The sequence below is a fragment of the Plectropomus leopardus genome, chromosome 9 (assembly GCF_008729295.1).
Source record: "Plectropomus leopardus isolate mb chromosome 9, YSFRI_Pleo_2.0, whole genome shotgun sequence".
Taxonomy (NCBI): domain Eukaryota; kingdom Metazoa; phylum Chordata; class Actinopteri; order Perciformes; family Serranidae; genus Plectropomus; species Plectropomus leopardus.
This window is the reverse complement of record NC_056471.1, coordinates 19,400,300-19,647,065: the sequence shown is the minus strand read 5'-3', so window position 1 is coordinate 19,647,065 and position 246,766 is coordinate 19,400,300. Positions and strand designations below refer to the sequence as shown.

At 39.8% G+C, this 246,766-nt stretch overlaps 1 protein-coding gene across 4 annotated transcripts; it reads right to left on the bottom strand.

Moving 5' to 3' along the window:
- Window positions 1-42,166: 42,166 nt before the first annotated feature.
- Window positions 42,167-218,136, bottom strand: mid2 (midline 2). Of its 4 annotated transcripts, XM_042493808.1 has the most exons (12): window positions 217,866-218,136; window positions 178,891-178,949; window positions 130,581-131,461; window positions 99,135-99,200; window positions 96,178-96,273; window positions 82,973-83,080; window positions 76,064-76,212; window positions 73,576-73,703; window positions 73,316-73,459; window positions 62,779-62,940; window positions 43,443-43,650; window positions 42,167-43,094 (listed from the first exon to the last, which is right to left on the bottom strand). In XM_042493808.1, exons 3-12 carry the CDS (start codon window positions 131,403-131,405, stop codon window positions 42,671-42,673), a joined length of 2,310 nt encoding a protein of 769 aa, XP_042349742.1. In that variant the 5' UTR covers window positions 131,406-131,461; window positions 178,891-178,949; window positions 217,866-218,136; the 3' UTR covers window positions 42,167-42,670. The 4 variants fall into 4 exon arrangements, with proteins under 4 accessions (XP_042349742.1, XP_042349743.1, XP_042349741.1 ...); XM_042493809.1 differs by lacking the exon at window positions 178,891-178,949; XM_042493807.1 differs by lacking the exons at window positions 178,891-178,949; window positions 217,866-218,136 and adding an exon at window positions 157,782-158,031.
- Between the last annotated feature and the right edge of the window lie 28,630 nt (window positions 218,137-246,766).

Sequence of the window (246,766 nt, the reverse complement as noted above, 5' to 3'; positions counted from 1 at the left end):
GGGCGGGGTTTTCTGAGACTTTTAGGAATAGATAGTGAGTTGGAAAGTCCCTTCACATACTGATACATAATCAATAACTGTTACAAGGACATGATTAACCTGCTCATGAGGTTTATCCTGGTTATGATCATATCCAGGATACGGTGTTTATATGAGCACAAAGAAATTGGGTCATTCACATCCTATGTATGCATCCCAGTTTCTTTCAGAGTTTCCCAGATAGCATATTCAGGTTTCTCATAAATAAAATATGGTGTTTAAATGCTCAAACACTTTAATGGAATACTCCAAAAACTTGATCATAAACAGGTTATTCATATCCATGTAAATGCACTTATTTAAAAGTGTCTGTTTAAGGTATGTTTATGTGAACACAGACACCTAACCAAAGCCTGTTGTCACCAAGTCATGGATGTATAACTCAAATGAACCAAAATGAAGTAAGTTTAGTGATTATGTGTATTTGTACTCACTGTCCATTTGACCCTGTTTGTGGTGTGTATTTCCTCAGATGAGTTATCCCTGTATGGAACCGAATCAGAGCCTAATGTGTGATTTAGGCAGTGTAATTAAAGAAACAATGCAAATAAATGTCAGTGTAAAGGATATTATACTGAGAGAGAAAATTAACTTGGAAAAAACAATCTCACCACATGGTCCATTTGGGAGATTTTAATCTATCATTGATGAGAAGCGATTAAAGAACATTTGAACATCAACAGCTCCGTGACAACTGTCACATCCAGCTGTGGAGAAAGACTGTGTGATATGAGCACAAGCTCCAGGGCAGCTACTGCACGAACAATGTGGTGTGATTGTCTTCTGCTGAGGTTATTTTATATACTTTGTTGATTTGTTGTCATCCTTAATGCACCAAATACACTGACACGGAAGCTTAGAGATGTACTTCTATGGATGGGGCCACAGTAAAACCTATTTTAGCCACCTAGAAAAAAAAATCTGTCAGTATATTTGTATAATATATTTGTATATTTGCTCTGCTTTACCTTACACACTACATGACTGAGGCTGGGGTACATCAGCATCTCAGTGTCCTGCAGAGGAAAATGACTGTGTTTGGCAGTGGAGTCTGGTGGTTTTGATATAATGACTTCAATTCCACGTTATAAAAAGCTGTCTTACAGCAAGGTAAAGCAGTGAAAAATTCTAAATATAGTGTACACTACAATGGATATATATATTTTTTCTTTCAGGGGGGTTGGCCTCTATAAGTGGCTAAAAACCAACCAACTGAAGAAGAATTTGCTCAGCGCCATTTAGGTTTTTAAATGTGATGCAAGGATTTTCTACTCAGAAGTTATTAGAAACAAACATTGTGATTTGGTATGTTGCTTACAAAAAAGCTCATGTGCAAATTGCAGCACTTATAAAAGAATTAAGAAAAAAAACAAATTTCAGCAGTTTTAAGACCAAAAGTAGCACATAAACATAAAAATCAAAAATGAAGTATTTAATGAGCTGGAGCACCATCTGAGCAGGTAGGTGGTATACAAAGCTTTGATAAAACAGCCCACACATATGTAGGATGATGCACCTTTGGAAGCTATCAGATCAAATGTTTGCTTCTAATTTTTCAAAAGTCAGTATCACACACCGCAGTGAAGTGCCTGTTAATGATTACCTCAGTGATAATATTGACATGGCTGTTTTGAAAGACTTAAACTTGAATGTGTCTACACCATGTGCTAGAGGCGAAAATTACATTTAGAGACATTCAAACTCTGGTGTGAGTTTAACTGACACACATCCAGATCTCAAACTGGGCCTTTTAAGTATGCAGGAAAAGTAGCTTGTGAAAGCCAGTGTATTTGAAGAATCACACTGGGTGTATGATAAACCCTGTTCCACAACATAAGAATGAGGACTTTGATCAAAGTTATGTTTGCTCAGTGCATCACAGCAAAAACTGAAAAATGGACAAACAGTAATATATGCACAAATCCCAATATGATGGAAGCCTCATAACCGTGAAACTGAAGCAAAAAACTGTTCAGTTGAAGATAAATGTGTTGGACTTTTTTGCTATTCATGACCATATGATTGAGAGAAGAGAAGCTTAGTTTGTTTTGGAATTGAATTTAGACATTTAGAAGATCTTTACTGCAGAAAAGTCCTATACGTCAGTGGTTTGAAATAAATATTCTTATACAAGAAATAAGAAAATTACTGCTGACTCACAATATCTGAGTATTTAAAAAGTGAATCAATAGAAAATATTTTCATGTATTTCATTTGAAAAATATTTCAAAGAAGGCACCACGGTTAGAAATGATTCATCCAACCTTCACTTTTGTTCATGAAATACACTTTCTTCGTTGGTATTATCTGTTTCTTCAAAGCGAAGCTCAACTCAAAGCCAATCTTTTGAGTATGAAATACTCATCCATTGTAAACCTTAAAAAATGTCTGCAAAGACTTAGTTCCTTCACAAAGAACTGCTTGTATGCAGTCAGTTACAACAAATTCTTTCGGTGACTGAAGATGTCAGTTTAAAAAAGAGGTGCAGCGATATTTTAGCAAAGCATAACTATTTGGAACATACTGTACTGTGCAATGCACATGCATGAAGGAGAGACCATTTTACATACAGCTTTGGGTGATTTTTTGATATCCTCTGAGGTGGCAGTCCTTTCAGCAGTGAGGCATTATAATTGCAAGACAAACTTGAGTCTTAATTCTCCAGTAGAGAATATCAAAGTAAAGAACACATTCACTCTTGTCCACTAGATGTCAGAAAAGGCCCACAAAAAAAATCTATATTAAAACAACACAGAGTTGTTTTGAGGTGAGGGGGTATGGGAAGTTCATGTACTGTACTTAAGCAGCAAAGTGAAAGAGTAAGTAAGCCAATCCAGACAATTATTATCTTCTTCTGCTCCCTTTCAGAGAACATCACAATTTCATAACAAAAGAGAGCAGATCTAATGGCCGAGAAAGATTTTAAACATCTGAAGTTGGGCAAGCAGCAAAGCAGGACACTTATTACATCATAGTGTTCATCTTGGAAGAAAAAAAAAGCTTCATCAAAGCTTACATAATACCCAAGAAACGCTCTCTGTATACTCAACTTAGTGTTCCACTTAGGTCTGTAGTGTGGGGAATACTTAAAGTACACTTAGAGTTATTACATTTTTTACAATGAGTTCTGCTATTTAACAGAGTTTGAAATGTTTTTTTTAGCCAACATCACATTCAACTCTCTGCTTTCAGGGCATTTTTCAGAATATTCATTTAAAAGTAGAAAAAAATGATGATGAAACATACTGCAAAACAGCAGTCGTATTCACAGTTGTTATTTAAGCAGTCAGAGAAAAATCATTTTCATGCTTATTTACTTATAAAATGAAATTAAATGATGCATCAAGGCTGAGGTTTATGATTCATTTGGAGCTCTGCATTTGAACAGGCTTTACATTTCTTGCATGAAGAGAGGTGTAATGATGATTATAATAGTCCACTATGATCATCACTTCTAAATATTCATGAGGCCTTTCATGTGGGAGACGGTTTGTTTTGTTTTGTTTTCTGTGCTACTCTCCAAAATTAGCAACTTCCTCCGGGACAGAGGAGCATCTTTGTCCGTTTTACAAACAGGTTCTCCAAACAGGAGAAGACAGGGAGAATCTTTTACTGCTTAAGTGCTGTTGCTGTTTTACAGTAGCTAAAGAAGAAAAGTGTTTGCGTCAATACAATGAGAAATGAACAAAGACGTATTGTGTGCGTGCTTGGTCCCAGAGAGAAAATAACATAATTGCACTTCACTTGAACTTGAGTGGAGATGAGTCATCCCTGGAGGGGAAAAAAAACATCTTTGTGCATGAAAGATTCATCGTAAATCTCACAAACGGCATCTCAGTTATTCCAGGTTTTCTTACTCCCGTGAGAGAAAGTAAAAGGTGGAATAAAACAACAGCGGAGAGTGCGATCACAACGCATGTAAAATGTATTTATTTATTGATTTTACTACTGGGGATGCATTTCTGAACACAACAATGCTCTTAAAAATAACTTTTCACTCTGTTTTATGTGTGTTCATCCATCCACACATCCGTGCATCCATCCTTTCCACTTTCTATATGAACCCCACTCAAGGCCAAGTTTCCTGCGATATTGATCGGTCTCTGTGGGGACGCTCTGTGCCGTCCATCCTCCTTTAAACCCCCCGTTTCTCTTATCTGTCAAGGACAAACCGAGACCCAAACATGTGGTCCATTTCCTTTTGTGCCTGCAGGAGAATGCCCTCGCAGCAGAAAGCCGTGATGGATCATTCAGGACCATACAGTCCACTTCAAGATAGTGTCCAAGTTTTCTTGAAATAAAAAAAGACATTGATTTTTATATTATTTTTAGACTTTCCCCTATGTAGACCATGGAGACCAGTAAACACTGGCTCCATTTCTCCATCCACATGGGAGTTGATATATCACTGACATCGATATTTAACAGCAAGCGGAACACAGCAAAGACTCTTGGCTGCAGGTAAACATGCGCATATAGATGTAGCAGACAGTAGCTCCTCAAATCCTTGCTCCCTTTTTGCTATATTTTGCTATATTTTTCTATGTTTTTGACTCCATGGCCCCCTCTGCTGAAGCAAGACTTTTTTACAATAAAGAAGCACTTATCAACATCGGGACAAGTTGTAAAGGTTTTGGCCTGAACACCAACAGCATATGCCAAGTGGCCAGTCAGACCAGAGGTGAGAAACAAAACCAAAAGCACCGGACGAAGAGAGGCAGGAGAGCTGGCATCATGGCAAGGTTGAACCAATTTGGACTGAGAGCTGTTACTCTACCAAGCCTTCTTCTGGCTAATGTCCGGCTGCAGGAGAATAAAGTGGATGAGATGTGATTGAGGCTCACTCAGCAACAGGAAATCCAAGACTGCTCTGCACACAGAGATATAGTTAACCGCTAACATCCCAGATCAAACTATTGCACTGGATGGGTGGACCTTGTTCAGAGCTGACAGGACACAAGACTCTGATGCAGATTTTTTTTTAAAAAAGCACTGCAAGACTTGTATGATGCCATCAACAGTAACATGCCCCTCCAACCAACTGGAATTTTCATAGTAACTGGTGATTTTAATCCACTCCTCCAACCCCAAAGATGCAGGATCAAGGAAAACAATAAATTTCATGTTTAAACTATGTTTTAAAAATGACTACTAAATCCACCATGTCCCTTTCTGAAGTGCAGTTGTGTGACTGGACTCAGGCTGAACTCAAATTTCGGGACTTTACCACACTTGCAGAGTGTCGCACTTTGCGGGCATGCTCACAGGAAGTCTGCGGGTGCGCTGAGGGCTGTCCAAATCTACAACTTTCCAGTCTACAAGGGGCCTCAGACATACTTTCTGCAGACTTCCAGAGAGTCTGCATGGGGTGCACACTTCACCAGGATTTTCAGGTTTATTTAATAATAAACTTAACTAAGTTTAACTAATAAACTTAAATAAACTTATGAGAAGTTGTTGTATTAAAACATTACTTGAATTATTTAAGCCAGATATAATACTTAACCACAACATGAAAAATATGCGCAGCCTGTATGCTGTACAGAAATGTTTGAATATAATTTTGTTGAGTCACAAAAAAACAGATACATGGGATTTACATGTTGTCATCTGCTGGGACAGATGAGCAGACAGAATATGACAGCAGCTTTCACCATGGACACCTACCTCCAACCCCTGCTTCTGCCCCGCATGCTTGGACCACACCTATTTTCACACTGGGCCTTCACTGTGATCTCAACTACGCCCTTGTAAAGTTTCAGACTGCATCTTATGCTACTGTAAAGCTGACACACAAAATTTGTCCAGGAACAGACACACATATAAACACCTCGCTAGTAGTGTTCGAACTGCTTCTGTGGTGGTTCCAACTACAATGGATGTACCAAGAACCACATTTTGCCACAATGCCCAACACAGACACACACTGAAAACAATACAAGCTGTGCTGTCGCAGCAAATAATCATGATATCTCCCAATTTTAAACAAGAACAATACATTTACAAATGTGAAAACCTGAACTACAAGCATCCTATATCAGGCTGCAATGTCATAGAAAATACAGTTTTAAATAAAGGTTAAGATTTTCAAATACTTACTTTTCCTTAACCGCAGCTCAGACAAGGAAACCCTATCTGTCGAAAGACAAAGAGTGAATTTTGTACCGAAAAGAACTGGAACTTTAGGAGATTCTCACTTAATTGGCTGTCTCAGTCTGCTGAGGTCTTGTATTAGCTTTGACTAAACTCGAGGATGTCCTAATTTGCACAGAACAAAAATATCAGACTGACATCAGAGTCATGCCAGAAAGGGATCCCTTCACCATTTGTAAGAACCAATTTATACCTCTTAATAAAGATGGACCTAAATACTAACTTAATGGTAACTTATCTGTAAATGCTTCCTTGCAACATCTGTTTGTTCGTGCTGGTGGTATCTGAAATCTAAATGCTGTGAGGGCATCAGAGAGGTCTCCTCAGAGTGTGATGTCTAGAGGGAACTACTGTGACAGGAGGCACACTGAAAAAAACTGGCAGGACTGTTATGCTTTTTCACGCATGGAATAAGTCGACCCGTTGTGGCAAATCCTCACCTGACTAATCTGTCGCTGAGGGACTTAAACCAGAGACAGTGTGGGAGTGCAACTACAACATTGTTAGGGAAAGTGATGAGGAACGACACAGCGAATAGGTAATGCTTATTCATTCCTCAACAACAACAACTGTCAAGGTCCCCTTGAAAAAAAGTCTTGTGGAGTTTCTTTGTGACTTTGACATTTAAAGATGAAGCTCCCAGGTGTAAAACCATAACTTGCATTCACAGGTAAATGTTAATGATCCCCTTCAGACATTTTTTTTGTATTTAATATGCAAATATTGTTCATTTCAAAAGTTTAACTGCTGCATACCGGCCAGCAATTGGCTTTCAAACAATTTGTGATGGCACAAAATTCTCCTGATATGCCTTTAACGCAGATTTAAACAGCACATGCTTTAGGCTAAAAAAAACCAAACAAACAAATAAGATGGCGATGGCCATCTAACCATGATTATCTGGGTAATCTGTTGCGGCTGATTTCTTTTGGCTTCATGCGCCACTAAGCAACTTTAATTTGAATGAATGGGGCCCTGCCTCCAACTCTGTATCCACTTCTTTTTATACATCGACAACACACTCCAAACCAAATGCATGATCCCTTTCAAGCTTACGCTGGCTGAGATAATAGTCAATAAAAATGTGAAAATGTATATTTTCTGTACATATTTATTGTCTCTGTCATACAAAGTAGTTTGTGTAGACCGATCTGTATCACTGTAGGGCCGACTACAGGTCCAACAATCCCATATTCTGTAAACAATATTCAGTAGCGTCTGTATTTGGTGGAAACTTCAGTGTTACAGAAATGCAGAGGTTAGATGATTTCTGATTTAATATCAGCCATATTTTTCTTGTTTGGAGGCTGAGATTCTTTCAGTATTAGAATGGTACCAACTTTACTAAGAAAGTAAACCAAAAGATACAATTTTGATGTGTTTACACTAATGTGTATTTGATGTGCCTCCATTTTGTCCTTAAAAGTGAACATAAACACATAAGATCATTAAATATGTTTCTACGATTCATTGCAATAGAGTGGTTTATTAACGCAACAGTATAATAACAAAACACTGGGCCTGTTAGAACATTAAAATACTAACTAAATGTTGTGTGCGAGTAGTAGTTTTACACTTACAACATTCATGCTGCAGTAATACTGTTGTACTTTGACTAAAATACAATTTCTGAATGCAGAACTTTCACCTTGAATGAACTATTCTTTGCGTAGCATAAAATATTATTAGAAGACCTTTTACCCTCAAAGTTGATCAGAATTAAAACATGCACATTCCTGTACAGCAGGTGGCAGTGTGCACCTTGATGTTTCAACTGTATGCAAACGGTGTGCAGAGGAGAGTAACTGCTGTTTTCTTACATCTGATGACTAAATGCGGTTATTTATTGCTTATTGCTTTTAATAAATCAATTTTCTACCATGCACCCTGTTTGGTATAAACCTATTTGAGGTTATCTTTCTCATTTCTCTCCTCAGGTGTGATTGCATCACCAATACCACCTGCTGGCTCTGAGGAGACCACAGAGCCGATTTTTTATTTACACCTCTGAAACAAGGTTCATCTTTGCTCCGACTGGGGAGTTTCACAGTGAAATTAAATTCCTGTTGTTGGAAACTTTAAATTATTGACTAGGAGCCGGTTTCATCTTGTGCAAGTGAGTCATCATAATCACTACGGCTACTATGAGGTCTAAACTAACACTAAAGGTGCAAGTATGATCAGACACAGCTTGATGACTAATTGTCTCTGCCAGATGAGGCACAGTTAATCTGCTCTATAACTACAGTTGAACACTAATTATAAACAATCTGACCTGTTGTGTAAAATGTCTTATTTTCTTACAGTTAAATACCAAAGGAGGACATCATAACATAAATTATTCACCCTGTCAGTCCTTAACTTCTTTCCTTTCCCTCTTCTATTAAGCAGGTGAGAACAAAACAGGGTATTTTTGTCCCGAAGCGCTTAAAGGCAGTGTATGCCTGAAGGAACAATAAATGAGCAAATTAGAAAAGAGTTTATTTAAGCAAGTCAAGATGAATTTAAACCACCAGACCTCATAGTATCAAACACCGCCCTGCTGGTCCGTTTATAGACTGAATTTACCACCTCGTCAAAGCTCTGTGGTTTACATTCAATGTTTAATGTAAATCCTCAGATTAAACAAAAATGACTGCACGCCGACCCTACAGAACAAATGACCACAGGAGGGTCATAGTGTGTGTTCAGGACAAAGAGCAACCTCTGGGGCTGAACATTGATGCCAACACTGAAGTGCCAAAATCTAAAATTATTTGAAAGGACACTTGATGTTGGCTCCAGGAGCCTGTCAATCACCATAGACCACCATGTTAAAGTGCCAAACTTTACAGCAGAAATAACCATGTTTACAGCCTGTTACAAAAAAAACCTCCATCTTGGTTATTCTTTCCATCGTTAAACAAACATCGTCTTCCATGTGATTGAAGTAAACCCTTAATCCACAGTGTTAGATAGAGTTCTTTGGAGAGGGACCATTACCAAAAAAAAAAAAGGTAAAAAATTATCCAAAAATTTGCCAAAAGCAAAGGCGAGGGAAGTTTGGTGCAAATGGTGCTGCAGCATCCCATATTGACAAGTGATGGAACAAAACAGTCCGTAAATGGCAAATACTTTGAGCTTAACTGATGGGCTACCTGAACATTTGTTTTAAGTTCTGAATAGCTTATAATAGGGTGTCTGTCAGAAAATATGTGGAAAAAAAGATACAAAGAGAAACATTGCTACATTGTTACTTTGGACTGATGGAACCACAGCTGTACGTTCATCTGAGCAGCGTCTTGCAGCTGCTGTGTAAGGAGTCGAGTCATGCATGCACATTTATACTGTGCAGCACCCCTCCAGAAACATAAGTTCCCGCGTACATGCCATCCACCCAAATACAGTCGGCAAGGTTTTCACTAGTCATTGATAGCTGAAATATTTGCCCAACACTGGTGTACAGACTAGACTCCCCTCTCCTGTCACCAGCAATCTTTAACCCTGTCAGGCCTCTCCTTTCCTCTGGCCTTCTGTCAATTGTTGTCCTGGAAGCTAAACTTGAACCTGCACTTATATTGTACACGAACAGCTGCACCTCAAGTCACCAGTCTGTCAAACTTCTCAAGTTCGCTGACAACACCACCCTCACTGGACTCATCTCTGGTGGGGATAGGTCCGCCTACAGGTGGGAGGTTGACCATGTGGTAACCTGGTGCAGCGAGAACGACTTAAAGGTTAATGCTCTGAAGACGGTGGAGATGACTGTGGATTTCAGATGGTTTGCTGCTGCCCCGACCCCCATCACCCTCTGTGACTCCCTAGTTTCCACCTTGGAGTCCTTCTGCCTCCTGGGGACCATCATCACCCAGGACCTCAAGTGGGAAGCACAGGAGAGGATGTACTTCCTGCGGCAGCTGAAGACATTCAACCTGCCAAAGACAATGATGGTGCACTTCTACACTGCCATCGAGTCCGACCTCACCTCTTCCATCACAGTGTGGTACGCTGCAGCCACGGCGAGGGGCAAGAACAGGCTGCAGCGTATAGCTATCCATGACCTGTACACCTCCAGGGCCATGAAAGGGTGCAGGTAATACTGTGGCTGACCCCTCTCACCCAGGACACAGACTTTTAGAGATCCTCCCCTCTGTAGGTTAATTCATATATTTAGACTGTAGATATCTGCACTGTAACTCCAACTTTTGCACAACTGTACAATCCCTCCATTGCACCTTTTGTACATACATTTTGTGTTCTTTGTATTCTATTTTTTCATTTTATATTTTGAAATTGCTTCTATATTTTTATCTTATGTCTTATACTATTTAAATTCAATTTTTCTATTCTTCCCCTATGTTAATTATTTTGCACCAAAACGCCAAGTCAAATTCCTTGTGTATGTAAAACCGGATTCTGATTCTGATTCCGACTGCATCTCATCATAAATATCAGCTGCATCCAAACACGCACAAACACTAAAATTTGGGATTGGCAATATCCCTCTGTAGGACTTGAAAATCTCTGTTGCAGGCCAGGGCCACCAGGGCAAAAGTAATTACACAATCTGTTTAGGTGTCATCAGCACATAATTTCTGTGGTTGCTCAAACATGAAGGAGACCTTGAGGTGCTTATTTTGTGAGTGTGTGAGTGTGTTTGTGTGTGTATGTTTGTGCTCCTCATCAGGCCTGGCGAGCTGCTGTCAAGGTGTGGAAATGTAATAAGTAATAAGAGACGCTGTTCTAACTGTTATCGATTTCAGATGCCCTTGCAAACAATCAGTCAAGAGTCTTTTATTGGGGAGAATGATGGTGGTGAGGATGAGAGGTGACAATTGACCACAGCTTTTCTTATGGACTGAACAATATGAGAAAAAGTTGGAAAACACACGTGTAGAGGTATGCACTTTACTTAGCTATGAAACAACAAAAATGACTGAATAATGCCATTAAAGACCAACTGAAATCCCATTCAATTGTCCCTTTTGGTCATCAAAAATAATTTCAGTGTGTGTTCTTTGAAATTCATTGTTGTTATTTATTATTGGGAAAGGAAGAAAAAGGTTATTTGTGGAAATATTAGAAATGTAACTTTTTGTCTCAGTTGCTGGAGGGATGTATAAGCTCATGTTTGATTGACAGCAGCTGGCAGGCTCAACTCCACAAGGGGAATGAGACAAAGTAAACAAACTTGCTCTGTGGCCTACAAGCCGTGGGCTGACTGTGCCGTACGATGAGGTACTGAAGAGTACGAAAACACGCAGCCATCAAAGACACTGAAGTGACATTTGCAGGTACATTTACATGCTGTTTATTGTGCTGCAGCTGAGTTGCTAATTAACTATCAAACCTGAAAACTGATGTAGGCTGTGCACTTTTCTTACGTAAAGTTTGTTTTGGTGTCTCGTTCAACAAAAGGTGCAGGACAAGATGTGTGTTCATGTCTACGGAAACTTTACGGGAAAGATTATGTTGTTTTTTGTTTTAAGTCTGTCTGGCTGCTTTGCTGTAAAGAATAAATACATGCAGTTTATTACATGTTACAGTGTTTGTTAAAAATTTACAACAACTTTGGGAAAAGTTGGTTACTGTTAGTTGCTTGACAAAAACAATATCAGTAACACTGTAAGAACTGACCATATACAGTATATTCATTTCTTATACAGACATTCTGGAGTAAGAGTCTTATGACTGTTTTATCTATTTTTAAAAATAATTTATTGACATTATTTTTGATACATTTATATTCTGAAACTTGTGTGTTAAGACTTAAATTAGTTTGGTGATGTTAAAGTGCTTGCAGTTAGTTGGATAAGTTTCTACAAGATTAAAAATTTTGGCTAAATGAGTCAATAGTGGAATTAAAAAAAAGATTGTTTAACATAATTTATTTTGTATAAACACAGAAAAAAATGTATTAGTCTTATAAAAAATGTATCTCCACAACACAGTCTCACCAAAATATGTGAAATGGACAACCTTTCCATGACACATTGCATGGTGGTGGGGATGAAATTACGTGCTGGCATCTCGAAAACAATGCAAATGCAAAATCTATTCCCAAAGGTCGCAGTCTGGTTGGAAAACGGTCACAGTTTGGTTAGGTTTTGGGAAAGAAAAGGTTTAGAGAAAAAGAAAATACTTGGTTAGGTTTGGAAAGAGACTGTGGTTTTGCTTGAAATAACTACATATAAGATGTAAACTTAAGCACTTTGCAAAGTTACTCACAGTAGGTAAGTCACAAGTCATTTAACTACACTGACTTTTGGTTTCATGACATTCAGGAAATGAAAAGAGGTTACCTTGTTGAAAGTCCATTTTTGTTTTGACCCATTCATCACTCCTTGCACTCCACCCTACGTGGACTTTGAGTATTATTGTTTACTTGTTGCCATCTCTCATTTTAACAAACTTTATGCACACCACCTCAGTATGTGTTGTTAAGACTTCATGTCCATTTTCACATACTTACTGGATATGCTGATCTCCAGAACATTAACTTTTAATCGGCTTGGAAAACAGCCTTGTTTACATCTTTTTAACAATGCATTTTTTTTTCAGAAAATCCAATTAATTAATGCGTGGTTTATTTATCTTAAGAAGTAGGAAATTTGTATGTAGAAGATTTAAAATCAACAGATTTGGCGATACATAGGAAAGACGTCACAATTTTGTGAGAAGTTCAGAGATGTTTCCCTCCTGGATGGATACTAAAAAAGTGTGAGAACTAGTAGGAATATTTGCCCAGAAAATTACCCAAATCAAGATGAATCTGTCTGCATACAGATGATAAGAATGCACAGCTATGCATTAATGTGGCTAATTATAGGAATATGACTGGTCACTGTTATATCTATCTAAATCTTTTAAGGGGTTTTAATCCAGTATGAAGGATGTGATTTCATGTCAAGAATGATAAATTTCACTTACATTTGCAAATTAAATTTACAAATGTAAAAGCATTACATAAATTTGTGTAAGTTAAAATTTGGCAGTACTCAGAAACGTAGCACTGAAGGATTTGATTGATTTCCCACCTTTGGACCAGCGGTGGACCACAAGCAATCTCTTCTTTTATGTGAAAATCAATTTTTAGAGTGAGTGTATGAAATCTTTCGTGATTTATTAGACTGCAATTTTTTAATCACATTTTCTCCCATCAGGCTCTCACATTACTGGGTTTTATGACAATATAAAGCTGCTGAGAAACACTGGTACCGACAAACAGTAGCTGCTGCAGACTCACTCTTTTCATTGATCTAGAACTTTACAATCATTACAAGACGCAAACAGTTGATTGAAAACTTAAATGCACTCTTTTTTTGCTCCCTGACACGCACATTTACACTATTTAATAGCCTCGACCATAATTTTAATTGAAATAGACAGCAGCGTTGTATGTATTTGTACTTTGTAACAGTCCAGAAAGGCATCATTGGACCAAAATTCAATTTCAAACCACAAGCATCTCGATACCACAAACCAAAGATCCACTGAGCCTCTGGACTGAGACGCCTCATTACGCTCGGACTAAAGAGGCAGTTTGGGGTCAAGCTGAATTTCCATGCATCTTACTATTAAAACGAGAGGGGAATTACAGTTTCTGTTGGCCAACACACTGCTTCAGCAGTTCTGAACTCTGTGATATTCCTAGTAACCTCTTTATGAATCATTTTGGATTAAAACGCAAAGTCGGTGCATGGAGGTCTGACATTTGAAAGCTGTTGCTGATTTCCAGAGCCTGGAGGGCAGCTGCCTTTCCGCTCTCACAGCACGAGGCAGAGCTTTTCCTCATGCTTAAACTGACACCTGCAGACTCAGGCCGAGGGAAGTAATTATTTTTTATTTCTCCATCAGCTCAAGGATCAGCACCCTTGAGGTGCTTTCCTGCCCGCCTCCCCTCCACCTCCAGCAACCCTAACATCCAGCATCCTTCTTACTCTGACAGTTCAAGCATCTAATCCCATCGAAGGAAAACCTCCCCAAGGTTGGTAGAGATTCTGTAAATCAGAAAAAGGATGTATGAGAGGAGGAGAGAAGACAGATAGAAATAAAGGAGGGTAAATGTGGAAGACAGAATAGAAGGGAAACAAAATCATGTCAAAACAAATCAGGGGAAAAGCCTCCGCCAGGATCAAACTCCTGTCGGCACTAAGGTCAATAAGTCGGCTTAAGCAGGATTTGAGCTGGAGCGCTGGGTGATCTAAGAGCATCTTGGAAAGTTTAGCAGCTGCACTTGTGTATCTATGTGTGCAAACAGTATATGCGGTTGCCCTTGAGAGAAGGGCTTGTGTACCTGCGTGTGGCATTTTCTAAAACCATATACTGTGTGTATTTGGGTGGATACGCAACCTACAAAGCCTTTCCAGGGCATTTGATCAAACCCAAAGAAAGAGGATGAAGAAATAAAGCAACATAAAGTCTGTTTAGACTGTCAGGGATGCAGCTCTACAGGCAGCAGTATTCAAGTAAACAGGATGGATAGAAAGGCATTCTGTGGTCTACAGAAAGGCTGTTTCTCAAGCCTTTGTGGCCGCTGCCCAGGTGATAAACTTATGCCGTCCTTTCCATCTAAAGCCAACCAGGGGGGTTTGTGCAAAGCAACATTTCTGCAAGGTCTGTGTGAGTCAGTCTGGCCTCCTTTTGAGATAAACCTTAATTGGACAGCTCCATAAAAAGCACTTATCGTCGCCTTGCCACAAACATCACAACGCATTTCATCTGAAGTGCTTGATGATAAAGCCATTTTCCTTTCCAAAACCAAAAGCATTATATAAACCAGCACCTTCAACTTCCTGTTCCTGTTTTTAAACCTGGTTCTCAATCAATCAATAAGTTAATATTTTCGCCGTTTTCTGTGCATGTGCACGGGCAAAACAAAAGTTTCCTTTCAAGTAACATGGCATGACTAATTAATTTACAAATGCAAACTTTGAGGGTAAAGTGTTCTTTAATCCTTTTTCGCTCGGCCTTCCTGGCATCTCAATAATGACTCAGGAACGTTTGAGTGTGGAACAGTCAAAGAAAATATTAGCAGGTGTTTGTGTGGTTTAAAAGACAGTTGTTCACTGATTAAAGTGAAGAGAAACAGCAAATAATGCAGATTAAAGTACAAGGTCAGAGTTTGTGTTTATTGAGTTTCTCCATTTACTTGGTTGGGTTGATGGAAAAAAATGGCTTTATGGGAAAAAAAACATAAAGTTTGCCTGGCAAAGTAAGTTCAGGTTAGTAAACAAAAGACACGCTGAATAAGAGTCATCCCTGAGGGTATTCTCTCATGAGTGCCAGGTCTATTCCTTTATACTCCCTGTGAGACTGTCTGTCTATATGGAGGCTTTCATCCGAGCAACCTGACAGCTATATTATGTTAAAGACAACTGCAGCAAACAATGTGACATTTAAAACTGTCATATGAGCACATTTTTCTACCCATGACAGAGGAAACTCAATTAGCTTAATGTGGAGGCATGTGGTTAGAGGCAACCACTCATGATGATGAGGACATAATGCACAACATATAAATTGAGAATAAACAGAGCACTTCAGTTTGACAAAATTTTAATCTCCACATAGTGTTTTCACCAAATTCACTTGTCAGCTTTAATACCTTAAAGTTTCATTTGTCACATACTTTTCGAAGTCCACACGCACCACCCTCGACGTCAGCATAAATTAAGTCCACAGCACAGCACTAATTTAAAAAGAAAATGTCATTTTAAAGTTGGTTCCCCTTTCACTCCCATTATTTCATTTTTTCAAAACAGTGATGAAGAACACCAGGAGCCAATGCCAGCTGATGAGTTTTTATTAAAATAAAATTGTGACTGGTGTGTTAACCGAATGCCAAATTAGTCAGCGCACACAAGGCCAAATTGCCTCCTGAGTTACCAACGTACTGGTTGCTGACAAGCAATGCAGCATTTAAAAGGCTGTTGTTTAAACAGAGTCCGGCGCAGAGCTCACTCCACATGAAAACCAGCAGGGTACATTTCATCCCTTCCACAAACTTTATGGAGAACAATGAAGGCAAAACTGCAACACCAAATATTCCCACGTCTGGCTTTGCTAAAAACACAAAAAAACAAATCTGTCAGCATGTTAGCATGTCGTGCACTACCGAGCGTGTTTGTATCGAGCTTTGACAAAGTTATCTTCACCTCACTTTTTTCACTAACTTTTGCAGTTTAGATAACAGACACCCGACTGTCCTGCTGTGAACTCGCCACAGACACTTGCCATGTTTATGGACTCATGGCGTTTAGCGTTGGGTACCAAAACCTGGTGCTGCGGTGGCACCAGTTCCTATTTGACCAATACCTACCGGACCGAAATCATGATGCATAGTTTGGTTCCTCATTTCGGTGCCAGATTACGTGCATACGGAGTGTGTTGCCGAGAGAGAAAGAGAGAGAGCGCGTGTGCGACAGTGACAGCGAGGCTGCAGGGACCAGAGCAAAGAGTAAGAAGTGAAACGAAGCAGTTCAGAATGTGAACAGTTTGGGCTGTTTGTCTGTGAATAAATGCTACAACCCGTCAAGCCCCCACACTGAGCAGGCTCTCCTGAGGTGGACCGGTGTGCTCTGATCTCATTTAAAGTGCAGACCCACAGTGGAGTTAAAATGATATCAGATTCAGGCAGATATGCGATCAAATGATTAGTTAAGGAAAATCAAATCCCCTACCCCACGGACCGTTAGATGAACGGAGTGTAATGAGTTGACGACTCTGTCTGATATTAGGCAAAAAACAGTTTGGTAAGTTCAGAAAATGACATCACTCCACTGTAATACAGCCTTTAAAACAAAGACAAATAAAATATTACCACAGGGTCTTCCACACATTCATTTATTTGTGGCGGTCCGATCATCTGCTGCTATGGTCTTATTTTATACTTTGGGAGCTCTACTGGAATATATATTCCATTTTGTTGTGCATTTCACCGCACTCCCGGACCGAAGAGCGTACTCTGGGCACAGATGGTGCTGCAGAACGCTAGAAGCAGTGAAAGTGCGTTGTCAGCTGCCGACACACATAGATTTGAATTCTGCGGGACACTCTGCAATATCCCAAATCTAAGACAATATATAATCTCATAAAGATTTCAATATAATATCAATTTATTGCTCATCCCAACATAAAACCAAACTTTGTGTCATCTACATTCTCTCCAAACTAGGGTTGCAAATCGTAAGCACATTCCTTCACTGATTATTGGCAACATTTATGATCAATTAATCAATTAATGGTTATTTGAAAAAGAAAAAAACATAAAAACTTTGCTTATTATAAACAATCAAAGCTCACAGCATCATATTACATTTACTTTGACAGCATTGCATTGCATAATGATTGATCAATTACACTTTACATTTTAGATTAAATCCTTAACGACTGATTAATCGATTGTTCATTAATTGTTATCATTATCATAAACTACTAAATGGATATTCAGTTATATTCTGCAGTACATGTAGTTGTTGCCTGCATATGACTCTTTCTGCTGCAACAAAACTAAATGAGGTGGTCATTTTAATCTCCTGATCTTTGCTTTTGCACAAAATGATAAACAAACAGGATGTAGAGACGTTAACATAGAGCCTAAATGTTGCCTTGGCAGACTGACCTGCCTCTCCCTGTCTTCACGCCCTGGAAACATTTTGCATCCATCTCAGTGTCTCCTCGCTCTTTTGTAACCATCACCTTCTTGTTTGTGACACACTTTTCCTTATAATGCCAGAATATGTCCTGAACTGCATTAATCATCAGTGTGAGCTCGTTGCTGATGCTGTATGAATCTTCTGGCCTGTGGGAAACTTCACGGTCCAACAACAGTGTTTATAACAGGCTCTTCCCTGCTGGTCAGAAGCAACTACACAACATACAGCGTACACACAAACACTTAAAGGAACACAAAAGCTTCAGTATTACATGGTTTGTGGAGGGGAAACTTTGGAAATGTCTCATGAATTATACAAATAGCAAAAACAAGAACTGCTGAGAACAATGTGAAGTATTTGCTTGTTACTATGATAACCGCCTGACTGCATGACAAAGAATCCCCATTAAAATGAAGGAAAATAATTTCTTCTGAATCAAATAAAGGAATCAGTGTTATCCCAGATCTTCAGCCATGCTTGCAGACATCTACAGAGCGTTTCAATAAATCATTATTTGGGGCTTTTGGAGCAAAGTAAACATTTATGCTCCGGGCTAATGTTGCATGGTATCCGCTTTTGCCAGACTCATTTATCAGGCGTATGATTGTTTTATTTTGCATACAGGTGGGTCAAGAAGGACGGTTTGGGACACAGTTTGTGCCATATTGATGAAGCTACTTATCACCAGTAACATTTTTCTCATCTTTATTTTAAAAATTATTTTTAATGCAAGTTATTTGAAAATGCAGCTCTTTGACTTTTTTCTTCATTTTTTTTTTTTTTTTAACTTTCTGTTTGCTGCAGAGCTTGTTGACCGTAAACTGCCCTCAGCAGTGTGGGGAGTGTGGAGATATATTATCTGTCTCAACTGATCGACAGAAAAGTAAATGATGAAACTCATTGGGTGTTAAAGCACCTTAATTGCCTCCATGAGTTGTGTGTCAGCGCTGCAGCTGTAAACGTTGACCGCAGGGGTGAGCGGGCCAAAGTCCTCGTGCATCACTGCCTCGGGTCTTTCACCCCGCAGGCTTCAGTTTCTGCCACCTGCATGTTCACTGTCAGGTGAATGAATACATTTAAAAATGAATGTCTTTATCATCTCTTACAAAAATTCAAGTGGAGGATGACTGAGAAGACCATGCTAATAAACATGTAATGGTGTTAGCTTATTGACTCTTTGTATTTGTAAATTCAGGATATATTGATGATCAAGGCCTTCGTTGGCTCCTGATTGCGTCTCTATGGATGCTGTTTTATGTTGATTGTCCTGTGAGCCAACTCATATAAATCACGTGGCTTCTCTCTACACTATATACAGTATGTCAAACAGATGGTTAGTGGCTTCTATCCTATTATCCTGAAGCCATTGATAGGTACTGAATGAGCCAACCAGGGCCCCAAAACGCCTTCATATCACTCAAATTAACAAGTGTCGCCCCAGAAGAGACTGAAAATTACCTCAAAGAGACACTTAGACCACAAAGAGATGCAAATACTACAAGAAAATACACGCACACACACACACACACACACACACACACACACACACACACACACACAAAATGGGCAAAACAACTACAAAGAGACACAAAACAACCACAAGGACACACAAAATACAAAGAATTGAAAGAAACGCAAAATTACCTCAGAGTCACTAAAAAAGGCTACAAACAGATGCAAAGGAACTGCAAAGAAGCACATAACTACATAAATGGACAAAACAAACACAAAGAGACAAACAAAAATTAAAAAAAGACTCAAAATTGCCTCAAACAGATGCAAAATGACTTCAAAGAGACACAAAATGATCCGCCCATGCCTGAAGCAGGCTATATGTGCTTGAATCTTGATTCATAAAATTAAAAGTGACAAGATTGAATCCTCTTTTCTCTGATGTTTGCCACCAAACCTGCTGTCACAGACTGTATAAAAGAAGTGAATGAAGCCTTTGGGTCTGAAAAGTGAAGAAGTGCCTGCATTCTTTCGGACGTCCAGCAGGGGGCGACTCCACTGGTCGTGAAAAGGAGTCTGAAGTCTATAAGACTAAGTCTTTAAGAAAATGACCCAACTTCTTAAATTACCCTTAAACATTTTTGAAGTCTTCTTCAATACTGCATGTAGTTCATTTTGTAAATTATGTTCTCATTTAAAGAAAATAGAAGATAAAGCTGTGCATACTTTGGGGTGCAGCAAGGCTTGTGATTGCCAAGTCACTAACATGGCAACCTTTCAATTTAGCCTTCTGAGCTCCACAGTGACATCCAAACATGATCACATCCGTTTCCAAAAAAAAAAAAAAACCAAACAAACAAATCAAAACTAAAACCAAAACTCGAGGCTTTGAAGCAGTCGTCCACTAACCAATGGATGTCACTGTGACTGTGTCTACTTCTGTTTTACTGTCTGTGCGAGGTGTGTATTTTTCTGTAGTTCTTGAAACTCTTTTTAACTAAAATCTCATGAGACATGACAATAACAATTGTTTTTTTTTTTTTGTTTTTTTTAGGGTTCACACATTTTGTTTAACTGTACAAATGTATAGAAAGCTCTCATTCTACCTTGGACTGAAATGCCACATGAACAGGGAGCTGCAGCCACAGTAGCAGCCGAGTGGAGGGCATTAATGAGCTACACATGTTTGACTGGACATGGGCCTCGAGGCATCAGGTTGCGAATCCTCTTAGAGCCTTGAATGTCAACAGTTGCATTTTGAATGTGATGCATGCAGAGGGAGGACGAGGGCAGATGTATCGCATCTAACCTATAACTTCAAAACAGGGCTTCCCCCTCAGGCTGCTACAGAGCCAAACATCTTGTTAGATTACATGAACAGGTACACACACATGAGTAATAACAGCACGAAACAAACCTGACCTATCTGAGCATGGCCCTGGGAGTGAGTGCATCAAACTGACCTCGCCGCAAGCTAGTTTCTCTGTGGCATCAGCACGTGTTGCCCTCATGAATGAAATAATAGAGCTAATGTTCCTCAACTGGTCATAACCCATTCATGTGAAATATATTCTGCACGTATCATTCATTTATATTATTGTTTTTAGTTATTTTTCTGAATTTTCCATCTGTCATAAGCTTGAATGCCATGCTGTTGGCATCTATACTCCTAATTCTTTAGGATTTCAATGATTAAGCAATAATGTCTGCTGATACGTTAACTGAAACGGAGGATAAATATTAAAAATGACGGTCTTTTCTCCACCACCTGTGTACAGGAAGCTTGATTTTCTCATGAAGAGGCAGCAGTAGATATTTCTCCTCTCTTCAGCTTTCATGTATGCGCAATTTTCCCATATCCCTACATGAAATCTGTGTCCTTGGGGACTCGCCTTTAACCTGACCTCTCTCTCAGAATAGCCTCTGCTTCCTGTGGGAATTGATTGATGTGCACGCCATCCAGCAGGCTGCATAGCAAACTGTGTTTTGCTCAGTTGTGTGGAAGCTTTATGGAAAAAATATACAGTTTGCATTATGCATTGTGTGAATCAGGATTTTTAAGCCTGCGCAGGAATGTATTATACTAATGTCACTTTTCCTTAAGGAGTGCATAAGTGAAAGTCATATTTGTGCGAGCATAGTGCACTTAGAGGATCTGAACATGAACACAGACAGGCGTACTGACAACAAGCTTAGTCACTCGTCATCCACTGTCTCGCTCACTAACAGTCATTTTAAACCACATTAAACTAAAAGATATTCTTAGTTCTTTTGTTTTCAAAGTGCATCTAGAGTGTGCTAGATGTGGATGCTTGCATGTGTTTGTTAAAAAAAAGTGTTTCTTTTGCTGCATGCTGTGTTCTGCTACATTTTTTTTCCAGCAGTGATATACTTTGTCAAGCACCTCCTCTGCCAGCTGCTGAGGACAATCAGACGAAACCGGCTACAGAATTTTCAATCAACCATCTGCAGTTTGGTTGTAACAAAGGAGAATATAAGAGCTCCAGAGTGCTGAGCGAAGGGGGGAGAAGGTTTGACAAGACGAGCAAACAGCGAGACAAACTGATAGGAGGCAGCTGGGATTAACGGCCCGCAGTTGGTAGAACAAACCGCTAAACCTTAAGGCCACTGAGAGAAGCAAGGAAGTGAGAATCAGAGAAACAATTATCTCAACTTTGCAGAGCCAACAGCCAGTTTTAAATTTTTTTTTGCAAGTAGTGATGGGGTACTGCTGCGAAGCGATTAGTTTTCTTCATGTAGGAAAAGACAAATACGGAGGTGACATTAGTATTTAGTAAAGGTTTTGCGTCACTTACGATATGAAAAAAAAAAGGTCGATAAATGATGAGCTTACAGAATTTCACTGCTGGAGAGATGGTCTTTTCATACATCTGGGCTGCCAATAAATGTGGCAAATAGCTTTGAAACTTGTGCCACATGACAATATAAGAGATGAAAAGGGGCTGTGGCATTTGCTTTTGCTCCAGAGGTAGAAAACCTTCAACTACCAGAATGCACTGCACCAAACAATAAATGCTCCTGCTGCTGGGTAACAGAAAGCAGCTTGGCGCTTTTGACACAGTAACAACAGAAAAATTGCGTATTACAGCCAAACAGTGCTCTAACATGTGTTACTGTAAACGTTTTAGTCAAGAAATAGACATTTGATCAGCACTGCTTCATTTGACAGTTTGGTCTAAGTTTGGAAACAGAAGACAATACCACAGTGCACATACGCATATTACCCGCATTAGGCTTGGGTGGTATATAATATTTTATGTCTTCATACCTTCTGAAACTATAAGATAGTATAAATGTCCTGGAGACTGAGCTCTGGTGGTGCATGCTGTGCACCACATAAAATGAGAAACAGCAGTGCCTGTATCTATGATGGTATTGAGAAACATAACCTCCAGGATTTCTAAATACCCTGGTACATAGTAATATGCCATACCGCCCATGCCTAACACACACTGTCAAAGGCTGGTCAAAAACTGGCAAAGTATCCCTTTAACAAAGAAAGAACCTCTTTGCTACCCCCAAATGTTTTCACTCTGAGACATCCAAGTCTGTGACAAAGACACTCAATGTCCTTGGTTTCTTGTTTAGCATCCCAATTCTTTATATAACTGTATCTTCACTGAGTCACTCCCTGAGTCACTTCTTGTTCTCTCTCACACTCTGATGTTGAACATATTCAGTCACTTTGAACATTGTAACATTAGACCCTGAAAATATCATTCACACATCACAACGGTTTGATCAAAGTGAACCGCAGTCACCCTGCCTGTCATTCAAGAAACACCCGCACCCTCCTCCTCCTTTTGTCTATTTAATATGTAATAGTGATTTAATAGTGTGCACAGTTTTGCCAGACCAACAGCGATGCTACTAACATGACATTTTAATGTTGGCTGTGGTGAAATGTCAGCGTACTGATGAAAGAGGCCAGTTCTCCACCCTGTGGATGTGTTTGCAAGTGGAGCGGACAGCAGATTTAGAACTGGTTCAAAGCCAAACTGAACCACAAGTGACCCGCTGGCCTTTTCTCCACTCCCAGTGTACATTACACTGTGATATTATATCATCAGAGCAGTACTTTGTGTGGAGCTGGAGAGGTGACAGCAGCTGTCTGCAAGCTACTGTACTCTGCTGCGAGAAATCTCTATTCAGCACGATTAAACTCAGACACGATGCAGAGAAATACAGCAGGCAGGAAGAATCTTTAAGACCAGGTTCATTATGATCAAAATGAGAGCGTTGGTAATTTATAGGACATCAAAGGTAGACGGGGGGTGGAGGGTGTTGATGTGAAGCTGTGTGGGGCCTGAGGATAGCAACATCATCTCTCCTCAGGATCCTGCTGTTCACATTTCGAAAGAGAAAGAGAGGGGGGAAAAACCTCATAGGGCTTCCTATTAATGCAAAGGAATGATGATGGTCTCATTCATGTGATCCCTGACTCATGCTCTGCAATAATGTTGCCAGCAGTGGCAGACTATGTACATTATTGTAACACGTTTGCATTTGTTTGAGCCCACATGCAGCCGAGCCGAGTAAATCCACGTTCTGTGTGGAAAGAAGCAGCTGGTCAAACACTGCTTCTGCTGAAATGTGGATCCTCTGTAAATATGAAACAGACGTATATATAAAAATAGATGGCCGAGCTTGGAGTTTTTTTTATAGAAATCCTGTCAAAACATCTCGCAAACAACAAACAATTCTACTGTTGCAGCACTGTGACAAATCTGCAAATCCCTAACTATCAAGGGATGCGAGAGAACGCACACAAAGCAATTTGTAGAGCAGCAGCAGACCATAAATACAAGACACACAAAACAATATTTCAACCGTATTTTCAGAAATAGCCTTTTTTTTTTTTTTTTAACTATGTGCAATATTTAATCTCGGTGCATGGTTAGTAATGGCTGAATGTCCATTTTTGAGCACATAATAGCCAATTCTTTATTCCTTCAACCACATTTTTCAAAAAATGATCTCTGTATCACTATTTTCCTTTTTTTAAAATTTGGACTGCATGTGCTGGATATAACACAAGTATGAAGAATGGTAGCGGGAAAATAGCAAAAACAGACTTTTTTGTCACCCAGAATTGTTTGTCTCTGAGACACTGAAAGATAATTCTTTAACTTGCTTTTAGTCAGTGGTTCTCACACTGTGGCGTGAGTCCCCCTGAGGGGACACAGAGCCACTGCAGGTGGGGCGTGGATTACCAGGGGAGAAATATGGAGTCAGACAAACCTGAATGAATGTGATCTACAGTATGTAAGGAAAATCAACAAGCACGAGTTTGCTGTTGCTATCATGCTGAACTTTATTTCACTAAAATTCAACTTGGATTCTAATTCATCAGTTGCGTCCTCAGTTATTGTTAATGATATCTCACTTTTTGTTTGAGGACAGTCCCTGCCCCAAGCAGAAGAGTTGAGGTATCTTTGGGAACTTGTTCATGAGTGAGGGTAATATGGAGGGTGAGGCGGACAGGCCTCTTGGTGCGGTGTCAGCTTTGATGCAGGCGCTGCGCTGGACTGTCATGGTGAAGAAGGAGCTGAGCCGGAAGGCAAAGCTTCTGATTTACCAGTCCATCTATGGTCTGACCCTCACCTTTGGTAGTGACTGAGAGAATGAGATCATGGATATAAGTGACTGAAATGCGTTTCCTCTGTAAGGTGGCTGGACTCAGCCTTAGAGATAAGATGAGGAGCTCAACACCCGGAGGGAGCTCAGAGTACAGCTGCTGCTCCTACGCGTCAAAAGGGGGCTAGTTGAGGTGGTTCGGGCATCTGATCTGGATGCCTTCCTGGGTTTTCCAGGCACGTCCAACTAATAGGAGGCCCCGGGGCAGACGCAGAACATGCTGGAGGGATTACATATCTCCTTTGGCCTTTGAATGCCTCCGGGTGCCCCGGGAGGAGCCGGAAAGCGTTGCTGGGAGGAGGTCTGGAGCACCTTGGTTAGCCTGCTGCCCCCACAACCCAGCCCCAGAAATGCAGATAGATGGATGATAAAACATTGTGGAGTGGGGGGGTGTGACCTTTTTTGGGCTTTTAAAGGTGCCTGTGACAGAAAAAAATTGAGAGCCGCTTCTTTAAGTAAATATTTTGGGGTCAGAAAGTAAATCTGATATGAGCAACAGCTTCTGCCAACATTTTCTATAAAGGTATATGTAATTCTATATCACGGTAACAGTATATATCAAGATACTATAATTATTCTGTAAATTCAATGAAGAAATGGTTTAAAACAAAAGTAAAGTAAAGTAGCTATGGTCATATAATAAAAGTTAAATAGCCTAAAGTACTATTATCACGACGTTTAATAAAATACTGTTAGATTAAGCTGAGTCATGTCAAACTAACAGCTCTCCAGCTCATATGTAACACAGATCTGTAAGTCACACAAAAACAGTCCCAGCAGCCATCAGTGTGATCAACAAGTCACAGCAACACAGCTCTGATGATGTAGCAGCAAATTCAGTATTATTTATTGACTATTTATTGATGGCTTGTTTTTGCTGATGGCATATTTCTATTTCTATTTTGTTTTTAACGACCATGTTTTTTACTGACTGGTTTTATACTCTTATTTTTATCTTGCTTTTACTTGTGTTGTTTATTCCTTTTTTAAGTATTGAGCACTGTCGTCACTTTATCATGTTAATCCCTGTCCTGTGCTGTTGATTGTGTGTGTAGAAAAAGAGGCCGACTCACTACTAATAATCTGTATCGGCCCTGAAAAACAGTCGATTGAAAAATAATCGACTGAAAAAATTCATATGTAACTCAACTTGACCCTATATTGTTATAAAGACGATTGTCTAAATCTACATCTTGCTTGTAAGTATATCGATGTATCATACATTATACTGCCTTGTCAACAGACAAGTTGGGGGAGTCATCGAGATGACTCACAATTCCCTAACATACCTGATCAATTGTTACTGCAAAAATATTGATCGAATGAAGCTTAAAAAAACCCCACTATTTTTATTTCCCCAGTGTGTCATAAAAAGGACTCAGCCACCTGTTGCTGCATGGTGAGCTGCTACTGAAAGTTTCAAAATCAGGATTCTAGATACAAGAAGAAGACCTTTCACAGGATAATGCCATGTGATAATAAAACCATGAGGAGAAATATGATATTCTGGTGGCACCGCTCTGTAGTGTTTCATCATTATTCCTTTGCCCTCGCAGCTCATCCCCATTAGTGAGCATCTCTAGCCAAGACAAGGCAGACACGTGGGTCAAGGACAGTTATTTATAACATGAGCTGCATCCAATTAAGTCAACGTGTCAACCTGAAACCGTCTGCAGCTAATGGGCTTCCATCGGCATGAAAGATGGCTTGATAAATATCAAGGCGAGGACAGACAAGAGAGGAGACAGCTTGATATTAATGATAATACGGGGGATCATTTAGATGGAGATAGCTGTTTTGGTGCACTGATCAGATATGCCCGGATCAAAGTGTCAACGTGGTTCACCTGACAAAATTATCTAGCTGTGTTTACGTTTGATAATGATCTTTCCCAAGAGAATGAATTATGTCGAGAGTTTAGATAATCAATCACGGTGGATTCACTTACGCTGTTGTTTATTGGCTTGTAGGCATCAAATGCCCAACAAAAGGAGGCCTGCTTTTCACTGGTGCTTCCCACCTCCCTGCGCTAAGCCTTTGGTGTCAGTCCAAATCTACTCTGCAGCACGGTGACTCGAGGGGGAATTTATTATTCAGAGGGAGATTGTTCACAACTGTCTGTGAAGTTCTGACATTTTCATTTGGTGGTCTGAGTAAAAAACTATTTCAACAAAGGTTATTCCAATTTCTGTCACTGTCCATCTGCAGTGATGTACAGAAACATATGCACACAGACCTCAGCGATCTTTATCGCCAACCATCAATTGTAAAACGCACTGTAAACCACAAGCTCCAACTCCTCCCTGAGAAAGCATATTTTCTTAATCCATTAACCTGTGAAAGTGGCTGTAGGGGATGATGAAGAGCTCCCCCGAGACACTCTCCCCGCCTGCTAAACCAAAACCCGCTCTGGACTGTTTCATCCAAATAGAAGCAGTCAATCTAAAGGACAGCTCGGTCAAAAGCGATGCGGCACACTGGCTGCAAGCGTGGGACACCTATAAGTGCTTAAGATACAGTTTTACACAACAGAGTTGTCAAACGGATGTGGAACTGATACGTGATTCATTTTATCTTCTTCGGGCGTCTCATATAAACTTTAAAATATATCGGTGAGGTTTACGATATCTCTAGAATTTAATGTCATTCTCGCACGTAAGTTTACAATCAAAGGGCCCAAAATTGCCAGATTTACAGCCAAAATGTGTTACAGTTTTTAACAATGCATCATTGATTTCAGATTGTTTTAGACGAAAGTAGGCTATCGGTCCACTGATTTTGTCACAGATTTTATTAATGGCTGATTTAATCAGTTGTAGCTCGCCACCTAATTAAGATGATGAGAAGGTGATTGAAAATGCTGTCACCTGAACTTTTTAATGTAAAAGGTATCTTAAATATCCACTTTATGGCTAATTTTGCACACACAATATGACAGTCTGAGGCTAAACCTCCTAAACCCCTCGGACTAGCTCCAGTTGTAGTTGGCCAGTAGTTACTTCTACTTTCTTGCACTCCAGAAAACAAAGAGTGTCACGTAACCATAGAAACTCACGACAACTGAACTCCCACAGTGAGCAGTGTCTCCTCTCTTCCCGCCTGTCACACACCTCCTGCATGGTGCAAGAGGAGAGAGGGGAGGAGACCCTACGCCGACGGTAGAAGGGCCGTGCACCGCCGTCACGCAGAGCAGCATGCACGGGAATGTTGTGTATGTCGCTTTTTAGAAAGGAGGTTGCAAGAGGGTCTGAAAAGTCGCTAAATCTAGCCAGAAAGTCACCATGCTGGCAACACGGTACATGATATCTAGGCATGTTATGACAGGAAATATCGATAGGTATCCTGATAGTCCAAATATGCCTTTAACTCTTGAAATGGCACTAAAGTTATAATTAACTAATTCAGAATCCTGCAGCACGAGTTCTTACTAAGACCAGAAGGAAAGCACACATTACGCCTCTTTTCAAAAATCTACACTGGTTGCTTGTGAGTTTTCACATTGATATCAAAATTATTTGATTAGTTCACAAGGCACTGCATGGCTTTGCAACAGACTGAATCTCAGAGATGTTTTTAGTTTAAGAACCAAAAGGCCCCCAGATCCTCCGACTGATTCTGCTTTTAGCCATTACGCTCCAAAACACTGGAAAAGCCTGCTGGAGGATCTAAGAGGAGCTGAAAATACTGATTTTAAATGGAAACTAAAAATCGATTTGGTCTGGCTTTTATGTAGTGTCTACTATAAAAATGTTGAAGTTTACAGATTCTTTTTTTTAAGATCCATTTTTGCTTAGTTCATATGTTTTTGTTTCTACAATCAAATTGTAAAGCACTTTAAATCGCATTTATTTTATTTGAAAGGTGCTATATAAATAAAATCAATTGGCTGAAAAAATGTACTAGAATCACTTTACCTAACTAGAAACATAACTTTTGCATCATAGATTGAACATCCTATTTGGCAAAAACAATCAAAAGTCTTAAAGAGCCTATTAACCCATGGTTTTCAATTATTTGAAATGGTAACATATCTTTCAAAATAAAATAAATCGTTTATTGAGGATGGTGCATATGGAACATGTTTTTGAGTTTAGTTGCTGGACATGATATTAATGTTTATCCCAATACTGGAAATTCAGCACAATCAACTTATTTTTATTTTCTTACGTTTTTATCATGATCTGCGATCAAATCATTTTCTCCCATTCTTAGTGCTAACACTTCCTCACAACGTACCATCTTCTGTCGGTTTTGGACAAACTAAAAGAAGACACTAAACTGCGGTGTGGAGCTGTGATTGGATAACTGTTCAGGGTTAAGGGGTTTAGCTAATGATAAAGTGGATAGAAAATACACCCATCCTGCCCACATCATTCCAGAGCTTTTCTCCCAAAACTGTTTATCAATGTGTCAGTGACGCCAACAGTATCTCCATGAAACTAACACCCTGTCATATCCATAGGGAAAGATGGAAAGGTAGAGATTTTCTGCAAAGATCTCTCTAAAGCACCTGGACATATCGCTCTCTTTCAGCGGCATCATCAAGCCTGCGGGGCTCTGTGAGACGCCAGCGGGCCGGTTGATTGATTCCACCCTCAGAGATTAATCTAGATATTGACTGTGTGCGGTGTGAGTGTGAGTGTGAGTGTGTGTCTGAGTGTTTGAGTCAGAGAGAGAGAGACAGTGTCTGATAGAGATGGAGCCAGTGGGCCCAATGATCTACAGCCTGTTTAGATCCTCATTTCCCAGAGTTCATAGCTCTCTTCCATCAACCCGCCGGCAAGGCGCCAAGCCTCTGCTCTCCCCTCCATGGTGGTCTAATTCATCCTCACTTAGGAAAGGTAAAGGCTGCCTCTGTCTGCCTCAACAGGTCTAAAGGCAACTCATTTTTATCACTTCTCTTTGATCTGCGTTCTCTGTATTTCTTATCTCTGATTTATTGCGTAGATTGTGTGATGCTGCTCTTTTTGTTTTTATGCTGCTCTGTTTGTTTCTATGCTCAGCGGAAAAGAAAAAGGAGCCTCGGTCTCTGAAGAATTCCCTTAAGCAAAAGGTTAAATAGGCGAAAGTGTAGCCAAGGGAAGAAAACAACCTTATTACAAGACACGTGCAGCCACCCACATGCAAGCAGGCGTAAACATACACACACACACACACACACACACACACACACACACACACACACACACACTGCAAACACGTGCAGGATTGTGCACACTTGCACTCCTACGCACACTGTCAAACTCTCCCATTTGAAAGCAAATCAGCCTCTAATTCAGCCAGATTTAAATATCTTCCTCCAAAGCAGATGGTAATAAAATGAGGCTTTTTTTGGATACCACTCCACCCCGGGCAGGTAGGTGCAGCTGGAGCAGGTGTGTGTTGGTGAAACGGGGCCAGGGGCCTGACGCAGATTTGCACTTCATTATATCCAGCTGTGCATTTGCAGCTCTGACAGACCTTCGCTGCATCGACACCTCGCTGATGCACACAGATGGCCGCCCACAGCATATGACAAATCTGGCTGCATTTTGTGAAGGGGGTAGTATGACTGTGACAGGAATAATAACAACACAATTTAATGTTGCCGAGTTGCACAAATGCCACAAAGATTGACCCCAGACTGACATTTAGCACAAATTCTTTCCCACAGAAGACAATATATATTAACAAGAGGAAATAATAAAAATATGCTCGTGATATGGTGGCTTTGTATCGACCTGCCAGTATTTTTTTTTTTTTTTTCGCACAATTTATGAGGTTATTGATGAATTTGGAGCAGACGCTATTAAACTTAATGATGTGAACACGAGGGCTTGCCCCAGTTTGGGAGGGTGTCAGTCTGCCTGCATTTATTCATGTACATCTGTGCTGTCAGATGATTTACTACTTTGAATGAGCAATCAAAAGTATATATATCATTTCATACAAACTATGCCTCAGAATCTGCTGCAACAGTCATTTAATGTGCTTCACAATGAACTAAAGTCAAAATCAGACAGCATAAGGGCCCTGTCAGATCTGAAAGCTGCTGAGTCTCATGAAGGGTTAACATCCAGTAAAAATCAATATGCAGTGATATATAATGCTGTAGATTTAAATAAACACCCTAAGGCTTCAAAATATATAAATGTCAAAGTATACACAACTAGACCATCACACGACAGAGTCCTGATAACAGAGCCAGCAGTAAATACTGGCCTGTTTCTATAAAGATTTCACTTCAGAGTCTGTGTGTACAACTGATTATAAACATAAAACCACGATTCTCAATGTGGAGGCCTTATTAGGATTAAATATAAAAAAGGACAAAACACAAACTGACCGTGACAAATAAAAAGCTGCAGCAGCTGCAACAAGCAATATTAAGCCACATGAATTAAAAAATCTGGCGCGTTTTACAGAATCAACAGCAGAATAAAGCATCACCAAAGCAGCATGGACAGGTATTAAATATAAAAACAGCGACTGCAGCCACAGACACACATATTAAAGCACGTGAGCAGTTTGCACACCACATAGCCACGCGCAGCAGGAAATGAGTGTTGTTGTACTCACCTGCCAGAGCCTCGTGCACCGCGAAGTCCTGCTCAGCCTGCTGCAGAGTCTCTGCTCCATCACCCTCAAAGCAACAACCAGTGTCCCAGTATAACCAGTGTCCCCAGCCTCTGTCCACCTGCGCGCCACAGAGTTCTTGTCCATGTTGAGCTGAATGAGTCTCTGCAGTCCGATCAGCAGAAAGGCCTCATCCAGGTTAAAGCTCCTCAGTCGACGTCAGCGCGGATCCACCGACTTCACTATAATACATCAGTGGGATCCACAGTTTGAGCACGTTAGTCAGATCCAGCATGCACTTGGGGCGTTAATTTGGAAAACCCTGCACCGTTTTGCAGCAGGTGCTGGTTTGAATGCGTATTTAAAACGCCGTGAAACGATGCGCAACTACATACGTGTTCGCTCCTGAAGTGGGTGTGTCAGGCTGACGGCAATTTCAACACCAGAGATCGAATAGTTTCTAACGTTTTGTCACTTCCGGCATTGGCACGTAGCTCGAGACGGGTTTCCAAACCTTTAAAATGTTCTACAGAGGAACTGTAGCACAGCATAAGACTAATGTCATTAGGTCACATAGCACATGATATGCAATAGTCACCATATCCTACAAGAACTAAATCAATAGCAGTTTGACTTGGTTTGTATGGGGTAGGCTTTTAGGCTGGGGAAAAGGAAGTTTGCAACAAAAACAATGATAAATGGGTGCAATGCAGTCGATCCAGCAGATGCCAATGCAGGGCGAACAGGTTTTGAGATGTTTCAAAACAATGGTTTAAAAGTATTCACCCAATCATATGCAACATTTACAAATAATGTCACGTAGGGATGGAGAGATACTGGTTTGTTAGGGTCCATGCTGATCCCGATTATAGTACTTTATGAGACCAGTAAGTGACTTTTGGAATCGATATGCATTTTACAATAAAAATGAAAATATGTCTGTCGAAATTTAGAATTTGGAATATAACAAACTCCAATACAAAACTTTGTTTAAACGCTTTTAGCAAATGTTTAATCAAAACTGAAACTTTCAGCATTAGTCTATATACAGCAAGTTCCCTGCAACTTTTTTTATAAGTTCAGATAGAAAAAGAAAAGAATGAATAAAAATAGCTCCCTGAGGTTTTACAAAGTTAAAGTTCCTCCCATTCTGATACTTTCTTTGCATTTATTGCAGACTGCCTTCCCCTGGTGTTGGTTGAGTGTAGTACGCACACTTTTTCATTAATTAATCATTTAAATAAAACACTGAGACAGACAATCTCTGTCACCAGTGTATTGTCTGCCCCAATAATCTGCCAGGCCTATCATCTGATGACCCCTAATGTCAAGTAGATCTTTACTTATTGTACCATGAGGAGGAAAGAAGGACTATGATTGCTGGATTACAAAGATTACGACGAATGGAGGCCAAAATTAAAGAAGTGCGTGGTTTGAGCGTCGAAACACGACATAGGGGAGAAAATGTAATGTTTTGAAAGCAGCAGGATTGATCAGAAGATAACAGAATTGGATAATAGTGGATGAGTAAAACCAGAGAAATGCAAGTTGAAGGATGCATACTGCTGTAAAACCTCAAAGAAGACTAAGACTTAATGTACTTTCTTTATTTGTTTGTCATGCTTGCCATGGCAATTTAAACATATTTTCCTTGCCAATGCAATAAAGCCCTTTAAACTGTATAAAAAGTGCTCTTTCCGAAAACAACAGGGCGTTTAATGCAACCCTGTTTTTTGTTGGAATAAATGTTTTGCTACTTCTGTCAGGTCTAAATCGTGGCCTGAACGTACCCCTGTTCACATCATTTTGTGGATGCACATGATTTGGGTCACTGAGCATGCTTGCGGTGTGTGGTGCATTAAATCAGTGATTATTGAAGGTTGATATAACTTTGCAACTTAATCATGCATTTTTGTGTGTAGTTAGCCTAATAATGCTTTCCATAACCTTAGCCCATAATGTGTTGATCTTTAATTTTATTGTAGCCTATTGTTGTACACACACACACACACACACACACACACACACACGCACACACACACACACACACACACACACCACCTGATACCCTGCCAGTGAGCATAAACACTGAACATCTGGAGCTTCTTCTCTGCTGCAGATGCTGATTTTACTCCTTTCTTTTCTCTCAAATAGGAGCAGGAACTGAAGAGCCAAACAATAAAACAGAAAACAAAAGAGCAACGATGAGCAAATAATTAGGTTTTATTTATTAATCATATCATTTACAGGCCCTCTGCGGTGCTTTCCGGTAGCCACACAGGACCTATACTATCTCTGGGTGGTTAAAAAAAGAGTCATTGTAGCCCAGAGTGCTCTGTGTGGGATGTGTCTATGAAGCATTTTCTGAACATGCTCACGTAGTAAGGAGATTTTTTTTTATGTTCTGCTAAAACAGCAATCTGAGTTTTGGAGTTGTAGCTCCTGGAGACCAGAGGGGAGTACATTACAATAATATATTGCCTGCTGGTGATGAAAGCGTGCATTAGTCTTGTGCTGCTCTCTGGAGAGAGAAACTACCTGACCTTGCTGTATTTCAAAGGTGAGAGGAAGCAGTTTGGCCACATCTCTAATGCTCACTGCGAATGTAAGCTGAGACCGCACGCTTACAGAATATTTTTGCAATTAGTGGCATTTAGAGGTTTAAACTTTGCTGCCAAACAAAGTGATGACCCATTTACTAATAATAATAAAAAATAATAATAGGCCTAATTAATCTAGATATGAATGGATGAAATGTGCTTTATTAGGCAAAACTAAAGCCACAGGTAGTGATGCACCCCACTATGTAGACTTTTCATTCAGGGTAATTAGAGAGTTGTTGTACGCCACATTAGAGGCTTCGGTGACAAATGACTTAATGAGCTACACAGGGAGTCCTAATTATTCTGCAATTAGAAATGTAATTATGGGTTGCTCCAACGCTAGCCAGCTAGCAGTGTGAGAGAGCAGAAACAGAGCAAGCATCACATTTGAACACCAGCTAATCTGTCACACATGGAGAGGTGCACAGGCCTCCAATCACAGGCCCAACACCACCTCAACCTGTGGACCGAGTTAAGGCACTGAGGCTTGTAATCCATCACCGTGACCTCCTTAAAAAAACACATGTAAGGCTTCAAAGTTACCTAAAACAAGTAACAACCAGTGTTCAGGCTACTGCTGCTCCAACCCACCACACAGCGCTGTCAGGTGTTGATCTAGAGGCAGGCAGTTAATGGGTTGTAATTGCATTTATCTCGGTCAGTTAGCAGTTTTCAGGGTACTGAGCAAATTTACAGTTGGCACTTTGTGATGAGCATCAGTCTGCTAAATACTGTGCTGTCAAAATGAGGTCACGAAGGTCTGGAGAAAGTCAAGAACAAGTGCTTGTTGGCTGTTAAAATATTGACACTACTGACACAAAACACAAAAAGATTCATTATGAATAAAAGAAAATCAAAGAGATGCAAAATATCACCCAAAAACAACAACAGAAAAGGTAAACCTGTGTTTCTTGCTCCTATGTAGGAGAGGTGGTGGGGTCTTTTGCATGTCCGTGCACGGGGGCCTGCTGTCTCATAGTCCGCCTGTGGCGACAACAGTGGATGTGGCTTTTTCTTTTCTTTATTTTGTAAACTCAAAGTCTTTGCATGCTGCATGTGCCATCTCTTTTCAAGTTTTGATATTTATCTATGTTGAAGATGCCTCCTCATGAGGGAAACATAAAAGTTTACAGACTCTTCTGGGGGAAGTTTAACTGTATAGTTTGGCTACAGTGCTCCTGTGCAGATTGTTTGTCCTGTGCAAACTCAAAATCCATTAACAACTTAAAACTCTATTTCCGAGTCCTGGACTGTTTTTGCACAAACAATTTGTCTCGGCACATTTTCTAGCTTTAGGTTAGACATTTGCACAGATTTGGTGCAAACTATCCAAGGTCACGGGGATGATGTATGTGTGTGATGCCATATTGATCCCTGAGGGAGATAATTCATCGCTTCAGCAGGGTGGCGGTGTAGGGTCAGGAGCACAGAAGTAACCTTGGAGCTGATACGATTTCAGTGTCCTGCTCTGAGATATTGCAGGTTAGACACAGGGCCACATGGCCAAATAATATACATGGTATTGGTATGTTTCTGTGTTAACACACTTTTTAATCATTTCATACGGTGGTCAATATATTGGTTTTAGCAATTGGAATGCCCCTGGCTCCTTCATGACATTGTGAAAACAGTCCAGCCTCCCAACGAGGAAACAAGCTACAAAATAAGTGAGCATATTGTTCATGGTTTCAGGGTCAGCGTGTGTGTGTGCCATGCTCGCAGGCAGTGTTGGGACAAAAGCACTACAGTACTGTTATTGTAATGAGGCATTTGTGCCAGTGATGACAGATGAGGGCTAAGAGGGCATAGTACTACTAACCCCACCCTGAGCTCTGGACGACCTGCCAGCCTGGCCTCACTCGGCCTTTAACCACTCCAAGGCTCAGCCCGTTTGGGAGCTTCGGCCTGCATTTTAAATTGGTGTCTGTCCAAAAAACACACTGCAGTTCAGATGTACTGCTCATACTGTATGTAGATGCCTCTCAAAAGGAGAAAAAAAGGCAAAGAGCAACTTAGAGGAAATGACCCAGGAATAAGCAAGAAATTGGAAAAAAACCCAAAAACCTGAATTAGCACAAAACCCCCCACCCAAACAGACACAAAAAAAGTTAAAAACAAACATAAATACAAAACAAAATAAGGAAATTACCTGAAAAGGGGTCCTTAAAAATCAATAATTCTGTAAAATAATTTCAAATATTTAATCATGATATTAAAAATACAGGTGTCTTTTTTCCCCCTAACTTTTAAATAAAATAATTGTGTATCTAACACACAAAAAACAAAACAAGAAAAGCACAGCCCCTAAGGCTAGCAGGCCCATAACTCAGTGTCTAGCCCTTTGTGTTGCATTAGATGTAAAAATTGTGATCTGGACTTCCCTGATTGAGTGTAACCTTGCTATCTGGGGGGTTGATTGTGGCTGACTCACCACCAGGCCATCACTCTTGCTTCTCGCGACCAGCTCGCTTGGACTGGGCAACTCCTCTGGACACCTCTTAAGTGCAGCTTTATCGCTCCCGTCAGCCAGCTTGTGGTTTGTTCAGAGTGAAATGTACATATACACTGATAGTTCATGGTGGCGTGTGTGCTCAATGCTTTCTCAGTCTGTTTTCTCTCCAGAATGTCTTGCCTCCACTGTCTTCCTCGTGGCAAGGCTGCTCAAGCTCAAAGGCCACCCAAAAAACTCTGCCACAGGTGCCACTGATTGCAATTAATGAGTTAATGCCACCGACCACCTGCCAAAACCACACACACATACCTACAAGACAATCATTGTACCAGTAAGACTATCACAACACAGTTATATTCTACACTAATGAAAACACAGCAAATCTTAAATTCAGGTGATTAAAAACGAATAAAAACATTACAAATATTATATAGCATTTCTGTCAATAGATGACCCTAAATCCTACACACTGAACTTTTAAAAAATATTTCAGAGATTTCTCCACATACCATAGGTTTACCATAGTTTGAGCACCAGTGTCTGTTATGTACCATTGTGCATACTAAAATGAGTGTTTCCAGGTTATATAGGTATGTGAATGCCTTTGTGTGTATGTATTATCATATCTTAATATTTGTATTTTTTAATGTGCTCACAAACAAATAAAATAAAATGCAATAAAAAATTGGCAAAAAAAGAGAAGTGAGTCCAACACATTTGGGATCAGACTTTTAATTGGACTTAAATTCACATAAATAACATCGGTTCATATATATTTTGTATATTATACAACTTTATATAATATATATTTCCCCCTATGATTTACATTCCTCTCTGGCTAAAATTATCTCTCATATCTACGGAAACAGAAAGCCTTGCATGAAAGCAACGCTGCTCTTTTTGTGCTGTTTATCAAGGTCCAGATGCCAAAAGGAGAGGAGCGTGTTTCTCATGAGTTGTAAAAAATAATTTCCCAAGTTACACAAACAGAAAAGCAAAAAGGAGAATCTATTGCATCATCTCTAGGGTATTACACTGCACTACAAGGAGTGGGTAGCTATTGAAAATCATTCACCGTATATATTTTACTGTATTGACTTGTGACACAAAGAAAGAAAGAGCACTGCAAACTATCTGATATGCATGGCAATGAACATTTCGTTTCCAAGTGTTCTTGTCATGGTTTCTTTTTTTTTGCAAAAAAAAAAGAAAAAAAAAAGAGAGAATATGCTTGACTCAAGATAAGAAACCTCATCATGAAGATAAGGAAAGATTTATGAACCTGCAGCAAGGTCACATAATCATGCAGTGACCCAGCCAAGCACGCTTGCACAGATGAGTTGAGCTTGTCAGTCTGGATCACAAATCAACACATGGCCGTTTCGAGCCTGTGACCGACATTATTCAACAAGATGGGTGGATATCTGGAAGTCAGGTAACATTCACTAATCTCCCTGACAGAAAAGAAGATAACCCTCTCCTCAGACTGGAGCTCCTCCTGTGTTGCCTTTGACTGCTGGATTATTTCTGCTGCCGGTAGCGCTCATGCAATCAATACCTCCATCAAAGTATCAGGACTGACGCATCATCGCCCTAAATGAACGCTGAAGGTTGAAAGGTGCACTGAGAGGCCATGACTGATCAGATAACCTCTCTGACAGTTTTACATCACTGGAACTTTACTTTAAGTCATCGATAAGTAACCATGGTTACTAGCACGTGATTGAAATCAGTGTGTGTTTGTAGGCCTGTTTTTTGTCTTTTTAAATCAAAGCCTGTAGCCTACAAATGTTAGATGACATTCAGCGTTAAGCAAATACTTATTGATGAGTTAAGAGAGTGATAAAGTGTAATATGTTCTCATCCCAACTTGTCAAATAGCACAGCTTTGTCAGTCGACTGTCACATCTACGTACGATGTACGAGGTACCCTACTGCATCAGTTTTGGACGCTCAGGGGTGGCTTTTCAAGATACTCCTTTGTTTGTTTTTATTAACCTTTGACCATCAAATTCTAATGAATTCATCCATGACTTAACTTGAGTGCCAAATTTGAATACATTTCCTTAACCTGTTCTTAAGATATCACACTCATGAGAATAAGACCTTTGACCACCAAAACCTAATCAGTTCATCATTAAGTCCAAAAGGACATTTGTGCCAAATATGAAGAAATTCCTTCCGAGTGTACTTGAGATATCACATTCACAAGAATGACACAGGTGCAAGATCACGGTGACCTTGACCTTTGACCAACAAAATCTAATTAGTTCATCTTTGAGTTTGACTGGAGGTCAATGGCTAACTTGAAAAAGAGCTTTCTTGAGATATTTTATTAATGAGAATAAGACAGATGAGGTCACAATGACATTGACCTCTGACCGCCAAAATCTAATCAGTTCATTATTATGTCCGAGGGGACATTTGTGCCAAATTTGAAAAAAAAAAAATCTCTCAAGGAGTTCTTGAGTTATCGTGTTCACGAAAATGGGATGGATGGACATATCGACAGCCCGAAAACATAAAGCCTTTCGCAAGAAGAGAGGCAAAAAAATACATCATGGTTTGGCTTAACATTCAGGTGAGAAGCGAAACAGCATTTGTTGGACTCATCTCATTCCCTTCCCAGCCACCCTATGGGGTTTTTCCGCTTTATATTACAGTAGTTGCTGGCAGCGTTACAAACTGCCACTCTTGGTGCGCATCATACGGCCACGAAAGGTCCGTCTTTGCGTCTGTGTCTGGAGCTGACGTCACTGACAAAGCATCGGTATTTGATGAGTTTGAAGTGAGAACGGGCTGAAATGGCCATGAGGTGTAAAATCTAAATAGACAGTATGTAAAACATCTGCTTCTTTTCAACACAACCTCAAATGTCACTTTGTCACAATCCCTCCTGACGGTGTCCTGCAACACAATCTCTTCAATCTGCATAAACTATGATACATATTTGATTGTCTGAATCAGAGCCGCTACCTGAATATCAACCCAAAGAGAAACTGTCGCCCACAATAGGTCTTCAAATCCAAATAAAAAGCAAAATAATTCATCAAGCTTCAGCTGTGATCTGAATAGTGACGGGTGACAAAAAGTGGTTAAGTCTGTTGGAAGCGAATGTGCAGGTAAGCCAGGATCTGATGGAAATCAAGAGTGAGTGAACTCGAAAGAGCTACTTAGTGAACCGGTGTGGGATCCTACAATGTTTCATGCATTTATCACGACAAGGCCGACCTAAACGAAACATGACGTGTTGGTTTGTGTGTGTATGTGCATGTGTGTGCGTTAACAAATCACAGAGGAAAACACAATCATGCCATGACATTGCGACAGACAGCAAGTTAAAGTGTTAACCCCCTCCTTCCCTGAATAGTCGACAACAGAGTGAAGTTTCTTTTTTTTTTTTAAACAGCTAATATTCTATCATCATCATCATCATCATCTCATCATGATAAAAATCGCATAAACATCATAATCATATCCCTTTTCTAAACAAGATAAAGTTACTATATGCTATCGAAAAGAGCCACGGGGAGGGAAAGTCACTGCTTGTGTTCAAATCACAGTGAAAAACTTTACAGCAGGGGCTTCTGTTTTATTACACCAGCTTTTAGCTGTGTTTTATTGCAACAGACTTTATTATGGTTCATATCCACTAACCTTAAATCATTTTCTAAATATGAGTAGGAAAATAAGGTGATTCAGGTTTTTCAGAGGAATGAACGCAACCAGCAGTATTGCCAGTTGTCACTTTCCCTCCCTGTTTCATCCCTGCCACTCAGCTCCATCTAATACTCATAGAGGGGAAATAGTGTTAATCAAAAAGTGCATTATGAATATGTTGAGATTAATAATAAAAGTAAACCATCTTTGTTGCCATAAATAACACCTTTTTCCTCTAATATTCAATAAACCTCTTATTGTACAAGTCGAGTAGTCACATGATGCAAATCTGCTCCCTGTGATCTTTTTAATATCTGGGAGCAACGTTACGCCTCTAACACCTGGAAGCTTAAACCCGCTGATACAAACAGGACTGCTGCGTCAAATCTAGGGGGAAGATCAAGGGGAGGACTTGGACAACCACAGCTTAAAGCTACCGAGGCTACAACACATGAACAGTGATGTGAGGAAGCACTAAATGTCCACAGCTTGCATCAATATGTGGCAGCAAAATGGCAGCGTTCACCTCACACAACAATGTGAAATCAAAGAAGACGAGTCCAAATTTACAGGAATACATGTTTTGGGAACAAACCCTAAGAGATGAACCGTATTTGCTCAGGTAAGGGCATGCACCAATTGTTAGATGGAAATCTTTAAAGGGTTCTGTATCAACTGTTACTACAGTGGCAAGTTTATACAAATAAGTCAATTTTAACAAACCACATGATCAAATGCGAGACGGATTTCACGAGAAGGTTTATCATGTTGAGAATATCATGGGACAGTCAGCCAAACAAAAGCAGTGTTTGGGCCCTGACACGCCAAGCTGATGGTCAGCCATTAGTCAATGTTGGGCCGATGGTGAGCCCAACATTGATAAACATCAAAGTGCCCTTGTCGCTGCGGTGTGTCCCGCACCATTGACCCACGTCGCTCTTTTGACTTTTTTTTCAGCCTACACAGCATGTTGAACTGGCATCAGAGACGGTGAAGCCCTTTGTGAATGAAATTGCTGTAATTGGCAGTTCAGCTCAGCACATTTGAACAGAAATGGAAGTGAGGCAAGTAATCAAATGCTAAAGTCAAAAGGGACTGATGTTCAAATAAACTTGTTATATAAGGTGCATTTTTCTTTGGCCATCGAGCTCTTTAGCAGAAACGTTTCCTGATGGTTTGTGTTATTGTTTGCTGGAATACAGCAAATACACTTTGTTCTTTTAACATTGGACTGGGTTGTTAATGTGCTGACTGCCGTCAAGACAGTCTTCCAATTTCCCTTTTTGAATGGCGATTACAGACAACCGCCATTTACTCTCACATATGCTCTCCTGATGACTGGATGCTCAATTGCTTAAAAATATATGTGAATATCAACTGGATTTTGCAAACTACAAATATTCTATTTCTTCACTTTGAGAATAAAAGTTGCAGAGCGTTGTCTCTGTGTGCTGCGGTAGCACCACATCCCTGCATATGTTTATCGGCTTTCTTGCTGAGAGTTAGATTTTGAAGAAAGGAGCCTCTCTCATGCCTGTACGCAAATGATAAAACTAGAACCAGCACGTCATTAGCTTAGCTTCGAACAAAGACTGGAAGCAAGGTGAAACATCAAGCCTGGCTCAAGATATCCAGCTTGCAGCACATTAAAAGCACACAAATACACGTTATATTGCATTTCAAATAAACCAATTAACAAAACAAAGAGATGTAAAATCAATAATGTGTTTTTTTATAGTAAGTCTTCATGCTACGCTAAGCTAACCTGGCTGCCTACTTTAGCATCATATTTAGTGCACAAACATGAGAGTGGTATCCATCTTCTGATCACACCTTACGTGTGTTTTCCACAAAGTCAAACATTTTTCTTTATCTGCAAATTCATGTAAAATTAAATAAAATTTTGTAAAATTTAGGTCAATTGAAAAAATTAAAAAATGTTAAAATGTCTAATCAGAGGATTCTTCACTTTTTTTTCCTGCATGTTGCTGTATTTTTTAATGACTGCAGGTGAGACATTTTTAACCTCACTGTTCACATGTTGTAACTTCAAACTCTGAATGGCTGATGAGAACATTCCCTCCTTGGTCGTCTGCCTAGGGTCAATTCAGGAGGAAGATAAATCAAAAAGGAAGACCTGAAATGGTCATAAAACCAGATGTCCAGCCCTGTCCTCAGTGACTCTAGGGCATCAGATGAATTTTAGGTCTACTGACATTTGCAGACCTTGTTCCCATTCGCTGATGGATTTGCAAAGCATTGGCTCGCTAACATGACAGACATTTTTCCAGACTGGTGTGCATATCTCCAACACTTTCTAAATCCATAAGAAAGTAACTGACCCACTCTTAACTCGGAGGACAGAGCAGAACTCAGTCACACTGTCAGTGTCCTTCAGCTTCCAATCAACCTTTCAGTCACCGGGCCTGAGTGGACTCCGCCAGGCCGTTGGTCGGCTTTTCTCAGTGGCAGGATTTCATCCCGGTCAAATATGGCGACTCTTGCCGGCACAAGCCCATCTGCTGCTGCTGCTGCTCTTGAAGATCTGACGCCAGACCATCGACAAAGTCGGGGACGGGAAGCCCTGAGAGTATCATGACTGACTTGTTCCAGATCATGAAAGTGGGTACAACGGGCAGGAGGAAGGAGATTTCAAAGGTGTGGATGTGCTGGGAGTTCATGGCGTCATAGAAGGACAGTGAATTGTTGTCGTAGTCCAGCAGGACACCCAGCCGCCTCAGCTGCAGGCTCGCTTCCACCAACATCTCCTTGCCGTCGTGGCGCACCATAAAGTTGTTGTTGCAGCGAGAGAACACCCATGAGGACGAGTTCTTGCCGCTCCATTCATTTTTCGGGGCTGATTTGTAAGCCACGCCGATGGCATACCTGCAGGGAAGGAACATTTTGGAATGCATTAGTGATCTCAAAGTAGTGTCCTCCTTAATGACTTTACTTGCACAGTCAAGCTACCTCATGCTGAGGACACACAAGACAGGCATGGGCCCTTTGGGTCTTTCCTGCATGAAGAGGTCTACTTCAGAGCCAATTAGTGAAAAGAATATAAATAGGATAAGAGTATACACTGTGTGGGGTGAGAGCGTGTCTGTTGTGTGTGTGTGTGTGTGTGGGTTTGCATAACAGCCTAGATTTAAACTCCCTAAAGAAAGATATTTTGGTTTATCGAGCCTCCTTGCAGGCTTATATAATGCACTCTTGTGCATGTGTGATTCTTACCATGTGGACGCTCCCAGCAGCACCTCCCAGTAGTGGCACCCGCTGTCAATGAAGACATTACCAGCCGCGCCGTAGGAGCCCGTGCCGCTGAAGCGCTCCGGGGTGTGGCTCTTCTTCAGCGAGCTCTCGTCCTTCTCCATGGTAAGACAGTCGTTGGACAGACGCAGCTTCTTGTGGGCCGTCTTTGGGTCTAACTTGAAGGGTTGACCTACGAAGAGGCAGAATGTTTTGCTTTAAAGTGGTCTATTACTATGTGTTAGCAGTTAATGTTACTAATGATAATGATAATGATCACATAATCATCATTATCTCTGACATCATTATCATCGTTTTTGGCAAAACTGCACCTCTATCTAAAAGTGTCCTCCTTACAGAACAGTAAGACTGATAAAATTCTCTGCATTCCCTTACAGAAGTATTTCACTGCTTGTAAGATGGTCATTTCACAAAACTACGCTGTCTATGCAGTAGAAAGATGCAAATACTTTTGAAATAAGTGCTTTAGGACCAGAGAAAATGGACAGAAAGGGCAGTGACATTTGCTCAAGAGGTAGAAAACCTACAACTGCAAGAATGCACTGTGCCGCTCAGGACCAATAAACACTCCTGCTTTTGGGTGATGTAATGTGAACCCATCTGTTTGACATAATGGCAGCTGGCTGCTGACAATTGCTTTAGTTTTACAGTTTAATTGTAAGCTAAGACATGTTTCTGAAAACAGTTGAGTTGAGAAAAAGGCAATGAAGTACCATTATCTTGATTTATATTTGACTAGCAGTGCTTAGTTTTACTGGCTAAGTAACTCTTTAAAGAAGTATTTTACTGCTGGAAGGATGGCCTTTTCGCAAAACGACACTATCTATGCAGTAGATCGATGTCGGTAGTTTTGAAATGACCTAAGAAAACAGAGGAAAAGGGCTTTGGCATTTACTTTTGCCCAAGAGGTCGAAAACCTTCAACTACCACAATACACTGTGCTGCATTAAACCAATAACTGCTCCTGATTATTAGTGTTAAGATGGTTGAAAATCTACAGAATATCCGTTAAATGTAATTACTGTAGATCACATGTGGTTTCAGTATTTTGATCATATTGTCACATTTGCTTTTCTCCTTATATACACCCGAGTACAACTCTTTGTCTAAGATTTAAGTTGCCCTGTATATTATCTTGAACAGAAATATTTGTCAGCTTCCTGGGCTTCTTTTCTTCATTTATCAAAAAACAATGTGAAATCTAACATTTTTTTTTACAATTCCCAATTTTCTTTCCAAACATGTTTGGCGTTCATGATCACTCATTATTGTCAAGTGGGAAAAAAAGCAGAAGATAACACAAGATCATAAAGTGAAAGAGCTGAGAGTAAGAATAAAAATTAGAGCAGGATTTTAACTCGGAGCGGCAGCAAAAGACGAAAATAAATAGAAAGTGGGGTGAGAAGCGCTCGCAGAGAACTCACAGAGAGAGACAGAAGAGGAGAATGTTTGAAATACAAGGGCGAGAGTCTAAACTTCAAAGCGTCTCGCTGCCTTTGGTGAAAACATTTCATAACAGTGGAGGAAGCCACCCGGCATTCTCCTCTATGCCTGCCATCACACAGACTTGGAAATTAGCTGAAGGAAATAGCCTTCACTTCCACTGCAGTAGGTAGCGGCCTGGGCTTTTCAGTGGAAATGCTGCTATCCAGTTGCAACAATTCAATTTGCAATGACACCAGTAATTTGGGAGTAATGGGTGGAAAATTGAGAGGGTAAAAGTAGGTGAGTGGCAGAGAGCGAGAGAGGAGTTAGGAAACGAGGAGGAGAAGTTGAGGGGATAATATGAGGCTGAAGATTGGGCAGAGGGTCCCCTCTCTACCGCTCTATGTCTGTAATGTGTGTGTGTGTGTAGGCTTCATGGAGGTCAGCCATGTCCCTTCCAGACCTGACATTTAACTCTGACACCTCTCATCTCATCTCTCTGCCTCCCTGAGCCTCCAATGGCTTAATGAGCGACACAATGAGGACCCTGACTCCTCCTCCCCTCCCTCTATCTGTCCTTCCCTTCATCTCTCTTCACCCATTCTCTCATTCTCATCCTCTCTATCCTCTCTCCTCTCTCACACACTCCCCTCCAATAATCCGCGTGGTGAGTGTGTGTTACCGCGTGTGGATATGAGACGACGCGGCCAATGTGCTGCTGGCAGCCAATTACATTAATGCGCTCTCTTCTTTGAACTGCTTATCGCTGCCAGCGCAGCCATTTCCAAACACTGGGGCTCTGTCATGCCTTTCCAGGGGATGACTCCTGAGAGCCCGGGCTGGGCCCGAGGTTGGGGAAGGGGAGACACACGTGATGGTAGAGGACAAGCAGACATACACACAGAGCAGCAAGTCCGGCCTACACACAAGCAGACATACAGTAAGTGGCTGAGTGGAAATGTTTTGAGCCAACGCCAGCAGGATTCTTGTAAATGGAGAGATCATAAGCTTGGGTTTAAATGGTAAATTCTTCGTAAGTGTGTATGTAAACATGGCTGATAGGATACCTCAAATAAAACTTAATTTGGAGGTTTGCACAAGCAAAATAGCAGGTGCAACACTAAAAACACTCTTGTGCTTTTAATTGCTGTAGTTTTGGCAGGCTGACAAAGTGAACTGCTCCCATTATCACACAACCTTTAATGCACCACGGTCTACGTTTTACATGTCCAAAATATGCAGGTCTTTGCCCTTCTTCTGAAAAACATTTTAACACTTTGATGCTAATTCTTCTGTACTTTTTTTTTTTTATTTATATGTTTATTGCTTTTTATGATGAGAAAGAACACAGAACAAACATATGAGAAAAGAGAGAAAAGAAAGAGAAAAAAAAAAAAAAAAGGCGAAAAGGCCCTCCCCCCAATTCTTCTGTACTTTTACTTAAGTTTGAATGCAGGCTTTAAGTACTCTCTGCACTGATTACTTCTCCCACCACTGAATATCATTCGTGTTGCAGTCGCCATGAATAGACCTAAAGTCACAGCGAGTATAGACGTATTTGCTAACAGCACTCAGAGAACATGCCAAATTTGATTTCTTCTGGAGTGCTGCACTGTCGGCCTAAAGGTGCACAGAACCACAGTGTGCTGCAATAAATCAGCAAGACGACCACGTCATAATGAGAAAGTAGTTGTATATGTCTAAGAGAGTTCTGAATCATTTTACATCAGCTGCACGAAGAGACAGCACACGCATTAATCAAAAAAACAGAGATGACACTGTTTGTTTCTAAACAGTATCATCTTGTCACACACACTGCGTGCTGTCAGATTGTATAGTACAGAATAGAAAGACAGGACAAGATAATGGCACAGATACTATGTCCCACAGCCTGGGTTTCTTAGCAGCGCGCTGTGATTAGTCTGCTCCCACTCTGTAATACAGTAGCAATTAGAGATGTTTTCAACTGTCTGCAGAGGTGATAAGTGCTCTCTGTTTGACTGCCTTGAAGCTGTGCATTGTTACGAACTGGGAAGTCTTTAATGGAAACTTGTAAAGCACAAAAAAAAGAAAGCCAAAAAAAAAAAAGGAGGAGAGAAATAAAAGGGGCTACTGTTGGGGGAGCATTTATAAAAAGCAATTTCATTCCGACTTCATTTCGCCGGGTCCTTGTTGGAATACTAGCAGTGGGATACCATCTGGGTAATCGACTTTATTTCAATTCAGTCAATTTCACTCACGCTTCTCTTTTTTTTCCACGGCTCACTTTTTTTTTTTTTGCTGAGGGATAGATTGAGCTGCCTTTGTAATGAGGGAGATAGAAAAAAAAGGATCCATTTTACTGCATAACTAAACAATTACTGCAGTAGAAACAGTCGCACCAGGGACTCAGAGAGCTCTCTAGAGCTCCAATACAACCTTATATCTTTCCACCGGTTTCTACATCTCTGTCAAACTTGCAAATCATTCCACGTCATTAAAATGCTTGGCTGCATGCCACTTGGCTTCTAATTGACCGATCCTCATGTAATGTGGTATGTAATCCAACCCTAAAACTAAGATTTACACCGGTGAGATTTAAATGCATCATTCATATAACATGGCTTGGGCACAGCAGACGTATGAGGTGCATCGCATGGATTCCTGGCATCACATTTTATCGTTTCACCTCTTACTGGGCAAATGTTCTCTTCGTACTCAGCTTCCACAAAAACAGAAATCGTCTTTGTGGTGTAGAGAGCAAAGACAAACAGTAGTCACTGATCTTCTCCAACTTCACCCTTTAATGAACCCAGCGAAGTCTTCAGAGACCAGTGCTAGAAAAATTCAGTGAGGCTGCTGGGTCTGCTTAGAGTTTCATTGTGATTAAGGAGACGTTTTTGGAGGAAAGTTTCTGTGATGGTTCGTTAGAGTAAGGCTTGTGAGGGAGAGTCAGCGTCAGTGCTATCTGCTGTGTGTGTAAAATGTAATCATTCATTAAAACTCAGCTAATGATACAAGGGTTCTTAGCAGCTGTATCAATGCACATGCTGTCACTGTATTAAAAAGGGGCATTAGAGCATCATTGATTAACCCTGTAAAACCCGGACTGATATATGTTTTCTTGTGCTGTGTTCACAAATATATAAGATCTGTGATTTCTGAGCAAATTGGTGTGATTTCATTTGAAAATATGGAAAAAAAAGCAATTTGCAACTTGGCAAGAAATGTCCTGCAAAATGCAAAAAAAAAAAAAAAAAAAAAAAAAAAAAGTAAAATATTAGTAAAATGTGACAAGAAAAACTAGCTGTACATGAAGGGATAGTTACTAGAGAATTACCAGAAAATATGCAAAAACAGTCCAGAAAACAATTATTACAATTATTAAAATTGTATAATTATTCAATTATTTTAATTTAGATTTTTCAGGTCATTCTCATGTTTTTGTTTTATTTTATTGTATTTTATCTTTGTATTTACTTTTTTGTGTGCTAATTTTCAGGACATTTTCTTGTTACCTTTACTTATTTAATGCTAACTTTTTGGGCCATTTGTTATTAAGTTACTTAATGCCTTTTTCTTATGTTCTTCAAAGAAATCAGGCCAGTTTGTTCAGGTCTGAAAGGGTTAAAGTAGGGTTTCTTTGATGAGGTGCTGTGCTCAGAGCTCAAATTCAGTCTGTCTCAGAGAAAAAAAATGAACAAATAAGCAAAAAAAACACCTCCCAGCCAACTGGCATTTTAACACACTCCCAATCTTCCCCCTCCACCTGCTGGCATTTTCACCTGCTCAGTGAATGAAGAACGATGCTTTGAGCTAGTGAACACATCACAATACTCTTTGTTGTCAGGCCCCAGAAGCCACGTGACAAAGCATCGCGATATATTGCTGTTTAATGTTAAATTTCAGCTCTTTTTTCTGCTGTCCACTATGAAAAGGTGAATTCACTTTTGCATCAATTGCAGCCATACCTAAAAGCTGAAATATGATATGGAAAATACAGATAGACCAGATTAAAGGATATTGTCAAAAAAGCACTTAAAAAGACCAGAGCCAGCCATGCCTTATCCAGTCAGTCTCTTAGTAATGCCACCTGTCTGATGCCTTCAGCCTCAAGCCAATTGGTTTTTGAAGAAGTAACTCTACAAAAACAAGTCATGCATATGTAGTATTATTTTTTTAAAAAACTGATCGGTAATTTTCTAAAAGGGCTGGGTTCTGTAGTTTAAGCTATGTTACTCAAACAGGAGTAAATAATGTATTTGTAGGGGACTATTTTTGGTTGCAGACAACAGCTGAGGTCTATGGTGCAGTAATTTAAGTAAAAGCAAACGCAACGGCAAACATCTCATGCACAAAAGCAATTCAAAGTGCTTTTAGTCAGGCAAGGTAAATCCATTGTTGTTCTTAGTCTTTTCATTGGATTTGTGGATAAAGAAGCTAAAAAAACATTTCATGCATGGTGATCACTATAGTTGACAGCTATTCAAGAGCCATTTTCTTGTTTATGCATGGATTTTTGATGCTATAGTTACACATTAGCCACCACAGTGGACCCAAGTGCTTCATGCCATAAATGTCCACTCACAAGCCAGCTGTTGTAAGTGCAACACAAATTTTTCACAACCAAGATGGCTGACAGAATGACAAACATGCTCAGAGGCTCTGCAGTATTGTGTCAAGAGCAAGGTTCAACATAACTACATTGCACTGAACAATATTAGAGAATATAACAATCTGTAATCATATTGAGCTGATGGTATTAACTGGGGGGAACCGGAGGATGCGCTATGCTTCCATGACAACACGTTCCTGATATCAGCGGAAACTGTTGCATGAGTGCAATGCAAAGTGGCGGTGATGAGCTAGCCAGTGGATCATACACATTCAAACCCAGCCAGGCCGGTTTACCAAAAACCACAGAGAAGCTCGGACTCTAGCAAAGACAGAGGGAGCGCGATTTTATTCTCAGCTCTGGACGTTACTCCACTATATGCTAACAAACAAAATAGAGATTTGCTGCTATATTATTATTTTGAATGTCTCATACAGGATAAAAAGATATATAACTTTATAGTTTTCACATAATACATCAGTTTATTCACTGGTTTGTTATAATACATATTTCTGCAGTTGAAAACTGAAAAACATGCTTTTTATTCAAGTGGAAACTCTTTGAAAAATATTCATGTGAGAAAATTCTGAAGTCCTTTTTTCTCATGCCTAAAGAGTAATGAAAACAAAAAAAGTCTTGACTAAGGTGGTCATAATTCATGCATGTTCAGCAGCGCGAGGGAGATGAGGTCCATTTTACTGCAGTTCTTCTTGCTGATAGAGTTGGATAGGAAGCGCTTACATTATTAAGATTCTGATACCAAAAAGGTGCTTCTCTGCCCATTTTTATGTTAATCCACTTTAAAGCAGGACCTTACTTTCCTGGACAAGAAATGATTTTAGAACCGTTTGTCTCTGCTTCTCCTCTCCTGCTTTTTTGGTAGATATTTTGTCAGCATTTTTTACTGTCATTTGACAGTTCACAGCAGAGATAGACAGGAAATACAGAAAAAGAGCAAAGGGAGTGACATGCAACCAAGGTCTCCTGCCTGAATCAAACCAGAGACAGTGTCATCACACAGTATGCATCATATACCACTGTTCCACAGGGACACCTCTCTCCTCTCGTTCACCTCTTTCTCTTCTTCTACTCCCAACATTCCTCTCATCTCCTCTTCCCTCATCTCCTCTCCACCTCCTACTGTTTACTTTAGGGGCTGTGTGGTAGCTTGAGGCCTGTCATCAGAGATGCATGCTGGGTAAATAATATTGCAGGCCCTTAAACAGGAAGTAAAGAGGTACACACACCCCTGGGGCACCTTGACATGTGATATTTTCAGCCTGGATTTTAAACGCTTACTCAACACAAGGACCAGGATCTGAGAAACACACACACACACACACACACACAAGTGAGCATGCACTCACACACTGCATGCACACACTCTGGGGTGTTTGCCGACTCCCTGCTTCGCACACACAATAAAGACGCCCAGAATAGTTTACCAACAGAATGACAAACGTTATAAAGTCAACAGTCCAGTGTTTGGCTGTCAGCACTGTGAGGCCATTCAGATTAGCTTTTGTTTAATACACTTGCTCAAAATAAAGCCTGGTCTCCACTTGCAAACAATGACGCTGCTAAATAAAGACATATTTAAGCCTGGATTTATGTTGTCGGTACTCCTACCTCACACCATCCCGCAGCTTTGTACTACTAAATGACAAAAGTGGATGTTGATGTGTGGAGCCTTTTATACGCTGCCGGACAGGTGCTACCTGGAGGCTGGGAGCTCAGTGCAGCTGGTCATTGTAGAAGCACACAATCGTACCTCAGCCAAGCAGGATTTAACCAGAGTTGGCTCCTTTTCAAATGCAGTATTTGTATTTACAAAATCAGGTAAATTAATAATGGTTTTCTATAAAGTGACATTTAAAAACCCTGGTGGAAATCCAGTGCGCACGAGAATGCAGCAGCCAAAAAAATCTTCCACATCAACAGCCTTCACAGACACATAAAAACATCTCAAAAAACAGTTGTTCTTTGCCTGGGTACATGTGCTGAATTTATAGCTGAGAAAATCACATCTTGTAGCTGACTCCCACCTGCGCACGCAATCAAATCAGACTATGAACAGTACAGCCTGCTCTCTCCGACTGGACCTGATGGTCACCAGCCTGCATTGTGGAATACTAAGCTCAGAGAGGAGACAACACAGATACCTCCTGCATGATAATACTGTAAGACCACTGTAACAGCCTATAAGCTGCTACTCAGTCTGAATATGAACCCTTTCCTCCTTCCTCAATTAAGAAACTGCTTCCCCCTCCTCCTGCAACTCTTGTTGGTATGAATTAATTACTGAGACAGGCAGCCAATTAAAAAGCATAAACAGGGCACAGTCTAATAAAAGCCATCTAGATTAACATGCGTTCTTGTTCTGTCAGCCGCCACTCTAATAAGTTGTGACCAAACTCGGATGCAACCTTAATTCAATTTCATGCTTATGAAAACCTAAAAATATGTTGCTTTAAACATAAATATAATAATTATTACGTTGTCAACAATGCAGCTTTGACTTTTTAATGTTAAAATGACTGGATGCATGTCTGGATATGAATTAATTAGATAAGCTTCATTATTTTTGTTTGTCATATAAAAACAAATCTAGGAAAGCATCTGTTTATTGTAAATAATAAAAAAGGGGTGAAAATCTGAAGTTAAAGACAGAATAATCTGTGCAAAACCAGAGACTTATTAACAGAAAACATACTTTTATTCTGTATTTTAATAATATTACTCTCTGATTGTTGACTTTAAATCGAGAAACTGTAACTGGACTAGCACAGTTTTATTTTACTATGTGCATCGCTCAGGCATGGACTGTATTAATGGGTAAAAAGCAGTGGATTGAGGGCACTCATGTCTGCAGACACTCATCCCTGCAAAAAGCTATTCGGTGTCTTCTATTCGTTCAACACTTTCCTTCTCTCACTCTCAATCTGTCACTTTTCATCCACTTTCATACTCTCCCCATCTCTTTGTAGGTTTCTCGCTTCACTTTAGAGGACAGTCGTGTAGAACCTGGTCACAGTTCGCACTGAGGTAAATGCAGAAGAGTGGTCACAGCAATAAAAGGTCACACACAGACGCACACACACACACACACACACACTCTCTTCTTAACTGCCATTTTCTTCATCATACTTAATTCATACGTCTTTCAACAAGCTGTGGGTTACTTCATGTGTTAGCTTTGAGAATCTAACAGCACAGTGATACTTCTGCAGTATACACTTCAGCATTAGTGCCGCGGTTTCGCTGTGAACCACTCAAGTTCGATGAGTGGTTTCATTGGAGTGACCCAAAAAGCCCTTGAAAGCTTTAAGACTTCACAACATGATTTTAAATGTTGTCTCTATCAAACTGACTGAATTGCACGAGACAGGACTGCAGCCGAGGTGTGAGGCCATTGAAAGAGAACTCCATTGATTTAACACTGATAACATTCTCAGACTCAAGGTGGATTAAAAAAACAAAGAGGGATCAGAATTGGTGCAGCAGAACCAGAAATGTAATGTTTTTACACATAGTTCTTCGATCCATCCATCCATTGTCTTTCGACAATGCGAAAGACTGCGTTCCCAGGCCAGACAAGATATATAATCCCTCCAGCATGTTCTGGGTCTGCCCAGGGGTCTCCTACCAGTTGGATGTGCCATGAACATCTCTTCCTTGTCAAAACCTAGGCCTATATTACCCACATTGCAACTCAACCTCTGGCCTCTGGCAGTTCAGTCAGAGATAAGGTTGTGTTATGTTAGTGGTGGCTAATGCAGCCTTGAGCTGCTCGCCTCAAGCAGAGACAAGGAGCGGACTACAGAGGTCTAGTAAGCTTGTTTCTTTCTAACTCCACATCCTTAAATTTTATAAACATTCAACCATGTAGTCCTGCAGTTTTCAGCTCCAAACTACACTGACTCAAGTCACATCACTTGAAATTTATCAGACCTTGTGCAACCCCTTCAGAAACTATAAAAGGCCCTATAAAACTTATTTTCACATATTTAATAATGATCCCCGCCTTTATTTTCTCAAGATCTCTTAAATAAGCCCTTTCACAGATGCACTGCAAACCGTAAATTATATAGACTTTACCCAGAGGAGCTATATGAGATTACAAATGTCCGTAACAGTTGGATCAGGCATTAAACAGACTTAACCTTGCCAGCTCCCTAGTACAAAGTCTGTAATGTCAGATTGAGCCAAGGTGTGAAAAGAGCACTGGATTTGGAAAATTCGCAGTGAGTGAGCAGCCATATTGATGATGTTTTTATCATGAGGCTCACGAGGAACTGGAAGAAAACCATCATCTGAGGGTAGAGAGGAGGGGTCATTTAAACAAAGAGAGACAAGATTCTGGAACTTTTGTCGGTAAAGGCTAAAAAAGAAATTCAATTCTCGTCGAAACGGCAAGAGACTCAACTGTTCATGACCAAACTACGTGGCTGTGGTGTATTCCGTTTTGCCTCCTGCATGCGCCGTCAGGTGCCACCCCTCGCTTAAACCAAACAATATTTTCAGAAGACGAAAACACTTTTGACAGACAATCTCCCATGGTATGCTACATATATAAAGGGAAACTGACTGAATGTTGTTTGGACACAATCTGATAAGCAGAACATTATTAAACTGATGATTAAGGTCTCTGGGGCTCATTCGTCTGTCTCTGCTTTTGTAACATTAAATCAGCTCCACTTAGGTTACTTAATTTGACCTTTCTCATACAATTGCACACGTAACTTCAGGCTAAAGTTATTCCAGGTGTCTTCATAATAATGCTGAGTAACGTCCTTAAGGGCAGAGGCTGTTGCAGCAAAACATTGTCTTTTTTCTCCCTTTCCTTCCTCTCTGCCTCTCTACCAGACATATACACACATTTACATCCCCACAAATCTGTATACAAAACCTGGGTTGTGCTTATGTGTTTGTGGTGTTACAGTAAACATTACTGGCCTGTCCTTGCTGTGAGACCAAAAGTTGTGGCATCTTGAGATAAAAAGCTTTACCTCTGGGTATCAAATGACAGATGGCATGAAGACTGAAGACAAGGCACCAGAAGAAGAGATCATATGCCATAGCCAGGGGGTAACGGAGGACAGCGAGCCAAGAGAGGGGTTAGAGAGGGACATAAAGAGGAACATGGAGAGTTTGAGGCCAAGACATTGCATAGGAGAGCAGACTTTGACAGTGCCTCTGGAAGTGCAAAGGACAAAAACAAGCCTGAGATAAAATCCTTGATTTCTTTCCAACCTTAAAAGAAACAAAGACGTGTGTTGTGATGCAAAACTTCAAGTGCTTGAATAAGCTTTTCTTTGGCACTGTATGCTCTCATCGTGTTCTCTGAGGTAAAGTAATCTATTCACTTGCAGCATCTGCCATTACAGAGAAAAGAGTTAAGATTCTAACAAGCCCTTTCAGCCCATACGACAACATAAATTGAAAGTTTATGCCTCTGAATATGACCAACGGGAGTGTTACTTAAATTAGCCCATTACCAAACACTTGAAACACTTGATATACATCGACATGCTAAAATAACTCCATATTGACTTTTGTGTTTTCCATGGGACACAAACACCCTTGTCCTGTGTGAAAGTCCACTGCTTGTTTGAGCCATTCACCTCCCCTCCATCTGACACTAATTAGATTCTTTTTTTTTTCCTTTATACTAAGTCATGACTTTCTCCTTTGCTCCCATCATAACAACTATGGCCTTGCTGCCTAACCAAAAAAGAAAATATAATAATAATAATAATAATTTCTGCTTGTGAAAACATCACATATGGTTGTATTTTAGAGGACAGTCTCTCAGATTTAGAGTAATGTCACACATGAGCAAAACTAACATTGACGAATATTCACCTTCCGTTCACTTCCATTCAATGTCAGCGAAGAGTCAAATAAACATTCTCGTCTGGTGGCAAAGCAAATTCACATCTTTGCAACGTGGATTCCAAGCAATAATCACTCACCTGCAATTGCTCATGTGTGACCGTAGCCTTACACTTCGATAAAATCAAGTAACAAATTAATTACATGGTTGAAAAATTGACTTGTCAGTGCATCCCTGTGCTTGCCCTTAAGGTGCCACATTGACACAGTTTGCTGCATTTAAATTTGTCTTCCAGATAGACAGTGCAGCATTTATGAGTGTATTTAGGAGTTACTCTTTTGAGCAGACAGGGCTGTGATGCACGACTCTCCAGTATCTGTGCGACTTGTCACTGCCTTCTTTGCTTTGCAAGCTTCTGCCTGAAATATATGATGAGCTTAGGCTAAAAGCCTCCAGAGCCTCTCATCTTAAAAAATGTGACAGTTAAACCCTCCAATCTAGCCACAGACAGAAAGAGAGACTTCAAGTGTGGGGAAAAGAACTTGTGGTTCTCAGCTCAAAAGACCGCTACTAGAGCTCGTACATCAGCCCGGTCTAGAAAGAAACCTAATAAGCCTGTCAAAGTGAGATATTTGTGATCAGTTTTGTTGTGACCCATTTTTAATCCAAAAACATTGCACAGCTTCAGCAGAACAGATGAGCAGGGCACTTTAATCTGAATACCAATTCCTCTGAGAAGAGGAGGGAGGAGAGAGAGTGGGAGGTAGGGGAAGAATGAGGGACAAAGACGTATGAACAGACTGACAGACGCATACATGAGCACACATGATGCAGGTGACATGATGAAAACCACAAAACCTCAAACATGGGTAAAAAAGTTTAATGTTTTTTTTTGTTATTTTGATGGCTTGTCTAAATCATTTCAGTGGAGAGAAATGCTGGTTGCCAATCACAGGCTCAGATTCTCAACCAAACTTGGCTGTGGGTGGACAAGCTTTCCCCCTGATAGCAGCGGCTGCCAGAGAAGAAGATGACAGACAGTGGGAGTGGAAGAGGAAGGAGAGTGGGGAATTATCTTTTAGTGCAGTACTTCACTAACACTGGACATTATGTACTGTACTATACTGTAAAATGGATAGTGCAAGTGAGTACAAGACAGATTTGTTTTTCGAATTTCAGGTTGCTGTGAATTTTGATAGATTTTGCTCTCTTGGAAATTACATTTATACAATGCTTAGTCATTTTTTCAAATTAGATACTTTCATTGCTGCCCAGATGATATTAAAGGGACAGTTCACCCTCAAATCATACACATATTTTTCCTATTTCCTGTGGTGCTGTTTATCAATCTTGATGGTTGTGGTATGAGCTGCTTATGTCCGCTGTCTCTTGAATATAATGAAACTAGATGGCAATCAGCTTGTGTTGCTCAAAGTGCCAAAAAAATAGGCTACATTTGAAAAACTCAGCAGCAATGTCTCTTTCCAGAAATCATGACTGTGTTACTCAAGATAATCCACCGACCTTGTTGCGAGCGGGTTCATGTTGGAACTATTTTCTTTTCATATAACTACACCCACTAACAGTCTTACGAGCAGATGGAGGCTGCATCTACTAGCACCAGTAAGGTAGCTAACATTACAGCTCAGCTGAGGAGGACGCCAATGTTTACATCTCGCACTGTTACAAGCACAAGTCTTTCGGTCATCAGCAGATCCACACTTACTTCTGTGTGGTGATACAGTTGGTTGGTGTGGCTCAGTGAAAAGAAAATAGTTCCTACATGAAGCTGCTAACAACAAGGTCTGTGGATTATCTTGAGTAACTGGGTCATGATTTCTGGAAAGAAACATTGCTGTTGAGTTTTTCAAATGTCTTTTCTGGCACTTTAGGCACAAAAACCATCTGCCATTTAGTTCCTTTATATTCAAGAGAGGGCAGATATCTCTACAGCCGATCTCTTCAACACTCTGCAACTCACACCGAGACAATCTAGATTTATAAATAGCACTAACGGTAGGAGGAAAAATATGTATTAATATTTTGATTTTGGGGCTAACTGTGCCTTTAATAAGCAGTGTTTTTTTTGAGTACGAAGTAAGAAGTAGAAGTAAGTGCTACACTTTTGTACCTCGAGCATGTAATGGGGAGAAGTTCAGGAAAGATAGCAGGCTTACAGAGTACAGGACGGTCCTTAACCAAGTGCTTTCAGTGCCTAAACACGACTATAAAAAAGTTTAATAACACTTCAGTTGCTATGAGCTGATATTGTAGTGAGAACAAATTAAATACTTTGTTGGAGAACATTTTTTGCCAGAGACTTTAATTAACAACATTTCCACATTACCTTGATACAAGACATAATCCTGGTGGCATTAAACTTCCTTCAAACATGTTTGCTGTTGAAAATTAGTACCACAAAAAATATAATTTCAAGGGCTGCTGTGATTTTTTTCCTGATATTTGACCTCTTTCAAACTGCAGCACATGGTCTTTGTATATTTTGTGCAATGTGTGATCAAGATTTTTGAATGTGTTGTATACATTCAATATATAATAAGCTTTTTCTTCATTCATTTAATCGTAAAGATTTGATGTACATCTAAAGAAGTAAGAATACATGGTGTCACAGTCTGATGTGTCTTGATACCTTCAGATTTTTTGGAAAGGTTGGACTGAGTATCTGTAGTGGAGTAATTTAAGTTGCCTTTATTAGTTAGTCTTTTCTGTTTTCACTTTGTCAGTTTATCATTTATTATATTTATTATTTATTATTCCTTCCCCTCCCCGCCAGACTAATTTGTACTAATATAAACACACTTTTGCATTAACTGTTGTTATTAGCTGTTTAATTTCATATAGTGTGCATCATTATTTTTTCTGGTACTTATATGTATAATTAATCTGTTAATGTTAATTGCCAACACACACACACACACACACACACACATAAAAATATATATATTTCTTTTAATATAAACGTCAATAAAGGCAATAAAGCACCTATGAATATAGCACCTATACACACTCATCCCATTTATCGGTGTCAACGGACCCCATTAAAAATCTAAGTGCTACTTAGTGTTATTTATATTACACCCAGAAAGACTCATGAGTATCAGTGACAGCGAGCTGACTGCCAGCACCAGATAGCCTGCACTTCACCTCAAATCGCTCCCTGGCTACATGTCGTGCCCACATCACACAGGGGCAGTAATCCACTCTAATGCCGAAAGAAAGAGTTCAAGTTCTGACATGCTCCATGTCCCACAGGCAGGGTGTGTCTGTGACTTGGGGGGGCAGAGATTCAGATGAGAGGGCCTGCTGATCTTTGATGGATAAAGGGTTCACTTAATGTGCCAGATGGCAGTGTCAAATACAAGACAGGTGAAGCGCTAAAGACGAGCTAGAGCACTCTTTAGAGGCCCCTCACACTCTTTACTATAAAATGTATTTAATTGGTAAAATGAACATAAAACAGGGACAAAATATAAAGCATGCCCATGTGACGCATTAGTTTGAAGTCACATTCATACATCAAGAGAGAACCCACACCATCTGTAATAACACTTTAAAGACCAGCATTCATAGAATGCTACATCTTGCAAAGCAAAAAAAATCTAATTTCGGGGATTACATATACATTAAAACAGGAAATAAACAAGTTGTGATTGCAGTAACATCACTTCAAAAGAGTGCAGGCTGCACTGTAAATTCATACTTTTCCAAAGCAATCCTTTAACAGTTTTATATAAACTTCCCAACGGCAGCAGGTACTTGGGTCTAATCAAATTTTGTCTCATAAAGCATTAAGTACAGCAGCAGCTGTGCTGGCTTGTCCTTAAAGTTTGCAATAAAATTTTTTTTGGCCACTTGTGGGCAGAGGAAAAAAGTTGCGTACACAGTGTCACCATATTGTCACCTTCTAACTTACAGCAAACTTGCTAGCAAACTGGTTGCTTATTTACAAGTCCAGCAGTTACGGAGCAACATTATCATTCCTCTGGAATCGTGTTTGTGTACACCTGGTAAGTGTAAGTCACTCTCTTTTAGCTCTGTTTTTGGTCTTGAATCACTCTTGAAGGAGATGTTTTGGTTCCTACACTGATAAATGCTCCACTATGTTCACCAGCTAGACGCTGGTTGTGTCTGCCTGCTGTTTAGTACTAAGCAGGTAGTATACAGTGGAAAATTACAGCACTTTTTCTTTGAAAACAGCTGTCTGCTGCAGCCAGAAACGACACTATGAAAGCATTGAGAATGAACCAAAACAGTAGAAGTTTAGTCAGCTGAAACTCGGTATAAAGCTCTGCAAAGTTGACAGGAGCTGCAGATTCAAGTGATAATTCTCTGTAGGTTTTTTATTATGAACCCATTAAACTGTTAGATTGCTTTAACATAATCATTTGCTACATCATCATCATCAAAAAAAAAAAAAAAGATAATAGCTACTTTAAGAAACACAGCACAGTTTTCCAGCCACATACGGGCAACTGAGAGATCACCAAAGTTCTATTTCTCTCATCTCTAACACTGACAAAGGCAATGGCAAAAATGTTGAAACTAATCTTTCTATAGAGAAGTTAATCTCCAGAAAAGAAACGCTTGTTGTTAGTTCACGATTGTATTTCTTTCTGTCTCTGCTCGTTTATCAGTCTCAAAGTCAGAGCTGTCAGGTTAGTTTATGTGTTACCCCTGGATTTATGCCTGCTCACAGGCCCATTTAGAGAGCAAGAGAGAGAAATGCTGTGTTCACTCTCCGACTTCGTTCTTTTTTTTAATAACTATTTTCTGACTTTTGCCGTTATTAGATTGGCTAGATTATTAAGTGTAAAAGGGGGAGGGAGGGGGATGACACGTAGCAAAGCGACGCAGACTGGAGTCGAAACCCCGGCCGCAAAACAGCCCTCGCACATGGAGTGCCTCCTCACCAGACAAGCCACCAGGCACCTGGATACTTTTTCAATGGAAGCTGGTGACATGACCCCTGATACTTGTACCTGCGGACATGCAGACATGCCAAAAATCTGATATGAGCTGACCTAAACCTTTTCAGCACTCAAATGACGCGGTAAGGCATCAACCAATTACATTTTTTTGCTTTTTCGTTGATGCAGTGCTACATATCTGTTCATTTCAGTGCACAAGGGATGCAATGAAGGGAGGAAATGCAACATATTTTTGACCAAATGCAAACTTTGAAGCAAGTAGCAGACATACACAAGCCAGTAGCAACAAAACTACAAAACAACTTGAGCAACACTTTGACAATGACTCGGCTATTGCGTTGCCGGCAGCATAACAGTGAAGTGTGAGAGAGAGGGTGGTTGTCTGTGTCAGTGACTGAGAGCGAGAGAGAGAGATCATCCCCCGACTCTTGCAGTTTCTCACGCACCTATTTTACTCAGCAGAGTGTATCCAGATTACAGTTAATCCTAAATGCCACAGCCAGACTCCTGACAGCAGCTAAGACGAGTTGGCATATCGACTTCATTTTAGCTCCACTGCACTACTGATGCAATTTAAGACTGATTTCAAAATTTTATTGAGCACCCTAATCCAGAATTAGCCATACTGCTTAGGTTTTAACCCTTTATATGCTAGAATTGTGCCTGAGATTCTAGTGAGTAACATTTAGGTAGTGATCTGACTTTGCAGAGATGAACATATTGTCCCTCTTCACTGTTTAAAAAAGGAACATTGCAAATGCTTGTTAAGCACTTCTTATGTTTTCTTTGTTAATATGTAAATTAGGTTCACTGTAATCTGACATGATCCAACCAGCTTTAATGCGTTTATACATTTTCTCTGTTTATTTCCTCATATTTTGTTCACCTTTGCTTTATTTTGTTTCTTTCTGCCTTTATTATTTACTGTGTACTGCTACAGAGAAGGAGAAAAACAGAGTTCAAGTCCGGGACAAGAATCTGCTGCAGTGAGTGGAAAAAAACGAAAAAGCAGGAACAGGTAGAGAAGGTGTCAATTAAACACAATCTTTTCAAAGTGAAAAATACTCCATTCACCCAGTTAGTGAAACAACTATTGTATATGTGCTGGGAACAAGGAGAGTGCAAATCTCGAAGAAGCAAAGATGACAAAAAGACAACTCCCTCAGTGTTTAGAAACTCACTGCTAAACATGAAACTGAGGAACTTAGCTGAGACACAGTGAGAACCATAGTCACAAAGAAAGCCACTCAAAGAGAAAACTGAGTTTAAAGGGAATATAATGCTAACAATTAACAATCTTCACTTATTCTTGTGTATCACACCACGAAAAGTGAGTCTGAGTGGGTCTAAAAGTGATGAAAATGAATAACGAGATTCAAGATGACGGAGGTGTAGGAGAGCAAAATAAACAGAAAAGAAGCTCTTAAAATGCACCGTTTACTGAACTCTTCCATTAGCACATCTCAAATGTGACCGAAATGTTGGCACTGACACTTTCTGATATTGTGTGATTTATGACAAACACAGATATCTACCAAACATTGCTGCTCATACATTAGCAGCAGGAAGCTGCTAAAGCACGAGTTATAACAAGACTTAATGTGCACAGTGAGCTAATGTTGCTATAATTCAATTCATCTCACAATCTGGAGGATTTCATGACTGAGGGCTCATTCCTGCTTCCTTTATGCATGAAAATAGATACTTCTGTTTCAAACTTGTGAATGTCACTGCCCTTATACTTTCATGTTTACTTTATGTTGGCATAAATACAGCCAATAGATGGCACTAGAGGACAGAATCAAAAGTTTTACACAACAACAAACAAGGCAATGGTAAAAGAGGTCATAATAATGAACTTTTTAACGGAGGCAGTGTTGTAGATGGCGGTGGTCTTTGAGGCCATAAAATACATTGTGACATTAGGCCGGAAAACACTTTTCATTATATTATTGATTTTTTTCTGTTCTGCCTTTTTTTTTTTAAATGTCTGCATTGTCTCCTACAGTTATAGCTCTCTTGATTTACAGTACACCCATGATCTCTGGTGGCTCAGTTTCTTTTTCGTCCCTTTATGTTTGTGTATCTAATGTTGAGTGTAAATGAGTCAAAAAAGAAATTTGATACATTTTTAAAAGTAAATCTATCAAATTAAATAGTTAAAATCTATCAGGGAAGCCCTCTTGGAACATGCAAAGAAATGTGTCTGTGTTTGTGACGGTAATCTCTTTCAAAACCGGCACCAGTGCATTAATTTTCTTCTATGAATTAAAATCTAATCTAAACCAGTTCTAATTCTGCCACTCATCCTTCACTCATTTTAAAATCAGATAACCTCCCCTGAGGAAAGCTTTGATAGGAGACAACCTGTAAGTTATGTTGCACACATGAAACAGACAAAAGGAAACTTTGTATCAACTATCAAAAACAAAATTAACCAGGCTTGTAAATATTCATAGAAAAGCAAGCAGAGGTGTCACATGTGCTTTCACTTACTGTTGGTTTTGAGACGGGCTGGCTCACTGTTGCGGCTTCCCGCCTGGTTGATAGCCTTGACAAAGAAGATATAACGGGTGCCGCTCTGCAAGCCGTGCACCGTGTAGTGGTTCTGCTTGATGTTGGGTACGATCATCCAGCTGTCTGCAGAGTTGTATAAACCTGGTAGATTCAAGGACACACACACACACACATACACAGCATGAGTAACCACATTGTGTTGGTGTTTTTAAGGTAAGCACAGTGAGTCCTGCTGAGAATATTTTCAGTGATGTTCAAAACAGCAAGAAAACAATATTCCCCCAAAATCTGACCAGAGCTGTACGTTATTTTTTCTCTGAAGATCAAGTGAGTCATCACACAGTAAGAAGCTCAGAGGCCGCAGTGTTATGCAACATTTATGTGTACATAGTGATCCACCCCATTACCTTTCCATCAGGTTTATCATGGCGAGCTCCCCCGAGGCGATATTGTGTGTTCACTAAGCTGTATCTATGAGCCATTAGGAGTGAGGTACTTCCCATATGAGACAAAATGTCTGTAGTAAGCGCCTGAGGGCAAAAGAGTGTGAGCCTTTAATGTTCACATATATGGAACTGTGGGCAATACCAACATGACCCCAGTTGGCGGGTGCTTTGATTCAGAGCGGCTTGCAGTGGAGAGGGTTAGTAATGGCTGGGTTAGCGCTGCAGTCACTTGCTTCTAAACACAGTCTTTTCAGCTGCAACCGACTGTGAAGGATAAAAAGAAAATCTCAGCTCAGGGCTGAAGAGAGTCTCGTTGACAATGGGGTGCTTTTTTGGTCCCCTAGAGTTTAATTTACACATCAACATTACTGCTACTTTCACTTCAACTGACCCGCCATGTATGAAGTGGTCTGATTTTAAACCTGAGTGAGAGTGTAAATTTGCCAGTCCACTTTCTTTTTCAGGTTTTTAATATCATTCTGTAGCTTCCCAGTGATGTTCCTTATGTATTTAAATTTCAACATTCAACTTTTGGTTGAGGTACGCATGTTTTAGTGTTGAAATGCTATTTTCTAAAAATGTATTCCCGTGCAATCTGACATAGGTTTCTGCGTGATGATGCTGCTACATATAAATGTGTTGTCTACACACCAAAAGGTTCTGGTGCTCTGTTGACCAAAACTTAAAGAAACAATTTGTTGCAAAAGCCTGGAAAAGAGCCCAAGATAGGTTTTTTAATTAGTACTTATTTTGATTTTTAAGTGCTACTTAGTAAATGTCTTAGTGAGTGATCCAGGTACTCTGTCTATAACATAATGATGATTTGATTACACAGGATGCTTTGCTGTGTGTCTGAAAATGTATACGTTGGACGCTGGCCCTGGCTTGTTTTTGATTTTATGGTGTCTTATAAATAACTGTTTGCATGATACAATCTTCTTTGAGAATTGTTATCAATCTCATAAGCTAAGCAATATTCTGCTGTGGATGCCATGCTAGTTTGTGGCGCCACTTGTGTTGTCAAGATACTGATATTTCTAATTTTTGTATATTCAATACAATGCCTTATAAATGATCAATATACTGTATAATACCATTTTTGACACCACAGGGCAAACTTGACATTGAGGACAAACAATATAAATTTTATGTATTTTAAAAGATAAGTATAGCAAGGCTACAACATGACAAAGAAGACTGTGCATTTCTTGGTTAGTAGCAGAGAAAAGCAGAATGACAATAGTAAACATTAACAATAAAACAGAGTATGAAAGTGTCACTGGTAGTGTTGCATCAATACTGCCGTAAATAAGAATCCATAAAAAATCAATTAATCTGTATTTTTTTACTTTAACTACTCAAACAAAACCTGAATATAGATAATGCATGATTGCATCTATTACAGAGGATTTTTTTCACATGCTTTGAAAATCAATAAATAGTTTTTCACCTATAGAATAATGAGTGTTCTGTGAGGTAAAATGACCTGGCTTTGAAGAGAGCGATATAAAGGCTTCATTTACCAGTCAGAAAGGGCTGTCTGACAGCAAAGTAATGCAGTGGAAATATTCTACTGACTATGACTTTTGCAAAGTCCCATAATATAACCCCACTTCAACATATTTAAACTTATCCTTTCAGGTATTATTATGCTCCTACATCACTGCTTTTTGAGAGAGCGTTTCAATTTTGAGAAAAGCAGAAAAGAACGCAGATGGACTCTCCCTTTAAGCTGGCAGAGCTGTTGTGGAAGGCAGGTGTTTATTTGAATCAGATGTCGCAAAAGCTGGTGCATCTGACAGTCGCTGCTGCACTTGTGCTTCTACTGGATGTAGGAGAAAACAAACACAGTGTGAAGTTTTCCACTGTTGCTGCACTGACTGTGTTTTGCATTGGCATTGTCGTCGAGCACAGGTGACGAAAACCGATAAACATCTCTTACAGTACAGGGCATCTCTAACCACAGAATATATGCTGTGTTTGAAGAATAATTGAGTTATTAATTTCACCACCCTGAGCCTCACTAACAGCATGAGTAATACTGCCATGATGTGCCAACAGAAGTCCAGCAGAAATGATGTTTTATGAGCAAACAATGACCACCAGGCTTAATATTTCTTTCACCGGTTTAAAAAAAAAAAATCTGAGCACATTCAAATAAACCCTCGCCAAAACAAACAAAGTATCTTGTTTGGTATCACTACAGCTGAAGCTTATGTTTGTAGAGTTGAAGGTGGAATAATAATCCTTTTCATTGTCTCATCTTTCCTCTCCCCTGCAGATTTGCCGGGGAATAAAAATCCTGAAAGGGAGAGAGCTCTCAGGGCCATGCCTGCCTTGTCCCTTCTGGTGAGGATGCCTTGTGAATTATTGAACAAGATGGCAACAGCATGCATAAGTAATAGCCGAGAGTCTGCTTGTAAATATAAATACTTCACAGGACGCAAATAAGGCCTTTAAAAGTGAGGCGGCTTTAAGAATGAATGAGGGGAGGGGACTGTTAAAGTGAGTTTGAGGGCTGCATCTTTACATATCTGCCGAGTTTCACAAGCTTTTCTCAGACAAAGAAACGCTGAAGAGAGCTTTCATCTTCTTTTAAGAGAGTGAAGCAGTTTAAGAGGAGCTTCTTTACACCTTGCATTCACACGATCCGCTTTGTATCCAGAGATGGCCAGCAGATTATCTGCATTTTTTTTCAGCCTGCTCTTACAAATATGCATCCACTGTCAACAATGAAATCCTCACAAAAAAAGCAAGCGTGTTGTTCTGCTGGGACAGCTGTCCCTTGTTGTGAAAATTATGCCTCCCACCTGTCATTTCAGCCGCTTCCTGTAGAAATTAGAGAGGCTACGATGTTATGCGGGCTTTGGGAAAGAGACACTGGGGAAAGATGAGGGAGAAGGAATTCACACTGCTTTCCATTTTTAAAGCTTTTGATCTCCATAGCACCTCTCCCTTTTTGCAAAATCAAATTAGGTCAGTACACAGCAATACTGCTATTGCTACTCTTACCACTGTAAAGGGGCTTTCTGACACAAGCAGGGTGCTGGAGAGTGCTGTCACTTCAAAGTGTGGTGGAGCAATAACTGACTGTGCCATTGTTAAAAGAGTAAGAAAAGGGAAACTGGGGGGAAATGGATCAGCTTGTGTCTTGCATTCAGACTTCAAGTGTGTATGTGTGTATGTATAGTATTTGTGTGTCTGCTTGTGTTTGTGGACAGTTGAGAAGGGAACAGAAACACAAAGTATCCTGGGAGTAGAGGACGGGCCGTCTTTGATGATGCAATATAGAGTTGATAGTGAGTGTGAGTGTGTGTGGGTATGAGCCTGCATTGGTATGTGTTGCCGACCCAATTGCCAGAATAAATGTTGGCATTTCTGCAAATCACAGATGTGCAACACTTGTACATTATTATGTAGTGGATATGTTGACTTTATGTTTCTTTACATATCACCAATGCAGTGATTTTGTGTGGTTATGTTTAGGCACAAAAACTGCTTGGTGATGGTTAGATAAAGATCATGTTTGGGCTTAAAACACCCATGTTTGGTGGCACTATCACTGCTGTAAATGCAGCATATCTTGCTAAAATACACCTCTTTTTGATGGGACAATCATCTCTGGAAATGCAGAACACCCACTTTTAGTGACACAATTGCCGCTGGAATTGCTGTAGGTGTCTCGCTAAAAATCAACTGTTTTTGTTTGCACACTCACTGATAGAATTGTTTCCAATATCTCACTAAAATATACCCCTGTTTTGTGGCACAATAACTGTTTGAAATGCTGCAGTTGGCTTTCAAATAGTCAACTGTTTTGGTGGCACAACTGCCGCTGGAAATGCAGACAATGTCTTGCTAAAACACTTGCTTTTGGTGGGACATTAATCTCTGGAAATGCAGTCAGCATCTTGTTAAACATCCCCTTTTTGTGGCACAATCACTGCTAAATATTTTTCAGATGTTTCGCTAAAAAAACAACTAGCTTTGTTGTTTGTTGATCTTGGACAGTGGTCTACAGCTTAGCAGCCGTCTCCCCAAGGTGTCATCCCACCCCCCAACAACAAAGTCACTGCATATACATGTAATCAGAACTCCAAAGCTTTATGAACGTTTACATAATATGTCTGAAATATTCAAATGCAGCATATCTGTAGTTTGCAGAAATGTCCAATGCCAACATTTTCTGCATTTGTGTGTGTGTGTGTGTGTGTGTGTGTGTGTGTGTGTGTGTGTGCACTATGAATCAATAAAATGCATCATCTGCTTCTATCTCTTACCTCCACATAACTTTAAAAAGCATACGGTTGTGTTTTCAGTTTCCTACAAAGACTGAACCCTCATCAACATTTCATCAAACTCTGCTACAAAGATTGATCCTGCTGATACTCTGAAAGATGCCCTGTTGAGATACAGAGATGTTTTATCATTTCTGGGCTTTTCTAACGCCCACTGCGATACAGCTTTTCACCTGTGATAATCATATTAATACTTCACCATGGGCCAGTGCTTATGAATACACATGAAAGACAGATGAAACCAGCAGGTAGAGGTAGAGGTAAAGCAGGTTGCTATTGTGGTTAACATCTAGGGCTCAGAAAAATGTACAAATTGGGAATGGAGGCTGGAAAGAGGTGGTTGAAGTCATGCAGAGGAGGGAACAGGGGGGTGGACTTCTATTAGTTCAGACAGATACAATAAAATTGGATGAGCAGTGCAGGAAAAACTGATGCGTATGGAACTTGTGAGGCTATTTGGCTTCTAAACCTTGTTCGTTTAAAGGGTAATAGTTATCAATATGACAGCTGTGGGCAATGCGGAGAGGCATTAAAAGAAACAAAGTGGCTGTAGAGCTAACAGTGGTGCAGTGGAGGTAAAGTGGGAAGACTTTTCAGTGGAGGCCATGATGATGCCATTACATTTTTGACTGGCAAAACAGTGGCAGGGTTTCCTATTACCGAATAAGGGAAATTCTTTTTACTTATTTCAAGGTTGTTTTTTTGTCTTACAGTCATGTTTTTTTTAAGTAATGTTAAAGAGTTAGATGAGAAGATTGATACCACTCTCATGTGTACATGCTGAATATGCATCATAAAAACAGGCAAGCCTAGCTCTATCCAAAGGCAACAAAATCCCTCTACAAGCATCTCTGAAACTCACTGATTAACTTGTTATAGCTTATTTATTTAATCAAAAGAAAAGAGAAAAGAGTAAAAATAATTAAAAAAAAAAATTCAAAGGGTTATGTGCTGAATATTTCTTGGCTGAGTGTAATGACTCAGTTGTACAGTTGTGCACAGACTCAACTGCTCTGGGTCAGGTACATGCTGGTAACCTGCAAAAAAGTTGTGAAAGGGGTAGAAATAAACATAGAAATAGAAATTCGGGCATAGCCAATAAAAGAGACTTTTGTGATTTGTGGTGCAAGAACACAGACCCCAGTTTAAACCAGGGACTGCAGACTTTTTTACACACCAACCCCAGCATAGTGAGTAGCCAGTCAGTTGGTGATTGATTTTGCCAATTAGGCTATGCTTAATATGATTTTAATTCATGTTCATTCATATTTTTATAGTAAGGCTTCTCCTAATAGTTGATAGACTTACGAGCAGCTGTAATAATCTTACTGGGCTATTTCATTTATTATTATCAATATTTCCTCTTATTGAAATATTGTATATATATGTGTATGTCTTTGTGTGTATGCATGTACGTTTATACATATTTTTTATAATTACTATTTTTGTGTTTTTTGGACAGCACTTTGTGCTTTTGCTTGAAAAGTGCTCTACAAATAAAGTTTTTTTTTATTATTATTACTATGTTACATCTTCCAACTGTGCTGTAAAGATAGTAAAAATGAATCACTACAGGATGAATGACTGTGGAGTGTTTAATCACAGGTTGGGTCACAGGACATTTATTAAAATGCAGGGCCAGTCTGAATATCACTTGGATAGCATTAGGGGCAAAAGGTCGGTTCTGGTGCTGATCTGGACCCATACAGGACCTGCTCCAGCATACTAGTGTATTTCCCAAAATATGAAACTACTCCTTCAAAGTTACTTATTGTGAATGCACGTATATTAAGACCATTAAAGTGGAATAAGCACAGACTGAAATGTAACCCCAAGATCAATTTAAATGTGTATCAGAGAAAAGTGACATATCATTTATGGATATTGTTATACTTCAGTGTTGTATTATCAATGAAACAAATAGGATGTAGTACAGTGTTTGGAGGAAAAACATAATCAAAAGAGTATGAATAAACGCTGAAGGCTCAAAAGGAAAAGTTATACCCAATTCTATTTCTAGATCGATAAATCGCCTATTACTCGTTTCTGTTTTTATATCTCTCTTGTTCTCTTGACATCTCTTGATCTTTATTGCAGGAATTAACATCAGAAAATAAACTGACTATATTATGTCTGATTGGGTGAGCCTGTGAGAAACAGAAAACAAATATTTTCAGTGGAGAAAGTGCACAGAATAAGTAGACAGTTGAGGATGTCAGCTGGCAGAAAAACAAAAGGGTCAACAACGCTAGACACTGCAACTTGCACAGGGCCGCAGGTAGCAGCTTCACTATTACAGTGCAGACATCTTTACTTGAGTCATATTTGGCTTTTTGACACTGCATACTTTTCTCCATGGTATTTGGTTTCACTTGCTGATTCTATTTTCTGCTGCTGTGCTTGGGTGATCCTGCAGAGGCAGGGATCACACGACCCTCCTTCTCTTGGGAGGGCCAAGGATGAGGCCGGGAGAGAGGAAAAAAACGAGAGAGAAAAGATGGCGCTCAAGTGGGAGCATTTAGCCACTTGGAAAGTTTGAAAAAAAAATGCGATGGTAAAAACTCAAGTGGCATGGCAGGCTAAATGGGTTTCTCTCTTTCTCAGTTTCTCCTGTGAATTTCTGAGGACTCTGTGGCAGCACACGGCTGAATATCTGAGTCACTCAGTCTATCACAGCTGAAATGTATCCTGATGTTTCAAATGGCTGGGGCACTTGAGTTACATGGTTAGATGGAGAAATGTCAGGCTCCGCAGAGAGGAGGAGAGGGGCAGAGGAGGAGAGGAGAGGAGATGGTGAAAGGATCAAAGAGTGGAGCAAAAGTGGAGAGACACAGGTGTGTGTGTGTGTGTGCACATGGACGGTCATGTACGTTAATCATATCCTCCTCATATCAGTAAGTGGTAATTCTCACCTTCCATATGTAACCATTATCCACTCTGATTCTCATCTATTCCTCTCCTCCTCCACAGTGGTCTTTCTCTCCCTTTATTTATGTAGTGACAGACAATCAGCTGTAATGCTGATTAGCTGATGGCGGTCAGATTTGAAGCAAATATGTAAATCCTGTCTGGATCATTAGATCTTTAAATAAGGATTTCATCAGAAAAATGCTGGCTTCACACTGGCCACGTAATGGCTGCAAAGCACGCCGATTTTTGTGAATCTGGCTGGAAAACCCACTAAATACTCTGTTTTGAACAATATAAATGGTATATTACATGTGGTATACATGATCTTACCATGACAAATGATACATTATGCATCTAGTGCTTTCACAATGCTTGTCAGTTGTCTTTAAGCACAGTGGGAGGGGGCGAACAGACACACAGAGACAGACAGGCACACAGGGATGCACACGCACTTAGACATACACATACAGATATACAGCCAGAGACACACAAGCAAGCAGGGACAGAGAGACAGGGACAGAGCTCTCTGAGTACGAAAGGAGCAGAGAAGGAGAATCACTGCTGACTGGTGCTGCGAAATGTGCTCCTGGTCTCGAGCTTGATTTGGCCTACCCTGACATGCTGGGTTCAGGTTGGGCTGTATTTTTTTTTCTTATTGGTTCCAGTCGTGTTCTTGCTAAATTAGCTGTTTCTTCTTTGTTTGTTTTTTAGGAAACTGGCAGTTCTCATGTGTAAATGTCAGGAGTTTTGAATCAAGTGGGAAAGAGACAGAAAAATGAGGGTGGTAGTGATGGAGAACTAGGGGAGACAGAGAGAGACATGTTTAAGTCTTTAAAAATAAATAGATTTAATTTACAGTCAAAACTGCTGCTGTGGGTCGGCTCAGGTCAGGCTTGGGCAGAAACTGTGCGGGTTTATGCAGGGTCGGGCCTGATTGTTTGGGCCCCATCAGAGCTCAAATACCTTGCAAAATATGGGAAGGATAAAGGAACTTGGAAAAAATGGCCAAACATCTACATAAGAATAACTATTCGTCACTACAGTGGTTGGTTTAACTTTAACAGAGGAATTAGAAAATGTTCTGAGCCTTTATGCTCTGGTGTTATGAGCCAAAACATTAGGGGCTGCACACACAACCACATGGTGGTGACATTGGATCCGCAATCTGCGTTGAAAACTAATTACTTGCTCCTAATAATTACATTATGACAGCAGCTCTATATGGTGCAGCTTTACTAATTACATATGTAACAAGAGAAGCACTGAATAAAAGACCCTTGCCATGGCTGGATACAGATGGATTAATGAGGCAAATTAGACAATACAAGAACACATCTGAGAGGTTTTAATTCTACTGGCGGATCCAAAATTATAGCAACATATCGCAAATATAGATCCGGATATTTTTACAAGCCTGAAAACATGGATTTGGTATGGAGGAGGTCAAAAGAGGGCAGCAGGGATTTTACATCCTCATCTCTTGTTTCTCTGTTTCTACAGACTGTTCATGCAGCTTAAACCAAAAAACAGATACTAAATGGTGAATCTATTTAAAGCGTTCCCGCGTGATATATACTGTATGTCCTATTTTTATAACAAGAAGTCCTGATAACTCAGCTCTATGTCTCTATAAATATGGAGGACAACAAAGCCCAAAGCTGGACAAAAACTCTGGGTTATGCAACACTGTTTGTATAAAATATTGAGCATATGAAAATAAAACTGAGCAATTCTTGAAGGATCGTGGTGCTCCATTTTATTTCTCTCTGTAAGTGAAGATTATTGTGTTTCTTCTCTTATGTGAGAAGGTGCAGATATGTATCTTTGTATTATAAAGACTGGGGGACTCTTATTATGGTGGCTGCTATGAATAAACTGTCCTCTCCCATATGCTCATAAGCATATTGTTTTTCTGTGCATTTGGGAGTCAAAAGAAACGCCCTTTCAATTGATCTGAACTGAGACAATCTTTTGCTGAACAGCAGCCACAATAACAGGAAACTGGTAAATGCTAAAATGTAGCACAACTGTACCACAAAAGTAAGAGTATTAAAGTCAGGAAACTGACCTATTAATGCAAGTTATGTAGTAACATCCAATCAAAATGAACTAACATTAAGCTACTGGTCATTATAGACCATATGAAACTGAAGCAGTAAAACCTCTGATTGTACTGATTGGAGCAAGAATGGGTTTTATTGCTTATAAATTGAACTGTTCATTTGTGAGAGGGAGACTATGTCATTTCTTATTTCAAATGTTACATAGTCTCACTTTAAAAGCTCTTTAAATTTGACATCGTTTGATAAAAACACTCTTGATGATTAAAACACTACTGATGCCAGAGACATCCACTGATCTCTAACCTTTGAAGTTACCATGCAGGTACTTTGCTTTAATTATATAGCAGGAGCCTCCATGTTAGCGGCCTACAAGAGTGCAGTTAGAATCATGTATAACCAGTGTTACTCACTTGTTTCTATTGGGCTCCCACACATTTTCATTTTTCAAAAACTTTTCCATGACCTTTCAAGGACCCATTATTTCCCTGCCACACTTGCCCGGCGTTTTTCTAACATATAAGATTCAAACTCAATTCAAAGAAAAATTTAAGCTAGCTGGCATACATGAGAGGAGAGATGGGACAAAGGGAGAAAATGGAGAAATGTGTTCTTTGAAAGCTCTAAATGGGCAGTTTGATATTTACAGGAAATACTTCCTTTATAAAACACAGAAAAATTCACTATTTAAAGCATTTAATCACCTGAACATGAATTTCCTTTTAGGCTCAAATAATAGGTGCATGTGATCAACAGCAATGATCATTTTCTGCGTGTGTGTGTGTGTGTGTACAAGACTCACTGATGAAATTTGTCTGGCCGGTGTAGATGGTGTATTGCAGCTCATAGGAGGTGACGCTGAACTCGTCCTCTGACGTCCAGTGAACAGTGATGGTGTCATGGGAGGCGGTGCACAGTTCGTCTCTTATGGATGGCGGGTTGGGAGCTACACAGGACGAAAGAACATGATTCATATTAAAAACAAATATGGTCTTAATAATCTTGTCTGATTTAACATAGAAGTACTTCCTGATGAGATAATGTGTCACCTTCAGCTCTTACCTGTTAGGTAATCTAGCCCTTCCAGAATCTTCTTCTCTCTCGAGAAGTCCAGGGCGAAGTTGTCAAAAGCCTCGTTCAGGTTGACGTCAGGGATGAGTACCTGGGAGGAGGCTGTCGCCATGGCAACCCTTTAGAGCGGTCATGGCATGGGAGTGAGGAAGAGAAAATGTCAGGGGAATGGCAGAGAGGTGAGGGAGCAGAGCAGAGCCGAGACGTCAGAAGAGGCGATGAGACGAAGGGAGGGGAGGAACAGGGAAAGATGAAGGGTGATGAAGAGGTGGACAAATGTGAGGAGAGAGGTGAAGGAAGTGAGGTGAGAAGAGGGGAGAGGTGGCAGGTTGTGAGAAAAAAATAAGGAAGAGAGAAAGGGAAATTTTTTTTTAAAAAAATGCACAATATAGAAATAAAAAATAGAAATCAAACAGAAGTGTCTGCAACCTGCCCTCCATAAACTACCACTAACCCACAGTTGATGTTAACTCAGAGAGCCATCATAACAAAGACAAACACAGACACACATTGACACAGTCTGACTCCACAGTCTGCGCAGCTTTGTGGAAACTTGTGCCTACTTCTGCTTTGAGCATCAGTGAGCCGTCTGCGGCAGGAGCCAGCCTGAACCACAGCACTGGCAAGGTTACAGGGCAGCACAGAGCGGAGCATAGAGCAGAGCTCGTCCTTGAGACTTTTGCTCCCCAGTGAAGAGAAACCAGTCGATCAATAGTTCGGCCAGGTGCTGGAAAAAGCAGAGTCTGGGCCAAATTTTAAAAAATGCTACGCTAGCTGCAGATTTAGCACAGACCTTTGTCTGTGTGAGAGAAAGAGTGAGCGAGCTGCGGTGGGAAGAAGGGATGAAGGTATTACAGAAGTATGCAGGTGGAAAGAGAAACCGCAGGGCTGGCTGCTTAAAAGACAGATGATTTTCACCAGAGGCCTGGGATTGATCGCAGCAGCTTAAGAGGTTTGATATAATGCTGATTTCACCAGCAGCCTTACTCTAAGATTGGATTTCATCGAAGGAAAAAGTGAAACTCATTGTAGGGCAGGGCTTTTAAAATGTTTGTGTCTTAACACTTATAATACCAGAATCTGAAACCTTTGAAACTTGGGCAAATCTTGCTTTTTTTTCTTTTGAAAAACTTGTAAAGCAGGCAATGAGCAACTTAAGAAGAAAGGAACCAAAAATGAGCAAGAAATCAATGAAAAGTAACAAAAAATAGAAAAGAAAAAAAAACACAAGAGAAAACAAGGAAATGACCTGAACAAAGCATTTAAAAATTCTAATAATTTTAAATGTGTAATTATGATAACTTTAAATATAAATATGTTATAGACATTTTTCCCTATCTTTTTAAAAAATAATTCTCCAGATTACTGTTGTCTTGAAAAGTTGCTCATTGTCTTTCCTTTATTTTTGAAAGAAATCAAAGCAATTTGTTCAGGGGTTCAAAGGTTTAAATACTTGTGAAAGGTGTCTGAAAGGGTTTCAAAGGGTTTAACTTCAATACAAGTACTAAAAAATGACAATACTTAACATCTCTTTCAATACCATGGCAAAAACAAAACAAAGTTTGAGAAATACAAATAAGATTTTTTCCCTCTTTTCTTTATTAGACAACCGCACACTGTGTTGGTAGAGAAAAAGTGACTGAGTACATGCCTCCGGTCACATGGTGGGTTTGTTTGTGAAGAGAATGCTGTAACAGCTTTTGATTTTCTTCCACGTTGTTTCATCTTTCCAGCCTTAGGTTACAAATCTGATTGTAGATCTTTTTTTTTTTTTTTTTAAAGCTTTGGTAGTTTTGATTCTATCAAATGTATGAATATCAGAGATTGTTTCATTTCAAATGTGGTGTTGAAAAGTAACAATATTTTTCACAGTCTTAGGTACCACTTATGGTCTCTTTGGGCATTTATTCCTGTATGTCCTTTTTTTTTTTGTTTTTTTTTTTTTTAACATTTTTTCTTTTTTAAAACTCTAAAGTCCCTTCCCAACTGCAAATGAAACCCACTTGATCATCTGGATGGATGCTTGTTTTAGCCTCTTTGATGGTGCATTGCAATGACAGGCCACCACAAAAACCGTCCGCCTCCAACCACACAGCACTCAAACATCGTTCAATATTTAGTCAGCGCCAAGTTTGACAGACACTGAGTAAGTAAGAGATATAAAAAAAAAGAAGCAACCATCGTAAAATTCTTGTCTCCTGCCAAGCCCTATATTTGTCTCTAATCTGTTGACAATGGAAAAGCAGTCTATTGTCTATTTTATCATTTTTTTCTGGGTTAAAAAACCAACATACACCCACAAATTTGGGTGAAAAGGAGGTATAAGAAGCCTGTTAATTTGCATATGTCATTCACCAGTGATGTTAAGTGTATTAACCAACTATTGAAAACTACAATATTACCTCCACATCACCACTGATGTGGGCAAAGTTAACCAATTTACTGTGTAGGCGCAGATGCGTGTCTCTTAAAAACCCACCTTTCTGCTACATTTCGGGCGGTCTGGAGAAAGCGGGCGTGGTCGTTCTCCTTCAGGCTCTGCTCTGCTTGTGTGATTAAAGCACTGGAGCGCTCTAGACACTGGCGGCAGTTTGCAATCTGCTGAGCCAACTTACGCAGCTTCATCACCTGGAACAAACACAAATACAGACCATGTTGCTGTGTTGCGACACACCAATTTATATTCATTTGTTCAATGTGAGCCTTTAAGGGATATAGCACTGTTTTGGTGACTGGACTGTTCAATTTTGCCCTTGGTCTCTCTATAAAAAGCATTCATCATTGTGACAGCTACTAATCCACAAATATGTTCAACACCTCCAGAAAATGTAATTAAGCTTTGCTGCCAAATTACTGCAGGAAAGTCAGCCGTAGTAGCACCCCCTGAGATGATCCCTGCGAGGTGAAACCAACAAATTGCCATAAGTTTTATTACTGTTGGAGAACAACAATATTAAAACAAACACAATGCCTCTGTGGGAATCTTGGATCGATATCTAATGTCTTAGACACGGATCAAATATTATCCTGTCAGAGGAGTCTTAAAATGATGTTCCATTAATTTTACTTGTAGATACAGTGAGCACAGGCATTATCACAACTTATGTGTTAAACAGATGAAAGAGGAAGGAACAATCTGTGTTAGGATGCCATTCTACAACTAGCAGTGCTGAAAATTTAACCCATGCTCAAAAAAATAAAATTCATGGCTGTCATACACTAAATAATAAACATCTAGATTCCGCGGTGAAGCACAAGCATAGACAGGGGTGTCATAGTGAGGGGAAAAGTAGAACTGAAAAGTCTGGCTTTCTTTGCAAATGTTTATTTCTCATTAGTGTCACAACTAAATGAGAATTTGCTGAATTAATCAGATTAAATGCTGTACTTTGTAAAAAAAATGTGGAACCTATCTGAGGCCCCTCTTACCCTTAAAAGCCACAAAATGGTTCAGACCACCCCTTCTTTTGAATTTGTTTCTAAACATATCCAAGTGACTACTTCTGTTGCATACGGTCATGCTGTTCTACAAAAAGAAACTAAAGAGAGAGGGGAAAGAAAGTAATCTGATATTGTAATTTTTTTTTAAATGTTCATGAGAGGTGGGGGGCAGGAGGCCCACTGTGACTGTTTATGCCTAGGGCCCAGAATTTAGTGCTACGCTTCTGCTCATATACACAGTGATGCAGATACGGAAAGGAAAACACAACGACAGATAAACACCCAGCATGCAGCAGAGAGAGCAGAGTCATGGTTATGAGGTGAGAGTTGAAGTGAAGCCACTGGCTTTTAATTCTCACATTGACCTTGTGATCATATTGCATAATAGGAGGGCAGAGGTGAATGGCTTAATGCATTGTTATCCAATATAATGACAGCCAGAGCAAGAGGTACAGCATGCTAATTTGTCTGTGTTTGTCTATTAATGAGGAAATTACTGAGAAGATTTGCAAAATGGACTGGAAACCACTATGGATGTACTGCTGTTGCCCTCACCAACCAAACAGCATTAACATAGTTTCTGCCTTGTAAACACTCATATTTCTATACACTTGTTGTGCATGTTTCATATGTACCAGCTGGAGGAATTTCATCTGAAAATTCTGAAAACTAAGAAAAGAAATGTATAATTTTGGCCCACCAAGCCTACATTAACTCAATTCATGACAAACAACCAGCATTTTTCCATTTTTCCATAATTTATCAATGGGTGCACTGTAATACTTCCGACTGAGCATAAGGAAGCCATTCTATGCTTGTTTGAAATTAAAGTAATCCATTTATCTTCATTACAGCTCATATCCTGATTCCCCAAAAGAACTTAGTTTGATGAAACTCCCCACAGGAAAATAACAGGCTGCTCATGAGCTTCAAGACTGTCAACGAAAGGTGAGCTTTTGAATTAAATACCAGCTCTGGTATGGAGAGTCTCTTGGCAATGATGATTAAATGAAACCTTTGTGAACTTTTAAATGGCAAATGGTAAAGTAAAAATGCTTCATTGTCTGAAAAAGCATACTTTCACCAACAGCTAACAACTTGAATCTCCAAACACTAAAATAAAACTAAAACGAGCAGAAACATTATGATGAGTGCCCTTAAGGGATTAGTCATTTATATTTTCAGCGACACATTTTTTTTTTTTTTGCTTGCAGGGCTTGAATTATGCAAATAAGAATTCAGAAAAAAACACACTGGGTGGCAATCGGTTAAGAGCTTGTCATCAAAAGCTCTCAAAGAATCAAAACAGTATATAATGTGTATTCGCTTTCTGCTGCTAGGAAAGCTGGTGCTGCTTAGAAGCCTCTCTAAGCTGGCGACTTAATGGAGTTTTCAATTGACGTCTTAGCTGCTCTTCCACCAAGTCCACCATAATCTGTTGTCACTATAAACGACTTCAGAGCAGGTTGGTGACCGCACAGAGAGAAGAGGCGAGGTGGGTTTAATGGATGGGTTTTTATTTAGCAACATATGCCGCAAACAACAATTTTAGAGATGATTACTCCCCCCCTCTCTGCGAATAATGGACAATATGGCAGTGTCTGTGACTGTGAGCGTATCACCTTGTGTAAAGACACCCTCATCTAAAGCTGAATAGTCTGTTTAATCATAGCTTAAATATTGCGATGGTGGGACATTTCAAGCGAAGAAAAATATCTGACAATATTCTGTAGAATGTAAATCTTATCACACAAGGAATAAGTTAATATGAGTAAACAAAAACCTGTTCTGTGCTCAGCACATTTATTTATGTGTTTGCTATTCTTCACATAAAAGCACAATAATAACCTCTCTCACTCAATTTGATTCCTTTGTTCTCGCTCAAAATCGCTGCTATGTGGGCTCTCGAGTTCACTCCTAAACCTGAAACAGTATTACAGTTTGTGACAAGTCTGACTCATCCCTCTCTCATAATCCTGGGATAGGAAAGGAAGTGGTGCGTCAGAAAATGTTGTCTGATCAACAATAGTGTAAAGACAGGGCTTTACATGGGTGGCATATAACAGCTTGATACAGAACATTTATACAGAACGAAGGAGGAAGATTTTCAGGACTTTGTAGGCTACTATCCTGTGTACAATAGAGTGCTGCAGGGATTATGTGTTTTTCAAGGCCAACCTGCAAGTTCACATCGCCCTGGTCCGTCTACAAAAGCCAATGGGATTTCTCCATGGGATTTTGGATTTTTGTGGAAAAAATCTTTTGTGGCAATATCAGGTTTTTTGTTCAGTAAGATAATCTTTACAAATTAACTGTAATTTTCTGATTTTTGCAGCAAAAAAGCAATCGCCACAAGTAAAAAGCTAACCTTACACTACAAACAAACTACACGATGGTCCCATGGCTTTATATCACCACCACAATAAGGCTGTATAGCCATGTTGGGCATGATAACCGTCTGTGGTCTCATTCAGTCATTTAGCTACTTATTGGCAATAACCGTCTTTATAAAATTTAGTATTTACTGACCTATTTAATGTTGTAGAACAAAATGTAAATGTCTCATAAGCTTGTGTTGTACACAGACTGTATTTCAGGCTTCTAACCAAAAACTCATCCAAAAACCCATTAACATTGAGACATGGAAACCACAAGTGCAAAAATGCTGACTCATTTGTGGGTTTTAGGACTCATTGCTGCAGCACTCAATGAAGTATCTGTCCTAACAAGCATGAAGGTCCGAGCTTTACTATTATTATTTTGAAATAAGAAACATAAATAATAGAAAAGTGAAACACTACAACCACTCATAATTAGTTTATACAGTTTGATACTTACTAAGCTAAAAGTATCTGGCTAGATTTATGCAAAATCCTTTCTCGAAGACAAAGCTTGACATTCTAAGAAATATGTTTACTTGCTTTCTTGCCAAAGGCTAAACTAAACAAACTATATATGTATATATATGCTATATATGACTGAACAGTTTCCAGTCTTTATATTACACTAAACTAATCAGCTGCTTACTCCAGTTACACATTAGCTACAGGCAGAGGAGGCTAGCATTAATCATCTCATCTATATTTTGACAAAATACAAGCATATCCTCCGAAACTGGACTATTTCTTTCAGTGATCTGGGGAATACCATCCAACCTTGACAGTAACAAGTCTAAGAAACTGGGTATGAACAGCAGAATTGCATGTTAATGTCACACGCTTTGCACAGCAAACTACTGACCCATCCCTCCACCCTAAGAGGATTTTGGTGCCAGAATGTCACACTACTTCCATTCTTTCTGAGAAACAGCAGCCATAATTGGCATAGCCACAAGGGGTCATTTGTTTCACGCATTTAAACAAATGCTTAATGCTGTTATTTTTCTGGGGAGGACAGTCCCTATCAGCTGTTACCTTGCAAACTGAGGTTAAAAATGACATAACGGCTGTTTGTTTTTGGAAATCAAGTCATTTCTTAAAACCCCGAACAGATTTGAGTTGTTAATCCTTAAGGCTCTAAAGGAGTTAAAATAGTTTCAGAATGAAAGGCAGAGAAGGGTGGAGGACAGGCAGAGTTACATGATAAAGACGCTCTCACACACACCAGAGCATGGGAACAGTGTGTGTTTTGTTTGTACAGGGAGAGATTAGGCATGACTGCTGAGTCTCCTTAGAGAGTGAATGGGAGCACCTTGCACAGCTCTGCTCACCATGATCACGCCTGCATAATCCTGTTATTCTGTCGCAGAGTCACCTCTGAACACTTTCTTTCCAACACCACAGAAAAACTAGTTTTGTTGTCTAAAAAGCCTAAAACGACCTACGTGTACTTGACCTCTAGTGGCTGTGGTCTCCTCTCTTCTCAGGAAACCCCCCGCCAATTATTTGAATTACTCAAGGTCCATTTCGTCCATCTTTCTTGACCCTGAAACAACCTCAAATATTAACACATCACCTCCAGGCTGACATCAATCAAGGGCTCCTCTAGTGTTTTATGTTCAGTTCCTGTTTTCCTCTGTCTCTTGCATTTCACTCCTCTAACCCTTTGCTAGACAGCCTTTTACAGACCCAGACTCTCAGGAGAGCAAGCCTTGCTCTTTGTCTGCAATCACTGCGGACACACTCTGACACACTTGCTCTCTCTGTCTCACCCACACACGCACACAAACACACACGCACACACCTACTTCAGTCCTTGTGTTCAATGTTTGGAAATGTTTCATCTCTCAACAAAGCTCTTTTGCTGCCTCAGAGGATCCTCCACAAGCACTTAAGACGTCACCTCTGGGAGGCTAAGATTTAGCCTCTGTCCTGAAACCCTTGGCACTCATAGGGCAACAAACCACCCATATACACATGGGCACGTGTCCTCACAGCCTGACACACAGGGACGTCTGTACAGTAAGTCCCGAAACAAGTTCACAACAGTCTTTGCTGCCATCTCAGATTTTTTCCACACACATTCAGGTTGGCTGCCTACATGTGGAAGAGGCCATTGCTGCTCTGTTTTTCCTTGCTTGTCTTTTCCATTTTTCCTACAGCGTCCATGTGATGGGTGTTTGGGTAAACAAGCGGGCAACTACAGAAGCAGCCTGACAGAAACAACCCTGAAAGACCTGGATGAATATATTCTGCCCATGCTGCTGCTGCTCTCATATTCATTAACTTGTATAAAACCACAGTTTCTCTACCAGTGGACTGTGACCTACAGCTTCCTTAAATATATTTGCCAATTTGAATGCTTCAAAAGGCAGTGAGACGTAACTGAATTGATGTACAATGAATAAAAATGTGAATTCAATAAATCTCACATCCTACTGCTTTAAACCTAAAAAAGCAATGCGGCAAATTATCCTTAAACTCTGTATCTCTATGGAGCTGTTCAGACACTTTAAGCTCACTGTTTCAGTTTCAAGGCACATGTGCACATAGATGCACCGTATGGTTTAGTCCCACCAATCCCATCAACACCCTTTCAAGGAGCAAACCGACTGACCACTACCTGCCTGCCATTAAATGACACAAAAAGTCGGTGACTTCCTGCTGAAGACAGTCAAACATCTTTGCGTCTTTCACAGGAGTTACTGGAGACAAAATCAGAGCTAAAAGATCAGTTAAGTAGCTGATTTAGATAAATTTACATGTTGTCCTTATGCCCCTTACAAGGATACATATGATTGTCAACCAGCGTTGTTTTATAACAGGGAGGATAGTATATGTAAATGAACTATGGTAAACGTCCCTCCATCTTATCAACTAACTCTCGCTGCTCAAATACGCCAGATATTCCCAGGCTCTGAGGCTGTTGCTTAAACTACAGGTTGTACTTTCGCATTTTCGTATGCCCACTACCATGCAACGCTGACCAAACCAAGATTCTATAACGGTACTGCCTATTTCTTGACTAAAAGGTCTTCACAAACATATTCTAGTGCACTGTTTAGCTGTAATATGATAATTTGTGAATTGGATGTAGGCACCATACTGCTTACTGCATTTAAAAAACAGAGGCTGAAAATACTGAGATCAAACAGTAAAACTAAGCAGTGCTGATCAAATATGATATGATATTTTAGCTCACTGTCTAACTGTAATTTGGAATTGTTTGTACCAGGTCTGCAGCCTTATTTTTTTTTAGCAAGAAACTCAAATGATGTCACGCAGCAGCTGGGGAGCATTTATTGGTCTGGTATGGCACAGTGCATTTTGGTAGTTAGGTTTTCTACCTCCTAAGCAAACACAAATGCCACAGCCATTTCCCATTGTTGTCTGAGGTCATGTCGCACCAATATCCAAACCTTTTGTGTCTTTTTACTGCATAAATAGCCCTGTTTTATGGAGAGACCATATTCACAGCAGTGAAATAGTTAGTGTCGCTTTAACAGGCTAAGACCACCCATCTTCATGAAAAACTGAGAAAGAGTAAAGGCATCGTAGCGATATTTTACCTTGGATTCTTTGATCTTCACAGCGATGACCTGTTTTCTCTGGCGGATGATCTCCACAAGCTCATCGCACTCCTCCACCAGCTTGGCTTCATGCATGGCTGTGTTCACCTGGAGACAGAAGCAGGCACATATGTGAACATGAGGCTCCCTCACACACACTCATTAAATCCCACTTACCTGGCCTTATGCTTTATTTTCAAACAAACACAATATACAACACTTTTGCTTTCTCTCATTTTGTTTGTAGCAAGCGTTTTAATATTTCAAAACTGGATTCCATGACGAGTCAAACCATCACTTACATGCGGAGCACATCATTTGTTTTTCCATTTCATTAAGCATTCTGCACACGTGGAAAAGCCGCCTCTAACAAGATGCGCTTCTGGATTAGAATTAGTGTGTGATGAACTGAGATAAGTGAATTTCATCTCTTTAACTGTCACTGGAAAGACGAGAAATCGTTTTACATTACAAAGCATACATTGATCCAGGGATCCTTGGAATGCATACAGTAGATACACCGATTGGTCCACAGTCCCCATTTAGTGGGCAATGAAGGTGATAAGATATTTCATTTGTCATTCTATAAGAGGTTCTGCTCCTTGCTAGAGGGAAAGTCTATCACAGCTTTAAAAACACTGCTGCTGAATTTAAACCACCACTTGTTCTTGTGAGTAACACTAGTGTCTTATTATACAGGAAAGCCCATAATATGCTGAGAAAATACTGCAAGAAATTCATAGAGTCACACCTTTTTTTTCTACAACATGTTTATTTCACTCATTATGAACAAGAAATAGGCTAAGGATTGTTGCAATATTCAAGTCTTCATTAAAAAAGCTCCCAATAAGGGGCCTGTGTAGACACTCATTAATTCACTGACAGAATTTGCTTACACCGCGCCGATTTAATAGATTCTGTGATTATTTTAGGACCAAAGTTGCCAAGGCAACTCATCATCAGTTCACCATCTCAGGCTAACACTAAACGAACAGCCAGCAACTTCAAACTTGTGTGGGTGGGTGTTACTCAGACACCAAGGGTGTTTGCTGAATTGGAACACTGAACAGCTACCAACAGTTTTGCCGGTTGTAAAATACAATTATAACGATACCAAAAGCTTCCGAAAGATCTAATGAAGGGCTTCAAATGATAAAAGTTTAGATGTTTTGCTTCTGCTTCACAGCTAAGGGACAATTTAGACACTAATGGTCTAGCACTGAGTTGGCCGGAGTTCCTGTCCTACCAGCAAATTCAATCTAAAGGTCTGTAAACACGAGCTGGAGTCAGAAACCATGTTGCTCCTCTGAATGAGGCAAAACTTTACTGCGTGTTATGATTGGCAAACACAGAGAGAAACCTTATCACTGCTTTGTCTGCTCAAAGAGTTGTACTTTATCAGGATTCCCACATAAAAGTGGTACACTATGTGGCTGCACACTGATGTAAAGATGTAAAAAAAAAAAAAGTCCCCCTGTGCCATCTAAGATAAAGTTGCCACAAAGTTGTACTCACACAGAGTTGCGCTGTGAGTGCAACTCTGCCACAGTGATGACAGGAGTCACCATTATTTTGACTGCGGGAGCCAGTTCAGAACATCAAAAAACAATCACACATTTACTCCAGAATATACTCAGTAAGAAATACAACCCAGCGCGATGACTGTGGGAAGCTTTCAATCAAACTGGCAGCTTCAGAAGCATCCAAAAAAAAAAAAAAAACACACCGGAGTGGAGGAATTCCACTAACACATCAAATAGAGGCTTGCCATCAAGCATGGCCTTTAAGGCCACTAAAATACACAAACAACACTGCTGCTTTAACTGCCTCAGTAGATGCTACAGTATTTGCTGTCACAGAACCACTGGTGAGTATTTTTGCAGTGCACTGGGGAGCACTGCTGAGCTGGCAAACCTAATACACCAGAGAAAACACTGTGAGGAGATACCCTGTCACTGCTCCAACTTCAATATAAATCAAAGATCATACCAGCATTTGTGACGATATAATCATTCCTTCAGCACCCAGACACACAAAGGTACGCTCATTTCAGATTTAATCAGATTTAAAAGCTCACAACTATACTGAATGGTCGTGTAAATTTGAGGATCTAAAACAGTCTGTACATTTTGGATTTACGCTTCTTAAAAATTTATTGTGAGAATGAAATTAATACTTGAATCACATGAATTGGACTCGAGTCAGACTTGAGTCACAAATTTGATGATTTTAGACTTGACAAAATACAAAAAGATTTGCAACTCAGTTTGGACTTAAACACCAGTGACTCTGGACTTTACTTGGACTTGAGCCTTTTGACTTGAAAATACTTGATACCTTTCCCCAAGTTCAAAAATAAAAACGTAGCCTATATTATTTGAAAAGAATGCCATGCATCAATTTATTTTGTTTTATTTTTTGAAGCAACTAACATTAATGCTCTTGATTTCCAGCAAGTCGACACTTTATTCCCTAGATTCACTTTGTCTGAACCAGTCATCCAGTCAAGTTGCAGATGAGACAGATGATGAACTTAAGTTTGCTACTGAGTGCCAGTAGGAAAAAAAATCATATCGAAGATGAATTTGTTCACGTTCAAAAACTATCTGGAGGTGAACAAAAATGGACTGCAGTATGTGAGTGGAAAATTACAGACGCAACGACTTTACGACAAATTTAAAAAGCGGTCATGAGTTTTATGAATGTAATATATTGTTACTTGGGACTTAAGTGCAAAGAGATGGTATTTACTTGTGACCTGCAAAACAATAACTTGATCCCACCTCTGCAAATCAGTGAGTTGATTTCAATTACAATATCACCTTGAATGTCTCCAATGAGTTTTTTTCACATCATTATAGATAGTTTTACTACAAGTTGATTTTGTCATTTTACTTTTTTACCGATAAAAATAAGGTCATTTCATTAAATTCAGTGCATTCTCATACTGAGTACAGTATGAAACTCCAACTCCACAGTGTGATTAATCTGCTCTCTGATTAGTTCCTTGCCCCTAAATTTGACAGGGTTTTGACTTTTATATCGCGCTGCAGACTATCAAACTACTCACCCCAACAACCAAGTTCCTCTCAACATCTCACAAAGCTCATTACAACGCACCGATCCACTTAAGCCTCATTATTCTCTCACACACACACACACACACACACACACACACACACACACACAATTAATTCTGCAAAGAGTAATCTTATGACTGCAGGTTAGTAATTAAACAGGATAAATTCAGCCGTCCAGGATCACTGTGAATTACAACCGAGCTATACTTGGCAGCTGAGAGTTACGGAAGCAGTCTTCATCTCTGTTTTCCTCCTCTTTCACCTCACTCAAGAACCTCCCCCACCTTCTCTTCCTCTGCCAGCTCCTGACACTGTTATCCCCTCCTTGCTAACAAAAACACTGTCACCTACTGCGTATCTCCCTATTCATCAGGCTCCTCTGCAGGTGCACTGGAATCACAGCGCCAACCCCATGTTAAAGTATAGGTCTATTATTGGAATATGTGAAGAACAACCACAGCAAGATTGAAAACACTTTTCAGTGTCAAACACTTTTCAGCTGCTATCAAAAAGGTTGTGAAAATGAGACAAAACACCGACTGAGGGAAAGAAACTACAATCTAAACGCCATAAAGTTCAATAAAGGGATCTTATTGGTTGATATTTTGTAGACTAATTGGGATTACCATTTTATATTGGCATAATTGTCCCCAAATTTAGCCAACAAGATCTGTCATATATTATTAATCCATCCTGTTAGTGCATATCTATTCTCACTGTGCTGCACATTCATCTTCACGGTAATGCAGCTGACATTTCAGTGCACCCCATTCAGTGCCGTCCTCTCATTATCTCAGAAGGCCAAAATAATAACATCAGATAGAATAAAGAACATCAGAGGCACGTGTTGGCATCAGCATCCATAATTACACTCTATTAGGAAAGAAGATGAAATGCAGACATAATTAACAACTGAATAGTATTGAATAAGCCCATCAAGACCATTATGATTAAAATGTAGCCCACAGAGTGCGATCTGACAGCAGAATCGTTAAATGCAAAAAGTTGTCAATTGCAAACCTAAATCAGAAAGACTTCAACATGTCTTCCACCACAGGAGGGTTAAACAAGGCACATACTGTATGCTCCTATACATCATTATGTTGAGTACAGCTCTGCATTATGTCAAGATTAAATTTATCGCCCATATTTTTATACAGTTGAAATGAGCGCTGTATTACTTACAAGCTAAAGTGAAATAGAATTAACTGTATAGCAAAAAATCTGGCCTCAAATGTCGATCATCATTCACCACCCACTCTGCTGTTCCAGCTAATGATGACGTGGCTGATGTGTGTGGCCACGCAGAGTAACTCAGATGTTGTCGATCACGCAGAGGTGTGCTGAAGCCCAAATAGGGGGGCAAGTCTTACAGTCACCTGATATTGTGATAAAACATTGGAATCTCTCTCCATTGTATGATTTTGAGAAAATCTGTTGACTCCAGATGGATGAACTGAATCGTGTGTGTGAGAGTTTTAATGATGTTGCAATGCTCATTCAGTCCTGATAAAGCAATGTCTTTGTCACAATAATAACATCAGAAGCCCTGGCGAACAATGCTAAATTATCCGCTCTCCCTGACATGACAAATCCCAATTTATTTTCTTAAACTGTGAATACGTACAGACTCAAGCTGCGTGAACAAGCATTGTTTAAGCCCACATACTTTAATTTGTGGAGATCCCACAGTTTCCATACACACTATGGCAGGTGCATCAATTGATTCAGCAGATCAACATGTATTCATTTTATATAATGGTAAAATAATAATGGTTTTCATGCTTGTATCATGATTCTAACACTTTGCAAATGCACTAATCAGACCAATGATAAGTAACTTAAGATAATTGTTTTAATAATCAGCTTGGGGCATTTTATGCTTTTAATCTATAGTTGAAAGTCGACAGAAAATAAGTGAATGACACAACAAAGGTCCACAGTGGTGTGCATTAATGCGCTAAAAAAGCTTGAGCGGGCTCATATTTTTGGTGAACAGTGAACTTAATACATCAGTATGCATCATGAGTATCAGTCTCTCTCGCAGCAGTTAACCACGCTCCTATGAGGGCACCCAAGGATTAATGGCACCCATCATCCTGACACAACATTGGTATGGCTGGTGCCAATGGTATTTCAAACAAAGCAGCTACCAGAACTGCTGGAGCCAGTTCATATGGACATTTGAAGGACTTTTATGAGCATAAAAATACAGATTCCAACTGGAAAAAAAAAAAATCTTACATTTACATGCAAATTGCATCTGCCAAGGTATGAAAAAAAAGTCCAAACATCAGCCATACTGACAAGGAATTTGAAACAACTCATCAAATTGAAGGATCAGATCAGTCTTGGGAGAAATCTCCAGGGGAATGATGATCATCAGATTTAATTTAATTTAATTAACAAGAACATATCTGAACATGAACATAAAAAAAATATTTTTGGGGGACTTTGGACTTAATTCATAATTAAAATTGTGAACTGTGAATGTGAACTAGTTCATTTTAATCTGTGTGAAGTAAATTTTGAGCTAACTCTCATGAAGTGTGAGCGTGTATAACAGCCCAGTATGCCCTCAACATAGATCATTTTTTATTAACTGCCACAGTCAAATCGATGCACTGGGGCTGAGAGATAATTTAGAATTAGTTGATAATGACTTTCAGTGTAATTGTGTCACTGTGACATGATCATATACAAAATACTGTTACACTGTTAATACTGCAATTTAAAGATTCTAAGCAAACTGTAATTAAATACAACAGTAAAAAAACCCCACATGAACACATTTTAATGTACTGAGGATTATTTTTTCAGGTGTGATTTTGCATAAATTTGCCATATTGTGGTATATCAACATTATAAAGAAACTATGCTGCCCTACAGCAACAAGCACCGACAGATGAACAATGTATGGCTTCTACCACGACATACTCCAGGCAAAGTGGCTCCAATTCAAACTTACTGAGGACCAGTCCAGGTTGGGAACAGCTGTTAACCTTTTGCTGACACCAAAACCTTCACATCTTGAATCAATTCTGTTCTCATTCCACTCCCATCAGCCTCTCCGGTCTCCTCACACTTTACTTTTGTCCACTTCTTTCTATCATACCTCTGGTCCCCATTCTGTCTGCTCCTCACTGACCACTTCAATTTCTCTCTCGCCACACCTCCTCTCTGCTCGCCTCACTGCTGTCTCTCAGACATGATCTTCTCAAACAGATGCAGGGATTCACTGTGACAGCTTTATCTCTGATGCTGTCCGCAGATTCTGGGACAGTTCCCTGAAATTTATGACACCCAACTGGCACCTATCTCTAAAACAGGGAAGAGTGGCTTTATGGATAGAGTAAAAGAAACTGCCAGACATCTATCAAGGATATTATGTCAGAAAGAGGTGATAATTAGAAGTGTTTCACTGGCAATGATTTTGAAGAATGGCTCTTTAGGTCCTTCAAGTTTTCATGTTAACTTTTATACGTGAGCCAGATTTACTTACATAACATTAATCACTGGATAATCGGCACTGATATTATCACAGATTATGATATATGTGTTTGTAGATAAACCTAGACAGTCCTGATAAAGAGGTAAATGGATTCTGTTTCTGTCTACTTTTTGTGTGCTGTCTGTTAATCAATAACTTTAGCCCAGCCTGAAATATCTGAACAACTATTCAATGTTTTTCTATGAAAATTTTGTGCAGACTTTCATGGTACCTGGAGGATAAAACCCAAAGACTAAGGTGTTCCCCTGACTTTTTATCTAGTACCACCATCAAGTCACAGTTTCACATATCCTGTTAAAGGTTTTAATATCTACTAGATAAATTGGCAAATAATTTTGTACAGACATAGTTTTCAAGCAATGCAATCTAAAGACTCTGATAATCATCTGACTTGCCATATAACAGTCCAAATTTCAATGTGTATTTGGGCTACATATTAAATCAAATATTAATCTTGATCATGATTTTGGCCTCCCACAAAAAGTTTACCTGAATGTTGCAGCTGCAATGCAGAGTAGAAAAGAGGAGTAATATACAACAGAGCGCAGACGGGCAAAACATAAATCAAATGTTTGGAGCAGAGAGGGCGAAGAGCTAGTCCTTCTATACAAATCTTCATCTGTTTTTCGGGAGTATCTTGGATTTAGAGTGCATGAGACTTGTGTCTGAGCTGCAAACAGACACAACCAACCTTTTCTTCCAAAGATGAGCTGAAATAACAAATGCAAATGCTTTCTATTTGGTCAAATGTTCTGGGAGAGTCAAAAGTGAAAAAGAACCTTATTTTAAGTCTTATTTTGACACAATATGTTAATTAACAGGAATGTGGAACAATGTGTAAGTTAGAGCAGTGCTATGTTAATTTAGTTATGGTTAAAAAGTTTTGGTACAATTTAAGTTGTGGTTTGCATCTAAGAGATGCACTGTGAATGAAGATCGGTCTTACTTTGTTGAGACTTGTACATTAACAGGAATGTAACACAACATGGAAGTGAAAGCACTGCTCCAATTAAACGTGAGAGTGCAACAAAAAATGTTGTTGAGAAAATCTAATAATATTTGCAATTATATTTCCGTCAGCATTAGTACCACTCCATGTTTAGTGCTGATTATCAAATGTTAGAATACAAAATGCTAACCTAAGCTGGTGAACATGGTTAATATAATACTTGCCGAACTTGAGCATGTTAGCATGCTAACATTAGCACTTGGTTGAGAGCTTTGCTGCCTGTTCACTGAAATTAATGGACTTGACAGATAATAGGAGGACATGAACATTTTATAAAGATTTAAAAATGATGGGTTAATGTTAAAAGCACAGCACATACAAAAACAACTTTGTGAAGGTGAGTTTTTTTATTCCATTATATGCCATTATCCCACTGCATTGATGTCCCCATCTTTGGCTGAGAGGAACCGCAAATGGCTTTAGAAATATCGCAAAGACAAACAAAACCAGTGGACTCTTCGATCTCACTGACGCTCCGGTAGAAAGGTAAAGAAAGATGAGATGAGACCTGATACAAAGGATTTAACAGCATTACAGCCATCTCCACACATCCGATTCTTATTCCGCACACAGTGGGATCAGCCTCAGTGTACATAAACCCAGACAGGTCTGGCTAATGACTTACAGCTCAATGCTGAATCAGTAGACATACATGTCTGAGTATTAAAACCCACTGGGCTTCAGTCTGATGCGTTTCTTTCCTTTTTCCATCAGTCCTAATACGGAAACACTTACAACCTTATCAGTGAGCTAATTTAGTTTCCTCCCAGCTGGCAACGCGATTCCAGGGGTTGGAGAAACTGGCTGCTGCTTTGACTGCTTCCTCAAACAATGCTTACTCTACATTAGCTGTGTCTGGATGATGAGTTCCCTACCGGGAGATACAGTGTACGAGTGAGGCGACATACGCTTACTAGTTAGTGCCCTCATTAAAAAGCTGCCAAAGAACACGCCTTGTCACAACACAATCTGTGTTTCAGAGGGGTGAGATGAACCGAGAACACAGATCTTAAGAGTGAGATAAAGTGGGACAGAGTCAGATGGAATGACACAAAATCTGATCAACTGTCAAGCTGCAAGACGAATTCAGAGGAGAGATGTTAAACGCAACATCAAGAACTTCGCAACACTGACAAAGTTCCAAGTCTCAAGTGCACAAGCCTTTAAGGATTTATCATGTAAGTATGAAAGAGGAGGCTCCCTGGGAATTAAATGAAACTTTCCCTTAAAACTTGTACAGTGGCAAAAGAAAAAAAAAAAAAGCATCCTTTGAGAAGTCCACTTGAACAAGAGGGAAAAAACTTATCATACAACAAAATGGTGCCTAGAGTGAAATGGGGACATGATAAAAAAAAACAACATTGCATAATATAGCTGGCTTTTCCTTTATAAAGTGGTAACTTTTGAAAATTTAAGCAACGAGGCGATGAACATGAAGTAGCACATGCACAAAAATAGAGGCTAACTGATTGTTATGAGAGAGTAAAGATGACAGCGTCTCCATTTACACGCGCAGAATATTCTATTTGTTACCCTTATTTCAAAAAGACAAAATTCCCATTAAGCTGTTCACATGGCTAATTAAAAATGAATATTCCAGTAATATTTCCGTTTACATGCAGCCGTGCATACTCAGTTTAATGTGCCCTAACATGTTGTTTACCATGTCAAAAAATGGAAAAGTGGAACAGCTGGAGTCTCTTGTGCCCTTTCGCTTTTTTGTGTCAAAGTGAGATTTTTTTCAGTTTTCAAGCGGCAGTGGCTTGTTCAACTGTATGGACATCGCCTTCCTTTTTTATTCCTTCAAACACCATCTTAAAAAGGTCGGTCTTGTGTGCATCAGTTATAATCATCATCAGATATAATGTTTAAAGGCCCAGCGTGAAGGATTTGTGGCATCTAGCTGTGTAGTAGTTCATGTGCCAAGTATTGTAAAAAAACATGGTGGACTTTGTGACATGCTTATGCGTAGATATAAACAGCACCACCCAACACCCTGGACCTTTAATAGTAGGTGTGTTTCTACTTCTGCCCACAAATGTGGGCTTTTATTTTGGCCATGCATCTCTACCTCAGCCTTGCAAAATAATGGCTAGTCTCAGTTGGAAGATCCAAATTGAATATGTTGTTTACATAATTACTGGTGGTGAAATATTACTGTGCATGTAAACAGAGTCAGTGATGTGCAGGAGACAAGTTACACCAAGTCAGCACAAATGATTGGAACATATTTTGGCATATTAATACAGCTTGTATTTGAGACAAACAGCGTGTAGGTATTGTGGAGCAAATCTACACGCCTGTGAGTATCATCTCAGCTTTTTCTTTTGCTTTACATTTCATTTCAGTTGCCATTGTATCACCATCTATTCAATATCAAAGTGTTTTCTGGGGTGGAAATGCTCTTTGCCAAACAGCCTCACTGAGTGCCTCTTCTCTGCTGCCTATTAATATCCAGCCAGCTATCTGGCACTGAATGGATAACAGTGAAGTGTGTTAGCTCAACAGCAATCATCACAAACGCTCAAGAATCATGCCATTCGCTCAATTTTTTTCAAGAGCGCTGCACATTACTCCGAATGTCATTAAGCGCAGCGACAGCTTGAACCATCCTACACCAAATATTGCGATAAGGAGAGAGGCCTCCAAAGAAAGAAGCACATCCTACACATCATCAAGTCAACCCGTCTTTTCCTAAGACTGAAGAGAAGATAACTCCCCAAAGAGAACCCCAGGAGAACAGCGCTGCATCGCTGCTGTGTGCGCTGACACACTGAAAGCTGACTCACTCTGTGTTTGATCATATCTTCAGCACCAATACAATGTGATGCAAACAAGGAGGAGAGGAAACCAGGTCATGCTCAAAGCCCTTCAGAGATTTTTTACTGTGTGCACACACTTCTCTCACTCCACCAAATCTCTCTTTTTTAAAAATAAATTCCCTGTCTGTGTTGTATTGCATTATTGCTGAGCGTTTTTTTTTTCCCTGCACAGTGCCTGTTTCGGTCAAAGAGATCACTGGCTGTCACGCTAACACTCACATCCTCTTCCTCTGCTTGCCCTCTCAACCCTGCTCTCTCTTTCTTTTATCTTCCTCTTTCCTTTCCCAACATTTCTACCTTCTTTCTCCTCATTTGTCCTCCTTTCCTTTCTCCTCTCCTTTACTCTAAAGAGCGACATTACTGTGAAACTCACCTCAAAACGTTACGCGTCAATAATTAAACTTGCATCTTGACATCGACATCATGCAGGAGAATGGGTACAAACAGGGCGTAAAAACATAGTTTCTTTTAATCATTTGCTTAAGAGTCAATGAAGCATGTTTAAACCCCATGCTATCGCTCCTCATTTCTTTTTGATGAATAAGTGATGAGGTTCTGCTGTTGTTGTTGGCAGTGGCACAACATTGGTATGCAGACAGAGACAATAAAAAGACTTTTTTTGTCTCTCTCTCTCTCCATGTGTTGTTGACGAACAGTTTGTCTGCACTTAATGAATCATGCAGTGATCATTTAATTTTGATTGGGTGAGCGGCTGCATGAGTTGTTGTTCATGGACCTCGGAGTGACTCCGAGAAAATGGAGTCAGGCTCGCCTAATAAGAAATGAACCGCACACAGAGTGATGGCGGCACCAAAGTGCATTTGTCCTCTGTGGCCATTAATGTCAACTCTCACAAGAGAAATGATGGCGTTTATTAAGAGCCAGTGCGTTAAGACAGAAAGTATGCACTCACGTGTGTGTGTGTGTGTGTGTGTGCGTGTGTGTTTGTGAATGCACATATTAGCAATGTAGCACAAACACTTGGCTAAGCATTAGGACTCTCTGGCCGGATTCCTCCATTAAATCACAACACAAGCCCAAAGAGAAGAGGTCAGCAGTGACTGGCTGAAGTATAATATTCTGCAGACAGGCACAGCATCACGCTAGGACGTTAGAGTGCAAACACTCCTCCAAGGATGTCACTAACTTGAAGCGGCTGTGCTGTGAAACATTGCCGGCTTGTGACAAGTCAAATAAAGTTCCTACTGGGAAGATATATTCCACTACACAGATAATCTTATCTGCTTTGACTTGGGAACATACATTTCTTGTTCGAGTGGCTCCGGTGGGACTTAAACTGTTGCGTGTTGCAACAGTAATTCATCCTAAAAATCAAATTCAGCACAGTAAGATGCACAAGAACCAAACCTCACTGTTTTACAAGACACAGTTGAGAGAATGACCTTGAAGAAGCACATAGTAAAAGCATCACATTAGGCTGTTCGCACCTTGAAAGGAGGGAATATTGCACAAGTGCTTTTGGTGGTAGCTCTGCTTACGGTGGAGTGGTCAGTCCAGTCTCTGAATTACATAACTGCCTCTTTAAACAGATTGAGAGTGGAAGGTTGCTGAGAGCTACTCCAGCTCATGCTTTGTTTTTGAGTCACGGTTTGAGTCAGATTGTCTGGAGAGCTACCATCGGCAACGTACAAGAGGTCATAGAGAGCCTCACTGCACTGGTATTGGGTGTTTTCGTTTCCATGGCAGTGCATTGCATCAGTCACCAGATAAAATGATAGATAACATGATCATTCTGCATAATCACATTCCAGTAATTGTAAAAAGACTGAAGATAAGATAGATTTCAAAGATAGTCATTATTAATGTGCCTGTTTGGGTTCATTGGTATAGTTTCTTCTCATCTTTGGCCTCATAGTAATAATTCTTCAATATTCATTGTCTGAAAACAGTGCTGCAACAATGACCTTTTATGAACCCACATTAGGGAACTGAAATTCACTTTCATTCTTGAGACAAATCAATATTTGATCAGTAGCTACTAACGAGAACTGAAAGAATGCAGTGCAGATTTTATTGCTGGCAAGAAACCATGATTCAGAAGGAGTGAGAGAAAAAAAAGGAAAGCGAGACAGACAAAGAAAGAAAGAAAGAAAGAAAGAAAGAAAGAAAGAAAAGAAATTAAAAGGTTCAATTTCTACCACTCGCTTCTTCAATCAAAAATGTTCCACAGAGAAGATAACGTGTGAGGAGCGTGGCATCAGAGCAGTCACCAATCGCAAAAGCAGTAAACTGTATACAATCAATACCAGTGACAGGCTTTTGGTGGCGGGGGGTGGGGGGGGGGGGGGGGGGGGTGGAGGGGGTGTTATGTTTTCCCTGTTGAAGCGAAGGGGAAAATTCATGAAGGTTAAGGCCTCAAAACTTTCTAATGTCTTGCAGGGTCCAGCAACTAAAGAACTGAAACTTTGACCTCTGTTGTGATTGTTTTGGAGCTTGATACAAAGTGCTGGATGAGGGACTACACTGATTTTACGGATGGTACGTCTGACAACACGCACTTCAATTTCAGGGTAGCTCTTGTGATTTCAAGAGCTCCACTTACAGTTAATCAACTACGCCTCTAGTCTAGATTCCATCATCAAGACAGTGAAACTATAATGGCTCCATTGCTGCCATTGTGCCTCTGACCTTCAGATACTCCAAGACTATAGGGAACAATTGAGAATCTCATTACGTTTTTTATTACCATTACAGTGACAGTTATGACTACTTTAACCTTGACTCTGTGACTAAAGACACAAACACAAAGACATGTTGCATACCTCAACCTGTTGACAGATCTGGATGAGTTTTGCCATTTGGTTTTCCAGTTCACTATTCCTCTTCACCAGGTTGGTCAGGTTGTTCTCCAGGGTTTGCTGGAGGGAGGAGGAGGAAGGAGCAGAGACAAGGACATATGGCCAAAGATTAGCACAGGTAGAGTGCGGAGAATGTGCACTGACATGACACAAGCAAGGTTGTGGATGCTGCAATTTGGGGTATTTACATTTTAAAAGTCATTTTAAGACAATGTTCAAAACCTGATGGATTAAATACAACTGAATCACCAGAAAAAAAATGTTGGCATTGTATATTTCTGCAAACCACTTTACGTTTGCACATTGTTTTGTGCCGGATACGTTGAAACTTAATGTTTCAACAACACTGTGGTTAATACGTGGTTGTTAGGTTTAGGCACAAAAACGACCTGGTTATGGATAGGAAAATATCATGTTTTTGCATGAAATACCTGGTTCTGGGGGCATAATCCTGGTAGGAAAAGTCTACAAGTCTAGTCTTTGTGCAAATATATCCAGTAGAAAAGAGTGTTGCGTTGCTGAAAAACATCTGCGTTTGAGGAATGACTTGCAAAAAACAATCTGTTTTGTTGTTTGCTGGTCAGCTTGGTTGGCATCTCCCCTATGTGACATGTCATCCATCATCCCCTCCGGCTCTATACTATGCCATTGTAGAAACATCAATATGATTTTTATTAAACATGCAAATATAACATATTTGCGGTTTGCAGAAATGTACCATGACGACATTTTTGCCCGATGACTAATGGGCTAATTCATTGTTAAAATTTCTCAACATGCAATTCTGTTTATTCACTAAACAAAAACTAAATAAGCAGCATGCCATAGTATCTGATGTTTTTGGTGAAGTCTCTGATATCAGTGCCCTTTAAAAAACCCAATACCCACACAATATAAATTTTTATACGTTCATATTCATGCATTTTTACAGTTAAACTGAAAAACAGAAGGATTTCAAGTGTTGAGTCCTACATTGTAAGGTTGTGCTGTTACCTTTGTGCTATTCAAATACTGCACTGAAAGTCAAATGACATAGAAAGGAACTGACAGAGTGTTATCACAGATTATCAAGTTACATACATCTTTTGGGGTCAACTACAACACAGAAATGATGTACAGTAATTTTATACAAAATACATGGCCACTATCAAATTATGCTTTCTGTGACATTTAAGGAAAATAATACAAAGCTGTACTACTTTTGCCTTCTTTTGTTCCATATTCTCTTGTGGATAATGTCCTGAGAGTTGCTTTTTAACATATGAAATCCATGCAAAGAGGTCCATTTACAAATGTGTAGCTGATAATGTTTGGCAACCAGTCATTTCAAGAAGTTTCAAAAAGTAAATTTTACCCTTACTTTGCCTGTGTATTTTTATTTTTGTGTAGATTTCATCAGCCTTGAATTTTGTTTGGATGATTGTTGCTGCTCTGCTTTGTTTACAATGATAATGTGAAAGTCAGACAACAGTAACTATTGTTGTTGGACTGCCAGCGCGCTTGTATTCAGGGCTGTACTGTATTTCTATGTTCTTTTATGTATTGCTGTAAAACTAATTGCCCTTTGGGGACAAAATAAAGTTGAAAGCAGAAGTCGGGTCCACATGCTATGAAAGTCTAAGAGACAGAATAGGTTTCTGTATGAAAATAAAGTTTAAATGAAATCTATAGCGGAGTATACCAGGGTTACACTGACAGGTCAACACCTTGAAATCAGCATTTGAAGCAAAATATGCAATTCACTGCTGCTGGCATGAAAAGAAATTCAATCCTATAGTGCAATCCATTTCTTTTTAATAGTTAGAAATGTTTATATTGCTGTTTTACTGGCGTACATATTGTCAGTAATGTGATGATTTAACTGTCTGGCCTTTTAATATTCACCACCAACTATATCAAGAATTCCAGTATGTTATTTCCATGGCCTTGGAGAGTTTAATCAATATTTGTGAACACGAGTTTCTCTCTCTCAAAGTCAGAAACCAGATATACTCAGAAAATTACTTTGGGTGCTCTCAGTGTCATCCATAACATCTTTATCTATTTATTATCTATGGATCAGTTTTAGTCTTTATACTTGATAATATCACACATTTTCTCAGAATTTCAGCTCTTTAGTTTTTTGGTTTTTGGGAAAGAGCTGTTCATGTGTCTAATAGTTATGGACTGTCTTAGACCATAACAATAATATGTATAATATGTATAATTTAATATTAACTAGTTTAGCTCCCCTTTAAAGCCCTCCAAATGACCATATGATCCCTAAAAAATTTAACAAATCAACCTCCACTGGCATTTTGAAAAATCAAACACTCAATTACTATCCCTTAATTGTGACTTTGTCAAATTCAAATCAAGAGACAAACACACATAAATAAACTCACTCTAACAAATATACAGTACAAAAGATGAAAATGGAAACAAGCAAATAGTGAGCCAGAAATAGAACTGCCGTTCAAAAAGAAGCAAATCAACGATGGCGGCGACGACGATGGGCATCAAAACAACAACAACAACCACAGCTGCAAAGAGAACAGAAGAACAAAGCAGCAGACAAGCGGCGGGTGTTTGATGTGGCTCCACTCATGCAAGTGAAAGGGAGGTGGGCAGGGCAAGCACCTGGCCACGACTCTGACTGTGTGACTGTACCTCTGTCTGTCTGTCCTGTCCGTCAGGCAGCCTCCCTGCTTTCCAATATTTCCTCTGCCTGTCGCTCAGCCTGATTTATTCTGTCTGCCTGTTGTCTGTTTGACTTTGCAACCACTTAATTATTTATCTGCCTGCTTATCTCACTCCCTGCATCCCTTCCTTATCCAGGTGTCTACCTGTGTGCCTGTCTGCCTCCGTGCAGGGAAAGGGAAGGAGGGGGAGGAAGGGGAGGAGGGTGGGGAGGGAAGGAAAAAGGCAGCCAGGGAACTCACCGCAGCGCTTGTCTTTGAAGCCTCCATTACCGCATCTGACACTCTGCCCGGGCTCACCTGATAAGCCTACGAACACACACATACACCCACATAAGTGCACACATAAACACACACACACACACACACAGACAAGCCTGAGCGCACGACGTCTGCCACCTAAACGCAACTGAAGAGGAGAACTCCTCCCTGATAAAGTTGCCACAAACACTCTTCTTATGGTCTCCTACATGAATACAGATGAGAGTGTGTGGCTCGCAGTGTCTGTTAATATTTCCCTGAAACCGGAGCTGGAGTTACATCACTGGAACTTGCATTCGGTTGTTGTGTCGCAGCCCCTGTGTGAGTGTGTTTGTGTATGAGGGGGTTTGAAGTGGAACATCAGTGAGAGGGGACAGATGGGTCATTAATTGGCAAGCTGGAGACGAAGATGATTAATACATCAGAACACAGCTGCCTCCCGTGAGACTGCAGTGAAACAAACTCCTCTGTCCTCTACATGCATGCATGTGTGTTTCAACCTGTTTTTATGTGGTAGACTCTGCAGGTGTATCTGCATTTATACATTTATGACACACCAAATGTATATATGTATGCAGACAACATCTGCCTTTACTTGTACATGTAAGTAAATAATGACAATAATCTTTGTTTGTGTGTATCCGCTCTATAAGTGACCGCAAAAAAGCCTGTTGTATGTGAGTGATAGGTTTCTGCCTGACTTGTGTTGGCACTCCTGTGGCTTCAGCCCAGCAGGCAGGACAAGTGGCAGAGAGAGAGAGGAGGGAGTCAGAGCAACCGTCAACAACAGACTCATTAAAACACACAACAGACATCAAAGACGGCTAGAATCACTCAAAGATTGAGAGGGGGAGCAAAGACAAACATGGATAAAGGCAGGAACGGAGGCAGAAAGGGCTGTGATTGGAGAGGGTGCCAGCAAGTGTTGGATGGATGGCGACATGCTGGAGGTGGAGGTGCCAAAATTAAATGTCAAGCCAAATGAGGATAACATTTTATAACATCAAATGATGGCTGTCAAATATTTATTATAGCAGCTATAGCAACTGTTTGACAGTGATGAAAGACATCAGTTTAAGGTTCCATCATCTGTTCAAAAATCCATCACAAAGTTTGCATCTAAAGTTTATTCTGACTAGAGTTGGGACAATGACTGGTTAGCCGCTCCGGTCTATATGAGCGTAAAAACTGGTTTGATTCTATTCTTGTCATTGACATGACCAGGCACATTGAAAAGGAGTCGACATCAAAGCTGGCATCATGGCTATAAAGCCAACTTGTATTGCATACATTATAAGCAATAACATGTGATTAACACAGTATGTTTTACTCATTGACCCAGGCTGTGTACAATTTACTGTTGAGCCGAGGTCTGCAACATGAAGGAGATCATGTATTATTTAGATTAGTAAAATGCGGCTACATAGGAGGATTCACATTTCGTGCAAACTCTGCTTATTACACACACAGGGATGCACGGATAGTTTGCAGGTGGATGAAACAATTCATCATTAATAAGGAAAATATTAATGGCATTCTCTAAAATGTGATTTAGCAGACAGAAGAGCAGAGCTGTTGTCCGACTTCCCACTAAGACAGATGTAAGGAGCAGCGGGACACTGATTATTTCAGGAGCCAAGTTTAGTCCTGTTTCCTTTATCAAGTTTATAACTACAGTTTTTAGTTTTGCTTCTTAAATGTCCCACAATATTTACTGCAGTAACATGCATTATTCTGAGGAGAGAATCACTTGCTTTTAGAAATTGCTGAATCCGTCTGTAAACAGCTTTGCGCCAGCTGCAGGCCGATCTGGATTTTAAATGGAATGGAAGATTATAGTCTCATTGGTTGATTTCATATTACACCGAAAACACACCTATGATCAATTAAGGGACTCATTACAACAACTCCGACCTTTGCGCCTCACTTCGTGCCCAGATTATGTGCTGTTTAACTGGCTGTGGAGTTGGACATGCCCTAAATCCACTAGCACCATTCACTGGTAAATAGTTATAGTGTAGCTAGAAATGTATAAATCAAATATATTTAGATATATAGATAAATTGCTAGAAAAAATGTGTAGTGCCATCCAGTAAAACACTATATAAACAGAAAGTTACTGTTACATCATCAGCTATGGCATATCTCCCAACATTTTAAGGATGCCAAGCAATATTTTAAATCTCCACTTTGTACACACTTAAATTATAACCAGGCTAAGTTTCAACTTAAAAAGAGCTTATTTCTACCAGCAAATGTGGACTCAGTTTTCATTTTAGTGCTTTTTCATAATCAATCCATTGCTCCATCCAACTATATGAATACTGGCATGGAAAGCAAGAATGAACGGATATACATAATTATATGTTTTAAAAAGTACAATTCCAGAGACAGAGATAAAACAGACGGAGGGATATGGAGCTAAACAGAGGAGGGAAGGGAAAGCCATGGATGTTATGAATGGAGGGAGGAGGGAAATAAGAGCCGAGCACAAATGAGTGACGAATTGCATTTCATTTGCTTGAGGCACATGATGGGGTGTGCTGCGGTAGGCAGGGCTCTTAGCATAAGGTAATATCATTCATTCACTGATTCAGCTTTGGACGTGGCATGTCATGAGAGTGAACAGAGAGTGCGACAGAGATGGAGGGGGTTGATGCGATGGAAATAGGCATGAGTCCCGTGCTGAGAGGGGCAGCTTGGCAGAGGAGCTCCAGTCTGGCCTGCCCTCTAATTCAGTCTTCTGTTTCTTCTGCTGCTCCCTTTTCCCTCGTTATCTGTCTTCCCGTCACTCTCTACCTTTCTCTCTTTTCTACAGTACATCTCCTCTCCCTCTGACCTGACTTTTTGTCTCCTTCCTCGCTCGGTGTCTCTCTACTTTAGTCCTTATTCTGTCCGTCTTGGGCACACTTACAACTGCAGCCGCTGACAGGCCATCATCTTGGGTTAGATCACCGCCCCCTCATATGACTTCATTGTGTTGAGGGGCTCCTGGGTCTCATTTCTTTACAGATGATCCCATTTCTCTTTGAAACAAAAAAGGACAGGTCCCTATTTATATTACAGTAGCTACGGAGACTGCAGAGAGGAATTGTGGGAGAAAAAAAAGATACCTCTTGCTTACAGGAGACTTGCGTATGATGAAGGGTTTACTGATCACACATTCAAGTCAGGTTTGAGACTGCTGTCACATTTTAATCTCCAGTCATCACTGTTCACAGTCTGTAGATCAATTCATATCACTGCCATGCCGTGAAATTACACAGCATTACATCACCAAAAAAAAAAAAAAAAGGAAAGAAATACAAGTATTTGTGTGTTTAAAGTGACAACCAAAATGCTCCTGTTTCTGAGAAATCCTACTGACTATTTTCTGCAAAAGTGTCTTTTGTGCTTCAGCAGTAACTGCGACAAATTAGCAGTTTGCTGTTTCTGAAATCATATGATGGCAATCCAATTACAGAGAAATGTGGTACTCCCCAACCTGAGGCATGGGCTAGGCTCATTGTTACACCGCTACTGGAACATAAAAGGACTTTTGTCTGAGGTCAAACTCAAGAGCAAGAATGTAATCACATGAAAAGGTAGAAGACAGTAGGAGAAGAGGACACAAGTGGAAGAGATTGTCTACTAAACATTAAGAAGGGCTTGGCTATAGCGGAAAAAATAAACAAAGTTAGTGCCTAATCAGATGATTGTCCAGTGGCTGAATCTCCAGGTCGTTAGATCTACGAAACAACAAAAAATTCATCCGCCGCCACAACAAAAATGGAACAGAATGCCTCGAGGCTAAGTATCCAACTTCAAAGTCTTTTTCTTTTAATTAATTCAGGATCCTCCCCCATGCACGACGAGACAGAAGGAAGCAGAAATGAAAGTGAGAGAAAGAGGGAGAGATTAAACTCGAGAAAGAGCAATAGAATAGAACAAGCTCACTTTACAGCTGTTGTTAACAAGAGGCTTTTCAGAGTCTGGATGTGTCAGTAACACAAGCCTTCTGGGAAACAGGGTTTTTGTCTGAGGATAATATTCCATAGGGCAGAGCTCTTGAGACCAACCAATTGTAGCAGGGTATAACAAACGGGGAGTCACGCTTGTCTCATAACCCGCTGGCAGAAGCCCAATTAATGAGACCAATAGGGATGTTTAAAACTCGCTAAAATGTTGGCTTTCTTGTTTATATCTCATGATCAGAAGCAGTCTGTTTGTGCATTTTGGCTTTGCCTGTTGTGCAAGGCAGAAGAGTACCTGTATCACCGATTCAACAAAAAAAAAAGTCACGAATAACAGTGACTGTAAGGTATAAACTTTCAAAGTGTTAGCTCTATAAGATGCTACAGATGTTTAAACTCTAAATGAACTCCCGTGACCTTCAAGCTATAAGCGACCGCCTGAACGTTCAAGGGGATCTCAAAACAGTGGGGGTGCAGTGATAAATGGGAGCAGACAGCTAGAAGATGCTTACTTTCATTTCCAAGTCTGGTGGGGGAAATTTAAATATTGCTGCTCGGAGAAAACAGGAGAAGGAAGGAGGGAAGGGTACGGAAGGACAGGTCTATACCGCCATCTTCTCTTAGGAATCAGCTTTACGAATCCCAATTGCTTTTTTCCCCTAAAGGCTTATTATGCGAAAAAGCCATCTTAAATGGACAAAAATCCAAAAGTAATTCAAGTTTTTAGCCACATGAGGGGATTAGGATCAAGAAATTTCTCTGTTGGTTTGAAACAGAATAATGAATCGTTATGACTGCTGAACAACAGCGAGGAGGCCAGACACTAGCTGGCATTTGATTTTGTTTATAAGGCGCTCTGAGATCCCACGGGCCTTTGTGTGCTTTTAGCTTCCCAATTATTTGTTTGGGTCAGGGACAGACTGACCCAGGACTACTAAAAACAAGAAGACAGGAGAGACAGAATAAGAATGAAAAAGAAAAACACAGAAATTGATGCTGCATGAGGCAAAGCCATATCCCACACCATTTCCCACTGGCCTTTATTAGACAATTTCATATCATATTACAGGCGGAGGAAACTGTGATATTTGAATGTAAAGAGATGGGAGTTTAATGCTGCGGATTAGGCGGGGGTCTGGACTTAGATGAAGAGGGGTTAGTAGAAAACAGTGATATGGTTGAATGGGCTTAAAGGAGCTTTCTGTTTCATTTCAATCGGCCTACACTGGACTCTTGTTGGAACAGTGCAATTCAGTTTCATGGATTAATACTGAGAAAAGAAAATACCACATACGAGTGGCTTGGCTGTTCTTCAACTTGATCAATATCTCTGATTAAGAGAGAGAGCAACTGTTTTTTTCACCTGTTTTTTGAGTCAACGGTGATAAACTCACTGTGTGCTAATTGAGTATATTTTACAAACTGAGCGTGGAGAAACAGCAGACCAAGGAATAAAATTGGGGCCAAGGAACAAATTAAAATAATTATTCCTCTCTAAGAAACACCAGTGGCGCAACTGTCACTGCTGTCACATAAAAAATATAGCTCTGATATTTGGTTTGGTACTAAATCAAAGCAACAGACTTACGGGCATTGACACTGGATTGCAAAGGTATTTTGCTGCTCTTACATTAGCACATACCTAGCTGTCAGTCCCTTGATAATAACAATAGCTAGTAGTAACACATGACAACTATAGCACATCAACAGCGCACAAAGGCTTTAACCCAATGACCCAGTGTTTTATTGTGGTTTAAGACTGCATTTAAATGGTCTCAGAAATACTGAATATATAAAAAATCCATGTATTTCGTGACCATGTGAACAATAGCACACTTGGACCCCAATTTCAGTTCATCAAAAACATTTTCTGGATACTTAATTTACCATGGAGGTAAGTGAGAAAAATAAAAACAGTTTTCTTTATGAATTAAATGTAACACGGGGTGAGCAACTTTCCATTGATGATAAATTAGAAGAGTGTTAATGCCAGATATAAGGTGAGGTATTTCACACAACCTGTGTGTGGATCATGATTAAAAATGAAATTTCAAGCTCGTCAGGCATGTAATGACTTGACCTTTGATATATATGGAATTTACAGACAAGACGTCTGACACAACAGATACTGTATCTTACTTATCTGCCAAAAGCTGTAACGATAACACTATGTAAACACTGTGCAGCTCATAACAAATCTTTGTTATCCACGTCAAGCCTTTACCATAGTCGATGATATCATTAGGTTGGTGCTATTAGTGGTAGCCTACATCAGGAATATTCCTGTCCACAGGACTCAAGCTGTAACCAACCACTGTGACTCCTGACTAAAGACATTATCATCATGGTGGCTCGGTTTGGCTGCTTTGTGGAGATAAAAGAGAAAAAAGCAGAGCTTCGCTAGAACAATTTATAGTGTGTACAAGGTTCTGCACAACATTGAGTACGTTTACATGCACAAAATAGTCCAGTTTTTGCCCTTATTCCAAAAAAGACAATGTTCCTCATAAGCTTTTACAAGTCTATGCAAATGAATATTCCACGAACACGCCCGTTTATATGCAGTCCTGCATATTCCAATTAACGTGCCCTAAAATGCCTTTTCTCACATCAAAATATAGAAAAGTAGAACAGCTGGAGCCACTTGTCGTTTTTGCGTCTTTGTTCTTTTCACAGTTTCTTATCAATGGTGGACTTGTTGGACTCTCTCTTTCCGTCCTCTACCTTCTCGCAAAAGTTGGCACTGTGAAATTTGCGCATATCTAAAAATCTTTTGACATCTATGTGTTGCATAAAGTTTAAAAGCAGGAGTGTTTCTCCTTCTAATCCGAAATGTGGGGTTTTGCTCTGCATGCATCTTTAACCCTCAGCTTTGCAAACTTTTGCTAAATTGGTTTGTGTACAACATATCCATGATAAAGCACAGAGCCGACTGTAAACAGTCCAGAGGCCGTGTGTCAAAAACTGCGGTTAAAACCCCAGAGAGATAAATATTCCCAACTGGCTGTATACATGCCCAAATAATGCTCCTAAAAATAAGAAAAATACCGGCATATCTCAAATGTCTTAATCAGAAAATGCTAAATTCGGAAATTGGCCTGATTCTGAATATTTAAACAGAATACGCTGTTTATATGACCTACACAGTGTTCAGAATATTATTTTCGTAATAATAGGGAAATATTGGTGTGCATGTAACTGTAGCCAGTGATAGTAAAGTCTCAAAAACCTGACCTAAATGAGCTGAAGCAAGGTCGTCTAGGTAAACGTGTTTCTGTTAATCTGTGGCTGACATCTGATGTGCACAGCGTGCAGCTCTGAAATAGCAAAACTCAAATAAACTGAATATGGTTATTAACACCTGCTCAGTATGTGCCTTTCATGTCCAGGTCTGATTTGTTGCTTGATAGGCTTCTCCCAGAGATAACTATCAAAACAATGGCAACATTGAATCAAATCAAGATATTTGCAGTGGGGGTACGATGTAGCAGATAAAACCATATCTGTGTCCATGTTCAAAGGCCACATCTCGGTACTCCTGATAACATCTGGACTGTGACAGATGTGAACAAAACACTAGAAGAAGAAACTCATCTTCTCTCTTATCTTTAGCTTCACACGGCTAAAAAGGAGTGGATTAACAAAAAAAGTTGCAGGCTTCCTTTAAGGTTATCAAAGACTTACATGAGTATGTTTTACACCTAAAAAGTCGACTTTGATAGGCAGCAGAGTGTCCTAATCAGCAGGGAGGCTGCCCTCCAATCAGATAACGCAGGTTAAATCTCTGGAGTCAATAAGCATCTCTGCTGGAGTGTCTTTCAGCCCAAAGACAGTCCTGAATCTGACCTCAACATCTGACCTCTCTGTGATACTGGAAGAGTGAACATCCAATAGAGATTGTTCTTCTTTCTGTCTTTCTTTCTTTCCTTCTTTCTTTTCTCTCACTCCTGGTTAAAGGGTTATGGTTGTGCCAGCAATTAAGTCAGCACTCCATTCTTTCGGTGTCCTTCACTGGCTACTGATCAAATATTGATTTGTCTCAAGACGAAAAGCGAATTTCTGTTCCCTATCATGAGCTCATAAAAGGTCAGCACTGCAGCACTGTTTTCAGACAATAAATACTAAATAAAAACTACTTTGAAGCCAAAGACCATAGGAAACTATACCAAAGAAACCAAACAGATACATAAATGATAGCTGAAATCTATCATTAAAATTTCTTTTATCTTTAATTTCTTCATCGTTACAATCACTGAAATGTCTTTATGTAGAATACCCTATTGATAATACTAAATAATAATAGACATTACTATAAATGATGAAGAATCATAATTACTATTATTTTTTTACACACATTTTGCACCATTTACACAGCTGAATCTGTTCAATTCCCACAGCATTATCTACAAAAAGCTAGCTTGTTATTTTTGCATTGTCAGGCAAATTGGTCCTACAGAATATAGCAGGACATTGTTATGCATTTGACAATCTCATATAACCCACGCAATTTCCTCAGCAGCCTTTACTTTTCTTTTTAAGGTTTTTTAGGGAACGGAAAAGGGTATTGAAACAAGCCTTCTGGCAAACTTTTGCAAATCTCATTTTATTTTTTATTGTGCACATTCACTGTAAAATACAGAAATAAATATATAAGCCATGCACTGTGGATATTTTGGTATGTGGAGTTGGAGTTGATGTCATGTGTGACAGCGAGGACACGGCCCGGCTCGTTAGGTAGGATTTCCATGGCTTGTTACTAAGCACTTGTCCTCTACATTCACCTCCCCGGCGCTGGCTCTAAGTGGCAGCCAGCGGCATGATGGGCTTCAGTGTCCTCCTCTCCTCCTGATTGGTTGCTATTGCAAATGGATTTTAAATTCACAAATTAATTTAGCCAAAATGCCCGCTTAGCTCCTGAATGAAAAACCAGACGAGGTGCAGAAAGCAACAACGAGACAGAGAGAGAAAGCAAGAGCGCCTAACAGCAAGAGAGAGCCACACAGACAGGCAGGCAGCGTGCAGCCACATTTCATTGGCTGTAACACAATTATCTAGCTGCCGGCTCGTTGGTGTCTTCATATGACACGGTTATTCATTTTGCCTTATTTTGTAGAATGCAATAACAGAGAGAACAGTGTTTTGGGTCTGAGTCATTCTGACTGATGGGAACCCAGAGGCCGTTGTGTGGCTCTGTGTTTCTAAAACTCTGACTCATTGCCTCAATGAAAAATGATCAACAAAATGCCAACATCGTTTTTAGAAAAGATGTGCAGGGAATTTCCACCAATTTTTTCCCCAGAAAAGACATTAAATAATGACTTCATACTTCCATTTCGTTCAGTCCAAGCTTCTTGTAGACGGTTTTTATTGAGTGTTTCTCAAAAGACGCATGATGGACAAATATTACCAACCAGCAAAATGTTGTGTAGAATTAAAGGTAAAGTTTGCTGGATTTAGGGGGATATATATAATTATTATATATATATATTTACCTAAAAAAAAGAAATGATTGTGTTTTCTTTACCTTAGAACGAGCCCTTTATGTCTACATAAGGAGAGGGCCTTTTTTAATGAGATTGGCATGTTGTTCTGTCATGTTTCTACAGTAGGCCAGAATGAACAAATCAAATACTGGCTCTAGATAAGGCCATCAGTGTTCTTGCATTGGCCACCGTAGAGAAGCCCATCCGCAATGAGCAACGCCATAATTACACTAATTCCTAATGTGAAACTGCTTAATTATTATTTCTAGCTGTTTAAATCACCAAAGTCTTTTTTGTTTGGTGAGGAATGGACCTCTGTGGGTAATTTGGCTTCCAGTGAAAAACTGTAAATGTTTTGATCTTAATTTATTGGAGAAAAAGGGTGACTACACATCAGAAAAGAGTGGGCACACATTAGCTTATCATAGAAAAGGGGTTAGCACACAATACCATGTAGTGGGCAAGCCGCCCATCTCTGAGATGTCAAACAGCGTCGGAAATTCACTGATTACCTAGTTGCAGTCTGCAATTCACTGCCATTAAATTTAAAGTTTTACACACTTTACCTTTAAGTGGGGTATCTGTTCTTAAGCACTGGCTGTTGGTATCACTTAAATTGCAAATTTTAAATAGTAGTGTAATTAAGCCAACTGGTAATTGGATGGAATGTATTTAAAAAGCGCCACTCCAGTCCCTGAACCACTCAAAGCGCGTGCACCATACACTAGATTCACTCACACACTCCCGCATTAATGGCAGAGGCTGCTACGCAAGGCGTCAGTCTGCCCATCAGGACCTAATCTAATTTAATCATTCGTATACACATTCACACACTGGTGGCAAGGCAATCTTGGGGACACCCTGACAAGCTGGGGATCGACCCGCAGAACCTCTGATCGGCAGATGACCTGCTCTACCTACTGAGCCACAGCTGCCGATGGCATCTTTGGGTTGTGAAGAGGGAAGTGTTTCACTGATTTTGTTGAAATCAGACACCTCCAGAGGGTTCAGCAGTGTCCCAGGCTCACTCCCGAGATGCAATCTGCTCACTTGGGGGCCAAGGTGGAGTCCTTTCTCTTTATCCTGAGCCACTGACTCGCAGCAGCTCTAGAGGTCTTTGTGCACTTGAATTGATTTATTTTGTCCGTGGCATTTATATAAATTAACTATGTGATTAGTCAGAAAGAGAAAAAACAATTATATTTCATTGGATGTGCAGAGCTCCAGCACCCACAGGAGGTCACAGAGACGGGCTGTGTTGAACCTCACAAATATAACAGCATAATGAGAACCACGGCAGACTCACAGAAACAAGCGGCTGCTGCAGAAGATGTTTGCAAAGAGAAAAAAACAGGCAACGTGATTGGTTAGCTGGATGCCGAGAGTGCAGAAAATCCCAAGATGAGGTGGGAAGGTTTTGTATGTTTTGTATTAGTAAATAATACAGGTACGTGCACAAGCATAAAACTACCTCATGTAGGTTTTTCACTCACTGGAGCCCGAGATTTCAGAGGCAGTTTCATATCAGCTTTGCAATACACCAGCTGCATAAAACTTACATCTTTTACTTTATTAGCTACAATCAGGATGTGGTTCTGATTAAATAATCCTATTTAATTTCAGCCACACTCAGCGTTGTGCAAAAAGTTACCACAGAAATAAACGATAAATATGACTGTCAATGGCACCTGGTTAGCTGATCCAAGAAGAATGCTTTGCTGAAACTTAAGTGTTCCCACTAAACCTTCACTTAACCTTTAAGCACAAAGGCATCCACTGAAAACAGGGCTGAGAGAAAAAGATGTGGTGGTGTCAAAGAAATCACATCTGTGTTAATAAATGTCAACTGGGGACCTGTTTGTCGAGTTATGAACCTGATACAAATCTGTGGTAAGTGTTAAAAATTTTGAGATGATAATTTTGGCAGTGATTTCAGATTTAGTTTTTATTCTTTAGACAAAAACGCTAATAAAAAGTTCTCTGTTGGAATCTGTATCACTTTAATGCTATGTATCTGTACTTTTAGCATAATTAAAAAAAAACAAAAAAACATCCCTAATTATCACACACTCTTAGCTGAAAACTGACATTGAATTGATGGGAAAATGATGATTAAACAATATTTGAAATATTTTGGTAAATCAGAACCTGAATATATTGAAGCTGTAAATATACCAAACTACATTTTTCACAAGCTGTGAGCACTTTGTGTCACCTCGTGTTACCATCGAACATGCTCCTCTCTGGTTGTCACCTCCACATTATGCTTGCTGTCTCCCATTAGATTTTATCTTTAAGTGAAAGATTAAGTTATTGGAATCCATTGGGAAAGACTGATAGAGAACAGTTGGCACAGTATTCCCTTAAGGTACAGAATCAGAGCTGCTTAACTGTGAAAATGCAATGAATAACTGACATGACAGTTGTGAAGTTTTCATCACGGCCCCACAGCTTTGAGAGTCCTTGACGGTGTTTTACTATGTCACTCGTGGCAAAGTGACACACCAGATAATCTCACTTCCAACACATGGGCCGCAGCACATTTGCGCTTGTGGAAAATTCATGTGCACTTCACAAACGCTGGATATGTAGGGCTTTCTGGTTGAGCTGGTATATGCACCTCAAACCCATTTCCTCTTCTCAGACAGGACTGCCTAGAAGAGGCAAATAATTCAAGCAGAGGAAGTGATTTTCTCGAAATACTATCATCATCATCATATTCTTCTTCTTTTTTATCATTGCAATCTCTCTTCTGTGCAACTGGATGCATACATCAACTCATACACTGTGAAACAGAGAGAGTAGCAGACAGACAGTGTTTCCTCCCTCCCCTCCCCCTATAATGCAATTTAATTACCATGAACTTTACTTATTGCTCTCTTGAGACTCATATCACTTGGCTATAACCTATAATCCTCTAAAACATTTGATGGTGATAGTGAACTAAATTAGCCTGTCTAAAATCATACAGAGATCTTCATTATATCTCATTCGTGCAGAGTGGTAATTAGAATGTAAGACCAGGTGTTGACCTTTTATATTTTACGAAAATATTCTTCTTAATGAGAAGACCTAAAACCATTCTAACATCTGTACAATAAATATGTAGCTGGATCTAATTAGTTTATCTAAGCATAAAGACTGGAAACGAAAGCAGCTAGCCATGCTCTGTCCAAAGTTAAGAAAAATTGCCTAACAGTGTCTCTTAAACTCCCTAATTAACTACTTAACACATTTAACTCTTGCCTGTTTAATCCAAAGTGTAAATACTACAACTCACTATTTTATGGGAGGTTCAGTGCTAGGCTCTTTCATGAATATCATTTAAAAAAATATAATATATTAATTAGTGAGTTTTAGAGATTCCAGTTGTAAGGCTAAGCTATGCTAGCTAACAGATACATATTTACCATACAGATGTGAGAATTTCTTCTTAAAATATATGTATGTACTTTTTACAAGATTCTGACATTCACCAATGTTTTTTTCACATTTGGGATTTGTTCTTGTGTAAGGACAGAATCCATGCATGCTTGACAGCACACTTACCCACTTGTTTGTGCAAAATAACTGTTTATTGTGTTTTCTTCACCTCTGCATATAAATTACAATAAAATTTGAATCATGTATAATATATTGTAATACATTCTTTCATGAAAGCATTACAATCTTTAAACATAAGCACTACACTAATAGTTCAATTAACATCGGTTACTGATGTTACAGAAACATGCTGTCCAATAATTAGTGATTGCTCATAGTTTTTATAGGCCCAAAGCCTCTGAAACCAAAGTCTTCTTGCACCATGGCACATTTACTGCTGCTGCAAGATGTTATAGATCGGACAGCATCTCTCCTGTAGATCTGTATATGTGCGCCTCCAGTGTTCAGCATCTTCTTCTGTGTTTGACAACACATGTTCTGGACTCAGATTTTTGATCAAACTTTTTATTTTTAACTTAATCAGTTTTGCACCCATTTCAGATACATTGTTCATTGAAAGAGTTACAGCACCCCAAGTATCTTTTTCTGTTTTATTTTATATCTACTACTGATGCTGACAGGTCCTCTGACATTCACTTCCTGCAGAAGTACCTCCATTTGAGAGGTATTTAAGTTTTTTTACATTTGGAGTCAGGTGCTCCACCCCCTTAAGACTTTCATTTGGATGTTCTTGACTCAAATCTCTCAACTTTTCAGTTTCTGTGTGCACACGGCCCTGCAGTCTTATGCCCTTTTTATGGGGAGTTTATGTATGCTAATTATGATCAACTGGCACAAACTTTTAATTTATGAGGACGATCAGATACGTCTTTAAAGAACACAGAAGTGAACAAGTCTGTGATTTAAGAACACTCATGAATCTGACATACACTTTTCTTAGAACTTCTCAAGAAGAAAAAACAATTAAAACATTAAACAAAACAAAAAACTGAGGAAGATATTGGTGAATGAGGCCCAGTCTTCTAATCTAACTGTAAATGGGTAAATGCATTTCCCTAAAATGTCAAACTATTGCTTTTAAACATCATGCATCATCTGCACAATCAGAACTTCATCTATTCAGTATTTCCTGTTAAATGTGTTGACAGCTGAAGCCTCACCTGTGGGTTTGCTGGAGGCAGTTTGGGTAGAAGCGAAGGCTTGTCATTTAAACCTTGAGCGAAGATGAGTGAAACACAATAAACGTTGAACATCACAGAATCCCTATAGCTTCTCTTCCTCTTTCCCGCCCCCACTATTTGCTCTTGCTTCCCTGCCACTTCTGATCTCTCATCTGCGCTCCTCTACAATGTCAGCTGTCGCCCTTTCCTAATTTCCTCCTAAACCCTAACCTTCATCCTCTGTGTCCTCCACCTCTTCATTCTGCCCTTTTAAACAGTAAAAACTAAGTAACCAAGACAATAAGAGTCATGTCTTGAAGACTTAGTGCTATCTCTGCTTCTTGGTTTTAAATATAACATGTTCTATTCAGCCGGTTGCCCAAAGATACAGAGCAGACAGAACAGCTACCATTGCAAATAGCAGCCCAACTGGAAATGACATGCTTTATCTGATCTTTAATAATTCAAGTTATACAAATGAATCTACTCTCTTTGGATTCTTTTTGTCATCTAGAAGCCTGACGCTGCTGTACACGTCATCTTTTTAAACGTTCAGCCACATAACAGGAACAATAATCTGGTGTGACTGACACTTCCCAAGCTAAAAGCTTTACACTTGTCAGCTTCTAGTAAAACCTCCAGAGGAGTTCATCTGAGCTCATGGGCTGCAAAAATGGGGGTTGGCTCTGTGAAACTGCGATAAGGTTATGAGCAAAGCAGTTGGTCGATTTCTTTTGAGGTGAGAGGGTTCAGAGGCGGCGAGCGCCTCCTTTCTGATGAGACGATGAGGATGGTAAACATACTTGTACATGCACTTAAAAACGCGCAGAGGGGCACATGTCAGTATGTGTGATAAAATTTAACCTGAGGTGCTGGCGTCTGCTCAAGGGCATCTTAATGCAAAGTAATGCATCATTAATGAACTCTGACGTAAACCACCTATGATTCCAAGGTACTTTTACTGCAGTCTCAAATTTAGCTTTCACAAAAACATCCACTCCAGGAATTTTGCTTATCTCAACAGATCTCAGCACTGTTTACCCCTTTGAAACCTCAGCAAAATGGCTTGATTTCTTTAAAAACATGAGAAGAAGGTAATGAGCAACTTTACAAGAAACGTCACCAAAATTAGCAAGAAATTAAGAAAAGTAAAAGAAAAGGAAAAAGGAAAAGGAAAAATAAAATCCAAAAAGAAACTAGAAGTATATATATATATATTTTATTTTGTGTATAACACACTTTTACATAAATAATGATAAAATAATAAAATAGACATTTTCCCTTACCCAGCTAATTTTCAAGTTAATTATTAATTATCAAGCAATCTGCTGAACATTTCTTGCCAAGTTGTTCACTGCCTTTTCCCCAATGTTTTCACATGTTATCAAACCAATTTTCTCAGGTCCCAGGGGTATAAATATCTGTGAAAGGCATCTGAATGCAACACAACAAAAATGATGTTGATCCAGGTTCTAAAGGGTTAACTCAATCTGACACAAATATACCCCTCCATTTCCCCGCCTTTGGCACAAACCTGAATTTCAGCCATGTGACTTATCGAATTGGTTCACTTGAACTCTGTTCCTCTGGGAATAAATGTTTGCATTTTACCTGCAGTACAAAAAGGGCGAGCGGAAAAAAAAGCATCACATTTGGGGTTATAAAGGGAAACGACCGCTTTATGTTTGCTGCTGTTTCAGCGGTACTGAATTTGATGGTAGATAATGCCAACAAGAGACCTGTTTGAGAGAAACGGTGGGATTTCCACCCTGAAGCGTTTTATCTTACCCACCACAGTATGACCCCCAACTGAGCCCTGCAGACATTCAGAAAAAGACCCCGGCTCTCATCTGACCCTGCTGCAGCAGGCGACACGCACACAACAAATCAGAAAAACGTATACACACTAAAACACAGAATGCACAATGAGAAGTCAGAGAGCCTGAGAGAGACCCACACTGTGGCAGTGGTCAGTGACAAGACAGAGCGACTCTATTAGTATCAAAGCAGATCTGTCCACCCTAACAGATGGGTTTGCTTCCTCCAAGGTGGGCGAAGTGATTTACTCTATCTCTCCTATACTTTGCCTTATCTAATTGGACCGACAGCGCCCAGGAAGCAGACCAGTAAATCATGTCACTATCATGTATTTATAGATGAGGTCATGTAACTCTAGTGCTGATGGCAGCTCCATAACGTCTATATATGACACCTGTTACCATGCCAGCTGCTGGCAGGATGCCTAAAAAATGAGATGGACACTGAAGCAAGAGAGCCGAAAAAGAGGAAGTGATCAAATGTGAGAGGCAGAGACAATATTAACAGGAAGAAAAAAAAATCGGATTATCATTGCACACATAAATATGATATCCTTAGACATATTGCTTTGACTCTGAGCGTGACATGTTACAACACAGTGGATTTACATGCTGACAATCCCAGCTCCAGCTTACTTAAGCGAATGAAAAATCTTAAGGGATGACAGCTCAAGTGCAGAATCACATAACTCGAGCTGTGGCTCAGTTTCTCTGCTATGCATCCTTGATTTGGCCAGACACCAGAGTTATAGTGCAGGGAAGCACTGTGGACAGGGTGAGCAATGGTAACAGGGCTCACCGCAAACAGTGTAGACACATTCCCTGCGTTCCTAAGATACTGCATGCTTGGATCTCTGGCGTCAATATCTGGACCAGGAATTCTTCTCAGTACGACTCCCTGGGGAGTTGAACTTTGCGAAACCCGAGCTAAACGGAAACTTCCAGGGATGTTGTCACGGATCAGTGACATCAGAGTTGTAAGGATGAAGTATTTTTTCAATCATTATCACAAATACAGCATACGACATCCCTCTGTCCTTGGACCCTCACGGCGACTAAGGAAAAAGAGTATTTGTTAAAGTAGTATTTGATGTTTTTTATATAAAGATTTCAATTTTATGCTCATTATAATGTTCATACTAATTGGGTCTCCTACTGAAACATCTTCCCAAGTTTTATTTTTCAAAAAACACATTCTTTTTTCATACTGTCTGTCTGAATATACCTGTGTTCACCCTCAGCCTTAAACACTTAATTTTTACCGCCTGTTTCTTTAAGCTCTCTTCCAGAAAAGTCCAGTCTGCTCTGATTGGTCCTTGTTTTTCATTTTCCATTATCTGCACTATTAGCATCCTTACACTGTTATTGCAGCCGAGGAATGACCGTACTGGCACTGGAGCAGCTGTTTCTACCTTTTTTTTAGTATATTTGTGACATCACAACTTCACAGAAGTCCCGATGCCTCGTTTAAAGTTGCAGTTTCTGAATACAGGCTGTGTGCATTTCTCTTTGGATAGAGAGTTCTAATACTTTAAAAGTATTTATATAGCACATACACCTGCTTTATAATACTCAAGACATAGAAACATAGAAACTTTACTTTTTAGAAAGTGGGACATTTAACAAGTAATGTCACATCTACACCTTTCATGCTAGTAAACAGAGTCTCGAGAGGTTTGCCTTGAGTAATAAATCGTTATGCAATGCAATCAAAAATTAGAATTTTGTCAAAATCACATCTATTCAAAATGAAGCAGGACTAAGTAATACAAATGTAAGTGCATTAGCTTGATGGCTTTTGTGTGCACTGTTCACTGTAGTAATCCAAACGGGAAATCTCTAAAGAACACCTAGTGCTATCAAACAAAGAGAAGGCTTGTGTGTATTTGTATCGGTGTTAAGTGTGTATATACTGTGCTGTCACACTGAGCTGACAAGTCAATGAAGGAAAATATTTGCAATTTTCACTAACAGGAAAAAGCCATTTTCAAGGCAGTGATCTGTATCTCTGGTGTTTGCACATGTATGTTTGTGAATATTCATGCATGTTTCAAGCCATTCTAGATTCTATACAGTCTCCGTGTTTGTACTGTATGACCTCAGATGTACACGTGGCTGCGTGTTTCTCAGTGGAGCTTTCGTGGACAGGGTGCTGGCTGCTGCTGTCACCACCGTGCTGGTCAGGGAGGAGAGGTGATGTGTCCCTTTTTAGAAGCCATAAAGGAAGCCCAGCATGCTATTAAGCATGCATCAGTGCCCCTCCCCCTTTCTCATCGGCTTTAAGAGAGGGGGGTTTGACAGTGCCGTTAACCCATGTTCTCAGTCTCCCTGTTACATGAAATAAACTAGCTCCTAAGAAGCTTAAGTTTGCAAAGTCAGTTCACGTTCATATTGTCCTGCTGCTCCTCTCCTCTTGCTTCTGTGTCAGAATCCAGTCCAAAATCTTGCAAACCCAAATAACTTGCAAACCCAAATAACTTGTTCATGTTGGAGTGACATTGCTAAATGTCTGGTGCCCCTCAGAGGAGATGCAGGTTCACTTGTGGTGAGGAAGAGGAGAAATACAGCTCTGAACTGCTAAACAGAGAAGCAGAGACTATTTTTTTAAAAAATGTATAATCTAAACTCACAGCCAGTTTGTATTTTGTGCCAAAAACAATGGTTGCATTTTCTAGACAGATTGACTTTTATTTTCTGGTTCGGCTCCAATATGAATGGTTTAGGAACATAATAATCACAGTAGATGAGTAATAACAATATAAAGGACAAGTTTAGGAGATAAACTCTCCAACTTTTCCCCAGTTTTTAAATTAACACTTACGGGTAATACAGATGCAACTACTTAAAATACACAATGATTCAGAATATAATATAAACTTAAACTTACACTGCCACATACTTTAGTATTGTCAAAAAATCCCCACTAACAATATGTTGTATAGATTACAGGCAGTGACATTTTAAAAATAGATTTACCTTTTTTTTAATGTTGCACTTCCGAGCTTCCTACACTGTGTGTGTCACTGTGTTAGATAACAGTGCTTATGGCTGTGCATCCATTGTTTTTAAAATAATTGTGCATGTTTCAGGCAAGGGCACAGTCCCCTTTTGCAACATTTCAATGAACACATTTCAAAGCTTTTTTATCTTTGCTGAAACTCTCTCTATATTCACACAGCACTAAATGAGACAGATAATCTGTGAAAAAACGCTATTCCTCTACCTGCTTTATTGCCTTGTAGGACCTCTAATAACATCACCGCACACAAACGAAAATAATCAGAGCTGAGGAGTTTCTAATGCAGCTGTCAATCACGTCAGTCGCTGCTCGTGTACTGCAGTCAAACTGTCAAACTAGACAGCGCTGATAAAATATGAATCAAGATTTTGTTACTGCATTGTCTATGTCTCGCTTCAAAAGTTTTCAGAAACATATCTAGTGTACTGTTATGTTGAAAAATGAGAAAGTTGTTCCTGCCAGTGGGCGGTGCTTGGTACTTAAGTTGACTGTTTCCAACATAGCAGCTGGGCCACAAACTTTCTCATTTCACAGCTAAAGAGTACTGCCACCACCTACTTTACCAGAGGCATTGTTACATCTATTCCAGTTAGCCGGACTAAAAGTCTATTGTTACTCTCATGTTTGGATTTGGAGGGACAATGCACGTGTTCTGAATTTCAAGAGGGAAATGTCCCCTGTGTGCTCCCCCAAAATCTATCCCTAATGGTTTCAGGAAGCAAGAGATTCATGGGAATGGAATGAAGAGCATTTCTGTGCAAGGCAGCTGCGTCTGAGATGCAGCGAGATGCTTGAGAACCGTGTAAGAGACTGAAATTCTCCTCAACCAGCCAAAACAACACACAGACACATGTTCAGAAAGCCAATGGTAGGACTTTGCTGTAATCAGAATGGGAATAACTAAATGTAAGAGACAAAGACGGGACAAGGCAACTTCAAAACAGTACTACAGCCACTTCGAAACAATAATGATTTGCATCAAATCTAACTATCCTATGTTGAGCTTCTCAAACTGAAAGGAAACTTTGTGAGCGACTTTCTCCACCATTTCTCTCCCTTCAGCTTTTCATCCATTTGTCTGCTGCTGCAGTGCAACTGGAAGAAAATCAAATCATGAAATAATGACTGCCCGTGGAGACACCAATTTGGGGAACAGTTGGGACTTTTTCAAAGGAATTCATCAGTTTACCTGCCAATATTCCCTTTTGATCAACTCTTCTCCCATATCCCATTTTCCTCTCTCTAAACTCTGATTTTGAACTAAGCCAACTGCTTGCTGACTGACTGGCCTTAACACAGAAGTAATTTTTAGCTATATAGCTGTATTCGGACTGCTGAAGCTGTCATGTTGCAATGACATGAAAGCAAAAACTAAAAAAAACAACAAAACAAAACAAAAGTCAACTTATGAGATAGTGTTCAACCACCTGTGACTGTGAGCAGATTGGCAAGATTGGTTTCTCACTAACTGAAGTAGCTGTGTGTATTGTGGCATGCATCCAATTCTGGTCATTTTGACTCTTAACACCCAGTTTCACTGAGTTCTTCGGCTCTGTGCTAAAAGGGAAATGATGCATTTTACATTTCAACAAGTTTCAACAGTGGAGCTGCTAAAAAGGAAACCAGCTGTCTTGGAGCCAAAACTGAAGTGGACAGAGCCAGTGCCTTCCAAACTTCAAATTACTCCATAATGAGAATGTAAGACGAGAAGCAACTTTCACCAAGAAGTCAGAAAGTAAAAAATCTTCCCAAGATCAGAGGAAATGATGCAAATGAGGGTCATTTTGCTATCAGTTATCATCCGCAGTCTAACAGTTGACCCAGCGCTGTATTTGCATTCAAAACACCAAGAAAACCAAAAATCATAGAGCATTTATCATTCAATTTGCACTAGGCCTAATGGGTGCATTTAAGGCTACGTCCACACAGTTCAGGTTTCTTTTGAAACACATAACTATTACCACATTTGAGCTTCGCTTCTATAGTACTCCAGCTTTTTGTGACCTTGTCATCTCCCTCAAGAGACCTTTGAAAACAACTGACAAACTGCTGACCCCATTTTAGTTTGAAAACTACAGGGCTGCGTTTTAGCCTGGAAAGGCAGAAACAGAGACTTTTAAAAACAATGAAGCAGACACCCATGTTAGCTTCCTAATGGTTCTCATCAGTCCATACTTGTCAAGTGGAAACATTGTAGCTGGGTCTACATACCTGATAACATCCTTTCTGTGCGGGTAATATCACTCCTGTCCCATGGACATACCTCCAACAGCAATGGATAATGCTCCTGGCTGGTAATGCTCTAATTTGTTGCCATATTTGCTTTGTGACGACTCTGTTTTCTGCCGCCTTGTATATACTCAAGTGTTACTTTCATTAACAGTTTCACCACATTGTCGGTCCAACCACAGAAATTCCTTGTCCAACTTTTAGCCATCTCTGTAGTGTATTCTGTAACTAAGCAACCGACAGCAGAATATACAACTTGTTACCACAGTCCATGCATGCACTGTGTAACCGAATGATCATATAATGTGCATTTTAAAGTGTGTTAACATGAATGGAGATTCATTCTGAAACTGTGCTACAATGCTTGTGTGTACAGAGATCTTTTATTTTGTTTGTTTGTTTTAAAATTCTGTTTTACTGTTAGAATGTTTTAATGTGGATGTGACCTAAGTTTCAGTCTTTCGGGCTCAATCACACTTCGAACAAGAGGTTTAGCAAGTAATGTAGAGTCAGCTAGCTTCTGCTGCTTACAGCTTTAAAAAATGAATTGATGATAAAAACACAGTTACCCATTTGCATGGAGCAACAGCATTTTTTTTTTTTAAATTTTAGCTCTACTTTGGTCTCCACCAACTCCTGAAGGAAATATTTGGCTCATTAGCTGCTAAATGCTCCACTATGTTAACCAGCTAGTTGCTAGCTTTGCATGTTTGCTGTGTGGTGCTCGGCAGGTCGCATACAGTAAGTAAAAGCGTTGCCTGCTATGGTTGAAAACAACACTGATAAGGATGGCGGGAGTGAACCAAAACAAGTTGGGGGTCATAAAACCAAGAAAGTAATGAGACAGATACTCCATATGGGGAACTGCACAGTCAGGTTATAAATATCTGTGAATTTGCCACTGTAAATAGATACCTTCTGCATTTTACATAGTAATTTTATCCACTGTTAAAATAAAAAACATTCATGAAGCAGCTTTACAGGCATCCTGAAGAAGAAGTGCATATTTGATTTGACAAAATGACACCGTAAGAATAAATGATTACTTTATCAAACTGGCTCAGTGGTTATAGGCTGAATATCAAGTTAGAGTACTTGAAATTCACTCTTCAATATTTAGATAATATAGATGATTCAGTGCTGAAAACTATTATTAACCTATGATTATTGTTCCCTGGGTGTAGCTCAGAGAATCGAGCCACAGGGTTATTTTAAGTCTGGGGATGAATCAGAGGTCCCCGTTGTCCTCAGGCCAGTGGAGACGTGCTGTTCATCTCACACTCGTGTTGTTAGTTCAAACTAAGTGTCTTCCCAGTGGCGACACACTGTTCCTGCCTGGCAGCCTCACAACAGGACGCATAACTCATCACGCACACATCAGTACAGATAGAGGAAGTGTGTGCACAGACACCAAAACACACCACAAAGGAGAAAACAGACAGTCATGCTGTCCCAGACTCAGTATAAATATTCCTGTTATGCTTCATTGTCTTGTCCACCGTCCGTGAGCCACAAACTGAAACATCTTCTGGGAAAAACTTGCGCCTGTGATTCAAGCTTCTGACTAAAAATTCTTGGGTATGATTAAAATGTGTGGATTTTATCAAGCCTTTAATTTTCTAACGAATACCCCTGAGACGCTGAAACGTAATTCCTACATCAAGTAATGTTCATAGACTGCATGTGTCATCAGTTTCTTCAAACAGAGCCCCTCTTCTCCCCTCATAAATGTGATCTGTGCCAGGGATTGTTGCAGATTAATAATAGGGAGTGCTTAGTCATCAGATATTACGGGCAAATAATGTGGCACTATATATGATGGGAATCAAAATGCTTGGAAGCCAGTGGAAAATAACATCAGCATAGCAAGATGACTTTCCACTGTTGATTAATGTGTAAATCCTCTTACGCTGTGGTGTGTAGCTGCCAGCCATCTGACTAAAAATACATAAATAGTAATGAGTTTGTGATCTGCTGTGCGTTATGAAAAAAACATGTTGTATATCCATGAATGCAGCTACTGTAAAAAAACAATACACACATAGAGCCAATCTGGCATGCCTAAATGCATCATAAATATACATATATGTGTATGCCACAAAAATCCAAAAGTTGTATTTATCAGCTGCTTAGTAAAATGATTTTCATTGAGTGTCAAAAGAGTCAGAGGCTCAGCTAAGCTTTGCTATGTTGTCATCTTCTTACAGCTTTATGCTAAAATACACACAGTGCAAGCCTTCAAGTGCCTGAATTCCAATTTTAAGCCTCGTAAAAAGTCAAAAAAGTTAAAAAAAGAAAGAAAAAAAAGCAGATGAATAAGAAAGACAGGATAGGAAATGGGTTCAACCAGCATGGATTTAGAGAGAAGACACTGGGATACAGGTTGAGGCTGATGACCTGAAATATTTTGTGCTGATAATAAGTGTTTTTGAAGTTGACTATTTTCATGCAAAAAAATCCAGGCAGGGTTTACCCAGGAATTTTATTCTTGGGAGCGTGAAAAATCCCCTAAAACGAGATTTAGTCCATGGGTTATTAAAATGATGAGGAAATTCTTAAAGGCTTGCACACCAAGCACACATTCTTCATAGTAGCATTGAACGTGGGATAAATTGGACTTTCAAACGTTAAGTCAAAGTTATTTAAAAGAAAGATTCATGAGTGAGTACATTACTAAAGTTATACCATGCAGAATTTTCCTGAAAGAAAAACAAAACAAAACAATGTGTCGTCTAACACAACTGCAATCCCTCTCAGTCATCACTTATGACCCACTAGAAGTGTACAACGGTGTATCTTTCTGCAGAGGCTCTGCCCTCTGCCTTTTTTTTCGTATTTTCTTCTCATTTTAGTGCTGTTCTTTCCTGGGCATAACACACAGCCATAAGGAAGCCACAAAAATTGCACACATAGTGCAGAAAAAAAACCCTGGCATTACTGTTTACAAACAGTAGCCGACAATTCTTGTATGGCGTACCTTTAAGTATGAGATGCAGAGAAAATTGAAAGTTTGTACTGAGTCATAGACCTCAATTTCAAGGATGATGAACAACACTGATCTGCAGATATACGCCTTTGAAGTGCCCTTAGGCCCCAATCAGATAGAGCACACTTTCGCAGCCTGGGGCAGCTTTTTGTTAAGGTTTTTATTGAGAGTGAAGCATTTTGCTTGATCCTTTTCTGTTGTTGTGCATGTTGCGTTTTTGCAGGAGTTTTTCAACACCACGAGGTGATAAACTTAAGCTTAGAGCTTGTAAAAAACCTCACGTTGTTGGTGTTTTCTTCCCATTATCTGAGAAGCATGTCTTTTGTTGTGGCAATGACTAGTGGTAGTGTACATTGTGCAAAGTTAACATTAGCGCACCTTCAACATTACCCTATGCAAGCTACAAGACATATCTGAGCAACTTTTCCCCTCGATGACTTTCTAACATTGTCACAACCGTAATAGGCCTGATGACTGACAGCAGATTTAGTCCCTGACTAAAAACTGACCCTGACTCATCCTAAAATAAGCCTTCAACCGACCATCATCCAGGAGAAGCTCCTGGACCAGCTGGTGGTAATCCCTGTGATTTCTCCTCTCTCTGAAGGTCTCATGTACCCACACAGAACTCTGTTTCTCTGTCACCAGCATACTGTTTGGAAACAGCTTCTCACCCTCAATTGGACCTAGAACTGGCACTCCTTTGCCTGTCCATTTTTATGCAGATCTTAAGGTATAGATCTGCGAGTAGCAGTGAAGCTAAGGACAGGTGATTCAGTGGTTGTTGAGCAACAATTAACAAATCTAGGCTGCAAAATGCTCAGCATGATCTAAGCCTTAGCGAGTACTATAGCTATAATACATTTCAGTAGATCACATGGACCGTTCTCTAGCAGTGAATCAGCTGCCTGAACTGATATGGATGTAGCTACATAAGTGAGCTCTGCTCTCGTTTTATGGAAGAAAAGTGAGGGGAGGCTTCAATGGATAATGGATAAATTTGTACATCACTCTTGCAAACATACACACAAAACTCAGGGATGAGTAATGTCAGTTATATCCCTCTTTCTGCATTGCATTGTATCACTGCTGACACCAAAGCTCTTAAAAGCTTTCCACTTTCTTTCTGCATAAATTGTGCATATGCATGATGCAGTGCCTGGGAGTGATTTGATAAGCTTTTTTTTCCCCATGACCCACTAAATTTTATGATGCGCTGGCGTGACATATTTTCACAACACATGCATGATGCATTGACAGTAGTTAAGGGCAGGCACTCGCTCATGCACTGACACACACATTCGTGCACACTGCCTGATAGGCATGTTAATGCATGTCGGCACAGGAGTGTCGCACACAGACACTAAAAGCTTTCTACTATATCCTTGGTGGTTCCGTCAGCATGACTAAGTGTGCTCCATCTCACACTGTTCTCCAGATAGAGCTATGATTTCCCCTGGCATCTCACACTCAGCTCCCAATCACTCCACACATGTCAGAGCTAATAGCGTCTGCTTCGACACACATACACACACCCACGTGCTTGCAGGCACACACCCACACCTGTAGATACTGCACACTGGCACACACATTTGAGGGCAATCACATAAACTCCTACACACAAACACACGGAGGGCTGTGAGTCTCCCTCTCACAATATGCAGCAGCGTATGCGGGTTTGTGGGCGACTGCGGGCGTAGAGGAGTGGTGTTACCTAAAACAAGGCAGACTGGCCAGAGGCCAAATGATGGAGAGGGAGGAGAGAGAGGAACAGTGACAGAAAGCAGGTGGGAAGGATGATGTTTTTGTGGCTGCATGCAAAACAGAGAAAGTGAGCGAAATGTAGTGACAGAGGAGGACAGAGTCAGAGAGAGTGGGATATACAGTGCATGAGGGAGAAAAGGATGATAAAACTGTGAGTGTATAAGGGAGAAAGAGTCGGGTGCATGAAAAATTCAGCTTGGTTGAGTACTTGACATTACAGCCTTTTAATTTCCCCTTAAAATCATTACTGCTGGTGTTTGGCGTACAATCAGATTAGATGAGCTGAACTCTATTTTTCAGTCAGAAAGCACAAGTGAGTTTGTGGATGTGATTTAATGCACATGAATTTGTGTGTCTGCGCGAGTCCTAATGCACACACGCACAAGCTCGCCTCTGGATTTAGCAAAGCAAATGGATGTAAATACAGCGGGAGTGGAGTCAGCAGCAGGAGCAGACGTGATGCACACATCGCACCGAAAAAATAGTTAGACAGTGCCTTAAGGAGCTTAGATGGGGGAGAAGTGGAAGATATGAGGGGTGAGAGGGGTGAGGGAAAAAAAACGGTGGGGATAAAGGGAAAAGAAGCAGGGCTGGAGGGACTGAGGGAATTGAAGAGAGGGGAGCGTTAGAGAGCAAAAGGGGTGAGAGGAGAAGGGGAGGTGGTGTCAGTATGCTATGACTTCTCCTCCAAAACAGGAATTAATCCAATAATCGCTTGAAAATGTTTTGCATATTTCTTCATTCTTCTCATGTACATAACAGACTATCATCTGGTACAAGTATGCATGAGACCTGTCAAGGCCTTGGAGATGCACACACACACACATGCGAGGACAAATCCCACCGCTGTAGGGTTAGTGCACATGTGACGCCACAGAGAGTTGAGGATCCGGAGTCTTCAAGTTTATCTTTTGCTTGTGTCGCAAATGTCAGCGGCCCTGCTATAGGCTTTGCTGCCATGTCAGCTCATTAGCACTCAATGCTAAAAGCACACTCACTTCAAAACCTCAAGAGCCTCCAAGTCAGTAAATTAACTGCCAGTAATAGAGAAGAGAAGAGAAGAGAAGAGAAAGACTTCTTATCCTTGTGATGTGGTGCATTCATCATCGTTTCTCCATTTCCATCAGTCTTTGTCCAGTTTCTTCCTCATCTTGTTTCTTTCACTTTCTCCCATGCCACCTATTTTATTAAGCTGTCTTTTTTTAATCAAACAATGACTAATGAGGACTAGTGTATGCTCTTTAGGTGCTGGGGAGCAACTGAGTTAAAGTGACTATGACAGACAATGTCTCCTGAAGGAAAACACTGCCACACACACAGCAAACAAAATTAAAAACAAAATAAATTAAAACTGCAAAAATGACATCTAGATGAGGGCAGATAAGCCCATAGTGGTCATAGGAATAAATGAATGAGTCAGTGAACAAATCACTGAAAGTCTGGGATAACAGATAAGAACTTATGATGCTGGATTGCACAATTTCTTCACAAGCTTTTGCTCTTGCCCATTATGGAAAAATCCAACATATTAAATATGTTTATTTCTTGCCCTGAGTTGGATCACAAGATTGATACACCACTCAATACCGTTTGGACAATACGAAGCTGGAGCCAGCAGCTGGTTAGCTTAGCTTAGCATAAAGACTTTCATTTGTACAGAAACCGGACCTCTTCTCCTTGCAACACTCCTAATTCTTTAAGACAGCAACGACATTACTCTCAGCTCTTCAGCATACCTGCATATGTATCAAAGCATCCATCTCATAAGATGTGTTCAGCGTTTCTGTAAAACATGAGCTTTGCATCTTTAAATCAATACATGCAAATGAACCTAAATGTATTCTGAACTCTAAAGCTTTGACCGTCCATGAACCATCTGGTAAACATTTCACCTTCTGTGTTTCATTTTTTCACCTTCTAGTGCTACGTCACACGAGTAAGACTAAAATCCTGTGCTGAGAGCAACAACTCACTTCAGCTCCGTAATTTTGTCTACCCAGCCACTGATAGGGGATGTTAGGCTGCCACAAAATTACACTCTAATGAGCCACAGACACTTCCAAAGCAGCAGGTGATGAGACATTCACTGCTACAACAGAATGTATCCTAGCTGGAAGTGGTTTCGGTGAATCTGATTGTGTAAAAACAAATAAAAATCTAAAGTGTAGTGCCTCTAAGCTGCAGTCTTTTAAGAATATCAAAGTAAAACACTATTACCAAGGTCTGCCAATTATCAGACACAAATGTCTTTGCTTGTGAGCAAAGAGCTCTGCTTAGCAGCTGCCTGGGGAATTAACTCACTTCCCAGCATGCAGTTTCAGCTGTGGCACATTCTGTCTTTTACAGCGCTGGCACTTGTTGGCATTTTCTCTTCTGAAATAACCACCCTCCTTGCCCAAGGGAAGCTTACCTTTCCCTTAATGTGCGAGAAATCATTCAGTGACAGAGTAGCTCCCAGCATACACAGCATAGAGAGGAAATAATGTAAAGGGTGACGTAGAGGTCAAAGATCAACTGGAGTGAGGCAGGGGTCAAACAGAGGCAATTGTTTGTAATCTTTGTAAACCTTAGCAGAACTGACGAGTGGCCAATTAGAGAAGCCAACTGGGTCATTGCAGGACACCAGTCAATAACAACCTTAGTTACATATGGCTGAAAACACAACTAAGAGTGATTCAATGAGTCTAAAAGACGACAGTGGAAAAGGGGAATGCAGTGAAAGACCCACGCCCCTTTTTGACCTACATCTTCCATGATTAGCTATGCACAGAAAGGACTTCCTCTCCTCCGCCTTGCCATGAGTGAGAAGATTATAAGTTAGCTGCCACTGCCACTGGTGTGCTGAGCTGGAGCTCGGACTGGGGCTGGTCTCCTCCCAGATTTGGGGTAGATTGGGGATTTCAAAGTCAAGCAAGTTCAAAGCCTTGGCTGGGGAACGTTCAAAAGAACCACAGCCAGCTATGAAGTGGAGAGGAAAGGAGGGGGAGAGCTAGTTAGCATCTTACAGTAAACTCTCCCACAGTCTGTAGAGAATATGGTGGCAGAAAAGGTGGGGGTTAAAAAAAAGGATAAATGCTAGTGAAAATAAACCTCGCGCTCCACTGGGTTAAGTCGATGAGAGGTGCTGAGCAGGTGGAATTTAGCTGACATGCTGGTGCAAAACTCAGAGTTTTGGTAGCGGAAATCATCAATAATACACAATGTGGGACTGCATTTTCACTGAATCACTGCTGTTGTGCTCACCTCAAGACCCAAAGAGATGGATTTTTGTTGTACGTGGAATGTTAACAATGTCTCTTGAAATGCTGCTAACATATCCTCACACCCACACGTTTGTAACGCAGTGACACAAATAAGCCTAAATGTGAGACCATTAAAATGTTCTTTCTTTGTGGAAAAAGAACATGAAGCTCCAGTACAAGACATGTTCCTGAAATGGCCATTGTAATGCTTTCTCAGGTGTCCTTTTTCTCTGTGTGCTAAACAATGCCATTCATTTGACACCATGGCAACACCCCTGCATCCCGGGGAACAGAAAACATCAGTGGAATTTTCCTTAATCTAGATTTGGGAGATTCACAGTATATGCAACAAAGGATGGTGTCTTTAATTAATAGGTTTGCTTTTAAAAAGTCAATAACATGTTGTGCTTTCTAAACAATACAGTGTCAGTGGAAACACAGAGCACCTGTAACTCTTACCCATTATATTTTCAGATATGAGTTATCTCTACCAGACTACAGGGCAAATACCAAAGCATGGATCTCGATATCTAAAATTCATGCCTTGGCAATATTTGATTTTCAACACAGATTGAGATTTTACTGCTTTGAGGTTTGGGTTTGCTGTCTCAGCAGACATACAGTTACACACATTTATAGAGAAAAAGGGAGAATCAAGATGCTATCATTACTGATATGTTATCCCCTAGGGACCATTATTCTCTTATGAGGATTATTGTAGCAATAAGGATACTCATCCACAGGGCAACTGTCAGAAGGCCTTTACCAGAGTCCACTAATAACTGGGTTCCTCTATGCCCTGCCCAGTCGCTGAAGGGAAATGTTGGCACTGTACATTCCTGCAAACCACAATTTCTATACATTTGCATGTTTCATATGGTGAATGGCGTGCCACCTAGCCGAGACGCCTACCAAGCTGCAGACCACTGCAAACGATTGCTTGAAAACAACAAACATTAAAATGGGTTGTGTTTTAGAAGGCCATTACTGTGCATCCAGCAGCTTTTTATGGCTCCAAACTTGGGTGTCTAGTGACCCACTGCTGATTTTCTGGCATGTTTTAGGCTCCACACATGGGTGCTTCGTAGCAAACCGTCATTGTTTTTCCAGTGGCTTTTTAGGTTTCAAAAGTGGTAGTTGTAGTGCCTCACCAGCAGGTGTAGAGTCACAAAAAGTGGGCTACTGTTTTACAGAGACATCAAAGCTTTTTCTTCTGGGACTGTGCCCCCAAAACCAAGTATTTTAAGCCAAAGCCTTTTGCACTCCTTATTATAATGGAGTGTTTTTTGTGGCTTAACGTAACCACACATTCACCGCAGCCTTGTTGAAATGTGAAGATTAAACCTATCTGTGAGATAATGTGCAATTGAATGTATCCGTTGTTTTGAGGAATGTACAGTGCTGACATTTTTCTTGCAATTGGGTAGCTCAGCTTGCCAGTATACATGTGCAGAATAACAAACTGAAAACATTCCTATATGATGCTATGAGAGTTGTAATTCACAGAGGCAATCCAAAGTGATAATCCAATTCAAATATTCTATTAATTTGCTTCATGCTAGTATTAAATCAATAACTCTACAAGCTTCTATGATTATGTTTCATTTTGGAAAATGGGAGCAAACAGGAGGTGTGTAAACACACCAAAGACATACACACTTGTGGTCAAAGTTTTTAGGCCAGCTGATGTGGCCGCCTGCTTTAGGTCTTTAGCGGTGGAATTAGCTCCAGCCAGTGCCTCCCTCTGTTGTTTTTCACCCTGATTCAGCAGTCCTGGACTTTACGCAGAGCCTCTGAAAGCTCAGTGGCCACAGGGAATGCCAGCTCATCGACTATTATAATGACGGCCTCCCTATTGCTCTCCGTCTCTCTCTGCCCTTCTCACCAGCACACCATCCCAATTGTCTCTTTCACTCTCTCTTTTTGCCGTCTGTCTTTCTGTCCTTCTTGTTGAACAAAGGCTGGTGTGAGTGTGTGTGATGCAATTGTGGCAGCACTGAAAGTTCACAGTCAACAGAAATGCACAGAATGATCATCCCCAAGGTAGAAATGAATGGATTAAAGATTTTGCTGTTTGGCAGACTGCAAACAAAGATATCATAATGGATGTTGCAGACTATAATTGAGAAACTCTTTGTGAGAATGGAAATAAGCTTCAAAGCTCAACAGTAAACCATCAATCTTTTCAATCATCTCTGATTCCAGATGGTGACTTACCTTGCTTCACTAACACAGAGGTCAAACAACACAGAACAAGAGCAGTACACAGAATTGTTGCTGATATGACATTATCGCATGCTTTGTAAACTTTAAAGGACATGGAGGACTAACCTTAAGCTTATCAAAGCGTTCAGTGAGCGAGGACACCTGGTGCTCTCGGTGGCGTCCCACCAGCTTGCAGAGGGCACAAATGAGCTGGTCATCCACCAAGCAGTACATGTTGACCTTCTCGTTCTCGTGCTCCAGGCAGGTCAGGCCGCGGATGTGAGTGTCTGGCACCGGCTCCACCAGACGATGGCTGGTAAACGGTTTCTTGTTAGGGTGTGTCGCGCGGAGGCATCGGTCGCAATATGACACCTCACACGTGACACACGTCTTGACGGCCTCACGCGGCGGATCCTGCTCACAGAACTGGCAGCTGATGCGAGGATCCATTTTAGCAACAACAGCTGGGCTATGGTTTGCGTTGGTGTGGTTGGCGTGGTTGGTGTGGTTGGCGTGCGGGTGGGAGTGGCTGGAAGTGGCCGGGCTGCCGCGGGCGCTACTTCCACTCGTGCCACCTCCACCGCCGCCAATTGTTCCAGCTATTGTACCGCTAATGGTGGCGGTGTAGGGCCGCTGCGGCTGCAGACGCCGGCTCTCAGTGGGGGAATTGGGGCCGCTAAGGGAGGCCTTTTGAAAGCGGTCAATGATGTTCTGCAGCGTCACATTGCGCTTAAGGCCCTCCAGGCCGCGGTGATTCAGCGTGATGACGTAACGACAGGTGGGGCACTGAAAGGCCGATATGGACTCGAGGGGCTTGCTGGTAGAGCAGTGAGACACCAGGATGCGGTGAGCGCAGTTAAAGCACAGGCTGTGGGCACAGGGCAAGAGCAGGGGATCCTCAAACAACTCCAGGCAGATTGGGCAGGTCAGCTCAGACTCCAGTGTTTCCATCTTCAGTTGAACCAATCTAGAGGTGACATCAAATCCCACGGAAGCTGGCCGATTACCTGCACAAAGAAGAAAAAGACAAGCATGAGTATTTACAGCTACACATTAAATGACCCTATAATTTACTGTGCTTTTGTTCCTGAGCATTTTTTTTAATTTGACAATTTCTGATTGTAAAGTCGAGATAAAGTAAAATCAAAAATGTATTTTTAAACATGTTAGAAAGTAATTGCTAAAGCATGTAAAAGGCTGTGAACTATATAGTAGTGAAATGTGGAGTCAGACTGTTAAACATTTTTAGAAATCATAGCTTAATGACACACTGGAGCCACCCTTATCATAATCCCTCTCCTACACTGTACAAACCGTGTAGCATTCAGTGGTTCTCCCCTGCTTATCTAGCTATGAGCTACTGCTGAAACCCATACCCAACTGACGTGTTATGGTGGCCTGCATTAATCAACCACCAGAGCCTGACCCACAAACCACACTTTATGCATTATGGTATATACTGAGGACTGAGATGAAACAGACAAGGGATGTGCAGCATGTGCATGTTTCTTTTTAAATTTAATTTAGGTTATTTATTTAGGCCTTTGCTTGCTTTATTGTTATAATGACATAAAGAGGGAGACAAGAGACAGTGGAGACAGAGAATGGCATGTGGTGATTTGCCCGGCTAGAATCGAACCGGAGCCGCTATTGTGGGGACTCAGCCTTAATGGTGCACGCTCCAACTAGTAAGCTACTGGTGGGCCTGCGTGTGTGTTTTAGAGAGAAAGAGACAAGGAGAGGGAGAGAGATGGTGGAAGGTGGAATATTGCTCTGACAATTGCTGTTTACTATTATCATTTAGGTACAATATCACTTTACGCTAAAATGTGCAATATCTACACTTCCATTTTTCAGTAATTTGAATCATCCACTCAGCCTGTCTTCTTTATTATATTTTACTTATTTATCGCTTACTTATTATATTACTATTTTTTTTTTACTACTTTCTTATTATTTTCTTGCTTTGTGTTTTTGCAGTTTACTTATTGTACTTATCTGTGTAGTATTTTCTTTGCTGTGTGTGTTTTTTACTGATACTTCCTGCACCATCCCTTTGCTGCTGTAATACTGCAATCTTCCCTGCTGTTGGATGAATAAAGAATTGTCTTATCTTATCTTATTCATACTGGGAGCTGCTTTGTCACTTCATCACACATAAGACACTGCACTGACTACCTCTGTTCGTTGCTGCAATACATCAAAGCTGGCGCCATATTGTATGGGCAGAACTTACCTTCAGCAGACAACAGCTTTTCAGAGCAGAGTTTGCTGATTTTTTTAAAAAAACAAAACAAAAAAAAACCAAAACCTAATTTTATATTCTTGGCTATTTATCATTAAAATCTGGCTCTGCGGTTATTAGCACATTTGTCTGTGTTGGGACAAACTCATTACACATGTTTATTTTTGCTTTTCCCAGACTTCAATGAATCAGTCATGAGAAACTGGCTTCAGGTTAGACAGGCCAGTGCCTGTGCAGATTCAGCAGAAACATCACTGACACACACATTATCTTGTTCTATTATATATCAACTGCTCAGCTTGCACAACTTGGGACTGGGCTTTCATGTTGCAGCCTTTAACACATGACTTCTTCTGTAGACTTGTAGCAGAAGAAGAGGAACGAGTGCCCGAACAACAGGGAGGAAAAGATAAAGGTTAGCTGAAAGGTAGGGAAGAAGTAAAAATCAATGGTTTGAAGAGAATAATAGAGAAAGGGAGAGACAGATGTTCAGCAGCAGAGGAGGATGGAGAAAGAGGAACTTGTAAAACAGAGGACTTCTACATTTCTATTATCAGACTTAACCTTACATTTTTCACCTCTTCATTCTTCCTCATACATTTCACTTTCACTTGTCTCTGTCTGACTCACCCATGACTTTATTTATTCATTTTTTTAAGGCTTCCATGGTAAGATCAGCTTGACAATAAACACTTAACTCCAAGGACATTTCAACTTTTAAAGCATGATCCCAAACAACAATTTCAAGCAGGGGCAGTGAAAACAGGATCTGAGCTAAACAACAAAATTGATTTCAAATCCTCCTCTTCTTTCTCCAAGCCCTCCAAATCTCAGCACCTTGTAGCCTGCATATCAAACTGTCTCCCTTCAGCGGCCTTAAAACCACTGACATGAGAAATCACCAATAACCCCCCCCTCCACCCCCACACTCTCTGATTCAGTGGCATACCCTGTAGCAGTGCAGCTTGCAGTGACTCTATCCTTTTAAAGAAACAAAGCAGGCACCGTGAAACTACAGTATTAAACTGGACGACCCCAGACAGCTGACAGTGACAATTTCATTAGCTGAGGTTGTTCCTGAAAGACTGCCCTCATCTCCCTCTGCGCCAGTCATGCAGGATTTACTGATGACTGGGTTTTACCAGTTATGACTAATCAAAAAAGTCCTTTTCACCTGAAGGACAGGGTTTAAAGTCCTATGAGTGACCTTTCTGAAGCTTAGGTCATTGTGTACATAAAGATGTTCAGATACTATGAAAATCTGAACTCACAGGTGAAAACACATTATCAAGAAAACATTACTGAGATGGTCCGATGGCACATTCTCCTTGGTGTAAAAGCACCATTTCAAAGTGAGAAAGGGCTGAGCGTGAAAAGAATAAGCATAAGTTCCCACAATGGGTGCATATCAGTGGGGTTCGATTTAACAATTAGTGTCATTGTCAATAAATCTGTCAATTATTTTTGAAGAAACCAAAATATTACCACATTTAAGAAGTTGGAATCAGAGAATTTTTACTCTTATTTCTTAAAAAAAAACCAACTCAAATATCAATTTGAGTATTTTTCAGAAATAAGAGTAAAAACTCTTATTGCTTATCAAATAAGTTGGCAAATAATTTGGCAACTAACTGATTAACCGTTTCAGCTCTATTTACTTAGGTTTATCCAGTAATTGAGCATTCGCCCTTATGGTTGTCTAACTTGATTCCAGGTTTAACACCTCTTATTGAAAAAAACAAAAAACAAAAAAAAAACCTTAAAACACAGTTAAGTCCAGCCTTTCATTTCTGCACAACATCCCAGTATTATGGCCTGGCTCTTTGGCTTTATTGTATCTTAGTCTACTGTAAATGATTAATCTTTAAGTAGATAAAATGTCAAAAAATTGTAAAAAATAGCATTCACAATTTTTTAGAGTCTACAGTGATGTCTTAAATTGGCTTGCTTTATTCGATCGTCAGTTCAAAAGTGTGTTGGAGCTGTGACCTTAATCGATTAAGCCTGACATCAAGCTGATAATAAAACACACAACTTGCCGACAAAACATCATCCTGAAGTTTGGCATTGTCTTCTAACTGAATCTATATAACTCCTCATACTTGGGTATATCAAGTTAGGTCTGCCATCCAAAGCCAATTCTCAATGACCATATTGTGACACTATCCTAAGCTGGTAGTGTGAATTCAGTTACATTGAGGATTAAACAACTTCTCGTAATCTCCGCGACCAGCAAAGTACAAGCTGAAGACAGGCCTATATAAAGACAGAAACAGAGCTCAAAGGCTCAAACTCATTTGCACTAACAGAAGTCTCCTCCCTTCTGGTGCACCAGAAAGCATGCCTCGACACTGAGCTGTGTTCAAAGCAAACATGATTTGAGCAGGCGCTAAGTGCTTGGGAAAGGCACTCAACTGAAGAAAGTAGTTATATGCATGCAGCGGTTTCTTTGCAAAGTTCATTATCTGGAAAGAAAACAAATAACCTCTTACATCCACGCATGCAGATATTATGCTGATAAGAGGCAATGGGCACTGTGTGTGTGTGAGGCTGTAGATATGTATATGCTTTAGGTATTTGTCTATGAGAACGCTGTGGGTATGAGTGCATATAATGTCCTCCTCCAATATTCACCTTGGCTGCTATTTATCAGATGCTTTATGTGGTTGTTATCGCACAACCGGGCTGTGTAAAGGATAAAGAGAGAAAGAGAGTTGAGAGCAAGCATGAGGTTCTGCTTCATCACACCAACAATAGGTCTAATTTATCTCTGCTGTATCAGATAGTTGATAACCAGGGGCAGACGAATGGAAATAACCAGAGAAACAGGACGTGGGGGGAGGTGATGAGGGGCGGCAAGGACAACCTTTGAGACCTTTCGATGACAAGCAAGGTTACTGGTCCCTGAAGCTTGTAAACTCAAGGTACAAATATGACTTAGTTAGCACGCACTTTATGTGAACACTCGCCTGTAATTTTCTTTTCACTCAGTATGGATACGTCAATTCTTAACCGAATACAACATTTTATTTAACCTAGCAGGACTTTAAAATATACAGCTTTTACTACTTTCTGAATCAATCTATATTATTAGTTTGATGTTAAAATCACTGCAGTGCTCAACATCAAGTATTGCCCGATTACCCATTGGCAAGTAAAATGCGAAGGAGTGAGCCATCTCACTTCTTTCTCATCTCTGTTGAGAGCTGCAATGCGCAGCACCAATCGGGCACTTGTGAGTAGGGCTGCAGCGATATGTTGGTTTTAAGACTGTGAAATAAAAGTTGACGATTATCATATCGCCTACATTTGCTTATCTACGATATTTAAAAAAAATGTGACTGTACAGAGAATGTCACCATTATTTTAGTAATTTTATAAAAGGGAAACATTTTTACATATACTTGCATAAAAACATGGTTTCAGGTCTTAATTATAGTGATAAAGCATTTGCTAAACCAAAATCAGCCCTTCTATTTTTAATTGGTTTAAGGGTCATTCTGACTGATTATGATAATAATTCTCTAATACCATGAAATCAAGTTATTCTCTGAGACGATTATCGTACAGTGAAAATCTCACTGTTGCAACCCCACTCAAATCTCTTCGGGTAAAGACAAAGTGAGCTGCAGCACAAGCAAGCATTTCTATCATCCTGGAAACAGGAGTTTAGCTGGATGTGGGCAAAAGACCAACTATGCACAGTTTGCTGCAAGTTTGAGAGCTGGGTAATTTTTTTTTTTTAAAGAGTTAATATTAGTCTCTGATGTTATTTGATCACTGCTGGTAAATAAAATAAATCATATAGGGGCAATTAAAAATTGACTTTAGGAAAGTAGATTTCTGACCCAATTGCCCAACTGTGGTTGTGTGAAAAACGCTGTTGTTGCACCGTGCAGTGAGATCAATATTTTCACAAAGATTGAAGTTCTGTGTCACTGAGAGCAGCTTTAGGCTGAGCAACAGGTCGGCTTCATGTGACTGCCAACAACAGGAAACAAGGCACACATTCATCAAGCCCCTCAGGATACACGTTGATTCAAGATCATCAGGTCATTGTATGACAACGTGAACTTTATTCTATATTTGAATAAAACCACTTCAGCAAAGAACAATAATGTCTTTTCATCACATAATAACTAAAAGTCAATTAGTGCTTTTCATAAAATGATTTTCTACAAATCTTTGCCTCTCTGTTCCTCAGTATTTGACAAGTAAAACAAGAGATTTTCAGAAAAATCCCTTAGTTTCTGTCTTACTCAAAGAAAAAAACAAAAATGTGTCATCACAGCAAATGTGCTATGGGATTATACATCTGTCAAAATGGCAACAACATACCAAGAAATCTATATGTCAACAGAGACTGAAACAGAATCAAGCCACTCAATGATTAAGCCCATCATCTCAATAAAGATGAGTGCATGACCCTTATACTGGATTTGCACTAATGTTGACTGAATCAGCAGTCTCACTTTATTCCCTGGGACAGAGCTCAACAGCACTGCTTATGCTGATGTTAATGTGACTGTGTTTAACGGAGCATGGTGTTATAATTAACACCAAGCTTTAACACACCATCACCAGGCCCATTATGCTTTAGCTATGTCACTCTGGGGAGACAGTGCCAGCTATGATAGGGGCCACTTGGGGGACCGAAATGCTGGCTTCATGGCGTTTCTCCTGCACGCAGGCTGACACAAACACACGTACACACACAAAGACAGAGCTGCACATTTACAAGCACAAACTCTCTCTGTCTCGTTGTCTCTCTTCATCTGCCATTCTTGTTAAGGTGAAGTGTCCCATCTGGAATGAAAACAGCTTGAGCTGGTGCTTGAGGAAAATCACACACACATCACGGGCATACACACCACAGTCACACATAAACCCAAGCAGATACACACACACAGGCATAAAGCTGCGAGGCACTCACTCTGATCTATTGTTGTGCTGATTAATGTAGCAAGATTTTTAGGTCTCACTCTTTTTTTTCTTGCAAAACAGATGAAAAAAAACAGGGACATCAGTGATGATTCATTAGTCTGTCTGAAGAGGCAGGGCTAGATAAATAATTTTCTTTAGAGCACACATATACTCACTTAGACTGTGAGTTCTCATCTTCTTAGGCTTTGTACTTTTGCTTCTGACATCCTTTTAACAGGTGCAAGTCCACATTTATAAGCAGAAAGCCTTTTCAGCTGGTGCCTTTGACGACTTAGAAAGTGATACATTCAAATCCAAAAGTAGCACACTGATGTTGTGGCTTTTCTCACACAATAGGCTACTTTATTTGAATAGTCAAAATCTCTTTTTGTGTTTGCTTTGCCAGTAGGGACTTGTATGAGCTTTATGTAGTACCACAGCATACAATCATGCATCTGATCTAAACACAACGACAATCAGGCAGCTACCCTCGCGGCTGTGGAGGTCAAAAGTTTAAAGGCCATAAAGGGTGCAGAACAGCTGTCATAAAATACGATTTATAATCTTAATTTATACATTTTCCAAAGTTTACAGGCCTGACACAATTCTAATGCGAGGACCTTGCGTATAGCCAGCAGCTGTGTTTGTAGTGACTGCATTTGTATCTAGTGCAGCAGCAGGAGTAATGAATTCCTCCACCAGTTTATGGGAGATGACCTTGGGGAATGCCCCAGAATAGAAAACACTGATGTCACACTTTCTGTCATTTCATAATCTTGCAAACATCGAAAACAATACAGAGGCTGGTTATTTAAAAGCACAGTCACACAGTCCCCGGGGTATATGCTTGCATGTGTATAAATTCACTTTGTTGATGCATGCATCAGTCTAGAGAAAAGGCATTTGTGGAACAAAGATGATTATCCTTGCATAAACAATCTACTTGTAAAAACACCCAAATTGCTCCCCAATGAGCTGTAGTCGCACCAGCTGCAGAGCAAAAACGGGAGCTTAATGGACACTTGATGATGTCTGGATGAAGGGGCTTCGGTCAAAACAATTCAACACACCTAGACCTCTGAACCAAAGACACAAGTGCACTCCCACTGCAGCAGTTATATTTAATTTTTACAAAGCATTGTCAAGAGCACAAAAGCTCAATTTTTTGTGTCCCTGGTTAGTAATGTTGGTGATCCTTCATGTACATTTTTTATGTATCAAAGTGTTTAAAACCTGGCTATTTCTTCAATATCCCATTTCTCCATTCTCCATGCATGTGGTTTATATATTTCAACAATGAATTTTATTGCTAACTATCTTATTACCTCATTTCCCCCATTAGGATAATTTAAAATCTAATCTAATCCAAGCTAATCTTATCTAATCCAATTCTACAAAACAAAACACAAAAACATTTTATTTTCCTCTTAAACCTTGAGAAGTTAAAATACAGAACACATAATGTGCCAATACTGACCAGACAAAAGCAATAAATCCTCCCTTTACTGAAAATATTTCACTTAAAGTGAGGCACTTGCTGCGGTGCAACTGGAGCCAGATGTTAGACATCTATCAAAGAGAGTCGTTCCCGGGTGGAAAGCAGAATAAAAGATCACTTCCAGGAAAGGCTACGCTTCAGTACAAGGTTGAGATTATATGGGTATTAACAGGGAGCATGCATGCATCCACATCCATATGTGGAGCCTTAACCTGAACAAACACACAGGGCACACACACTTACTGAGTCGCACTTTGAGCAAGACATGGGTGGCATCATTGTATTGTGGTATCATTAGGGTATACCAGGGTATTTAGAAATCCCAGTGGTGTGATTTTAAAAACTGTTAACTTCATACTGGAGAGGTTGTATTGAGGACATTTTGCATGCAGTGCACATAATGTGCCCTGAAGGTTATGCCTGGGCCACACTGTATGTGTGAGCAGTGTGTGCTCACATTTACGGCACTTGTTGCTTTGCCGATGCCTACTGTTATTACTACTGTATTTCCACAATTAAAAGCACATACTGCACCTATTTATGAAGCTTTGCAAGCTACTGCATTGCCAACAACACGGTCCTGTAAATATTTCAAAATGAACAGCCTTGTGTCAACAACTGGAGGGATTCTGTTGACAGAAACGTTGTCGGAGCGGCCTTTCTTTTGAAACAGAATCAAGAATGGTTTAGTTAAAAAAAACCTGTATTTTCTCATCTCTGTGACAGATAAAGACATTGACACTTTAGTAAAACATGGTGTGGAGTCAATAAGATTATCAAAAGGCAATTTTCAATGTCAATTTTTGCTGAAAACTGCAAGTGTCATGCAGATAAAAACTGGCGAGAGTCTGTTTCTTTAAATGTGCCGCAGCTGAGCAGCGCTGCTCACACTCTCAGTGTGGCTGCTCTAACCTGGTGACAGGGGCGCCGAAAATAAACACAACAGGTTTTTTGTTGACATCTCATGAGTGTCTTATGTATTGAGTAGACTTAAAACGGCAAGAGACAGCCTGCAGAACATAATGAACTCACTGGGTCAGGGTTGGGGGCTGCACACTCACCGTATACCCCAAAGAAATTCAAGAAAGGTATGAAGATTTGAAAAAAAAATAGATACCGCCTATGCCTTTGAGCCCTTGGTCACTATTCCAGTAGCTTTCCTCAGTGGCAGGTGACTCAGCCTGAGAATCTACAGTGAATCACCAGTTTTCATTGTCAGATTCACAGTGTATCTACCACCCCTCACTCCCTTTTCAACCCACACCCAATGCACTTCCACTACACTCTCTTCCCTAAGCGAACCTGGAATCTATCCATCTCACTAGAGGCTGTCAATCATAGACTTATCACCGTAAAGGAAGAGGAGCAGAAAATCACACAGTTGAGGTTTAAAGGCTCCAGAGAGCAAGAAGACAGTAAACAACAGCAGCAGGGGGCCGACGGGCTTCCTTTTGCAGGGGCTTTAGAAAACAAAGCTGGTGACACTGTCATGTTTATACATTAAAGCTGTAGAAAAGAAAAACCTGTCTGTATTCGTATTATGGGAAAATACCATCAGTTGTCATGATCAAACTGTTAGTTTTTTGTAGCAAAGTGCTTTTTGGTAGTGGGTGAATATAATTGAGACCTGACTTGTGAAACATATAGTTTAAACAAACAGTTTAAAGAGTCATTAATTCAAGCCGGAGGCTGTGAGATAATTTACCATTCTCATTGTCTTCTAATATACTGCAGGTGATGAAAAAATTCAAATGAGTAAAGAACTTCCCTGAAGATTGAAGGACAAGTCAAAACCCTAACAACCCATTTACAAATTAAATAGTTCCTTTAGAGAGCTGAGAAAAGGAATTTTAGCTTACTGCATGTGACAACACACAAATGTTGGTTATATTTCATGGTACACAGGGTGGAGTTAGATGATAAGCTCAGATCGATACCACTCTGATGTCTGTACACTAAATATGAAGCCGGGGCCAGAAGATTGTTACCTGGGCTTAGCATAATTAGCATGTATCTGTTCAAAGGTAAAACAAAATCCACCTACTATATACACTGAAATTTATAATAAAAAAACCTGATTCTGAGGGTTATCATGAATGCTTGGATAACCCCTGTGTAACGTTTGTGTGGGAAAACATGAAATATCTTGCTCTACTGATGTCACACCTCCAAGTCAAAGCTAGCTTGCTGCCAAAATAAGGGAACATCTTATCAATCTGGCTTCTGTTTCAGCTTGGATACGATGGAGATTGTGATGTAGCTGATAGGCCTATGTGGTTTAGCACAGTCACTTTTGGCGTGTCCTCTGTTGCCTGGCAACCTGACAGTGACAACAAGACTCCACATCTTGTTGATTGTACGCTTCCACTATATAGTTATGTATTTTTTTCAATTTAAACTAAAGAGACGTGGTGTTTAGATAGCTTTAGAGGTGCTGGTGTGTGGATTTTGTTATCTTCAGTCAGAGCTGTTTTCCCTTGTTTCCAGTCTTTATGCTAAGCTATGCTAACAGACTGCTTGTAGTTAATTCACATTTACATTACAGACATGAGAGCAGTATCAATCTTCTCATCTAACTCTCAGCAAGAAAGCGAAGAAGGGTCTTTCCCAAAAATATCGTTCTATTCCTTAAATGAATAGTCCGGAGAGAGCTGAAACTATGCAGTTCTTCACTGGTGTTTAAACTGACATGAGGGCGACAACATTAAATGTTTTGCTTAAACGTTTTAGCCCCAGTCTGCAGGAGTACAATAGTTGTTTGCTGGGGTCTGCTAGAGGCCAGCTGCATTCATTGTAGCCATCAGGTTGATTCTCCACAGTGTTTTGGGGGCTGAACAAAGACAGATGCTATTCAACGGACAAGCCCAGCCTGTATTCTGTGACCTCAATCTGCCGCGGACCTGTTGTTATGCAGCGAGCATTCCACAAATATCTCCAAACAGGCAAAAGGTTAAAGATGCTAATAACAAAGTAGAGGCTGTCTCCACCAGCCTGCTCATGAGAAACAGTAACACATTACTAATTAAAAACCTGCCTGAGAGAAAACAGGGAAAAATGAAGCTTGAAAATTTTATGGAGCAGGAAAAAATGTGCAAACGCGGCACGGCAAGATGGCGGCTTGATTTGTCTCTCGGCCTCGCATTCGGTCTTTCTAAAACAAGGAGCTTTCATTCATCACTTTATGAGGTAACTAAATGGTGTACCTGGAGCCAACACGTCTCTCCACAGAGAATGGCTGGCCTGTTTGTGCGATGTTGGTAAATCACAGAGCCTCACACATTTTGGCGAGGCACAGGTACTAATCAAGAGTGCACACATTAAAATGACTAATAAAAACACCCCAACGCAGCACTGCTGTATGAATACTATCATTAGTGACTGACCGTGTTAGCAAACATAGCTTTCAAACCCTAAACATGGCATTTACCCTAATCACCTGAGCTGAGCATTTAAACTCGAGGGAAACAAGACACTCTGTGAGTGGATTCAGTGCTATTCAGGCAAATTACTGACTGAAATGCTGGTATTTTTTAGAGGGCAATTCATTTAGCAATTGGGGTTAAAAATACCCACAAGCGTAAGACGCATGTCAGGACCAGGCACTGCTGAGTTTTGCCAGACACCAAGAGGCTACAGTTAATTCATTGCTATGGTTTTGGAAAAAGGAAATGGGGCAGCTTCGAAAAAATGACAGAGCCTCCAGCTGACCAGAACTCACTGAACTGTACATATGATTATACAAGTGGGATCAAGCAGCACATTAAACTTGTTGTGTTACGTTTCCGTGCAGTCTTTGACAGGAGCCATGTGTCTCAATGCAGCCGCTGCACGCGGGAAAAAAGAATGACTTAGCATATAATAACCTGGCCAGGTTTCCTTTAGCCACCTCCTTCAGCCTCGCTGCCTCTCCTCATCTTTTACTCTTTTCTTCCTCTACTCTCACTCTTCTTCCCGCCTCCACTTGCACAATCTTTTCTCCTTCGCTCTCACTCTGTCTTTTCCTGCCTCTCTCTCTCTCTCTCTCTCTGCAGCAGCCCTCAGAGTGGCCCTGGTTTCATCAAACATGTGATTCCTATTCATAGAATGTAAACAGTAATGCAGCCAAGCCAGTGTTTCCATTTCACATTCAGTGCAGTTGAGCAGGCTGGCTTTAATTTAACCCTCTCACTGCTACACTGTAGTAGGCTCCTTTTTCAAAACAAATTTCAGAATAAATCTACACTGATATGTAACATTTTGACACAGCTCAAGAATTTACATGCCTTATGTCTAAAATCCTGTTTGTCCTCTTGGTATATTAAAAAAAAAAAAACAGTTTTTGAAAGCTTAAAAATGTATCCCTTTTATTTGCTGAAAATATTTTGCTTCAGACTACAAGAATCCTGATAAGGAGAACATTTCATTTTCAACAAAAGACACTTTTCATTGCATGGCAAGCATCTGTCAGGCTTCAAGGTCAGCCTGCTCTCTTCACCACATCAGTGGAGTATGAACGCTGTGAGCTGTGACTCATTGCAACGGTTAGCCTCCCTGGTTACCACCGTCTGCTCTTGACGTGGAAAACATGGGCTGGAACTCTGGGGACAGGTTATCTAAGTTCACCTCACCCTTCCTCAGTGGATCTCTCAGAAACTCCCAGTATTATATAACACATTACGACACGATTGCACGATGCATGATTGATATTGTACACAGGTGTGTCAGTTATTGGTGCATTGGATGTCATCCAAAGCAAGCTTTAGAGTTGACAGGATTTGCTATTAGTTAATATAATGATGTGATGACAGACTGTTATCTAAATGTTTCCTGTACAAACCATTAAAACATTACATCTATGTATGTGAATCAGTGTTTCCCAAGGAATAAAGTGTATGTGTGGCAGCAGCTGGCAAAGGGTGGGAGTAATACAACTGCAAACTTTAACTTTTCATCTCTTTTAAATGTGTGTATATATATATATGTATCAATTTATAGGTTTTTGCAGGTCTGTGAATGCAGCGCAGGTGGAGCTCTTTTTTAATTCCTCATCAGCAGTTTGTGACTCAGGAGGGTCGATCCATTCAGAGATGATCAGATCAGATCGATGGATGAGAGGAGCAGCTGCTGTGAGTGAATACAAACTTTTAGACCCAGCAAAATAAACGGTTAAGTTTCACGTTCAATGTGCCTGACGTTCTGCTGCTACATCTGTGCCCAGAGTGGGGTCTATGCTCCAAGACAGTGGTGTAATCAATAACCGAACTGTATACACATGTATATTTCAACAAACCTAATGAATTTTCAGCTCCAAAAATAGAAAATCTGTTTGTGGCAGCAGATGTTTTAATTGAGGCAGGCTGCCACAAACAACTGAATGTGTGGGAAATCTGAGAAATTAAGAATTTAGCGCTTATTTTTCAAATGTGTCTCACACTTTAACACAAATCACAATTATTTTTTTTAGCATTATAACAGTTTTTAAAATTGTTCATATCACCCAACTATAAAACAGAGGGAAGCATGGGTTGTGTGTTTGTGTGGAGCTGCATATTCTTCCACCTACATTATATTTAAATGCGATTCTGAGTGCTGCAACTATGCCCTCCCAAACCCTTCTATAAAAAATAAGCTGTGCTTGTGCATTGGAAATAATGTGTCAGTAACAGTGTGTGCACAGTGCTATGTGCTTCTGGGTGTGTTTTTGTCTTGTTGTTTCACACGACCAGTGTTGATTTTGTCAATATATTCACTTGCAGGTGTGTCTCACATGACTCTCCAGACTTGTCACTATGGGTGCAGCTGGGTGTGTGGTTGCATACACCCACATTCATTCTTGCAGCTGTATTTGTTTCCTATATTCCTTTCGCAGCCTGTCAGCAGTGTTGATGGGGGCTCTATTGTGTGAAGGACATTTGCTGATGCAAGACACTGAAAATGAAATAAACAATCAATTCTTGTCAAGCGTGAGACCAAGCCAGACTTGCTAATTGGTTTAATACATTTATACATGAAAGCCGAATGAAATGAGATTTTCACAGGGTTGTGACAGTGAGTAGAACACACCTCCTCTCTTTCACCCTCCACTTAATGCTCCTGCCTGTTACAGCTTGGCAGCCTGTGGGTAATAAACTTAATACTGTCAGACGCCGTCTCATCAGCTCTCTGAGGCTCTTTTGCTGCGGCGGGGAACCTTATCAGGCCCCAACACAACACTGAGGAACAACCATGCCCCTGCCTCACTTCATGCCGCTTCCATTATTCATGTGCATTTGCGCAGGTGAGAACAAACCCGGGATCAGAAGTTGGCAGAACAGCTTATTAGATATTTAGACGCGGCTGAGCCTGCTGGAGGGAGAACGGAGTTACCACTAACTGTCAACAAAGGCGAAAATGTAATCGTACGCATGGCTTCGAGCCCAGTGGCTAGTGTTAGGGTTGTGAACTGTTGACCCAGAAAATCTGGCTTACAGATAAACTGCAGTCAAGTGGACAGCTTCATGTAATCCCTCTCTTAAATATTTTGCATACAGGAATTGGACACACTATAACAGACCAGGGCACATAGAGATGGCTCTGTTTGTTCTTAGACACCAAAACATTTTTTCTCTCATCATGTTCTGTCTCCTTTGTTTTGCTGCTTGCAGATTAAAACTTTGAGATGCACTTTCTTCTTAAGCCTCAATTTGGCTGCCGAGGCCTATTAAAACTACAAAGTTTTCTCTCATACACAAAGAATATTGACTAACATTTTCAAAAGCCACTTCACCTTGAATATTGTCCAAGAGCTACAACATTGATTCTGTTTTCCTGTGACTAAGCTCCATAGAACTCCTCAATCACTAATATTTTGGAGCAAAACGATTCTGCTGCATGTATTGATGAAACTAAAACAACATCAAGGATGATGGAGTGAAAAAGCATATTCTGCAAAAACTTGAAAAACCTATTGTCTTGCTTGCAGAAAACAAACTTGTGCTCACAGTTGACTATAACTCCGCTTCAATTTTTCTATAATTTTGTCTGTGTGTATATGCATGTGTAGAAGAGCACGGCACCAAGTTAATAGCTTACCTTTTACTGGTATTTTCTATATATATGCAAATTTACTCCACATAGTGGGAGAAAGCAATCTACGCGCCACATAAACGGCACTTTCAGCTTCACGAAAAGAGGTTCTTTTCAGTGGGAAATTGCATCCTGTACACCTATATTAGCCTGGAAAGACTGTCAAGAAAACAATAGCCCTCTGTATGAAGATTGACGATACATTCCTGAAAAGTTTTCCCATTGTGAGAAACAGCTGACGTCTTTAAATGCATCGTATTTGTGCTCGAAAGGAGCTAACTGATCCGTAAGGCGCCAGCCACTTTATCAGTGGCTTGCCAAACCGTATTAGCAAACGATGTCGTTCGAGTTGGCGTTATTGATTCTAGAGGAGGCAGATACACAGGTCAGGACTATAAGGTCTCTAAGGCAACCAGAATCCAAACTACTCATATAACAACTGTCCTTATTGAAAAACATCTATGATTAAAATGCATTTGTCTACTTGAAATTGACAAAAGAGTTTGGACATTTCTGCTCCTTGCAGTCATTTCACAAGAGAAAAAAACTAAATGTTTCCGGAAGAGAAAAACCTATCCTCTTGCAGCTACAGATTTAGCGTTTGTGGTGATAAGATTGAGATAAAGGAAGACAAAGAGTCAAAGACAGAATGCCTTAGTGGGGAATGTGTGTGTTATTGTGTATGTGTGTGCGCTAGCTCATGTGCATGCTGTTTCCTAAATGTGCCCACACCGGCAGCTGGGGCTCAATCTTCCAAACTGTCTGTACAGCCTGCCAGCCGAGGGAAATACATTTATATGCCTGATACAAAAGATAGTAAAGATGAAAGACTTGTTGGAGTTGTCTCGGCTGAATCATCCGTAACCTCATTACACACAGTCGGAGCAACTAACCTCGTTTTGGGGACGACTCTGTCTCCCTGCCTCCCTTTCTCAACAGAGGTGCAGAGGGGGAAAAAAACTGTGTGAAATGACAAAATGAAATCGACGTTTCAATATTTTAAACCCTAGATGGATTTTCCATTCCAGCTCTGGTGCCCTCAGTGCAAAAGGCCTTGCTGCCACACCTCATGCTGCACGTTGGAGAAGCACGTGCGCCTGGATGTACATCGGCTGCATTTATCCAGATGCAAAGGGAAATTTCTCATAACCGTTAGATTAAACTGAACTGTCAGCAGTGAGAATAGGCTGCTCGACCAAAAGCCATTAAACATGAGCTCTTCTGCTCTAAGTACAGCATTCACCTTGGATCACAGTCCATACACTCGGCCCCAAACGTAATACATCCAGGAGGGCCATTTGCAACTTCAATTGTAGATGCAGATGGTGCCATTTTTAAGGCAGGACATGTTTGTGATGTGTTACTAGGCTTTTCTGTTATTCATAATGACCGGGTGTCAGGTAGAGAGAGAGAGAGAAAATATAAAATAGAAAATGAAAGGAGACGATAAAGAACACAGGGAGGTGAGGAGAAATCAGCTTGAAAATAGATCACACACCCAGAGAGAGAAAAACAAAAAGAGCAATAAAGTTAAAGGGAGCGGAGAGGTGGGAGACCTTGCCATCGGTGTGACCCCAGGGAGGGGGTTCCTGTCCTCTATCTAGAGCTCTCGCTCTACAAAGTCAGAGCCGTCTATTTATACTGCACTGTAATGTTTGGCATTTCCTTCGAGGGGGGAGAGTATGAGCCATTGTTTTCCTTGGCTGCTGTTCGATTGGCTCAGCAGGCTCCATGCATCGAAATGTCAGAGGCTTGTAGCTCTATTTGTTCGATTAGTTTTATTTATCGCTGATAAACAATCATTTGTTCCTCCTTGAGATGGGAAATCTTGTTAATCTGAGCTTTGACAGCTGTCAACTTTTTTTTCTTTCTTTTTTCCTCTACCCTTTATGAAATATTGATACGAGACGTGTTGGAGTTTGCCCGTGTGTACATTCTGGGAGAGGCAGCAGCATCACAACACAACAGATCTGAGCTCACAGCTGCAGCAACAATGATGTTGCAATGATATGCAATACATAATCACGGCAAACACAGTCATCTGCAGTGGTGAGCAGTCACTCAAAACTAAGAGGGATACTTTGCAAATATTCAACCATTTTTTTACATTTTTTTTTTTATCTTGCTGGCGCTAAGGCTGTTGCTTGAACTAAAGATCATACTTCTGCATTTTCATATGCCTAGCAACATGAACACAGAAAGTACAGAAGTGGATCAAGCGAGAGAGAGAGAGAAAGAGAGAGAGAGAGTTGTTGATTTTAAAATATCAATTCTGATTTGTATTATACCTGATGCTTTGGCACCACATAAAAACAACACCACATAAAACCAAAAAAAATATAGAAGTCGACCTGACATTGATTTTGATCATGTCACAACCTAAATTCAACCAAATATCAACAGCTAATGACATTGGTGTCCAGCTGGAACTATAAACAAAGATTCGGATTCTAAAAAGTTTTCAGAAACATATTTTAGTTCCCTTGTTGGCTGCTATACAAGAATTTGTGAACAGGGAGTGGGTGCCGCACTGTATCCGGTATTGTTAAAATAAAGGCTGAAAAACTGAGATAATGCTGATCAAATATAAACCAAGATTCTGTTACTACTTTGCCTTTTTCTCGCCTCAAATGTTTTTATGAACATTTATTAGCTTACTGTTTAACTTTAATTTGAGATTGTTTGTTGCAAGCCAGCTACCATATTGTTTCTTGTGTCAGAACAGACTTGCTTGAACTACGTCACCCACCAGCAACAAGCGTTTATTGGTCTGGTCAGTGGTGTAGTGGTAGCTGGTGAGATAGCTGAACTACTTAGTTAGATGGGTAGGTTATCAAGGAGGAGGTGGACATACTCTGTAAATGACAGGAAAACGAGGTGGGTATACTCTTTTAACCAGCATATACCCTTCAGACAACTGGGTCAGGTGCAGTACATACAGGTTTTCCACCTCTTGAGCAAACACAAATGCCACAGTCCTTTTCTCTGTCATACACCACCGATTTCAAAAGTTTTTGCATATTTCTACTGCAGTTTTGTGAAAAGACCGTTTTATCACATAACTGTATCCTTTAAGGAGCTGACAATTTCACGAACAAAGAGGCAGGCAGCATAATATCACAGAAATATGTAAATATATGCAGCTTAAATTCTAATGTGAAAGCCTACTGAGGAAAAAAAGGCTACATTTTCTTTGGCTATGATGGAGTTAGCTCTTACACACTCTCAGAACATTTTTTGAATAATGTGTTTGTGAATTGAGAAAACAAAAACACACTCCCCCCTCTCACTATAGCTCTGCAACTGAAGCCGACACAAATCAATAGGTTGTTAGTTAAACAATAGCTACCCAACATTGCCGGCATTTTAAAAATAGCCATTCCCCAAGGCACTGCAAACCAAAGAGAATAATTGTGAAGGTTAACAATGCCTACTGCTACATCAATATTGAACTGAACTGATGGCCTGGAGACTTCATAAAGGAGCTCAGTGCAAGGTTCTTTTTTGCTGGAGGCCAGTTCACAAGAACTCCTACTCTCAGTAATGATGTGTCTGGATAAAATGGTCAACTTCAGTGGAGTAATTTTGTATTTATAAGGAACTAACAGTGTTACAATACAAGCTGCAGGCACTGGCAGGTGAGCTATGTTTAGCAGAGTCTTTAGAGAATATCAGAGATTCCTAGAAATCGCTGTAACTATAGTCAACCAGCAAGAGATGAGCTGCTTTTAGAAAGAAGGTGTTCTTTAGAAATGCCTGCTGGGTGGATGAGTGTGTATGATGAAAGTATGTACGTGAGAGCATGAGTAACTCCAGGACTTGTTTTTTCTCCTCCTCTACCCCCATGACTTTTTGTCTTTGCTCTCTGCTATGTGTAGCTATTAACCCTCCCCAGAATCCCCCAAACATCCTTGAAGCTCAAAAATCTTTTTTCACGCCTCCTCCTGTTTACACCTACCCTCCCGAACTGTCTCTTTATAGTTATTTATCTCTCCCTGCCACCGTTTTCCATGCCCAATCCCACTATTTTTATCACCACTGCATCCTAGCCTGTGCTGGCATTAGTATAAAGATGTTCATTATAGCTCTGTCAAATGGCCCCGAAATAAGGAGCGAGACTTATTAACAGGTTTCTACTATAGTTAGAAATCTTAATGAAAACAATCTTCAAATGCAGTGACGTGTGAAGGAAGTTTGAAATTTTACTTCAGCATACTTTTGTTGAATCTTCCATCAGATATATAACATCCTCAGAATTAAAAAGCACCTCAACACTATGCTCACACAGCAAGATGTTTTGCACATGTACAGTTTTTATCCCTGGATCACATCCTCCTCCACTTCCATGGCTGCTGCATCCCAGAGAGCGGAGGTGTGGTGCGCCCTGCCCAGCAGAGAGGCTTCTGGGGTGGGCAGCATGACAGCAGAGCTGGGCTTGATCCCAAGCTCCCACAGCCAGCAGGTGAGATCATGGGAAACACGTGCGTCGCTGTAGGAGTATACACGGGCAGCTGGCTGTTAACTAGCGTGGTGGGAGGTTGGACGCCTCCTCAGCTCAGCTGCTGTTAGGCGGGAGTGGAAAAGCCTCCTCTCTTTCTACTGCTGTCTGGGTGGATTTTAGACCCCAGAGTTTTAAAATATTTATGTTTTTTACACACGCTAGAGCAACAGGGCAAGCTAAGGATGTGATCACACCTAAAGCTATTTTAGTTCAGACCACAACCCAAAGCTGTAAAATTAAAAGCAAGCATTGTTTCGCAAACAAAAGGACTCTAAAGTTGCATGATTATCACCTTCACCATGGAGGTTGTCTTTATGGTTCGGTTTGTTTTTTGGCTTCTGTGTTTATCACAGGGAATATAGAAAAACTACTGGCCCAATGTACATGAAACTTGATGGAAGGGTGCAGCATGGACCGAGGAAGGACACATTAAATTTGGATCCAAATATCAGGGCAGATACACAAAGTCTTTACTTTTGATATGTTGCCAGATAGGGCAATGTCCTTGGCAGAGGTCTGTGCTCTCCAAGTGCCCTTCCAGTTACACATACTTTTGCTAGGTTACAGGCAGTCAGAAGTATAAATAAATCTCTGCATTTAGCTGAAATTTTACCACAGCTCACTAAGGAGGATATGATTACATGTTTTTAATATTCTACAGAAAAAATATAATCGTCTCTTACCTCCTCTGTAAAACTTTCATCTCTGCTTTCCCACGCTTTCAAATCTCTTCTCATTCACACATCACCAAATAGTATCTCAGCAAACAACTGAATAAAGCTGTTATGTGTTGATCTAAGTAATTGTAAATAACAATGTTAATTTCAAGCTGATCTCTTCTTATTGAAGCAAGCATCTGCACTCATTTCCAAAATCTACCCTCCTGCTAACTGACTGAGTCACATTTTGAGGAATCTGAGAGTACATTAGTCATTCAATTATATTTTTTCACCTCCCAAAACAAAATGAAACAACTGAGGGAAACGCCTAAGAGTGTTCATGGTGTGAATGCAGATTTAAAATAAGAGATCGTTATTGTGTCCAAGGTGCAATCTAGAGAGCTCCTTGGCAGATTAAGTTTCAAATGGCACCTCTGTCAAGCCAATAGACTTAAGATGCAGCAGAGGTAATGGCAGACAATTAGATTTCAGCCTCATGGGATTCCTTTGCACACTGATGGTGTGTAATGTTATCCAAACACTCTGGACTGTCAGCCTTTTTACCCCGGGGGAACACTGCCAATAAACCTTTAATGAAGTAAAAATGTGTAAAGAATCACCTGTTACTGTGACAAAGCTTTGGAGCAAAGCTTGTAATCTGTGGCACGCATGCCCGATGGGATCATTTATTTAGTACTGGAACTGTGTGTGTAATCTGTTATCCATGCACACATCACTTGTGTACATCACACTGTTGTTAATGTCATCTGAAAAGGTTTGAAACTTGTGTTCGATGAGGCAGCGAGACAAGAAAAAGAAAGACAAGGACAGAAAGTATCAGCTGAAGGATAACTGCAAAAACAGGAATGAATTAAGTTATATTTGCCCTCCATCACTCTTTTGGTATACAGTATTTCAGTCTAGAGATAATAACAGTTAATCAACAATCGATTAATCAGTTGCTAAAAATTTAATCTAACATTTAAAATCTAATCTATCAATCAACAGGCTATTCAATGCTGTCAAAATATACACAATACATTGCTGTGAGCTTTGAGGATAAAATGCATTTGGTAGTGTTTGAAATTAGCAAAGTTTTTATATTTTTTTTAAATAATGACCAATGATTGATCGTTAATTTTACCAACAATCCATTAAGGAAAATACTTACAATTTATAACCCTACTTCCGTCTTTGTGTATTTCAGATAATTGCTTTCCAAACCTCTCTGTGCTTGGTCAATGGGTTGTTGAATCTGGAGTCAGTGCAGCCTGTAGCCCCGAGCTAAAGCCTGGGCCTCTGCCTGCAGCTTATTGGCTTTCACTGGTTTACCTTCAGAGACTGGACCCTGACATGCTCTCTGCCAGCTTGTCATCTGAGCTACCCGCAGCCTCCACACATGTAAAGTTATAACTTAATAAGCAACAGTTCACATCATATGACCTATTTCCTGCACTCCATCTCACAGAGGACAAAATTTGGACTAAAACAGGTTTTGCATTAGTAGTCAACTTGAGGTCTGTAACCTCTATCAAGAGTGCAGTATATCTGTTAGCATCCCAAATTTCCTTCCTAAATGGGCTTACAGTCCATTGTTCCTAACATGTAACGTAGATGTCTTGTGAAAGACAAGCAAAATCTTGCAAGCTCAGATTTAGCTCTGAGATATTAGTCTGGAAAACATCCACTAGGGATCGATTGAGAGAAACAGCAGGAGGCCAGACCGATCAGCATATTATGGGATGTGGATAAGGTAATGATGGAAATGCTGACTGCATAGCGTTTGCAGGTCTAATTGGTTAAACACTGACCAAATTAAATGCAAAGCAATGTCGGTCGATTATGCCTTGAACTAAAGCAAATGTCTATTGATCATAGCATGAGCACAGCACAAGCTTTTACATTTGAGGACGACTTTCAGAGTTCCAGAAATCAAAAAACATGGACCAACTTTTGGGTTCAAGAGCAAGTGTGTGTAAGTTTAACTTCAAGGTTTCTCCCAAATATATTCACATTTTTTCATCAAAAGTGTTCCACTTGGTAGGGCTGCAATTAATCATTATTTTCACTAGAGAATAATCTGCCGATTATTTTCATGATTGGTTAATTAATCGTTTAGCCTATAAAATGTTCAAACATTGTGAAAAATGCCCAACATAATTTCCCAGAACCCAATGTAATCAGCAACTAATCTGCCATGAATCTACTGATTATTTTCACTACTAATCAATTGGTCTTTTAGTCTATTATATGGCTAAAACATTTGAAAAATGCTAATCATAAGTTCCCAGAACCCAAAGTGACATATTCATTTACTTCTTTTGTCCAACCAACAGTCCAAAACCCATGAAGTCTTCATTTACTATCTTAAATGAAAAGGAAAATCATCTAATTCTCACATTTATGAGGCTTGAACCAGCAAATGTTAATTAATAGATTAAAAAGTAGTTGACAGTTAATTTTCTTTTCAGTCGATTAATTGTTGCAGCTCTATCAGTCAGAGAGTGTTGCATGCCAATTGAGCAGCTGGACTCAACTGCTCAGTCCAAATCTGAACTTTGCAGTTGAATCAGCAGTGATGCAGATGTTTAACACCCAACCAGCACCACCATAAAATCACATTAATATTGTTTTTGGCCAGAAGGAAAGAGTTTAGCAACATGGTGCCATGCATGAATACTCTTTGCTGATCTACATGCAGTGTGAAATGTATCTGGAAGACGGGCTATGCCTGCACTCTATGCAATGAAGAGATCAAAGGAGTCTGGAAACAAAAACAGGAGGCAATCTGTCACACCATGCATCCATCCCTGCTATGTCTGCCTCAACTCCCACATTCATTCCCTTGATCCTTTCTATATCACACAGAAACCACTTCCTCTGCTAATGGATGCTCCCCAGTAAAGACCTGGCAATCTGTTAGATGCATTCAGTTTTTGTAAACTCCATAACTAATTATGACAGCCTTCATATATATATTCCGTGCATAATTTCACCTCTATCAAAATAATCATAAGTGCAGTTATAAAATATGCCATTTTTTATACTGAAAACAAGACTGAAATTGTCTTTCTTTGACAAATATAAAGCCATCTACCTACCTCCACTCGATTAGTGCCAACTATTTGTGACACACTTCACTCCGTTGCAGGAGGAAAGTTTAATGTTAGAGTAGAGTAAAGGAGTTTTTATTCCTAATATATGATTTTCAACAGGATGACTAAGTCGTCTCTGAAGCAGTGGCTGTTAGAGCCCAGGAATGTAATGGCTGTTCCACCTGTTTTGACACTTCCTATTTAACATAGCTAGAGAGCCACGCTTTCTTTCTATGCTGTGCCAAGTACTTTTGTGCTTAATAAGAAGCTTGTTCCAGATCCTGGTTGTTTTGTTTCACTTAGATTTGCAGATATATTTTGAAACAGAGCTTTCTGTCAGTACACACACATTGGCCGCTGATTTATACAACTCACAACAGCGTGGAGAGCATTCGATACTGTGATTATGCTCACTTCAATGCTACCAACACATCACTTTTGTACACAGCATGAAAGCATGTCCTCCCGGGCATCGCTGCTATTATAAAACAGACAAATAAATATAATAGCATTTCTTCCTACCACAATAACACAAACACAGTATTTTTTAAACCAAAGCCAGACGATGGACCAGACGATGTTATGTACTGATATTACTGGCAGTAGCACCAACTTCAGACTGTTTCAAAGTTTCATCAAGGTACCTGGAAGACTTTCAAGACCTTTTAATGCCACTTGGAATTAGATGTGCGACTTATGTCACCTATGAAATGAAGATGAAAAAAGTTCTGCCTAGCTGGGCTTATTCCTAAGCTGCTGAACACTAGACTTTATTTAAAAGTCCTAAAGGACTTTTGAGGACCTTGAGTAAAGGTGAGAAACACAATATAATTTATGATCTAATAAGTGCTTGAAGACGCCTTGATAAATCAGCTAAATGTCACAAGTCGTTTAATGAAAGAAATGGCCACGGGGGAATCAGAGATAGATTTATTTTAGATATTTAAACCAGCACTGAGGAATGCAAGGACAGTATATGACCAATTACATGTCTGCTGCTGTTTTCTTCTGTTTAATTAACATCCTCTTACAGTCAGATTATTGCACTCAGTACACAAAAAATCAAAAGATTTAAAGTATAATTATGTTCCAGTTCCTGTGCTTTAAAGATACAGGTTCTAGTAGAAACATTCCTCCTGTAACCTGCATTTTACAATCCAAACCTTACAAGATATTCAGCATGAAAGCTTTGTGTTAATCAACAATGTTAAATCTATCTCCCTTGATCCATTAAATTCACACTGACACCCATCATTGGACAACAATGTTTCTTTAAAGCTACCACTTTCCCTTAATCTGCTCGCTGTCCTCTTTGAATAGAAGGAACTTAACTCACAAAAGACCAAACAAAATACGTTAATAGCAGGTAAAGCATACACACAACAGTGAGCTTTGCAATGTGCCTTAGAGCCCTGACAGGAAACAACACCCTCTATTCCTCACAGGGAGACTCAGAGAGTTGGATGGAAGGAGAGGGGAAGGAGACAGATGATTGATGCATGGATAAACCAAGAGAGAGAGAAATGAGAGACACTTAGAGTGAGAGAGAGGCAAAGAGATGAGAGACAGACCACAGCAAAACAACCCTAAAGATAGACGGACAGTCAGAAAAGGGAATGTATGGCTCTTGAAGGTACAGTATAAGTGGCAGCCTAGAGCACTGACTCTTGTTTATTTGAGATGGAAGCATACACGAGTGTGCCGATGTGTAATCGGCCTGATGAGACATGTTGTGTAATGGTACGAGACGGGGCAGCTCCAGGGCTTTATTGCAAAAAAAAAAAAAAAAGGGAAAATTACTAAGACAGTGCACTTATAGGATGCGCACGGGGCTGATCGTGCTCTTAGTCCACCTTGTCATTGTTTTGCTCGCTCAAACAGATGCCACAGAGAGAGGCAGAGTATCAATCTTTAAACAGGAGTTAAGATCCAGCAAAGAGTCGCTGATTTAAGTAAAGGTTAGCGCCAAATGAAAAGCACCTCACCACTAAAGATGTACTCCGTTCATCGCATTATACAATAGCAGTGACCTTCCCTGTTAATGCTACCCTAACACTTCAGCACACAGAGGCATTCAAAGCAGCCCAACAACAAGCACATTCCCTCATACTGTCAGCTGAGCTCAGCAGGATCATCAGAACAGAGTTCAGCGCCGTATGAGCTGAATTATGTGCAGCGACACTTCAACACCCTCCTGACAACTTTGTGCATTTCATCACTATTTGACAGGGTATTAATTCTGGGGCACTTCAACGCTACCCGGTGGCAGATTTGTTTTTGGTTTCAAGTCAGTGTTCATTGCTTCAGAGCAGCTGAAATCAGAGAGGAAAGACTTTTGGCTCTATCTATGTAAAAATGACATATGCTGCAATGATTCTGTGAGGCTGTCTCTTCTAAAAACTGAAAAATTAATCAACATTCAATTCACACTAGAAAGGTACTGCAAAACAATCCCATCTACTACAGGGATATTACAGTGCCTCAGAAGAAAATAAAAGTACAATTTTACTACTGAGCATCAAAGACATGCCTTTAATCCTGCAAAATGTTACAATAACAGTTCAGATTACTGCTTTTCTGTGGGAAAACGAATGCCAAGAATTTCATGGGGACCCTTATCTATATAGAAAAACCAGATAAAATGTAAATAACCAAAAGTGTCTGTGCCATGGCACAGAGCCTGCAGCTCCCCCCAAATGAGCCTGAAAACCCCTTCAAACAAACAGAGGGACACACATGCTCGTTAAAAATGTTTCACATACTCTGGCATGATGGCAACACATGAATCTCACTGCTGAATCATTCTAATAACAAAAGTCTGCCATCCTCTGCGCTGCAGGGGCACCCAGAGTAGGGTTCAGGGTCTACTTAATATGGTCTCGTGGGAGTTGCAGTGGACTTTTGAAGTGAAATGTAGCAAATGTTTGATATTACAAGAAATACTGAAAATGATTTCAGTGATGAAACCATGTTAAATTTTCACTCTCAGACAGAATGCAGTTTGGTAGCTTAGTACACATATAACACAAATCTGTCCATATATGGCAAAACATCATATTGTGTCCGCTTAAAACACACACAGAAACCCTGTCCATTAAGCACCAAGTGTCTTAAGTTTCAGCATTAACACCAGCAGCCTGCTTCAGACACGTTCGTCTGATTCTGGTCCATTCAAGAGAGAGCTCACACATCAAGACAATCCCTGAGGATGGTGGAAAAAATAACCACCGGTTCCCGTTTCTATTCCCGGGCGCCTCTCTCAACCCGGCGCGTTGTGCGCTGCTTCAAACCTGAAGCCCGCACAGACGCCAGACCGAGCCAGACACCTCCGTGCGCGGAGGGGAGGGGTTACAGACACCTACCAGCTTTACATGCCGAACTCTCTTTTCTTCTGTCATCTTGAAAGTAGCCCCTAAATGAAGTTGGAAGAAACACAGGAGATGTGGACAGAGCCCGGGTAACGTGGAGGACTCCCTTCTCTTCCAAGTCTGTTCCAAACTGCGCAGCGCAAAAAACAAAACAGCAGCCCGGTGCGTTCAGTGAGTGAAGCTGCAGCGCTCCGCTGGCGACAGCGCCGAGGCAAGCGGAATATTCAACTTTGGAAAAATGAGAGAGGGAAAGAGACACGCTGAGAGCGAGCGCGCAAAAGAGAGGGAGAGAGAGAGAGAGAGCAGCCAGACAATCACAGGAAAGCGGCTCCTCCTACCCATACAATACAAAAAGCAAAAACCAGCAGATAGAGGAGCCTCATTGCTGAGCAGAGCCGGGAAGTTCAGACTGTAACTGTCACTGTAATAATTTATTTAATGTGCAGAAGCAGACTAACACGTCGCACTGATTCATACAGTTGACTGGATAATCAAATATGAATCTGAGCACAGAGTTAGTGATAACAATTATTGACTTTGTGGGGTGGAGGTGCCCAGTGTTGCACACACTGAGGTCACAGACGGTTTCTTTCAGCTCACCAGAGGCAGTTAGAGGAGATGACAAGCTGTTTTCCAGCCTGCATGACGAATGAATTAATGACCACAATGGCTCCTCATTTTCTTATGCTGGAAAATGATGCAACCCCTGGAAATAAAGCAGGCCTCGGATATTAAAAGTCCTGCGTTGTTCATTACTATCAATAAGTAAAACAGAGAGGTAATATCATGTTCAATTGCAAAGAAAAAAAAGGCCCAAAGGCAGCAATTAGAATATTCATAGATTTCAACTTGAGCAAAAGTGGTTTATAATAATGGCGATATCACACTTTAATTTCCCGGATTAATTATATGATTCTGTGTGTGTGTGCCAAGTAATGCCTGTGTGTTTTAGTGCGTGTAATACTCCTACATGACAAAGTCTGCCTGTTACTCAGAGGTCAAGTGTGTGGGATTTAGGGGGATATATCTGGAGAAATTAAATATAATAAGTATGATTTTTAAGAGTACACTTACCTGAAAATAAGAATCTTTGTGTTTTCGTTTCCATTGAATGAGCTGTTAATATCTCCATAAGAAGCAGGGCCTTGTCATGTTGGACTGCTATGTTTCACCACAGTTAACAGCCCCTTTTTAGTCAAGCTGAACAGTGTCTAAAAAAACAAGGATTTTTTTGTGTGAAACTGCTTCCTTCAGTGTTTTTACTAGTTTAAATCACCATGTGTATTTGTTTCAGAGAGGAGGAGACCTCTGTGGATAATTTGTTTAGATCTTAAGTTATCAGAGAAAAAAAGGTGAACATACAATAGTAAGTGCGGGGCTGAAAACCTGTCTGCGAGGAACAGAGCAGCGTTGGTTAAACACTGATTTAAAACATTAAACTGTTTTTTTTTTTTCAGTTTTAATCACTGGGTCCATTTGTTTTTGGACAAAACCTCTGTGGATAATTTGGCTCCTGGTCAAAAACCTCCTGAACAAAGAACACTAATGTAATCCTAACTGGGAGCTAACGCTTGGCAGACGGGAGAAGTTTCAACTGGTTGCAATTTGCAAGTCTGCTAGATGAAAATTTAATCCCACAGACTGCTCCTTTAATGGTTGAGTATGTGTCCCACATTTTAAATGTAGTATTCCCATCGTATTCCTACAGGATCTCACACTCACTGGAGACCTACACTACAAAAAATATAATAGAGAACCACTCCAACTTTGTTCTGAGCAGGCGGGTTGTCTGTCTGTGTCTGCAGGTGTGTGTCATGTTGCTTTGGTGTGTGAATATGCATGGAAACAGTGCAGAGGTTAAGAGGTTTTGCAGAGCTCTCCAGCAGACTGTTTGAGCGTGCTGCTGTTGCTCTCTGCCAGCCCGTCCTGCACCTGTCAGAACACTGCTCGTAATACCCTTTCTGCTTCGTGCGTTGTTCTCTACATTAGGGCCACATGCACAGTGGGTTAAGGCGGGGTGCATAGTAACACAGATATGCAAAAAAAAGAAATACAAATAGTCAGAGTAATGTAATATTTATGTAAATGAAACTCAATATTGATCACATATTGCTTTAGGCTCTTACTGGGTTTAGAAAGGTGTATTTGACATTTCAACAAACTGTATAAACAGCGTTTAAATGCCGAGTTCAAAGGATGCTTTGAAGAGTTATTTCTAGCCTCCAAAAATGTCTCACCACTGGTCATGTCAAATACCAAAACATTTTTCCCTCTGTTCTCAAAGGCAGTAGCCTATATAGTGCCTATACTGTAGCTTAGATAAACCAACCTTCAGTGGAGCTACTTTTGAGGCATCGCTGATAGTTTTAAAGGAGCAGTCTGTAGGATTTAGAAGCATCTAGCAAGGAGGGCTGCAGATTGCAATCAGTTGAAACTTATCTCATGTAACAAGCATGAACTCTTACTTAGGATTCCTTCAGTGTTCAGGAGGTTTTTACGGAAGCTGAATAATCAGCAGATCCTCTCCAAAACAAACTGATTTACACTGGTAAAATCACTGAACTGTTTTCTCGATGCTGTGTGGCTCATTGCGGCAGGCGTTTTGAGAAGTTGATAGGTTGCCCCCTAAAAAAATATTTTTGAGCAGTTACACATGTAGGTCTATAGGTTCACTGAGTTACTCTTCAATTTACTGGACCACAACCCATCCGGGTCTGGTGGGAGCAAACAAACTAGCTGCACAGCTCAATACTGCTAATAATGCTGTGCCGCCCTTACAGCATTGGTGCAAACTTTGCACCCACTGCAAAATCCCTTATGCCTTGTTGACTAGCATAGTTAGCACTAGCTGTGGTTACACTGCTAATGCTGGCTAACAGAGTGCTAATATTGATAGTCAACAATGCTAATGGGGAATTTACGGCTCATTATTTAGCCACTTTCTCACCAGGACAGGATGGGGAGGGAGACAGGAGTATAATGGGCATAATGTTCCTGCAATAACGTGGTCTGCCACCTTAACACTGTTACCAGCTGTTAGCTCCCATTAGACCGCAGTGGTGCGCACTGCAGAGCAGCTGAGGACAGTGGAGAGCAAAGGCTGGACAGTGGGCATGTTTGTTCATGATATCACAGCTGGAAAGCTGCCTGTCAGCAAAGCCAACACAAAGTAAAGTATAAGTCAAATCATAAAACATCAAACTGTCACCACCTCTATGTATAGGGTGAGAGAGCTCACTCAGTCACTGGAGCGCCAGGCTAAAAGGAATGGCCGTTTTGTATTTCACGTCTTTACTCAAAAATGAACTGGTTAATTACCAGTTAATGAGTATCTGCCTATCAAAAGTAAAAATGACTGAAACTGACATCCCTGCTTACTACTAAAACAACTGACTCTGTGGACAAGGACATGCTCCCTATATAGGTATAACAGCTCACTCTAAGGAAACATAAACAAGACAATTATTATTTTCAGGTTATTAAACACTAAAGAAAACATACTTATTATATTATATTCAATTTCTGCCAATAAATCTGACTAAATCCTACAAACTGGACCCTAAAGTAGAAAGTAAAAAAGTAAAATACACTCAGATTTATGAATGTGAAAAGTAGTATGTAATAGTTCACCAGTGAGCCAATAGTGAAACAAAAGCATGAAGGTGTACTGCAGTAGGTAGGCTGCTGCGGGTAGCCAGACAAGGTGCGGCTAGTCAAGCAGGTGTGCTCTACATCTGTCAACAAGAGCCACCGCAAATCGTCTGAGAGCCTGCCTCTTTCTTTCAGCTCACTGTTTACTGTATTTATTGTCTGTCTATATTCAATATATCTACAAACACAGATGTCATGCCTTTTCTTGTCTTGATAACTGTTTGTGGACCCCCTCTTTGCCAAACCCCGTCTTCCTGTCTGCGGCAATGTCAGCCTCCCAGAGTGCAAATCGTTCTGCTGATCTGTTCTGCACTGTATGCCATAAAGTCTATCCGTCTGGCTGCTGTGCTTGTTTTTCTACCAAGACACTGAAAAATCTTGTCACTGTGAAGCCAAGGTGGTGTTACCAGACAAACAGGAAGAATGGTATTTGTTGTTTTTATTTCCCCCTCACACATTTTTCTCTATGTGATCATAACATCTTAAAATTACACCTTTTCTTAAGTAGATGTTTTTGAGTAAGTCGCATGTAAATATTAGATCTTATTTCCCACCAGGGGTATTTTGGATTTCAACAGGTCTTTTATGCTTTGAGCCTGACAGAACGGTTGGCAGATTGACGGCACAGATTTAGCCCGGATCCAGCCCCAGGCATCTATCAGTGCTGTCTTCACTCAGTTATCCTCACTGACCACGAGGCCATCTGATTTTTGTGACTGGCAGTCGTCTCCTCTGAAAGCAGCTTCAGCGTCCAGCACTCTAAATGAACTCAGCAATTTGTGGTGCTGGACAGTGCTGATGGGTGTTTACTTGTAGTTTCTGCAGAGCAACCTCGCTGCTGGACTGTGACTGGTCAGATGACTGCTACTGATCTTTTTTTTTTTCTCGAGTTTCTCACTCTAGCATGAGCCACTGAGATTTACTTGCTCCTGCAATACTAGCTGGTTATTACAACATACTCTCATGTGATTAGAGTGAATACATTAGTGGTAAAAACAGATTACAGTTGTACCATTTTATCAGCAAACTAAAGCCTGCACACAAGTTCAGACTGTCACCCAAAGTCTGCCTTTACACTCACATTACACCCTCTTCTTATTGCACACATGTGTCAAACGCATCATTATAATTACAGAGGTCAGTGTTGTCATTAGTGCTTTTGCTGCCATGCCTGACGCCTCAACCGTCACCTGAAAGCTATGCTGTCACCTGCTAATGCTGCTCCTTCTCACACAGCATTTTAAAGGCTCACTTCCATGCTAGTAGCCTGTTGAGTCCATCATGCTTCCCCACTGACTTTTTCAACATGCCATTTCAGACATAAAAGGGCAGTTAACCTTAAAATAAAAAATACATACTTTTTCTCCTACCCATAGTACTATTTATTAACCTAAATTGTGGACTAGAGTCTCGTGCTTGTGACAGTGTGCACACTTCCTTCTGAGCAGTGACATGTCTGGCGGATGTGGTTCAGTAGAGAGATAATAGTTCCTACATGAAACTGCTCATAACAAGGTCTGCAGGTTATGTTGTGAAACTGGGTCAGCATTTCTGGAAAGAGACATCGCTGTTGAGTTTTTCCAAATGTATTTCTTTGGTGCTTTAAGCACCACAAGCTGAGTGCCATCAAGATCTATTATATTCGAGAGGAGGTACACATCTCAAGAGCCGATATCTGGACACCACAACAATCTAGGCTGATACAGTGCACTACAAGTAGGAGGAAAAAATGCATATTTTTGATATTGATGTGAACTGTCCCTTTAAGTTGGGAATATAAATCTTGTATGTAAGAGCTTCAATTGTCACAGCACCTACAATTATTCTTAAATACAGTTACTTTGGAAACATTGACCTTACTTTGGCACATGTTGCTGGAGTATGACTTTTGTGTCAGCTTAGAGTACAGCGACCTGATGTTACTGTACCTGTACGGTAAAAACTGTATTGAAGCTGCATTTATCTGAATGTATTTCAACACAAAGGTTGAAAAACAAAAGACATGATGAAAAGTGTGATGAATACTGATGAACGACAAAGGGCCAGTGACAGAATGAGGACAGGCTGGAGGACTGAGGCTGCTGTCAACAGTAAACACACTGGCCACCAGAGACTTGGCTTCACTATTGTGTTAGTGTGGCCCAGGCACAGAGGCATATAACATATCAAGTTACCATCAGTACCAGTGCTTAACAAAGTGTTTGTGTGTGCGCTCTTCGAAGTGCATGATAAATCACCACCACCATTACAAAGTGTGTGTCCAGAGGAAATGCATCAGCTCCTCTCTTCCTCTTTCCTCTCCCAGCCCACAGATCATCAGGGACTTATTGTACAGCACCAGACTGTCTGTATACCACAGCAACAGAAAGTGATCGGGAAAAACACTCACAGCTGAGACACACACACAAAAAAAAAGGCTTCGTTCCCTTTGGAACACAGACTCTTTTTTGGCAGAGTGCAGAAACCTCAAGAGAGTGATCTGGTATTCTGTGCCCGTGCGTTAATTTCTTTTGTGGTGCTGTAATATACACACTGCTCAGTAGCTGTGCTGATCATTTTATTTCAATCTAGTTTTACTGAATTGTAATCATCATCTATTTGATTACAATCACTCACTGTTAACATGGTGAGATAGCTGGGAGATGTATCATGGCACTACAAGGTATCTCGTTTTTATTTGGCAACAAATATTTCTGGTAATATAGCAGCGCTTCACAAAGCAGAACAATATGAGCCTTGCAACTGATATAACCTAAATTTATTTCTCTATTATTTTACTGTGATGAAATGCCACAAGTTGGTAGTAACACTTTTAATGTAGTTAAAAGTGTCATCCTCGAGGCCATCCTTTTCTTTATCTCCAATTGATGCCCTCATAAACAGATCAATAAAATACTCAGACACTATAAAGAAACCAGTTGCTGGGTGTGGCATTGCTCCACTCCATCAGCTCTCCATTAGTCTCGCCACCTAAAATCTAATATTTTTTGCCAACAGAGTCCGACTGCAGACATTCTGTTTTCACTTCCACCTACGCAGACAAAAAACACAATTGATATGTGACAAAGAAACAAGCTGTGCCATGTTTCTTTGCAATTTAAAAAAAGACAGGTTCAGACCTTCAAAACGTCAAGTGGAAGGCACTGTGGGTTGTTAAATGTCAGCATTTTGACTTTTGTAGAAATGAGAGGACATGCTTTACCCTCTGAAGTTCTTAAAGTTAACGTCAAGCATTGTTTGCAGATCTAACTGGATACTTAGCCGGGTGTATCAGCTGTAGTTACAAAGAGAGTCAGCTCTGCTAATGTATGACATACTAAACTAGAATCCATAAAATGATGCTTCCTCCAGGACGCATTTTGACATACATACTATGGGATTCTTAATTGTGTAGTGGTGCACATCATTTGAAAGTGAACAGGTCAGATCAGTGTCACACTGGTGACAGGATCAGATCTGAAGTTGGCATGACAAAACTAGATTTGAGCTGGCAGTGTGAACCAAACTCAAGACACGGTGACCTCTGTCTTATGAAATAACCCTGTGTCCTCTGAATTGCAACTGCTTTGTGTGTGTGTGTGTGTGTGTGTGTGTGTGTGTGTGCTCAGTGGAGGGAATGCCCAGACTTTCTTATCATTGCCTTTTTCACCCCCTGGCTCCAAACCAAGACAGGCTGGAGCCGAACACAGACTGTCCACAGACACAGAGCCAAATCTAAAGAGTGACTACCACTGTGCTTGTTTGTACTGCCAGAAAGAGAGAAATAAAAAAAAACAAACAACAAAATGATCACTTTCCACCTGTTCATATATTAGTAGAATGGCATTTGGATGGAAGCAGGAGTGATCCATGTGCTGCCAGATTAGTCCAAGTTTGTTATCCACAGTATATAACTCATTTTTGAAAATAAGACAGACACTACTGTACAAAGCTATGCAACACAAGTAATGAGAAGAATTTCAATTAAAAGGACTAAAATATATTCAGACAAAATGATCCTTCTAACTGTATTTGACCTTTGCAGCTAAACTGCGAGTCTGGATTTTATATAAAACATTGACAAGTATAAACAGATATTTTAATGGCTTTCAGAGCCCTTTAACACCATTTGTTATAATTACAGTGTTTATCTTGCCAGTAATGTTGCCAAACCATAATTTATATTAGATAATATTGGAACATTATAGAAGTCAGATGCATTTAGGGGCTTTGGGGAACCTCATTAGGATTAGCAGACTAAAACATGCACAACCAATTTGTCAAAAATAGTTGGATGTCTGGGGGAAACTTGAGCTTGAAAAATAAAGTCGGTCTGGTCAGTCTGGGAGGACCTTGCAGCACATGTAGTTTATTGTAAACTGTTGAAATATGGTGTAATTTGTCAGTGCACAACCTACAAACTACAAACAAGTACCAATTTGAAATAGTTGCGACCACCTATGCCAATGCATCCAGGCGTTGTCCCTTTCTGCCAATGGAGACAGAGCGAATTTTGGTCACGCCCCAACCAGAAGGGAAAACAATTCATGGCTTTCCATTAACTTTATATTGCCTGAAGGTGCCTACTTGTCATTTATATCTGCTAGAAAACAACAGAAAAATGCCTATAAGCTGCTTTGTGGTGGGATGCACCACCAACATGATAAAGAATCCATAATTAGGTTTTTATAGGCTGACTTACTGAAAAAGTGAGCTTTAAAGCAATAAGACGTGAGCCATTAGGGGGAAGATATGAGAGAACTGTGGGATCCAGATTCTTAGTGTGCTTACATGCAGCAAGCATTTCGCTGATTCGGCCAGACAAAGAGGCTGAAGTTGACTAAGTTATTTAATACCTGGTTTTGATTTTCGTTTGGTTAAATGATGATCTTACCTGGGGATTCCACAAAATAGTTGTAAATATCAAAGTATTTCACTTCTGGCCATTTAGTAGGATCATTTGTCCATGATATACAAGGTAAGGAAAAGGCACACTAAGATAGACTGACAATACTGAGTTTCTGTCAGTCTAACATTTCCTCTCTGGAAGACATAAGGTGTTAAAATTATTCTTTGATACGCTGATATCTAATGTTTCAGCCCTTACTTGCATATTGTGGCGCCAGTAGTTTTACCCTCTGGTGGGTGAGATTTTCAGAGTATGATCCTTTGCCTTTTGTCTCTATAGGCATGAGCAGATGATCAGCTATCCTTTGGCTCATAACTAATCTTCCAAAAAAATCTTGAGCAATTCAGTGAATCGATTGGGGGTGAAGTCATGCACCTTTTTGCAATAGGCCCCATTGCCTTGCCCTCTTTAAGCCAGTTGGTATGAACAAAAACAAACACCTTCACACACACACACACACACACACTTGACGATAATGCCAAATTTCAGCCTCTTAGTGCAAAAACTATGGCCACTAAAGGGTGGAGAAATTTGTGTGGACTGATCAACTGACAGAGCGAGCTATGAAGTTGCTGTTCACAGCTAAAAAGAAAAAGGATATTACTAGAGCCATCAAAAGAAGATAAAAAAAAAATAAGAATGGAAAAGAGCAGATGGACAACCCTATTAGTCACGAGAATCTATCATAAATCGTCCAAAACATCCAACACATAGCAGAAAACACAAGAGCAACACTATCCAACGCCAAGCACTCTCTCTGTAAGCCAAACCAATGTCTCACGACAACACTGTAATACTCATCTAACTTGATCTGAAAGGCTTTCCTAGCATGGCTGTCTGAATCCTGGAGTCAAATCCAGCTTTAAAAACTTGTTTCCATAACGTCACGTTCGTGTTTTCTGCTTGAGTAGCTGCCCAGCATTACAGCATGCAGCTCGTTGTCAGCTGTCACAATCTTTCGGATCACGGGAACAGTTTTTTCCCCCTAATGATGTGCAACAAGTTGAGCTTTGGTTTCCTGTAACACTGGTGGCCTGGTCGCAGCAGACTGTATCACAGTTAGCAGAGCAGTTTGTTTCCAGACGCCACAGGATGCCTTGTTGTGTTGCTGTTCATTTAAAAAAAACAGCCCATATGGGACACATAGACATTAGCTCTTAACAGTTAGCGGGTCCCCATGCTGCTGCTACATCACTGGTGTCTGTCACAAAGCCATTAATATTATGTGTTTTACTTTATAATGAATTGCAGGGGTGGATTTAAAATGGCTCACTGAAACAGTAGTGTGAAGCAAGAGATGTACAGAACACAATTTGTGTGTCTGAACCAGACTTCATAGCCAAGGTAGAGGGCAAGACGTGGGAGTTTAGTCGCACAGAGCTAGATTATTTGATTACAGCCCACAAACTTTATTATTTCGTTGCTTATATTCATTTTCTACCTGAAATTCAAACTGGATTATAAGATTGATATGGAGAACAAGCACAGACCTGTTAAAAAACAGACCTAACAAAGAAAACCAGCGAACGAAATACAAATGGTTGAAATTAAAGGGATAGTTTGGATATTTTTGAAGTGAGGTTGTATGGAGAACTTATCCATAGTCAATGTATTACATACACTAAATGTCAGTCAACACGCTCCCAGTTTGGAAAAGCATGCTGGAGTCCGACACAGAAGCTTAACAATGTATCCCTGTGAAGGAGCCAAAAAAACATATTTTAGCTACCTAAAAAAAGTCCTACTTCAAACAAATCTAAACTATCCCTTTCAACTGTATAATTTACTACTTTTCCCCTTTACTTTATAGAACAGACTTTATCTGAATTACAGATATTTTCACATTTAGTTCTACATAGATGAGAAATCTTTTTGGAAAAACAAAATGTATCAAAAGTCTAGCCAATTTGAGAGTGATAGCAGGTTTCGGTGTTTTGATGTGTGCCACTTTTGATTACATTTGGATCACGAAGCAAGCCTTTAAGAGACATTCCAAATTACTGTGCTGCTTAGGTTTGGTCAATTATGTAGATATGGTCAATTATGTAAAATGAGTATCTCACATCCCCTGAGTACCACGGAAGTCATTTAGGATTACAGACATTTGGAATTGGCTCACTCACCTTATCTCTGTCACACTAGATCAATAACGCCCTCCTGCTAAGCACTTATAATTTCATTTCCCCTATTGCAAAGACCTTATGCTTTCTTGCAAGGGTTGGCAGGTAATACCTGGGACTCTGCACATTGCATTAGTTGTAGCCTCAATAACTTTCTTTTTCTCCTCCTGTTTGGATGGCTCTGCACCACTGTGTAAAAATTGAGTGGTTCTCAGACTATCAGGTGACATGAAGGGAGGCTGCACCGAAGACAGTCTCGATGACTGATGACTGGAAGAGAAGTGCTCAACATGATCAGTCACTGTATACAGTACACACACACACACACATACACGCACACATACAAGGCATGCATGCACAAACACAAGCACACGCCTAAAGGCGCCAGCTCCATCATAAAAAAGTCCCCCAGTGAATTTTTTTGCATACCTTCAACACAACTGCAACCCCATGCAAAACAAGAAAAACAGTGAGAATGACAGATTATGTATGAGACTGACAACTGAACTGAAATAATCACATCTGACATTGCAGTGTTGGAATTAAAACCTCATTGGTGTATAGAGTGGAAAGCATTACTGGTTATTGGTGAATAAAGCTTGTGTGTACACAGTGCCACTGCAGCAAAAGGCAAGCAACACAAGTAGGAAAGATAGAGAGAGAGAGAGAGAAAGAGAGAGAGAGAGAGAGAAAGAAAGATAGAGCCTGTGAGGAAAGCTAGAGACATAAAAAGCAAAAGCACGGAGGAGGCTGATAGAGAAAATATGGGTCAGACAGAGAAAGACAGGGAGAGCTCAATGTAAATCAGAATGTGTAAACATGTACGGGCCTAATCTCATTATCCCTCGTCCTCCTGGGTCTATGATAGGATGCTTGATTAAAGCAGGAGATGAAAGAGAAGAGGTAGAGGACATAGACGAGAGGTAGGAAGGTGATTAAGTATCCTATTGAGAAGAAATAAATAGAGATTGAAAGAGTATGGAGTCTACAACACGAGTAGTATAGACTTTTCAGGATATCATATTAAGCGGTGTGCAGCACTTCTAAACATAAACAGATGGATGGCAAAAAAAACATTTGCAGTATATTAAAACAAATATGAGAGCTAATGTCACAGTTTTGTCACAACACCAAAATTTTGAATTTGGTACCAATACCAAATTCAGTGATTTTACTCGATACTTAAAATTACAATGCTACTGACTCAATACCCTAACCCCAATAACATCAAATATGTCCACAAGCATTGGTAACATTTTGTTACAAAACCAAGAGACCCATAGTGCGTACTAAATACATTTGAAGAGGTCCTTGTGTCCGTTACTGAGGTGCTTGGTGAGGTTTGAGGGGTTTCCACCATTGCACAACACTGTCTCAAGTCACATTTTGCAGACAGACTTCATTATGTCAGTAGGTTTGCCATCACTATCGGCTCTGTAACACCGTCAACATGGGCAAAGGAGTCTCACAGTAGACTTTGACAGCTTATATTGTTCACTAATAGTGATAAAAGGTAGAGAGGTAGTATTTTTGCAGATGAAATGTTTTTTTCTTGTCAGTAATAGACATGGTGAGGCAGAGACATTGCTTTTCTCTGTCAGTCAAAGGTGAAGTTCGCTCTATTTCGATGGGTATGAATACACAGCCGTGTGAATCCTGAGCAAAGACCGTACAAGTGCACGACTTGGCTACTTTGCCAATACTGCCAGGTTCTCGTGATCACTCACACAGAGACACAAATTACCTTTAACAAGCACAGAAGAGGGAAATTCCTTTTTTTTAAACTATCTACATTTAGGCATACCATACAGCATGACTGTCAATTTGCATATATATAAAGATATTATCTCATTTGAATTATATCATGTGCGAAACTCCTTTATGATGTGTGAAACTCTGTTCGCTCTGTTTAGATCCATTTTATTCAACCATAACTGACTGTATCAGTAGAGTTTTTCATTTGCTACTGAGCACCTGTCAAGACTACACTCCTGCCTTTTACTGTCCTTTCAACTATCCAGTAACTGGTGACCAATACTACAAATTTATAGTTTAATATCAAAATGAGGCCAAGCAGCACATTTATTTCCATAGGAATAGCACTGTCAAAGAGTGAGTATTAACTGTAAAATACAGTAGTAGTAATAGTAGTAGTAGTAGTAGTGGTGGTGGTAGTAGCAAAGGGATCATTTATGCATACTTCAGACCTCAGGGATGAGCAACTTAAAAAACCTCCACAATCTTTTCCGTAATATATTATTCATATTCAGCACTGATTGCATGCCCTAGTCACTTTCTTTAAATTTCTTAAGTCTTGGTTCAGTAGCCAATGACCTCGTGACTTTTTAAAAGGCAGACCTTGGTTTGAGGCTTTTTCTCTTGACACATACATCCTGTTCATCATGCTGTATGAGCAGTGTATTCATGCGTGTTGTGTGAGAAGACTAATTCCGCTTGACCTAAACATTTCCCCTTCGGCTTTACCTAGCAGGTTGGGGTGTGGGCCCACCTGTTCACTTGAACTTAAGGAGCTTTGAAAGGAAGGCATGCTGAAGTGACTGCAGGCTCCTGGGATGATAGCATGTTTATGAACAAAGACTGTCATAATCAATAATCCCTCAAATTAACCAGCCAAGTCACCAGAAGAAGGTGGGTGGGGATGGCGTGACACCTAGGAAAAACGCCCGCCAAGGTGGAAACCACTGTTTGAGATCAACAAACAAAAGCTGCTGATTTTTGTCAAGTCATGCAATGCATTTTCATGGACATGAATGAATAACTTGTTAATGAGGCTTATCCGCGTTTTAATCATTTTCGTGATATGGCGTTTACATGAGCACAAGAGAAATGATGTTATTCAAATTCTGCATATTCACCACAGTTTCTTTATGTGAACTCCAGCTAGCAAATTCAGGTTTCTCATAAAGGGAATATGCTGTTTGCACGCTCAAACTAATGAAGGGAAAACTCAAAAAACCCAATCGTAAGTGGATTATTCATGTCCATGTAAATGTACTGATTGTTGTGTTTCCAGCTGCTTCTTAGCCCCTAAATGTGGGTGTTTTTCAGTAAACCCTGGTTCATTTACTAGCTGCTTTTAAGTCCCTGACCTGTGGCTTTTTTAAAAATTATTTTTAGCAATCTATAGCTCTTTATCCCAGTGGCTTTGTAGCACCAGAATTCAGGTGATTTTTAGCGACCCATTGCTGTTTTTAAAGTAGGCGTAGTGCCACCAAATGTGATTATTTTTTACCAACACATCACTACATTTCCTGCCAGGAAAGTGGCACAAACAGCTATTATTTTTTCTGGTACTATGCTGCTTTTCCAGTGAGCAAACCCTTACCTTAAAAAACCCTTGCCCCCCAAACTGGGAATTTTAAACCAAAAATAATTTCTGTCCTAACCATAACCAAGTAGTTTTTGTGCCTAAACCTAACCACACATCAACCACAGCACGGTTACATGATAATATGCAAATGTAACGCATCCGTGGCAGAAACATACAGTTCCAACATTCTGTCTGGCAAATTAATTGCTAATCAAAGCGCCTTCACAAGCACAGAGCCAGCTGTAATGGTGATTCAGGACATTTGCACCATGACAGGAGTAGAAAGGCTTAGGTAGGTCATTTTCTGTTCTACCCTGACAGCCCAAACACTAATCTAAAAGTTGTTTGCTCATATTTTGTCTGGTGGCCTTGCTGTGGAATGCTCAGGCTGACATTGATGCACCAGATAAGTACTCTTAATGCTCTGTAAACATGTTTACCCATTTGCCACAGGGCTGTTGCTCACCGCGACAATTCATTCGCCTCCATTTGCTCCAGTTTCATTTCATTGTACTACGGAAAAAGGAAGGGGTCCCACACAGATACAAGCTCAACAATGCATCCTGTATATTAAAAAGATCCTCAATCTGCCGGGAGAGATTGCAGCAGAGGATATTAGCATCAGCAAGGATGTGTTTTGTATTGTGTTACCTAGAATCGCAGACATGGTTGTTAAAATGACAAAGAATGCAACAACAAGTGTGTGCTACCCATTGTTGACCCTTCATTTCACCCTTCATTTCACGACCCTTCAATCCATAAAAGCAGTCATCCCGAGAAGTTTAAGCTTTTTGTATGATGAAATAAATGTCTTTGGATTCAGGTTATTCCTCAGTAAATGCACTAGAAACTGTTTAAAATGAATCTCATTAGACTTTGACCGACCTTTAAAAGTGCATTTACAATCCAGACGTTATTCCGGAGTTATTCCCCTTGATATACACATTTTTTAAATGAGTAGAAAATTGACAAAAAAAATTAAATAAAGTGCTCTAAGTTATTGAGCGTGGGCCAATAATGCAGTGGCATTTCACACTTGAGATATTTTCTCATACAGTTAGAGCAGACACCATGAAATAGCCTATAAAGGTGTTGTCAAAACACGCACTCCGGCCTGCTCTAAAACTTGTGCGCAGCGCTGTTTGAGTGCTGTTACGGTAACTGCAGCCACATCCAATGACAGCTTGACTTCAGAGGTTGGGAAGAAAATGTCTTAGGTCTCCTGGCCTGCCCCTACTTACTTACTTTTACTAACTTCATTTTTCCCCTTTCGTCTATTCCCCCTTTACTCAAGGAAATGCTGATGTCCTCCTGATTCCTGACCCCCCCATCTACTCATTAACATATACAGTACTTCAACCCTTTTGCTACTTTCCTGCTGATTCCCTGATTCAGTGCTTCATTACTGTCTTCTCTTGGATGCCTCTTGCTTATCCTCCAACTCATCCTAATTCCCTCGCTCCTCTCTCCCCTTTCATTCCCCTCTTCTCCTCCTCATCACTCAGAGGAACAGCAGAGCTCTTCATCAAGCAGACGTCAGGCATCTGTCACAGTCCAGGCCAGTCTTGGCATGATTGATTTTTGGCCCACCTGCGTCTATCGTAATGACCAACTGTCAGTTGTTTTACTGCCTGCACTGCCTCCCCTCAGTATCTCCTGTCACCACAGCATCCAGAGGCTAAATCTCCCAGCTCAGGCCTACAGTGCATTATCCTGCTTGTCTTCAGATAAGATTTATGTAGGTATACTATAGAGCCCGCTTGTCCTCCCTCAAATCACTGAGGAGAACGCTATCATGGATGGTTATTTTAAAGAAACAAATCGATTACATTCTGACGGAGAACGCGATATCTCTTTTACGCTTTAAGTTTTCAATTATTCCCCGGAAATGACTTTTCTGACAGAAGCTAAAATATGTCTGTTTGGACTTGAAAGCAGGACGCTGTGTTTTGATTTGGTCTAGTAACTGCTTGTATGAGCGTTTGGAAGCTGAAGCAGAAGACTATTTTGAGTTAACTCTGGAGATCTGCCACATAGTGGAGGACAAGTAAGACATATTTGCTGTGTGGGAAGCCAATATCATTTAAAGTGGGGACTCGGCGCATCCTATTGATCAGTTTGAATAAGAAGAATGTAGAATTTATCCAGGAACAAGATGCTTTAACAAGTGAATGTCATCTCCATGTGTTACCTTCCTTGAAATAACTTGTTTTTCTCAAGATCAAACTTGTGTTTTAACGAGACGAAGATGTTCAGCTCTTTGATCCATATGTTTCAATGTGAGCGAGAGCAGCTTGCTTACATTGTGGCAAACTGATAAAAACAAATCCAGACTAAACATATGAGGACATGAGGCCTGACTTGATTGGGCGCTGAAGCTGAACAAGCCATTTAAATTTCACCTTGAGGGATGAGGTTCAGTGGATTTTGTGGAAGGCACAAGATGTTACTTCTTTTACTGAACCCAGACCTCAGTGTGACTCCGAGACATCAGATGATGAAAACATGTCAGGAACACTTTCAAAAGCTCCTTTATGTCCCGTGGCGACCTCCAGACTGAGTAGGGATGTATAAGAGGAGCTTCAAACTGGAAGCGGAGTGAAAGCACATCACTTCCTCTTGCTGCACACACCTGGATGCTGAACGTTTTTGATCATCTATAGAGGCCAGATGCAACTTCTGGATCTTGAGTTAGGCAAACTTTCAAGATCTCATTCACTCTTCTCTATTTACTGTTTGTCTCTTGTAATCTTTCCTCCACCTTTTGCCTTTCCTTTCCTTTTCTTCCTCCTCTCCTTCCCTTACCCTCTTTCTCTCCATCTGCCTGGCAGGGACAACTGAGTGCCCATGGAGAGCAGGGATGCAGCAGAAGGCATCTTTGAAAAGAGAGCTCTGGCTGGAAACCTTTAATCTAGCTCTATACCTGGCCAAGGCCGGCTGCAGGGTACCACGGCTGTCAGAAGGCATTCACCAAAGGGGGGAGGAGGGATGAGACAAGCGGAGAAAAGAGGGAAATGAAATGCAATGAGCGGGAAAAAGAAAAGGGAAAAAAAACTTGCCTCTCTAGTATTAATAATCTATTTATGCTTTTGCCAGGCTCAAAAAAAGGAGGGAGTAAATGAAGATGACTGAGAAACAGACATCAGAGGAACAAGATGGAGAGCAGCAAAGAGGGAAGCAGAAGTGGAGCAGAAAGATGAGAGACAGAGAGACCCTTGTGGCTCATAGAGGAGAGCCAATTTACAAAGCTCATGCTAATACTGCTACTTGGGTCTCCCTCCTGCTGTCACCTAAAATATGTCCAAGTCATTCAAAGTGCTTAAGTTAGCTTAACCCTTTGAAACCTGGGCAAAAGACATGGCCCAAAAATTAGCAGGAAATAAGCAAAAAAGTCAAATGAGCACAAAAAAAAGAAAGGAGGAAAATAGAAAAACATATATATATATATATATATATATATATATATATATATTATATTATATATATATATATATATATATATATACATATATATATGAAAAAGTTTAAAAAACAAACAATATAAATATATATAAATAAAATGAATTAAAAACTACTGAAAATGTATTCATATTCTATATTTTCTAATATATTTTTCTGTAACATAATTTTGAATTAAAAAATATAAATATAGTTCTGTGGACATGTTCTGTTTCCAATTTTGGGGGGATAATTTTCTAATTACCTCCCCCTCTTTTCTGAAACTAAGTTTTAGGTTATTTTCTTGTCACTAATTTCTTGCAATTTATGGGACATATTTTACTAAGTTGCTCACTGCTTTTTTGCCCCATGCTTTCAAAAGGAAAACTAATTTGCTCAGATTTCAAAGACTCTTTCAGCTCGTGAAATGAGTCTGAATGCAGCACAAGAAAACTGAAGTCTGTCCATGTTTCAAAGGGTTAAAAGTGGCCTTCCTGCTGTATTGACCAACGAGGAACAACATAGCAAAAAGGCATTCCACATCTACACAGGATTTTTAAAGGACATGTTTATATGACATGCTCCAACTGAGCAATTTTTAAAATTTGAAAGGGCTGTAAACACTATTTCCAAAGCATTGGAGTGGACTGAAATGATTGCTGTTCATTCACTCAGTGCTGCATGCAACATCACAACTTTGGCAGCGTTACTGTGTGCATTATCTCAGCATGCCACTGCTTGGCCTATTGCATCTGCTGCAGAGTGTACCTCCTTGACAGGCAAAAGCTAAGTACTTGGAGAGTGTGTGATGTGCCTCAACGGGAGGCAGGAAGTTAATGTGTGTGTGTATTTTTGATTTCCTATGTGTGTAGAAATCCTTCAGAAACCTCTCGAAAAACAGGCCGCACGCTTCTTTTGGTAAGGCACATAATAACTCAAAAGCCTCCCATTGACAGCTGCTGTCTATAGGCGTGAAGGACTGTGAGTTTGACAAATGGATTCTCTCAGAGCTGTATACCTGTGTAGGTTCTGCATGGGAAAATCAGGGAGGAATGCTGCAAGACAGGTCTGTCCTCAGTCCTAAATGCCACGTCTGGGGACACAGACAAGGATCATTATCGAGTTGGACTATGTTGTTAAGGCTGACAAAATGTTATTTACCTCAGATGTGGCCGGTCCTTTCAATTGCCTGTATCACACAATAGAATGGAAATTCATCTTTGAGTCAGCAGGTATATAAAGAGTAATCCGTTCTTGAGAGGGCATCATTAAAATCAAACAATGAGTGCCAATAAGCAAAAGTCTGGCTTCAATGACTTTTAAATGAGCCTCAATCTCTTTTATATTCTTTTTTTTTTCTTTGTCTGTCCCTCCTCCCTTTTGTATCAAAGACAACCTTGATCAAGTTCATATTAAATGTAAATGCTTCACATCAAAAATAAACTGTGTAACCATGGAAACCAAGCCCTAGTTCATAGGAAAAATATATTTTATTTTATATTCCTCCTTTAAGCCTAAATCACAAGTCAGAACAAAAATTGGGACAAGAGGAAAACTTGTTAGAACATTGTCGTGAAACGTTTTGGAGCGGCGTGAACTGGCTCATCTCAGCTCGACCGAGGCTGGCTGATGGTGTTATCTGCAGCTCTTTCATGTCCCAAGCGGCTGGTTTTAGAATGTAAGGCACGACTCGTTTTAATAGCCAATGAGCTTGTAGTGAAGTCAGCTGGCTAAGTCAGTTACAAACTGAAAGCCAACGGCATGTTTGCTTACTGTGGTATTCTCTAACAACTCCTCTCTGAGCTCCAGTTCATCTCATTTACATCACCGCTGCTGTTGACACGTACAGTATGTCAGACTATGTCCTCATGGTGTGTCGGTGCTGGGTGGTTGGTTGGTTGCTGCTGCTGCTTGCTCTATGTGCAAATGTCACACACATACTCATTGACTTATTAGTCAGTGTGGGATATTAAAATTACTCTGGTGCATTTGTTGAAAAGATTGCACATATGAAGCTAAGGATGTTTTCATTATGTTTTTACCATTTCATCTCCACTAAAAATGCAACTGTAGCCAGTATCTTACTATCACTAACATCATTAACACTTCAAGCTACAATTTATATTCAGTATAAAAAATAAAAAATAAGCCTGAAACGCCGGAACTTAAAACAAAAGTAGAAAGAGACATTGCTATGGAGACGATACACCGTGTCATCTAGTGGCACTGCTTTTTAAATTGCGTGTCCTCTCTATGTTACTTGCACCTGATCAGATATGGCGCTCATAATTTGCGTTGTATACTCTTTGTACCGTGACAATAAAAGGCATTCTTTTCTATAAAACTGGGGGTAAACAGGTTATCAGAATTTTGGAGATGAGCGCATTGCAAGTAGTTGTAGGTTTTAACTTATACTGTCACAAATCTTTGGTCTAACCTGGGCTTTACAGGCCCAAGGATGGCAACCACTAAATAGGAAGCATATCTATGAAAGTCAGTGTTGCATGATTTATCTTACTTTATGTCTAAAGCCGGACCGCCAACAATGTGATGAGACAGAACCCCTGCGCAACCTGAAAAGCTATAGAGCTGCATCTACGAGCTGTATCATCTCCTAATAAAGTGATTCTCTATCATAAAAATTTTTTTAATAACTAATTTTTGCCAAAATGCATTCAATATATGATATATATATAATAATATATATACAAAAGTCTTGACAATAAAATGTCACAAAGGAAAAGTCAACAATCCAGTCCATTCCAAGCTATTCTTTACCATCACAGGAGTGTAAATAACATCAACAATTTTTTAACGTTAGAAAACCGCACAACCACTCAACATGTATATAACAATGTCAACAAGCTTTTTCCACCCAAACACAAAGAGTTTCAGGAACATGGTACTCATGCAAGGTTATAAGCTCTTGTCAGGAGGATATGCACCAGGAAAAGCCAGTCAAGCCGTCTTAAAAAAGACAAGAGAATGGAAAAGGAGAGCTGACAAGGCTGCGGACTCCAGCTATACAGTCCAACAAGTGCATTATGTTTCCACTCAGCAGGGGTGCTGAGAAGGCTGCCAGGCTCCATGCAAGGCAAAGGTGGCAGCTTAACAAAGCAAACCACTTTAGACATGAATGAACGTATCCGCTGCTAATCCAGTCATTTAAGTCAGTGTGTCTCTCAACCGGTTTTGGTGCATTACAGTCACTTAAAACGTTGTGGATTTGAGTCATGACCTTGGTTATATCATTCCTCCCCCTTTCATCCCCTCCTGTCCCAAACCTCAACTCACTACTATTTTGTCATCATTTCACACATGCCTCATATCTGATACACTACATTTATATCTATAATATGATGTAAAAAATAGATAGGTAGCCAGCTAGAAATGAGCATTCAACGTGTTGGAAACAACAACTGTGCCCTTAGATATTCAAACTGAAGTTGAGGCAGTGCTTCATCAAAAAAACAAAAAAAAAGAAAAAAGCAAGCATGGACATAAATTAATAAATAGGTATTGGTCCACAGGCTCCTACCACTTGGCTGAAATGGTAGAAAGGTGCTGACAGAGTTGTGAGTTGAGGTTGGAGAGAGAGAATCATGGGGAAGGATCCTGCAGAGTGGAGTTAAAAATAGAGCATGAAGTGGAGGAGGGGAGGGGGGGGGGGCGTACCTGTGGGCTTGGAGGCAGCCTAGTTAGCAATGAGCTGCACCGCTGTGGACGACGCTGGGCTGGAGAGGGAGACAGAGAGATGGCGAAAGAGAAAGAGGGATAAAGACAAATGAGAGAAGAAGGATGAGGACAAAGTGAGGTGAAAACGAGACAACAGATAATGAGCAGATCGAGAGAGAAGGGGAAGGGTTGGAGGGAGGATAATGAGAAAACAAGTCAGATTAGCATGAAACCCCATGTTTGAGTCTAAAGCAGACAATTATTTCACAGTAGGCCACGGATGGCAACAATGACTAGCAATAGTCAGCTACAGATGCACATGCTGAATTTACAACTGTCACCCAAACACACACATTTACATGCACACTGGGTATTTTCCTGTAGGTGCGAGAGGTGGGGATTCCATAAATAATTCTCCCAGCCAAGCCTTTACACAGACAATACAGCCATATGTAGTAAATTATGTGCCATGTTGCCTACTGTTTAAAAACTAGTCATTCATAAATAAGATGCCCTCCTACTCTCTAGAATAATTGCTCTAATTCAAGATTTAAAGAAAAGTGATCCTAAAAAAAAATGCATTGTCCCAGAGCCAGTCACATTCTTCTGCTCTTTTCACTTGATGGCACAACCATGGTATACTAAGGCTTTCTTGTGTTCACTTAATGGGATACTTTGTTTAAATTGAATGCTCTGTGTTTGCCCTTTTTTCACCTAAAATGTCTTCAGAAACATATTTTAGTGCACTGTTTGTAATATGAGAATTTGTGCACAGGAAGTGGGTGCCATACTGTTTCTGGTATTGTGAAAGGGAAGGCTGGAAAAACTTAGACCAAACATTAAAACTAAGCAGCGCTGATAAAAAAATGAACCAATATTCTGTTGTTGCATTGCATATTTCTTGTCTCAAATCCATCCATCCATCCATTTTTCTTCCGCTTATCCGGAGTCTGGTTGCGGGGGCAGCAGCCTAAGCAAGGAGGCCCAGACTTCCCTCTCCCCGGCCACTTCATCCAGCTCTTCCCGGGGGATCCCGAGGCATTCCCAGGCCGGCTGAGAGACAAAGTCTCTCCAGTGTGTCCTGGGTCTTCCCCGGGCCTCCAACCGGTGGGACATGCCATCTTGTCTCAAATGTTTTCAGAAACATTTGACATATTTTAGCTTACTGTTAAACTACATTTTAAGATAGTTTTTTGTTACCAGCCAACCACCATATTGTTTCCTTGCCAAGCTCACATTAGGTCACTCACAAGTGGGAGCATTTATTGGTCCAGTGCAACGCAGTGCTTTCTGGTCATTGTAGGTGTTCTACCTCTTGAGCAAAAGAAAATGTCACAGCCCCTTTTCCCATTTTCTGTGGTCCTATGGCATCAGTTTCAAAAGTGTGTATCAGTTGCATCTTTCTACTGCATAGACAGCCCAGATTTATGAAACAGCAGTGAAATACTTGTTTAATAATCTACTATTTTAATAATCCAGGCTCTGGCCACACTGACTCATAAGTAAATCTTAAAAATGCATCTTCACACATGGTTACTATATTTGACGCTTCTAGATTCATTATGAGGGACAGCTACCAGTTAAAAAGGACAGAAATGATCAGCTGATCTTACGACAACAAAATCCTTCACAACCCCCCAACCCCCAACAACCAAAAAATGAAAATCAAATGCACATTCAAAATGACAATAAACAAAATAGAATGCATATACAGCCCTGAAAAAAATTGATTACAGCTTCTGGTATGCCCACATGTCTCATGTTTTGTAGGAATAACACAAATTGAAGTGAACCCTACAGAGGCTACAGTTACATATTGACACCAGAAGGCAGCCAAACAAAGGCAACAAGAGGATTTCAACAGAAGTCCCACCACGGGACAACTGATGCATTGTTTACTCGAGAGGCAGCCAGGTGTGATGTTACTTTTTTGTCAGCGTGCAATAATCTGAGAAAACAGAACACATGGCCCATCATTTGGGTCCTAATAAGCTATTGTTCCTAACCAGTTCAGGAGGGATTCCAGTGAGTCATCCACGTCTGACGGAGAGGAGGACTTGGCAAGAGAGACCGTGCCGAGCAGCTGTGTTGAAAGTGCCTGCAGATTCTAAAGCTTCATACCTGGGTAGTGTGTTTTTTTTTTTTTTGCAAAATTCAGTAAACACAAAGAAAAATGTTGCTTTTAAGCCTTTTGATGCTCCTACATCAAAATTTAAGTTAGTTATATGATTATACATGAATACAGGTACACCTGTTGGGTTTATTAAAATTGTCTGCTTTGATAAAATATGATTTATTGTTATTCATGACTCACCATGATTTGAATTTCATGCTGAGTTTTGAATTGATTTCATGGTCTCTGTCGCCCTAAAGTAATGAGAATGTGAGTTACAAGCTCTTCTAACAATACATTCGTGTGATCACTTAATTCACAGTTTTCAATTAGGGTTTATTTGCTGCACTTTGAATAATGAATTATGCTTATAAATCACTCTGAAAGCATTCATTAATTTTCAAAACAGCTCATCATTTAGCATATTAACTAATTCACATGAGGTGTGCTAACGAAACCATAGCTGCTTTCTGCCAATCTCTCCGCCCTCTGTCGTCCACCATCACTGTCTCTTAATCATCGATGCGCATCAATGTGCCACAATTCACCATAATGATTGCCTAATGAGACACAATCAGAGAACAGGCCTGTCAGTGGATGACAAAGTGGTAACAAAGTTTTCATCTCCTCTGAATGCCAAGTGACTAAAAAGTCTCTTTTCACATACAAAAGAGACACATAGAAAGAGAGGCAAAACCTTTTAAGTCTGACAAATAAATTCTAATATGCGAATGAAAAATGGTGAAAATATTCAAACCGTAAACAGTCTGAGGCTTTTCTTTGTAGTATTTTTTAAAGTTCTCTCCAGATAGACATTATTCTGATAAATAGTAGTTGTCTGCACTGCACACATTTTCACTCTGATGTTTCTGTCAGTTAACATCTAATATCTAAATGTAAATGAGTGATTAGTGTCAACAGCAGCACATATTAACCATCTGCTTCTGCTACGTAATGACAACTGAGAATGGTCTATTTGAGCTGTCATATCACTTACCGGTTACAAACAGCAAATGCAATCAACCAGTAATTCACAGCAAATCTTACAGCTTTGCACAGATGACATGGATTAAAGGAATGCAATGTTTCTTTATCTTGACAACAGTTTCAGACAAACAGTACTTGAAGACAGCATATAGCATAATTTATGCTATACGCCATCACTGACACACCAGAGTCTTCACTGAATTACATGGCTAAGGAGCTTTATGTTTCAACACAGTCTTTCTCTAGGAGCTGTAGACGAAGTGTAAGTAGGTTAAAAACAAGTAAATTGAAAAAATGTTTTATGTTTCAATAGGGCTGGGCAAAAACAAATATACTGATATCGTGATATAAGCCTCGATAATATCTAAGATTTTGGATATTGTCATATCTTAACTCTCTGAAACTCGGATCAATATCAGTTTTCTTGTGCACCGTTCAGATGCCTTTCACAAGCTATTAAAGCCTTTGAGGCAATGATCAACTTTGCAAGAAATGTCACACAAATTGCAAGAAATTAGTAAAAAGTGACAATAAAACTACCAAAAAAAAAAAGTTTTAAAAAAACGAGGGATGGATTTATAAAAAATAATACATTACAAAAAATGTCCAGAAAATGATAGTTATAAATGTAATAATTTTATATTTAAAATGTTACATAAATATCTAATTTAATATATAAATTAAATACATACATTTTTTTCAGCACTTCTTAATGTCATTTTCTTGTTTTTATGTTTGTTTCTTTTATTCCTTTTCTCTCTCTTTTTTGTTTGCTTATTTTCTTGTAAATTTCATAAAGATTTTTTTTCTTTACAAATTATTTGGGAAGTTGTGAAGTTGCTTGTTGCCTTCTTACCTTATTTTTCAAAGAAATCAAACCAAGAGATCAAGAGATTTGGTCAGAAATATTTAAATATTTGATCTTCTCCATATCCCCCAGCCCTAGTTTTCACCAACATGTACCAATTTGACAAGATTGCCATCACTGCAACTTTGGAACTGGACATAGGTTAAATGTGTTGACGTTGTGACAGGATAATATTTATGAGAAACCTTCTCTGCAGTACAATCTATATGGTAATTTATATCATTACAAAGGAACTCCTGGAATGCATTACTGATTGATAACTTCCATCCATCCATTTTCTACCGTTTAACTGGGACTGAGTCGCCTAACAGCAAGATGAGCAAGGTATTTCAGATGTCCCCTTCCCCAGCATCCTCCAGTTAAGTTGTTGGTGTTCTGATGCTATCCTGGGTTTAAGTTGGACGTGCCAGGAAAACTTCCAAAGGGTGCCGAGGCAGCATCCTGCATCCTGATCAGAGGCCTGAACCATCTCAACTTTGCTTGATATCACACATAATTGTCTGTGTCTATTTTTAGTCAGACATAGCGTCCATTCTAACCAATGTCCATGGGGGAGGGTGATTCTATTTTCCCTAACCAATTGAGACCAACGTATGTGCCAGAATCTAACGTTATTTAAAGTTAACACTGATGCTTGCCAACATACCTGTTTTGCCATGGTTTTGGGGGAAGAGCATAGTGATTAAAAACAAATCACAATGCAGGGGGATATTACGGAGATATTGGCATGTGAATTTAGAACAGCTTGAAAGCTGTGTCTGTGGTTGCCATTGTTGTTATCACTCCTCATTGGTTCTGGCGCATCACTTGGATATACATGACAACAGCTTCACAACAGGGTTAGTCCCCCTGCAGCACTCAATAACTGTTTTCTATTTAAACAAAGAAACTGCTGTTTCCTGTCCCAATGCCAGACACATCACTCAATTTGAACTTGGTGGAGTGGCTGGATTCAAAGGTCTGAACCCAGGCAAAGCTCATCTGGCACTTGGCTGCAAAATGCCCCAGTGTGGGGTGGAGGCAGTGTCTGAAATTAACTTTTTGCCTCACTGGCCTGGCTGGCTAAATGAAAAAATCCATTGGCCAAGCTTACTTTGTCACTGGCCAAAATGATAAATTGCCTTTTTTGTGTCAAATTTAAATTTATTTCAGTACATTTAATAGAGATAATTATGTCTTATGTTAAATACCAACCTAAAGAAGAGACCAGAACAAAATCTAAAGCAAAATTATTTAAATAAACTGAACAACTCATCGCCATGGCCTCAGCATATGAATAAGTTCACTCGGATAAGCAGTGATGTAGTGTATGACTTTGATTCCAAGATTTACTCGCCAAACAAAAAATCTGCCTGCATTTGACGCTTCTTGGGTGCTAATTTCAGACACCGGCTGGAGGTCTGATGTCAAGCCAACAACAACACATCATCTACAAAGAGCAGGGATGCAACTTCAAGGTCTCCAAACTCGGCACTATGCATCTTAAGATCTTGTCCATGAAAATCACAAAGAAAATCTGAGACGAGAGACAACCCTGGCTGAGCCCAGCACCCACTGACTACTTGCTGTGAATACAGACACAGCTCTCATTCACGCTATATAAAGACCGAAAGCTTGTAGCAATACCCCGAAGCCCCATACTCCTGCAGCAACAGACAAACGACATCCGCAAAACACAACACAGACTGGATGGAGTCATGACATCCGAGTAACACTGTAAAAAGTGGACGTATCCTTTAATCTTCACAATGTTTTTACAAAAGGAAACTCTGAGTGGAACATTTAGATCCTTTGAATAGAAACAGGTGTGGCAATGAAAACCAGGGATCAGCACATTTATACATTAACAGGGCTGCTGATGCCAAACAGGTCCCTCTGACTTAATAGGAAAATACTGCCTTTAACATGGAAACAGGTTTGTCATAAACCTGTACACAAAACAACAACGTTTAGTCAGCCATTCACCTCTTCCTTCTTCCACTTGCTTTTCTCTCCCTCTTTGACTTTAATTTTAACTACAAGTTAACATTAGTTTTGCTGCAAAAATTATGTTTCCAGTCCACAATTCTCTTCCTGTGGGAGTCAGAAAAGGACGATAATCAGGAGGACACCCAGAGAAAAATATCTAGCCTGTGAATATAAATAACTTGGATATTCTGTCCCTCCCCCGCAGGTCCTAAATATGCTCTGGTAAGAGACAGACAGTGATTTTACTTTGATGAGAGTACCTTGTTAGAAACCAGACATCACAGTTTAGCTTGTTGATATATTTGCTTCTGTCACTTTTCCCTGCTGAGAAAAACCTAACAGACTGAAGTGGATGAATGGAATAATTGGCAGCATAGCATGAGACAAAAAGTGAATGGACTCATGCGTTTAAAAGCTCAGATGGTATAATTGAGCCAATGAAAATAACGTGCCTTTCCTTTATCTTGTTCTGTGTCATTTACCCACAGGTTGTACTTGAGATTCTCCAATTTCACTTGCAGTTCTGGCAGAGGCGCTGCTTCAAAAGCTAAACTCTAAATTAGTGTCAGAGAATGGATGTTTTCTTGTTTGTTTTTTCACTCTAGCCGGTGATTTTGTGAGAAAATAAAGCTAACCTTTTGCGAGCAACATGTGTTGAGCAGTAACAAGCCTTTGATGTGGATAAAAAAGACCTTTCTGACCAGTCTGGTTTGGCAAACAGATAAGAGGGCACCATAAAATTTCAAGAGCGTGTTTTTGAATGAGATCTCTCTGACCCTGAAACTGTGTGCAAGTCAACATTTTTATCAAGTCAAGTCAGGTAAATATATATAGAATACGCTGTGAAAGTATTTTAAATGTCTAAGTACTCCATTAGCAGAGATTAGTAAACACTTTATAGCCCAGGTTTTATGATATACTGCATATTTATTTTTATCTTAAAAGGTTTATCATGCAGGATTTACCTAAATAAACAATGTATGTACTCATATAAAAGTAATCCCTCTTAATCGTCATGACCCAGTAAAAGATTGTGGTGGTGTTTTCGCCTGTATTTTTTTTTCTAATTTTGTAATTTTTAGGATGTTTCTGGGCAAAGAGCGCATATGAGGTCATACTTATACATACTTTATACAAAATAAATAAACAAATTACAAGTAGGTGGCAGACTGTAAGCAGCAAGTTTCCAAGAAGTAGCTACAAAAAACGCTAACATAACGTAGAAATAAAAGTAGAAAATAAACCGAGGCAAAAGGCCAAGCAGACAAAGACAGAGTTGGCACTTTCACTTGCAATGCTGTTTACGAACAGGAGCTGACACTAACTAACTAACTAACTTTAACTTCTTACAGAAAAATCTGCTGAGAATCTTCAGGGCATATTTATGCTTAATGTTAGATACTGATACGGAGAGGAATGGAGCCGTCTGTCTGTAATCTGCATTCATTTGGTCTATTCATGTGCATGTTTTCTGAAAGTTTAAGGATATGGACAAAATTGAGCAGTATCACAAGAGATGATGGGGGCCGCGTGGCTTTGTTCAAGCAAATTACGACCGCAGGAGATGACGATATTGAAAGATGGCGGAGTGGATTGAGTCAGTATAATGAAAAGAATGCTCTGTCTACATGTCGCGATGTATTTAATGGCCTTATATATCACTGCAGTCTACAACACTGCCTTTGTGAAAGGGTATATTATTACGACCTCCTGCAACGTCGCCTTGTTGGTCAAAGTGAAGCTTTGACACTATGACAACATAGATACAGACATATGCAGATACAACTTTGTACCTTGTATACAGGATGCATAAATATATGAGGGCAGTGATGTTTACAATGCCAAATCAGATGTATTTATTTTCATACGTAAAGGGAGTATAAATGATCCTTTATTCTTTTTCCAGTCCTTTAAACCACAGTCTTGTACTGGTGGCCACTGGGACCCACCCAGTACAACCGTAGTTCTCTACTGTTGGCTATTCAGCAGCAGCACAAATTGCCCAAATGCACCTTGACATTAGCTCTCCTTCACTTTTTCTCAACCACATTCTTCTAGCTGGTCTAGGTGCTGGATGTGACTACTCTCTGGTCACAACCCCATTTAATACTTGACAAATAACATTAAATATTCCACCAACAGCCTATCTATCTTGATCAAATTAAAACGGCTCCCTGTTCAAGGCCATCACAAATCAACTATTAATATGCCAAAAGGGAGGATCACGCAGAGATAAATGTCACTGGTGCAATGTACACAGGCTAATGAGTTTTGAACACTGCTGACACAGTTTGGCTCAAATAAAATACAAAGGACAAGAGTGATGACTGGTTCACTATATTCAATTATCCAGCCTGAACAGAAGCTGTCGTTGTGCTCAGTCAAGTCAACCTCCGGTGGGGCATCTTGCATTTTTCAGAGAGAGTAAATTAACTGTCAAGGCTTTGATGGAACAGAGCAGACCAAAACTTACAAAACAGTATCAATAATCCTCAGGATTTTTTTTTGTTCACCACCAACTTAACATGTGGTTGATATCAGATAACAAGAAACCAATTTGCTGCATATGTTTGACACAATGTCAAAAGCTAGACATAGTCTTGGTGGTAACTGTTTGGGAAACACAACTTTTTAAGCCTTAGGGGGAGCGTTTTATGAGAAAGGGCGTTGGCTGCCTTTTCCAGAATTAGCTCAACACGCACATGCGCGCGCGCGCACACACACACACACACACACACACACTTATTATCAGCTACACCACAACACAGAGGAGCCACTTTGTATCACCAGGGAAACTCACACATCCCTGCCGCGTTTCCTGGTATGACCTCACCCGCAGCAGAATACAAACATTGTACGTCAAACATCAGCATTTTTTCCAGCGTGAGAAAGCAGTAACAGGTCTTGTTCTTTTTTAAAAACACTAAACTGGTTTTGTGTTGAATCAGGCCTGTCACACAAAAGCAGCGTGCACTGTTTACAATAGAAATGACTAATACTAGAATGAACTCTTAATTTATGTTCCTTAATTCGTAGGGGACCAGTTTTGCTCATTTACTGCGTTCCCGTCCTGTTTTATAAGACTACATGTTATTATGGTAATGGTAGTTTATTTTGGTCCTGGTTAACAATTTTCCAAGATGATTGTACAAAATAACATTAAGGTATTAAGTTAAGGAATTAAGGAATAACAGATGAAAAACAAACAACAACAAAAATATATATCCATACATAGACCGAAAAGGTGTAAGTTGAAGCTAAAGCTTGTTATACACACCCTTTTCACTTAGAATATTTGCATGGGTGATTCATTCACTACTGAGTTTTATTACAAACAAAAAACCCCAGTATAAAACAACAACAGAAAGACAAAAAAAAGAAACAATAAGGAGATTCAATTCATGCAGAATAATTATCATATTTTACCATCATGTTTTTATGCTTTATTTTTTTTCAATTTGCAAAGTGGACAACACAGTTTTCAGTCATTTATGACGACCATTCCACAAGGTAACCCATCTGACAGAAACACATCTGCTCCTTTGTTTGTCCTTACCCTGTTGTTTTTTTTATTTATTTTAATACACCTGTTCCCCTAAGTTCATACTTGCTCTCTCTGATTTCAAACAGACTCAGAATGCAAGGGAGGAAGCAAATTAGTTTTAACTTTGTAAAGTTGTGCAGTTTTAAAATCAACTATATCTGTAGATTTTAGAGAAGACAAGTAAATTAATAGAGCTTGATTGGTTCATAATAATCTGACTGATTTGCAATTCTAATAGCTCTTTTCTGTGGCAAAAAAAAAACGTATATGTGTTGGTTTTGTATTTATTTCCCCATACCTCCACACAGTAAGTAATGTATTAAAGTACAAGAGCACAATACAGAATATAGACTGACTTCTGAGTCAAGATGCCTTTGGTTTTATATAATACTGCAATGATTTTAGACATTTTTGTTTTTACATCATGTATGTGTGATTTCCAACATAATTTATGATCAGTTAATTACGCCCAGCAATTTATTTTCATACACTCGTATCTACAAATAACAGGTGGAATTGTCCTTTATTTTCCTGCTCGCATTAGAAGATAATTATGACATTAGGTGAGTCCCAATTCAATCACAGAGAGGAAATTAAATGCTTAAATGCAAATGCAAGACATTCCCTTCTGTCATGTCTTGACACTTACAATGCTCTCTCATACATACTAACATGAGCAACAGTGACTGGATTCATAAGCCTACATTAACTTGAGCAACGGTGACTCAATTTATGGGCCTATATTAAAGTGATGCAATGTTGTGAAACCATATTGTTAGGTACTCGTTAGCATTGATGAATTACCCTAACAGACTGAATTACGAGCCTCCAGAGCCCAATTGTCTTTGGACACAAATGGAAGATTCTAAGAAATTTTGCAAAAGTTATTCACATGCATGAAAAACGATCTATCTTTTGGTAGAGCTGTAATAAAATCCATTGATGACGGTCTGCATGTCTTCCTGCACATTTCTGAAAATGGGGCATGAGTGAGCATGCGCCACTTCAGTTTGACATTTGCACTAAATTACATTACAAGTTTAGCATTGTGGAATTAATGAGAGGGACTCTGTGATTTAATGAACTTGGACTGTGGTTTGCACTTGTGGCTCATAACCAACTCCTCTGTAATGGGGTGCCAGCTCCGGCCGGGTCGCAGTCCCTATGTAGACTGTTCAATAAGGCTGAACCTCTCACCTTAATGACTGTCGACTTTTTTCCTCAGTCGGATGCACTTTTAATTATCAGCTCCAAGGCTCTCTGTAGCATCTGTACTCAGAGGACAGGGCTTGCCTTTTAACTAAGAACCTCCAACTTTACAGAGTTGGCTCAAAGTCAGGCTCAAAATCTGTTAGCATTGCTGAATTCAGCCAAATAGCAGCATAACTGCAGTAACACTTTAAGGTGGTGTCATCCATAGCTTGGCTGCTATGCTAATATCTGGAGCTGCTGAGCTGGTCTTTACTTTATAAGCAGCAGAATGCCCTGACAAAACTAACAAATATGACATATGACAAGTAATGGCAACCATGATGTAAATTTGAGGAGAATTATTCCTATTTTAGGTTTCCGTACACACATTTTTAATAGTGAAGAGAAAATCCTCTGCCATATTTAGTATTCTGTCTCGGAGCAGTATGACCTTGAGGAGTCAGTTGGGAGAGCTGCTCTAATGCTAAATTGGCTCGAAAAATCATAAATCATTTCAGTATCAGTCTCTCAAACTCACTGAACCTACACCACAGATTGTCTTACTGCATGGACACGTCCTATTATACCTTCTCCAACAATAAGATAATAATACATGTGACAGATCTTATCAGAATCTGGTGCGTCAATCGTGCAGAGGACTTCCTTGGAACAAACAGAAGCCTAATCAAGCTGCACAAACAGGGTGTCGTTTTTAACCCACCGCAGACTGTGCATATTCTGCCTGTTTTTGTGATTCACCCAAACAGACAGCAGCAGTGGCTCTCTACCAAACAGCTGTTCCTCTCTCTCTCTCTGCTCAAACTCTCACTGGGGCATCATTATTGCAGAGCACATTTTCCTCCATCAGCTTTTGAATGAAGCACCAGTGCTTCTTCAATAGGTCTAATTTCAAGAGTCATGCTACTACATGCTACATGCTAAGAAATACTTTCATCAACAATTATAAAATTCATATTGTTAATCTAAGAAATATCCTATCAAGACATATTATGTCATTCTTAGTTTTCTAGAAATAATTGTTCTATAAATGCTGCTTGATACATCATTGTACATTTGTGCCCACCACTAGCGGAGATAACAGAAATATAAAAAGTAAGAGTATAGTTACAAGACAAATGTTTCAATTGCTCACTAGCTACTAGTAATAACTCATGGTTGTACTTGTTTGTAGCTGTTGTTTATCATGAGTATTTATTTGCGTGTAGTAATGTTATAACCAGTAGTAACAAGACAAAGTACTTTTACACCAAGTGCTGTACTTAAGGTATACAATGCAAGAATTTTGGGCTATATTTGTAAACAGTATCACCTGCAAAAGTGAAACTAATGGCCATTTTGAAACCAGTTTTTTTCCACTTGGTGTTTCTCCTTGCTATATTTGCAGGTTTATTTCAATGTTGTGTAAGTGGTTTTTGTATTTTCCTCTTGGATGATTGCTGCTTATAGTCTACAGTCGCTACCATTTATAGTATAAAGACACAGCCTCACCCATGCACTGTGACCAGGAATGTCCCAAATATCATAGTATATGGCATAGTATACCTTCCATTATGATTTTTAGGTTGTACTTCACTTGAGTATTTGAATTTTTGGGGGGTACTGATAGTCTACTTCACTACATTTCTTTGTATAGTTTAGTTTAAGAGAGTTTAAGTTTACTCCACTCCACTGTTTACTCCCAAATATGATCAATTAATAAAAGACAATTTATTATTATGGATAAATCTAAAACTGTATTGATCCTTGGGAGAAAATTACAAGCTACAAAACAATTAATATCAACCTTTACAAGCTGCAACATTTAAGTGAGGAACATGTTAATGCATACAAATTAAAATCAATAATGTAATGTTTGTTGTTCTTAAATTGGCCATTCCAAATGATAATGATCCAAGTAGTTTTACACATTTCATACTTTAAGTAAATTTCAATGGTAATACTTTTGTGCCTTTAGTTAAATTTTGAATGTAGGACCTTTACTTGTAACAGAGTATTTCTACACTGTGGTATTGTTACTTTTGCTACATAAATGATCTGAGTTCTACTCCCACCACTGGTTATCAGACTATTATTACTGTCCTGACTTTTGACTTGGTGATCCAAAAAAGTCTGCATCTCATCTCTGCAGTCCTCCTCTGTGGTTTGATCTTTCAGGCCCATAAAAAAAACTATGTTTTAATGACTCCAAGACCAGCACTTCTTTCATTGTAGTCCCAAAGCCAGTGCATTCCCACTTGTAGAGAGAAGACAACCCCTCAAAGTGATAGCACTCCCCAAAAAATGTAATCTATGTCTCCATTGTACATTGAAGAAACACATCTCAGAAAATTAATCTTCACTCTCACTTGCAAAGTAAACTGAAATAATTAGGACAGTGCCATTCTGGAAATAAAGAGAAACTGAAAAAAGGCAGAGCAACACGTGTTAAGGAGATAATCTTGCTGGATCAGCCAATGTTTTATTTAGCAGGTAACCCAGTTGGATCGGCATCTTTGAGCCACTGGCTGTTCTTGCTCTACCGCTGTGTCAGATAATCATTAAGACTGAGCTCAGCTAGTCAGATACCTCTCACAGCAGAGCAATGGCCATGTTAGCTGCTGGGTAGCAGAACTAGCATGTTTTCAGATAGTATCTTTCAAATAGAATATCTTTCTCAAAAGAAAGGCCACAGGCTCATCTTCAACTACTGGCTTATCTTGTGAAATAAACTCATGTTCTCACTGTGCTCCAATTTGTTGTAGCTAAACAAGTTTCTCCTTTTTTAATGAAGTTGATGAGATACAACAAGAATGTCTTCACAGTTTTTTGGGTTTTTTTTTTTAGTTCCTTTACCTCACAATCAGGTTTGAAGAACTCTAGTTACCACATGTTAACACATCAACCAAAACAGATGACATTCAGGATTCACAATTTTATTTTACAACGTAATATTAATTTCATGTAAATGTGAAGGGATTCATTGTTTATATCCTCGGTAAGGGAGCAAACAGCTCTGGTGAACACTATCTCATCACAGATGAAAGCACAGCCTGAATGCAACATGCTAACACTGGCTCAGTTCTATTACATTATTAATAAGCATCTTGTTTGTAAAGAACATTTAATAGCCTTCCTTTTTTTGATGTGCAAACCAGACTTTATGCAGAAAAAATAAATCACCAGTTTCTCATCTTCTTAAAAGCTCCAACGTGTGAGTGTGCTATTTAAGAAATAGCAAACTAAAGAAGGGAGAGAACACATGGATTAGTGAGCCATCATCACACTGAGCGCAGGAGTCATATTTGGGCCATGATGACTTCTGGGATGGACAGATGTCTAAGATTACAGAGAGATGAAGAGCAAGCATAAGAGTGTGCTCAAAAGAAACAATAAAAAAAGTGGAACGTAACAGACACTTAACCTATTTGAACGGTATATACAAGCCAACATCAAACACACCACCAGGAGGAGAAGGTTGCTGAGTGGGAGTCATCACGTTCCTTCTGCAGTGCTTCCTGCAGCTCCTGTTTTGTTCTGTTCTCGCTCTACTGTCTTCCTCTGCGCCATCTAAATATTTTATATGTAGCCTGATGTTGTGTTAGGGATGTGTCCCACTCTTTGATCAGGCAGTCTGTCATTGATTTGTTGCCGGAGCAGAGTAAGGCATCGACTGTTTCATCACATAGGAGGAGGCGATGAAGATGGGCTCACTGAACAAAGACAAATCGATAAATAATGCATCGTCAGCTTATCTTCAGCTCTTCTATCAATCATTAAAAGGCCCAATACAGTGCAGTCCCACCATTACATACGACTGCCACCAGTTAAACGAATGCTGCTCCAATTTGTGTGCACAACTATTTTGTATTCCAGGCTCAATTCAACTAAAAGTTACAGTGTTTCTCACAGAATCAGAATTTATGTGTGACAGTGGCACATGACAGACAGGGGTGGAGGGTGTCAGCAAACTTTTTTTTTAATATGCACATGTCTGTTTTTTAATCATTCTGTGCCCTTCTCTAAATTCATATGTTTTTGTTGGTCCTTGAATGAATTATTTTGTTCCTCTGCAGTAGTTTCTGTCGCTGCTTGAAAAAAATCGATCAGTAAATCTGGTAAGAGCTGATTAAATTGATGGGTGAGAGGAGAGGCAGAGTGCAGAGTGAGTAAATGCAAACTTTTAGACCTGAACAGTTAAGTTAAGTTTACCTTTAACTACGCTGAACGTTCTACTGCTACATCTGTGACAACAGTAAGCTCTGCACACCGAGAGTGTGGTGCAGTGAATAACTGCATGTTATATATATATATATATATAGATATTGAATATATATTCCAATTGCGCCCCTGATAAATGATCCAGCTCCAAAAATAGAAAATCTTTTCATGGTGGCAAAAGTTTTGATTCTAGTTGTCCGACACAAATAAATGAATTGTGTAGGGAAACCCTGAAATTTTGCTCTAAATAGTTTCTAATACATTTTTGTCAGATATGTGCTTTTTCATTTACTGTCAAGTATTCCTACATATTGCTTTAACAACATTTTTTTATTGTCCTATATGTTGCATCTTTCACATGCTCTTTGGAAATGGTAAAAGTCAAATAGCAAATGCCTCAGTAATTACAGAAGGACAGCTTTCTGAGTCAGGGAAGATGAGCTGTATACTACAAAATCATATCAGCCCTTGTTGCATTACTGAGCCAAACCCCACTGTCGCTCTGGCTTTGATGTTCAAACTGCAGTCCTGTACAGCTAGGAAAAAAGTGTTTGAAAAACGGTACCTAAAATCTGGGAGTGAGAGGAAACGTTGCTGCTGCCATAATCCTACGGGTAATCGTTTACATTTGATCACCACGCATGAATATGAATGCTGTTCTGCGTGTCCTTGAAAAATCCCCCCAATTTACAGTCACTCGCTGGGGTACGGGGGACTGATGTGAACATTTTCTGCACTTCTTCTGGAACATGACAGCTATTCAAACGACTTACTTCAACCTCCAGCAAAATGACTGGTGTGAAACACAGTCACAAGTGGCACACATTTAAATGTTACTCAGTGTGGCGTTGTGAAAAAACAGCACGGAGGAGACAAGAAAGGAGAGATGAAAAAGAGAGGGCGCTACAGTAACGAACAATGCCAAGTGTATGATTACAGATGGCGGGTTTTGTGAAGGGGTGCTTGAGAATGTTTTCAGGCTCATTTCAGTGTAATTTTCTCCCTTTATCCATGGGCACGCAGCCTGTGAAGGGTCACAATGAGGCATGGAGCCTTGTGGTGGATAGTGAGGGGAAGGCCAAGCGGTGTGGACATGTAGGCAGAAAGAGAACGTGACGAGGTTCGGGAAAGGCTACTGTTAATCCTGGTTCAAGAAGAGAGAGACAGCATGGTCACTGAAGCACACATGAACACACGATGATGATTCATGTCGCTGTTTGCTTTGGATAATTTGATCTAAATTGTGAACCTGAACTTCTGCATTGGATCGAAAATTGCTGTGTTTTTAAATTAACTGTAATGAGTCATGGTTAAATTTCAATTCTGCCAGGGCACTGATAAAGAAGGTTCTGGAGTGTCAAGAGCATACCAAAATTATTTTTTTTAAGAAAAGAAAAAAAAGGGGGAGAGATTCAGTAAATGGACCGAGAAATGGGAAAGTGGTGGTGTAATGTTGCCTTCAAAATGGGCATAAATTGTGGGGACAAGCTATTTTTAACTACTGCCCCATTTCTTTGAAGGCATCAATGGAAATTCAGATGAAAATGGCCCAGCAGAGTTGGGATCCTGGCAGGGTAGTATTAACTTAGAAAGAAGTTTATTATTAATAAAATCACCCTTTAAAGGGGATATTATGTTTTCACTGCAATTTGGTGTTCAGTCTAGTTTCCAGAACATGAATATGTCTCTCAAGAGGCCACAAACAGAGTTTAGAGTGCCCAAGAGGAAAAATCCAGAGTTGTTCTATTAACAATAGATAGATGCATTTTAGGGGAATGTGGTAGAGTTAAGACTGAATCCCCTATGCGATATGAAATGGATTTATGCCTATGCATTACGGTGTATTAAAGGTCTGACCAAAAAAGCCTCCAGCATAGGACTTGATTTAGAGTTCACTGAAGGATTTCATCCACTGACCGTCATAGTGCCAAAGTAATACTAGATGACGGAAATTATCAGACCTAATTAAACACACCCAAGAAAGTGCAATTCTAACTTGAATTGACTTCTTCATGGATGATGTGGAGGTTTGCCTTGTGCTGCTACTGAAAAAGTTCAGTGTAATAGGGCTGGGCCAATGGATGATGCCATCGTTCATTGCTCATGGCTGTCAGTCATCAACCACTGAGCCTGATTTAAACCCCCCCACTCCATCATTGTCTCTGTCCTTGACCCAGTCGGCTGCCCTGACAATTGTGTTACTGTAATGTATATATAGTTGGCAGTTTAGGGGTTGGGTTCGGTTCCCATATTATTGTGTGGTCACCATGGTTGGAAATTTTGTTGTTGGCTGGTGATTCCAAAATCTACCAAAATTTTGGCTAGTCAATAAAACACATCAAGCAGCCACTGGTATATTTTAACAGCATTTTTAACCAACCAATTTCCAACCTTGCTTTATATTGTTTTCACAATCAAAACTCAAGAAAATAACAGAAACAAGGCCAGTCATCTTTTTTTTAAGTTTCTACATGGTATCATCAATGCTGCCCTGTCACCTACGTATATGCAAAGCTTAAATGTTTAAGTCCATTCATTGATTGGACAAGTTTTTCACTTTCAAAGTTGATGTTGAATGTATACATAGTAGCTATAGAATAATGACACCCTTTGTATTTAGATTGGTTCCCACAGAGGCATCATTTTCACAATGTAATTCTCTCTGCTACCAAGTATGATCTCCCAGGAAAATAAAGGCTGACTAGCACTTCAGTCAGGCTGGCAGCCTGGCACTATTTTTATCTGCTTTAACATCTCCATTATAGACTAAATTAATGAATAAACTCAAGCTTTTCTCCTGTGTTGTTGGTATTTGCTACTTTGAGGAATACAGAAAGCAAATCTGTTGTCTTGGAAACAGCAGGGCGAACAATAATACCACTTAAAGATTAAAGATTCACTCGGATTTTGCAGTGTACAGGACTAAGAATAACACCCTCCCCTTTACCCCGCAGCAATCTTGTGAAATCATGTTTGCTTCGGTGATAGCTTGACTTCAGTCAAGGTTGGAATCTTGCTTTGGCTACTTCTGCTCCAATCATATTTAAAGAATGAAAAACAGCGGTGGGAATGCCCCAAAATTATTGCAAAATCATCTTTGTTCATATGAAACTGTGGGATAGTCTACCACTCTGGGAGGGCGGTTCTGAGAACAGACATGACAGTACGTATTTGACATTTAGTAAAGTACATAGTGCTATAGCTCCTGTATTGAAAGACAGGTGTTGTTAGGACTGCTTCAACACTTGAGGATTTAGTGGTCTCAAGAGAGAAATAAAGTGGCCTAAGAGTACAGGAGAGTATCTACTGGGTGGGAAGAGACTGACTACAGTTTCAGTGAAAGTGCCAGCACTGAGGTGCAAAAGAAATCTCCCCTTTGGGACATGCGGCATTCAGAGACTGATGCTTAAATGACCTGCAATGACTTCACACATATGCTGCCTGCTCACAATGTGGGATTTAACACTATGATATGACAGACAGCAGAAACATGAGATTCACAAGTCACAACAGTACCTGGTTCCCATGAGTCAAACCAAGGACAAAAAGCCCCAAGCGAATCTGTCACAATGCGACCCATTACCCACCCAGTCGCATTTTTGATGTATAAGCTTCTAAAGAGCCGAGCATGAAAAGTACTCTTTGTGCTGAACAAAGTTTTACAGAGAACAGTGGCATCATATCTGGTGGGTATTTCCCTCCAGTCAGGAGGTGCCACATATACATATTACGCACACACACACACACACACACACAGATTGACAAAAAGAGACCCACACACCCAATGAAGGCCACACAACTGCATGCATGAGTTTCTCTGCACTTTAAGTTTAATGTCTTCTCACTCACACATGCACACACACACACACACACACACACATTTTTTCTTCTCCCCTCCACTCTCTTGTGACAGAATATGCCCTTTGTTCATGTTCTTTGAGAGAGCGTCGGGGAGCTGGGCTGCTGGGGCTCTGGGAACGGACATGAATAAATGGACTGTCCTTCATTGCAGCATGAGGAGAGCAGCCAAATACCCCAAGCAGGAGATCTTACATCCTTTATCAAAGGGCCTTTTGAAAAAGGCTTCAACTACAACTATGCCACTTTTGAAGTGGTCATTACTCACACGCATGTCCAAGCCCACATGTATTTCCACAAGCATGTGGTTAATGCATACACGGGAAATGCACAGTCTCGTATTGTACACACACAGATAGACACATTCATCTACATATATATATCAGATCCAATAAAAAAGTCTCTTCTGTCCATCCAAATTACAGCAAACCACATGGACACTACCGCAGACCTACGCTATGCTGAGATATTGAAAAGGGGTCTTTCAGAACGGGAAATTAATATTTGATTCAAACACTGACGCTTTTTCGAAAGTGCTATCTTGTATGCCTAGAAATGAATATATCGCCGGAACCATCTGCCCACTTTGACTTAAATGCTTAAAGTAAAAGACTAAATTGTGTATAGGCTATAATATGGATGAAAGAATATAAGAACATGTTCTCACTCATTTCCCCAAAAGGCCCGTTTTTTTCCGCAGCTCTGGCTCAGAGTGGGCTGTTAATCTTTACATGCCAATGTGGCTGACTAACATGTTGGAAATGTTACTCCCCATAATGTGTCTGTGCCTGACCAGGCATCCACATCACGCAATGGGACCATTAAGCTCCTCTGCAGGTGCAATGGTTTTGGCTTACTTCAAAGTTAAAGCCATTTTAGGAGGATTTTCTATGAAAAAGTGCTTTGTAGAGTGCCATAAATGCGGCTGGGTAATAAAAAAAAATAAAACATCAAAATATTTTTGACCAAATACCCCAATATTACAATGATATTGTAGGACTGACAATTGGTGCTTTCACAAAATATTTACACAGTGAGATTTTTGATAAATGATCAGCATTTCGCAGGATGTAACGACCATAACACAAACAATAGAACAGCCAGAACAGTCTGGTAAAATCAGAAAAAAATCACTTTACTCTAATTCCTGCCTTTAAAACCAAGAAAAGACATTACCAGGGCTGTACTCTAAAAGTAAAAAAATGAGGTCATCAGTAAGAGACCCCTCACTCAACTTAGATTGTTCAAGCTAAGCAGTCTTTTTTATCAGACAGTGTGCTGTTTAGCCTGCTTCTGGGGATGGAAACATCCCTAGATTTAGATGCAGAGTGAGCGCTCCTCACTTTTTCTCTCGGTTACAGGCAGCAATGCACCACGACTCAGATTGTGTCGCCTCAAGGTGACGTTATCTTCTACCTTCTGCTTAAAGGTGTCAAATTACAGCTCACAGCAACTTAACAAGATAGAGTCTCTGGCTTCTGTTTGATATCTAGTGTCAGCAAAAAAGTGTTGCACATTTTTGTCCGTTATTTGCACAGTTAGGACACATTCGTTCAGAGAGCTAATTTGGCTTGTTCACTGTATAATGTGAACACTGCTGTCAACCTGAACATACCACTGAACCCCATTAAAGCTTGATTTGGAGAAAGGAGGAATGAATACCTGCATATTTGTTTTGAACAGCCAGTTCAGTTGCAGCCTTAGATATTAAAATATCTAAAATCTAAGATGATATCTAGTCTCATGTCAAAATATCAAAATAATACTGACATATTACCAAGCTCTACCAATAAACCATTATCACGTCAGCCTAATCAAGGGTACTACAATGAGTTCCACTGGCAGTAGCTAGGCCTCAATTTGCAAATTGAATACATCTTTTTAGTTAAAATATGGAGCTAGAATCAGAAGCTGATAACAGTACACAAACAAAGTAATACTATACACTTTGCAGAAACTGAAAAAATGTTTTTATGACTTTAAATATAGATATTGCTAGCTATGGATACCTGAGATGAGGTTTAATTCAAATGCCTTTCTTCTAGAATGGTCTGATTACTATTTGTGTCCATGAATAGCTCTTTCTCAAAGACAGAATGATTGGATCACAGGGTCTAATCTCGGTTCTCTAGTGTCTGGATTTGGGAGAGATTTGTTCATGATCACGACTATTGATCGGACTGTCCTAGACGATCAGAAGCACAGTGTGAATACTAAAAGCTGAGTCAGGTAGAGCAGCATTTAATGCTGTAAACATTTGAAATCTATGGAATTTGAAAGTTTGAAGGACTAGTACTCCACACCCACACTAACATTTTTTTCAGCTGGTTTTGAGAAAGGGGGAATATAATGGAAGCTGCTGAGCATTCTCAGATTTTTAAATTCACTTTTTAGGTTTCCATTAACCACATTTGATCATTGGCTTTTCTATTAGGGAGGATAGAAGTCAGTGTTTGCATTAAAAATCAAATCTAGTGAAGCCCTATATTCAGTGCTATTTCCATTCCTTGTTAGAAGGGGAGAAGTTGCCGTGTCATAGTTTTACTCCAAGGCCTTTTCCCCAATACTCTCATCTTTAAAATATCGCTTGGCTGGCAACTTTACTCTCAGACACCTTGAAGAGTGCAGCGTCCTCAAGCACACATCTAACAGCCTGTTAAGACTTTATAAATCACTTAACGAACAAGCCTCTGTGTTGCTAATCTGAATATAAAGTTCCTTGTTGTGAGTCATCATTGACTGAAATCAAATCCATCACTGATTTTTCTTCTTTCTGCAGAGGGAGGATAAGCTGGCCCTCTGTTGTTGTGTCGGTTCTAGTGGCCTCGTTGTGGGCTTAACAAGCATCATCCGCCGACACACACATGCCGACACACACATACACCTACTGCGAGACAACTCTCTTGACTATGAAGTGCTCTAATTAGTGTGGATAAACATTGGAGTTGATAACAGTGCGCTTGTTTAAAGCTAATCAAGCTTCCTCTGTGATTGATCTGTTAGCTCTGGTAGAGAAAAGGTCACAGAGAGGCAAAACCTGACAGGTCTGGTGGGTGCAGAACAGATGACCAGTGTGTTTTACAGTCAGGTACAGACTATTTGTTTTTAATGTTCGTTGCTGTCAGTTCTCAACAATTGTACACTCGTACTACACAACTAAAAACCAGTGCATAATGCTATTTGGCACATGATTAGTGATCATTGCTTCTTCACTATGCTACACTGTAGAGCACAACCCTGGTATATTAACAGCCGGATATACATCCTTGCAATCCTTTAAAAAGTCAAAAAGCAAAAATGCCAACTTCTAAGTGATGCTAATGAAAAGGTCAGGGGATCACCACAGTCAGTAGGACTACTCTGCCAGTTGTTAAATTTAGCAATATTTTCCAAGGGTTTCAAAAGAAATCCACTGACAGTGAACAGATGTGGCCCAGCCGTTTCCTGTTGGTTTGGCAGCGTGTAGCGAGGCTTGAGATGTTCAATTAAGAGTTCAAACACAACATTTTCAACCGCAGAAAAAGGGTTGGTCATTCATAATAAATTTCCCAATGTTTTTTCCGTTATCAGTTTTGTTTTATTGCCATCTGGAGGAAACTTCTCACGCTTCCTCGATGGTTTCAGCAATCTTGCTCCTGCTTATACATGACCCTTGTTGCTCATACGAGTTTATCGTATTCCTTTACATCTGTGGTCCTCAACTTTCTTTCATATCAGGGACCTCTATATTAACATACATTAGGTCATGGACCCCTATATGATAAGAGTCCTTTTTAGATATGTTTGAGACCAGAAATCTGTAGTTGTCAACTAAAGTTTAGAAAATAACTGTGGAGAAAGTAAATAGTAATTTTCCAAGCTCACATTGGATTCACCTCTGTTGTAAGTTAAATAATGAAAATAAACTGTTTCCCATTTTGTTGGGGACCCCTTGGGACCTTCTCAAAGACCTCTGGTTGAGAACCAATGCTTTAAATGATAGTGAAGCAGGTGTTTTATCAAGTTTGTAGTGTTGAGGCTTCCAACACTTCCAAAACTCTGTTTGTCAATAGTTCATATGAAATTGTAATATTTTTCTGATATCTGATCCTGTATTTTTGGCTTGACCGATACAGATAGAGTATCAGACTGGAACATCCCTAGTTATCAGTATTGTAATGATCTCTTGGGGTACAAAAACAAAACAAATCCTGCTAAAATAATGTTATTGTGGTTGTCACTGACTACATTACCTACACAACATCGACTCCACTAAGCCACAGGTCTTCCTGTGTGAATGCAGTCCCTGGCACACACTGCAAGAGGAGAATAGCAATTGGATGTTTAGCAAGAGGATACCATGCTTTTCCCCTGGTCATGGCCCTGATCGATGTTCCTTTTAAGTGTGCCTGCTTCAGTTTTTGCTGTCAACTCTAACTCTAATTGCTCTACTAGAATGTTTAAGTTAGATTCTATGAAATTTAACAGAAACACACTGCAGGTGGGTTTTAGATGGTTCGAATCCATGCAATCAAATCATGCACACTGTCAAAATGTAAGATTCCTGAGCAATACTTCTGACCACGAGTCAGTTTAGTATCTAAAAATTATTCCATAAACCTAAAATGCACTTTTTATCATATTCCCACATTTGATTATATAATAGATTTCTTGGTGCATTTAACAATCAGTCTTTTTTTTTGACACGATGAAGCTCAGAATGCTTACAGCTGCATCACAGCGGGTCCTGCTAGATTGCATTGATTATTACTGAGGGGAACCATATGGGTGAGAGGAGAGGAGGGGGAAAGGAGAAAAAAGAAGGGCAGAATACACATGAGAGAGGGAGAGGAGATACATGGAGAGTGAATAAATTGAGATGTGGAGAGGACAGGAGCATCCTCTCCATGGACAGAAAGGCTAATCCCAAACATGGAGCAGATTAAGTGCATGACCCAAAATGCATGTTTATGAGGTACAGCCCTTAGTTTAGGAACAATCTGCTTGAAGAGATCGAGAGCTAACACAAACACGCACAGATTTAATGATGTACCTTTGGTAATGTCATAATCAGGTAAAATATCCATTTGTAACATTTCCAAAGCTCTTGTTGGTGCTGCTGAAATCATACATTTAATAAAAGTGCTGCAGATTTTACAGCAAATAACAATTAAGGTAGTACATGATGACTTGGATTGGAAACAATCCAAGTCATCATAATCATTATATGAAAACGCTCTCTTATTGTCCCCTTAACATGACACAACAAAATCATGTTTGTCAGTTTGTGTGGATGAGAGAGCAAGAGGATGAGAGCATCACTAAGATTTCCCATGGATTACATATCCATAGTGCCATCTAGTGTCTCCCAGAAAAACACACAAACACATGAGATTCCAGCTGCGATTATGCCACAGTAGTCTGTCTCTAATGGAAAGCCTTTGCATGCAACACATCACATTAAATACAGCTATTTTAATGGTAGGTATTGCCTTTTAAAGTCTTTTAAAGCTGACAGTCTATTTAGTGTGGAGCAGGTGTACACTTATTATATGTTAAAATAACACTTAAGTGCAAATACACAAAATAAACTAGACAGGTTTAAATCTAATGAGCAGAGAAACACTGGAGAAAAGAGAGATAAAGAGCAGCTGTCACAGCGGGAGAGCCCTCTGCAGCTCTCATAGGAGACTAAATGCATATTCACACAAATAATTAACAACATATTAGTAAAATGATTCATAACATGATAACTTATAAATTAAATCATGAACTGACTCATTATTATGTCAGTGGTTATGTCTTATTTGATCTGTGTGTAATGGCAATGATAATTAAACTGATAATTTATTCAGATTAGTTATGGCCGCTGTTTAAATATTTTAGAGCCGTCTGCCTTAAATGGAAAAGTAGAAAAATGTGCAATGACCTCACACATTAGTTGATACATTTTTACTTCATCTCATAAAATAAAGACGCCTTAACAGGTGCTCAAAGCAGTATGTTGATGGAATTAAATGGCAATAGAAGGCAGCAAAACGTATTTATTTGTGACTAGTTTACTTCATTTTATCTCAGGTGTAAAAAAAACACAAAAAAATAGAAACAGAAAAAGTATAGGGGAATAAAACATCACGAGAGAGGAAAGATGTGTAGCTACACAAGAGTCCATGAAAAATTAATTTCCAATTACATTTAGACATGCTTCTGTCAGATATTCCTAATCGTTCACATATTTTTGTCAGCGTGACAGGAATGTTCCCGTCAACCTACATTTCTGAATCATGTGTCAAAATAGAACACTTCCTCCGATGCTGCCTCACACGCAAACATGCATACGCTACATACACTGCACTAAAGAGAGGAGTAACATAAACATGTCACCTATAGCAGGAAAGAGAGAATACATAGTCCTGACGGAGCAGAGAAACTGATAACACAGGTCATGTCCTGCTCCATTGCACTGCAGTGCTGCAGTGATATAGGAGCTGTTGTTGCTGTTGCTACTGAAATTCAATATACTCCGGCTGGCAGGAGCCATGTTCTGTGAAATCCATTATGAAACAGGCCTCTACTTAGGAGTACAAAGGCCGCAGCTTTGCATGTCTGTGAGTGTTTATACAGTGTAATTGCTGCGGAGGATATTGAGCTTATGGGGGCGCCCACTGTGTATCAAACTGTCTCTTACTCCCCCTCTGTCTTCCTAACAGTGTCGTCCCTGTTCGTCCCCTTCTCCCTCCATCTGTTTCATCTCTTTGTCCTCCAGGTTCCATTATTCTCATTACAGTGTCTACTCCACTCTACTTCATCAGTCCCTCCCAATGTTGTGCAAGTGACTGAAAATGAGTAATTAGAACAAGTTATTTTTCTCAAAAATAATTTAACAATTACTGCATATAAAAGTGATTAGTAGAGAAAGCAGCTTTTCCATTATTTTGAGGGTGGGTCCATGTGCATTGTTTTGCATGTTTTTAAAATAGTAACTCCCATTCAGCCGTGACCAAAAAGCGGTGACGTAGGTTACAGCAGTGGAGGACCAGGGTGCTATTAAACTTGTAATTAACCAGGGGATGACACACTGAGATTTGACATAATAATGCACTTGTAGTAGAAGCTAAGAAATGTAGCTTGTTTGGACACTGGATAGTTTGGTTTGGAAAGTCACAACATAACCTTGTATCCTGCAGATAAAATTTTGGCTTATATCAAACGAGCTTAAATAATAAAATCAATATTAGTTTAAGTGTATTTTACACTAAGATTATTTTACTGCTTTAATTTGCTGTCAGACAGTCCTTACTGACAGGGAACTGAAGCCATTAACAGAAAAAGTAGTTTAAGCTTACAGCACAAGGAAGTTGGTAGTTTACTGCCAACTTGATTGTTTAAATTGTTTGTTATTGTGTGACTTACGGAACCAAACTAGCATGGCATCAACAGCAACATTCGGGTTTCTATGTAACAATGACATCGAACAGAAACCTACATCAAGTCAAATGGGAAAAAGTTTTTAGAAGGGTATGGCAAAAGAACATCTTGTGGCAAAACAATATACACTACAATAATTTGAATTTTTGGATTTGAATATAAAAGCTACAGATCAATATATAAACCTACAAAAATAAAAAATAAACAAAATAATAATGGAGTCCCCCTTTAAATATGTGCCTCCCATTGAGCTGTTGTAAAGTCATGTGAGCCTGTAAAATATCTGGGTAATAGGCTGGTTTGTCTGATAAAATTGAGACAAAAGCAACTAACAAGCTCATGTAACGTTTTTGTTATGCATTACTTAATTTTAAAAAATTATAACTAATTACATTTTTTTTAATTAGTTACATTAATAGTTACTGACAAAACTTGTAATTACAGTTATGCATTAAGTACTCTGAAACATGTCACGCCTCACACTCCTTCCAAGATAAAAAAAAAACACTTTAGGTGCTGGACAGTTTTTATTAAAATTAAAAGCTTCTTGCACCAACTGTCTATGCCCCTGCATGAGATTTCAGTTCTCTCAGATCTCTTCTGGTATAAAACCTCTCGCTTCTTAGTAGACTTGATTTTACGCGCTTAAAATTACAGAATTTATAGTATACAGGTGGCTATTAATGGGCATCTATATTCAGTTGGTCAACCATGTCATGTAGACATTACTAGTACTAATATCAGCTCCAAATGAAAGCATCATAATTAGATCTTGTGTCACTACCTTTTCCCGTAAAAACATCTTTCATAGATTTCTTTTTTTTAAGATACTAAGCCTTTCTTTCTACTGGTGTAACTTCAATCATGAGGCTGGAACCAAAAATGGGTCACAGAGATGTTTTTGGAGGATCTCATAAAAGAAACACTCCAACTCGAATCTCCAGCTGAAGAACTCCCATTGTATTCTCTGGCTGAATTTTTGTTTTTGCCGTAAGCTCCAAGCCATTTTATGTTCTCAGTTTTTTCCCTCTTGTGCAGTTTCCTAGAGCATCTTGAAAGAGATTTCAAAAAATGTCATTAATTATTAGCATCTCCCTTGTCAGGAGAGTTCTGTGTGAGAGATAAAGAATAGGTCTACATCTCTTGTGGGTTGGCAGTGACTGGCAAACACAAAAACACGCTATCCTAATTCAAGAATAAAAGCAACTCATCACACCAGGGGATATTTCAAATTGTCGCTGCAAGAAACTGAGGCAAAAACATGCCTCAAAAGTAGACTGGTGAGGAAATGAGTGAAAACATTATCTGACTATTACATCGAAATTTCATGTGCCAAGGGAGGCTGTAAACAACTGCAAGCTATTACAGTGGAGAGAAAATCTGTTTTGATGAATTCAGGTTGATTCGCGTTGATAGGTATTGATAGGATACTTCAAGCTATTAAGTCTTTAATAACAACAGACTCATTTCACAATATTGTTCCCATGACAGACATGCTGTAATTTTAAAATAAAACCACAAAAGGACCCTCTAAGAACTGCCGCAATCTAAGTGAGCAATTCTAGTTTGGGACTTGTGACATGGAAAGGGCTCCTCACCCCTTACATCAAGAGAAGAACAGCCGCTAATTCTCTCCAGCTATTTTTTCCAGCAGTATTATCCCCACTGTTATTTAAAGTTGGCCGTTGGAAAGTTGGCCGTTGGAAAGTTGCCTTGCGAAGAGAATTAACACTCCATGCACACTTTGAGCTCCTGTTTTCTTTGATGTGAGCAGTTTTAGTTCATTACTTTTTCATAATTAATTAATTTAGGAAAAATTCAGGACCAGGCATGGTCACTCCTACTAAGTCCTCCTTCTTCACTAATTATTTAACCTTAACATCTAAATTCAAAAATGTCTCCTCTACCCTCTTGACGCACTATAGATGGTCTATCATCTTATAGGAACAACTCAACTTTTTGGGATATAGGCTTATTCACTTTCATGCTGAGAGTTAGTTGAGAATATTGATATGAATCTCAATGCATGTTAAATAATAGCTTAGCTTAGCATGAAGAATGGAAACAGGGGCAAAGCCTAAAAGTATTAAGGGACATAACTCCCCAAATGTGCAATGTGCAATTTGTTGTTTTTAAAAGGTACATTTTTGTATGGATTTTGAACATGAGATATAACTTATTAATGGAGCTTTAGAGATGCTAACAGGCAAAGTTGATTATCATTTGAAAGCCAGGCTAGCACTTTCCACCTGTTTCCAGTCTTTAAGGTAAGAGAATCTAACTAGCTGCTGACAATCGCTTTACGTTGACCAAGAGTGGTATCAACCTTCTCATCTAACTCTTAGCAAGAAAGAGATACAAGACCAGTGGCGAACGACTGGGAACAAGTCTTTGAAGACAAAGGCTAACAAGTGAAGCTTCATCATTCTGTGAGAAATGTACCACCAGTTCTCCGTGAGGGAACAGAGAGACCACGCTGCCTCTGGGTGGCAGTTTAATGCAAAGCAGTAAGGATCTAATTACAAGGCAGAGCGGGGCCAGATACTGTATGCCAGGCTCCATTTGGAAGCCCAGACAAGATCCCTCGGGAAAGACAAGAGAAACTCAGGCTCGATATTCTGTCCGATTCTCTTTCAAATGCTGTCACTCTAAAGACACTCCCTGTCCAGCAGAATTGATGGGATGATACAGCGGTAGGGGAACCACTTGCAAACTTTCTTTTTTATTGTGCTCATATTGAAAATTGAAAAATAGCTTGGCAAGAATTATGTTACAAGAGAGCAATATCAGTGAGTACTTCCTTTTTGTTCACCACATTTATGAGAAAAACAACAGCACTTCATACAGGAAAGGATTGCACTGTGCACTACAGTTGTTTCCATAAAGCTCCAATGCACAGTATAAAAGGTTCTGTACTTTCTTTGCTGAAATAACAATAATAATAATAATAAATAAAATAATAATTCAGCATCAGTCATTACAGAAAAAAAAGTTTGAGAACCACTAACTTAGTTGATTGCATGCCTAGTCAATTGCTGAAACAAATTTCATCAAATTATTTCATCAAAAATGTCCACAGAGTAAAAAGTGTCTTGAATCCACTCAGACAAATTCAGTTCAAACCTCTTTGAGCAAAAAAAAGAAGACCTTTTTCGTCTCATTGCCTGCAGGATATGAGATAAACAAGAATGTGTAAAATCTATATGGATATCAAAGACTATCACAAGGAAAATAGCCTTTAACCAATCCACATGGGTCTCTCAATTCAGATGTGAATGTGTAAAGGGTGAGATTATGTAGTCACACAGGCAGTGATGGTGTGATAAAATTTTAACATAAAGGCTCTGCTTCATTATCTCAGCCCATTCAAACACAATCATCACCACCATAGTTTTATACTTCAGCGCATATGAAAGACAAACACCAAGCAACATTCAGAGTGGTGTGATAACCAAACACACAAACACACAGCTAGAATGAAAGTGGTTTTTATCTTAGATCACATCCTCAACTCGGCTGCAGAATGCCGGGGGCTGGGAGTGATGGGGTGGTGGGGGTGTGGGCTGCCTGCATTTTTCCCAGGATGCTTAGACTGCAAGGTTTTTTTTGTTGTTTTTTTTTAGGGTTTTCTGAGGATAGTTTTTCTCTCTCATCGGTCGAGGAATTTAACCATGGAATCTGAAAATGATGCAAGATTATGAATCTTTATTTTGTGTGCAAAAAAAACCCAGTGGAGGAGGAGTAGGGCCAGAATGCTGGAGCCTGTCCAGCCTCTGAAAACAGGAGTGCTGATTCAGGATCACTGTCAAAGCCTGCTTGTATGATCACAGCTGACCCGGCAGTGAGACCACTAGATCCTCCAGAGCCTCTCTTTATAAAGAGCTGTCATCTTTGATTTATAATGTTCAATCAGTGTGAAAGTTTTATATCCAATATGATACAAGAAACTTTTATCCATCTACACTTTTCACCTGCCTTACTGTAACTTATTTTTGATCAAGACGTCAAGTCTTTAACTCCAGGGTCAGGGGATTCCTAAAATAAAAGCGATAATCTCACTAGTTCAGCCCTTGAGTCCGATTGAATTTTATGGAGTTACTGTATCTGACTTGGATCATACGATCCTACAGCTCAGCTTTAAAGCTTTCAGCACTCCAAGGTTTAGCCCGGCGATCACTGTGAAAAGATGTCACATCAGGTTTAGGGAGGCAGACTCTCCTGTCCTCTATTTTTAAGTAGAAGTTCTATTTTTGTCAGCAAGTCACGCCATGCCAGTGTGTTTGTATCTATGTGTGGTGATATTCCACTGAAGCCCAATGATTTGGCACAAAATGTCTTTTGTCCTGCAAATGATTCTTCATAATAATTCATGACTTCAGCTCCTCCAAATGTGACGATGTTGGAGCAACAATTTATGATGACACAGCTTCACCAAGTGAGCATTTTCACATCTCAAAATGAGGAGAGAAATTACAAAGCGGTGAACATGGAATGTAAAATTAGAGTCCCTCCAAATGCATTTATGCAACTATAATTATGCAAGTATAATCATCTGATTACGTGGAATGCAGACTACACAGAGGACTCGGAGAGCAGAGCGCAATTATATGGCACATAACAGCCCACTTTGTCACCTTTCTTATGGCTCAATATTCTGTGAAACCATACACAGGCCTATTATTCATTAATGTAAATTTACAAGACATGTTGATTAGAGCTGCCGCTGGGGACTCAGACGAGTGTCAGTTAAACGGGGATGATTGGTCGGTCAGCTGTTCTGGCAGCTGAATTGGCTGACTAGGAGGTTAAGCAATTAGAACGGGGTCAGTGAAAAAAACAGTCGTGACCTTCTCATTTAGCACCGTATGCTTGTGACAAATTGTTTCTTCTCTCTATAAACCCAATAATTAACATTCCTATCAACACAGCAGAGTACACGTAACAGATAATCTGGCTTGAAACTGGCGGCAGTATGTGGAGAACGAATGGGGCCTGCTAGGGAGATGATTAGAAACTACAAAGGAAAGATTTAGATCATGTTTGTAGGCGGGTTGTGTGTGTGTGTGAGTGTGTGTGTTTTTCAAATGAATCTGAATATGAAAAAGAGGTACACAATAAGCTGGGGAAAGGGGAGAGAGAAAGAGAGAGGAGCAGGAAGGGGAATTGAGTATGCTCACGCATGTATATGGAAATCCTTGCATTGCAGTTTGGCAACAGAGGTCAGAGAGATAGTGAAAGGTTAGGAGTAATTTATCACAGTGAATAAAGTAAAGACGATCTCACTGTTGCACTGTCTCCTCCCCTGCTGTGATTATAAGTAGAGCAAGTGGTGAGAGAGGACAACCAGAGGTCACTGTCATCTTCCATTTAGCTCCCACTCAAACGACCATAGCGGCTACACCCTCTGCAGAAATCCATGAATAAACTAAATAAACACCAGGTGCTAATATATTGTTGCATAGCAAGAGAAGAGAGGGCTGATCAAGCATTTTCAATGGATTGTCTCTCCATGGATGTGAGGCCAAATTAAAAATGTTCCAAGCCTTTCACAATTATATCATGGTATACTGAAGACAGGTTTAAGTAAAGGCAGGGTGTAAAAATTGGATTAAGCTTGAACCAGACAGGCTATATTGGATGTTTGTTCCAAATCTGTGCACTGTCAGAGGTAAAAATGCCCAAACTCTCTATGGAACAATTATATCTTAAGCTGTGGACATTTCACAGGAAGAGATAAACTGCATTATCATACTATTAAGTAATGCAATCACCAGTTACAGAAACAGCTGGGAATTAAACCTTTTCATTTCGTAGGGGCTGTGTCCACCGGTGTTTTTACCTAAGGCCAGGGTATTTTTAAAAAATTCTTTGCAATGGGAGCCTTGCTGTTTTTTTGCTTCAATACAAATGCCATAAGCATGGTGAGGTGCTCAGTGTCTATTCTGCACAGGGGGCTGTATGTTTGGCCTTTTTTTTTTTTCTCTCTGAAATGTTCAACAGCGAGTAAAACTAGGGTTGTACCCTACTCAGAATTATACCTGTTGAATCCGATTTGGCTGTTCAATGGGAATATTCGACAATTCGTTTTGTTTTCCTTACAAAGTCTGAATGGGCTCTGCAGGACATTCAGTGTGACAGCAGCATCCTCGTAATATATATATATATATAAAAAAACAAGCAAACAGTGCTAATGACCTGACCTGAACTGTAAATTCACCACTTCTTAACCTTATGGTGTGGTCTCTCTCCCTCCATGCCACTGCCTGCATATCGCAACTACAAAAAATAGTGTAAAAGTCAACAGCTCTCATTCTGCAGCAAAGTCTGGGAAGCAAAACATCCCCAAGAGTTAACGTCACACAAAAAACGACTGCTCGACTTGAAGCAGTCTCAGTCGACTTAAGGTCTCCAAGTGATGATTCAAGTCTCCGATTTTCAAAGGGCAGCCCCAAATGGGAGCCTTGCTGTTTTTTTACAGCACTACAAAGCCGTGATGAGGTGCTCAGTGCCTATTCTGCACAAAGCTGAACATTCTGCTTTTATTTTTCTCTGAGTCCCAAGAATTGAAAAATGTTCAACTCTGGATAAAACACTGCGCTCATCACATTTTACCAAGCCATCCAATCAAAGTGGATCATGAGGGACAAATGCCACATGACCAATCATCACATCTTACATGCACAATTGCTGATTTACAACAACAATGGAGGAGAAATCTTTAAATACACTGTTTTTATATTAAAATATGTTTCTTGACTCTCATGAACCCAGACAGGCCAGCAGGTCCATCCTCTCCCTACATGCTGCAGCCTTTCCTTCATTCAGAGCAAGTACTCTGCCTTGTGCTGAAATTTTAACTTCTGCAAACGTACCATATCATAGCAACTAGACACAACCAAAGTGTCTCAGCTGAAAAAGAAAACCCACTCTCCAAAGCACTCTCAAGCACCGCCAGCTGGGTGTTTCTTGAGGAGCGCCTGGTGTTTTCAGCTTGGAACAACGCTTTGATGGACATGGGGCATCAATATATAGCTGAAGGCCACACAGTATTTATGATACCCGTTTTCTTCTGGGAAACCACAATTGAGATGGTTTAGGATTATTGCAATCAGATCCCTGCTGAACATCACAGCACCAGTCAACATCTCTGCCCTCTGCACCGGATCGCTCATTTATACAGAGCTTCAACCTCCCTGCTCTAAATGCAGGACATGTCGCCTCGGTCATGCAATCTGCCTCTAATAAAATTACCCCGTGGGAGTTGAGCGATAACATCATGGGGCTTGACTTTGTATCATTCAGCTGGTTCTCTAATGCAGGAGGAAACAATAGAAACCAAGATAATAAACGAGCAACCATTATGAATTTTTGTATACCAGCATGTACAGCATACTAATTCAAAAACATATGTATCGAAAGATTGTTTAAATATGTGAATATTCATGGCAAATACAGACTGTGGTAATATTTTTAAATTTAATTTTTCAAAATAAGTTAAACATTTTCTCTAAAATATTCCAGTACATATTGACGCTATATTATCAAATGCATGCCAGTAAATCAGATCTGTTTATATATGGAGGGATATAAGTATGGGAAAGGGGTAGGATAACACAAACAGGTGTATTTTAATGGATAGTTGAGTCACTAATAAGTCGACTGACTAAAAATAATTATCTTAACTGTTTTGGAAAATGGAGTAAATATTGAATTTAAGACATTTGATGACATCAAATTGGGTTTCATCATCAGGAAAAAAAACAATGGGCCCATTAATCGATTATGAAGATGATATTTAGTTGCAGGCTGACAGTAGAGTGTTCTTGTCCTGTGTTTTGTATACTTTAGTGCTGGGGATGGAGATTGTATATTTTGATATGAAATATGACTAAATCTTTAACAGTTGATAATGCATTTTAATGTATTTTTCCATAGGGGCAGTCACTCACCGGCTACTACAGTAAACACCAACTGCAGTTAGACTCAGTGACCCATAAACACTGTTTGTCAGTGTATTTGCTGTTTTTCTCTGGAGGAGGGGACAGGATGTCTGACTGTGTGTGTGTGTTTGCGGGTAAATGCATGCACATGTGCATGAAGGGCATGGAGGAGGCAGCCGTCTCCCAAAGGAGGAATTTATTTGAAAAGGCCTCCCATGACCTGGCTTGATCTCGTCCCTTCATTCTTTGGTGGGGGTTGTGCATGCATCTGTGTGTGTCTACGTGTGCATGCTCAGTGTTGGGGATTTGCAGATCTGTCTAACGGCTGTCCCCCCGGAGGATAGGACTGCACTCCCACCAACGGCTCATTGCACTAATCTGACTGACAGCTTGGTCCAGTTTTCAGCCAAGAAACAGCCCACCAGCAAGGTCCAAATACCTGACTGCCGAGAATCTTATCTGCCATGAGACGACAGAGGAAGAGCTGATCTCCCCACACTGCTCCCAAGCAAATGCTGAACCGCCTGTCTCACTCTCAGCCTCTTTATCTGTCTGCTTGTTGTTTGTCAGCACAACACTGTAAGACCTACACTCTGGACTCAGCTGGATGTGACAGTTTGACAGGCTGTCACAGCAACGTACTGAAAGGCAGAGGGATGACACTGTCATGGTACCCCTCTGCAGGCATTAAAAAAAACACCTTTAAACCTCTGCCCTTAATGCTTCATTGTGTAAAAAAAATAAGTACATACATTTAAAAGCATGCATTTTTTTTCATTACATTGAGGGCAAACAAGGGAGGGGGAAAAGGTTATTGATTTCATTAAGTCATATGAATAATACAAAAATCAGTATTTGGATTTTACTTAACCCTTTGCAACCTGAGCAAATTGGCTTGATTTCTTTAAAAAGCATGGGAAGAAGGCAATAATGGACTTAACAAGAAACAGGCAAAAAACTGCAAGAAATTAGTAAAAAATTCACAAGACGATTACTTCACACACACCAACTGTCCCCAGTGTGGAACTTACACTCCTGCAGCAGCAGTTACAACCCATACAGTATGTGGTGTTTGTGGTCACACCACTTAAGTCACATTATAAGTTTCGAATGAAGTACTCTATTGGTATCGGTATCACTTTAAGGGAACTGGTATCATAATTTCTTTAAACAAGAGTCCGTCATAATCCCAACATGCATTTACAAATTCTCACAGAACTCATGCAGTTTAAGTCGAGTCTCATTTATCTAGTCATAGGCTCACTTATTCCCAAACACATGAATTTTTGCTATATAAAACACTTGTCTCTGCCTGAGACTGCCCAAATTCAACGTAACACAGGTTGAGTAACTAATATATAAATGGTAATTTGTGGTGAAGTAGTCCTTCAAAGCTTGATCTGACAGAACACTGATTCACTGTTTCCCTCCTGTTATTGTGTACACCGCTAATAAGGCCAAACTACAAGAAACTCCTGCCACGTCAGTAAAAACACTCCCACAAGCCATCTGCCTTGTTTCTTCCTTCTTCAGGGGCAAACTGTGAGCCTATTGAGCTAAGATGCCCACTCATCAATCAGCGGGGTTGTTCCACGAGCCATCCAAAGCAGTTTGAACTAGATGACCCTCATAATTGAATATTAAACCCCCGATGAGTGGCTAGGCAAACCACAGTGATGCCGACTGGAGGCTGTGATGTGTTGCTAGCAGAGATACATGTGGTGCTGTTCAAGGCAGTGTCAGTCGCATCCTGCCTGCCCCGGGGTTGTTCTGTCACACTGTCATAATTTCAATCTTCAGGATAAGAAACGTATCTACAGACACACACCCACACTCACACCGGGGTCCACAGATGCAAGCAGGCATGAATGTTCTTGGCACACACTTACATAAACACAGCCGGCTTTAAATAAATGGTGGCTTTGCAGGAAGGCTGAAGAAATTGCCTTTTGTTCAGTTAAGTCAAGAGATGATTTTGGCTTTTGGTGTTTTTATTTTGGTCCCTGCTCAACGCAGCATGCTGAATTCCAAGGAGGGGAGAATTTGTAGACAGCAACAGATCTGACTAAAGATTAAGGAGCAACCCGTGACTCTGCAAACAAATTAATAAACTGTATTTCTCATGAGCTTAAAAGCTAAATGTGAGAAGGCATAAGGAGTTAAGTCACAGGGAAATTGTATTTCTCTTGCCTTCAGAATCTGATGTATGAAATGGATGTTGAGGCAGAACATGATGTGGGGACGTACTCTTGAGAAGTTCAAAGGATGCTTTGTGCACTGTTACAAATTTGCATTCTTCCTTAGAAAGAACGTTTTCAGCAAAAGAGAAGCTACCACAGTTATCCTTGAGAAGCAAGGCGGGTATTCACACCTGTGCATATTGACATGGTGAAAACAACTTTGATTTTGGTGAGAAAAATTCTTATTTCCTGTTTCCTTATTAATTTGTTAGTTCCCACTAACTGCCTGTACAACATATATTTATTGCAGCTTACTTAAGTCCATCATGAAAATATGTAAACAAAACCAGCCGGACCACAACATCCAAGTTTCACAGGAAACTGGAGTTTTATCCTTCCACCAACTTTAACAAAGCTGAAACAACACGCCGAGCCCCCTGCTGTTTCAAGAGGCACCCTGTGAAAGCACGGCCAAGAGGCTGACTCTTAAGAAATGCCTCATTCAGACTCAAACTGGCATCAGCTGCTGACAGACAGCCCAGAATAAAAACATCCCTGTGACGGTTGTCCTTTCTGGCTAACTGATCCGTGAGGATAAAGTGATTAAAAATGTACAAAGAACATCCCAAAGAAAACAAAAGAACGTGACCAATATCTTTTAAAGATTAACTGTTATGACAGGCAGTCACAACAAAAGAGGGATAAAGATATTTCCTGTTTTCATCAAAGAAAAAAAAATATATCTCTACAACATTAGATTCTCTTACTCATCAGTGTTAAAAAGAGTAAATCTAAAAAGAGAGAAAGGGATACTGTATTATGACCAAGATGACACATTTTAATAAAGAGAGCACTAATTATGCATGGCTGTTAAGTTTCACTTTATGTGGGTCAGTTACATCTTTAACATTTTAATATTGCATGGTGGCTTTGTTATGGCCATGGTAGGGAGTGGGAGTTACAGTCTTGGCACAGTTTTTTTCATAGTTATAAATATGTGGTTCCTGGAGGCAGAATTGCAATCGGCTAACCTGCTTCAAGCGGCAGAGTCGGCCAGGTACACTACTATACAGTAGGTGTTTACATCTATTTTTGAATATCATTGCAGCTGCAGCATCAACACAGAATGCAAACCTTCTGTCACAGATATAATCATCCCAGCATGTAGCTGACGCCCTGTGTTTTTCAAGGCACTGCTCTTGTCATTATAACGTCTTAATAATTATCATCCAACAGTGCAACTGAGGAGAGAGAGCGAGAGAGAGAGAGAGAGAGAGAGAGAGAGAGAGAGAAAGAAAGAGGGAGAGAGAGGCAGGCATGGATCGACTGTGAGAGTAGGCAGCACCCTGTAGATGCATGATGAATGAGGGTGTCAGCTGTATTCACCCAACTAGCAGCGCTGTCTCTGAGAGGGTTTGGCCCCATGCGCTGAGACCTGTCTCATTAACCACAGTGATCATGCATTAACAAGAGAGCGAGGGAGAGAGCTGGGAAATAAATCATTTTCTATAAGATGGTGAACCACCAATTTTTGGAAGAGTAATAGCTGTCTCAACGCATTAAACAGACCAACATCACTCGGATAGAGCAACACACTATGGAGCAAAACTATTGGTCATATTAAAATGTAACTGAACTCAACTTAAAAAAGTAGTTTGTAATTTAATAGTGTCAAATGCACATTTAGAGAAGGGACAGGCAGGGGACAAAGCCTGCTAACACTGGACCTTACTTTCTTGCTCCCCATTGTTTTGGTATCCTGCATTATTGATGTGGAGCTGACATTTTACACTGAGCTTTTCTGAAGCCACAGAGCCTCCACTGTCACCTGCAGTACTGTCTCAACAATAACCATACTGACATAGAGCCATGAAATGATGCAACATGCCTATGGGGACTGTGTGAGGGTCTTATTATTTGTTAGTGAGTTCACAGTGATGTGTTTCACTCTATTGTGTTTCCATCAATACTACTGTAGCACTGATATTCGATTTTTCATAAAAAGAATAAAAAAGCGATGTCTTTCTAGTCCTTATGGATCAAAAATGCTTGGCACCTACAGTACATACTATATGTCTGACTGTTACTCTGGCTGGCGTCAGGGGCGTGGTTAGGAGTCAGCTCAGGTCAGTCTCTATGATCATATACTACTACTACTACTCTATGATGAACTGATGGTTGCAGGAGACGTAAAAATACTTTCAGCAAGCCTCAAACTCATCCAGCGCAGCTTAACATGCCAAAAAAAAAATCCCACTCAGCAAAGACACCTCATAGCTACAGCATCCAGTTACCACAGAGAAACTGTCATAGAAAGTGTAGTTTCAACACTCTTTAACAATTCTCATCGTGCATGTCTGAGCCCGCTACAATTAAAAATAAATGCATAAATATTACGTCCATGATGTAATGCTGACGCGCCACATACGAGATTTGCGAGGGCACCTTTGCTCTCGTCGTGTTTTCCAAATCACTACATCAGTCACACACTTGTTTTTTTTTTTTATCTTGCTCGTTTTTGCGTAACTGTAAAAGCCTTTCATGCACTCGTGAACAGCTGATATGGTTGATCATCATATTGCAATCAGGTATCCCTTGAACAGGCTCGCACAGCGCACAAAATAACACAGTTTTTATTTAGCTGGTGTGCACGTTGCTCTGTGTATCCCTTCAAAACCCACAGGAAAAAAGCACAGCCTACCTCAGTTCGCCGTGACAGCTCCGTATGTCGACTTGTAGCAGTGGCTGGCAACAATGTGACGCTCGCAGTGAAGATCACAGTTGGTAAGCGCAGAAGTTTTGACGAGTCAGTGACTGGGGGATCACACACGCTGTGTCGGTGCCTGACGGATCTGTGTATCACACAACAGTGTGGAGTGTTTATGACAACGCCCCAAAACAAAACTGATCTGCTTGAGTCGCCGCCGGATCATTAACGCGTGTTTAAGATGTTGCTGTCCAACTCGGCTGTGCGCAACGGTGCGCGTCCTCTCTCTCCCGACGTGGTCCCCAACCTAAACGCTCCCCAAGGACACGTGACTAACCCGAGGGGGACGGGAATAGCTCGTATTCCCCCCCACGGCAGCAGCTGGGATCGGTTACACAGCTGCTCCAGTGCCCGTGCAACAAACCCGAGCGGTGCGCACCCATACTCCTCCTCCGCCCGCCCTCACATCCCCTGTGGCCTCACGGTGTCGCTGTCATTTTTACCTTAAGATGCACTGACGGCAAGATGTGTTTGTGAAAATACACCTGTCTCATTGGTCTATGGAGCCAAAAATCGACTAACATTGCTAAAATTCTAGTTATAAAAGTTATGTTAAAGTAGGAAACACTCTGAAATATTCTTTGTCCATGTCATATTTTGAATATTTTAAATAGGCATAAAATCACAATACCTTTGATAAATGAAAACAATCTAAAAACAAATAGCTAGCAAAACAATCTATTTTAAGTATTCAACTCTTGGTACCTAATAGTCTAAGTATAACTTTGATTGTTTCTTATTTATTGATCAATATTTGACAAATACCCAAGAAAATAAGTTTTAGGTTTATACTAATCATAATCACTGGGTTGATTCACAGCAGCCAGCAGCCAGCTTACTATGTGTGTTGGTTGGATCTGCCTTATTAAAACATTGCTTGGAAATGTTTTGCATCACATTTTTGTGACTTCTCCAACTACAATCATGTTTTTTGAAAGTATCCAGAAATGTTTATTTGCTTTTCAGTCTCATAGTCCCACACTCACAGAAGTTGACAGCTGCAAAGAGATTTTCTCTTACCTTTAACAGTCTTAGCTTGTGTTTATGGGGCAGTGATCCTCCAACAGGGCATTATGTGGCACCTTATTTTTGGCCGCTTGAGGATAACTCTGTAGCATTCTCGGCTGAATGATGGTGAAACTTTCCAACTGATAGTTCACAAAAGCATTGTTGATAAAACTGCAGCTCCAAAAACATGCCATGAACACACCTAATAGCCAGGAAGTAAACAAAACAACAAATTGCCATTATTTAATCTAACTAAATAACAAGCTCTGATAGGGTGTTTCAAGTGAACGTATTTAACTCAAAATGAAATGACTGAGTAAATATTTTTAATTTTCATGGCGGATATTTTGACTTGTCATGGTAGAAAAAAAACACTCACCCAACTAAGCAAGCGTACTAAAACATATGTAACTGATTTCAAATTGTTTTTCAACCGTTTATTTGCCAGCGTGCTAAGCTAGCTAACGTGAAGTCTATGGTTAGCATCTTACCTTGGAGCAGACGAAGGAGCTTTTGTTGATTTTCCACTGATAACTGTGAGTGAGGTCTTCCGCACTGTTTAATCCATATCCGACATCTCCTCTCTTGCATTTTTTGGCTTTAGAAAAGCGAAAAATAGGCGAGGAAACCCCGCTCTAAACTTTGACGATACCAGCAGCATCTTGCAGCTTCCGCGTGCACTCTGACCCGTGTTCTTGCGCACACTCTGACGGGCCCACACGTGCCTAGCTACGGTTGCTAACGCAGGATTGGACAGTTGTAGGAAGAGGCGGGGTCATAATGAGCAAAAATTAAAAACATCCGGGCCCTGCTGTTCAAATGCTGACCGGACGTAATAAAATCTAAAAAAAAAAAAAAAAAAAAAAAAAAAAAAAGGTTGTTCTCACATTGGATTACATCACTTAATCCAACCTTGATTTTGACCTGGGTCAAACATTTTGTTTGTGTTGTTTTTTAGTTGAATTGGGATAACTTTGATTAAAACAAATAACAATAATCAGGATTATCCTGTCCTGTCAAATGGTTAGTTTTCAGGGTGGATTTCAGGGACCAAAATTTCATAAAATGTTTGAATTGGTGAATGCAATTATGTAGTAGGCATATAAGCTATATACTGTACATGTATTTACATTTTGCATTTTATTTGTTTGAGCATTACAGTGGTTAAGTAGATAAAGTACACATTAGACATTAGGCTACCTATTAAACCCTTAATAACACACACACACACACACACACACACACACACACACATATAGATAGATAGATAGATAGATAGATAGATTGATAGATAGATAGATAAAAATATATATTCAAAAAAAAGACAATGTGCTGGCTACCTGTTGTTCTTTACAAAGCGAGAAGCTCACAGTGTGAAATGGACCCCCTTTTAGAGCACCGGTTATCTGGATTTGCTATTTATGAAAAGTTTATATCTGGATCAGGGTGATTCAGTTCATTTTCTGATCCTGGATAGCAAAGCAACTGGGTCCAGATTATCCAAGTAACCTATTGCACCAAACATCCTTTACAAACTGTGCTGGCCCATTTTTCCCTGTGGCAGCAAGTCATGAGCCAACAATAACTTGTGTGGTATAAACTGGGTTTTTAAAGACATATTTAGGGCTGACTAACTCTGGAGTAGCAGACAGACAAAGAGAAACTTGCTAACCGTGCAACATTAAGGCTAGAAACAACAGATAATGCAAGGCTCTCCTAACATAACACTCATGCACTCCAGGTATGTAAAAAAAAAAAAAAAAAAGAGAGAGCCTGTTTTTCAACATTTGAAGACCGTGCTAATAATTGCCCTATACTGGCAGGTAACTGTGTCTGCATTCTGTTTGCATTTCTGTTTTTCTTTAGTTGTGATTTAGTTGTGATATTCTATTTTTAGTGTAACTGTACACAGTAGCTACAACTGTAAACTCTTTGAAGTGGCTTATATCTATTTAACAGTGTGTTGCTGTAAGAGCATGCATGCTCAGCTAACACATTCTGTGTTTGCAGAGGAAAATTTTGATGCTCACAATAGTCTTTTATTGGTCTCATCAAAAATAAATTATGCTCTTATTTGGAGATTACTAAATTCTGATCTGTTGTTCCTAAAGCTGCGCATTAGGAGAAATATGGAGCAAAAGAATACATTAGCAAGATTTCTTTTGCTGTGCTCAAATCAGAAGTATGACGAATCTAAGAACAGATAGCCTAAAATACACAGAGCTGAGACCTGAATTTGATCACCGAGACAAAATTGTGAACATGTGCAGGATAATTTATAAACCAATCAAGTTTTCTTTTGGATCTAGCTGTTATCTCAACAGCGGATTATTTCAGACAAAGATTACTACAGTGCGAGAGAAAAAAGAACATTTAAAGATCTCAAATTAGGAGTGGGTTGAGACAAGAGGGAGGCTATTTCTCAGGAGCTGAATTTGAGAAGTATGAGAAAATGTCTTACATTGATGTTTAACTGAGCTCAAGGAGACAAAGCTGGACAAAGAAAATATCTTATTTTTATGTTTCCTTTCTTCTGAATTTTTTATACATTCTGATCTCATATAAAGTACAGTTTGATTAAAAACAAAATGCAAACTGTGCAGCAGCTCACAGAGAACACTGGATACCCAAAAGCCTCCCTCCATTTGTTGTCTTTTGACAAAGCAGATGACCATATTCAGAAGGTTAAATATCTCATATGATGAGCACTGGAGTTTATTTTTTTTAAACATTCAGTGGTTGGTATGCTAAAGTTGTGCAGTATTTTGATTCTTGACACATACTTGAATGCTATACAGCATGTAAACACCCTGGAGATGGGGTGAAAAGTTTAGGTTTCTCTGTAAGCATGGCATGCTTCCAGAGAAGCTAATGGGAACAAAATCCATGTGGTTATTCGCATCAAACAAATGCTGATTGGTTTAGAAAACGGAGGGATACTAGAAACACTACAACTGGGCAAAGATTAAACAAAAAAAGCCTGTGTACTAGTATGCAGACACTGAAGGATGTTTCACTCACTAGGTATGACCTTTGTTGAACCAGAGGATATTCTGATCATTTTCAAAATGAGCTCTTTCCCTTGGCAAATTAACTTGAGCTCTTCCAAAAAAATGGGAAGAAAAAAATGAGCAACATAAGAAATGATCAAGAAATTAGTAAGAGGTACAAGAAAAGTATAAATTTAAAACAAAACAAAAGCAAATGGGAAAGTGAAAAAAACAACAACAGGGAAATGACCTGAAAAAAACTCTGGTAAAATATTCAAGTGCTTTTTAGCTTTTTAAAAAATAATATTCTAAATCTATTTATTTCCTGAAATTTGCAGAACATTTCTTGCAAAGATGCTCTTGCCGTTCCTTTCTGATATTTTCTGAAAGATATCAAAGGGTTTCAAGGTTCAAATGTTTGCATAAGGTGTCTCAATGCAGATACAGATTTTACAGGGTGCCTGCAGTAGTGAGGTTTTAAAAATAAGACCTCAGTGTTAAAATCAGTGATATGCATCTGTGGAAACAGAAGCTAATTTCCTCAGCACATGTGGATTGGTGTATGTGTGAGCTGCAAAGCAGCCTAAATACAACAAATCAGCTGTGGAATTGTAAAAGGTTTACCCCTCTTATTGATGTCAAGTATGGATTTTGTTTGTGCTTTACAAAGAGCAAATGAAGTAGAGCAACAACTGAAGACCTCTGAGGCTAAACCCACCTCCTCAGCTACTTGTGGTCGTATTTTGAAGGTAGGCGGATGGAAATAACATTGCTTGCGTGCTCATTAGCCTGATGTGCACTTTCAGGCAGGGAATGTCACATCATTACTGCTGTCTGTCTGCTCTGCATGCACAATGGAAACAACTTTATTCTGCAATGGAAACCTTGGACCTGTGGTGTAATAGGATAATAATTGACAGGTCCAACAGGCCTGGAATAAATGCTTTAAAGTTGGAGTCCAGACAAGTAATATTTAGCATTTTCCTCCATAACAAGATGGTGTATGCATGGGGATAAAGTGATTACTTTTTCAGGCAGCACTGATCAGACATATCAGTGCTACGGTGGCGTGTGAAGTTTAAACGAAGGGGGCTGGAAAACGAGCGCATCTTAAATTTTTCTGTCACTTGACTCAGTTCCCACCAAAGCACTTAAGAAACGAGGTTATGGTCCTGAAGATGAAGATGAGAGGAGCTGTCTTCTCCAAACCCAGAGGTAAGCTAACGTGGGTGTGCTGCTGAGAAACAAGGATTTGTCTGCCGAATTACCACTTTCAAACGGCTCTAAAATGCAAATGGGACAGATGTCAAATAGTGGCAGAGCTGTACAATCGTACGAGTTGCCATCTTAATTAGTTCCTCTGTGACAAGGTGCTCATTCAGTGGTGGCAAGAAGGACAACTTAATGCTGGAGGGGAAAGTGACAGGTGGTCTTTGTCTCTCTGTCACATCCACCCGCTCCCATCCCACACACACTGCCAGTCACTATTACCTTAACACAGATCATTAATGATTGCATTTTGTTATACAGTGAATGTGCCATGTTAAGCACACATCCCATTGTTTCCCAACATGCCTTTTCAATTCAAAGATCAATCTCCATTTGACCTCTAAAAGCCCACCCTAGAAGAAAGATGGTACACAAAGGAAATCCCCAGCGGAGGGATTCACACTGAGAAACAGCACTGAAAAGGGGCTAAAGGGAAACCCAGCAATCTTCCTCTCAGCATGCCTGGAGAGTATATATGAATATTTGCATATGATCTGTGAAATGGGACCAGTGGTGAGGTAGATGATGAGAGCTGTGGCTCCTTCCCACCTTGCATTTATGTTTATGCAGGAAGCTGATAAAGTGGATCCCGAGGGTTCAGTGTGTCCACAGGACTAAAGATCAAAGGTGGCAGGTGGATCTCTGTGCTTGCGTGTGAAAACTGCAAAACTGGTTGTTCCCTCAAGGACATGTCATTGTTAGCAAGGCAGGTTTCATCTCTGCTAAGGTCACGTCAGGACATAATGGCAGATGCAGAGACCAACCCCATGACCTGATGATTTTTATTTTTTTTAGCTGTCTTCAATTTCATGCATTTATGCATACAAAGCAAGACACTGTAGAAGCCTGGTCTCAGGAATAAATATTTTACATTCCTGAAGTCACCCTGACTTACATTATCACCCTCTTCTTTTTCCCCTTTGAACTAGCATCCGGCATCTTTCAATAACACATTTTCTGCAGTTAAAAGAATTTCAAAGAAGTGTTTTCATCCTTTCAAACTGCTTAAAATGAAATGTCCTTGTCCTTCTTCATCTTGCTTGTGTGAAGGTAGAAAAGGATAACATTTGATGTTGCCCTTTTATTTGAATCTCCTCTGGCCAAGACAAGAAAAAAAGCAAAAGCAAAAGAGGCTTTAAAGGCTCTGTATGCACCATCCAGAGTTTTAATATAGCAGCAAACAACTATTTGCCACATAAAGACATGTAATTTTAACTTCTTTATGGGTTGTTGTGGTTAACTTTTGTGCCTCAACATAACCATGTTAACCACAGCGTTGTTGAAACATAAAGAATGATATCTTCAACATAACAACTACAAATGTTTGCAGAAACATACAATTCTAACATTTATTTTGGCGATTGGGTTGTTTTAAGACTATAAACCTTATTCCAAGGGAGTTTTACAACAAGATAAACAACAAAATGCTGACAAAAGGAATTTCCCTGTCTGCTGAATTGCCAGAGTTACAGAACTGACGATATATTTGTGAATCTGAGCATCAGTATCTTAATAATTTTACACCTAAAAGTGATGAAAAAAAGTATTGTCCTCCAAATAAAACATCGACCCTCGCCAACACTGAACTCTCAGAGGTCGATAAAGAATATTTAGTAATGTGTGCAGATAAGTGGCAAACTGCATTATCTCTTACAAAGCTCCCTTAATCTACATAGAGATTAGCCCAAAATATATTGTTAATCATTACAGGACTTATGAATAGTTAATTGAAGAGGGATAACTGAAGCTGGGGAAAAGTAATAATTAATGAGGCTGGGTGCAGATGGGACAGTATGGGATACTTAATTAAATTTTGGCACTGAGAATGACCCATTTTTTAAGCTGTTTGGAGTATGGTTAAGTTTCGAGTCAGTTCAAAGAAATCAAACTTATACAAAATTCAAAATAAAACGGTCATTTCACAATTGCGCATGGACATATGCTGTTTATTATAAGCTTTTGGACTAAAAGCTAAAATGATTGGTATATCTATCAGTTGGTCCATTTTTATTGGAAACTGATGACATGTTTCAATTCAAAATGAGGATAGTTGTTACATTTTCAAACATGTGATACCAATAAAACAAAGAAAGAAACAAACAAACAAAAAAATACTTGAAACTTCTAATCATTGCTGCCTACAGGCTGGAGCAACAACATTAATACACAGTGGAAGCTTCCAAGGACTGCATAATACTGTATATTGTATTTTATGTAAATATCTCAGTGACTCAATCTCTTCTCTCCAACTGTGCATTTTAAGTTTTAAAAACATTCCTTTGTTAAGCAGCTCTGGGGATTTTGCTGTGTTTGCTGTCTGTCTGTCTGTCTTTCTGTCTGGCTGGGGTTTCTGAGGATCAGTGTTGATGTAAGTAGCTGCCAGCTGCTGTCTCTTGGCTCACTGTCCAGTCAGTTATCTCAGTCACTGAGGATATATACAAATACAAAAACAATCCAGCAATCACACCGACTCATAAATGCCTGAGCAGGAAGACGCTTGCATGCAGGTAGTTCTGTTGCACTGCAGGGGCTGTTTTATTCATGAAACTCTGCAGGTCAGCCCTGGTGATTAGGAGTCATCTATGACTTGCTGATGTAACCTGTGTGTAATGCATTGAGTACACTGTACACACCTTGACACACTGTGCTTTTCTGCTCGCAATGGTTTTTGAAATGTTATTTAATAACATTATATGTTATATATATATAATTACAAATCTTTGTGTGCACGACACAATTTTGCAAATCTGACCTCTCACCGCTCTTTCATTACATTTTTTAATGTGCTAGAACTAGAAAATCTATTTAATAATAATAATAATAAAAAGGTTCAAATTGGAGCGCCATGTTCCTACAATACATTTAGTAACTGTGCTTCAAAAAAGTGCTGAAGACCATTTAAAAAAGACTTGTGAGTGAAGTCTGTGAGAGTATTACTTAGTTAAAAAAATCATGGAGCCTGCAGGAGCCACAGTTTGTGTCTATACCTGGTATTCATGCTGTTTTAATAGAAAACTCAGAGTTATGCAAGGTATTTAGCTCTGACCTTTAACATAAATAAGAGCTGAATCAAATGTATTAGTTTTGCATTTACTACACTTTCAGCAAATGTTATGTTTAATGTTTATTTATTGTAAGAATCAAAACAGGTGGTCACATTTTTTGACATTTTGAGTTGCTTATCATTTTCTTCAATCTCTAGTCTGATGTTATTCTCCTTTTGTCGGCAAGGTATGTAAATGACATTAAAAATTCTGTGATTGTTGCAGATTTGGGTCAGACGTGATGTCACTGCCTCATCGTGTGCATTACTGGAGGGAATTCTCAATCACAAAATCTGACAAACAGCGAAGTTAGAAAAGATTGTTTCGTTACGGATCGGATTAGCCCAGGGGTTCTTCACCTGAAGGTTATCTTGTATTCCGTAGACTATTCCACTGCATACTGATACATAGCTGATAAGGCAAAGACAGGAATTTGGATTTGTCTGACAATTTAGAGAAATACGAAGTGAGGTAGACAAAGGTAGTGCTCAGCAGGGGGTACCAAGCTCTAAAGCTGTGAACACCTTGGCATAGTTAGAATAGCTTGGAGGAAATAAACTCACTATTGAAAGATGGAGAAAAAAAGAGAGAAAAGAGGAAGCAGCGGAGAGCATGTGAGTGTGGGTGTGGATGGAACATGCTGGTGAAAGAGATCAGCCCGCTAGCTTGTGGTTCTGGGAAGATATGGCATATATTTCCGTGAACTTGAGAGCAAACATCGAAAACTGCAAAAAAATGATCATAATTGATTTTTTTTTTATTCATTAGCTGAGGAATGAGGGCATAAGGAGTGATAGCATTTCGGCCTGATGCAACGGCTTGTCGTAAAATCAGTCACATGTATGAAATATTAATAAATTAATAAATATAGGTTTGAAAGCTTATCTCTGTTTGGAGTGCTTTCATCAAAAAAACATGTTTTAGCTGCAGCAGTGGAGCTCTCAATTCAACCTGGTAAACATGATAGGTGTGTTTCAAGGTATACAGCAGGGTATATAAGAAAAAAATGTGTACTGTGTTGTCTATCCATTACATTGCCTATTTATTGCAATTGTATTTTCATATTATTTTACAAACATAGAGGCAGAATTACTGCCTCACGTTTATATGTCTACACAAACCAGTCAAGTTGCAGTTACAGTTCACATAACATTAATTCTTAAATTATGGCTAAAAACATGGTTTCTGCTGTCACCTTTGGCCTGTGACCACCACATTGTAATTCATTTTGAGTCCAAGAGGGCATTTGTGCCAAATTTGAGGAAATGCCCTGAAGGCCTTCTTGAGATATCACCGTCACAAGAATGAGACAGGCGCAAGGTCACAGTAACCTTGACCTTTGATCACTAAATTCAAATTGCTTTATGGTTGATTCCAGGTGGATGCTTATACCAAATTTGGAGAAAATTCTAAGGATATCATTTTTGCGAGAATGAGAAGAATGCAAGGTCATGGCGACCTTGACCTTTGTCCACTAAAATCAAATTGGTTCATCCTTAAATCCAAAAGGACCTTTGTGCCAAATTTGAAAACCTTCCCTCAAGGTGTTTTTGAGATATCACATTCACAAGAATGAGACAGACAAGGACACACTGTCCTTGATCTTCTATCTGTGACCACCAAAATCTAATCAGTTCATTGCTGTGTCCAAGTGGACATTTGTGACAAATTTGAAGAAATCCCCCCAAGGTGTTCTTGAGGTATGGCATCACAAGAATAGGACAGACAGAAAACCCCAAAACATATGTCTCCAACCATGGCTATCACTGGTGCAGAGGCATAAAAATGGTGTTTGCACATATTGTTTAAATTTTTGTGAGAATTAATGTAGGTATTTGATTATGGAGCATGTCTTCACTGCATGAGTACTTTCAAATCTCCTTCATGTTATGTATCTGTCACATGTTTTATCCGTAACAGTGGATTTCATCCTTGTGTAGGATATGGTTTATTTCAGGATTGCAGGGAACCAAATCTCTCTGTACCATGCTGCAAAACTAAGTAGTGAGTATTTTGTTTACATCTGCAGAATGAAAGCCAGCTGGGTGTTGCAGTAGGTATCGGGCTAATGTGGTCCCATTTCATTTTCAAGCTGATTAAATGTCCCAGCTCCATAACAGTGCCTGACAGCAGCCTCGTATGGGCAGGATAAAACTTTTCCCAGCTGCAGAGGCCTGGGGGGGGTGGTCTCGTGTCACGGCAGAGCCGAACAGAATATCCAAGCATCTGCTCCTGCCGGTCCAGGAAGCATCGCCAGATTAAACCTTGAGGGGTCTGTGATTATCTTGAGGCCCTGTCTACGACAAGAGTCCTGGTTGGCAGCAGCCCACAAGGCAGTGTCGCCATCCTGAAATTGAATTGGGAAGGATTTAATGGGTTTAAAGGCTTTGGCTCTCAGTGTGATGGAATCAGATAGGGGTAAAAACGCCAGGAAGTTGGGACAGGCAGAAGGCTCGGCAGCGAGGCACAAAGTGAGAGAGACAGAAAGGAAGAATTGGACACAGTTAAGGCTAACTGATGGGAAGCAGGTGATCTTCCTGATTAAGCAAAGGTCATTTTAGGTCAGTGTCTCTGTGGCTTCAATTCTGTAAACACTGATTACATTCATGACCCATTTAAAGTGGTAATAAAACATCTGTCATACTGTTACACAGCAGATAGAAGAGCCTGAAACTATTCATGCTGTTTCCATTATTACTCACAATGAGAATGTAAGAAGCTCCACTGATTCTGTATGTATGGAATTCAGTTTTCAATGTTGAATTTCAACATCAAGGACAAATATTAAAACACTTTTTTTGCCCAATACTACTCCAGGACGTTCTCTCCTGGGAGAAATTTAATCAACATGAACAATTTCAACCACTGAATGAGTGTTTTTGCTATTTAGCATTATTTCTGACTGAGAGAAAAAGAATAATCCACACAGAAACCTGTGGCCCCACAGGGGAAAGGAAAATGAGTGATTGTTAATTTGTGAAATGATGATGATGCTTGTGTAATAGAATAGCTTTAAGGGAAAGCGTGACCCACGTATTGTCCCCAAATTAAGGAAAAAAGGGATCTCAGGCTAAGAATTGTAATGCATCTGTTCTGATGGAAAACTGAGCACCAAAGAAAAATCATTTCAATCAGGAGAGACAGGTAAATTAAGTGAAGACAAGTGCGTAATACAGAGTGCAGGTATACAGCATTACAGAGATAATAGTAGTAGTGAACATTCTTTATATAGCACCTATCAAAACACAGTTACAAAGTGCTTTACAATCAAGATAATGTGATAATTACGATTTGACTGAAGGACTTTGGTGCTTAGGCTTTACAGGTAGAATATAGGGGCATCTGCCCTTAGCAGCAGCAAAATAAATGCCCCCTTTGAGTCCAGACACTGAGGATGATGGTGTGCATTACTGCAGCATGAATGTATAAAGGCAGAAAGATCATATTTAAAAAGACAGCAGCAAGACAAAGGCTAACAATGACAGCGTGTTGCTGTGATTTTGGTTAAATTTGATCACCTGACAGATCAACTGATGGGCCCCAGACACTGAATACATTTATATGAAAAAAAATCTAGTTTTTGTCCTGATTACAAAAAAGAAAATATTCCCTCCTAAGGTGTTTAAATGGCTAATGAAAATGAATATTATTCTTTCATTCTTGTGTACTTGCAGCTGTGCATACTCCAAAAGATGTGGCCTCACATGTTGTTTACCATGTCACAATATGGAAAAGCAGCTGCAGCTGCATGCCATTTTGCTTCTTTGCATCAGAACAGACCATAAACAGATAAGAGGCTGTAATTGAGGCATATTTTCTGAACGCATGCCCAAAGAATGCTCCTAAAACAGAGATAATACTGATCAGGATCATCCCACGTATTATTCGGAAAATGCTAAATTCGGAAAATGCTAAATTTGGAAAAGGCCACATTCAGAAAAAAGGCCTAATTTGAGAATATCTACATGGAATATGTTGTTTACATGACCTCATCAAATTCAGAATTCATCCCTAAGTATGAAAAAGTATAGTCTTCCTGAATGAACTTTTGCTACAGCTTCATCAGGTTCCATGTCTCCATTATACTGACTTATGTTTGCATTTAGACAGCCACATCCTACAACCCTACAACCTTGTGCAGCTTGATTCATGATCAACTTTGACATCTGCTACATGTGTCTTGTTGAATTTGCTCTCTGGTCTCAAATAAACCCCGCCTGCTTTCCAAATATTCTTCTGTGAAAAAATACTGAAAATACAATAAAGCTGCCCTTTTAGTGCAGAAAATGCCATTTCATGTCAGGTGTCTGAGTGCATGGCAGTTCTGCAGGCACTGTACATTAGAGTGGTCATCAATGGAGAGAGAAGTCTGGCCAATGTGACATCTGTGCTTTTGTGCATCACACCATCACGCCGATAGAGAGTGGGGAGAGGAAATTGAAGTGGCAGAATGAACTCAATTGTGCTACACTCTTATTTCCAGCAAAGCATAGAGCTTATAGGATATCAATACATCCAGATAGCACTGCTGGAGATAAGGGGCTTGTGAAAAGAAGGAGTGGGCATGTGCTGCTGCAGCAGGATGTCTAAGCTCAGGGCTGGAAAAGAGCCCCACTTTTATAATGGTTTGGTTGTGCGAGCCCTGAGAGGCAGGTACAAAGTGACAGCACATTAACTTGAACTCCCTGGTGTCTCACCTCCTCCGCTCTGGACTGGACAACACCATTCCCACTTTGCGGACCTGTGGGCTCTTTAATGAGGAGAGAAGACTGGCTCTTACTGCCCAAACCTGAGGGTCATGACCACTCGTTGTCATGGCTCCTAAACAATCTCCCAGACTGTCAGTCCTCTGGGAGAGAGTGCCCGCATTATATTGGCTGCAGAATCAGATGGCCTGGTTGATGACTGGAAAACATGGCTCAAGCCTTTTTTACACAGAGATCAGGCTACAGGGCCACAACAAAGTCTCTTATTTAGTCCTCCTTTGCATTTTTACACAGCATTAAGCGATAGCAGCATCATTTCACTCAAGTGTGTGATTAAAGACTGCATGCTGGCATCGCAGAATCGATGACATGTAACCAAACAGTGTTGGCCTCTGGTGCAATACAAAACGTGCACATCTATACAATAACAATGGAATAACATGTCAATAATAATTATTTGTTGTCCCTGTTATATGGTAGCTGATCTTGTCCTCTGCCCAGAGGGTAAAGAGCTCCCGGATCACATTGTTTTCCAAACTTGTTGACATTTACGACCACTGTTCTTCTCCTCTGAGTTAGCCGCTAACTGCTGTTCCCTGCTTTTTAAATCGCTCAACTGAGGGGGTTCCACAACACATCGTCAAAATGTCACACTTGTCCTGCCCATAGTCCTTTCCTGCCAGCTTCCCTGTTTATGCAGACACAGATTCTGCAGTGTTACTTCCTCCTGCGGTGGCTTAAGGGTGAGACAACTGTATCCCTCCGTTCTGAGACTGTACCTTATATACAGAGCAGTGAGGTGGTTTAACAGCAACCTATTTCTGCCAGGAACATGCAGTGTTAAGGGGGCTTCAGAGAGAGACAGAAGTGAAAGTAAAAGGAAGTTCATCTTTATCATAAGAGCGATAAGTATAAACTTCCTCTAAACACACAAGAAAACAACACAGTCCAAAACGTATTAGTTCTCTGCAGTATTTCATGGAAGAATGCCTTTAATTTTTTTGAAATATCACTCTGCTAAAACAACAAAGTCAAAGAAGAGGAAGTTACATTATGCTTTTGTGGGTTTCTCATGAATTTACAGTAAATGAAGTGTGACTTAATGAGAATTCCAGTGCCAGCGAGTCAGTGGCAGAGACAATGAAACAAAAAGAGCAGAAATTCAAGCTTCAGCATGAATGTGATAGGAAATGAGAGGGCGGCATAGAAATGTTTGCCACTACACCACCGGCAGCCCAACAGCGCACAGAAGAAGATCACGCTGTGTTGTTGGACAGACTTCAAAGGCAAAGGCCTCAAATAGTTTCTCTGTCACACTGGGTGACCCAGCAGCACATCGCTTCCTCCATATGTACACAAACAAGCTCATAACCATAAAATCCGTGCATGCACTCAAATACACACACTCAGACACATAAACACACTCTTATGCGCTAATCATTCACCTCCTTAACTGTCTAGTAATGTCCTGTTTCAATAAAGTGGCATTTTATTTTGCTCCTGCAGTCAACTAGCTGAGCACCCAGACACAGTTTCACAGTTGGGAATCTGTCACAGTTGTCTTGACCTTCGATCTCTAAGTCACCCAATCCCACTGCCACCTGCAACCCCACACAGCCTCCCCCAAAGTGGCATTGGGGGAAATGCACACCAGTCTGCTTTGTTACTAAAGTTAGCACAGTAGAAGTTGAGCCACACAGGGAGAGAGGTGAGAGGTGAGGATGTTTTTACACTTTTAGCATCTTGGCATTTTGTGGTCTCTTCCAAGAAGCTTCCACTAAGGGCCTGAAACATTTTAGTAACTCACAGTATATAGGAATCATAAAAAAATCTTTATTCAGGAAGGATAAAAAAAAAAACTAAAAAGGCAAGGTTTTCAAACTGTCTGACTGATAGTCAGATGAAATTGTCAGCTGTCCCTGTGTCAACTCTCAAGTAAATTAAAGTGTTCCGAAAAACATACATAATGCATTCAGTGAATTTAAATTCAAACTTCATCCCAGAGGAGTGCATAATTGGTTTCTGACACCTATCAGGATGCATGTCGCACTCTGAAGTGATGCACAATTCACAGCGAGCCAGTTACTTAAAACGCTGCTCGTATGTCTCGAATCTTTAAGAAATCTCACGCTCAGACATTTTGATCACAAGTTTTGATGAATAAAAGAATCGAAGTGCGTTTGTTGCATTTGAGACAATAACACCAATAGAAACTATACAAACTAGATTACCCAAGGGAGTACATTAAGAGCAGCCTTTCCTATCACAATATTTCCTCTCCAAATTCACTTACAGAATTACAAATTGAAGTAAATTATCCGGGGAAAGATTTGATTAGAGAAGCCAATCATTTTGGCAATCAGACTCAAGGGAGACCTACAGTATGCAGAAAAGAGAATGATACATACTGAGTTCAGTTTATATTATATTATTATATTACAGGAGTCTTCAGTTTTCATTAAAACTCAGTTCTATGTCTACACACATAGATTCTATAATAGCATCTTTATCTTCTTTTTGGCTGGAAGAATATGTTTCCTCCAGATGAACTGCTTGATGGGATCTCTCTCTCTCTCTCTCTCCCTCTCTCTTCCACACACACACACACACACACACACACACACTGGAACACACATGCACATAGAGTACAAAAGCAAATTACAATTAAGTTTGTTCCTCCAATACCATTTAAAATGCGGGAAATTATACAATACATTGTTCCTATTAAAAACAGCCTCAGGCAGCTTGCTTCTCTTTCGATGACCTGAGAATTCATTAGAGATAACAAAGCGCATGAGAAAATAAAAATACATTTAGTATAACAGCGAGTGCTCCCTTTGAAAATTTAGTGTTAGTGTGCATGTGGATGGACTTGCGTCCACCTTCTGTTGTCTGTGCGTTTGGTCTAATGGTGTTTGTCCAAAAAAGATAAGGACCTCTCCATGGAACAACCGATGGGATTTAATTAACAGTGAGTGACAGAGCCCGGTAGCTGCAGCGCTCTGTTCTCCAACATTTTTTTTTAATCCTGTCACGCAAGATACAACCCTGCTGCATAGTGCAGAAGGTTTCGTTTTAGTTGTGGGCTTGTGGGATTTACTCTAGAGGCAAAATCTTTTTTGTAAGAATGGAAACGCAAGAAACAGCCTAGTCTTAATTGCTCAAGTATTATCATGTCAGAGAATGTGGCCAAGTAGACATAGCTGCTAACCCTGGATTAGTGCTTCCACTGCAAGGGGCTTAGTCTGTGGTACCAAATACTTCATGCCTTAATTACTCTTACATGTAGATACGTCACCATCTTAATGAAAAAAAAAATATGTGTGGTTTTCTTTGTGGTGTGGACACAGAATTTCTGGCGTGCTCGCCCTTAGCCTGCCACTGAGGACATGCATCCTCTCTGACTGGCCAAACAAATGCTGAGTGCTACAACTTGCCTCAGGAGCAAACAGAGAGCATTCATCAACAGCGTCAATCAGTCACTAAACTGTCACAACACAGCAGATTTCAGGGGCCGTTTCACTCCGTCCAGATTGGTTTGAAAATTATTTTTACCCTAATCTCCCGTGTCACTCACATGGAAAACAAAAGAAATTGGAAAGTTGTAAATAAACATACCCATTGTTCTAATGCTCCATTAAGGGATATGATGTAATCAACTAAGAGGAGGTGGACTTTAAAAGCCAGACAGGGCCAATCAATGTTGATCCACATGGGGGACAGTGAGCAGCCTCCTCCTAAACACAGGCCACTAAGGCTGGTCAATCAGGGAGAGTGCTTCTGCCATTTCCAATTTAAATGCAGTCATACATAAATGGGTGGATTTGTCCCCTACTCTGGTTACAAAGTTTTAATTCCCCAACTCATCATAGATTGTACAGACGCCCTGAGAGCCAAGCAAGGCAAAACTAGACTTACCGCTTTGTGGTTATATGCCTCTGTAAACCAGTCAAGTTAAAACATTAAATAATGGCCTGAAAAGGATTTTTGAAGAACAATATGATGTCACACTGAGGTTGACCTTTGACCTTTTGGATATAAAATGTCATCACTTCATGATTTTATTCTATTAGACATTTTTGTCAAGTATGTTATTTCTCATGTATTTTAATGTATTTAGTTAGTATTAATCTGCCATAAGTATTACCTCTGTCAATGTTAGCTGTTATTTTTCTGGTCACAAGAAAGATGTGACAGTAATGTTACATAATTTGCCAACACACAATATATTATGTAGCTTGTGTTCAGAGTGCATGAAAAAACTGAAAGATCGTCATGGCAAAAGTTTTTTTTTTTTTTTTAACCTGTTCCTGTCCTGTGAAGTAATAAACACAAGAGAGAGAACAGACTGAAAAGACTGAAAAAACTGATCCCCAGAATTCATTTTTTTGTAAATGCACAAAACAGCATGTTTAATTTATGTCATTGTCACACGATCCAATTCATAGAAAAGAAACGTGATACATTACATAATTTATGTCCACAACTGTGATTTAGAACACATTCAAAGGTTTACTGTGTGTGTCAGTTTTAGGGCTGTGTGTCTGGTCTTTGTGTGTGCATGGATAAACAGCAGCCAGTGAAATAGATTAGATGTCTGAAATACCTGACCCTGGTTTGGAACCGAAGTCTCTAAACTGTGCGAGATTATACAAATTTTAAAATGTGGCAGATCATTTATCGTATGCTTTTAGCTGTGGCTGTTTCATTTATTTTGCTTCCATTAAAGATAATCAATTCTCTATTGATTGCTATTACCATTTTGCTCCATTTCGTGATATGTTCCTGCAAACGATTGTACTGGCAGCAGAGGCACAGCTGAGTGATTATGTGCACATATCGATGTGAATGTGGTTAAACTGTTTTCGCATTAATCAACACCTCAGATTTTATTTTCAGACATGCCTAAAGCCCTACGATCATGCATATTAATGAAACGTTCATAATTGGAATTACAGGCGGTTTTAAGGGATGTTATTTATAGGGAAAAGGTGAGAGCTGTGTGTGTAGGTCTGGCTCCACTGCCACAAAATTACAAATTCAGCATCGACAACAAGACTAGCTTTTCGTAATTTCTTTCTTCCCACATATGTTGCAATATTTAAAACACTTTCCAGCCCTTTTCCAGTTCCCAAACAAAAATATCCGTCCAAAGCTGAGACTGTGAGTGTTACAAAAACATCCTCTTTTTGTGTCTAACACATTACCAATTACCATAACGTAGGCTGCAACCCAAATTCCTATTTAGTTGTAATGTTTCCCAGAAGATAGCAAGGCCGTAATGAAAAAATGCCTTCACTGAGACATCGTTAGGAGCAATAACTAAATGCTGCTGTTGAAAATACATCCGCACAAATCTGTTTGAACTTCAAATAAGCTGGAGACAAACGTGGAGAGATCAAGCAAAGAAATCAAAGTAGCAGCACTTCAAACACTGGCTGCAGGGACAAGTGAATCATAAATGGGAACACTTAAATAGTTCTTTTTGTATGTGTGTGTGTGTGTGCCAGAATTGTGATTTTTATTCTTTTTTTTCAAATATCATATTTCCACATACTTAACTGAAGCTGTGGTCTGAATATAAAATACAGTCCACATCTACATTGTGGATTCATGGAGATCATGGTTCATTCACAGCATTCAATTAGTTTCAATATATAATTCCTGCACATATTTGGTCCAAAGACTATATTTAACTGGAGCTCAAAGGTTCCTCTTTGCCTCAGAGGAGCAGAAAGGTTTTCTTTAAATCTAAATGCGAAAAGCTTCATCGCAGAATGTGCAGCTATATGTATGAATTTAAGCACTTTGGGTCTTATTAAGGGGCAGCAAAAGATAAAGCTCAACAATATCTTTGCAGGAAATTCCTCTGAGTGACAAAACATGGTCCTAAATGTTTCACCACTGAGAGCAAAGGGAGATATGTGAAGAGTAAAGCCTGGGTCCTGATGGAAAGCGAGCTAAAACAAAGCTGAGGGCAAACAGTGGAAGGTACTGAGTCAATACAGGTTTCCTTAGCCAGGAACTGAGACATAGAGGAAGATATGTTGAAGGGAAAAAAGGAAAAGAGTGAAAGCATTGAATTAAAGTTGAATAGCGAGGGAGATGGTATGGGAGAGCACCCGTAGTGCGTGAGACCGAGCCTTGACAGTCGGAGGGAAGAGAGTTCAGACCTCAGTTTCCTGACAACGGTAATTACTTCCCTAGCTTAACTCATGGCCTGAATCTCCTTCACAGCCAACTAATGCTCCCCACTCGGGCTCGGCGCTGTATGTTCCTGTGATGAGAGATTGCCTGTAAAGAGTTTGCGCTTTACTTTTCCTCAATCCGAGCCTAACTAGTGGGGCACACTTCTTAAAGATGACTGGACAGCAAATTTAATCCTCAGTAGGGTGAGAGAAGTTTAGGATTATGGGCCATATCTCGCAAACCAATAGGAGGATTTGAGCCTGTCTGGCCCTGATGTCTCAGCCAATCACAGCCAGAGGCAGAGGATCAAATGCACATAGGAGAAGGCAGCAGTGAAGAAATGATGCACAGTGATAGCCATGGTGTAAAGCAGTGGCTCTATCCTAATCTACAGAGCACTTAAATGCATCTGGAGAAAAAAACATACTACCAATTTTGGAAATAATTTATGTTACTTATTGAAACACCAAGAAATGATTTTGATTTAGACGTTTATACCACAGACTGTTCAACTGTGAGCAGTTGCAGTTTGCAAAGCTGTTAATATGAATTTCAATTAAATATTTATACCACATTGAAAACATTTTGTGCTTGTTTGGATTCACTTCCCCAGCATGACAGCATCTGTCAAATCAATACTGGACATGAATGCAGAATAGCTATCATCTGTTTGGGTTGCTTTGATGCTTGAAAGACAAGCTTGAATTAATTAAATAAATTACATATTAAAGAAAGCTATGAAAGCAATAAAAACCTTTTTCCCTTTTCTATTATTACATTCTTTCCTTTTTTTCTCTCTCATTTTGCACGGCATCTTCATTATCTACACTCTTCGTACCTACATTGCCCTAATTTGCATTGCAGTGCACCAAAACAACCAAATGTTGTAAACAGAAATGCTAAGGTTGGCTGAGCACGATGATGGCCACAAATTGTTTCCTGTCACTACAATGGGACGTGAAATATATTAAAACAAGATACTTTCAAACTTCTAGAAATAGCTGTGATGAAGTTGCAGTGCCCAAACACACAACCCTGTACTATACTTGTGAGGACCCTCACTATCTCTGCCAGGTGTAAACCTGGAGTGGATCTTTCCTTTTGTAGCGTTTGTCCCTGGGCGCGTATATGTGTGAATGTGAGTTTCTGTCTGTCCGCAGCTAATCTCGCAAACTACTGGGCCAAGCAGCCTCATATTTTGAGTCGTATTTTGCACTGATTCACAATTGTTGAAAAAACTGTTTTATTGACTGCTTTAAACTGTATGACTGACTGACTCATCACTCTTAACCAGCCAGGGGTGCTACAAGATTTCCACAAATCAGCTTGTTTTTCTGTTATAGTTGTGTGTTGTTATTTGCTACTTTGTTGTGCTGTAGTTTAAAGACAAAGTTAATACTCTTCAAAGTCCAGTCATGAATGACATGGATCAAAGATAAGTGGCTGTTTTTTAGTTATCAAAAATACATTCATCCTGATAATTATGTCAAATTATATGCATATTTAAAAACATGCTTTATCTGATGGACCTATTCGAATCCTTTTGAGTGGCTGTAATCAGCCCTGGCTTCTTTTTGGTCACCTGGAGGAGATGTGTATTCCACAGGCCAAACCCTAATGTTAGCCATTAGAGTTAAATGCCTAACCTCAACCCTAATTATAACCCTTACCCAGCATTTCCGAAACCTCTCCCTGAGTGACACTTTTTCTGCATGTAGGTTTAGATCTCTCCTTGCAACACAACACAGCTGAATGAACTGATGAGCCTGTCAGCAAGCAGCTACAGGAGTCCATAACGAGTTGATCATTTGAATCAGCTGTGTTGGAGCAGGGAGAGATCTAAAACATGCAGGAGGAGGCAACATTTGGAAAACGCTGCCTAACCTAACCTAAACCTTTTTCTAACCTGAAGCCTAAAACAAAGTATGAATCCGAGAAAGATCTGTCTGACCTAAAACTCAAATTAGTTTTCCCAAAGACTGATGGCACAAGTATGCAGAAAACATGACACCATTTGCTGCAAACACACTCAAACACCTATCACACATGGATTAAGTATTGAAGTGCAAGTATTTTCTGCTTGCTTGCACTGCCCTCTAGTGCTGTAACACTGATATTACAGAGCAAAAACAAAGGATCATTGTCACATAATCATACATTTTCTCAGCTTTATGTTCCTACTTTATCCAATACAAAGACCAAGCAACAGAAGGTTGAACTCTGTGTATCTTGAACAATCTTCTGTCTACAGTATGTTCTGTCCCTTCATATTGATTGATGCCCCTGTTGTCCTGCCCTATATTTCACGGGAAAGACCTATATATCTTTATGTTTGTGTACCAGTATCAACAGAACAAATCTTTCCACAATGGTACAGTCTGACCTACATAACCTACATGTATGCACAGTGCCATCATTTCTCACTATAGAGGTCATAATGTTGTTTCGATGGCTTGCCAAAGAGGGGCAGCATGAGTGAGATGTTAGAAACATTGGCTGGAGGATTGTTGTATAAACATAATTACACTATAGCTGAACTGATAAAGGAGATCATATCAGTTTATTTATAATGCCTGCGATAAGATAACACTAATACAAACAAGTCAAAGTTCATTTTATGGTTACATACAGAAGCTTTGGGACACTCTGTTCTGTACATTTTGCCCTCACCTGTTAACTGGGCTCCTTTATGGTCTCTAGCAAAGTAAACTAAAATAAATGTATATATTATTACAGTTGCAGAGTTCATCCTTTCAAGTGCACTTGTTTCAGAATAAATGCTTTACATATGTAAATATATGTACTGTGCACAGACAAATAAAAGATCCTAATTCCAGCCAAATGCAATATTTTCCTTGAATACGTGTTTCGAAAAAGCTTTAACATTTCCACCAGGAGAAAAAAAGAAATAGATCTTAAAAAACACCATATTTCTATTTTATAATACTACCTTGCTTTGGCTGAGGGAAGTGAGAGACCTGGTCCAGGATATTGTCTGTGGTTTTTAAGATGAACTCTGGGGGAGCATTTATGGCAGATGACCCAGTTAGCACTCCCCTCGAGGCATTCCCACCTGTTCATACAACTCCATCAACCTCTCCGTCGGTGACAGAGAGATGTGGTTAGTTCACACAGCCATGTTGACGGTATGCCTCACAACAATGTGTGAGAATTTCAATCCCCGCGCTGCACATGGCAGTGAATATCAGCTGCTGAACTTGATGACCTGCTGTTGATGCTACCTGAAGTCACCTTATGTCACATTGGATCAAGGGGCTGTATTTTAGTTCTCTGAGTATGTTATAACGGGCCCTAAAAATTCCAGCTCTTTTGTTTTTGGCTGAAGTTGGCAGACAGTGTTGTTGTTTTCTTCGCAGATCTCAGTATAATTCATTGCATGTTTGTCAGTTTAATTAAGCATTCAGGTGATCCTTATCAGCTCATATTTGCCTCCTGGGACTTACTATTACTTTGAATCTACTCACTCCACTAAGTTTGAGTTGACTGATTCGTCTGGCATCATAACATGAAACACCAGTTTCTTGGTTAAAATAAAAGCAACCAATAAACGCTGCAGTGGGACTAAATTAGACAGTCAGTGCCACACGCAGGGTTATCGCCATTGTCATCCTGTTATCAAGCAGTGCGTAAAGAATGTTTCCCTGTCTGCATGTGTTGTCTACTACCTAAACCTTACCCAAACCCTTACCTTAACAACAGAGGGGGGCGATATGCATAATTGAGATGAAAGCCATACTGAAGGGGGAACAAATTTCGATACACTGGAACCAATAAGGAGTAACAACAATGTGAGTGCTATAACAAGATAGATGCTGCTATTGAAGCTGTTCCTAACTGACATGTTTTCTCAATCTCACCTGAAAATGTAGATTGTTTTTACTACACTTTGCTCCACTTTGTAAAGGTAAAATTGGGTGATCACTGTGCAAAAGTGTGGAGTTAAAATGACTTAAGATTCAGGTGGATATGTTGCTCTGTAGTGATTGATTAGGAGAATTCAGACCCCTCCTCAACCCCCCCCCCCCTAGTCAGCACAGACACAAAGTCAGATTGAGGATGTCAACGCAGCGTAACGAAATAACAGTTATCAATATCAGAAAAATTTGATTCCACATCAGTGTCATCTTTGTTCTGGTTACAGCATATAAAACCTGCAGTAGAGATTGTGACGTTGATGTGACACAGAGTTAAAAGTTTTCAGATCTTGTGAGGATTTCAGTGTGTTATCTGTGCATACTAGCATTCAAGCAACAGTATTTGGATAAGCTTATCACAATTAATTACACAGATCCATGTATCTTGGCAGCCCGAGGCTGGATTACAGACCTAGACGCACTACCTCCTCTCACATATTATAACACTGTAAACTTTAGACTGAGTGCAAACACTTTGGCAATAGAGATAATAAAGTGAGAACTTTACAAAGTGGCACCCCCATCCCACACGGCATGACGTACGTTAACATTATGTATTTATCAAGGTAAGTATAAACAAATCAAAACTCATCAGCAGAATATAAATAATGGTAAGCAGCTGTTTGTAACCTGCTGACGCAAAAACTATGACTCATAAGAAGTCAGATATTTGTAATTTGTCATCTGTTCGAAGGCAACTTTCTGTTGCTAGACCACAAAATGTTTGACATTAATTTGAGGAGCAGTAATTCCAGTACTGAGGCAGTTTAGCTTCAGCCAGGTCTTTATGTCGTTCGAGAAGCTTACATTTGTATCATCTAAACTACAACGCAGCTTGAAAGCTCTGGAACTTTCTTTTCCCAAACTGGCTAGAAAAGAGAGTGTTTTTTTCTGTCTTGGCATCTGGAAGACAACAGTTCTGAAGCTCATATGACTATTTCTAAAAGTGATCATGCAGCACATTTCAGGACACAAGCAGCAAAAATTATTAAAGTGGAGAAGTCCATCTTATTCAGCTCAAGTTATAGGGGTGGACATGTGTGTTTTGCTTTGATTCAGCCTGATGTCAGACTTTGTCACTGGCTATAAAAACATCAGCAATTCCACTGAGTAAGTGCAGACTGCAGCTGTGAGTTCACCTGGACATCGTCTTCAGTGCCAACCCACACACACTGTACTTTTCAAACTAAATACTCTGGCAAAGCTCAGTGAGGTTCCTGTAACTGCTCTCAGCACAGGAAACAACATCTTGAAGTTTGGCAGCGTAAAATAACTTAAGCATAACAAACACGCAGACTTCTGGTAAATAAGCAAATAGGTCATTTTCAGTGCATTCCAAAATGACTTACATATTTGTATTTCATATAAGTAAATAAATAAAAATGCTGTTGTTATTCTGGAAAATTTCAGTGTTTATATACATAGAGAAATCCACAATATTTATACTAAGAAAGAAAAAAAGGTTTCCTGCTTCTTTGTGCTTTAGTTAAGCTCCATTAACAATACATTATAGACAGCACATTTTAATGCTTATTGAAAAAACCCAATTATAATGATACAAAACGTATATGACACGGCTTTTGCAGCCTTTCATTATTATTTTTATTAATCATATACATCAGTTATATGAAAAATATTTATTATTACAACATCAGCAACACATAATCCTTATCTCTTGTTTGCCTGCAAACTGCACATGAGAACAAATGTGGTCACGCGTCTAGTCGTGTACTGACTGAACTCATTTAGACAGATTTTAGGAATGTGCCACTGATAGCAATGAGCTTCCACTATCCTAGTTTCGCTGACCTAGTTTAGACAGCTGTGGGAGTCTTCCTGTCATTGGCAATTGCAATTCTCCTCAAATTAATAATTTATATAGACTGCCCACATCATTAGGATCAGTACTGTCTGTTTTCACAAAGTGGCTTCTAGAGAAACTAACACCAATATGTAGTACACATTACCAGCTGCCTGCTAGTTTAAGTCTGAATAAGTGAAATCTGCTCAGTTCCATTTTTTATACATTTTAAAATGAGAACAGATAACACAGGGTGGAAATTATGCTGCTACACAGTTCTCTATAGCGTGAAATTTACAAAGAAAGAATAGGAAACATCTTATGTAACACAAAGTACATGTCACGGGCTATTTGCACAAGGTTAATTCAATTTAAGATTAAAACAAAATGTTTTGGAAGCCCTCTAGATTGTTTAGAGTTAAGCTTAATCAAGACAATTGTTGGCCAGGAAGTCCCCCTTTACATTAGTTTATTTTTGTTGGGGGGGCCCCTCAAAAAACACAATTTCCTCTGTCTATACTGAATAGGCCCAGAACACCATCATGTTCAGGAGACTGCTCTTCACCATCAATCACAGACTCGCAGAATCTGCTTGCTAAAGTGACAGAATACAAACGGGAATTCTTCAGTCTGCTGGGTAGAATTGGATCGTTTTATTTGATATGGGAAAGATTTCCTCACTACATTCATGACCTTTAAGCCCAGTTCAGACGAAAGATTAATGACGAGAGAAGTTGAAATATGCAACTACTTGCAATGCTCTAAAACACCCCTGACGTAGCTTCCTTCCATGTACACACACATTCACACACGCTCATACTTCTTTCCACTTTTACTAGGCTGCTTGAATCTTTAATCTTATTCATTTTTTACAAGTTAATTTCTTTATCCTCTCTTTTAAGTTATATATGCAGCCTTTAGACTGTCCTTTACTCCTTGTTTTATGTTTGTTCATATTCCTTTGTCTGTCTAAAATTAAATAAAATGCCAGTCACTAATAGATAATGTGAAACTTCTGAAGCACTTTGCACCTCTGGCCTCACCCCCAGTCACTGATGTCAAAGCAGGTGTTTTCTATCAGCTGTCAAAGTCGAAACACCTGCTGTGAATTCACTGATTGGGCCAGAGTCTTAGCTTGTAGAGGGCAGCTAAATCAACAGTTCTTCTGCTAAAATCATGAGATTAAGCAGATTAGAAATTTTCACAATCAAGGTAGCTTTTGCCATCATACCTATGTTTATCATCAACACTCTGCTCACAGACCTAATTGCAGAGATACTGGAAATCAGCACCACTGTCAGAAAGCAACTCAGTGGTCAGATGATGGCATGAGAGTCATGGTTTCTTAGGAATATCAAATGTAATCATACTTCTGTAGATGAAAACATTAAGACCGTATAGACTTTTGTAAACACCTATTGAGTTATTCTAGATCAACTTTGAGGTTTTGCACTCACACAGTTTTACTATGCAGTGTGTGATCGCAGCTGACATTTCAGGAGCACTGACCTTTGGTTTTATTATCAAAGACATGGTGCAGATAATGGTTTTAATTTGGGACTTTATATACAACCTGTGCGATAAGATGACTCACTTGTGCTGCTTACTCCACTGCGTCCTCAGATCTCAGAAAATACTGAGACTATCAGCAACAGTTGGTGTCAGTTGAGTGTTGCCAGTAGCAACCACTGCTGGCACCGTTTCATATCAGTTGCAGTCTAACTTACATCAATACTTTTGTCAAGAATCTTTTTCCTACTCCCCAAATGACCTAGTTGGACCATTATAGGCACTTCTGAAATGACTGTTGTGATTGTTGATTTGTGATTTTGTTGAATTTAGTTAATCTGCGATCAGGTTTCAGCAAACCAAGCTAGCTGTTAGCTGTTTGAAGCTGAAGTGCTGCTAATTTAAGCGACAATCCACTTGAGGCTGTAGTTTCCAATGATTTTTATAACAGCTAAGGGGTGTTGTTAGGCACGACACAGAGCTATTCTTGACTATGGCCTTAAGAGGCTCATCGCTTTTATAAAATGGTTACTACATCTATGGCATTGTTTCATTCAATAACCTGGCCAAGTTAACATTGTTAATCTACACTGTAACAAAAATAATATTGCAAGCAGCTGATGACAAAGCTAGACAAAAGTGTGGATGATAGATGATGTCAAGCTAGCTAAAGTTAAATTGTGAATTTAAGGTAGATCATTTTGGTAATTTGTCTGCTTTGGATGGAGATAAAAGCATGGTGGATGGGGCGGCAGCTACAGGTATTTCTCAAATGAAGCGACAGAGCATAATGAGTTCTCTGGCAACTCAAACATTAATCCCCTCCCTTTGATTCTTAAAGGGCATTTTTGTGAGTTGTCTGGCTGCAGTATAGGTTATAGACCCTGCCCCTCCATGTTAGTTTATGGGACATAGGCCAAACTAAAAACACAAAGCACTTGCCAAATACATTTTTCCCAAAGATGGTTTCTGTCACTGAAGGTAATAATCATCACCCTGATGCTCAAGTGTTAGTTTTTATAGTAAGTTCAGTTTTAGTGAGTTAAATTAAATAAAAAAAGGGGATTTTCCGCCATGACTGACAGCTGTGAAAGTTAATCCATGTGCTCACATTCAATGGAGCTGCTCGTGTTTGGTCGGATGGGTGTTTTATGGGTATTTCCTTACCCCGCATATCCCTACTGTGCACAATCCAGCTCTGAACGACATCACCAGAGCAAGATGGCAATGTCCGTATCTCGAATATTTTAACCTCACTTAGGCATAGCAGGGGTAAGTGGGGGCATGTCATCCATCTTTATATACAGTCTATGGCTGTCACTCTGTGTGAACACAGCGTAAGTAACTTTTAATTTGCAGTTTGGCCAACTATGTATTTCACCTGTGTTTCCTTTACTCTTACTCTTTTAAATGGTTGATAAGCTAACTGTGCCTCTTATTTTTTGACTGCAGAGACCATTTTCCTCATCATCTCCACCAGGACAAATTTTAACCACAGAAATACAGTTAATAAACCCACAGTTTGCCTATCTTTTAAAGGCATATATGGCCTAAATTTAATAAACAAAACTCAAATTTATTTTTTTGTTTTGTTTTAATTTTTGGCTTTTAAGTGTTTGGCTTAATGGGGATACGCTTGAACTTCTACATCAATGATACTAACAGATGTCCACTAGAGGGCAGCATCTACCCAAACAGTCCGCAGCCCTTCCACCAACCAAAGTGGAACAGCCCCGCTGCCCGAGGACATCATTACACACTCAATAAAGCAATAGTCAGTCATTTTCTCTGCTTAATTGATCCCAGCGCTACCCAACAATGTGGTGTGACATTTTTTACTGCAGCAGAAACAGCAGCATGCCTCAGAGTGAGACGTGCTATTTGTAATCATCTCGTTGTTTTTTTCTTGCATGATCAGCCATCTGTAGACAGCATACAGTACACTTGTTGGTCAGTGGCCGAGGTCAAAGCATTCCTCCCAGAGCCGTCTGTAAGGCTGTAATGACATTGTCCTGTTATTGACCAGGGCTTGTGAAACACTCGTCTGGAGGACAAGAACACGGCACGCTCTTTCCCAATCCAAAAACTGTTTGGGAACAGATATGGAAATTGACAAAATCGTAAACAAACACAGGGGAGACCTGATAAGATAATGTTTGTGTTTACCATGCAAGTTTAGAGCACATGCAGAATCTCTCTCTGTCTCTCTCTCTCTCTCTCTCTCACTCTCACACACACACACACACGCATGCACGCACACACACTCACGTGCGCGTGCACACACACACACACACACACACACACACACACACACACACACACAAATATGCATGCACAGTGATACAAATGACACAGATGTGTAATATATACTAAATATTAATGAT

Excerpts from the sequence above, each read along its gene's own strand:
- mid2 (XM_042493808.1), bottom strand. The coding sequence starts at position 131,405 with ATGGAAACACTGGAGTCTGAGCTGACCTGCCCAATCTGCCTGGAGTTG. Across the intron at positions 99,201-130,580 it reads AACGCTTTGATAAGCTTAAG|GCTTATCAGGTGAGCCCGGG; the intron begins GTTAGTCCTCCA and ends GTGTGTTCGTAG. Across the intron at positions 73,704-76,063 it reads GCCCGAAATGTAGCAGAAAG|GGTTGCCATGGCGACAGCCT; the intron begins GTGGGTTTTTAA and ends ACCGCTCTAAAG.